The sequence below is a fragment of the Chelon labrosus genome (genome assembly GCF_963514085.1).
Source record: "Chelon labrosus genome assembly, chromosome: 7".
Lineage (NCBI taxonomy): Eukaryota > Metazoa > Chordata > Actinopteri > Mugiliformes > Mugilidae > Chelon > Chelon labrosus.
In genome coordinates this window covers 8,536,177-8,808,772 of record NC_140343.1, presented here as the reverse complement: position 1 = coordinate 8,808,772, position 272,596 = coordinate 8,536,177, and the positions used below count along the sequence as shown (strand labels likewise).

At 43.2% G+C, this 272,596-nt stretch overlaps 2 protein-coding genes across 2 annotated transcripts; one reads left to right on the top strand and one right to left on the bottom strand.

The window, feature by feature from the left end:
* Positions 1-21,118: 21,118 nt before the first annotated feature.
* On the bottom strand, positions 21,119-24,362 carry dmrt2b (doublesex and mab-3 related transcription factor 2b). The gene is made up of 3 exons (XM_084547640.1): positions 23,977-24,362; positions 22,833-22,935; positions 21,119-22,008 (listed from the first exon to the last, which is right to left on the bottom strand). Exons 1-3 carry the CDS (start codon positions 24,358-24,360, stop codon positions 21,167-21,169), a joined length of 1,329 nt encoding a protein of 442 aa, XP_084403766.1. The 5' UTR covers positions 24,361-24,362; the 3' UTR covers positions 21,119-21,166.
* A 64,918-nt stretch (positions 24,363-89,280) lies between these two features.
* Positions 89,281-254,144, top strand: lrp8 (low density lipoprotein receptor-related protein 8, apolipoprotein e receptor; the record flags this gene model as incomplete). The annotated part of the gene is made up of 18 exons (XM_084547835.1): positions 89,281-89,442; positions 90,145-90,270; positions 166,978-167,100; positions 188,163-188,291; positions 208,389-208,763; positions 212,871-212,993; positions 215,631-215,753; positions 218,143-218,262; positions 219,114-219,239; positions 225,004-225,175; positions 229,015-229,239; positions 229,838-229,956; positions 231,489-231,628; positions 240,356-240,497; positions 243,991-244,143; positions 245,242-245,664; positions 249,793-249,861; positions 253,843-254,144. The coding sequence occupies exons 1-18, from the start codon at positions 89,376-89,378 to the stop codon at positions 254,142-254,144; spliced, it is 3,057 nt and encodes a 1,018-aa protein (XP_084403961.1). The 5' UTR covers positions 89,281-89,375.
* Between the last annotated feature and the right edge of the window lie 18,452 nt (positions 254,145-272,596).

Genomic DNA, 272,596 nt, shown 5'->3' with positions numbered 1-272,596 from the left:
TCACTTCCGTTTCTCTTCTCGTGCACTGGTTCTCCGAGCTGAACAGCCAGTCAGAAAGATCTCTCTGACCGACACACTCCGTCGCGATTCAGCGTGCTGAAGTAGCCGAAAAGCTGATGACAGGGCTCCAGCTGGTGGCAACTGATGCCCACTGACGGCCTAGTGACGGCAAACATCCGACAGTCGGCTTGGCGTGTCACAGCCTTTACATGACATTTCAGTCAGGAGAGACTTCCGTCCAAGGGAAAAGTAAAGACTTTATTTAATAATGCGCTCAATGGCGATTAGACCAAGCTGGGACATTATCATATTTATATGAGTAAAGCCCTGTGGAGAGCCAAGATTGGGAGTAGACTCTCATAAGCTTGACCTGGCCCTGGATGTGTGAAGACTGGATGGAGGAGGGTTGATGGTCGAACAGAATTCGGTTGACTGAGGAGAAAGATAGTCTTCCTGAAACTGAATCATTTTAAGTCACAGCAGTAGTGTTATTCAGGTACTAACATACATCCCCGTCTTTCGCCTCTCTTCATTCTTTTCTGGGATCACTGGTCATCTCGCTGCCCGTCACTCCTCACCAGCCAAACACGGAGATCTGGTTACAGCCGACACCGGTGACCTCCACTTCACACACACATCCAGCTGGAGAGGCCTCCTTTGTCCAGGCATGTCGATGACTGGGCATGTGTTCCGCCTTGTTGACCTCTAAAGAGACAGCAAGGACGCACTGAGGCTGCGCAGCACAGAGAGACAGTTACCTGCAAAAAAAAAATATATATATATATTTTACGATTATAAAGAACGTGAATTATAGCTGCAGGGTGGAACAGAAAGGGATCATTTGAAGGGAATATGCACAGTCCACAATCCCTAAGTGGTTCTGAATGTTTGATTCTGCAGACAAACACTGTTTTTGAGCGTATATATGCATAACAGCACCCTGTCTTTTTGATGCTAATTAACAACGGGCACTGATTTCTGCGGTGAAAGCTGCGAAAGCCGTCACCATCATGTTAATCCATTTGCAGGTGCATTGCACCAGAACGCCTATAATATAATAACACGGCCTCAAATGTCTCCGGTGATTCATCATTCTAGAAACAGGTATGAAAGTAGCAGTTAAAGTGATTCGAAAGCTTCTGCTCTTCAAGTACTGATTATGTACTCAGCAGCAGAGTGGGTGGCTCGTCTGCCTAATTTTAGAATCAGTCTCATCACACCTACCTTTCTCTGTTTCTTCTCAGGGAATCTAAATTTGCGTTTTTAACCTTTTCTCATACCAGTGGAGGTAAAAAAAATACGGCACGTCCCCACGCAAGCTTTTTGAGTCTTCTTTACCTCCGTTAGTCGCTGCTTTGCTTCATCACTCATTGGCTGTTAGTCTGAGTTGATTTAAAATATTGATAGACGAGTTAGGCTCTTTGATGGAAGTTTGTGGGTTCTTGAATTTATAGACATATATGTATATATTTCTTTTCTCTGAAATGCAAAGATTTTATTCAAATTTCTTATCTGCCAAGTAGCAGCTCGGAGCCAGTTATGCGGCAGCTCGCTGGGTTTGTGTCCTCAGAGAATATATAGAGAATATATCTCTGTGTGAATCTCTCAGGAGAACGGAGACACATTCATCACATCCCCTTTGGGCCTCCTTGTTTGTGTGTGTGTCTGTGTATGCAAGTGTTTGCTTGCAGATGGTAAATCCTGGAGTCTATCAAGACTTCTACCACTAAATATATGGAGTCTGTGTGCATATAAACAAAGAGACAAAAGGAATCATACTTAAACTCAAATGGAAAATGACAAATCAAATATCATTTGGCTATCTATGAAATGTAATCACAATGGGATCACACTGACTACAAATATCAATAAAACATGTTTCATTTATTTGGTTCAAATATACACCAGTCAGGCATAACATTATGACCACTGACTGGAGAAGTACATAACATTGACCGTCTTGTGACAATCCAGTGTTCTGCTGGGAAACTTTTGGACCTTATTAAAACAAGCACGATGCATGGCTAGTATACACCGATCAGCCACAACATTAAAACCAATTGACAGGAGAAGTGAATAACATTGCCAATCTTGTGACAATTCAGTTTTCTGCTGGGAAACTTTTGGACCTGTCATTCATGTGGATGTTACTTAGACATGTAGCACCCACTTAGACCAGACCAGACACCCCACCCCATAGCAATGACACTCCTTGATGGCAGCAGCCATCCCCAGCAAGATGAAGCCTGACACAGACACATAAACAGCTTAGGAACGGTTCAAAGAAAACATGAAAAACAGCACAAGGTGTTGACCTGACCTCCAAATTCACTAGATCCCAAACTGATCAAATATCTGTGGGATGATCCCCAGAGGTCCCTTCCCGTCAACACATTGGATATAAAAGTCCTCCACTAACAACATCATGTTGCCAGACACCACAGGACACCCTCAGAAGGCCCATGTCCATTCTCTGATGAGTCACAACTGTTTTGGAGGCACAAGGTAAACCTACACAATATTAGGAAGGTGGTCATAATGTTATGCCTGACCGGTGTATAGTGGGTTTATGGTGGACTTTCACACTTCAACCAAAACCTGAGAGAAAAAAACTCATTGGAATTTACATTGGAATAAAAAAAGAACCCAACTTGTTGAAGGTAATTTCACACGAGAGCATAAATCACTGTGAAATAATTCACCCACAAAAACATAATTCAGAATCTGCAACACAGGTGATATGTGTAGTATTACACTGTATTATTTACATTGCGTTGTACTATTTTAACTTGCTGAAATGCGTCTAGAGCAAATTTCTCCCAGAAGAACGACAAAGTCAGTGTTCATTATTGAATTCCAGAAGAAAAAAAAAAAAAAAACTGCTAGCATGGCTCACTGGCACATCTCAGGCTTCACCAGGGTGGTTTGTGTCTATTCTTTATTTTTTTCCTTTTTCAGCGTCCCTAATTTGTCCCACATGGATTATCGTCCATTCCCTCGTGGCTGCTGTGACGCTTTCCAAAGTGACAGATGTTCAGAGCTCAGTCCCAGATCTCTCTCTGTCTCTTTCTCTCTGACAAACACACACAATTAGAGCCACACAGTCGACAAAAGCATGAACAAAATGCACTAATATACTCACTTATTAACATGCACAAACTCACACATGCAGACTTTGCTCTAATTTTCTCTTCCTGACCTGCTGTAGTGACTGGGTGTGTATGGGTTGGACTAAATGGCAGTAGGTGGTGACTCACTGCCAGTGGAGCAGGATCATTAATTACAGTCATTATACCTATCACCCCCCCAAAAACACATGGGTTTACACACAGTCTCTGTGTAGCTGTCGCCGCAAAGTCAAACACCGAATCACAACTAAATAAGTGCGCACCTGTTGACACAGCTGGAGAGACAGTGTATGTGTGTGTGCGGAGCTCCGACTTCCCTCTGTGGAAGTTACAGAGGTAAACTTGTCTCCGTGCATGAGTTTCCCTGTTTTTTTTTTTTTAATATTTCACAGACATTGGCTTTGCGAGACCCGGCGTGCTGCAAAACACACAAACAAACTCACACCGATGCATCACTGCTGAGTAATAGCTGGTGGCTTCCGTGGTTTTCCTCTGACAAACGTCTTTCTCCATCAGACTCAAAAAACGTTCCCTCTCACGCCCCTGACCCGACGCTTCTCCGGGGAACGGAGACTCATTTCAAGTTGTAATACTTTCTTGAGGCGTACTCTGACCACACAATTTCTCATCTTTCTCACCAACAGCTCGGAGACACCCTACGTATACTACAGTTTGGAGCGCAGACGTTAGATAGCATCAGTCTCATGTAAACAAAACAGGCACCAGGCTAAAAAAAAACCAACAACATGCACTTCTTTGAATGTGAGAGATTATTCAAGATTATCTAATCTTCCATATGTCTCTTTTACTTGTTTTGCATCAGATCGAGTCTGTTTGTGCTCAGAAACGTATCTTCACGGTCCTCTTGCATCATGTCGTTGAGCTCTTCCCAAACCCTTTCCCAGTTATTTATAATAATAAATGATTGATTAGCTAATTTAAATTAGCAACACTTGCTGATGCTTCTTCTTACAGCAAAGCTATATTTCTTAATTTTCTTTTACAGAGGAAGCCTAATCGAAAAAGAAAAAGACAGTGCTGGTGTTTGGGACTGGGGAGTGATGGGTAGATTGTGGGATGACAGGGAGGCAGCAGGGGAAGAGGTGCAGGCGTCAGGTCTGACACGCAGTCTGACAATCAGCAGGCTCGCTGTCTCCACTCTTTTTTTATTTCTATCTGTCTGTCTGCGATGTCTTTTTCTCTCTGTCTGCCTCCCTATCTCACATTTGCTTTCACTTGGACACATAGGCCCTATTTTGTAGAGAGGCTGACACACAAGAAGCAGCAGCAGCATAAGCAGATATGATTTATTTATTTTTTAAATCACTTTTAATTGTCTTACAAATGGTTTGTTTGAGGAGCCTAGACTGATAACAGAAGTCTATTTAAATCCAGAGTATTGGTCTGTTACAGTGGCGGGCCGTGCATTTACCACCTGGGCCTTCAATGACCTCCAACCTAATTAAAACACCTCTTAATGTATGATAGTTATGACGCCACTGCAATAGAAACCATCAACGTCATATGTATATGCAGTAAAACAGGACGTTGCATCATAGACGTGTATCTCATATAGCGAGATGACTGCCATTACTGAAGCGAGGCACTCACACAAAACAATTCTGTTGTAAAGGCCTGTCCTGCCGGAGGCCGGACCCGAAAGTGAGAGACTGAAGCACTACGTGTTAAAGTCAATAAAGGTGAGTTATTAAACAAACTCAACAGGAAGGTAAATCCAAAAAGCAAAAATGCAAAAGGCGCTGGAAACTCCAAGGGCGAGGAAAAAAAACACAAAACGGCTGTTAGGGCAGGAAACTGGCTCTCTCAGGGAGGCACTGAAAAAAAAAAAAAAAAAGAAAACACAGGAGATGAGTTCTACCTTTGCAACAGGGGAAAATCGCCAAAGCACCAGGCGAAACTCGAGTGCCGGCACGGACCGAAACATGCGGAATTATCTGGCACTGGAGGGAAGCCACGGCTAGCCTTTTAAAGAGAGTTGACTGGTGATAGGCTGCAGCTGAGTCAGGTTCATTTTTACTCACCAGAACTTAAGAAATAATTTACTTCGGAGCCTGTCAACCAAGGTTCGCGCTCATAGTTGCTGTCCTGAAAGTTTTCCCGGCTGGGACAGGCTGGCTAGCCTTTTCTCACAATATCCAGCTTTTCTTGGAAAGTCCGCCATGAAAATGTCTTTCTAAGAAGATCTCCAACCAAATCGATAGCGTCTCCACCTTCGCTATTGTGAGTTAAAAACATAGCTATCAAAACATTAATGTGGACAATTTGCTTATGCAGCTCGCAACAGATGAACATGAACTGCTAGCTTGGCTAAAACGGAACAGCTCTCTGAGCGGACACAAAAACGCTGACGCTACCGTAGGCCACAGAGAAGGCCTAAGAACACGAACTTGAAATGTGATTGGTTAAAGGAACAGCATCATTACATTGTGTTTCAACCTTCAGCTGTCTGCAGTTTTAATTGTGAAGGCCCAGGCAGATTTCTTTGACTCTGGCAGCACATGGCGGCTGAAATATGATTGAATAAAAGCTCGAAGGCACAGTGCCGGAAACACAGCAGCTGAGAGGCAGTGAAGCCATAAAATGAAAAGAATAGGCTATTGAGAATAATTTAATAAGCTTAATGGGAAAATATTAAAATGTAAGTCAGTGATTTTGATCAAGTTTAGGCCAGCAGTGAAGGATTTGCTGGCCCTGACGGCGTGCCACTGGTCTGTTAGCTTCGTTAAATGTGACGAGTAGATTTAGGCCCTTACATCATATTCACATCCTGCTGGCCGGAAGAAAAACGATCTAAATTACAAGGAATAACTACAGTTTTTAAAGCAGATAAAGTGCTACGACGTTTGCTTGACACGCACTTTCATGCAATATGATCTCAGGTTCACAATGTCAGCCTCCTTGCCGCCGTGTGAACGCTCTCAAAGTTAAACGGGGCTCGGTCGCGTCAGTCCTATTTTTGCCACTCATCCATCCGCACGCCATAATACTCCTCTAATTTTCTGAGGGGAAAGTAGCCCCATTTGTCAGCACCGTCACCGCTGTGTTTTCTCATTTGTCTGTCAGTGATTCGGCTCAGTGAGTTAACGGCAACCTAATTCCCGCCGTTCATTCACTCGCAGCTCACTCTCGCTCGGGTGTCAGCGACATGCTATAGGGCCGTGATTTAGTGCTCGGGAACATAACTACTCCAAGTGGAAACTCACAGAGGGAAGGAAGGGCTTTCCCTCCTCCTATGATGATTGATAAATGATAGTCAGGGGGCCTCCGAGCCTTCACTGCCACCGCTGTAATAACCGGTTACGTAGTGAGGAGAGACACGCGACTAAATCCTTCCACTGCACGGGTGTCTCTCCATCTTCTTTTTTTTGTTTCTTTCCTCTTCCCCCGTGTAACAGTGTAGCCAGTGTCTGCGAATATTCTCCTAATCTCTGACGACTGAAGCTTTTCTGTTAGGCTCTGGGTCTTTTTCTGGCCAGCACATCAGTTTGATGGATTGTTAGAAAATAGTCGTGACCACACACTGCAAGTTCGAGCCAATTTGGGCCACCTTAAATTTACATCAATTTCCCTTGGACATCCAGTCTGGATTGGAATTGCATATTCTGAGCTGCATTTTCTTTTTTTTTTCTTTTTTGCCGGGGCTATTACTTACCTCCTCAAGTACCCGCTGAAGTTTTGCTCACAAGTTTAGATTTTCTTTGGATTGCTTTGACGGACAAGCGAAACCACCAGTGGCACACAATTCAGGAACATTTTGAGTCGCAATAAGGCATGCTTGTTAGAAATAAAATAGTTTTTTTCAGTGCAGTTACAAATTGGCGACCTCGGAGGACCGACGCGAATCCTGTTGTGGCTGACTTTTCTTGTGGTTTCAAAATGTGAATTCCAGGCCTTTCATATAAAACGATCAAGCAGGTAGACAGAGCTCAGAATGGTTCCCCAAAACACATGCTGTGTCTTCTATTGTGTGCAGTCACAGCACACCAGGGCTGACTAAACATAAGCGTATTTTAAGAGTCCTAACTGCCACGTAGAGTCAAGAATTAAAAATGAGCCTGTGCCGTCATTTTTAAATAGAGAAAAAAAAAAAAGGATTTTAAGTCATCAGTCTGATGATGCACGCACCTTGAAAAACAAATTAGACTGGGGCTGGATTGAAATGTCACCGGATTTGCAACCCACTCACCATAAACAATACAGATGGTGGATGAATCTGCAGAACCGTGAATTATGAAATACCCAGAGATTATGTATTTCGATGAGCGCATATAAGTGCATGTATAATTAAAGTAAGGGAACTCAAACTACTTGATTAAGACCACATAATGCTTGTGGTCGTGCGTCAACGCTGACCGTCTGGATCGGGCTCTGTGCATTTCACAACTTCTATGACAGTACGTCCTGGGGAGACTGGGCATCACCAAATGCTTTTGAAGGTCCTTGTGTCTAATTTTTCTACTTTTCCTTTTATTCAGTTGCAGATTCGGGGGAGTATTTGTTGTGCTATTGTTATGACAGATGGTTCAAATCCCAGCTCAGATAGGTGGGAGTGGATTCAGCGCTTCTTCTAATCTTTAAATACTTGTTATTATTGGAGAGCAGATGAAGAAAATTTAGTTTTCTTCTGGTATTAAAAACTGTTTATGTCTGCTTCTCCGGAAAGCCGAACTTCCGAAAGTGGTGTAAAATAGTTCGGTTGGAGCTCAGGGAGCAGCTCGTGTTCGCTGTGACCGCATTACAATAATATAATCATGTTCAGTTCAGTTCTTAAAGGGTTTCTAATTAACTTGAGTCCATCACCTTCACCACAGCCGATTCATAACATTCTTTGTTCTCGGCTGATTTTGATCTTGAGCCGTAGCCACTGCGGCACAATAAGACCCGACAACTCATCCACCCATTTTTAATTCCCCCTCCTGTTTCACAAAGAGAGACTACGCCCCCACCTCGATGAAGAATTCACCCAGTGACGGCTACGAGTGGGGCTGATTAAATCTGCACTTGTCCTCCTTGCTGTCAACAAGCACGGCTGGCATCGTCTGCCGGGACCCAGCTCATGCGAGGCTATGACGGAAAAGTGCCACAAGCTGTGTTCAAAGGAACATACCTCCATCTTGGATATCAAACATTTGGCAGTGGACCCAGTGCGAGTAACCCAATGAGCGATCGCCAGTAGAAGGAGAAACGCTGACCCTGCGGGTAACATAGCTAATCTCTAAAAAAAGCTGGTTATCCTGAGCTCTTTTATGGGCTTTAGACGCATGTAGTATTTTAGGATACACATTTCATTTTTGTTATAGTCCTCCATGTAAAGTCAGTGACTGAAGCACATCATAGCAAATCTACTAATAGCAATAGCAAGCTAGACTCTTTGCTAATGCTAGCAGTGAATCCCACCAGTTTCCCATTTACTTTATGTAAATGTAACTGTACACCGATCAGACATAACATTATGACCACCTTCCTAATATTGTGTCGGTCTCTCTTGTGCCAGTTGTGACTCATCAGAGAATGGACACGGGCCTTCTGAGGGTTTCCTATGGGTTGAGGGGAGGGGCCTCTGTGGATCATCCCACAGATACTTGATCAGTTTGGGATCTAGCGATTTTGGAGGCCAGGTCAACACCTTGTGCTGTTCTTCATGTTTTTTTGAGTTGTGCTGCCATCAAGGAGTGTCACCACTATGGGGTGGGGGTGCCTGGTCTGGTCTAGGTGGGTGCTACATGTCTAAGTAACATCCACATGAATGCCACGTCCTAAAGTTTCCCAGCAGAACATCACAAGATGGTCAATATTATTTACTTCTCCTGTCAGTGGTTGTAATATTGTGGCTAATCGGTGTATACTTTATGTAAAGAGTGTTCAAAACATAAATGAAAAAGTAACAGATAGCCAGCCAAACTCAATATCTTATATCAGTGTATTATAAGCCAATAAATTAAGGAATATCCTTTTTTTCTCAGCACCAACAAGCTTCACTTTGACTGAAAATCTCCTCAGGCCGATCTGTAATAATCCTCCGGTTCTTTTGTGTAAGCAGCATGCTACTATGACTATTACTCATAATTATCTTCGTTGTTTAGTGACGTCCAGCAGCTGTTAGACAGCATCACGTGTTTCGGCAAATGCGTCAAAATGCAACACCTGTTGTTCAGAGAGAAAGTGGCTGCGGTAATTCAGCGAAGGGAGGCGGTCGGGGAGAATGGACCGGTCAGCATTACCACGACCGTTGCATAACCTTGACCGCGCGTTGACCATTGTTAGCATAGATGTTTAAAGTGCCTGTGTAGTAAACAGGGGAGTAAACAGCTGTGCTTTTATTTTGGGAGCTGTAGGGCGGGGGTTAGAGCGGCGGCTTTGGCGCCTTGAGCAAGGACCTGAAACACCTCAAACTGCCCCCCAAATGTGCTCACTTGGACGGGTTAAATGCAGAGAACTAATTTCTTGTATGTCTTGTAATATTTTTTTAAAAAGGACTTACTTTAAAGACCTAAATCTGTCATGGTGTTGAATTTTGAATATTTTCTGTGATCCTGTTTGGTTTTCCTCGTGTTTCCTGGTTTTATTTTGTGAAGTTCTTCCTTGGTGTTTCTTGTCTTGTTTTACTTCCTGTGTTTTCCCCTCTTTAATTGTTGGATTGGTTTCTCCTGGTGTCCGCCGCCCTCATTAGTTTCACCTGTGTCTGGTTTTGCCCAAGAATATAAAGGCCTGCCTTAGGTTTGTAGCTGTCATGTTACCCAGTTTGTCTTACCGTGCATTTCGTCTTGTTTCTCATCTTCCTCAGGTCTCATCTTGGTTTTGGTCCTCACCTGTTTTTGAATTTTACTGTTTTAAAGTTTTTACTTTGAGTTCCTACTCCTGCCTTCCCCTAGTGTCTTCTGTTTGGATCCTACTTCACCAGAAACTGTGACGACAAAATCTAACATTTACCATAGAAATATCAATTTCTTTTCAGCTCCATATTCTTCATAATTTTCAGCAAAGTAATCTACATAGTCATTTAGGTTGGAGGGCTTAGATTATATTTCGAGAAACTTTGTTAGTCACATGGAAACTGTTGCTTGTGTGAAGGTCTCTTTTTTTTTTTTTTTTTTCTCCTTGTGGGAATGCAAAAATCTGAACAAATCTGCCTAAAAAATTCTGGAAAGTAAAACTGTTCTCCCTATTTTGGGTGTTATACTCTGGAGTGCTTCGTGTCCCTGTGCTCCAGGGACTCCCCGTCTTCTTAAATACAAGCGAGCAGATATCAGGCACCCCCAGCCTGAGACAAAGCACATGTGCAAGTGCGCTCACATCGCTTCGGGCGCGTGCTTTCCGTCCTTTTGTGTTGCCAATCTCTGTTGGCCTCCCTGTGGCTGTTTCCACTGTTCCCCTCCAGCTAATGTTTTGTCATTTGATGCGGTGACATTATGTGAATTAGCCTGTGGTGGAGGCTGCCTTGTGGTAGTGATTCATCACCTGTTTGGCAGAGGTGACTGCATGAACGACCGAGCGAGCAGTCACCGGTGTGACGTGCAGAGCGAGCATCTGGTATAGGGGGTTAATTGAGGGCGATTAAGGTGATTAATAGCTTTGTTTGAAGTGAAAACACAAGACAGACTAGCTTGTGTTACAGGGCAAATATTTTGGGGGGAAAATCCATCAGTGGCAAGGGTGCAGAATGGCTGGAGAGGGTAGCAGTCAGGTGTGTGTGTGTGTGCATCTAGGATATTTAGGCTCGCGGCTTAATGGCAGTACAAAAAAAGACAGAGTGCACATTTGTGTAAGTGTTGGACTTGGGAGCCGGCTGTGTGTGGAAGGAAATAGAGACATAGACGCGTGTGATCATTGAGTGGGGAAAGCGTAATATTGACATGAAGCTGGCTGGCAAAAATAAAAAATAAACTGTTGCTCTGTTCCTATTATTGTGTGAGAGAGAGGCATTATGCGGTTGTAAATGTGTGTGTGTGACTTAAGAAAGACCTGCTCAAACACACTTCACTTGAACTGTGGCTGTGGAAATCCGCGATTTCTCCTCCACAAGATGCGTGCTCTCCCTCGCACCCGACACCGCCGCCATGGAAATCTTGTTACTCTGCAACAGGAAGCAATTCCACTCAAGTGGATTGAGAAATGGCTGCATTTTCCGCAGGCACTGGGGTTTTGAACAGGCAGCGCTCCAGCAACAGAAAGGAGACGCTAAGGTTTTGTCTTGCAGCAGTGTTGATTTACTGCTCTAATTTTTGCTCTAAAATTTTTGACACAAAGAAAGAAGAAGAATTTGTTAAGATTTGCACAAACACAGGCACACAGGAGTCAAGACACTTTCAGTTTCATCTCGGGGAGAAAAGCCAAAAGACAAAGGGCTGTTGTTAAAAAATTCACAATTTAAAAGGTACTTCAGTTTAGCTTTGAATGATTTATAAGAGATACAGTGTTCGCAGTAAAGCAAAATGCCAGCTTGTGTCTGGGTTCAGCATTTCCCAAAGTAATAAGAGCTCCACACCTCCGCTTTGTAATGACACAAACTTTACGTGTGTGCCAAGATTTAAAACACCCGAAAGACGTCATCTAGGTTATTTTTTTGCAAATCAGAAAGCTCTCTTTTTATTCTTTAGTGGCACATACTGTAGTTTGCTCCACTCTGAAAGAGCTGCAACAGAAGAACTTGTTATATATCTTGCTTGTTACTCATGTTTATCAGTGTGTAACTGCTCCTTAAATGTTTTAATTTAACATTTCATCCAGGATTTGAAGATTTATGGGATCTTGTATTCCGCATCTTGTATTCCACCTGTTCCCTTCTTTGAATTACTCCCCCTTAAACCGAACCCTATTTAGGAGAGCTGTTCATTAAACTTAGATACATGATTCATGGCATCATGTGAGGAAAAAGTGGGCGGGTCACTGGACCAGAGAGAGATACAAATTGGATAGCCTTAAAAATATAGCTGGGTGCAGTCATGCACTCCGAGAGTACAAGGAACAATCTCTGCCGTCTCCTCCATCAGCCCTCACCGCCATTTGTCATATGTACAGCGGGCTCACAATACGCCCCCCTCTAGTACTTACTCCGTTTATTCCTGTGCTTCAGAATGCAGGAGTAATAATGTTATGTAAATTGAGTAAGGTCAGTCTAGTGCAGCATGGGGCTGTACATTTCCAACATAACCGCAGTTAAAGCTGTAGTGCGGAACTTTTTTTCTGCTTTTTTCTTTTTCTGGACTGTCAATGGCTCAGCCCATGGAATAAGAGCAAGCCAACCCAGGGGTGTCAAAGTCGTTTTATTTCGGGGGCCACATACATCCCAATTTGATCTCAAGCGGGCCGGACCAGTAACATTATAGCATAATAACCTATAAGTGATGACAGCTCCAGATTTTTTTCCATTTGTTTTAGTTCATAGAAGAACAATTAAATTAGGAGAATGTTTACATTTAATAAGCTATCCTTCAAGAAAATTTAATTTCTTAAGAAAAATAAGTGCAGTTTAGACACATTGTAGTCTGCTGTTTAATCCTGGGTCTCAGTGTTGTGTTCTGTCTGCTTCTCTTCCTAAAACGATGGACAAGTTAGGGATAGCAGTTATTTTCATTAAAAAATTGCAGTCTTCTATGTAATTTTCGCACTTTGCAAGTTCATGCTGCGGGCCAGATTAGACCCTCTGGCCTAGTCTGTGCATTTTGTCCCACGGTTCCGTATGTTTGACACCTGTGAGCTAACCCAAGACGGCGACTTAGAGAAACGCATGCAAAGATAGCAAATGGCAGGTTGGATGCAGATGTTTCCTTGCAGCTCTTTGACAGGTTGGTGTTTTGTAAAATAGTGACTAGAGTTTGACCTGGTTGAGCAGACATCCCATGAACTGAGGCTATGATCCTCACGGCAGGGTGCAGGCTGGAACCGGAGCTGCGCCCCTTTGCTGTGTTTCATCCCCTCTCTCTTATCACAACACTTCCTGTGTCTCGCCACTACATCAAAATAAGGTATAAAAGCACAAAAAAATCCTGCTTCCTGCTCAACCTTAACACTTGGTTACTAGTGCACTGCCGCAGGGACGTCACTTATGCTTATTAGTTTAATCAGCATTGATTGAATGTAGTAGACATTCATTTGTAAAAGTCTTCATCTGTAGCTTCAACTCAAAATATTCTTAAATATAGTACTAAAACAAATGGGAAACTAGTGAAGAGTCATCAAATCCGCCATCCTTCAAATCATTTTTCTGTATCTTCTATGCAATTTCGTTTTCTTAATTATTACAGGGGAAGAAAATGTCTGGGAGCACAAAATGTGCCGTATTTGGATAAAAGGGAGCAAAGAGAGGTAGGGACCGGGATCGATCAAGGTCATCCGTCAACAGCAGGACGCACATCTCAGTTCAGGAAAGTCTTTCATTTCATAACACTTCATAATGTAGCAAGGGAGCAGAGGAAGGAAGACAGACACGGGGATCATCAGATCCACCACCAGTCAAAACACCAACCCCGAAATAGACGCTTTGTTCCCTATAAATGGCTTTAACACACGCTGAAACTTGAGATGTATAATAACATCTCTTAACCAACTCTATTTATATTGTAAAAGCTATTAGGCTAAATTGTATGCCATTCATTTTCCCCTCTCTGTTTTTAATCTCTTTGCTTGGACACATTCACAGTCAAAGGGTTTGGATAATTTCCCTTGACAAAAAGGGAAAGTAAAATGATTTAAAGCATGTTGCTGATGTTGGCAGGTTGAATCACAGTTATGGGTTACAGCGAGGTTTCCTGCTATCATGCCATCTTAACCTGACACGTTTCCTTGAGCGCCCGCCGCTCCCTCCCGGCGCTCTGCCTGTGCCAGCTGTTATTCTTAAAGGTCTGTGAACTTTACATCTAAACACAGTTTTATATGTCATTAAACTCCACTATCCTCCTCCTCATACGCCTCAGGGATAATCAATCACTTGCAAAGGGGGTGCCAATATGTTAGCATACTTGGGGGGGCGTGCGGATCAGGTCATGAATAACATCGGGGGAGGGATAGAATGTCAGAATGTGGTCAGCGGGATTGTTTCATTTTTGGGTTTGCGGATTTTTGTATAGAATAAAATGTGATCCAAGCTGGATAAACACCGATTTAATGGTGGGGCAGTCGGAGTTGTTTTTGCATTGATGTTATTGCTGCCACCCTTGGTCTATTAAGTTCTTGAACTTGCCGGGGCATGCGCTGGTTTTCGCTTATAAAGGCGTTTGCTCCGAGGACGGGTCAGGGAGCTGTGAAGGTTGTGCTAAAGCTGATCACAGCTAGAAGCCTTCTAACGTCTCCGAGGAAAGTGCTGACATTCATAACCTGCATATTTATATGCTAAATATTAAGATGTGATGAATGAGATTAACGCACCGTTCCCCTCTCCTCGTTGCGCCGTTTGCGTCCACATCTGCAAAAGCACCTTGTTCACTACACCGAGGGAAAGGGATAACTGAGAAGAAAGGGGTGAACAGATGAGAATGTGCAGGAGGTGCATGGAAAGATCAATCGCATCAACATTAAAACACAGAAAATTTTGATATGCTGGAATATTGTCAAGCTACGATAAATGCTTTGCTTTGATTGGACATTCAGAAAGATGATGATTAAAAAGTACACCGTTAATTTTTCGCTATGGTTACACAGGTTTCTGCAGGGCGGTAGCTTCAACACTTCTTCAGTACTATAATGTTCTTTGGAGAGACAGACAGTGAGCGGCGGAGAGGTGAGAGAAAGTGTGGTCTTGTGGTCTTCTTTGGTTTCTAATATTGCCGAGGTAGTTCTTCAGCAGCCAAGCGGCACCATGTGATGGTAACCGGATCGCCACACAGCTGCAGACGTGGGCACCCTCAGTCGTCCCCAAGGCCGCTGGAATAGCGACAGAGCAGCTCTGCACACATGCAAGCACATAAATACTGTGCACAGACACACACACAGAGACACACACACACACCAAGTCTATGGAAAATCCCAAATAGTACAGGATGGGGGTAAGTGGGGAGGTGCGGGAGAGAACTCTACACTGCCTGTTTCAAAGATGTTTTTAAAGCTGTGAAATTTCTAGTCCAACCACTGCAGGCTCAGTTACACACAGGGCTGTCTTTTAAACTGAGAGCCTCTATGTTTGTTCTTCTGTTAAATGAAGGGTGGCCGGTGGTCAGACGGGAACCCAACTACAGTCAATTAGGAATGTCTCTGTCAGAGGGCAGACCAGACTCTTGTTCTCTATTAAAGTCTTGTTGTTTCTATTAACTCTGACGGCCACGGCTGCGAATTTATGGAACAACTCTGACAGATAGCGACTACGCCACCTCAAGGTTGATGGACAAGGTCTAACTGTGACTCACTTGTCTCATTCTTAAGAATAAAGCAACTGTACAGAATAAACACTGAACAGAGGGCCTGAATAGTGTCAAACATTCGATCTTTGATTATGGGAGTTATGGGAAGATCGAAACCACTCTCACGCTGTGTTAAATAAGAAGCGACTGCCAGGACGAACTGACATAAAATAATTAGCTTTCCTGTGTTTGGACCAAAAACTTGCATTTAAACGCACTGCAAAGACTACAACCAATGTCCAGCTGGCACGTGCGCATGGACTGCACCTGCATGAAAGGACATAACTCCTCCCACCAGCAGGTGGCAGTAGTCTCCATTTGTCATTCAAAAGGTGAAACAATAAGAGCTAGGACTGGCTAGGAGGCTAGGAAGGACTACGAACTGTCATACAGAGCTGGCCTCTTTTGACTCAGTTTGTCGTTTGCTTCCTTTGGTCACATCGGTTTCTCCTGTGCACTGGTTCGCTAAGCTTCTTGTGTCACATGGTCTTGATGTGTCACTGCCTTTTTATGGGTAACAAGGTTCTATTTGTTCATCCTGATATCACCAACCAGCATATGATTGACACACAAGTCATGGCGCATACTATTAGAACACATTTTGTGATTTGGGCATATTATTATGAGCCATGTAATCTTGATGAAGGACATCCTAACCCTAACCCTAACCCTAACCATCTCTTGCAGGAAGCTAAAATTTCCCCGGAAATGGTGTGCAAGTCATACACACTTTTATAAAATCCCAAAATATCTGTATTTGTGGAAAATAGTCTTTAACACAGCTTGGCATGCAGTGCACAAACCTTGCCCGCACGGTGCAGACAGATTTAAGTAGGTTATCTGGTGGTTTGATCTATTGAGCGTGTCTTGTTTGTCTGTGAGTCCATTCATCCCTCATAAGGTCATATCTGCCGCTCTGACACTCTCAGAGACCATAGATCTCCCCACTGTGGTCCAGACTTTAAAGAATTACACAGATTTGTTCTCTGATGATGAAAATATATCAAACTTCTCTGTCAAATTTGGGCAAACCTTGATGAATGATTCTTGGCACTGTTTTCTAGAGTCTAAATGGATTACTCCACTGGCTGGAGGGATAGCTGTGATTAAAAGGCTGGCTTGCCAAACTCTTAAAAGCTGTACACCAGTCATTGTTTTGTTGAATAGGCGAAGGCACATCTAGCCGAGCATTAGTCATTCCTAAACAACAGTTGTCTTTGTCATATATTTATCCTGTCAGTAATTTTTTAGATGTCATTGCCACGCATCAAAATGATTGTGTGCTAACTCATGTAATGTTGCACCGAGGATGCTTTTAATACGGGCCTGTATCCGCAAATCAAAGCAATACTGCAGCACCCACGTCTCAAACACCTACACACACACACAGAAGCGTAATATAATCCTACACCAGTATCTCTGAGTCAGGCTTGGCTACCAAACTCCAGAGAGCATGCAGGGCTGTTGCAGGGCAGGGTGGAACAGGAGCACTTCCAAAGAGCATGGCGAGTTGGCACAGAGATCAAATGCTCGGCCCTGAACCATGATACTCCATGTTTCATGATACTTGGGCGAAATAAATAGAGGGAATACTACTTAGAGATCAGTTACTGTACAGTCAGCTAATACAGGACTGAAGCTGTTTCAATATTTGTGTCAGTGGGTATTACTTTTAACGCTTCTACAAAGCTCATGTTTGTGTTTTGATAAAGGGTGTATGGTTGGAATAGAAGTGATCAAATCTGCCCAGCCATGAGTAACCAAATATACCCAAGGCAGCAATTGCTTTTCTGAGCTCCTCGCATGAAAAGCTAAACCTAAACTTTACACGTCAATGTTCTTTGTCTTTAGAAGTCAAAACAGTCTTTAGGTCATCAGGCCGACAACTGAACCACACACAAACCAAGACAATCATCAGTGTAATCATTTCTATTTATGACCCCTCTGTACCACAAGGATGAACCTTATCCCCAAAGACCTGTTGTTAAAACTATGAAGGACCTTAGTTGATCAATTATTGGTATTCAGTCTGGGATCTCTAGAAACACTGGATGCCTGAGACACACCCATGTGGGCATCTGCACCGCTGTTTCCCACACTACTGGCACTTGTCGGACATCTGTTCGCTTTTCAGCCAATTGAGCTTGTTGAACTGGCAGTGGTGCGCATAGATGTGACAGCTCAAACTAATTGACAAAGGTCAAAAGGGCACGCATCACATCTGAACATTCAAATACACTAATATTTGCACTGATCAGTCATAACATTACGACCACCTGCCCAATACTGTCTAGGTCTCCCTTGTGTCTCCAAAACGGTTGTGACTCATCAGAGAATGAACATGGGTCTTCTGAGGGTGTCCTGTGGTGTCTGGTAACAGAATGTTGTTAGTGGGGGTCTTTGGGTTCTATGGGTTGATGGGAGGGGCCTCTTTGGATCAGGCTTGTTCCAGTGCATCTGACAGATACTTGGATCAGTTTGAGATCTAGTGAATTTGGAGGTCAGGTCAACACCTCGTGTTTTTTTTCATGTTTTGTTGAGTTGTTCCTAAAGTTTCACAGTAGAACATTGAATTCACAAGATGATCGGTGTATTTTCACAATGACTTCAATGATCTGCATGATTCAGAACCAGGCAGCTCTGTACAATGGGTTATAAATCTTCTATAGGGGAGGCTATGAAGCTCTTCTGGCTTCCTAGCCTCCTAGCTAGTCCTAACTCTTTACGGAGAACCATTTTTTCTCTTCTGCAGGACCCAAAATAAACATGCTAGTTGGCCGTTCGTGTCTGGACAAAAAAAGTTACACTTGGACACACCACTAATATAACAGCAAACGACACATTCAGTCTTTGTCGCTGGTGGTTCCTTGAAGTCACTGGGTGTGTCTGGACCTTAACAACAAATGACTATAAAGTAAACACTTTATAAGTAAGCAGTTTTCATCGGCAAAATATCAGTGGAATTTTGCTTTTGTCATTTTAATATGATAAAATATAGCTATGTTATACAAGTTCAGTCATTTTTGGCATAACAACAAGGTCATTTTTAAAAACCCTTCAAAAGCAGGAACGCGTTTTTTTTTTCCTGTTCAAACTCAGGTGCAGCCTGGAGAGTTATTTCCCCCCATCGAAAGATCCCATAACAACACCATTAAATTCAGACAGTGTGTCTCCTAGAAGTGCCTGGGGAAATGACCTTGCCACACCAAGACATATGCTTTTAGTCCACTCTCATTCTGTTATGAGGAGAGCTGGCAGGACGATCAAAGGCTTTCCACTGAACCCTGATACTAAATGTTGCTGATGATCTGTCCGAGGGGAGAGCTAACTAATCATAGCAAACAAGTAGAGAGCCCAGGCTGTGTCAGTCAGGTCTTGAAGTGAGCTCTGTGGAAAAACTCCCTTGAATGAGAATTGACCTTCCCTTCACGTCTGCTTGTGCACACACAGCTAGGGTAAACACTGAAAGGAGGTGAAGGAAATGAAGCCAATAGGAGAAAAAAAAGAGATCATTTTGATAGTTCTGTACTGCAGCTGTGGTGTGAAGGCTTTCCTGCTAGGCCAGGAACAGGCTTATGGTGGTGTGGGTAGAGACTACAATGCTTGGTTATGTATGAAAGGAAAAAAGGGTATACCTCAGAGTTTGAAATAACAGGGTGGAGGTGTACTGGAAGATTTTGGAGGATCATTGAACACATCTTCTTTTTTTCTCTGTCTGTCCTGTCAGTACTGCTGCTGATTGAGTCCACTAGATGAAAACATTAATATCAAGAGTTACAGGGAAACGCCAAAGCAAAGCTTTTCTACCCTGAACAGAGTGAAATCAATCTGGCTGAAATGGAAATGAGGCACAACGAAAGAATGAAGAGCAGACGCGCCAGAGGTGGGCGACAAAAGGCAAGAGGGCGGGGATTAAGGAGACTGGTCGGGGCTGTTACAGATTCAAAAACATGTTTCAACCTGTTGAAACTGCTTTGTCAGCAAACTGGCATGAATCCAAAAAGCCCCCCAACACTTTCTCTCTCCCCTCTTTCCTCCCCCGGACCACAAAGGAAAATGTTGGCAATTGCGGATCGAAGCAAACCCATCCATACAGCGCAGAGCAATAAAGCTAATCTGTCTGTCCATGGCAACGTCCTAACAAGAACAGTGGAACGTGAATGGCATTTCAGAGCAGGGTCGCTATCAATTAAGCCCCAACGCACCTCGTAAAAGGACACTCCACAATGAAACACGGGGGGAAATGGATGAATTAGCTTTTCCCCAGTTTTGCTGCAGGAGGAGAGGCTGATTTATATTCCCTGTGTTGTTCCTCACAGAAGTCATTATCACCCCTCTGTGATTGATGCTTATCTTTTTATCATCACAGTGAAAATGTGAAATTCGTGCATCTGCGCAAGGATCGGGTTTTAATAAAATTGACACAGATAATGTGCAATAAAACACAAAGGCATACACGCTCATCTCTTGCAAAAACTTCATCTTCCTCTGTGCCAATCTCCCGTCCCCTGTCTGTCTGTCTGCCTGCCTGTCTGTCTGCCCGTGAATAGACAGAGAGACAGGCGTTCTGATATGCTGGTAGACACTCGCAAACAAAGACTCGGCGCTATCGCCTCGGTGTTGACGCCACAAGGTCCAGAGCTGTCAAAAGTATCTGACCTCCATCTCTGAGAGATTACAGAGCAGAACAAAAAAAACTAGAGGGGAGAAAAAGTAAAAAAAAAAAAAAAATGGATATAGATCAAATGCGTGTTCAAACAAACTCGGCTGGCGTCAGGCTCAGCCTACAATAAAGAACAATGTCGCCTAGGCAACACTGGCACCCTTCTGTTGGTGAATATTTCCCCTCTCCCCTCAGTCTGTAGGTGTGATGAAATGATAGGGTATGAAATATTAAACAGTGTGTCATATGAGCAGTGGGTTTTAGATCATAAAGGCATAATGACAGTCTGACAAAATGCCTTACATGTGGGGAACAACAAAGCTCGTGAAATGCCAATAAATAATGAACGCACACTTCTCACTTGGTAAAAAGGGAGCGAACCGCTGCAGAGAAAGCTAGACTCAGAAAGGAACGTCGGGTGCAGAAAGAACCGACAGCCGAGCCTTCTGATTAGTTTGAAGAGTTTTCTGAACAGCACCTGGTTTTGACACCGTGGCACCTGAGAGCAGAGCCGAGATCAGTCACCCACATCTAGACTTTGATTTAAAAAAAATCAAAGCATTAAGTAAGGAATGGGCGTGAGTTCAAACGCTGTTTGAGTTTTTCATCAACTTTGTTTTCAGGGTTGTTCTGTACATTTCTTCGACAGGGAGAGAGAATAAAATATGACTGACGAAACAGGGTCAAAGCGGTTCAGTATATTTTTATCGCACTCCTTACAGAGAAGGATTAAAAAAAAAGGAATAACTATTTAAAATTTTGCATCGTACAAAATATGGTCAACGCAGGCAAGTACATAAAAAAAATATGGGATTGAAGTACATATGTGTATAATAATATATAAAATATCGTAAAATATATTTTCATGAAAATAAAAAATACAGTTTTATTTTCTGGAAACTGTTTTTAAATATTTCCACTTTAAAGAAGAAGTGTTTCCTGTAAAGTAGAATTTTTTTATATTTATACCCACGGATTCAGTTCCTTACATAACAAAGTGCACTCGGTTTCCCATTTGCCTGTCAGGCCCTCAGCAGAGCCTCCACAGAGAAAGGTAATGGCCTCACAGTGGGCGTCCTGACTGAACTGCCATGAGGGTTCTTGACAGAGTCGACGTGAGGACCTGCCTGTGAAGCAGGAGTGTCTGAGCTCCAGCCCTTAGCTGTCAGAGGCCTGAGTTCAAAAGTCCTGCTGGGTGAACTGATGTCCGCTCCACCATGACCTGATCCAGAAATAGAGTGCGTGACCAATGAAGGGTCCATTATTTCTGCTCTTTTTGAAGGTGATTTAACAATGTCAACACATGGCATGGTGTTGTCAGGATACCTGAGTCTTTGTTGTGATGGTAGGTCAATTAATTCTGGTTGGTTGTTCTTCTCATGATCTTTCCATCTATTTTGCTCCTCTTTATCCTCCCTGCTTTCCCCTGAGCTTTGGCATGACAAAAAGTCATTATAGTCATCTCCTGTGGAGGTGGAGGACCTGTTCCTTAGGTGGAAGAACTGATAAAACTGAAAGTCGCACTCATAAAGAGGCTTGTATTTATACACAGGCACATAGCTGGAAGCCCCTGCAGCGGTGAGGTCCTTGCTAGGAGGGCAGCAGTGCAGTCCTGGCGAGATGGTCATGGCTGGAGGGTGAAGCACGGGGATGAGGGCCGAGGGCGAAAAAGAAAAATCATTCTGAAACTCTCTCTGTCTCAGCTCGTGCTCCATCATCACGTTCTCCAGCTCCTTGTCCGCGAACGCTCGTCTCTTCCTCATCCGGGCGCTGATCGAGGGGCACGCGAAGTGCGTTGGATCGCGCTGTGCCTGCTTCGACCAGCAGGAGGCATCGTCCTCTGGAGGCACGGCTGATTTTAATCCTGAACGTTGGAGCAGAGAAATGTGTTGCAGTCATACATTAATTTATCAAATCAATTTATGGATAATGACGTTGTTCCAGCCAATTAATTGCCGTGTTTATTCCTGCGTACTTTGCTGCTTATTATTTTAATCATGCAGTTGGTTAGCGGTGTCATTTCTACTTTACGGAGAGCACAGGGAAACTGAGAAGGCTATAAAGAAGACAAAGCCTTTTGCAGGATTTGACTCCAAGCCAGGAGGTAATAATACACACTATGTATTACAGTAATGGCCTGTTGTTGTGAAACAAGGAAGTCACAGTGTGGCGGTTTGTGTAGATAAATGAAGTGTGTCTACAAGAAGGAGAAGGCCCGATGAATACCGTATTAATTACCATGTTTGTACATTTAGACAAAGTAGCGGCACACGATGTCACATTGTGGGGACAAACAATGCATTTATTCACTGTCACTGTGGGGACTAATAGGCACTATGGGGACAGGGTTGGTCAAAAGGTTGCGGTACATATTGTGGTTATAGCTAAGGTATCCATGAAGGAAATGAATGTCCTCGACAATATCCTGGCTGCAAAAAAATGTACTTCTGGTATGTGAATACAAGCCCTTCACAATTGAAAATAACAATTTAGCATGCACTGAATCACTATGGCGCTTATTTTCTTATTTGTTATCTTGCACCAGTTTTGATGAATATCAAACATAAAAAGGAAGAGAACAAATGTAAAGTTTGTCTTTAAATCTACAGAGGAAAAAATGCACTTTTTATCACAGCCTGGGAGTAACGAGATAAGTTAGTGAGAAAGGAGGTGTTAATTAAACTTTACCCTGCAGGATGCTCTTAGCCACGATGCTCGACTCGCCTGCTCTGGTGTAACACTGATACGCTGTCCTCCGCAAAGGAGCTGCACACCTGACCCCCCTCTTACCCTGAGAGAAGCGAATGAGCAGGAATTAGACATTTGGACATAATTACATTATACCGAGACAGTACCCAAAGGGTAATTAAAGGGAACGCATACATAATGTAAGAGGCAGAAAGGGTTCTTTGATATTCTAAGATTTCAGAAAGACAGATATTTGACTATTTAGAATTTTTGGTACTGCAGGAATATAGCCAGGTCTTTTTCTAAAGAGGAGCAGCTAACTGGCCTGTTGAGTTCTACACTTGCTATTTTACTAAATATATTTTTAAAAATACATTTTAATTAAATATACAGTATAAAACATTTTACACATATTAGTCCAATGAACATCTTAATGATATGCATATATAGATTAAATAAATCTATAAATATGTATTATTAATTAGTGTGACTTTATTTTCTTGTCCGAATGTAATTTGTTCTGTTTTCCCTACAAGAAATATTCAAAATAATAAGATTTTATTTAAATAAAGGAAGCTACTCTGTGCAGCTCCACGCTTACATTCATTAGCAACATAACGGCAAAGCACCCTACTATAGCATAACTAGTGAAACATTGCTTAAATTTGATCTAATTAAAAAAGAAAAGGTCTAATTTTGTGAATAAACACAGACTGTCTCATATAGTTCAGGACATTTACTGAGGTTTAAATATTATACCTCTCACTCACAGCATATACAGCTAAATGGCCTTGTCAGAATGTGTAACACATAAATGTATTTGCTGAAAACTTGGATAATAATCTTCACAAGTACAAATCCTTTGAATTCATGTAGCCAAATTTGTGTTTTCATCTATAAAAGAAGATGCAGATTTGTTGAAACATGTCTTTTGACCCTCTGTCTCATTTTTCTATTTTTTTCTATGGCCACAGGGGATAAAAATAATTAATTTTTTCCTTTAGTTACTTTATTTTCCTCCACACTTTAACCTGTGATATTGCTCTTCCCACTGTGTGTTGTTTGTCCATTTGCTCCCTACTAATCACCCTCCGGAGGCCACGGTTCACCCATCTGCTCTCTCCCTCATTTCTCCTTCACTGACCTGGCCTTGCGCTCTCCTCACCTCCGCAGCCTGCTGCCGCCTGAGCGCGACCTGCGCTGCCATGACGCGCTGCCGCTCCACCACCAGCAGGCAGCAGGCACAGCGACAGTCCCTCCAGCGGCAGAAGCGTTTGTGGCCTTTCAAACACGAGACGACGCCGTGGTTTCGACAGCGGGCGCATTTGGGGCTCCGAGTCATCTTGCGCTGTCTCTGCTGCGGGCTGTCCGGAGACAGGGCCGCTTTCGTGATCCCTCCTCGGTCCCCTGGGCAGCCGCGCTGACCGGAGCATCCGTCAGGACTTGTCACGTCAAAAACTTCTTCGGATTTTACATCAAGTTTTGCTGTGGTCTCCAGCTGCAGGCCTCCTTCCAGCTGAGCGGACATTTATGACTAATAGGAATCTTTGAGTCCGTGGCAATCTGTGTTGGTGCTAAGCAGACTTCAGCACTAAAGAGATAAAACTAATTCAAGGTGGTTTAAATAAGAATCTTTTCTAAAAATGTCATTTTGAATCCCGAGAGAATCAGTTACTGTTTTACGCACGCGTTTAAATATAAGTAAAACTATTTTATTTTAGCACCTTGAGCTTTAACACATTATCCTAACTCAAATACACCATCTTCCATCACAGAGAAACTAAATTGACCGACTAAGGCATCCCTGCTGTTATAGACTCTGTGCGCAAATCGTTACAGAAAACGAATTCACCAGCCCGTGAGGTTAGAGTCCAGACTTCTGCTGCTGCTGCTACCGCTGCATGTCAGTGTTTTCAGGGTGGAAACTTTGCAGCCTACCGCCAGACGTTTGAAATGTTAAGCCTCTCTCAGCTGCTCTCTGACGCTGTTTCCAAGAAGGTGCGGATGGCAGACCGGGCCACAATGCCGAGCTCCTGGCGCGGGACCCATGAGCAAAGATTTGGGGAAGCCCGATTACAGGAAAAAAGCAACTCCCTCTCCATATAAACCCCCGTACCTGCGCTGCCCTGCCCACCTTCGAGGTTGCTCTCATCTTTCAAAGGAAATTTGGGACCTTGCTTGACAGTTGTCTCTAGTGTCGAGAGATCACAATCAATGTAAAGAAAATGTGATTTTAGCATTTAGAATAAATTCGTGAAGCCATTTACTGCAACTCATAAAAACAATTAATATAATAACAGGAGTGATTTACATAGAAGATCAGACGAGCTGAAGAGTTGACTCACTTTAAATTATTCAATGAGCTACGGAGCCCTTGAGGGCGCATATGTGTGAGCTGTATGTTTTACCAGATTTATACAATATGGAGTAATTACGCACGCCTCCAGGGAGAGTATGGCTGAGAGAGTGAGAGAGGAAGAATGAAATTATCATATTACCAGGGAGTTAATTCATAGTAACGTTAAATAATTCAGTGACTTAATGCCTCTCTTAGTGTTTTAGAAACACCATTTCTGGGTAAAAAAAAACCCCCTGAATAATCTAAAAAATATTAAAATGCGTCCCCATTCTGTAAGGGCTGTTTAGATAAGCGTTCTAACATTAGTTTACAAAGTGTGACTTTTTTATTTTTGCATATTTTAAAGTGTTAATATAACGTGAGGTCTATATTATGTTTTTTTTTTTGTTTGTTTTTTCTTATCATCGATGCTGTCATGAATACAGGCTGCTGTTCTTGCCCCTTGTCTGGCTTGTATGGTGCATGTTTGCTCACCTTCTCAGGAGCATGCGCCCCTAATGCTGATGCAGTGCTGGGTATGGAGAGATGAATACTTCACACGGTTCTCTGAGATGGTATGAAAAGTGTGCTCCCTGCTGGATCTGTTCAGTAATTGCACCCAGGGTAATTTATCCAGGGCATATCCAGACACGTATCCATTTGGTAACAAGGGACAGAGTCAGGTTTCCACGTTTTATACCAAGACTAGTTGACTATCACTGTTGATCAGGACCCTGTACAAGGTTAGCTCATGATAGCTGAACATCAATACATATTGTGACTAAAACCTGCTTGGGTTTTTGCTGCTCAGTGAGAAAGAAATGATTCCAAAGTGATTCAACTCATAGACAGTTTGCATGGAAATACGCTGACACAGATATTTCAATAATTGACATCAGTTCAAATAGGCTTTTATAACCAAGATATTTAGGAGATTGTGTGAACCTATTTGAGTGAGTTCATCTTCCACATTATCTTCCATACCCCAGATCCTCTGTGTAAAGGTCAGGGTCTTGACCTTACTATATTAATGTCATGTGTAAATTCACAAAAAGGCTAAAGCAGATGCAAATTAATCTGTCACAGTTCTGTATTCTGCTCCCCCTTCTGTGTGATCCCTCTCTCCGTCCCTCGCCCCTGATTCATTGAACCCACCTGCTTCCCATCTACTCATCAAGCCTCCATAAAAGACCGGATGTTTTTGTGCGTACGACGTTTTCTGGATTTGAGCGTACGCCATGTTTCAGTAGGAAATACACACAAGTCTTTGTACATGAGGCTACTGGTCTCTGAGTTCAGCTTCGCCAGTTTGTTCTGTCTCCTTCAGTGGTGATTATGCAACAGTGCCTTTGAGCTCTATTAGACTTTGTCTAGTTCCTGCCTGCTACTTTTTGACCTTGTCTTTTCTTCGTCTGCTTGTGTGAGCTTTAATCAACCCCAGAGTTCAGTCCGGCTCACTCCAGACCTCAGTGCTACGACCACCTTCCACTATCTTCAACTATTTTCCACTTTGTGTGTTTTTTATGTCTTAAACAGTTCAGTTGCCTGGGTTTGTGTCAGTGTCTGTCTTTGGGATCATTTTACTTTTGTGCAAATCAATCTAATTAGCTTTATTTACGTACATATTACATGTATCTCCACACATACTAGGAATTTGTTCTCTGCATTTAACTGATCCAGGTGAGCACCCTTCGGGCAGTGGACAGCCATGCAAGGCACCCAGGGAGATGTCTGGGTTTTTTAGGTGCTTGGTCAAAGCCCCTCAGTCATGGACACAGAGGGGATCAAACGAGTCCCAAAGCTGCTTCTCTAATCACCAGAACACAGCTCCCCCAAAACATGCCTACAAGTATACTATCTTATATGAAATCCTCTTTGAAAATGATATTAGACATACTGTATACAGGCCCGTACAACATGCAGTATATTATTTTTTAAAACATCACACATAGGCTCAGGTGGCAAGGGACTCATCACCTTTGGTCTTGATTCTAGGCCGAGCCATAACCAGAAGTGACCTGTGAGCTCATGAAGTGTTCAAAGGAGCAACAGCCAGCTGAGCCTCAAAATATCATGACCAAAGTGATACAAGCAATTAGAAAAACTGACAGACATCCACAGAGCAGCCGCTGTAACGATCTGACACGCTGTCTCGTCAATAAACCGGCAGCAGAATTCCACCATGAAGACAGAGGAGAGCGGCATCTTGGCAATCAATGCGAAATTATTTATAGTCGGTACATTTTAAAAGACATCTTGTTCCCAAGGTGGAGGAATCCAAACTGAACCGCTTTCAAATCTCCAAAGATCGGATGAAACGATTGTGCAAACAATATTTTTGCGATTGTCGTCCATGAACTGTATGCACGGCGTACAAATGAAACGGGGACGGGACAAAGACGGCACACCTTCGATTTTCCAGAGAGCTCCAACTAACTCTCAAGAGGAAAAAAATGTTATACTCATCCCTGTCTGCCTGTCTGGTGAAAAGCAGCGGTCACACGGTGACTCCATTTGTATCAAAAGAAGCACACGAAGGAAGCAAGGAGGGTCGTATCAAAGGAAGATGTCTCCAGAGGCTGCGGTACTCAGGGGAGTATGCTGGCGCTGATGGACAAAGGCCTTTCACAGCATGTCAAGTATTTTCTCAAAGGAAAAAAATAAGTTTTTTTTTTGTTTGTTGGAACCATGGGAACCTTGACACCAATTAAGCATTTTATGTGATAGTAAGTTACACTTTCTACATAGATGTTTTCTGTTGTGTCATCTAAGCAGCTGATAATTCTTACAGAAAGAATAAATAGAAAACTGAACCAGGCGACATCAGTTAAAGAGAACAAATTATACTGGATTCCCTTTGGATATGATCCACACGATACAGCATGCACTCCCTTTCAGCTGTATATAAAGCTAGTTGATATTGAAGATAGGATATTGGAACAAACTGGAAAAACAGGATGTCTTTATCGAAGTCACACATTTTCCTTTTTTTTTTTTCAGGGATAAAGCGACTATTGTTACCGTTGCTACACTAATGCTCTAGATGTTCTGCAGGATGAGAACAGAAGCAGGCATGTGTGATAGGCTACAGCTGCTCGGTGGATAATCGGTGGGACGTGCATGGTGTTGTCTGTGGAAAACAGGTAAGTATCCCCCTCATTTATACCATCAGCTCTGCTGCTGCCTGCAGCGGAGTGCACCTCTCGAAGCCCCTTGACTCTCAGACAAATTGACTGTCATCAGCAGTGACATGGTGCTCTGGCATTCCCGTCACACGCCCTCCTCCCTGCGCTCTCCTCAGCGTCCTGCTGTTGCACCGAGACTTGTGCTGTTCAACTTGTGTTTTTGCAGCGGAGATCGAGTTTGACAGACTCCTCGGTTCCCACCGTTTGGCCCGCCGGCGTGTCCCGCCCCCACCCCCCTGTACGGCTGGCACCCTCAATCAGCTAGAAAGAGAATTCAAACACCACACAAGAGTCAGACAGACCTGTAAGTTACACTCAAGGACGAGAGGCGCTGCTGCAACTTTAAATAATGCGCCCGAAGTTTAGAGAGGGAAAACAGTGTTTGGGGAGGCAAGGTGCGTTTTCCAAGAAAATCCTGAGCTGAATGTCAATTCACTTCAAAGAGAGATACGAAAAGACACAGGGCTATGTTTCACGGTACCTCTACACAAAGGCTTTAGTAGCTTTATCCACCTACTTCCAAAGAGCAGGAGACGCCTCGGCGGTTATCAGCGCAAGGCAGGGGCCATTAAGCTGACAGCTTTTTCCAAGGGAGGTTTAACCCGCGCCTTGGAGAGTATTTGAGTTTGTCAAGCCTGTTAAGATGGAGCAAACACCTGCTTAAATAAATGCGCCGCTAACTTCGTCATATCAGACACGATCAGGCTCTTGGGGAGACTTTTTTTTCCGCATCCCGTGCACGGCAGCGACGCAAACATCTGATGAAACTGTAAAATTGTCTAGTCTGACTTGAGTTTTTAAACAAGTATTAAGGTCTGGCAACAAATGAAAAGGATGTAATCTGTGCTTCAGACCTCACTTTCTGTGAGGCAGGATTAGTTTTATTCCTTTCCTTCAAAGAGGCTGACTTGGGGTCAAGGAGCAGCGTCGCAGAGAAGAGTGAGGCCTGATATTAGCATCAGCTTTGGGGAAATTATTGACTATTTCCAAAGCCTCTTGAGCACTGACAGAGTTTGTCTCATTTGTCCTTTTTCTTCAATCAATTCATCAGATAAATATGTTGCAGTCCTGATGCTGTCTGGGCACCTGAAGGACGCAAAGACGTTGCTGCAGCAGAACTGGCGACACAGCAGTGACAACTACCGTACTTCATCTAAGGGGCAGATTCATGCGACTAGGGTTAGGGTTAGGGTTAGAGCCAGATGTAATCAGAGAGCGGAGCGGAAAATCTATCAGGCTGGAAATATTCTTAAACAAAATGACTAGAATTTGACATGAAAACCAATTTGAAACAGGTTTCATTTGGTTTTGGACGGAGATATTTTGCTCAAGTTCTACAATTCAAGGTACGTGTCTGTCAGTACGGCCAGGGTCAGACAAACGCTTCTGTACTGGAGTATTCAGGCCCACAGGAAAAAAAAGAGAGACAAAGAAAATGGGCTTTGAGTTCAGGATGAGTCATGTTTCCGAGAATGCTTTCAGCAGCGTCTGTGGAAATATCTGTGACCAAAGTTACATCTGCGTCTCCTCCATGTGATGCTTGATGACCTGAAGAAAATCTACCAGGAGCCAGAAGTTGCCCCCTCATGGTCCATTAGAGCCGACACCATGTGCTGCTGGCTCCACCGTCTCCATCTGCCCGTCACTATATCCTGTACTTTATTCTTTAGCTCTCCACCTCCAACTGCCTCCTTTTCTTTTTATTCTATTACTCTATTCTTTGTTTGTTTGTTTGTTTCTTTCTTTCTTTGTCAATCTTCCTTCCTTCCTTCCTTCTTTTCTTTCATTCTTTTTGTATTGTTTTTTGCCGTCTGTTTTTCAACTTCCTTTTCTTTTCATTTGTATTTTGTTTTTTTGATGTCCTTATTTCGTGCTTTCGTTCTTACGTTGTCCAACTTCCTTCCTTTCTTTCTTTCTTTTCATTTGTATTTTGTTTTTTTGACATCCTTATTTCGTGCTTTCGTTCTTATACATTGCCCAACTTCCTTCCTTTCTTTCTGTTTTTTTCTTTCTTTCTTTCTTCTTTTCTTTTTGTATTTTGTTTTTTGCCAACCGTTCTTTTGTTCTTTCATTCTTGCATTCTTATGTTATCTTCTTTCTTTCTTTCGTTCTTTGTCCATCTTCCTTCTTTCTTTCTTTCTTTCTGTAGTCTTTCTTTTCTTTTTTTTCTTTCGTCCAACTTTCTTTCCTTCTTTTGTTCTTTCTTTCTTTGTCCAACTTCCTTCCTTTATTTTCTTTACTATTCTCTTTTCTGTTACTTTCGTTCTTTCTTTCTTTCTTTCTTTCAGGCTGTTGTTCTGTTTTTCAATCTTTCTCCTTCATTACTCATTTCTTTTTACCTCATTTCAGCTGTACAGTAAAAGAATCATTTAACTATTCACTACCATCTTTATTTATTTATTTATTTTTACCTCTTCCCTGCTGTACAGTAAAGAAGACAATAAGAGGTTTTTACTGATTAGGTTAGTATTTTTAGAAGACAAGAAAAACATTAGATGAATTTAGGGTGCAGTGGTAAAGGGATCGAGAGGAAAATTTTCCCCAGCTATTATTTATTTAGTTCACGCTTACTGTCCCTATTCATAGCTCTACATGACTCAAACAAAATGAGTCACAGTGTAACGCTGCTGTTCCACTTCATGCACTCTCTGGCTTGCGCTGCTGCAGGTGTTGGACACTGTGTTCAAATTGAAAGAGCAAATTTAACCAACAGTATGGGACAAGTTCGTCATGATCTCGTGAACATGAATGAGGATCAATAAGACTGTTAGATGTGAGTGTGGTGACATGAACTAAACTGGAGAAGAAAAAAATCCTCGTAAGATGATTCATTTTTAATGTCGTCCTTTCTTTTGTAGTTTTTTTTGTTATTGTCAGTGTGCATTTTCCGTTCACCAGCTTTGAATCCTCCTTGGAGGTGACTTTCCTCAAACAAAGCAGTGTCTCTGGACCATCAAAGATCAGAGGAGACAAGCCACATCACACAAACTCACAGATCAATGATCAGTGTTGCATTTAACACGTCTGGTTTCGGGCCAAATCAATGCAAGACAGGCGAACCCTGACCTAGACGGCAGTTTGTTATCTCTGCTGAATGAATTTAACCCCCTTTTGCAATTATATCTAATCGTGATCCTGGAGTAGCCTTCACGGGGGGCTGGCAGTTATGGCTCCCTGAAATGCTTTGTGTCTCTGTGCTGTGCTATTGATTTAGCCAGTTTCAGGCTCAGGTTAATGAGAGCTTTTAAATAATGCAGACCCAGCAGCAGCACCACGTACACAAAGAGCGTTTAATGCCCGCCCCTTCTATGGATGCCTCCTTTTCGTCTTTCTTCTTTCTCCACCTCCCTCCTATTATCAGTCGGAGGAAGGCTGACGTAGGGTCTCCCCTTGCCAAACTCCCCGTCTGCAGAGTCTCACCACCTCTGATCCGGTTCAAAGGCACCCTTCCTTGAGATGAGATAGCAGTGCTTCAATATCCAGGGAACAAGAGCCTTCCAATTTAGTCGCTCCGTATCAGATTGGATATTTTTCCACGGCTTTATTGGCTCTTTTGTCTTTCTCAGGATATCTCACCTGAAGGTGCAGGCCTATGAATGGCAAGCCATATCCCTTCAGAGACAAAGCAAACACTCCACTGTGTAATTATGTTTGTGTAATGAGCCTCCAGATGAATGAGCCTTCTGTTATGCAGCCTTCTTTAAAACACAATTCTGCACAAGCAAAAAAAAAAGGTTTCAGCTTGTTAGAAATAACGGCAAGTATTCAGTTTCGTTCCCTTACTTCGCACTTCTTTCTGCAAGAGATGTCTCCACCTTCAAGGCCGGTGAGATAAATATTCAGCGTATTCTCATCGAAATATTACTCAGATGTGTTTGTGACCGCTGCCGAGAGAGAGAGAAAGAAAGATGCTTCGCCTTTGGTCGAAACGGTGAGGCGCGAACCCGAGTTCCTGTTGCGAGTTATTTGTCGCGAGTTTCGCTTGCGGGCGGAGGCGACGAGGTCCCAGCCAGATTCAGCCGAGGCCTCTGAAGGATGCTTTTGCAATGCAAATCGCATCATTATGACAAAATGCGAGATTATTCTTGGATGTCTGCTGGCACCGGGGAACTGTATGAAACGGCTCGTAATGTCATTTCACTCCGGCATGATCCAAAAAAAAAAAAACTACACAAATATACGAAATCTAATAATCACAGCTGTGCAGGCTTTTTTAAAAAAATAAAGAAAACTAGGTCTGCAACATCAAAGTTATGTGACATCTCTCTTGTCTTCAGATAGTAATTAGAGAGTTTTAATTGACATTTGGCTTTAAATTACCTTTGGCATGGAGCAAAAAAGACAGCATGCGTTGGAAAGGCTGCGCAAATGAGTCAGTGCTAATTGTGAGCTTGCTCTTTACGTTTCGTGCGTTTGATCGTCGTACGTGGGCTGCAGGCAGGCACAGGTTCCCTCCGCAAGCTGTACTACTTAGCATCTACCCATGCTGCTTCTTTCAGCTTGAAAAGTATACCTTGTCTGTGCTCTCTGCTGAGTGCCTGTGACAGCTGGGGAGAACGTATGGCGAACAGTCACGGGGGTACATTATAGATGCTCTCACGCTTCGCTGTTTCTTCCATTAAATCTACTCATGAATCAAATTAGCTTTCTTTCCTCGTCTGTCGCTTTTTTTCTTCCCCTTGCGCTAGCCCCACACTGTGGCCCCGATAAACGCTGTGACGAAATAAATAAATGGAATTCTAAATAAATGGCATAAATAGAATGATAGTAATGTTCAGAAAACGGCGCAGCCTAGATGGAATCCACTGTGGCTGCTGGGGAGAACTCATTAGCATACAGAAATATGCTTTTCCACTTTATTGGGTCCTAATTGTCGATTTCTCTCACTGGATGGCTGCTTCCCGCTGGATAATGATGCCACGCCGCCCTACGTACGGGAAGAGTCGGTAAGTGATGGAGAAGACAGGAGGAAGGAGGAAGGAGAGGGAGGACAAGAGAGATGGCAGCGAAGAAATGAAAACCGTTAATTTACTCCCTGCCCCCACCACTCATTCTGTAGAAAAAAAACGAGCATCCTGGCGGCAGCAAGTGAAGAAATTGAGTAAATATGATGTAAGGCGCGGAGGCCTGGACATCACAGGTCCTTACTTTGAAGACGGCTTCAGAGGAGACTCATCCGGAGCTTCCAGCTTCAAAAGAAATGAAGTAATAAATATATGATAGGTGTCAACTGAACCAAAACATCACCGTACAGTTATGCACTCACACTATAGAGGCAGACACTTTAATGTATCTTTAATAAACCTCGGGGTAAAGACGCTCTTTACGTCTTAGCCTCAAGTTACCCTTCTTTGTCAGAAGACTTTAACGTTCATTCCAAAATATTGTCGGGCCTTTTAACCTTCAGATTTTGCAAATACACTTTTGCATTGACGTGCAGAGAGAAGTGTGCTACTGCATACCATACAATGAATACATTACAAAACATTACAGCCGGGCAGAGGCTTCACTCATGCCTGCAGGAGATTCCATCGCTTACTGGAGACCAAAATACACGAGTATTTTGTCCTCCATGTTCTGGAAGTTTGAGATGTGCTACCTTTTTACATTTTTGATGGAATTCAAAAGACAGGGCTTACTATAAAAACATATTCATGATAAATTGTCAGTAGTGCTGATTACAGGTTTCCTGAATCCTTGAAAAATGTGTACTTAACTCAAAAAGCACAAAAAAACAACATTTATTTCACTGTAAAATGGTAACGGGACCACTGGTTTCCTTTACAAAAATAAAATAAAAAGAACAAGAACAGTGGACAAATGAGCCGGTATTGGAAGCAACGGCAGTAAACCTGATCTGACGGAAAGAAAGACTGTGTGACATTTGCAAAAACTACCACTGAGCCGCTGCGTTCTCTCCCCTCACTTCTGTGCTTTTGTGGACCACAGTACGTACCCGGTTATAAAAACCTCACCTGGGGTACTGGGCTTTGATACGCTGGAAGTCGGGGCCCTTTGATGAGTCCTGGTTTAAAGACATCAAAAGTCTCTTGCTCAGGCTGAGATAATGTGAGATGATGGAGATTCTGGCAAATAAAGAATAAAACTCATAATTTCATCATGGTTTCATAATACTTGAAGTAGTTAAGGTGAGTTTAGAGATCTGTCAGGACTCTTATGACACCTTAAAAGTTAACACTTCAGTCAGACGTTGAGATCAAACACTTTTTTGATGCTGGATTTATATTCCAAACTTGCTCAACGGCTAACTCATCAGCGACTTGGCCTGGGTCGGACTAATAGTCAAGAGATGGTGCGGCGGTGCACACGCATTTCTGTCGTTAACAGACTTGGCGACCTGTGAACCAGTTAAGACACAGAATCCCTGCAAATCTAAAGCTAAACTTGACCTCTGACCTCCTGGGTTAAATTAACTTTGTCCATAAGCAGTAAAACATGACTACACGACAAACTGACAATTTTTTATTTTATTTTTCCCCAAGCAGAGACAGCCGAGCACCTGCTGCAGTGCGGATCCTTACCGAGCGAAAAAATAATCCCTGCTGTGAGCCCAGTCAAACTGCAGAAAATATATTGCACCTGTGTATGCTAATCTGTCAAACAGACATTAGCATTTAAATAAAATTTTGCAGCCTTGTTGAGGGTGATATTTCGGTTGATAGATGCGGGTTATTTTATCAGGAGCACAGCAGGAAAGGTGGACCACTCGTCAACAACAGAGATGTAGCTGGCTATTATTAGTGGCAGTGTTGTCAGTTTGTGTGTGTATGTGTGCAGGAGTTTAATCAACTATGCTGCATGACAATGCTTGCTGTTTATACTGGTTTCAAAGCGCGGGACATTGCAAAGGCCTCTGGAAAGTTGTGGGGCTTTGCTCTTAATTACTCAACTTTGATAAGAATTTGACTCATAATCAGCTTGATTTAAGTATTAATCCAAGTAGACTGCATGCTTGTATAGTTGTATATTTGTATAGTTGTGTCAAGATGTACACACCTGCCTTCATCTTGAGCCTTTCCATTCCATTTCATTAGCCCTACTAGCTTTCTGCTTCATTGTTAATGTACAAGGGAAAAAAGAACAAAGGGCAATGGAAATAAGGGACGAGCTATAAAGAAGAAAGTGTTTCAGAGTAGGCTTAGCCCACTGGGATGGACTGCAAATGATAATATTGGAGAGATGAAGGGATTTGAGGGTGAGGCTGGTGGTTGAGCTGCTCGAAGAGAAGGAAGAGGAGGAGGCTGCGACGGCCTCCTCGCGACTTGGACAAGCTGGCGCGTCTGAAATATGGATAAGACGAGAGATTCAGCCCACTCATAAATACAGTTAGAAAAGACTCAGGAAGGAGGGAACAACAGGGGGGAGATAAAACGAGGAAGGGTGAAGCAGACACAAGAAAGGAAGATAGCAACTTGGTAAGTTTTGTGTTTTGGAACGGTCCCGGTTAAAAGAAACAACGCTTATTATTGCTTTGAAAGTCCAATGTTTTGTTGACCCATCCATCCACCACCACTTGATTTGCTCCTCTGCTCGAGTCAAAATTACAACACCTGCTGCAGGGCTTGGATTTGGGGGAATTTCGGGAAATGACTGATGTTGTCTTGATGACTGATGATGTTCTTACCCTGGACCCTAGACCAACTTTCCCGACCTCATATTTTTTGTGGCAGAAAACTGGTGTGGAACAGCTCTGTTGGGAACCAGTTATGCTCCAGCAAAGATTTACTCGACCAATCAAATTGTTTGGGTAGGATTTGTGTTGAGAGGAACAGAAAGTTAACAATGAGCCAAAGAGTTCAATTTGTCCAGACAGAATGGCTCTGATTCGTTGTAGGATTGTCCAATCGCGTGCTTTGCTTCCTATGTATCAGTTGAAACACGCCCCATACCAGATTCATCATCTGATAAGAGCAGATTGTGGCTACACCAAGCTAAGCTATTCCATTATTAGTTGCCATTGGAGAGAGGACGTAATGATTTGAAAACATCATGGAAGTAGGGGGATGGTAAATAAGAATAAACGTTTATTTGTGTGTGATTGAAAAAGAGGAAAAGGTAGACAGCAACGCATGAATGAGAAAGTCATGTAAGTCTGAGCGACATCCCTGATTCTGTGCACTGAGCTCCATGTGTAAGGTGACTCATTTTCCACTTCACTTGCAGGTCATGTTCAACACGGCACCCCTACAGGCATGATCTATCACACACATACTACGTAAGCCAAAACACACAAAGAACACACTACTAATGACTCACACAAGTTTCACAGACATATATTAAAAAAAAGCAGAGTTACTGCGGAAGTAAAGAAAAATGAGCCGTTTTCAAGAAAGCTATTATTTCAGTGCTGAGCGCGAGATTGCCTCCGACTGTGATCTATGATACAAAGTCCTGACTCTCTTACTTTGAGATGTGATATCCCTGGGGACATTTGTTACCGCTGCGCTGTCTCGTGCTCGCACATTTCTGCAGATGTTGCCTTGTAATGGCTGCAGTTTTAAATAACGCCGTCATATTTTTGTCTACAGTACATGTTCTGTAATTTTTGGGTGATGAACACTTGAGCGTCTTTGACGTCGTTTCTTCAACTGACGCTTTCTACCGCAGCTGCAAAAGAAATATTATTTGTGGCTTGGGTTGCATACACTTTTCCTGGGTGCAATCTTCAACCAGTGGTCAGTACACATGGATTCATTCTTCTTCTGCTGCTTGTCCTGTGAAGGGTTGCGGGGGCGATGGAGCTTATCCCAGCTGTCACCAGACAAGAGGCTGGGTACACCCTGGACAGGTCGCCAGTCTATCACAGGGCTAACACCGAGAGACAGACAACCATTCACACTCACACCTACGGCCAATTTAGAATCACCAATCAACCTAATGAGCATGTCTTTGGACGGTGGGAGGAAGCCGGAGTACCTGGACAAAACCCATGCAGACACAGGGAGAACATGGATTCGAAGCCGGAAACCTTCTTGCTGTGAGGCATCAGTGCTAACCAACATGCCATTGTGCCGCTGGTCAGTACACAATAAAATCTAATCGGGAAAAAAAAAGAAAATGTAGAAATGTAATTTGGAGTAAAAAGGCTTAATCCCATTACATTTTTTTTATATTGTTGGAAAATTTGATTGGGCTGCAACAGCTGGGGTACTTCCATCAGACTACTGGCTCAGGTGGTAGCACAGATTGTCCATTTATTGCAGGGTTGGCAGTTCAATCCCTCTCTGCATACTGAAGTGTCCTTTGGCAAGACGTTGAACCCAGCTGTGGAATGTGGTGGCCACTGAAATGACAATGTGGAAGAAACTCAAGTGTTCCCCACCAAAAAAATATCTACTGCAGATAAATACACCGATCGGGCATAACATTATAACGACTGGCATGTAAAGTAAATAACACTGACCATGTGACAACACAATGTTCTGCTGGGAAACTTTTGGACCTGGCATTCGTGTGGATGTTACTTAGACACGTACCACCCACCTAGACCAGACCAGGAACCCCCACCCCATAGCAATGACACTCCTTGATGGCAGCAGCCATCTCCAGCAGGATGCAGCCTGACACAGACATACACACATAAAAACGGTTTAGGAACAACTCAAAAAAACATGAAGAACAGCACAAGGTGTTGAGCTGGCCTCCAAATTCACTAGATCCCAAACTGATCAAGTATCTGTTGGATGATCCACAGTGGCCCCTCCCCTCTGCTCATAGGACCCAAAGACCTCCACTAACAACACTCTGTTACCAGACAGACCACACCACAGGACACCTCAGAAGGCCCATGTCCATTCTCTGATGAGTCACAACTGTTTTGGAGGCACAAGAGAGACCTTCACAATATTAGGAAGGTGGTCATAATGTTATGCCTACAGCTTCGGGTTTGAAGGACCCAAAGTTGCTCCCAATATTATTTTTGTCTTTTGAATCTGTATACAGGTTTTAAATGCTAAATTGATGGGAGACAGAAAACAAAATCCTCCCCCTAACACCCCCCCCCTCCCTCCCTCCCTCCCTCCCCAAGTCCATTTAGATTATTTTGGTTCATGCTAGTTTATGCTGCAAGGGTGCACCAATCCCATCACAGCACGCCACTGTGGCATGTCTAAACAAACATCGGTAATGTCGGGGGTGACAGCGTTTTTGCGGTTTGGAGGTCACGAAGGAAGAATGAGGTGACATTATTTGATAGACACACAGGCAGCTGTGGGAACAGATGCTTTTGTTGCAGCTGTCAAATGAAGAAGAAAAAAACTATAGGGCACATTTGCATCTGCAGGCGTCTGCCACAAACTTCGACAACAGAAGGGCGTCTGATTCGGAAACACAGGCGAGTGCACACAGTCACACACTATTACACACACAAACATGCCCACAGTCAATTTGTTCACTCAGTTTGCCCACTTCCTCCGTTTCCTCCTTTCATCTTCCTCTCGCTGCCTTCTGCCACAACAACAATCCAGACACATGCGTGTGTGTGTGCGCACGTGTACGGTGTGCCCAGTGTTTAGTCGGTGTAACAAGCCACTAATAATGACGTCCACTCAGGCCTGTCTGACACCATTGTTATTACCCCCTCCTCACAATTACCTGCCACTGGGGTGTACACTCTTTGACACACACTGACACACAAAGACATATCCACTCATGCGGGTACGACTGCAAACGAGGCACACGCACACATGAGATTATTTTAAACATGAAAAATTGGGATTGGAGACTAATCATTGTCCAATGTGACAATAGAAACCCAGCCTCCGCTTTGGCCACTGAGGGTTACCCAGTGCTGTCTGGCAGGATATATGGGAAATTATGCAGATTAGGTTCAGGCGGCATTTCCAGACGACTGACAGGCTTCCTAACTGGCAATTAGCATGTGTTGGGTTCTGATTGGCTGGAGCTGTGCGACTGTTTGGTGACAAGTGAAATGGATATACCCTCCAAGCTCTCGAGCATTTAATGACATTCCTCTGTTTGTCTCTCTCTCTCTTTCTCTGTCTGTCTGCCCCCCTACACCTCAATCTTTTCTACGTCCTCATCCTCCTGACTCTTTGCCATTCTCTCTCGCTTTACTTTTACACTCTAGTTTGAGCTTCCATAACTTTTGGGGAGTCTCAAGAGAGCATTTAGGTAGTTAAATCAAGAGTAAGTGTGCATGACTTTCAGATTACCTGCAGCCTCAGTTTGAGACACATACTACTTTCTGGTAAAAATAGGTGTTCTCAAAGTCTAAGCAGAGACAATGCTGCTGCCATCATCGGGGGTTATTTTTAAAGCTCATCCAGAACCTCGAGACGTTACAAATTGTTTCCATGACTGACTGTGAAGTGACCTTTTTGTGCCGAATTCCTCTTTAATCCAGAGAACATCGAAGTGGCAGCCGACTTTGATTTATAGCACTGCTACAAATCACTGCTGTGCTGCGCCAACGACAGTCAGTTAACAACTTCACCAAGCGTCCTGCGGTAAGAGGAAGGAGTAGGAGGCTGCACATCAACAATTAATTGGCAATTTTCATTGTCTAAAGTTATTAGACTCTTAGCTGCTATACACGGAAAAGGCTTTGAAGATATACCACTTTTTTTTATATCTCAGCTACATTATGCTATCATACAACACGCTGTGAAGTACTATTGAACGCTACTGACGGTGCAGATTTATATAGGCTAAACTGCAGTGCACAGTATTGATAAGTTCATGCGTTTATATTAAGTTATGTTGTGTTCTATTAGTTGACATTGTTGCTGTGGGTGTAGAGCGTGTTTTTTTCCTTGATGCCAGTTAATGCACCATGCGAGAGATCAACGTTATGGTAGAGCTGAGAGTTTGTAAGCATTTTAGAAGTGTCAGGCTGACGGTGTTTATGGTGTTGGCGTGGGCTACGACTGACAGCAGTTTGTGTTCAAGCTTCAATTACCTTGCGGAAAATCCTCCGTGGCTTCCCTTGTGTGAGACGCCACAATATGTATTCAGGTGGAGAATATAGATTTCATTGTTGTTAATGTAGGGTGGAGTTATAGTCCCCAACACCACTGTTGTAAAGAGAGATGCAGGATCACAAACACATCACGCTGGTCAGGAGGTGTGCAGAAAAACAGGTTGACTTTTATTCTCCAAATTCAAACAAAGGCAGTCTTTTAACAAAGACAAATGGGGTGCTGCTCTTCCCATAGCATACAAAAAAACCCCAACCTAACCCAACTAAAAAACATTCTCAGCATATATATACTCTGATAGACCTTCTCTTCAGTTCAAATCAGCCTATCAGAGTAGATCTGTGAAGGGAGAATGGACACGATTAACAATAAAACCATAATTTCCTTGATTTGTTTGTCCCAACAAATACATATTAAACTCTGCAAAATAAACAAAAAAATACAGTACATTCAGAACTAATCAACGTAAAAGGGTACCTATAGAGGCGTGCTTCCTCTTTACGCCCATGCCCAGAAGCACAAAGGACTGGAAACAGGTGACAAACCATATTGTCTGTCTTGCACTATTTATTCCTCATTTCAGTGATTTTAAGAATACATTTAACTAAGATGACCATGCTCTATCCATATCATCCAACATAGCAAATCAGTTAAACAATTAAAATTGTAAACAGCAAACAGTGAGGGAGTTAGCACTTCCTCACAACCACTAAATGCTGGAATTCTTTAAAGGGGCAGCACAGTGGCGTGGTGGTTAGCATTGATGCCTCACAGCAAGAAAGTTCCAGGTTCGAATCCATCCTTTCTGTGTGGAGTTTGCATGTTCTCCCTCTCTGGGTACTCTGCCTTCCTCCCACCATCCAAAGACATGCTCGTTGGGTTAATTGGTGATTGGTGAGTGTGACTGGTTGTCTGTCTCTCTGTGTTAGCCCTGCGATAGTCCAGGATGTACCCCGCCTCTCGCCCGTTAAGAACTGGGATAGGCTCCAACCCCCCCGCGACCCTTCACAGGAAAAGAGGTTACAGAAGAGGAATGAATGAATGAATGTTGTTAATGTGTGATGTCATCAATTAGTCGACGTTGGCTCTTTCACCACATATTAATCGACTTTAAAAAATCGTAAGTCTCTCAACCCCTTGCGTGTAGTATTTTTAGGAAAGGAAAGTAGGGGACAGAAGATTTACTTTTTGACCATATTAATAGCATGTTCACCAATCACATTAAAACCACTGACAGGAGAATTAAATAACATTGACCATCTTGTGACAATATAATGTCCTGCTAGGGAACTTTTGGACCTGGCATTCATGGAGATGTTACCTATACATTATAGACAACATCCTGGTGCCAAACACCACAGGACACCTTCAGAAGGCCCGTGTCTATTCCCTGATGAGTCTCAACTGTTTCGGAGGCATAAGGGAGACCTGCACAATATTAGGAAGGTGTTCATAATGTTATGCCTGATCAGTGTATATGCAAGATCAGTTTGTCAAATATGCTGTATGCTTGCTTGCAAGGTGCGTTCCAAGAACCCCAACAGTCATGGAAAAATTAGGTTTCCTTATCCCAGTGTTATATGCATTAATTAATTTTTATCTCAGCATGGGTAAGCGTACAGATAAGTTATCTGCTTTAATAAAAAAAATGGTAAAGAAGAATAGAATAAAATGAGACCGTCTCTGTTTTAGAGTAGAGGGAAACACTGAGAGCTGCTTTACGACCCTTCGCATGTGTGAACACATTATCAAGGATTAGTCCCGCCTACGGAACACTGGATTTTATCAATGCCATCTAACGAGTCCAAATCCCATTTTGAAACAAGCAAGCCTATTAATTCACTTAGCGTAAAGAGTAATCATCGATTGTCATGGCTGTGCTCGCACTCGGTTACCGCGCTGCTGTAAGCAAACATCTTAATCGGGGGGAACAACACAATGGGCTCAGTGGCCACCAACATCCTCATCTGTCTTGTATGACAATGGAGCAGATTCCATACGGCTACTGCCCCGGGGTGGCCCGCAACACGCCGAGCCTAACTGTGGAAGAGTGGAAAATCCGAATTAACATAATTAGTATTAATGTGTTGAAAGTGTTGCACTTCTTATGAGATCTTAGGAAGGCATCCAGTGTACCTGGCATGTAAACTGTCTTGTAAAAATTACAGAGTGTACAGTTTACGTGCATGTGTACTTTACATACAGGCAGGATGGGAATACAATCTTGCTCAATAAAAGTGTTCATGAATAGTTTGGCATCTGAAAACAGAGCAGGTAAATAAGTTGGCAACATATCTGTTTTTTATTCTCTTTGATTTTGCATCACACATAATTTTCTTTCATTCTCTCAGACTCCCTTTGAGCTTACACTCGTCTCCCTGGTGCGCAACCACACTGCAAATCCCTTTTACAGTGGAAAATGCTTTAATTTTTGGTTTCCGGCTGCATTTCAGATGGTAAGGATCATGCTTTTCACACCAGCATCAGTGTGCTTAAACTCTCTCTCTCTCTCCCTCTCTCTTTTTTTTTTTTTTTTGCAGATCTGCTGCATCTCCTCAAGCATTTTTAGTGAAATCCCCCCACAGCAAGAGCAAACATTTGGGTTCAGATGCAGTTTCAGGCCCACTACATTATGCACCCTGTCATATTATGTCATCGTCACACTCACTCGGAGGAAGCAGCCCTTAAATGATTATGTTACGATGGTACGTTTTGTGTTTCGTTTTATTGGGTAGAAAAATCAATGCCCGAGACAAATTATGCTGCAACCTTAGCACAAACTAAACATCTCTGTCTCCTAGAGGTTCCATTCATGTATTACTAAAGCGTTTTCCCAGTTCTGTTGCTGTGACAAATATCATTTCTGACTGTTTTTTGTTCAGAGGCAATAAAGGATTAACCTCGTCTTATCTTATTTTATCTTAACAGTAGAGATGGTGGACTTTGGTCCACATTTGGACTCCCACATTAACCCTTGTGTCATTTTGGACTTTTTCTGTAAGTATATCCCAATGTTTCCCTAACCAAGTGAAGTCATAGACATAATCTGATATGGATTTGGGTTTTGGTTATGGACTCAAAAACAAACACAAATTACAGTATCTCAGGTGTCTATGTCAAGTACAAACATTCAGGGCTGAAGCCAACAAAAACTGCAGTTCCTTGAATGGCCACTTGAGGCTGGCTCCGAAAGTGAGTCAATCCATGTTAAAATGTGACAGTAGCAAACATGTTTACATCCTGGCGCTAAAACAGTTTTGGTCTCCACAGCTAATTTACCAAATCACGACAAATGTGCAGCGGTGTATTTCTACATAACCGACCTATCCATTGTATCGAGGATTAGAAGTTATGTAAATAAAGACTTGGCTGCTCTGAGTAGGTCTAGTTTTTGCCTTGGCGTCACCCGATTGCTCCATTTATGCTCCACTTCTTTGCTCTTTTTTTGAATTAGCTGGGAGTTAATCCGAGTCGGGCATTGCCAAGATGGCGACGACCGGAGCCGCCACACTGAGCTTCAGAACCGCTCTTCAGGAAACCCATGGCATGGGTGACTTCACAGAAGGGTCATCCATCTTTGTTTACAGTCCATGGTCCATGTCTGTTTTATTTGCTGTCTTTTGTTTAGTCTCTCCCTGTTTTCTTTGCCAGTTTGCCTGAGAAGACCTCAACTGTGTCCCTTGTGTTCCTCATGTCATCGCAGTTTGCACTTTGTTCAGTGTCTTTTTGTTGCGTTTTGTTTACAGCCGTAGTTTTCTTCCCACGTTATTGGCTCTCGATTTTTTTTCAGGATGTCTGTTCCTGATTTTATTTTATTTTTTTTCTATTTTTGTGAAAATGTGAACATTTGTTCTGTAATGTCTGAATTTCCAAAAAAAAACTGTAACAATGAAAAGATTGTAACAATGCTGTAAATGCTGAAGTGCAAGTTCATTGCCACACATTTACTGATCAATCTTTCATCAACAATTTATTTGTCACCAAACTAAGGAGCAAGATTTCTGCATAATATCATGGAAAAGCTAATGGCATTACATTTGCTTAAAAAAATGATTTGCTGTTGTGCTTTATTTGCATATAAAAGCAATTTCTGGGAGACAGAGATGACCAGTGGCAGTCATGTCATAAAACATTGTAAAAACAGTTTGCAGCTACTAAATTAGACACATAAAGACAAATGTTTCCACCCATCTGATCTTGGATAAGCTCTGCCACTGAACTGTGTTTGAGTTTGAATATGCGAGACAAAGAACGGGAATGAGCGGGAGAGGGACCTAGCGCATGACAACACTGAGCCTCTGTGCCTCTGTGAGATTGGCCAAAGCTTAAGCCGATTTAGGACTTGTTGAGGCTGGAGATGGACCCGCGGCACTGGTGCGTACATATCTGAGAGGACAGTGCCAGAGCAGATGGAGAAATGAAATGAGATAGAGAAAATCAATCCTATCAGACAGTGGTGGTGGTCATGTCATTTTAAATAAGGATCATATAAGGGTGCTCTGCTGTTGCTGCTGTGCTGCCCTGAGCCATTTTCTTTTATTTCTATTCTGTTGTGTGCCTTACTCCGGCGCTACTGCATATTCATTTCATTTGTAAAAAATATTTGACAAAACCAGTTTTCATGTTAAAAATGGAGATTCAGAGTCGGTTTTCATAAAGTTCTACAACGGATAATTATCACTTTACTTTTATCACCTTTTATTGCCTTTTACACAGTCCATTTGGATTTATTGTGTTCAAACGGCTCTGCACACTTGCTCAGAGGAAAATTTGATCTTACTCATCTAAAAGGTTTGGCAATAGGTATTATTTGTTAGCTCTAAAGGATAAAAGAAAACCTTCAGTTGAAGTTGTTTGTCTCCCTGCTCTCCCTCACTCCTTAAATATTTTACAGTTCTGTCTGACTTCCTTGATCTCAGTGGAACTACACGAGACAAATATCCATTTAAGATCCAAAAACAAATGTAACTCAGACAAATAACTTGAGACAAAACACATTGTCTGGAAAGAAAGGAATATGAAAAGTATTTAAAAAAACACTTCTACCTATAAAATCTGCCTTAGCGTTTGACAGATTCATAATGTATACGGTGCACCTTTTAATACCAGTTCACGTGCAACCACCAACATGTCGTTATTTGACAGGATTTTCCTGTATCGAGATAACTCATCCTTAAAGTTAATTAATTTCTTTGTTGCAGCTGACATACACTGAAAGATAAGTTGTTGTTTTTTTGTTACTGACATTTCATTTTCTCCTGTGGATGACAGGTTTCTCATCTAAACATTGTCTGTCTACATACAGTAGATGCCAATGCTGCAGTAATGCAGTCTGTATGCACTGTGTCTATTTATTTATTTATTTTTTTTTTTTGTGGAGTAAACCAGCGAGAAGAGGAAATAAAAATTGTAAGAATCAGAACGTCTGACGCATAGACTGTATATAAATATGGACAATGTGTCGCCACTTACTTGCATTGGCCCAACTGACAATATTTTCCCAGGGATACGGGCAGCGCCATCTTGAGATTTCGGAGCCAGAGTCTGCGCAGTATGGTCCGAGAGTGGAACCACGCGGAGCTACGATATTGATGACCTGACAGCACTTCCCCCAGGCTCACTCGCATTTACTTTTAATTAATACTGCGCTCTGCCCTGCCTTCACTCGTTGAGGAAATATTGGATTATACACTGTACTTGTTTATATAGCCCTCACAGCCCTACGGGAATGCATCATGGAGCGGTAAGCATGGCAACTGGTAGTCACCATTATGTCACATCCTGTTTCTATAGCATCAACAATTATTTGACTTGTATTTTAGTGTTTATTTTAGTGTCGGCCCAAATTCCGTCCCCTAACATGGAGGAGGTGGAGCTTATGGCCTATATATGGTCTGACCTAATAATACACATCACACACTGTGAATGTCATAAATGTGTTGATCCACCATATATACCAGGGTACTGTGAAGTATTTTGCTGCTCTCAGCAACAAAGTTATCAAGCCAAAGATTCCCACCAAGTAAGAAAGTTCTTTTTATAAAATTTGTCCGAATTCCAGAGTAAATTTGATCTTTATTAACGATACAAACCCAATAAGATCTCTTACCCTGTGAGTGTAGGTCTGTTGTTTCCTCCCCTGGCATTCAGAAAAGCAAAATAAAACATGGTTTAACCATACAGTGGGATATTGGTTTTCTCTAGTGCTGAAAGTAGAGATGGATTTAGCCGGGTCTCAAAAATATGTTAAGTACAAGTCCAAATCATGTGGAGAAGGACCCCTGATTGAAAACTACCTGTTAAACACAGGAAGCAAAATTGTCAATATTGAATGGAGAAGTGAAGGTTTAGCCGTGTGTTATAATCTATTTTCAGTTGTATCTTTGCGCTGGTGACATTTAATAATAGAAAAGAAGACACCATAAAGCCATGCAATTATTTTTATCGCTTCATCTTCCTTTTGGCTGTATAGTAATGTCAATCAAAGTACTGAATGAGTTTGGTGAGTGACGGACCTGCTTAGATTATCTGGAGCTTCATGAAGTTTATGCAGTCATCCTGGAGGCAGCACTATATTTATGGTTAAACTGTGTGAATGAGGTGAAAATGAATGGCTCTTTAATAAAAAAAAAAAAAAAAATGAAATTTTTTAAATGACAATCTTGTAAAGACTGTAAAATCTTTCAGTTCTTTTTTTCTGGTTTCTGGGACCGGATAAAAGTCACATTAATATCTGTCTGAAAAATAAACTTGAGGCATTGCCTCCAGTAAAGGTCCATAAAATGTTTAATTCTTCATTTTATAATCTGTATACATACTTCAAAACATGTTCAGAATAAAAGATACATACACATAAGAAAAGATTTAGGGGACAATGAACATCATATGATCCAAGATATATAGCAAGACATCATCTGCATATAGTGATACTTTATGCACCTTACTTTTCAATATAATGAGATTTAATGCAAGTACAAGGGCTTTGTTGAAAACCTTTGCAAATAGAATAAGATAATAAAATGAGTGAAATTAGGCTGGATAATCAAGCTAAATGTGTCTCTGTCACATTCTGAAACCTAGGCAGTGTTTAAGGGTCTATTCTGTCCAATAAATTAACACAAAAGTGGAGCTAAACAGACAAACTCTAGCATGTCCAAAAGTGAACATTCAGAGAAAAAGAAACTGAAATCCCAGTTTCTCCATGGTGCAATAAGAGTGAGGTTGAAACTCTGGTATAATAAGATGTCTCTGGGTCTGAAACATGAAATTTTAGTGTTCAGGTATTTTTAGATGAAACGTATTTTTCATCCCGCTTCCCAGTGGAGCACAAATGAACTACCAATGGTGAAAGTTCCTCCGAGAGAGGCAGGAAGTTGGCAAGGCTGCTTCTCTCATATCTGCTGCATACGGGAAATCGTTGTTATGCTGTATAGGCATACAGTGTGTAGCTGGATTAATAGAAAGCAGGAAGAAAATGATAAAAGGAAAGTGACGCTGGGAGAGTGGGTCACAGGAAATAGACTGCAGTACAGGTGCTCGTTGAGAAAGAGAGGAGTGGACGTGTCTAGTGAAAAGAGGCGCTGGAGGACAGTGAGTGTGCATGTGCGTGCATTTCTATGGGATGTTAGGGGTCACCTCGATCCGGCTCAGTTAAATGTCATCCGTTGACAAGACTGCGGACGCTGCTGATGTGTCCTTTGTGACTGTCACTCAGATGTGACATGCAAAGATCACAATCTTGTTTACTAATCAGCCTATACCTGCCGAGCAGTGTGTATGTGTGTGACTGAATATTTACAAGATTGAAGCAGACAGACTTTCCCCCCCCAGAATCACTTCTGCATTGCATCAGAAAAAAAAATATTGCTTTCATAATTCTCTCTGCTGTCACCGTGTTCCGAACATTTTGTGCAGCTTCTCCCGAGCAGACCGAAGGAAGGCACATTTTCAGCCGTGCGCAGAGTGACACCGGGGCATTTCATACATGCAAACACACACACAAACAGCATGCTGCAGGCGGGGGACAACAAAGATATGAGGAGAGACAAGGTCGCAGCGGTAACCTCGGGGTCTCACTACATATGTCAGTCACACACTTGTGCTGTCAAGATCAACACCATCATTTACTGGGGAAAAGGGTTCATGCAACCCCAAGATACAAATGTGTCACCTTGGGTCTATACTGTTCAAATACTGTATTTATATATATAAAAATTCAAAGATTCTCTATAAAACAGAGAGAGAGAGTGCTGATGGCAAAAGTACACCATATTTTTTTTCTGAATGAAGCAGTGAACAGTTTGATTATAACTCTAAGAAGACTTGATTTATACATTTACGGTTAACATCTGTGTTCTTGATAATGTCCGTCTTTGTCCCTTTGCTTTGGGCTGTTATACCGCTCACAACATAAAGGCAGTAGTCACACAGCCTCTGGGGCTGTCAGGATCTTCCTTCAGGTCATCAGTACATACTGGATTTATTGGTGTGTATGCTTTGTTGTGTGTGGAGTTTTTCTTTCCCTCACATCTTGATGCTAGCATGGCAGCCATCCTGCCAGAAACTCTACACGCGACTGATTCCCCTCCGCAAGACAAGACGACACCGATGGCAGCGCTTAACATTTATGTACCGAAACACCCAGGCAGAACAACATCATACGAACGTTTGGAAATTGCGCAATCATTAGCACTGTCACCTCACTGCAAGAAAGTTCTGGGTGCAAACCTGCCAACGGGCTGAGAACTTTCCGTGCATGTTTTCACTGTGTCTGCCTGGGTTTTCTCCAGACTCCCTGTACTCTCCAAAGATGAGTGGTAATAGATAATGGATGGATATTACAAATTTCAGTCCAGTGTTCAAGCAGTTCATTAGAACTCATATCTACAGTACTGTGTAAAGTGTTTGTGGAAAAAAGATTGGTTGCAACTAAAACAAAACGAAAGAACTTTATTTCCATAAGGTCCTAACATATGACTTTTCCATACCTGAAAGGCCCTGCACAGGTGCATTTATCAGCACTTAACTTGGAAGTTGGAAATCCAAACTGAGAATGACTACTGACATATTTTGTGCATAAAAACACCACATGTCCACAGACAGAAGTTATGTTGCAAGTAATACAGGGGTTGATGGGGTTTCTCCAGCTCATTGGTTCATTCAAGTTGAAATCTCCCGCTGGTAACTCAGAAAATTCGTCTTCCAGAACATTAGACTTGCTGATCAGACCTCTGCTGACCTCAGGCTAAAATTAGGAGGAGCGATATCCCCAAATGAGATTTAATCGGATAAAAGAAGGTAAAAAGGTCTATGGATTGTTTAGGTTCAGATGTTCAGTAGATAACCATTAAAAAAGGAACTAATCTGAGAAAACATTATCTCAGATTGACAATCGTTGCAGCATACAAACGAATGCTCCTCGTTGCATCAGCTGTCAAAATAACTTCTGCAAGTTTCTGAATATGTGGAGCCGATTCACTGCAGGTCTCGCCAGAGAGTGTTTGATCTCTGGCTGGCATCATCGTGCGCTCTGCCATGCTGGCCCGTCTGTGTTACAGATGTGTCCTTTCCTGTTGCATCTTTCATGATGACCTAGCCGGCTCCTTGTTGACTGTTCATGAGGAGCCTGATTTAAAATCTGCGCGTTATTTCAAGGAAAGGGCTGCTCTGATGCCGAGCCCGCTGTCCCCCTTTGAAATGATAATGGGGCCATGTGGAATAACAGATGCAGGTGAGGAGGGAGGGAGGGAGGAATGGAGCGACGCATGCTTGGATGCAGTAATACACGGGGACGGCGAGATAGCCGGATGCAAAAAGAGAGGATGTATTTATTGTTTGGACTGACTGAATAGATGGATGAACTGATCATTGGCAGAAAAGAGAGGAAATATTTGTGCTAATTAACATTTAGAGTCAGAGAATAACAAGAACATTCAAAACATATGAAAGGAGGAATGTAGAAAAAGAATCAAAGTATAAAAGTGAAAGTGAGGTTTAAAAAGGTGAGCTGGGTTGTTTATAGGCATGTTTAGGTCTGCTCTCTCTCCACTTTCCTTTAGTACTTTTAGCAATAGTCACTATTTGCATACCTAAACCTTGACAAAGGAATAACATTATAATTTTTTAAATTAGACATGCAACATCCGGTCCTTTTATCCAACAGCCTGAAGCTCTGCCACTGACTAACAAATAAGGGAATGACTCACCAGTAATGCTACAGGAATACACGTGAAAGACAAACTTCAATCTCCATGAAATCATTCAAGTAACTGAAAACGAATAATTACAGAAACCTACATATTTTTGCTCAGCCAAGACTGACGCGGATACAAAAGAGCACCAACAGTGATGCCTTGACTTTAATCAAAAATGGTAGAATTGATTTGTTAAACTTGAATATAAACCGAATTATAGGAGGAGTTGATCAGAAAAAAAAAAAAAAAAAAGTTACACGCAGTTGCATTGAAAGTTTTGGAGAAGAGAGGAGCAGAAGCAAAGAGATAAGCTCATAAATGCAGCATACTGTGAACCAAACCAAGAAAGGAAATCTTCCGCACCCCGTTTGCCCGTCTAAGCCGTTAATTTGTGCTCCCCATGTCTGTGACCTCATGCAAATGCGAGGTAGAATTCTCCGTTCCTTTCCTATTGCGCTGTCTGATCAGGACCAGGCGGAGAAGGTCACGGGTACCTCGATGGGATCCTCAGCATGTTGCCCGCTCAGATGAGAGGCCTCTGCTGCAGCATGAAGGAGAGTCGACGGCAGCACTACACGGGTTTATATTTATCTCTATTTGGGCACTTGTACATGCTGATATCTCTCTCTTCATGCGGCGCTGCAAGCTATCCTTCGTGGTTTTAAAAAGGGAGACTTGTGCATCTAACAAACTGAGGTTAAAGCTACATTTAAGCACAAAAAAAGATTTCAGATTAAGGCTTATAAAGGCCCCAAATGTATAATATCAATGAGCGAGAAGCAACCTGCAAACAGAAAATGTTCAAGGCTGTAGTTCATTTAGTTTGCGTCTATTAATCATACGAACATTTCATCACTAATCGGTGAGTTTTCCACAAAGCAAAAATGAGGTGGGCTGAACTGTGAGATTATTTAACTATGACATTTTACTTTATCTCTGTGAAGCAGGCACTCAGGCGCCAATACATTAGGTTCCCCTCCGCACTCATGCCCACTTCCGCCGCTGATTTGCATCGACGACACATTCCAGGCTGCTCTGCATCCGTTCTTCTGCCCCGGTGTCCTCAGCCTCTTTCTCTCTCTCTCTGTCTGCGCTCGGAATAACAGGCCGTTTTGCCCTCTAGTTGTGTGTCAGCCCTCAGAATGTGTCTGTGCAATGCGGTCTTAATTATATCACATTAGCCGCCATATCACGCGGAAAGGCGTCTGAGTAAAAGGAGTCACTAAACACATTTGCCCCGTAGCTTTGGTCCTGTGGGTGTTCGGAGTCTTGCCCCTTTGCATGAGTGTGTCAGTGAGTCAGTGTGGGACTGCGTGGAGTCTCTGGATATAGGTGTGTGTGTTTAAATGTATGTATATCCTTTATTTTTATCATCTTAAAATGCATATGCACACAGTTATATACTGTAAATGCATATTATTTGTCTAGGGGAATGTGAATTTGCATACTATGTGTGCGCATGTGTGCATTTGTAGTATTTTCAAGCGTGCCCCACGATACGATGCATACCCTTTGATCCACATTTCAAACTCACGCATTCACTAACATACAGATGTGTATTGCCCAGGGGTTTGCTATCCGTCTCGCCCCAATCCTTTGCTACTGTGCAGCTCTGTGCACAGATGTAAACCAAACAGAACAGGTCATGTGAAATTAATTTGTCCTCTGTCCTTTGAGATTTAGCCAGCATTTGAGAATGCTAACTGAGTGGGTTTGTTTCGATACACGTAATCCCTCCCCTGTTAATATGATCTCGTCAAACCGCTGTGTAATCTTCTAGAGGATTATTCTTATATAAAAAAATAAGTAAATAAAAAAAAAAAAAAACTGCACGGCTATGCTGCTGCCCCGATAGCAACAACAGCGACTGACCCGTCATCACACAGGTCGAGACGGATGATGATAGGCGTAATCTTTTTAAGCAGTGATGAAGGACTAGATGTTCTGGCTTTCTTTTGACGTCACTCTGCGTTATGTTTGGGGTGACTGAAGAGAAGCGCGCTGGTGACCTATCTATCCACCTATAGAGTTGGTTCATTCGGTTCATTTCACGCCGCGTGATGAAAGGACCTTTCAAAGTTTCCCTTTGTGGGAATGCTCTGTGATCCTGCTCTAATTCTAACTACTTTGTAACTAACAGAGCCTTTCATCCGTGACCGCCCACCAAGCAGCAGCCTCTGCCAGTGAAAACTGAAAAAAAGTGAGAAGTGGCAAAAACTGCAGTTTCTCAAATGGCCGCTTGAGGCTGACTCCAAGAGCGAGTCAATCCACATAGACCTCCATGTTAATGTAAAAGGTAACGTGCTCTATTTGTCATTATACAACGTATACTATACATCATACAACGAAATTACATGATCAGATGGAGGGTTAGTCCTGAGCCGCTGTGGGCCAACCTGACCCGGCGCCTAGCACCCATGTTTTGATGATGGGAGGAAACCAGAGTGCCTGGAGAAAACCCACACAAACACGGGGAGAACACGCAAACTCCACACAGAAAGGCCCTGAGAATCAAAACCTCTCCGCCCCAGGGATTCGAACTGAGGACCTTCTTGCTGTGAGGCACCAGCGCTACCCACTGGACACCCTAGTTAACTAGTTGTGTAATCGACTTCACTGTTGTGCCATGGCGTTTTAAGCATCATGTCGACTATTCCCTTGTCACGTGACGATAACAACACGGACTCCTCGGAGAAGACGAGCGAGGAGCCCAGTGGGTCGTTGCAGCAAACTAGCAGCAGTTCAAATACCTCACTAGAGATGAAGCCCATACTACCGCGACAGTCCCGAAAGACAACAAAAGTACTACTGCAATGCACACTCATCTGAAAATGCATCCACTAACAATAGCAGAGGACCGGTCCAAATCACCTTCAACTTCACCAAACACCCTGCGGTTACGCCTAGCTGCAGATCAACAATCTACTGGTGAATTCAAGTGTCGGTTATTACTTAGACCTTTTGCTGCAGCACACAGAGAAGATTTTCTATCCTATCCTACAACGCGCTGTGAAGAACATTTAAATGTTATTGACGGTGCCGAGTTGCTGCCTGTTTTTATACAGGCTATACACATCAGTGCACAGTATGTAGCACATGAGCCATCTGTTCTTGGCATATGTATTCAGGTCAAGAATACAGATGTCATTGTTGTAAAGCATTACTTTCTACTGTGTTTTTATTAGTGATGTTATCAGAGACTATAGGTACCTTTAAAAAATACCTAATTTCTCCATTCAGCTATACAAGGGTGAATTTTTATGGGACTGAATCATTACAATTATATCAAGGTTAAAGGTGGGGGCATCCTGAGTGACATGTGGGTGGACTCACGTGCTGCTAGCTGTCTTGCCTTGGCGTCTACTTCTTCCTCCACTCCTTTGAACATTTTTGAGTTAGTCAGGGTTTAGGCAGAGTCAGGCACTGCCAACATCAACATGGTGACGGACGGCGATAACACACTGGGCTTCAAAATGGTTCTTCAGAAATCCTATGGGTGGAGGGCTTGTCCATGTTTTTACAGAGTCAGCACATTTACATCTACATGTTTTGTTGCTTGAAAAATGTCCATTACATAAATATAAGAAAGAGAGAAGAAAGGAGAGGTAGAAGCAGAAATATTATTGCATGTATTGTTGTGCAACTTCACTGTAGAACATTTTAAAATGAAGCTGTGTGATAATGTGAATGGACTGGCTGTGTCGGCTTGAAATGCAGAACACTGGGACCTGCACAGAGCAGTCATAATTTGTAGGTTGAGCGCATAAAAGCTGCAACGATACGGCCACTGAAGTCACCGGGTCTTCTCTCCTGTGCACAATAACTGAGCCCTTGTCTGAAAATCAACTCTAATAGCTTCTGGTGTATTTTTAGATTTGGATCTATTGCTTAGTTCAATACCGAATCAATGCACGCGGCAAAAACGAGAAGCAAAAGTACGATCAATCCAAAGTCCTTTAGGGCATCTTATTTATTAGCTTATAATGTTAGCGGATGGATTCGCAACACAATGATATCACTGACTACAGCATCGATCACGTTGCAATAAAACAACAAGGGACAGCAATAAAAATAATAACGATTGCGCTGTTGTAAAGCCATATTTTCAATACATGCAAATGAATTCGAACAAAAACAAAAAAAAAACCTGCCAGGTATCTATAAAGTAATGAATAACAATCATAAATACCACCTGGAAAAACCTGTGACCTATTTTCAAAACTCTATTATATCTATATAGAAGCCTTTAGTGTGTGGTAAGTGCAGTTTCAGCACAAAGTCATGGCCTTTTCCAGCAGCCAACTCTCCTCTAGCGCCCTGGGAAAGATTTGTTAAGAATCAAAATGGATGGTGTTTTCACAGTATTTCTGCTGACAGTCACCTATTGTGACTGAGTGGACACATTAGTGTCCGTCTTTCTGTGCTGTTTTCTCTGTCTGCTTTTTCTCTGCTCCATTCCCCCCATCCAATGCGCTCCGAAATTAGTCTCAGTACAGTGTTTGTGTGCGCAGCACGCTGGGTGATTCACAGTTGAAACTGTGTGCATTTCCATTCATGAATGTTCCCTCATTAGCGGAAAGTCGTGCACGCTTGTGAATGAGCAGCCGTAATATTCTGGCAGCTGTTTACTTGGGTTTCTGCAGTTTATGTTGATTAGTCTCTACTGAGAGACAGACAAAACACTCCGGAGGATGTCAATTAATGTTTTTTTGTTTTTTTTTTCTCCCCCCCCCCCTCTCCAGCACAGACTCCTTAATTAAGCACAGTCAGCCTCTTCAGTGTTGATTTACTATAATAAGAATTAAGAACTTTATTCGGCGGATGCGGGATGGCGGTAAGCACTCCTCAGAAATCATTTGGGTTGCCACCTGCCTTTCTTCTTGTCGAGACAGAGCTGTGATTAGAGCCTCCTTTTAGGGATCTTCAAGTGCTTTGATGAAGGGGGAAGAGCTCTGGATAGTTTCAGCTTCCCCACTTAGAAAATTAAACTGTTGACTTCTGCATATGTTTCAAGAGATGACGGACAGGTTTGCAAAATATTGTTTTGCTCGCTTTTATATCCGATATTATAACTTTCAGCCTTGCTGACATGCTCACTGTTGACTATCTAAAGTATCTGTCTATCCATTTATCTATCTCTTCATCTGCCTCGACCCCTCCTCCTCCTCCTCCTCCCCCCTCCCCTGTCACTCTATAATCATTCATACTCTGAGAGGTGTCAATGTGCCCACATTATCTCGGAGCTGTGAGGATGGAGTGTTTGCGCTGGCAGATGAGTTGAGGTCTAAGGTCTTCTTTATCCATCCACTACCTTTCATTCCTTCACGTCAGGGCTTTCATGCATTCCTTCTCTGCCCCCACCCCCCACTCCACATCTATCCTCCTCTACCCGTCTGACTCACCCGCTCTCATTATGTTGCGGCAGGGTTAAAAGGTGAGACTGTTCAGTCCCCTCCTTATTGCGTGGCGCTACATCGATCCGGCTTTTCAAATGACTCAAAGCCCACCCGTGGGTCTGTGACACTGACACCGAGGAGTCACACGGGGGCAGAGAGATATGGTCGCTGTCTGCAAACTGATGGCCTGTCTGAGCACCGCGGCCCCCGCCCGTCTGTGGGGAGTTTACCGAAGTGTGGCACGGTCATGTCAACCCGCTTGACAGGTACTGGTAGAGTTTGTAAAGTCATACGAGCATTGTTTAATATGATATGTTTCTTTTATTTATGAATCCTTCAGAGCCTTAATTCTCACAGATTTATCAGATTATTTGACTTGCAGGATCGACGACTGACACGTCCACAAAATCCACTTTTCAAATTAATGATTTATTGTGTTGCAATGCAATAATTATTCCAATTCACACCAGAGCTGTGACTCTGCATAAAACTGAGACATTATGCAGAGTAAAACATTTCCGTGGAGCCCCGCTTTTAGACATTCATTTTTTTTCTCTCATCTCTGGTTGTTTATCAAATTGTTTATGTAATATTAGTCAAGTGGTTTTCAGCATTAAATTCAAGTAACACACTTCCCGGCTTGTAACACCCCATGTTATTGACCTGCGGGCCGAAATGTCCATCTGTCCAGTCTGGCTTTAAATTTACTGACTTCCTACCAAATTCTTTGGAAGAGACACGCACAGAAAGAGTCGCGCAAACACCATTTGAATATCCAGCATCCAACAGAAATATTTTCTGAGTCAAAGAACTTGAATGTGTCACAATGTGTCCAATAAACAGAAGACAGACAATAGTGGAAATGCAAAGTGGAGTTGTTGCTTCTTGGACTCTAAGTCACCTTAATCATCGTGGTGATTATAGAAATGTATCATCAGTGTATCATCAGTGACAGGTGTAGAAGTACTCTCTTCTACTCACCCATATAACTTTGGTGTCATTTGTAGTCGTTCGGACGATATTTATATCTGCGTATATCCATATGGGGAGTGACTGGGGCACCAAAACGTAGCCTCTAAATAACGCATTGTCGTTCATTTCACCAATATTTTGTTATGATATGCTAGTGCTATTCCCTGTTGAGTCAGGAGTTACCTGTTATCTATTCACGGACGTGCAGCAGTTTGTTGTTCTTTGGCCAGCTTTTCCTCTCTCTGCCTCAGCGTCCTCCTTCCAATGAGGTCCTCATCCATATACTCTGGCTCAAAACGGTAAGGACATCCATCATAAACAAAGTCGTCGTCCACAACCTCAGAATCGGAAAAATATTCAGCCATGTTGCAAAAAACTTGCAAATTACAGGTAAACAAGTCACGTGGGGTGTGCGCGGCGCTCAGAGATGACATCATCCAGGTCAGAGGTTAGTAGGTCAATCTATAGACCCCGGATGATCATAACAGGTAACTCCAGACTCAGTGGGGAATAGCACTAGCGTATCATAACAAAATATTGGTGAAGTGAATGAGTTTCATAGCAGATAATGCGTTATTTAGAGGCTGCATTTCGTTGCCCCAGTCACTCCCACTATATGGATATACGCAAATCTAAATATCGTCCAAACGACTCCAGTTCCAAGTTATATGGGTGAGTAAATGATGTATTTTATGCCAGGAATAAGGTCCAGGTTGTAAAAAATGGTAATTCCCATTTTAAAGACCCCATACCACTTTTATTGTGAAGTCTGAAGTCTCCATGATTTAATGTCCTTTTTTGTAAACTCCTTTCTCTGTTGTTTTCCCCCCAGTCTTCTGAACCACTGTCTCGGGCAGTTCTGTTTGGTTTTCATTGCTTCCTGTTTTATTTTGAAATAGTCCCTCAGTTAGTTGCATTTCCTGTCTTTGTCTGCGTTCCCTCCCCTGTGATGATGTTCTCCTCTCCGACTGGTCTCACCTGTTTCTTGTTCCCTCATTAGTTCTCAGTACATACTGTATATAGTCCTGCCTTTCCCACTGGCAGTTCTTCTGTTCGTTCACCCTGTTTATACCTGTTCAGACTTACCTGACTTAGTTGTGTTTTCTGACTTTGATTTTTGGATAAGTGCTTTTATTGTTGCATCTATTGTTGGCTCATTAGATTTAACTTTATTTCATCCAGCCTTGCTTCTCTTTGTGTGCCCTGCATTTGGGTCCCACCTTCCTTGCTGTACCTGTGGCAATTGCCCACCTGTGCATATACTGTATATCTGTGATGTTCACCACTCCAGTGCCAATTTGTCTATAGACTCACAGTAGTTTTCCAGTCATTCATTGTGTTTTTGTGTTTTTGATGTTCCTTGTTTCAAGTTTTGGACTTATACTGATTCCCCTGATGGTTTAGTGGGTCATTTTTCGTGAGACTGTAACAATTATGGGATTTGTTTGAGGGACTGAAAAAGACATAAGACATGCACCTTTGGACAGGTCGCCAGTCTATTGCAGGGCTTCTGTAATCTCTTATGTTAATTATTATTTTTCCCTCCAACCTCATCCTCATAACTGTGATTAGATGCACAAGCCAAAAAATATCATTAGCACTCCAAATGTTTTTGAAAGACTCCTTTCCAAAGATGTCTTTGCAAATTTCAGCAACATGCTTTGAGTCTTTGAACAGTTTACTTTTAAAGGGCCGACATTAATTACTTAGGCCTTGGCTGTATTCTTCTAAGCGCAGTTACCTTTTCCCACAGCTTGACTAAAAACAACAGAAAACACATCACCAATGCATCTTATTTTTATGCACATATATTATCGATAGCTTACTACCACCGAAACAAACAGCACATTAAGTAAAGACAAAACAGAACACAAGGCTAACTAGAACCACCAAAAACAAGCATGCAGTATGAATAATAAATAAAAACTACTGAATATTAAATGAATATTCACCAGAATTGATTAGATACTCTGCTATACTGTAATAATTATACAAGATCTAAAAGTGTAAACGAAAGGATGCTTTTGGAGCAGCACTGGCTATATGGAGAATCCAATGTTGGCTCATGTGATAAGGTGGAGGTCAGTTGGTGTAACAGTGTGAACTGATTAGTCTCTCAGTGGACGTAACACAGAAGGCATGTTGCTCAAACTGCTGTCACTCTCATCAGACCGAAAATGTTGTCACACTTAAATTAGTCACACTCAAAAGACCCAGCAACCTTTCACACTTATTCAGATGGCTCAGGAAGTGATCTGGCCGAGGCCTTCAGGGGCAAATTGACCTATGGTCTGTCACATGTTAGCGGTTATCTGGTTTGGCCTTTGTGGTTTCCTTAATCTGCAGAGGCTGTTTAACTATTTAAATACTCAAATTTGAAAACACACATGACCTATGATCACATTTTATGTGAATCCCGTGCTGCTCTTTCTACTTTCAGGACAAAGCATGTGCTGATGCATCCAGGATGCATACATTTGGGACATTCACCATTCAGCCACAACATTATGCCCACTGACAGGAGAAGTAAATAACATTGACCATCTTGTGACAATACAGTGTTCTGCTGGGAAACTTTTGAACCTGGCATTCATGTGGATGTTACTTAGACATGTACCACCCACCTATACCAGATCAGACACCCCCACTCCATAGCATTGACACTCCTTGATGGCAGCAGCCATCTCCAGCAGGATGCAGCCTGACACAGACACACACACAAAAACATTTTAGGAACAACTAAAAAAAAAAAAAAAAAAAAAACATGAAGAACAGCACAAGGTGTTGACCTGGCATCCAAATTCCAAACTGATCAAGTATCTGTGGGATGATCCTCAGAGGCCCCTCCCCTCAACCCATAGGACCCAAAGGCCCCCACTAACAACACTGTGTTGCCAGACACCACAGGACACCCTCAGAAGACCCATTACCATTCTCTGATGAGTCACGACTGTTTTGGAGGCACAAAGGAGACCTACACAATATTAGGAAGGCGGGCATAATGTTATGCCTGATCGTTGTGCAACATCATCACAACTCTGACCCTCTTGCTCACATCTGTCGCAGTCCGTAGCGGTAAATTTGAATTTGTCACGCTGTCATCTGTCATTGTTATCATTCTTATCATTTCACTGTGATCTCAATTGTGCTCTTTTGGAGGCTGAACCATGTGACATACTTATGACATGCTGTACTGTCTATGGAGACAATAGTCCTAATAGTTAAAAAGTCAAGGAGACACCCTCTGATTAGGCCATAAACAGCAGTGGAACTGCATTACCACTGAAGACTGAGCTTGTGCAGTGATTGATGAATTGGCAGTCACGTTGTAAAGGATGGAGGATGCTGCAGTATTGTACTGTATAATATTGAAAGTTTGATTACCAATAAATGGTTGCATTAAGTTGGAGCTGATTTGTTTCATGTCTGGTCTTCGTTCTGTAAGTAACATGTAGAGTGACAAAGCAGCAGCTCCTTCTTTCTCCTTCTATGCTGCAGTAAAAAAATGATTTTTTTTTTGAGTGGCATTCACTGATAATGTCAAAAAATATTCATAACATTTTTGGTTTCCAAGGAATTTTGCATGTGCAGCATCTTTCAGGTTTCTGGACACTGTGGGAGGAGAGGCTAAAGATTATTTATAGAAGAGTCAAAGCAGCTGGTTTGCATGGCATGTCTAAACTGCTAATGAGGCCTCCAGTGTAAAGGCCTGTGCACAGTTGTGTGGGCTTCCAATAGGCTGCACGTTTAAGTGTTTCACTGTGTGTTTGGGTTTTTGGCTGCATGTGTAGGTGAGTGGTAATAATAATCTGTCAGAGAACAGCAGAGCAGAGGTGGGACCTTTAACTGTCTTCCTCCTGTGCAAATTGTACGATCACATAATGTTAAAAATAGAGGTAATAGGAAGGAAATGTACCTGAGGAAGTAAGTGCAGCTATATGTTTGTGATATATAAATAAAGAAACTGACAAACCAAGCAAAGTGTGTATGGAATGGGAAAAAAAAACATAGTAATGACGCATGTAACACTGTAACTGGTGTGCTTACTATTACTCGGACAGGCACAGGTTTATTTCGGTGTTTCTGTTTAGAGGATGTCAAAGTCCTGCATCCTCTGTGTGCCCTGTATGTAACATTTCTGTCAGGCACCTGTGTGTGCGAGCGCACCTGTGCTTTCACATGTCTGTCAGTGAAACCCTGCGCCTGCTTGTCATTGTGTCAGTACGCTTCTCCCCGTACCCCTCTCAGACCAGCACCTTGTCCAATTACAGCGTCTCGCGGCGGCTTGTCTTCCCTAAGCTCCCTGTTCAGTTCCCTCTGGTGTGTCATTTCATTTCTGTCCTAGATCCACCTTTGTTCTCCACTTTTCTTTAATCGCCTCCAGGTCACAGTCCTTGTTCTGTTTTATTCTCTCTCCGCCACTACCCTTTCTCCCCGCTGTTATTATTCTAAAGTGCGAGCAATGTGGTGTCCTTAATTTACCTGCAGAAAGAAGGATACTACTAAATCCTTTTCTGTTTTTTTCTCTCTTGAACTAACTGTGTAGTTCAGTAAATACAGTTGCGGCCCATCGGGGCCACCAAATCCTTCTCTGGTGGCCTAAACTTAATCAAAATCAAGTCAGTCAAAGAAATCTGCCTGGGCCTTCACAATTAAAACTGTAGGCGGCAGAAGCTTGAAATACATTGTAATGACGCTGTTCCTTTCATCAATCACACTTCAAGTTCGTATTTTCAGGCCTTCTCTGTGGCCTACGGTAGCGTCATTGTTTTCGTCCTCTCATTGGAGGGTCAGAGAGCTGCTCCATTCAAGCTAGCGGTTCATGTTCATGCTATTTTTTGGAACCCACGATGGGGGAATGAGGAGAGGCTATCGATTTGGTCGCAGATCTTCTTAGAAAGACATTTTCACGGCAGACTTTCCAGGGAAAGCTCGATATTGGGAGGGAAGGCCGCCCGACCCCGGAACTAGCTAGCTATTAGCCTGACCCAGCAACTATTAGCGTTATCCTTGGCTGACAGGCTCAGAGGAGAACTTTAAATGGCTTCTTAAGTTCTGCTGAATAAAATGAATTATATTTACATCTTTTTTTGTACTTTCCTTGCCATTTTATTGGGTCGACATTGATGCTTTTGACGTATTTGACGTATGTGGCACTGGTGCATCTGCGGCTGCAGTGAGTGAGAGGAACCATTTTGAATTGTGAATTTCTTGCTTTAGTAATGGCATTCATCTCGCTATATGAGATTCCTGTCTATGATGCAACTTCCTCGTTTATTGCGTTGTTTACTGAGTAAATATGATGCTACAGCTAATCTGGCTCTACTCAATGTAAAAATGTAATATGTGGTTTTCTGTATTCATGTGCATTTTACCTACATAATCTTCACATCATAGCAACTAATTGCTGACTGGTCTATAGCAAATTGTCAATGACCATGTTTACATGGTCTTTAGTATCCCGATTTTGATCAGGTTTTTTAAGTATCCCGTTTTTGTGTTTGTCCATGTAAACACCATATCCCGAATTCAGAAATCGGGATATGCTCATTTCCCGATTTCAAGAAACCCGGTTTTGCTACCTGGAGTACTCCGATAGAAGCCGGGATACTGGAGCATGTATACACCTTATCCCGATTTCTGACGGCTGCCCACTCTCTGCGCAGGCGCGAGTGACGCCAAGTGACGCACTAGATATACAAACAACATGGCAGCAACGAGAACTTCTCACTTTTGGAGCGACGAAGAGACAGAATTTTCCCTTAAAGTAATGAAAGAACTAAACATAACGACGTGTTTAGATGGCAGAAAACACCGAAATGCTTGTGTATTCAAATCTGTTGCGGAAAAGCTATGTGACGCTGGTTTTCCACCTTGCTCTGTTGAACAAGTTAGGTCGCGTTGGAAAACACTGAAAAAAACGTGAAACACGCATGCGCAGATAGGATACAGTGATCGGAAAACGGGTTACTGGTATACTGTATACGGGGATATGAATAACCGGGTTTCTCTGTGTTCCATGTAAACACCATATCCCTGATATGCTCAAAGCCGGGATAAGCCTCAAAATCGGGATACTAAAGACCATGTAAATGCAGTCATTGATGATGTGTCCCAAATGCTATGGAAAAGCTGACAGCCAATGTTGCCAGATAAAGCTGATGGCTTCCAGCTCAATAACCATCAAATCTTCTTTTCCTTTTAGTATTTTCCCTTCAGGGGTCGCCACAGTGAATCATCTGCTTCCATATTTTGTATCCTCTTCACTCACGCCTTCCTCCTGTCCTTCTTCAACCAACAATAGCCCAATTTCCACAAGTACCCTGTAGGCCAGCAGCACCGTTATGGAAGTCAAGTTTGTGATTCGCATGCTTAATTTGGCAAAGGTTCGCTCTTCCTGACATAACCCTCTCCATTTATCCAGGCTTGGGATTGGCACAAGAAGTACGCTGGCTTGTGACCCCTGTGGCTTGATATTAAGTTTAGTATTTTAATCTCCCAGATTGCTTATTCTAGTGTAGTCTATCATAAAAATAAATAAATAATGCAGATGGAGTGCTTTGGAGTGCTTCTAGAGTCCTTAGAAAGCGGCAGCTGGAACAACTGGACCAAATACTGCTTGTTATGTGAAGACCCATGACAATACAATAGGAGCAGAGCATAACATGTATACACACACACACACACACACACACACTTTCTTGGAGGATAAATTCACATTGGTTTTATATCAAATTAGCATTAAAGTCTAAGTAATTAGAAAAATTGTCCCAAATTTTGTTCACCCTCCCGACTGCCAAAAGTACCCCAGAAAATAAAATTCAAAATCGTCCAACTGAGCAAAAATGAAATCACTGCCATGAAACCACTGCCAATAACCGTGGTTTATAGTTTCTTGCCCCGCTGTCCCGTCTGAGTGCAGACACAGTACACGATTTGTGGAGAATTTGGAATGATTTACTGGCTGAAGTCGAAGTGTTAAGCATCTATGTGGCACTGTTTTTAATGATGAGCTAAAGATGTGTGGTTTTCCTGGGGCACGCACAGTCAGTGCACTTGTGATGCATATAGTCAGATCCAAAATTTTACACTCAGCAGAGGTGACCCCCGTAGATATGGACAGATGATGAATTTTTTATAATACTTGCAGACATGGAAAGCTGATAGGCAGATTTTATTCCACCTTTGGACAAAGTCTGGATGGATGTTTCTCCCTGCCTCTGGCCTGTTTGCAAATCTGGTCGTAGCTTCAGGTCAGATAAGAGAGACAGTACTGATCCTCTCCAAGCACATTTCCCAAAATACCAAGCTATTCTTTCAAGTATCAACATATATTTAAGAACGTGACAAACAGTGGTATAGATTTGCCCTTGCCCACGCTCATTTTCTTGATATAATGTGGTCATATCAGCCTCGGCTGAAGAAAAACAGAAATGCCGGAAGTGAAAGAGAGATTTGCAATTCTTGTGAATTTTCGGTTCCACTGAGATTTTAAGACATGGATTGTGTCTGCGCCTCAGGAAGGATAGCACGTAGACAGATGGCTGGTGTGGGAAGGTATGCACATATATATATATACAGTATGTGTGTGCAAAGATGTGTTTGCATGCAGTGTCCATGTGTGAATGCTTTCACATACCCGTACGTTATTCTGCATCTTCACATTTAACTCTGCATTGAACGCTCTGATCAGAAGAATAGATACTGTAAGTCATGCTTGATGTCTGCACTCGCTTTAAACCTTCCACGGCAGCAAACAGGATTATTCCTTATGGAACACAATTTTTAAGCTCTTGCATAGATAAAGCCAGAGTTTTTGTCGCTATAGGAACATGACTGCTTCCAGGGTATTATTATAAAGAAAAGGTAGTGTTAGTGTGGCATACACATAGGAAGTGACAAGCAGCGATTTGGCGACAAGAGACCATGAAATTTTAAAGGAATACAACAAGTTGTATAGATAATGGGGGTTGTACGGACTAGTTGACTTGTTGGTTTGTCGACTTCACTGCTTTGCCATGCACTTTAAACACAGACCAGTCACTCAGCACGCGATAATAACAGCATGGACCCCTCCGAGAAGACAGGTGAGGAGCCCAGTGGGTGGTTGCAGCAAACTAGCAGCAGTTCATCAAGTGTGTGGAAATACTTCACACGCAAAATATGTCAGTCCTGAAATACAGCAAACATACTACTGCAATGCACACTCGTCTGAAAAGTCATCCGGACCGTCCAAATCCTCTCGACAGCAGGCTTCACCAAATGCCCTGCAGTAACGGAGAGAAGGAGTCTGCACATCAACAATTTGTTGGTGAATTTCATTGTCAGAGTTATTAGACCTTTAGCTACAGTACACAGAGAAGGCTTCAGAGATATACCGTATTTTTTTAAAACCCGGCTGCACTATCCTATCTTACAACATACTGTGGTGTACCATTAAATGCAGTTGATGGTGCTGAGTTGCATCCTGTTTTTATACAGGCTATACATAACTGCAGCACAGTATGCAGCACATTAGCATGTATTCAGGTCAAGAGTATAGATTTCATTGCTACAACGCATTACTTTCTACTGTGTTGTTATTAGTGACTTCATCAGCAACTAGTCAATTTTGACTTTCATCACATAATAGCCGACTTCAAAAAAATCTAAACTCGTTCAACCCCTAATATATAACTTGGTGAGAAAAGCCTTGAGGCAGCCCGTGAGGGTGGGTACAAAGTTGAACCAATGTCAAGTTTGAGGCGATGCGATTGAGGCAATGACTAATGGGAGCAGCTGATAGAGTCAAACGCAAGCACAGAGTGATGATTTTGGTTCCTGCCACCAAATAAAATGATAGCGGGCTTGGAGCAAAACTAGATGGAGCAGCGGTAGCACTGGCGATATTTTCTTGAAGAGCCAGCTCTGTTCATACACGAGCAGTATTTTTACAGTGTAAGAGGATTCAAGGCAACCTGGTTTCTTTGTTTTCTTTGTTGGCTTAAGTTGTGAGATCGCGGTTGCTAGCGTCCAACAGTTAGCAAGCTAACAACAGGGTAACTTGATGTAGAAAATGTGAAGGCATGTCAAAAGGATGGGCACATTTGGCAGTTAACATTTGCTTCATACATATTAGAAAATGCAAACAACAAAAGTACTGCTGCAATGCACACTCATCTGAAAAGGCATCCTCCGCCAACACGAGCAGAGGAATGCTACAAATCCTCTCGACGGTAGTCAATTAAAACAACTTCGCCAAACGCCCTGCGGTAACAGAGACAAGGAGGCTGCGCGTCAACAATTTGTCGGTGAATTTCATTCTCAGAGTTATCAGACCTTCACACGGAAAAGGCTTCAAAGAATTTGCTTCATACTTGTAACAAAATTATAAAGAAATCTTAAATAAATGCATCACAACTTGTGGACTTACCACAGACGAGGTCTTTAATACCATAAGAGGTGGACTTCTCTCATGAACATGGTAAACCTGACCAAATTTGAAGGCAGCATCAGTCACGAATATGTTGACTGCATCTGATTTTGTTTTTCCTTTTGTGTCCTGATGATAGTTAAAAAAAGGAAAAAAGAAAAGGATTGGGGACTGACATTTGAATCATGCAGATTTTCTTTTTTTTTTGGTTGAGGCCTGGATGATTTGGTGGTGATTTTACTTCCATTTCCTCTGAGACCTTATTTTCACATGAAAAGTGGATATCATCAAAATTCATCGCCTTTGAGAAATCTCCTCCCGGCAATTCCTCGGCCCATCTCTTTTCATCTTGCCATCAAATAGGATGTACAGAAATGTAAAAAAAAAAAAAAAAGAGGAAGAGAGCTAATTTACGCTTCGCCGTCTAGATTTTGGTGGGCAGGAAAAATTCAATCATTATGAGAAGATAACCTTTAGACCGCAGCTGTTTGCATGCAAAGTAATTGTTTTGTTGAAAACTTGTTTCTCTTCTGAAGGCCCTGTGGGTTTTTGGTGAATGCTAACTTATCAGCTCTATCTCTCTCTCTGTCCCTCCATCCATCTGTCGCTCTGTTGAGTTTATTTATCTCCTAGATTTATCGCCTTTGTCTTCCCTTCTCTCTCCCATAAATCCTCACTTTCTCTGTCTCGCGCTCTCACACTTTCCCTCTGTCTTCTCTTCAGGCATAATTGGGAGTTTTACAGCATTTTGGTCACAGTAACGATTGCACGTATCCACTCACCTCCTTCTCCTTCTTTTTCCATTCTCTGACAACTTTTTGCTGCCAACCCCCCTGTTATTTCTCTCTCTAGTCACACTCCACGTCTCTCTCTAAACTCTACAACCTTCTTTTTTTTTCTCTCCCCCTGCACTCTCTCTCCATTTCAGCCTCACTGTCTCTTTCTTACGATCATCCGCCTCTCTGCTTTCTATCCTGTGTCTGTTCTCTGGCTGGCTTGATGATGCTTTTGATGGAAGAGGGGTTTTAGAGAATAGCTGATGGCTTCCTCTTTCCTGTGAGTTCAAATATCAACTGTGATGAAAGAGACGTCGTGTCACTTTGCCATCCGGTACATTTCTATACTGATTTGAACATAATGACGCGCCATTTGAACGTGCAGCCTGCAAAACAGTTCAACATATTGAGGTTTAAAATATACAGCATACGGCATGACATGGTAAGGGAAAAAAAGAAGCCTTATTTCCGGTTGTGATACATTTGTTATAATGTATAGAGGCAATATGGAAACAGTCTCACACTCTTGCAAGGTTTTTGATGAACTAATTGGACTTTGATCACAGTGCGGAGAAACTCTACTGTATCAGGGGATGCTGAGGGAAACAGTTCACCGATCAGACATATTATTATGACCACTTTCCTAATATTGTGTAGGTCTCCCTTGTTGCCTCCAAAACAGTTGTGACTCATCAGAGAATGGACATGGGCCTTCTGAGGGTGTCTTGACGTGTCTGGCAACAGGATGTTGTTAGTGGGGGCCTTTGGGTCCCATGGGTTGAGGGGCGGGGTCTCTGTGGATCATCCCACAGATACTTTGAGATCTAGTGAATTTGGAGGTCAGGTCAACACCTTGTGCTGTCCTTCATGTTTTTTTTGAGTTGGTGTCAGGCTGCTTCCTGCTGGGGATGGCTGCTTCCATCAAGGAGTGTCATTGCTATGGGGTGGGAGGTACCCGCTCTGGTCTAGGGGATGGTACATGTCTGAGTAACATCCACACCAATGAATGCCAGGTCCAAAATTTTCCCAGTAGAACATTGAATTGTCTCAAGATGGTCAATGTTATTCACTTCTCCTGTCAGTGGTTTTAATGTTGTGGATGATCTGTGACTTTAGATTATGATGCCAAATCAGGAAGCATTAAATGCATCATCTTATGTGGTCTAACAGGGAAAAGGATGTAAACAAAACAGAGACTTGCTGATCCAGGCTGCCATCTGGTAACGGTGGCGATATTTCACTTGCACGCTCGTTTGCCAACCAGGAATCCGACCAAAACAAGTGCAAAAATAAAAGACAAGAACAGAAGGCAACCATGGTAGATAATAGTTGAGAAGATGCAGTCAAAACATAGTGTCACTAAAGCTAAGATTAGGTAAGATTAAATTTATTTAGTCAGTCAGTTAAAATCTAAAAACAGTATAACATCAGCCTAGAGGTTTAGTATGTATACTGTTGTCTGACAACGCCAATAGCTGCTCTCTATCAGTGTAGACTTGTTGTGAATATACTGACGTAAATGCCCAGATTTTAAATCCCAAATATCAAATATGTGTAATATTATACGGATCAGTTAACCTCCACGTTAACGGATAATTTGGGCTCAACCTCAATACTGAAAAAGGTCGAGGCAGAATTTCTCCTCCGTCTGTTGGGAGGGTTGAACTCCGGCTTAAGGGAGCATTCATTCCCCTCCATCCGACTTGTTTCATCAACAGTTTCTTCATTTAGATCACGCGGAAAATGAGCCGTAGAAGCGACATGCACTCTTTATGACTTCCCTCTGCCTCACAGTCATGAACTGACACTCGTAAACAAAATGCCGTGCCATGCCATCCTGTTTACAAGTTAGGACGTAATACTCCCCTCATTCCGCCTCCTATCACCGGCAGACAAGCTCCACCACATCACACTCTGAGGCCAAATATGAGTAAAAATAGATCCAATGCCACATTATTAAGCTCCAATTCTGGGGCTGATGTTACGGCGGTGTATGGGTGGGATTGGGGCTAGGAGAGGGCATGAGTGCGGTTGCCTGGATCAGTGCCCTGGCTCAGTGCTAAATCCCATCGCTCATCCCTATCAGTATGGGGGAGATGAGAGCCGGTCTCTGGCCCCCACCCCAGAGAAAGACCGAGAGGCAAAGTGAGAATTAAATGTTTCAACTGGAAATGAACCATTAATGAACCACATCAATACAAATGGTTTAAGATGCATTCACAGCGAGATTGTGTTTGACAGAAGGGATTGGCTGCGTGGCGGCACCGCAGCTACATGCTAGGGGGCGAATTTAAACACTCGCTTGATCTCTGACTCCAATCCACATCTCGTTCCCCGTTGACTCAGGGCTGTGAGCAGAAACGTAATAAATCTCTTAAATGCTGCCAAGTTTTAAATAAACAGATATTTGCCTGCCGTTCACTCTATCTGTGTGCCACCATTCACTACTCTCAGGGTTTTTTCTCTTTTGTCTGAGACTTTCTCTCTGTCCGCCTTCCCCACTTTCTCTCCCTCTTTTTCACCCTCCACCTCTCATATGTGCCTGAGGTGCCCTGGTTGCCCATGGCAACTTGTTGCCATCCTGTGACCCTGTGTCTCAGCAGTGCTCCAATCAACGCACTGCAGGTGGCTCAGGTAGCAGACTGGAGGACCATCACACTCTTTCATCAGACCTTCTTTTCTTAATTTGCTCCCTCTCCCCATGCCATCGCACCGCTCTTCTTTCTTTTCCTCTTTGCCCTAACCATGTCCCCCTCCCTTCCTTCCCTTCATTCCCTTCTTCCGTCTACTAATCGATTTGCACCATTGGGTTCTGGCAGTATTTGCTCATGGAACAAAAGTAGGACGGGTGAAATTACAGTAGGTGACCTCACCTATCATCAGGTTAAGGGGAAAAAAATATTAAATGTTATTGCTTAAACTTAATAAACTCCTCCAGGTCAAGAACCTTTAATACTTTACTATGTGACACTTGCACATGCACCAAAAAAATGAAAACATTGCTGAACTTGTGAGGTTTTCATGCAACAGCAACATGATGAAAGTGCCAAAGCAGGGCATGCAGTCGTATGAATCTGGAGCTATATCTGGGCCGTATAAAGCAGCTTTATTCGGCTCTGTTTTGGCCTCGACTCCTCGCCTGAACTAAGTGTGACAGAGACAGATTAAACGTCGCATTATCATCCACGTGGAGCCAGAGGACTGTGGAAATCCCATGATATTACCTTCAGCGATTTCTCACCTGATATCTGATTCTGATTTCCTTTTTTTTCTTTTCTTTTTGACATCTTATTACAGGGCGTTGATGCTCTGGGTATAAATAAATAAAGCAGGAAGAGAAGGTTTAGAGCCGACAAAAGAGGGGGAGGTCACGTCATGGTGCGGTTTCTTTGTAGAAAGAGAGAATAGAATAACAAAATAAAATTGTTTTAATCACCCCAGAGACGGATGCTTATTATGTATTTAGAAATTTGCATGTCAGTGTTAATTACTTCTATACGTCTGCTGTGCTATAGACCTGTGTAATATTGATGGATCAGTCCCATCATCCCGGTGAGACATGACAGTGTAATGGAGCCATTGTTAATAAACCTGTGCTTTGCCTATTGTGACAAGTTAAACAGTCTGCTGTTAAAAATAGCTTTTTTTATATTGATACCATAACGATGATGGCTGTTTCACTCAGTAGTCAGTTAAAACTGATATACTGTAGATTTCTATTAGTCTGGTTGTAGGATGTTTGTCTATATCTACTTTCTCGACAAATATATAAATTGGCTGGACACTGTGGCTACGTTTGCACAGGCAATATTTCTTAAACCCAGAGAAGTAAGTGATAAGTGGATGCTGAATAAAATGATCCGACAACATGTATGTTTACATGTCCTATAACAACAATGGGAATACAAGCGGGTTCTGCCTGCTTTAGAGCATTAAATCTGTGGGAAATATAACAAAAACAGAGAGATAGATAGATAGATAGATAATATAATGCTGTGTAAAGGATATACAATAGTATCAGCAATGACCACAGTCCTGTTGGTTCCTCACAGGGAGCCGTTGTAGAGTCGTATGGCCTGAGGGACAAACGACCTCCACAACCTGTCCGTGGAGCAGGACGGAGACAGCAGCCTGTCACTGAACGAGCTTCTCTGCCTGACTATGGTGTCCTGTAGAGGGTGGTGGACATTCTTCATAATGGTCCGGATTTTGTTCGACGACCTTAGCCTCCTGAGGAAATAGAGACGGCTCTGACCTTTCTTGTACACTGAGTCTATGTTAGCCGACCAGTCCAGTTTGTGATCCAGCCGTAGACCCAGGTAATCATAGGTCTGAACCACCTCTACACGCTCCCCGTTGATGGTTACAGGCTGCAGATGGGGCCAGGACCTCCGGAAATCCACTACCATCTCCTTGGTTTTAGCTGTATTGATCATGAGACAAAGTTGTTCACCAGAACACGTTCTTCCAACTTCAACAACATTGAATTCATTCAGCAGGAGAAAATGACCAAGACCGACCCGCATTTTTTAACGATTATATATTGTTTTGCTACCCTCCATGTTTCAGCCCCTCCTGGAAGCTCGTCACGTCTCCTGATGTGTACTCAGTGAGGGCCAGCATGCTCAGAAAGAAAGTCTTTATTCCAGAGGAAACGAACAGATCAAGAGTTCACATGGTTATAAGGCTGGCATATTTTTCACTTAAACAGAGTATAAGGTTTACACCGCACCTCTTAACCTGATTGAAAATTCCTTTCTTCCGTATAAATGCAGCAAATACAAGAATCAGATATAGCCTTCAGATTCAACCGCACCACCATACAGCCTCAAAATGCACCATGAAATTGAGTTAGCACTGAAACGCAGAAGAAAGTAGAAGCACATTTTTTTTTATAAAGGTAGGATTCACTGCAGGCCTGTTGCACTGAATTACATCATAATACAATACATCACAATTTCTAGTGTTTTTTTTTTTTTTTTGTCTTTCAGCGTAAATTTTTAAATAAATCAAGAATGAATAACTACAACCTGATATTTGTTTATCACATCGTGGGTGACACACACACACATAGAAAAAGAGCCTAATAAGACAAATTGATTCAAGAGTCAAGACATGGCAATTACATGTATTCTTTACTGTACATTTACACATGTACTCTACTACCCCACACCCGTATGATTATCCAGCATGGACACAGTAACTACATTTGTTTGAACCAGCAGAAACATTGTCCTTCTTCGCTCGTTTGCATCACGCTCAGTATCACCCAGACACATCTGACATCTGCGCCGTAGATCAAACGTTGAGATTTTCAGGTGACAGTGTCATTTATAGCCTTTTTTTATTTATTTTTTTCTCCCCACTATAGTCTCTCTCGCTTAGCAAAGCTGCTGGCTGCATAATCCAGGTATTAAGAGTGAAGTCTTGTGCCGTGGTATTTATGTAATTTCTTCGTGCATGATTTTGCAGAAATCTTACTTTGTTTTTGAAACAACTTCAGCAATCGTGATAAAATTTCTTGATCTGGTCTTAGTGTAAATATACACCGATCAGGCATAACATTATGACCACTATCCTAATATTGTGTAGGTCTCCCTTGTGCCTTCAAAACAATTCTGACTCATCAGAGAATGGACATGGGCCTTCTGAGGGTGTCCTGTGGTGTCTGGTAACAGACGGCCTTTGAGTCCTATGGGTTGAGGGTAGGGGCCTCTGTGGATCATCCCACAGATACTTGATCAGTTTGGGATCTAGTGAATTTGGAGGCCAGGTCAACACCTTGTGCTGTTCTTGATGTTTTTTGAGTTGTTCCTAAAGCGTTTTTTTGTGTGTGCCTGTGTCAAGCTGCATCCTGCTGCCATCAAGGAGTGTCATTGCTATGGGATGCCTGGGGTGCCTGGTCTGGTCTAGGTGGGTGCTACATGTCTAAGTAACATCCACACGAATGCCAGGTCCAAAAGTTTCCCAGCAGAACACTGAATTGCCACAAGGTGGTCAATGTTATTCACTTCTCCTGTCAGTGGTCATAATGTTGTGGCTGACTGGTGTACAATGAGGACTCCACATCTCCCGAGAACTGTTATACCAAGCTTCTTGATGTGAATTTAACATTTAAAAAAAAAAAAAAAATGATCTCAATTTGAAGCTAAACAAGTTGTCTCAAACGTTTCCATCATTCTCTCTCTGGCCGACTCTCTCTCTCTCACTCACTGCTGCCTGTTTACTTGGGAGCCCCAAACTAAAGACAAAGCCTCTGTCAAGTGGGATTTAGCAGCGACATGGGCAAAGCTGGCCCGGACCGTGAATGACATCATTTGGAAGCGGCGGCCCCTCTGCATGAGCAGGAGGTCTGTAAACGTTGCTTGAGGAAAACAGGGAGACGCGTGATGTGTTAGACGTTTTCGGCGTGTTTGAGAGAAAGCGACAGAAAGAGAGCGGAAAAACAAAGCCCGTGCGCCTGTGTGCCGCTCTGTGCGCGATCCTTGTCTTTCTGTGTGACTTACAACGTGAGATAAGCCTGATGGATGTCGTTACAGCTGTCAAACAGGTTTATAATCATGTTTGTCTTTGAGGGAGAGGAGGCGCTCAAGTGTATTCATGTTAGTGTACAATATCAACAGCAGCGTTGTTCTTGTCAGATCTCACTGTGTTCACTGCACTTATCATAATCTCTACTGATGCTCACACCGGCGTCTATCTTGATCTGTCATTCACTTTTTGTGCCTAATATCATACGTGGCGTTCAATGGAGTGATCCCACCATGTGCATAAAACTGCTTTGACGTGGTAATTAATTGGAATATCCCAGACAACCCACATAAGTTGGGGTAAACAGTTGCTGTAGCTGCAACGTATTCGTGAATTAAAGTGATTCCTCTTCAGCTGAATTTCCGCAGACAGACTCTGAGCCTCTAGGATCCTCAGCTCCTCAGCGAGGGGAACGTGTAAAACGTTGTGCGGAGCAGCCGGTCGACGATCAAACATCCTGAAATGAATCTGCCTTCGCTCCGGCCTGTTTTCTCGTTTGCTTTGCTTGTCGTTCCAGCGCGCTCTCGCAGTCACAGTCATTCCATTAGTCTCGGTAAACACTTCCTGGACGCTCAATGAGCCGGTTCATTATGATGACAGAATCAACACGGCCCTATCCTCCAGTCCATCAGCTAATATGCAGGAGCTGCAGGAGCTAAAATTTGATGTAAACAGCTCCAGTTTCCGTGTAATTTAAACTTCATTGCATCTTTAAAATCTTCTGCACACTGCGCTCCACTCATGTGCAGGACCTGAAGTCCGTTGTGCAGGATAATGGATTCATTGATTCATTAAATGAGTGAATGAATGATGGATGGACAATGGGCAGTTGGAAGAATTGCCCTGAGGTCACGAAGGACAGCCAGTGGCAGTCCATGTTTCTGGACCGCTACATGCAGCACTCTGGTTTGGGCGCTCACACACACTGTAACCCTCATGAAAAGTGCAAAGCAGCACATCCAGGTATTGATTCCCGGCAACAGAGCTCACAAAATTATTGACTGTCTGGAAATGTTCCACAATAAAGGTCCCGCATAATAATAAGACGCTGTAACGGAACACACACTGAGCTGCCAGAATTAGCTAAAACATTTTTTTTTTTTTCTGTTTTCCTCAGATGAAGCTTTAAAATGTTCTTCTGCTTTTCTTCTGTTGGTTTTGGTCAACGTTTCTTCCCGCTGAAATCAACTTCTGGGCTCTTTAAAGCGTCTTGGGACAATTTTGACTGTAGTTAACCGAAAGACTGCCAAGCAGGGCTGAGCGCTCTGTGGCGTCAACCATTTGTTGGAGAGCGTTTTCTGAAGATCACTCTACCTTTAATTATGCACAAATTTAAGCTTTGACTAAATTTAAACAGGTAAGTTAAATAAAAGCCGTACCCAAGTACTGTTGAATGGCAAATTGCTTGCACAGACAAACTGGTATCAACCTTTAAACATGTTTATTTCTGCTGTGAAGTTGAAATTTTTAACATCTGAGTCTTCAGAGATTGAGTTGCTTTAGAGAAACTGCAATTTCCAACCAAACACTATCAAGATCCTGAAATGAACTGGTTAATAAAACACTGCAAAACCTAATTTGTAGTGCACACGATTGTAACTTGGTGTGTATTTACACATTTTTAATAGATTCATTTGACTTTAATTGACTTTGTAAAATGATTTGAGCTTTCTGTCTTTTATATTTCAGTACAACAACACCTCCACACTCATGTCTATATTGGTCTTAGATTGTAATTAATTATATGTCCACATCTCCTGCTGTTATGATTGATGCTGCAAATTAAATGCTGCTACGGCGAACAGGCGTCATATTGTCTTTTTTAAATGCACTTAATATCATTAGACTAGTTTATTATGGGGAACACCAGCAGGTAGCGGCAGCTTTCCCTACACCTTGCCACACTTTGTGTGTCTTTGGATTCTGTGTGCTGTGTAAACACCATATGGCCGGGGTTTTTCAAACCAACAGAAATTTAGTCAGTCATCCTGGGAACCAATCTAATGAAACAAATAGCTCTGCCGTCATGTGGGTGGCCCGGGAGGAATACGCCTGTGACCCATTTCTTGCTCCAGACCGTTAGTTTAAGAAATCGGACATATGGTGTTAGGGTGCACTTTGTGTTTGGGCTGGGAAAAGGAAGATTGAGTTAAATAGTTTCGCTCAGAGGCAGATGTTTGTTTGGTATTATGTAGCTTGGAGCGATGGCTCCCTGAGTGAAATCAGCCAACCACGAGATTCTCCTGTTTCCTTTCCAAGGTATTGTTAACGGTAGACAAGCCGGTACGTCAGAAATTAGTATAAATGGAAGAGCTGTTTTGTTTCTAATGTGTAAGACGATTTTTCAGTTTGAAGTATCATCAGATTTGTACATACAGCATCCAAAAAAACCTTAAAACATCTCTGGCAGTAGAAAACAAGTGGATGTTTGTTATGTTCTTTTCCCACCAGTCTCCTTTCTCTAAGGTATTCAGTGCGGGTTTAGAGGTTGACAAAGGCCATCTCCTCAAAGCTTCACTTGGCCTATTTTAATCGCCTCTTGTTGGGCTTAGGCACCATGTTGCCAGCACGTGGTGGTCTAAGCTGACCCCTATCTTAGAGCACAGGAGGGGCTCGGCTAAGGAGCACACCAGATCCGCATTCTCGTCTAAGTCCTTACGCTTAATCCCCCAGGGAGGTTGTTTGTGAGCAATATCTCTACAAGAGTACAGCAACCCCCCCTGTGGAGAAAACCAAATGCAGTGTGTTTCCAGTGCTTCACTGCACTATCCCTCCTTCTTTTCCTCAGATTTTCAATGTCTCTCTTTCTCCAGCTTCATCTAGATCTGCACACGTTCACACAACCTCCATTAATCTATTTCCGGGTCCTTCTATGTAGCCTTTATGTCTGGCCCAATGCCCCCTTGGACCAAAACACACATACAGGGACACACATGCACACACAAAGACACCTGCAAAACCCTGGTAAGTAACATCACTCACTTTTATATGACCAGCTGAGTCAGCAGCTCTCTCACTCTGGTGACTGTTTGACCAGAGACTGTCTGTGATTTCCTTTCTCAGTCCATCTGTACATCAATCCTTCTTAGTCTCTGGTCAGCCGTGTAGGACTGAGACATAGCCTACTTATCATTTTATCCAGGGCAACGATATCAAGTCCGGAAAGGGCAACTTTACGAATGTATATCATATTATGTGTGACTGAAAACAAGACCCTCTCCGTGCTAATTTCAGCATTTTTAGGTGGGAAGGTTTATGCTTCTGACGCTGTAGCTATGGCGTAGCCTGACATAGAATGTGATAATTTAGGCCGGAGATAAACTTGCCTTCAACTTTAACTGTGCATCTTAATAACTGAACACTACACAAGATGCAGTGCACACATCAGCAGCAGGGGAGAGGTTTGAAGACAAGCTTTCAGGCCAAGTTCACAATTCCGATGTTTCATTGCCCCTGCACAGACACAAAAATGCTTTACAGGATAGCTGATCGAGCAAGATCAGCACCACTTTAGAAGTTGAGTGGAAACCTGCAAAACTGTTACATCTGTGCACGGCAGAAAACGTTAGTAAAACAATTGGTACATCACAGGCTCACTGAGAGCTCTGAGTCCTCTAGTAGAATCCCCCAGTAAGGAGTAGTTCATTGGTGACTGGTTTATACTTCTGCTGGACATAAATGGCGTAACCTACGCATGTAGCCTACACCGGTGCGAGTCATTTATACTTGTGGTTTCGTCAGTCTGGCTCGCTCTGTGAAAACGCCACCCAAGCGCTAGTTGGTCCTGTGTTTTTTTTTTTGCCAGTTGGGTTAATTTTTGTTTCTACTTCCTCCTTCACTTTCAACAATGGCGACTGAAACTTTTCCAGAGATTTCACAGAAGACGAGTCTTGTATCTCCGCACCTCCATGTGTTCCGTCTTTACTGATCCAAAACAATCATTTCGATTAAGCAATCAAATCGAAACTGCAGAGCTAAAGAAGCAGCCGGAAATAGTAAAGCGGAAATACGCTACTACCAAGCCGACCAATCGCAGCTCTTGCGGTAGTTACATTTCAGGGGAGGTGAATGTCCGGCTACGGCGTTAGGGCCTACATAGGGTCTGGCCTGTCTCGTAGCTACACCATCAAATTGACGCAGAAGCATAAACCTTGCATAACTTTCAACATGCAGCTGGTTGTCAATGTGAACACACTGTTAAAATACAGCCATATCTCCAGCCACCCTGAGCTAGATTTACGCCTCTGCTTGATCGGTCCAAAATTCATTCCGTCATCCACGTCTCTCAGTAGCTGGACAGTCACAGAAAATTCATCCTCCTTCAGCCTCCTACACATCATCTACTCTTACTTCTTCTCTTTTTCAGGCGTTTCATTAAAACGTTGTTCGACATTTCTCAGCTCCAAATTCAGTTCCAGTCGTCGTTTGACTAGATGCTAGAGCTTAAGCACAGTGCAGATTATGCAATGCAGATGTTACAGAACAATGCCAACACGCTGGGACAGGTGGATTACAGGGGTGTAAGCCACCAGTGTGGCCTCTGAGTAGATCTGTTGCAGAGGTATAAACTAATCTTTCGCTGTACTAGAAACATCAGGACTAAACAATCGCCATGTAGGGCTCTTTACTTCAGAAGAAAAGCTGACCAAAACAGGGGATTAAGTCATCTTGTACAGGAAGTACGGTGATCACACATACAGTCATTCACACTTAAAGGCTTCAAGAGACTTGGGCTCACATGGGAAACTTTCCGCTTCAGCAAGAGTTTATTTATTTAAATTTTTAATTAAATAATCATTTATTTTTCTTTGTCTAGTGTACTGCAGAGAAAAAAGAGGCAGTGTACATTCTTGTTTATTGCTCTCGTCTGATGCTGTTTACTACTTGGACAGAAGGATTAAGCCTCATCTCAATTTTCTGTCTTCATCCCCTTGTTCTTAATTCCATTTAAATGCTTGTCTGAACACAAGCCAGGTCATCCCTATAGCCTACTTTCCATCTCACTTCATTAACACTGTCGGAGGTCTCCGGTTAAATCCCGGCTGAGTAGGAAATAATTGGACAACCCTGCAGTGTTTTCGCGGGTGAAGACACGTTGCACTCGTACCTCGAGACTTCTGACCCCTGCAGCATGTTCACCTCCTTTGTCTTCTCGTACTGATACAAAAGGACACAAGTATGCGCTCTCAAGTATTTGTATTTCCTAATCAAATTAATAAATCCGATACCGTGTTATATTTAGTGTGACATTTCCAACGTTTTTTTGTTGTTTTTTTTGCAGATATTCACGTTGTTGCTGATGTTCCGCCACACAGTGAAAAGGTTAAAGTATATTTTACAGGAATATCTTGACATTTAGGATTTTACTAAATGTTAAAAATGCTAATAAGCGTTCTTGGGCGACCCAAAATATCAGTATAAAGTGGTTCCACGCGATAATATTAAAGCGAGGAAAAGCACAAGTATGAAAACATTTCAGTAGGAAATTTCACACCAGTTATTTGGATGGAAACAGTTTCACTTGCAAACATGGAAATTAGACACAGCGCATTAAGAAAATAATTGGAAATGACATTTATGATTTGCATTTAGATGAGCAGGTTTTCATTCTGTACTGATATTATTATGATCAGCCCTGTGGGGAACAATGGTGGAGGTGGGAGAGAGTCAACAGTGCTGACTAAGCGAGATTCAGCGCCACATAAATAAAGACCTTGTGCATTTAAACAAATCCTGTACAGTCAATGAACACGTTCATTGTATAATTAATTATTACACAGCACTTCTGATGCGTGCTGGCAAAGCTGCCCTTTCCAGTTCTTCAGAGGAAAGAGAGGGAAGAATGAAAGGATGATACATCAATGATGCAACCAGCTGCATGACAGTATAGCCTTTGTTGTCGTAGATTTCTAAAGGATACTTCACTTTTTTTTTTTTTTTTGCCAGTCGGGTTAATTTTTGTTTCTACTTCCTCCTTCACTTTCAACATTTAACCTTTGCTTGATGAGTTCCATCTTTATCGATCCAAAACACTCGGACAGCTGGAAATACTAAATTGGAAATGCGCAGGGGTCGCGTTAACCGAATTATTTTCGTCATTGACCGTTTTTTTTTAAAACTGTGACGGAAAAATATGAAGGCCTTCTGTCATTTTGGCAGATTGCAATTCACACCCCTGACCACTTGGTGGCGAGTGACGTTATTAATTGGCTCTTGTCTCTCATCGCAGTTTGTGTTCCAAACATCGCAGAAATTTAATCAGCGCACGATTTCCTGGTACACCGATTATACTGATGCACATGTCAGAGCTCTTCTTAACCATAGACATATAAACAATATATATGTATATGTCTATGTCTATGCGGCTAACGGCTACCAAAATGGAGGAATCAGATAAAAGCACATTGCTAGGACTGATGAGTTTTTGTGGAAATTATGGAAAATAAAAGAGTTTGCATACCACCGAAGCACTTCAACCCTACGGTGCCATCTAAGAGCTGCCCCGGTCCGAGTACGGACAAGACGTGTGGGCAGCCCAAATTTTTCCTACCATTTAAAGTCAGTACTGTGAATACTGAAAAAGTACTTAAAGTTAATGAAATTTTAATGAAAATTAAATGCTATTGAATATGTCATTCTTATCATTTTAAAAAAATAAAGCGAGGGGTAAAAATAGACTATGACGGGATTTTTATGACCCTGTCAGTCAAAATGACAGACAACGAAAAATCTAGCGCAACATCTGGCATAGGGTCTACGTAAGGTCTGCATAGGGTCTGCATAGTGTCTGTATAGGGTCTGCGGCATCAAATTGATGCAGAAGCCTAAACCGCCAGTGAGGGATCAGCAATTCTGATCTGTGCTAGAAAAGCTGCAATTAAAATATTTGCAGAAAAAACGTTTTTGGAAAAATACTGTTTCTAAAAAAAGACATTTAATCATACTGCATTTCTTATTTACAGAATATTTAAAGAAAGACAAAAGAAATCTTAGCTCTGAATACAACCCGCAACGAAAGAAAGAAAGAAAATACTTAACTTAAGTCAAAGTCAAAGTCACATAAAGAAGTTCTGTAGGTTGTTTACTTGAGTCGTCTGAGCAGTCCTCTGAATTCCACCCTGAACTTCTCATCCAGTAAATCTTAATCATGCTGTTGTATCTCTAAGATTAGGAGTTTTAGAGTCCTGTTGGACATGACACGAGGATGTACAAATCTATATTTGGTAAGCCAGCTCAGACTGTAAGAACTTTCGACTGATCACTCTGATCCTCCTCTCCTCTCCTCTGGTTCACTGCTTTTGTCACCTTTCACCCCTGCCTGCCTAATGACGTGACCTCCCTCCGTCCCATCTCTTCATCCCTCTCTCTCGTCTCCCAGGGGATCATGTGAGCGAGGGCTCGTGGGGAAGGGGGCACTTTGGGTCTGCTCTTTTCCGGCTGCTTTGTCTCCTTTCACCTTCACCCCTGTCCCACGTCCTCCCCTTTGTTCTTTTCCCTCCCCCCGTCTGTCATTCCTCCGTCTCTCGGTTACTTCTGTCGGTTTTGCATCCCTCTATCTCCGCGCACCAGAAACGTCAAGTCTGAATAAGCAATGCCTCTCACTCTTTACCGTAATGTGTAGGTTGGGACCCAGTGGAGCGGGTAACGTTAGATGAATACTGATGGCGTCGGAGGAAGAGAACTAAACCAGTCACACAGAGGCATCTGGCAGAGACACAATAGGGAAATAGGGAAAAGAAATGCAGTCGGTATTTAATTCAAACTGCTCAGAGTCTGAAATTGGCTCAGACTCTCCAAAGATTCTGGCAGTATTTTATATCCAACACACCTCATAATAAACCAATAAGATTCATAAATTACACATTTTTTGTTTACTCCTTTCTTTTCGAAGCTGAGGCAAATTAAACGGGGAACGAATTTACAGGCTTTTCCTTTAACAACCAAAACCGATGTTTGCATCGCCGCGCGATCGCTCCTGATTAAATTGTCGGCGTCAAAGTCACAGCTCAGCCTAGGGGGTGGAGTAAACAGCCCTATTAGCTGTTAACAAAGCCTCCCAGATATGAAACCATGCCCGCGTATGGCGCTAAAGCCAGTGGGAGATTATCCAGACTGCAAATACATGGGCGACTGAGATGCCCTTTGTACCATACAACAGAGGGCATTTCATGGGCAGAGCGCTGATCCCCTTACTGGGGTGCAGCTGAAGCAATGTAATCCCAAATTATTTAACCAGATTACTAGAGCATGAGAAAAATTCTGCCGCTGAATTATGTATGGAGGGTTTATGTGTTAAGATATGAGTCAGCGTGATTATGGCCCCTCTCAAGCCGGGCACATTTCCTGCAGAGGGAGATGGTCTGTTATCAGCATGCAGGTGAAAGATGTAGCTGAGATGTAATGCGACATTCAGCAAAGCAGGAACAGCGGCACCGGCTGTGACATTGAAAGCCCAAAAAAAAAAAAAAGAATAACGCAGTTCGGAATAAAATCCTTACTTGGCAAATACCAACATCATAAACAAAGAATATTCTGGCATTTTCGCCAGAGATTACTTTGCCAGGAAAAATAAAGGCTTTTTGGCGCCGAGGTTCATCCATCCCTGCTCATGTTTAAACCATTACAGGCTGTTCGGTAAGGAATGGCACAATTGGGTTGGACCCAAATAAATGTACCTGCCAAATAATACATGCCAAAGAATACAACAGAAAAACTGTATTTTATTTGTTCTTGAATATAATATCTACTCTGAATAAGACAGTACAACAATTGTTAATTCAGCCCTTATTGATTCGGCGGTAGCTATTTTGAAATTTGGCACTGCCCTTGAGATGAGATTCTCTTTGTTATATTATGCTCTGTATGAAACTTATCCCAGTGTTTCTTTTCTCCCCTGCGTGTCTAATTATAGCCGCCGATCCCTCGGCTTTAGATTGAAATGCTAGTTTTGACAGCTCCAGCCGCGGCCTACCTCCGACTCCTGGCAGCTCGACACACACTTTTTCACTTCCTTTCCATCCAAGTCCAGGGTGAGAACGTGAAACGAGATCACATGTCAGCGAGGATGACAGCGAGCTGAATGTAAAACACAAGTTAAGAGCAGCGAAATCACGTGATCTTTGACGGCACAGGCGCGCGGTCACGCTTCTTTTTTGTTTGTTTCAGGAAAGGGGTTAGGTCATCTGAGAAGGATCATGAGATATGATCCAAAGCTCAAGAACAGCCCCTGATTGGACACTGTTATTGTTGTTTCAGACTCACCCTTATCTGTAAATTGGAACATTTGTAAAGAAAAGGACATAATCCTCTCCCTATGATCGGTTGCCTAGGAGCTTCCTTTAAAACAAACCTGCTCAAGACAATTTGTTTGCAGTAATCAGACTGCAAAATATTGACTCAGTCTTGCAATGAAACGCGGCACAGTTATTATCCGATGGTTATAATGATATTCTTTCAAGTTTTGAAATGATAGGGTTTATAAATCTCGATGGAAGCCAATTCATGTACTTGCTGGGTCACTGTAGCTCATCTGCACAAATTTTTTTTTTAAAATACTCTTGAACACCACTAGTAAAAAGATAGTTAGTAAAAAAAAATTAAAAATTAAAAAAATAAAATAAAATAAAATTAAATTAAGTAATAAATAAATAAATAAAATAGAAATAAAATATAAGTAAAAATCAAGTAAGATAAAATAAAATAGTATAAGTAAAAAAAATGCAAAATTTGTATATGAACAAATGTACAAAAAATAGACAGAAATAAATATATAATATACATATGATACAGCTTTTAATTTAATTTTCCTATTCAAACAAAATTAGAAAAAGTAGGTGGCAATAAATCCATTTGAACAGAATACATCTGACAGCCTGCTTCCTCACCCTGTCCCTCCTCCGCTGCCATATTGTCTGATCATGCAGTGATGCCCAGATCTCTTCCATCGCCTCTCTGCCTGCAGCGGGCACCTGGCCAACTATCGACCGGACCTCACTCATGGTTTTTAGGTCACAAGCTGTGACAGGAAAGCAGATGACTATCCTGTCCTGTATCCAGCACTGTGCCACACACACACACACACACAAGCACACACTGTGATGCTCTGCAGGAAAGACAGAAGATTTGCTGACCACCGGCCCTGTTGCATTTTTCCGACGGCACTATCTCGTCTCGGGGCAGATGCTCAGTCTATAAGAGATTAGCAAGAAAGAAAGAAACGTAGAAAGGAAGGATAAGATGATCAGGGAACTAGAGGAGAAAAGGCAAAGACAGAGACAGAGAAAGCGAGCCTGGTTACAGCGGGCTCAGACAAAGCGAGTCAGAAAGAAAGATAAAGAGACAGAGGAGGAAAGTAATCATCTTAAAGGTCCGAAGGTCTCCGTCAGACTCACTCGCCGTCCCGCAGCAAAGATGAATGCAGGAGTTAACTCTGGCTGTGCGCGCGGAGATGAAAGATGAACACAATTTCTGCACTGACCTCAAGGGGTACAAATCAGTAACAGTTGAATGTGAGTGTAAAAACACGATGGCAGCATGGCTCCGGGACGGCACCGCCCCGCCGCTTGGACCTCACTGCGGGCATTCAACAGAAGCAGGCCGCAACACATGTCCCATCCCTGATGCACCGTCTCTGCATTTCATTATATTTGTGTCCAGACATCGTACAACATGACCAATACTAGCGGACATCAAGGAATAATAAAATCTGAAGCAGTCTTTCCATTTTTCTTTTTCTTTTCCAACATCTAGTTTTGTTCTTGGTTTACAACCTTTACTTCTCGCGTTTCCTCTCTAATATCGTCTATATCTGCCAACTTCTGACGGCACAAAGCAGCCTGATTTGTTCGCTCCACACGGCAGCGGATGGAAACCTTCCCAATTTGCATTTCAAATTAGGCAACATTTCAGAAGTTGGCTTCAAACTCCCTTGACATCAACCAACAAAAACATGGCTACCGTTTATTCTAATAGAGTGGCCAAAACACTATAAGCCTTTATTTAATTTTCTTGTGATGATGTCCAAGTTTCCGCAGCAGAGAAACACCGGAGTCATTTGCATCATTTGCAAATGCCACCGCTCATGTTAAGCCCATAAGTTTAATAATTCATAATCTCAGAGCCATCCAACGCTAAGTCAATCCTGAAAAATCCATCTGGGTTTTAAAATGCTAAATGCTCCATCATCTTCACCGGTCTGTTATTACCAAGTCTGTCTGCCGTGTTATCAGAGATCTGTCTGCAACATTTGAAACTGATGCTTATGACTAATTCAGAACAGAAAATCCATGACACCGAAAACTCACAGAGGATTTGTAGACGTGAAGGAAAGAATCAGAAAATAATGATCTTTACACCACTGGTGACACCTTTCACTGTGGATTGAATGCAAACTGCAGCGTGTGTTATATCATAAATATCATATATCATTACTGGCTTGAGCTCACTGTTGGCAGAGCACAAACTAAGACTTGAAGCATTGTGATTTAAAAGTTAGGTGCAGGAACTGTTGTAGTTCTGCAAAATAAGACAATAAGTCCATAAGCGATCTCAAAGTCTGCCTCACTCACGTATCCTTTCTCCTCTCTTCTTAAACTGGAAACTTCTGCTTGCTTGCATTAATTCAAGTAGACCGTAATTGTATGCATGTTTTTATCCATATATTGTATTTTTTTTTCCCCACAGCTTTTTTTCAAGAGGTTGCTGCTGGCAGCTGTCTGGCAAGTCTAAGCAGAAAACTTGCTCTCCCTCTTCTGCTCCAATTCATGTCCACCGCAGGGCTGCACTGTAGGTACAACGCACATGGTGTAATCCTCCGGGCTTTGATGGATGAAAGATGACATAACATACATGCATAGCTGCTGTGCATCCATGAAACATATTGTGCACAGCTGAAACATGTACGGTAAACTCTGAGCACGTAACAACAGCTGTGGACATATAATTTCTTCTGGTTCAGGTCACAGACAATGATAGTAGGCTGAATACACGGATCAGGCATAACATTATGACCACCTTCCTAATATTGCGTAGGTCTCCCTTGTGCCTCCAAAACAGTTGTGACTCGTCTGAGAATGGACATGGGCCTTCTGAGGGTGTCCTGTGTTGTCTGGCAACAGAATGTTGTTAGTGGGGGGGTCTTTGGGTCCTATGAGGGGAGGGGCCTCTGTGGATCATCCCACAGATACTTGATCAGTTTGGGATCTAGTGAATTTGGAGGCCAGGTCAACACCTTGTGCTGTTCTTCATGTCTTTTTTTAGTTGTTCCTAAAGCGTTTTTGTGTGTGTGCCTGTGTCAGGCTGCATCCTGCTGGGGATGGCTGCTGCTGCCATCAAGGAGTGTCATTGCTATGGGGTGAGAGTGTCTGGTCTGGTCTAGGTGAGTGTTATATCCCTAAGTAACACGAATGCTAGGTCCAAAGGTTTCCCAGCAGAACATTGGATTGTCACAAGATGGCCAAAGTTATTTACTTCTCCTGTCAGTGGTTTTAATGTTGTGGCTGATTGGTGAATACTGTCATCTGTTACAACATGACTTTCCTATATTCTGTTGCATTAACTTTTTGTATATGAACTTGTATATCACTGTGACTTTCTTCTCCCTCGAGGGAAAACAAACAGGTTGTGTGAAAGTGACACGAACATTAAACATTTCCTGCACCTGTGCCCCCCTTTTAATGTTTCATTCACACTCTTTTTATTGAATAATGTATAAGAGGCAAAAAAAAGTGTGCCCCCCTCCCTCTATTCATACTGTCATTTTATTCATTATTCATGTGTTGATTCATGTGTTTAAAGTCATTTCATGCACATGAGCCATGCTGAACTGCAGCGAATCAAAACTGAACTCTAGCTGCACAGCACAGACCTGCCTGTTCACTTTCATTGCCCCCCCCCGGGCCTAATTCTATATGCAAGATATATAGTCGCTTCATAGCCTTTAAGTACCTCTGCAGACATAACCGTACTGTACCGTGCTGTTTAACCAGCTTTCTTTAGAAGACGTGGACTGCTAATAACACTTTTGCAAAGTAAAAGTGGATAAAACATTACACAGCCAGAGCTTCTCCCTTTTCTCTGATGTAGTATCCAAAAACAACGGAACAAATAGAAAATGAAACCAACAGCGCTGGTGTTAGTATTTACATATACGATCATATTAGAGATTGCAAATTTTTTGCCAATGTGAAAATGAAAATGAAATTTATAACATATCACATGACAAGTTTTTTAAAAAAAACACTGCAAGAAAAATTAAATGCTGGCGGAGCAGTGGGATAAGAAGGGAAAAAACTAAACTGGAACTTTATTTGGTGCCATCTGGTTCCACGGCAGAAGATGCATTTACATATGTGGTCACAAGGTAAAGGTTGCTCGTTTACCGGGTCAAATTTCAGCCGCACTGTTTGAAATTTGAGGGAGCACACAACTAATGTGAAAATGTGAGTGCTGTTCAGTCTGCGAGGCACACAGGGACTGATTGTAAGAGCAGAATAACCCTCTTTGGCCGCTGCTGATTTATCAAGAGGTTACTTGTCAAAAACTTTTTACCAGCAGCCTGCAACAAGACATACCCACATCTGGTTGTCAAAGTCAGGTCTTTTAAGTGTTTGAGTCTGCTCAAGGAAAAGGTCAGTTCTTCCAGCATAACCTTGACTATTTTCTGAAGAATGGGACATTACTTATGACAGGAAGGGTGCTTCAATGTCACTTAGCTTACAAGGTTTTGCTGTTTTTTGCAAAGTGAATGCCTTGATTTTACTAGACGTGTCATCGAACTTCCTTCAGTGCTCTGAATTCATCAATGAATAAGTTTTCATGATGCAGTAACTTGTACCAGGAAGCTAGCCAAACATGCTCAAAATGGGGCGGTGTCTACCGAGGAATCCGTATGAACGTCCCTCTCTTGAGGTATTCACAACGTTATAATTGGAAGTTTTATTTAAGATCAGAGTCCATGAGTTGCTACGTTTTTGCCAGTGTTTTCAGAAAGAGATGATAGTACATTGCAACTTAGTCGTATAGAGGTTTCTTTGTACTTTTATTATGTCCAGAGGAAAACGTTTCTTTAGGCCTCATGGTGTCATTAGGCCTTTACATGTCCGACACTGAGTTACGTGGTTGATAGCTTGTTAAATTTTTAGCTCTGGTGGCTATTAGACACCAACAGTTGCATCTTTTTACGCCTTCAAAAGGGGACTTGTCTTTATCGTGTTCACAAGAGGAGTCCATATGAACACTTCCCTCTTATGCTATCCACAACCTTTTAACTGGAACTTGTGATGTTTTTGCTTTCATTTTCAGCAAAGGGAAAGCTAATGGCGTGTTAATATATTGCAGTTTTTCTGTAAAGAGGTTCCTTTGTAGTTGTTTTTTAACACGGTATCATCTTATGCCTTGGTCGTTAGCTTGCTGACTGTTATCCTCGAAGGCCTCTAGATGCCTAGCGGTGCTCGTGACTTACGGCAGATCTTACTATTTTATCTAGATGCTTTCCCGTGTTGTTTGCTGCCTCCAAATGTGGTCATATTTACCGTGTTTCTGAGTGATGTCCTTTTGAACAACCCTCTGTTATGGTATCTTTGATCTATCGTGACTGTACATTTTCGATAAGGTCTGAGTTTATGAGTTGTGACGATGGTGAATGGTACGTTAATAAGTTGCAGTTTAGTTGCACTGAAGTTTCATTGTAGTTTTATACTATAAAATACTGATATTCCCAACGGCCTCATCTCACCGTTATGCCTTTGCATTTCATACATTACGTTACCCAGCTTGGTAAACTCTGTGGCTCAAGGATGCCAGCACTTGACTAGCAAAGGTCAAGGTCAAAGGTCAAAGTTTTTTTTTTTTTTTAAATTGTCATTTCAACCCCATATAGCAGGTGCAGTACATAGTGAGATGAGAGGACGTTCCTCCGGGACCATGGAGGTACGCGAAGACGCAGGACTAAGTACAATACGAGGGACTGAGCATAAAGTGCAAGCTTAAGCAGAAAAGACAGTTTAAACAGTACAAACTGTGCAGACAAACGGTGGCAACAGTGCAAAGACATAACACAGTACAACATAGACAGTACAAAACACTTGGGGGACAATGTACTTACAAAAAAAAAGGACTGCACAAGAACAGAAAGCAACACCAACAAATAAGCAGAATAACTTCTCATATTAAAACCGCGAGTTATAGTTGATGGTGTCAACACTTTCTGTCAGACATACCCGCCCCCTGTTTCCTTCTAAATGTGTAGGGGTTTTCTAAGCAACCATGAACTCAACTTCACAAATGTCCCTGAATATGAACAATCTTCTGCCAAAGTGACTTTATTAATATTTGCTGATGTTTCCCAGTGTGCTCTTAAGTGTGTTCACTTGGATGGGTTAAACGCAGAAGAGAAAATGACCTCCTGTATGTGTGCTACCAAAGCTGGTTTCGTTTGATTTAAATAGCCGTTAAAGTGCCACGGACCTGCTGGGTAGGTCATGAAAAACGTGCGACTACCCGTACGTGACTCAGCTTTTTGTGACTTCCCTGTCTCAGTCAACGTGGTTCCAATACCTACTACTCACCGCCGCAGGCTCCACCGCACGCTCTCCCGCCCATCAGCGTCACTGATTCAAATTGCGGAGTGGAAGAAAGCAGCGAGCCGGGCTGATCACACGCTCACACACTCCCGAGCAGCGGCGGAGAGAGGAGCGCGCACAGAGCGAGCGAGCGAGAGGCTGGAGGACCCTTCACCGGTTTATTCTCTTGCATGAACGCGGCCGTACACGGGATCTAACTATGTGGACGCAAGTCGGCAAGCTTGTGCTGTTACATTTGCTGCTCATGGAGCTCCGCTGCGCTGAAGGTAAGACACTTGCCTCGGCCGTTGAGGAATAAGGGGGTTGAATTTGCATCGCGGCACGTCGCGGTCGCTGCCTGGCTGAGAAGTCTGCCTCCGTGTTCCCTGTTCAAACGCGCCTCGCAGCTCCGGGAGCTTCGCTCATCGCATGCCGTGCATCGGCGCGCACGGTCCGCGCTTCGAACGCGTTGTCGCCGGTGGCATGAGGCGACAACGCGCGGAAGAGAGAGATCGCACATGCGGAAGCTGATGTTTTAGCCGGGGAATTGTTGCCTGTGCAGATGTGATCAAACAAAGTGCGGTCTGTGTATAGATGTTGGTGATGTGGTTGCAGCTGCAGCTTAATAACCGCCAAATAGGTTGTTTTAACGGACTATTAGTCACAAGTGCCCTAAAGGCAGCATATTGATACATAAACAGCAAGTAAGATATGTGTGATATGCTGATAATGTTGAATGTGAGCTTGAAATAACCAGTGATTCCAACAGCTGGCATGTCTGTTGGGTAATAATTGCAGTTTCCCACTTTACAACCCTTAGTACTCCAGAAAAAAATATATATTAACCTGTGCTGTGTCCATCACTTAACCTCCCAAACTATTGCACTTTATGTTGTTATTCTGTGCACATTCATTTCATGTTCCCGTTCTGAATACCCCAAACGATCCAAAGGAGTCACTGACGGCTTCTTTTGTCACCGAAAACACAGGAACTCATACGGAGTCGGAGTGTGAAACCGGGCAGTTTCAGTGCAACAACGGACGGTGCATCCCGACCCTGTGGAGATGTGATGATGACGACGACTGCTCAGACAACAGCGACGAGGAAAACTGTCGTAAGTAGACCGGAGTCTGGCACACTGGCTGTTTCTCGCTGCCCCCGTGGAGCTCAGACGCACCTGCCTGCATGTCACAAACAAGGGTCCTCAGTTGAGGACAAGGACATTTTCATGGATGTATGAGCTGAGACATGAGATTAGCCACGCTGCCGATTGATATGAGCTGGCACATGACTGGGAAAACAGCTGTAGGTGGCCGATTATATCCACATTGTAACTTTTGAGTGAATGAACTTCTACTGAGAATAAGCTCCTTATCATTTAGCTTGAGGCCCCTCTGGAATCTCCCCTTTCGGTTGTTAGTCTGCAGACGTCAGTGCAGAAAACGCTGATCCTGGATCGAAGTCACATGGCTGCAGGAATTTTTCTAATTTGGGCTTAAATTCACATCCTACCTCTCACCCGCGGAGAGCCATTTCATAATATTACAACCATTATAACCCTTATCTTCGCGAGACTGTGCAGAGATAATGTCAACCCTGTTATCGGGGAGACAGTTCGCCCTGCTGTACTGTCTCCTAATGCTTTGCACATGTAATGTCTTCGCAGATTGAGCCGTGTCTGAAATGGGGTGATAAAACTGGAGTGTTGTGTGACATCCAAACGCTGAGTAATGCCAGCTGTTCCAATGCAAATACCGGGACTTTTAGATGTGGCCGATCGCAGATTGGCTGCCGTTGTGGCCTCTGGGGCGCCTCTACTTCCGTGGGCAAGTTCTTCCCTAATCGGAGTTTAAAATGAAGGACTGCATATTTAATATTGGGACGGTCAAGTACTGTATTGTGTGGAACGTGATGGTCTCTGAATGGGTTCCTTTCAGGAAATTGCGCTGACAACCGGCCGAGCCATCATCGCATATAAATTTGTCATGGTGCTAATTGCTTGAATGGCTATATTAGTGGCCAATTGATTCATCGCTTATCTTGGGGGCCGGCGCGGCGAACACACGATTCTCTCTCTCATCTCGCGGGCTTTACCCGCCGCCGCCGCCGAATATCTTGGGAGTTTCCTGCATGAATGCCGTGACATTTACAAGCGTGTCTCATTGACTGAGGAGGCTGATTGGGATTATTGGACATTTAGTGGGCGACGCTTGATGGAAGTGGAATTAGATTTTAATGAGGTTCCCTTCACTCTAACAGGTGTGGTTTACTTATTTGTTTGGCGTACGCGTTCCTCAAAGGGAAATGTGGAAATGGCACTCGAGCCGCAAGGTGACAGACTGTTCTTTTAACGGCGCTACTTTGTCTGAGGCAGACATGTGCTCTGGTTCTGTCTCCTCTCCTCACTCTCTTTACTACACATCTTGTAAGCTTCAGATGTGGGTATGCTCTCTGTGACACTCTCGCTTAGTCTTTACCTTCCCTATACATTTTCCTTTTTGCTGTGCCTTATGCTCCCTTCCCACCCTCCCTGCTCTCTTCAGCTTCAGCCCTTAGCTCGCGTTGAAAGTTTGGTCCCTGTTTCTAAAAAGCTGTCTCACTTCGTCAGCACTACAGCGCCCACTAAGGGGCTTTCCTCCTCCCCCCTCCCCATTTTTAAATCTCTTGTGGGCACCTTGGCAGTGGGAATGCCAAAGAGGCTATGCCCACTCGTCTTACGCCCACAAAGAGCATCAGCTGACAGGTTGGTTGGAAATAAATCCAACAGCGTGACTCTGGTTGCCGGAGTGATGCTCAGCGCCTGGCTGCGTGCCAGCCCTTCGAACAGATGCCAGCACTGCCACTGCGCCCCCTCCCCAAAACCAAATATCACACAAGCAGGGCTCGGCAGAGAGAGGGGAAAAGATGGAGGACGAGGAAAGATGGGACAGATCTGATCGAGGGACAGGGTGTTGTAGAGCAGAGATGATGAGGGGAAAATAAGTGCATGTAATTATAGAGAATGCTGGACAGAGCATAGAGATGAGGAACCGGTAACATAACTGTGAGAAGAGTAAAGGTGCCGTTAGCCCAGCAAAGCCAATAAACCTGTTTCGTGTCATGACTGCATGGTTGGCTAAATCAGCTGGGGACAGGTTTCATTTAATGTGATATTGCTCCTTCAGCACTCGTTGGACATCTGTAACACTACATAACATCTGTTTTGGAAAAGCTGTTGATTGATTCTAAATCGAGTGGACTGGGGACATTACATCTTTGTCAAGATGAACACATTTAACACTCTGGAAGCAGGAGATACTCGGTGCAGTTGCACGTTGTTGCTTGATTTTGTACCTGGTTTAAATACTTGTTTGGGAACCTTTGGAGTTTTAAATGTGCTGGAACGTGGCACTATAACACAAACTAAAGGTGTTATTGATTAAATCAGGAATGTCATTAGCCGTGTTTCCGTAGCATATTTTGATGAATATTTAAGGTTTATGGAGACTGCCAAATTCAAAAGAACTTTCTTAGTTGCCCAACTCTTGTTTTCATTTAAATTTGCTGAAGAAAGTTCTAATTTTGCCTTTTGAGAAGTTTGAGTCCACCCCCATTTGCATGCCAAATGGTCCTGGCTGCATACTTCTCTGCCTTCAGCACTGGACGGCATGAAACTTGCCTCAAATTTGCCCTTTGAAAAACAAAATCCTAAAGCCCTCTCTCCGTTTTTGTCTCATCATAATAACTATGTGTACTGGTTTTGTTTCTTCTCCATCTAATTCATTTCAGAAGTTTGCCTCAGATTTGTTTGAGAATTGTACGGGAACATCGATGTCGACGCATTCACGGTCTATTTAGGCAGCAACGTGCATGTAAACGCAGCGGGCTTAATTCTATTAGGCTCGGATACTACAGCTCATATGATGTATATCAGTCACATCATGCACATGCACATGCACATGCACACAGGTCTCTCACAGCAGGGGTAACCCCTATACTATCCCCCTTCTAGCTGCTGTATTAGAATAAGTCCTGGTAGATTGCGTTGTCTTTTGTGCAGGTCTCTCCGCTCTTTCATTTTCCTCTCTTTCTTCCTCCTCCCGCTCCTCTCCTCCCCTCTCCTCTCCTCTCCTTCATTCTCAACATGCCTCTTGGTAGATTCCACTCTTGTTGCCCTGGGAAACGGTAAAGTGGTGATGGTGATGGTTGTGTTTAGTGCATGTGTGCGCTCCTCTTTGTAGTGAACGCATATACACATGGCAACTATCCATATCTGAACGGCTTTGTGTGACCTATATTTTGGACGTGAAAAAAAAAAAAAGAGAACCATATCATTTTTACAGCGGATTTAGGTGGATTTAAATGTGCGTAATCCAAAGTGCCACTGAAAAACCATTGCATTTCCGAACGTCCTCGTGCTTTCAATTGTTCTCCCTCCCTCTTGGATCGCTGCAGCGTCCTCCACATGGCCTTGGTCACACTGTACTGTTAAAATACGATCACAAAAAGGTTTGATTCTTCCAAAAGTCTTTCAGTCGCTGAAGTCACATATCAGGACTGGTCACATCTTGGGAAACTTTAACGTTGAAACGTCAAAGCATCAGCCATAGGAGGGATTCTTACTGCGCTACAAAGAAGTTCAGTGAAACGGTCGGAGGAAATTTCAAATCCTAAACCCTGGGTGAACCCTGGAAACCTTGTGTTTTTACAAAAAAAAAAAGCAGGGGGATGGAAACGGAATACACGAGGGTGGGAAGAAAGTTGCTGCAGAACTCGGCGTATGCGTGCGCGTTGGTTTGTGTGTCACAGCAGGACAATGAGCCTGAGCAGGTCTGAGAAGGGGAGCGTCTCCTTTGCAGTCTGAGACCAGGTTCCCAGAGAGGAGGCATCACAACACATTTCACGCTGCTGCTGCTGCTGCTGCTGCTGTGTGTGTGTGTGTGTGTGTGTGTGAGATCAGCCTCTCACCCACACACACTCAAACACACAGGGCACTGTAATAAGAGATTGAAGAGAAGCGCCTCAGGCATAAAAGGCATTGTACTGATAGGCTCACAAAAACACATTTTGGTCACCTGCTGACACACACTCTCTCCTCCTTTCCGCGCACAAACTGCTTTCTCTCACAGCTGGGGTCAGACTTTTAATGGGAATATGAGGTCAAGGGGACCAGCAGCTATTATGAATTGCGCACACATATAAACAGACACTCGCATAGATTAAAACAAGAGAAACACACTCCCCTTTGAAAAGGCTCACACACACTTTTGAAGCGATGGTTAAGACTGACCACATTTATAGAGCAGGGTTTATTTTTATTTCTATCCAGCACACATAGTCTTAAAGCTACAAACACACACACACATGCATTTGTCTATTGACAAGAGCACATAGGGGCTCAGTGACACCCCACTTCATCATTTGGTTTCCAGTATTGGACCAAGAACGTGGTCTGTATGTACATTTGTGTGAGGAGCGTACAGCTACAGGGGTCCAATCTCCCAGAGAAAGAGACCCACTGCTGTGCTTCATGACTATTGAGGCACTGTGGGACGCTGTGTGTGTTTCTATACGTCTATGTGTGCAAGTTTATTTGTGTGTGTGTGTGTGTGTGTGTGTGTGAGGACATGCATGTCCCTGGAAATAAAAAGCAAAGTATTTGGGAAATTGGTTTGATGGTCACCTTGCCACTAAAAATACATTTTTTTTTTTTATTCTATTACAGCTCGAGTCCCTCCATCCATTCATCCTCTTACTGTACACCTCCCCCCTTCTCAATCCCTCTCCACATCCATTTATCCCCTCTTCCATTTTCTCCTCTTTTCAGACACCCTCTGGGGTCCATAGTTTCCTCAGCCTGCCATTACCTGAGACTGAACACCCCCCCCCCCCACACACACACTTCTCCTCTCTGGCCAGCAACGCCAGTGGAGCCCACACTATCCCGATCAGACAACGCCCGCTTCCATCCGCTCCCATCATTCATCCCTCTATTACATTTCTTTCCCAATATACCCGTGGTCCGCCGTCACTGTGGTGCGGTCCTTGCTAGTGAATAGGTGTCGGGTGCAGCGGTGCAAAACAGCGGCGGGGGTAATTTTGGCTGAGGTCAGTGCTGGCCGGAGGCATTTGCTCTCGTTCTCCTTCTCTCTTTCTCTGCGTGTCCCATCTCTTGGCTCGTCTCTCTCGCTCATTTTTGGCCACTTTCCGCTTACCTTCCCCTTTCTGCACGTCTCCATCTTGCGGCATTTCTTTGTGTGTTTGAAAATGATGACTTTTAGTTAATGGCAGGAAGGGCGCGAGTATTAAATGCAAGAAAACTTGCAGTTATGGATATGCTGTGTGCGAGAGGGAGGGAAAGTTAGACAGTGCTGTCCCTCTGCATACCTCTAATCCAATTAGTGTTAGTCTATGCGGGTGAGATGTCCACTGTTGGAAGTGGATGTCAGAGAAGGTAAAGTTTGTGAGTTTGCCTCCAGAGTTAGCATTTGAGTTTGGTGGAAAAACAGCAGAACATACCTCTTCTTCTTCTTCTTCTTCTTCTTCTTCTTCTTCTTCTTCTTTCTCATCTTCTGTCATTGGTTCTTCCAAAATAAGAGCAAAGCTTTTCACATTTGGATTTGCAGTTGTTTAAAAAGACAAGAATCACCCTGTAAACAGGCAATCCAATCATCAAATTGCAACCAAACACACAACCACGTTATAGTTCATTTTTAAAGGAAGCCTGCGATGTCAAGCGACAAACTGACGGCCAACACTCGTTGCTTGTGTGATGATGATGGGCTGGCTTCAAGTTCTTCCAACGCTCCCATGCTAGCGGACCATGCTTGTGCATTTGAGCAACACATCAATGGAGGCTTGCAGACGATGTAGCAGCATTCATAAAGCTGCATGCATGGCCTCTACTTTCACCTAAGCATCAATGAGAATGACCTGCAAGTGCAGCATGGCCTGATGAACAACAGGGGGAAAAAAAATGGATGGCTAAGAATGATTCTCGATGGAAGTCAAGACAGTACTGTGAAAAGAGAAGTAAGAACGGAGTTGGTTGAGGAAGTTTGTCAGACAATATCCAGAATATGGACGAGGAAAACTTTCTGAAGAGACTTTCTGTTTCAGTTATTTGTTAATCTTTCTCTTCTGTTCTCGTTATCTACCCCCACTCCCTCGAGTCTTTTCCTGTCAGAATTAGCTTGTCCGTTCTTGACGGGTTTGTTTGTTTGCTCCACTGCGACGTCACTTATTGTTCAAAAGCAAACTCGGATAACTCCACAATCCCATTCCCCCACCGTGTGCATGCGTGCATATTTAGCCGTGTGCTGTTGTGTTGTTATTATACCCCCCCTCCCCAAATCCAGCCGTGTCTGACAGGGTATCATGGCATTAATCCCCGGCCCAGATTAACCGAATATCTTCATGTGCTTCCATTTTATTATTTACATTTGCTGTAATCCTGTTTTTCACCTTCTGCTCTGTTGCCTAGCGCATGCAGCCAGCGAGCGGCACATGAAATGACAACTAAGAATGCTGATGAATAAAACATGGCTGCTAATACCAGTCTGCTGGGCTGACACCAAGATAGGGGCCCTTGAGTGCGGCGTGTCAAAAGTTTTCACGAGAAGTTCTTGCATGGAAGTTACAAAGTGGAGGAGAGAGAGCTGATGACTATATAGCGATCAGGCATAACATTAAAACCACTGACAGGAGAGGTAGACGACATTGAACATCTTGTAACAATGCGATGTTCTGCTGGGAAACTTTTGGACCTGGCATTTGTGTGGATGTTACCACCCACCTAGACCAGACTAGGCACCCCCACCCCATAGTAATGACACCCCTTCCCCATCAGGATGCACGATCCACAAAGGCCCCTCCTCTCAACCCACAGCACCCAGAGACCCCCACTAACAACATTCTGTTGCCGGACACAACAGAAGGCCCATGTCCATTCTCTGATGAGTCACAACTGTTTTGGAGGCACAAGGGAGACCTACAGAATATTAGGAAGGTGGTCATGTTATTCTTGATAGGCTTACTGTCCTTTACACTTATCCTCTTAATTTTTCTTCTCTTTGTTATTTACTTTTTGTATTGTCTACCATTCCCTTTTCTATTTATCTCTCTCCTTTCCTCTCACTCTTTTCCTATACAACTGGAGAACAAGTGGTTTGTTCCATTTGATTTGCTTCATCTTACCCCGCTCCATCGTCCCTTGTCAAATAAAACGGGTAATTTTCCACGAACATGGTGGCGAAACCGGCTAAAGTGAGAGCTGTTGCTGTTGTAGCGAACCTGTGTGTTTGGGCATGATGGTAAGAACTGTGTTTACGTGTGTGAAACTAGATTTTCCAGAGACATAGAAATAGAAAGTTGCAATGTTAAGTCAGATCTCAACGGCAATTTACCTCTGCCTCATTAGTAGGCGGCAACCACCAACGAATACATGTTCTAAAAATACGTCTAGGGATAACAGACTGAACTGTTTGAGGTTACAAATCAGATGTGTCATAGCTTAAACGCAGTAATTACAGCCAATTATGTAACAAAGGAATGCTGCAATAGAAGAGCAATGTTGTTCTGAGCATACATTCTTTATGCTCAGTGAGAAATCGGTGTTTTCCTCATTTACTGCTAATTGTGACAGTTTGTGCATGCCTCGTGACTGACGTCGCTTCTGAATCAGTTTTGTTAGTCACTCCTTTTGAATTAATTGGAAAAACAAATCCAGACGTGATGCAGTCGCTCCAGCCTGGTTGGCATATTGTGAACCGCTGCGGCGTACAGTATACCCGTTTTCTCTGGTGCAGATTAACAGATTATAGCGAGCCACAGTAGTTTACGTGGCTTTAGCTCCATCCAAATGTCAAACCAGATGTACTGTGCATGCAGTGAGTACGAAGCAAATGCTCAATCAAGATTTGGAGACTAAACCGGTTACAGAGCACAGAGGACGGCTTGAAACTGTAGCAACAAATGAATACGCTACATCTGACCGAAATCTGCGTGTTTGGTGGGAATTTCTAAATCTTGGGGCTGGTGAAATAGTGGTGCAGGTGTCTGAGTTTATCTTGGCTCTGGAAAGTTTAAGGCTGGACTAAGACTACGGGAGTTTCGGGCTGATTTAGCTCAGAATTCACCCCTCCCAACAGTTGGCGGAGGAATCCTTTCCGAACGTCTCTTGGTACTGTTTTATAAATCTGCTCCTCAACTTCCCAGACTGCTTGGAGATACGATTTACACCATGTTTAATATGTATGATTTTAGATTTGCATGATTAGACTACTACTTCCACAATTGCCAATGACGGAAACAAGTCCGCAAGAACATGGGGCAGCCAGTATTTTTCTTCTGGTTGGACCCACAGTTGGCAAACCAGCTTCAAGGTGCATTACTGGCCCCTACCAGACTGCATTCAATCTTTTGAAGTGCCATGATAATCTTAGTAATATCCTGTAGTGTGTGATGTGCTGTGATTTTCAACTCTTTGACTGTGTGCAAGTTTGAGATTAGAATGAAGGATATATGTGAAGTGAGCGTTAGTCAAATTAATTCTTTAATCAACTGTTTGCCCGTGAACTAAATATAGGACTAATTGCAACTGCACAAGTTTACATTAAACAGACTTATTTTTCTCTCTCTCTTTCTCCTTCCTCCATTTTGCTTTCATACGAAGAGCTGTTTATGTAGATTATACACGCACAACGTATCTCCTCCATGCACACACCACGCCTGCTCCTAAGCCTGGGAATGGGTCTTTTTTACCTTGAGGGGATTTTGCTTGTCATTTGTTGCTGAGTGTTTGGGCGAGGTGGCGGAGAGCTGAGGCGCTCTTTGATGATACGGCTACTGCTCAGTAATACTTGTTATCAGGAAAGTGACTGGTTTGACACAAAATCTTCATAAACACACACACCCACAGTCTGTGTCTCGGGGACGCACACATCACTACTGTACCACTTTTACCTGCAGCATGTTTCATTATCACGCTGCAGTGCCACTGTGTCAACATGAAGGGGCTGAGGGGAGATTAAATTGGTGAGAAAACGGTGAAGGAATCAACCGCAGCACCTGGACAACATTTTTCTTTGCCGATTGAGGAGAAAAATGGGGGAAAAACTCTTTGCTGATTGTCCGCTGAAGGTTCTGATAAAAAGTGCTTCCTCATGGAGTTATGATGTGGGGATTATTAAGAAATAAAAAGCTAGTTCATGGAGCTGCTGGGGCAGCATCGGGAGTCTCTAAGGATGTATTGACATGCAAACTGCACTTGAGCTGTTTGGGATGTCGACTGCTTTGCAAAGATTTTGGCTCACAGTTTAAAGATGATGTGCCGAGCGGAGAAGCTGAAGATGGAGCAGATCCTAGTGGGAGAAATGATTTTGTATCCGTCAGGTTTTTCTTGCATAACATTGATGCTTCGGATCAGATCTTCTTTCTTCTTTCCTGGCATGTGTTCATAGTGCGTTTAAACCAGTGACAACACTCTCCACCCCCACGTCTTTTTATGCATCACTGGAAGCGGTGCCTCAGTGTTTGGAAGCAGGGTGACACCTTCTCAATGGGGCCCGAGAGGCCCCCTGTCTCTCTCATATGCACACACGGAGTCGCACACTTAAAAAGATGCATTGACAGCTGGTTTTCTCTGTGTGCGAACATAATGAATAGTGCTGTGACCCTGCATACAACATCTGCATTATCTCGTTGGGTCCTCAAGCCACCCCAAGAAGTTTTATACATATCTTCCTTGCATTTTTAGCATTTTTACGAGTAAAAGTGAATGATTTTTGTTTGCGTTGAATAGGTCCTGAATGTTTAGGATGGTTAAATGAAGCAGGAACATGTTTGGACTAACATTTTACTATGGGTTGTAGGGGGAAAAAGAGGCAATTGGGTACATTTACATGCAAGTAGCCATATTGGCTTGCACGTGCTGTTATTCAAAAACCTACTTTGTACCTGCATTCTCTCTGTGTGTTACTTTGTTTTTCTTGCCCTCTGTTTCTTTGTCTTTCTCATATACGCACATGCACTTAAGCATCAGCGTCTTGGCTGCCGTAGCAGGACTGAATACTGTGACCTTTCCTTTTGACATACTTGATACAGAATAACTAGCTTTGTACGAAAGTGATTTTCCCTTTTGTTTGCTTTCGCGGAGTACCTCGATGTTGCTTGATGTCGGCTGCGTGGCCCTGGCTTGCTAATGCAATGCTTTTACTAGTAGTATTGATTCGTATTGGACTCGTGTGTGTGTGTGTGTGTGTGTGTGTGTGTGTGTGCACGTTGTTTACTTAGAGTTTAAGTCATATTGCTGACGAGAAGCTCTATTATTATCTACATGCTTTTTCTTTTAGTTTGTTCTGCTAGAAATTCATCCCATTTGCTCTCATGCTTTGCTGCCTGCTTTGCAACATTATATTTTCTTACATTTTCTATAGGTTTAACCTGCACAAGTTGCATACAGACCTTTATATGGCAAATACATATTTGCGTTTTGCATGAGAAACACATCATAAATAAAACATTGGGAGCACACATTCAGCACTTTGGTCCAAACCTCCTTGTAGCTGCAAGTTCTTTTGGCTGAGTTTGAATAAATAGGAGATCGTCATGAAAAAGATACTACAGCCAGCTGTGTTTGGTCAGGATGAATGGTGAAGCAGAGACTGTGGCACCAAAAAGGAATCTAGAAACAATGAGATGAGTCTGTTTAGCCTGATATGCCAGAGAGAGGGTGACTCCCAGGCTACCGTGGCCCATCTGCAAGTTTTCATGCTCTTGTTGCTTGTGAATTTCCACTTTGCTGTGCCTTCTGCACTCAGGTGCAACCACCACTAAATCCCACAACCATATTAAAAAAAGCCAACATTTAATCCCCACGAGTAAACATCCAAAAGAAAGCGCCCAAACTAAATTCCAAGTTGCCTCCAAAGTACCACACCAGGGAGTTGAGAGTGTGTGATGTGTGTTGATGTAGGCTCTAAGGTGACCTCTGAAAGATTTCAGACTGTGATGGCTAGAAAAAAAATGCTCAGATTCGCAAAAAAATATCTTGACCTTGGCAATAAAACATTTTTGACATTCTTTTTTTCATATTTGCTGTAGAATTTATTCCTGTGAATAAATATTAAACCACACAAGTAATGAAACGGTAAGCTCGGCAAAATAGCTCAGTCAGAGCTCCTAGCGTCTTGTACTTTCAACCCGAGTTTTACAAAATGAATGTGTGTTAACTGGAAATGCACAAGCCCCGCTGTGGGAAATATTTGATTAAATAATGAGACATGTGCAAACCAGACCTTCTGCAAACGTGGAAACTTGCACACATTCGCCCCTGCACGGAGAACACTGAGAGACCCAGTGACCCACTTATGACAGAAGGCGGTAGTTAAGTATAATTGGCCCATGGCGTTGTGACTGTGATGTGTTTTGTGTTTTTTTGTTTTTTTTTTCTTTACTGGCTTTATTCCACCTCATTTGGCCCAGAACAAACTTCCTTTTGGTCCAGTTTCCGGTGTGAACTGATGCTTTCATAAATGATCAGACAGCGTAATTAAACCCTGACACTTGGATGAGGTTCCTTTTTGCGTCGCACCTTTTGCATTTCATTTTGAAGGGGAGCTTCAAAGTGCTCACCAGTGTTGGAAGCTGCTGATTAGCCAACTGTTGTGGAATTATGTTCAAAGTGCTTTAGTTCATGTTATTAAAATTACTTGACACTCTTCAACCTCCCCCAAAAACCTAAAGCAAAATATCTACTTTTGGGAGGCAAAAATAGACAATGTTGTTTTTCTTCAGGTAAAGGTATTGATTAACTTGACTGTTAAAGAAAGAGGTGAGTGAAGGCGAGTCCCAGTCCAAGCAGGCATCATTTTGGTTTCTAAGATGTCCATAACGCTTGCTTTTTCCTCATTTATCTAGCTTTTTTCTTTTCACAGAGAGGCTACCTCATCAAATGTCTGTAATTTTGTGACACTCTTAAAATCTTAAAAAGTTAACGACCCACCTCCCAATGGATTGCCCCTCCGTCTTTGGACCCAACTCTGCAGGAGTTCAAATCTCCCTGCAAATTTATTGCTGTTTTCCTTTTAGTTCTGCTGAGAGGGGTAGCGACTGTCTCGGGTTGCCTCCTGTAATTAACACCCCCTCACAGTTTCTCTGATTAATTCTATTCATGCCTAGACTCATCTGGAAGTCAGGACTACTGAAATGCCGCAAAGTCATTCCGACAAAACGCCTCACTCCTCGATTACCTATAATTCCATTTGCAAGAGTCTAGAGGAATTACGCTTTTACCCTTCAGAGTAGTTTTTGCAAATATAAAGATACATGGAGTGGGTGATTATGCGTTGTGCGTATTTGTGTGTTTTCCCAGACTTCAAAGAGCCTCTGCGTTGTCATCTGAGTACACTCGAAGCTCATTGATCCATTTCTAATCAAGCGAGTCGCACCTGTTGAAGAATCCAGAGGGAAGGCAAACACGCTCAAAACTTGAAAGGCAGAGTCGAGTTTAAGTTAGATAAGAAAGGTGTAACAGATGTTGAAATGGACAAAGAAGTTTTGCAGGCGACGGGAAAGTGTGTTAGATTGTTCTCATATGTGTTTTTTGATTGAGGAAGGGATGGAAAAAAATAGTTTTGGGCTAGGTTCACAGAGCTTCTCCCGAAACTTCCGGAAAACCTTGCAGACCCAGCGAGGATGCCCCGATTAATATCAAATATCATGTTCGAAATTTGGGATTTGGTTCGTATTTCTGAAAGAAATTAGTTAAACATCCTTCTAGGCCTTTAGGCTAGCATTACTTAGCATATTGGTGTTGCTGGATGTTAAAAGTGACTCCAAAGAAGTCCCTGCATCTCCCAAAACATTTTCCCTTCGCCCTCGTTTAACGTGTTTATGTCACTGATAAGTATTAAAAGGTTACAGCGTGTTGAGGTGTATTGTATTTTGCATGTTTTCTGTGTGAGGTGTTCATTCTTTGGCAGAGCTAAAACGGCACTTGGCAGTACTCTACAACGTTAATTGGACGAGGCTGTTGTTGGCCAGTGGCAGTCGTACAAAAAGCTGATCTCGGGTCAGTTGGCAAAACAAAACGCAACATGCCGCTAACGGCCAGTTTTATATTTGCAATCTTCCTGTTTCACGTAGGAACAACTGCAGCCGCCGTGTAATTCTATGTTTACTAGAGGTAAATAATGCACAAGCGGCTGAGATCTATAAGTTGCTAATGTGAAAAGCAATAGCGACATACGTGGTGTGCATGTGTGCGGATGCGAGTTTAACTCTGCGCTGTTGACCTTAATTTATCACATTAGCACCAGGTCTCTGGAGGATCCACGGAGATGTGTTCAAAGTTAGCAACCCCCGGCTAATTGATTTCAATGAATGGCACATTTATACTTCACTTAGTAAACTAAGTAGTAAACTACACCAACATGCAAATATGTGTGTAATTTATGTGTGTGTTTGAGGGGAAGGGGGTTGGGGGCAATCTGTAAACTCTGAGTTTTTTAATGAGATCAATGCTTTCCTTCCTGCATCCCCAGATGGTCACAGTACTAGAAGGTGTGTGCGTATTGTGCGCGTACTCCAGCTTGTGTGGGTGAAAATGGAAGGGGCTGCGGGGACCTCGGGCAGATAAATCTTTAATCATGTGCTTGCGCTCATGTTTCATTTAATTGCCACCCCCTAAATCCATAAAAGGATGACGGCATTGTGGTTTAGAAAACTTGTAGCGTGCGAATGTGTGTGTTCCGTAAGTACCCTTCGATGTGATTGTGTTTGTTTTCTGGTACATGTAGGTCACTTTGTGCGTGTTCTTGCACATACAGTAGCAGGGATTGCATCTCATTTCACCATGTTCTATATTTTTCCATTTGTGAGTCATGGCTCTGACATTTTTTTTTGTGATACATTTGAATTGTATATGTATTATACAGGTTCTTTGTGTGTGTTGCCATCTCCAGCGTATTTCATTCCTTGTACGTGTGTCAGTATTTCAGGGAAAACTCCTCCTCTCATGACCTGCTCTACTTTCCGTCCCATTGTTTGTGTGTGTTACATTAGCTTGCTCTGTACATATACGTGCACCGATCAGCCAAAACATTACAACCACTGACAGGAGAAGTAAATAACATTGAGCATCTTGTGACAACTCAATGTTCTGCTGGGAAACTTCTGGGCCTGGCATTTTGATGTTACTTAGACATGTAGCACCCACCTAGACCAGACCAGGCACCCTCACCCCATAGCAATGACACTCCTTGATGACAGCAGACCATCCCCAGCAGGATGCAGCCTGACACACACACACACACACAAAAATGATTTAGGAACAACTCAAAAAAACATGACCTGGCCTCCAAATTCAGATACCTAATCCCAAAGTGATTAAGTATCTGTCACACAGACAGACACCAGACACCACAGGACACCCTCAGAAGGCCCATGTCCATTCTCTGATGAGTCCCAACTGCTTTGGAGGCACAAGGGAGACCTACACAATATTAGGAAGGTGGTCATGATGTTATGCCTGATCAGTGTACCTGCATACATACATAACTTTGATATCTTGCCCAATTCAGACAAATTAATCCTTCGGCTTTATGTGTAGATGTATATGTACTTCTGTGGGAGGGAGGTTAAGACTGGCGAGACGCAACACTTCCTCAAGAAGCTGTTGTTTTTCGCTCTCCATGCCTCTTTCTGCCCCTTTCCTTCATTTTAAATCCTTCCCTGTATCATCCCTCTTTCCCTGGTGCATGCTTTTTAATCAACGGCAAGAACTGTGCAGGGGAGGTTAAGCTGCTCGTGTGTGGAAGCGCAGCGGTTGCGTCGTTCCTTAGGGGTGAGGAGACGGAGTGAGAGACAGATGTTTGTATAGGCTCGGCTAAATGTGTGCCCCTCTCTCCGCGTACGTGTGTTTGCATGCGCGGTTTCTCTTCGCTGCTTCCTAAAAATCAATCTAACACTGGTGCAGTGACAGGAGTGGATCCATTGATTGATTAAACTGATAAAAGGGGCTGTTTGTCTTGCTCGATGATGACAGAAATGTATGAAACACAATATCTGTTGGTCTATATGTTTTTCTTTATTGCTCAGCTCTCTATGTGCTGTGCTGTTTTCCCCTATCAGATATATATATATATATATATATAAATTACTTCCAAACGTTGCTTCAGAAGTTTTTAATTTTGCAGATGTTCACGCTCACCACAAGGGAATCTCCAGGAAGGGAGTACAGGGAGTGTGTGGCATTTTAAAGAGGCATGAAATGGCATTTTGAGAGCCTCGTGCTTTGGATATTTGACTATTTTAAACGTACTTAACTGAATAGAGGGCAGTTCTGTTGGACGTAATTGCCGATCTTCTGCAAAACCTTCATTGCCTCTGTTTGTGAAAGTGCACCAGATCACCTCTGTTTGTTTTAATGTAATTTAATCTGTGCAGCGTCCAGCAATGATCCGAATTATCAGCTGCCTCTGCAAGTTTGAAAGTGTACCTAGATGTGGTGTACACATGATGGAACACATTTTTTTTTTTTAGTGTGAGTGCATTTATCCACTCAAAATAGCAGGTGCATGGACAGAAGTGTACCATAGCGAGGGCATCGTGTGTAGTTGTACGTTTTTAAATTGAAGCACAGCTGCTACTTCTTTACATCCTTTTAGCAGGCAATAACATAGTTCATGTTATCTAACTGATTCTCAGCCAGTGTAAAAGATCCATTATTTTTAATGCTACAGCTATTACTCTCTATTACAGAGTCGCAGTGTTGCTGCTATTCTTATTTTATTTTTTTAAATGCATGTATTGCTGTATCCTTTTTGTTTCTGCGTGAGTGTATGTGACTGCTTCCCACCGCTTGTGTCACCATGATGAAGAGACCGTGCGTCGGTGTGTCGGTTAATGAGTGCCGCGATGTGTGTGTGCTCCTGAATATGCTTCCGAGGTGTCCTGATGATGAAGGGTTCCCTGCATTTTGTGTGTTTTTGTGTGCGTGTGTGTGAGATGGAGCACAATGCGGAGTGTGTTCTTAGAGATGGTCATTAGCTCTGAGAGACTGTAAAGCCAGTGACCCCTCAGTCGGAAATGGAAGAGCCTGACCCTAGACTACTGTACTAATTGATTAAAGCAACCATTGACGAGGCAGGGAGAGACACACATGCATGCAGACAGACTGACACAAGCCTTCTCTGGCTAATTAGGCATGTTGTGTATATATATATATATATATATATATATATATATACACATGTGCATGTCACAAAACAAGGATATAATAGAAAAAAACATATCTACATAATTACAGATACATGCCGTTTGCTGCACAGTATGTCCCCATACAAGCTTTTTTTTTTTATTTTGTGCATTTGTGCTGAAATATTTATTCTGACAAACTGCCTTAATTTCCCCAGACCTCACAGTGTGAGCCGTAACCAGCTTCCTCTGTGACCAATGCTTGCATTTTGACGACTGTGAGAAGACCGGGTCTTAGCCGTTGACAGCTAAATGAACTGCTTGCAATAAGGAGTGCGCGTACGATCGGGTAACGCGTTCCGACGAATGGCTCCCGTGAAAGTTGACCGGGGACATGTGGAGCGGGGAGATCGAAAAAGCATAATCTGCTTTTCCTCACAAATCAGCCCAACTAGCCGAGGAAGCATGGTAATGTGAAAATGATTAGATTTTGCTGCATGAGGACGGTCTCTCCATCTCTTTGTCTCCTCTCCCGTGCTCCTCTTTATGCCCACGCCCACGGTCACTGTGGATTTGTTGAACAGCTTTTTTCCCTCTTCCATACATATTATTCTTAATGACTGCTAGTTTGGCAACATGATTGAAATCATTCATTCATTCTCTGCTTGTCCTCTGGAGGGTCCCTAACCCTATCCCAGCTTTCATTGGGCAAGAGATCGGGGTACACCCTGGACAGGTCGCCTGTCCATCGCAGGGCTAAAGCGGAGTATATACCTCTGTACGACATAGACACCGGTGCAAGCCATTTATACTTATGCCTCATCAGTCCCGGAGAGAACCCACGCAGACACAGGAAGGACATGCAAACGTGAAACCATTTTTGCTCAAATCTTCCTGGGATTTAACAGAAGAAGCACTTTACTCCCCCCAAATTATTCACAACACTGAATTCAATAGAAGATGACCATGACTTTGCAGAAGTCGGAGTGACCCGTCTCTACTTGCGTCTGAATTATCTGGTTGCATTTGCACACATGCAAATTGCCAAAGCAGATAAAGACGCATGACCAGTTAGGTGAGAGAATCCTAGAGAGGCAAACTGCAACTCTTGTGGTTTAAACTATGTAGTAAATTCAAAAAATGTTTTAATAAGTGACAAAATTATGCAGTAACACACAGAGTTGTGTGTACAGAGCGCTGGTGGTGTTGAGGGAAGAGGCCCAGTGTGTGTCTGCATGATGCTGTGAGTGCACCTGCTGCTTTGGGAAAAAGAAAAAAAAAAAAAGGGTGATGCATCCAAGAGGCGGATGAACACAGTTGCCGCGGACCGACTCAGCTGCGCGTGCCTGCATGTGTGTGTCCGTCCAGGCTGAGGGAATAAGAGATCAGGGCGAGCCGCAGATCAATTTCCTTTTTATTGTGGCAGAGTTGGGAGTTGAGATGCATGGCCTCCTGTGACCCAGATTCATTCCTCTTCTCTCCTTCTGCTCCTCCACCACGGCAGAGGAGCAGAGCATCGGGACGAGTGAGAGATGGAGAAGGAGAGATAAAAGAGGAGGCAGAAGGAGAATGGTTGTGTTAAATCCTGGCTGATAATGAAAAAAGATCAGAAGCAGAGAAGGACGGGCCGTATTGTGAGGACATTTTATGAATCGCACGTGAATTCTCATGAAATCCTCGCTTGTAAAGAGTGTATCGAGGAAGAGAGTTGTCGATACAGTACACAAACGCAGGAAAATGGTGAGATAAGAAAGTTAATTCCACAGTGAGTGACAGCAAAGTGGAGGAGGGGGAAAAAATAAAAAAGAAAGACAGTGGGGCACGAGAAAGCGGGGAGAGGGGGGGAGAAGGGTACATTGAAATTCACAGTGAAGTGATAGAGACAGGACTACATCACCCAGGAGAGAAGGTCTTTATAAAACATGCAGCCGTTATGCAACGCTTCATTATCATTATAAACATCCTCTAGCTGCTTTGCTTCCTCTCACAGTGGGTTCCAGGCACACGTGATCCAGGTGGGGATGCAGGCGGCGTGTGTGCTCTGACTCGCTCGTGTCTTCGTTGTTGTTTAACACTAGTGTGACCTGCCCTTAGATGTAAGAAAATGTCATGAGCATGTGCACATGAATAAAACATATTGCTTTGTTTTTTTTGTTTGTTTGTTTTGCAAAAAGCAGCTGATCAGTTTAGCTTTTCTTTTTTAATAACTGATGGATGTTAATCTGGTATTAAACTCTAAAAGTCATAGCACAGCAAATTATGAGTGGAGATGGGGGGGACATGTATTTCACACTGATTGTTGGGTATTCCTATTGTTAGGTAGGGAATAAGAAGATTTTCATGTAGGAAATCAAGTTACCATGTAAGGTTCCTTGCCCTAAGTAGTAAAGTAGTAAAAAAAACGTAAGCATGTATTTTAGACCATTGAAACATGACTTGTCAACACACACATTGTCACATCAGACAACATTAGGCCACTTCTTCGTGGTACCTAAGCTATTACGCTCGCCGTTCATGCAGAGGTGGACATCGCAGACCACATTTGACCTGAGAACGTTGCCTCGATCTTCTCTGATTGGCTGCTTGAAAACCACACGCTCCTCGACCTCCTCGGGAGGCACGGGGCCGCAATTTAAAATGCGTGCGGAAGTATCCAAATATGGTTCCTCGACCCATAAAAGGTTAAGGTAGTCTTCATCATCTGGGTGACTTATGTTTTTCATTTAGTGGTGGTGAAAACAAAATAAAACTGAAAAGGTTGCATTAGGTTGTAAGTCACTGCTCTGATGACATTTAAACTAAATTTTAAAAACTAGAGTGAAGAAACGCAGTAATTAGTAAAACACTGTGAAAACATGGAACCGGTCAAATCTCTTGACAAGTCTAGTCAAATTATTTGAAATATTAAGTTTTGTATTTGCTCTGCCATGGAGAAATTTGAATAAGACTGAGAAAATTGATTCTAACAGAGGTTTGAGCCATGACGAATTTTAACTTGGGTTGGGTTCTCACGTAATAATGCAGTTTTAGAGTGCATCTGGGTGAGAGAGTACTTTGTCCATGAAGATTCTCAGTCCTCCAGGCCATGGTTTATCTAAAACAAGTCTAAAACCAGGCAACTTGACTGGAGAAAGAGGCAGTATACACAGATGCCCTAAAATAAAAACCCTGAACCAGTCAGTCAGAACTGAAGAAGCTTCTTGGATAAAGGGTGAACCATCCTCAAGAAACCTCAAACACGTTTGGTAGCCTTGTCCTAGCTTTGTCTTGGATAGGGAAGGCTTCAGAGAGAGTTCAAGACTCCGTCAACCCTGCTGCTTGTTTAAGTACTACAAAGTCAGTCAACAGGCAACACTTGCTGTCCTATTTGTAATGCAAAGCCGGCCCGAGCAACACGTCTAACAGTTATCAGCTCAAACAGGAGCCCTTATTTTGTCTGGCTTTCTCAAAGTCTGATAAAGACAACCGCCTGGTAGCAGAAGAAGTGCTAGCAGAAACGGCACAGACGAGGGTGTCCATTTGCCCCGTCCTTACCTTCTGTGGCTACCATCTGTTTCTCCTTGCTTTCCTTCGCAATCTACAATTCAATTCATAATTAACATTCATTGTTAATTCCGTACTTTATACGTCTGGCGAGTTGCGGAGTCTGAGCCATATTTAGCAGAGCAATTTACATTAAATTAAAACCTAATTCTCTGCACAGTCTTTTTGCTCTGAAGCTTTGGCTCGCCACGGGCTTATTTGGCTCAGTTTGGTCGTCTTCTCACTCACGCGCAGATCTTGAGTCGGTCCAGTTCAACAGGAACCCCCCTCCCCACCACCACCACCACCATCCCCACCGCCAAAATCCCCAAAAAATTCTTGGGAGGTGTGAAGGTTATCGCATCCAAAAGTGACTTTCTGCCACCCCCATGTGAACTGCTACTGTGGGAGCCCATCTGTCGCGTGGAGGGGGGACGCCATTTAAACACACGGAGTGAGCGTGCACGTACACACAGTGTCATGCTGAGGTAGGGGAAATGGCTGATTATCCCCCGTGCGAGTGCGAGTGTGTACGCAGTGAAGCAATGCAAGGGCATAGCATGCGGCCGTGGCTCCAGCTTTGTCTTAACTGAGGGAAAAGTAGCACAGCAACTGTCATCAGATACACACACACACACACACACATACTGTACAGACAGCTTGGAACACATGCCAATTTGCACACCTAAGCAGTATTTTCGGGCAGTAAACATGCACACACAAGCAGATTCCTTCCACACATACACACCAAACCTTGTTCTTTCTTTCTTTATCTGTGGTTTATCAGTGGAACTCGGCCTTGTGATTTGTCTGGAAATGTGCGTTCTTGTTTTAAGACACATTTTCTAAGAACACGGGGTGACGAGTGAGCGTGATGGCACTAAATATATTTATCAGCTGACATATAAAGCACCCGTCCCTGTGTCTATGTGCTCCCACACACAGAAAAACACACACCTCCTGTCCGCCCACCAAGCGCGCACACGCGCCGAAGCCAGCGGACCATGTAGCCCATTATTAAAAGCCCAGTGACCTCCATCTAAACAGGCCCAAATCTGAATTATACTGCTGATGAGAAAACACTCATCCTTCACTATGTGGTTGCCACCTCATTAAACAAGGAGAGATCCCAATCAGCTCCTCTCATCTTCTCCGAGGCTTTGTGCACCTCTCCTTGTCGAATACGGCGTGGCGAAATGTCACGGTACCAAGGGAAACGATACACCTGTATTATTTGTCAGGAAAATAAAGAAATGCTCAGAACATTTTGCACAGATTACCAGATGCTGATGTTTCTTTCTCTGGTAGAGAATTTTGGACGCAGCAGTTTTTGTGCATGGAACCACAAGAGATGCGAGTAGAAGGGGAAAACGATGCCGGGACACACAGTTTAGTTTAATCCTATTCTTATGCCTGTATGTGTGTATCACATACAGACGTATGTTAACAAGGGGCCCGCCACTGACTCATCCTCTTCATCGCCCCCTATCTCCCCTACGCCTCACATCTCGTTATATCCCACCTTGGCAGTGCTCGTATTTGGGTCGTGTTGGCGCTTCATGTGGGCACAGTTCAGCCCTGCAGGCCATTAAAAGGTGACATTGTCTGCTTGCTCAGCATATGAGGTACATGTTCACTCTAGTACTCTTAAGTCTCTGACTTTTTCATTTGCATAGCAGCCAATTGGACGTTAAATGTTACAAAGAGCTATTGTCCTCTATGTTAGTAGTACTTGTAACCTATTAATGATGTTTTAAAGGAATATTCACCAAAAGAGTTGTTTGTCAAGACATGGCTTCACACCATCAGACTTAGCTAAAGTTTTTTATTTTTATTTTTTTAATATTTAGCCATACACACCAATCAGCCAAAACATTAAAACCATGTAAATAATAATGACGTTGATCTTGTGACAATACAATGTTCCACTGGGAACTTTTGGACCTGCCATTCATTCATGTGGATGTTACTTAGACATGTACCACCCACCTAGACCAGACCAGACACCCCCATCCCATCGAAATGACACTCGCTGACACAGGCACACACACAAAAAAATGGTTTCAGAACGACGAAAAAAAAAAACATGAACAAGACTGATCCAGAGAGGCCCCTCCCCTCAACCCATAGGATCAAAAGGCCCCGACTAACAACACACAAAACTGTTTTGGAGGCACAAGGGAGACCTACACAATATTAGGAACGTGGTCATAATGTTATGTCTGGTTGGTGTATAATGTGAGAGAATTAGCCATGAAGACAGAAGCATATTTCCCAAAATACTGAATTATTTCTACGGTTTAACAACGAAACAAGCACATGTAAAGAAAACAAGATTATTTATGAAAACTGTAGAACTGTTCCTTTAAAGCTCATTTTCCATCAACTCTGGGAAAAGCTGTCCTAAAGAAGGCCTCTGCCATCTTTGCTTAACTTCATTTTACTATTACACTATGTAACTCTCTCTTCTTTTCATTCTCATAACCCCTATTCCACACTCACACACACATAAACACACACCCTATCTTGCGCGCACAAGCCCCAAGGTTCCGCTTATCCCATCTAACTTTGTCCCTCGTTCAGATGGGACTCCCCGTCTGACTGCCCTCCCCATCCTTCCCGTGTTATCTCTTCTCCTCTGTCTCCGTCTCCGTCCCTGTCTCTCCCTCTCTCCTGCTTCCTCGTCTGATTTGGTTTTCATTAAGTCTTAATCTACGCTGGGGCTCCGGCGTGTCACACAGTGCTCATTGTGTAGGATCGATGTGTCGCTCGCCTCCTTCCCGGCTGGGCCCTTATCAGCCCAGACAAACCACAAGGCCCCTAATGAAGGCCGCCCTGCTTTCCATGCTAATTCAGCACCCGCTACTGCCTATTGGAATTCGACTCATTGTCTGCCGTCCGACTCAATGAGGAACTCGGACCATCGAGAGGAAAAGCTGTTGTAGCGTGGCTTCGCTTATATTGCTAACAAGATATAACTTCAGATGACTCTCCTCCAAAAAAACTCAATTTCTGCCAGAGTGAAGAACAATCTAACTGGCACTGATTCAGCAAGCTAACACTGAAAATGTCAAGGTGTGCTCTGTAGGCATCCGTGTCCTTGAGATGCTCCCGGCACTATTTAATTGCTCATAACTGTCTTGTATAAATGCTAATGCTGGTATTGGCTAAGACAAGGTTGGAGGTTTATATTCAGCTGATAAAGTTAATTAAACAATAATTATGTAACGCAGTATGTATATTCTGAGCCGTGCTTAATCAATGACTCAGATTTAGACTTTAATCTGTTGGATTTCTGGAAACTGCATACCCTATAGACGCTTTTAGCTCTTGGCACGAATCTGTCTTCAGGTTGCCAGACTTTTGACATGTAATGCACACACAGTAGGGGTTGCATGACTTTTTTAAACTCTTTAAAGTCAACCGTTATGTGATGAAAGTCAAGTTGACACCGACTGGTTGCAGATACGTATAGCCTGTATAAAAACAGGCAGCAACTCAGCACCATCAGTAGCATTAAATAGTACTTGACAATGAAATTCACCAGCAAATTGTCGATTTGAAGCGTCACAGTCCTCTCTGTTACCGCAGGGCTTTGGGTGTAGTTGGATTTGGACCACTCCTCTGTTAGCTTTAGCGGATGACTTGTCAGATGAGCGTGCATTGCAGTAGTACTTCTGTCGTATTTCAAGACGGACTTAACATATTTCGCATGTCACGGTAACGTCTTTAGTGAAGATGAACCACTGCTTGTTTGCTCCAATGACCCACTGGGCTCCTCACTTGTCTTCTTGGATGAACGCCTCCATGCTGTTGTTATTGTCATGTGATCAGTGACTCGTCTACGCTTAAAGCGTCATGGCACAACTTTGAAGTAAAAAAAAAATCGACTAGTCTGTAAAAACCCCTAGCGGAGACTCAGGGGTCATTAGAAATTGTACGTTTAGTTGCTATTAGAAATATAGATTATAGTATAAAAATAGTATTTCCAAGCTGATAGTTGAATACATTAAAAATAGATTAGTGAATGATAGAAATGGGAACTATAGGAATTTCCAGTTTCCTGAGTTGCAATACAAAGGTTTGCTTAGCTGCCCTATCTTCGTTCACTACATTTTAAAAAAGATACAGACAGTATTATTGAAATGTCTTTAATCACAATAACAGAAAAAGATGGTTAGTTGCAGAGCTTGCGGATGTTTGAAAGTTTTAGAACACATATTTAATGTAGAAATATGTGTTTTCAGGGGCTTTAAGCACTTTGAAGGCAGGAGGCGTTCATCTCCTAAAAGGTAATTTCCGTGAAACAGCAGGTAGAAAGTGTCCGCCGTGGAGCTCGATCTCACTAGAATGCCATGAGTCGGTATTGTAGTTATGTGAAGGTGGAAAAAGATGAGGGGAAACAAGGGCAGCATGGGAGCAAAAAATATAACTAAATGTTAGGACAAGACAAAGAGGCAGACGATATTAGACAAGAGGAATACGGTAAGTGTATACACAGTATGAGGAAAACTGATGGGCCTGTTTCACCTCAGATATCATCAGAAAAGCTCAGTAGTATTGAGGAGGGCTCAGTTGCAGTGTCTCAGTAAGATAATAATGGTGAACCACAATGCACAAAAGCAGGACCGGTCCTAAGTGGAATGCAGCCATTATTAAAACACCCATGCTGTCCCTACTGTGACGAGTCAAAATGTCTGCTGTGAGCCTTTGCACTTTGCATCTTTTTATGAATATGCATTCTTATATAGTATATACTGTACATATTGAATCCACTGCTTTTGCCTGATTCATCAGATAAAGTTCTCAACGTTAGTGATGTCCATGTCTGATTTACTGTATAGGAAATCAGATTCATCTAAATTAATCATTTTGCCTTGGAAGAAAGAAAAGTGTTTCACAACTAAAGGTTATTTTCCCAATAAGATGGTTTAATCTCTAAAGCTGCGGTAATCGATAATTTAATATCCGCTGTGTCTCAAATGTGAAAGGGATTGACCAAACCTGGCAGCAAATAGTTTCATTGGAAAAGGTGGAACCAGCTACCGATTGGCATTTATGCTTCACAAATGGCTTAGCGATTAATGGATTTCTTTCTTTTCTTTTGTTTGGAATGACTGCTCGGTTATTTGACCAGATATCGACTTCAGGTTGTGTTACCTGTGTGGGTATGTTCACACACACACTGTACTGACTGAGATATCAGATCAAATCAATTCATGTCATGTCTTGGTGGCTTTAGATTGATCACGTGTTTAGTAACGTGGCAGCACAGCAACATACAAATGACTTTAAATTAAGATTATATAATGCTTTGTGTTTTCTGAATTGAGATAAAATCACCATGTGACTCACCAGTCACTGTGCAAGGTCTCGGCTCACATATCATGTAGCCGCTTAAATGACTGCGAGTTGAAAGCGACTCAAAAGGCTGTGTGAGTCATTTTGCTTTGGACCCATATCAAATGTGCATCAATCTGGCCATTAAAATTCATATGCACAACGCGGCGCATTTCTTTCTTGCAGTGTGTGCAACAGGAACGCTGTGCTCCGCAGCTCAGGCACTCAACAAAACCTTTCCGAACTTTCCTGTGCAATAATAGCCGGCTTTATGATGGGGATTAATGGACATGTGTTGTGTTAATGAAGATTGTTAATCTTCAACCCACTGCCCGATCCCCAACGCATACGCACCCACAAACACACACTTTTCATTCGTCTCTCAGTGTTTAATCATGGGGTATCGGCCTGTAGAGATTAGGACACTCGCACACACTAATCACATGGTGTCAGATGGTCTTCACGGGGTCTCTCTCTCTCTCGTTCGGCCTCCATCAGCCACTAATCCTGGGGTGTCAGTCATTTAATGAGCCGGTGTAGGTTTGAGCTTCAGTAATATTAACACCCACGACAGTTATCTGTAACTAATGGGTAAAACAGATGGATTTACAATAACAGAAACAGCATGATAGTAATGATCATGATGAGAAGGCTGTCTTTAAGGGTGTGCACTAGCAGTGAGGTGGCATCTTTAGTGAAATGTAGGCATGATAGGTGAAAAAAACCTTTGGCGACACAAAGTCAGGGAGTTACAAGTTGAACCACTAATGTTGCCATACGTTGCAAAATTTCCTAGTATTTTCACCAGTTTCCAGGTTTTATGTTTGTGGTTATTTCTTTCACTTGTCAACTGTACATTTTTCACACTTTTGAAGAGTTTAAATGCTAACTGAGCCTAGAGGACCCCCGCTTGACTATTGTTTGTTTAACCTAGCAACTTTAACCAACAAGGGTTCAAAAAAGGCAACTGGACTTGAGTTATTTGAGAAGACGTTTCACCACTCATCCGCTACTCAGAACTAAAGAAGCTACTCGGATGAGTGGTGAAACGTCTTCTCAAATAACTCTACAAGTCCAGTTGCCTTGTTTGAACCCTTGTTGGATATACCATGACCTGGATGACTGAGAACCTTCACAGACATCTAGCAACTTTAACATAGAAAGTCGGGACCTCTAAGGACTGCGCCCGTTAGCAATTTGGGTGTTAGATGCTTGCTCAGGGCACCTCAGCCACGGACACGGCGGGAGGCAAACCTGGGACCCTCTGTCCCAAGCTACACCTCTAATCACTGCACCACAGCTCCCAGAGTTCCTCAAATTTTTACTGCCACAAAAGATTTAGTTGGGCGGTTGCTTAATTTCCGACAAACCCCTCCGGGATCCGGTTTAGGACTTCCATGAGAATATTAAAAGTGAGGTTGTTCTGAGCTCTTTATTACCCTTTGTACCTCCAGCGCCCGTGGCATCACTACGCCTCCCTGGAGCTGCACATTTTGATGATCCGCTCATCAAGTCAATACATTCTGACCTCTATTATAACGCCTCGCACGCCACTCAGCAACATTTTTATCCTTTAACCTAAGGCAGGGGCCCGTCTACATCCCTTGTTCTTCCTTTCCTCGTACTCCCACACCTTCTCTTTGGCCACTCCAGTGTTGCACAATAGTTGTCAATTTATGATGCTGCTTATTATAGATACCCCTTCAGGGCTCTGCAGAAAGGTCACGTATTTCTGCTTGATCCTATCTATATGCAATCCCTGGACACTATGGTGTGATGATGATGGATTTTTTTTTAGGCTGAAGTGTGCATATATTAGTGTGTATTTTAATGGCAAAGAAAAGGAGCAAGCCATTGACTCTTTGTCTATTAGCATGGCTGTACTGCATTTTCCGTGACACGGACTGATGAGGTGGATAGATAAAAGCGATTATATCTTATTCTTTTCCCTTATTACATCTATTACAAGTTGTCAGACAATTAATATCCGAGTAGGGCAAACTTGGGTTACAGTCTGCTATCAGAGAGATTCTTGTTCGCATTCATCTTTGGTTTTTGTGTACTCTTTTGCATGCAGTGGTCATTATAGATGCTGGTGAATCCTATGTCATAGTTCATCCACTTTCTGGGTTAAAAACCATCTTATTGCAATTTCCACTGAACCTGATTCTCCCAGGTCCTGGTTATTTACTTGCAGCGCATTTCCAGTGCTGACTCTCCCAAAACAACCCTCCTCCAACCAGAGGATAATAAGTCAAGAACCGACTCTGCTGAGCATAGCTGAAATAAAATAAAATGAAAACTTTTAAAAGATAAAATGAGTGTCACCGATAATCACCAAATTTTATTCCTAAGATTCTTCCTTCAAGTGATGCACCTGCGTGGCTTGCAGTGCTGACTCCTGCAGAACCAACCTGTGCCGCTCCTCTGCTGCTCGGCGGAGGTGATCAGTCAAGGTCAGAGTGGGAGCTCCTTTACCTCTCCTGCATGGTTAAGCACACGGGACCCTCTCCGTTTGGCTCATATTTGTCCTCTGTCCATCCACAATCCAATTATTCTCATCCTTGATGAATGGATGCAGGACTTGGGGCCTGGGGATCCACCTCAAATTCAAATTTAATAACTTAATAACTGCATGCACATCGGTGCTCTCATTTCAACGGAAAATCACCATAAAAATGTAAATGTTGTGAAGTTCTGGAGCAACTCGTCGCAGTATCTCAATCAGTAGACTTGCCGCTTAATCAAACCTTATTTCATTATAAAGTAAGCTGTCAAAATCCACCCCGTGGCTGTATTTACTTTGCCCTTGATCTTGTCTTTTTAAATGAAAAGGCGGTTACTTGCCACTAAAACTGAACTGAAACAGAAAGTGGCCACTTGTTTTTTTTTTATAAACTTCCCCTCTTTGTTTTATTCTGAGAGATTACTGGATGTGAAGTGAGATATATATATATAGATATATATATATATATCTATATATATATTTAAAAAATGGAAAAACAGACACCAGCTGCTAAAATGTCAGCTGGGGGAGACGGGGAGAAAGAAAAGCAGACACACACCATTACACACAGGTGGTGATACACACATATAGGCAAACGTGGCCTCTGTGGATCCTCAGAAGCTGCTAATGATGCTGCTTGTTGATGGCGCTGCCCCTAAGGAGAAAGACAGAAGAAAAGAGAGTCATGGCCTTTGAGTTTTGGTGTGTGACAAAGAAAGGTGAAGTTTTTCTTTGCGTCGGAAGTGAAAATGTCAGCCATCCTTGTGTGTGTGCGTGTAGCTTGTCGCTGCACCACCCCTGCAGAAAGTTTCTTAAGCTTTTTATTTTTCTGCCTTCTTCCTGTCCTTTTAGGGTGAAGGCCGTTATGACTTGTCATTGAAGCTTCAGAATTTCCGGTCTCTGCAGTGGCACAAAGTCAAAGCAAAATTTTAAAAAGAAATATTGGATTTCAAGTAGCAGAAGTTGAGAGACTCTAAGTAATGAAGGTACTGATTTATTTTTTTTTTCCAATGAATGTTTGTTGGGGCAATTAAGTTTTTGAAAAATGGTTTTGGCACATTTTAAAACACTTTTGAAGGTCAGCGTCTCAAAGAAGTTTTGCCATTTGTCGACTGACGCGTCATATCAGCTGTAACAATTCTGCTCAATCTGATTAACATAGAAATGACTATAATGACCCATATCAATTTGCGCATGTAATGGATGTGACAATCATAGACTCGAATGGATGCAAAGGTCACCGGTAGGATTCAAGATATTGCATATCCATCAAATCCACATCCCCCCAGCTCAGCGATCCAGTGAGTGCTATTTATATGATACATTGCCATGAATTCAACCAGATAGTCATTTTATTTTGTTGACTCTGCTTGTTTTTTTTTTTTTTTTTTTTCAACCTGGCATGGGATCCGGCTATTCATAAAAAATGAGAGCGAGGACTGCTACCTTATTATTATTTAGTACCTGTTTGGCTTCTCCGGCAGTGTGTTTTATATTATGTTTAATGTGAATATGTTGCCAGTGCTTGCATAATACTGGATTAAATAGTTAGAAAATATGGCTCAGGTGCAGCCAAATATACACATGTGAACTTGCTGTAGAGGGGATGGTGGGATGCTAAATCTCAGGGCGCTCATCTGTGGACACACCAGGGCCACTAGGACCTGCTTGTGCCACCTTCGCGCAGCCCAAATCAGCTGAAACGGCTCTCCCTCATGGAGTCTGCTGCCACGGTACATTTGAAGTCAGTGCTGTAGAACGTAATCCTCAAAAGATTACTGGAAGTGTGGTTGTTTATTGTTAGGGGCAAGTAAACTGCACAATAAAAATGGGCTGTTTCAGCCCGGATGCCGGACGAAAGGACGATGTTATGAACTGGGACGAAATGCGACTTTTCCCACCCGTGTCCCTTTAAATATAAGTTCCAAACACTTTACTGCTGCTCGGTTTTATAACTCGCTGATAATCCCCGCTTTCCCTCCATCTCATTTTGTGTGTTCTGGCCAAATGACCTCTGTTGAGAATATTGATTTGAATGGGAATGCCTGTTCGAGCCTTTCTAATTCTGTGGGCTCACCAGCCGTGGAAGAAAATAACACGCTGTTCTGTCGCTCGCTGTGAAAATGTCATTACACCAGCTGTCTCAGGCCCGATGCCCACCACAGCCACTCAACTGGCTGCTGAAACTCACAGAAACGCACTCCAAGCACACACACTTAGAGAGTGACACAAAGCTGCCTCGTGGGAGGATTCCTAATAAGACGTTATGCTGATATCCCCGCCATCTACTGTAAGTGGAGCCGTAATGATAAATAATATGTAATAATGTAAAAGTATGTATTTAGGTTTCGGTTGGGGAGCTCAACATCTGCTGCTGGTAGATAGAGAAGTCTGGACCACACAATGTATCACATCTGCTTAAAATGACTAATGGTTTAGATTAAGCTGGGATGATATGCACGTTACTGTATGTGTGTGTCGGGTTAGGACTGGACGGGATGGGATGGGATAGGGTGGAGGAGAGTGAGAGATTGTCTTTGTAAGCGTTTTTATTCTCCCAAGACTGAGCATGGGTGTGAAAGAGTGAGCGTGCATGCATGTGCAATAAATCTGAATTAATGAGGCCTGAGGAAAAAGTCCAGAATTTGGAATAGGAAATGTAAAGTATGCACCATGAAGTTGGAGAGAGACCGAAACAACTAGCAAAATGCTTTTTCGTTTCCACGTTTTTCCTGTTAAAACAGAGTTAGGGAGGATGGCCCCTTCTGAAAAGTTTGTTGGACAGTAGGCACTGCCTTTACATGCTCAATCCAAGAATCAAAGCCAGCTATGCTGAAGGCTAAAGGCTCATTTAAGGTGCTGCTGGACAAAGACGCCTTAACCTACGCACGTAGCCTACGTCGGTGCGAGCCATTTATACTTGTGTGCTCATCAGTCCGGCTCGCTCTGTAAAAACGCCACCAAAACGGTAGTCGCCGAATTTTCGCCGCAGACGAGTCCTACAAATGTTTGTATCTCCGAACCTCCTTAGTTAACCTTTCCTCAATGTGTTCCATCTTTATTGATCCAAAACAATCAATTTCGAAAATTGCGGAGATGGAGAAGCAGCCGGAAATACTAAACCGGAAACATGCTACTACCAAGCAGACCAATCACAGCTCTTGCGGTCCGTGTGGCCGCGGCTCGTAGTTACATTTCTGGGGAGGTGCACGTTAACTACGGCGGTAGGGTCTGCGTAGGGATCTGTGCTGTGAATTGATGCAGAAGCCTAAACCACCTGTTAGTTGAGCTGTAGGGTGAGGGAGAGACATAGGATATTCAAGAACGCAGTACGCCTCTGAGTGCAAGATGAGTCGACATTAGGCTATTTAGCTTGTTTGATAGAAGAACAATAGGAAAGGTAACATTAAATGGCTTCTGCTGTGATCTGACACTATATAGAAAATAAAACCAACATGACCGTCAAAGGCAGACGGGCGGTGCCATTGGTGCCTTGTTACATCTAACGTTTCAACAATACTTGAATATCACTGCAAAAGTTAGACGAGTTCTGCAAATAAACGCCGTTAGAAACCAAACTTGATTCAGTTCATGAACATGAAAGATCACAAGATACACAAAGATACAGCTGAACCTCATGATATTGCATAATCAAAAGGAACATCCCAACATCTTGGGTAATGTAGTTGTTTGCTCTCTGACCCGCAGTCAGATGAGAAGATCAGTATCAGTTTAATCTCTCCACGCTCTGGCCAAAACCCGATTTTTCTTTTTTACCCTAAAGGACACAAAAAACTACAAAGGAAGCACAACTTCAAAACAATCTTTTAAGACAGCAGACAAGCTCTCTCTGTTTAAATAAAACCAAATACGAGTTTCCGCAGTTTCCGTCTACCAACCCTCAGGGCTGCTCTGATCTGATGATGTCTGATGTTCTGAAGTGCTGCCTTGATTTCAGATCAGCGTTCACTTAACTTCAGCCTCAGCGCGAGCCACTGTACTGCAGAGTGTAACAGAAAATATTGAGAGAAATGGAGTAGATGATAACATAATGGACCGTGAACCAGACTTAAACTCACAGCATTATGAGCTGATGCAGTTTATACCCATCTGGTCTTCCAGAAAAAACAACAAAAAAAACCCTTTGTGTCTCTTTTTTTCTTTATTTTTGAGACAAAGATTCCTCAGGCAATTTAGAAATGACAGAATCCACAGTCCTCAGAAGCTGGTGGCCGGAGCAATGTAGCAAAGCTTTGTACGTGATAGCCTTTGTTAGCTGCAGTTGCAGAAGGCGTGTGTGTGTGAATCTGTAAAGGGATGCCCTGAAGTTGTGACATGCTGTGGGTTTATCTGCCTTCACCCTTTTGTTTCTTCACTGCTTCATCTCTCTTCCGCTCATCCTTGCCCGTGGTGTTTCTCTGTTGCCGTCTGTTAGTTAACCAGTGTTGTGTTATATGAGGAATATCAGATGTCCACATTTGAGATGAGATAATATAATCCCACAGTGTGGAAATTGGCAGGGTTGCAGCAGCAGCAGCATAGCGTTTAAAGGACAGTGCACACAAGAGATGGAGAAGTAAACACCAAATCTATACAAATAAAAGTAATTATGGTTTATTAAACGTGCATAATTTCTTGCAGTGACCACCTTCCTAATATTGTGTAGGTCTTCCTTGTGCCCTCAAAACAGTTGCAACTCATCAGAGAATGGACATGGGCCTTCTGAGGGTGTCCTGTGGTGTTAGTGGGGCCCTTAGGGTCCAGTGGGTTGAGGGGAGGGGCCTCTGTGGATCAGTGCATCCCACAGATACTTGTTCAGTTTGGGATCTAGGGAAATTGGAGGCCAGGTCAACATCTTCTGCTGTTCTCCATGTTTTTGAGTTGTTCCTAAAGCGTTTTTGTGTGTGTGCCTGTACATCAAGGAGTGTCATTGCTATGGGGTGGGGGTGTCTGGTCTGGTCTAGGTGGGTGCTACATATCTAAGTAACATCCACACAAATGCCAGGTCTAAACGTTTCCCAGCAGAACATTGTATTGTCACAAGATCGTCAATGTTATTTGCTTCTCCTGTCTGTGGTTTTAATGTTGTGGCTGATCGGTTTACAGTATACATATGACAAAAACATTACAGATGTTTCAGTTTTTTGGTTGACTGTGTTACACCTACAGATACAGAGGTTATATGGTTAAATCCTAGATCTCAGAATCCTAGATCTCAGAAATGATTGTATTCAGTACCAGAAAAACAGAACAAAGCCGTAGAGATAAGCTCCTAAACAGTGTGTTGGAATGAATGCATTCCTTGTTCTTTTCCAGAACAAGGATCTTCTACAGCAAAATACCTAAAAAGTGAGACTTGAGAGGGGGAAAAAAAAACCTGCATCTGAAATGTAATGCATTAAAGGAACCCCACAATGGTGCTCATTAGTATGCTGTGTGTACAACTCAGAATCCAGCTCCCCGAGGATGCCTCGCTGGCAGGATAACGGTGATTATGGTTTGAAATATCTGCATTTCTAAAATCTTAATATAAGTGCAGCAAACACGGCAGTCGGTTAAAAGCTTACCGCGCCTAATGGGTTTTGAGCGATGTGAAGGAACGCAGGTCAGAGTGCCACCCCGCCCTCCGCGAAGATTCCTCTCCTTCCCTTGCCCCAATTACCCAAGTGTGCTCTGCCATAATGACTTATCACCAACCTTGTAGAGAGGGAGGGTGTATGAGAAAAAGGAGGAGTGATGGAGAGAGAGAGAGAGAGAGAGAGAGAGAGAAGGCATGGGAGGGTGATGAGGTGTAAATGATCTCTATTTCACTGCCTTGTTGCTTGTTTTCCCGTCCTACCTCTCACCCAATTTCTCCACGCTACACGCCTCCAGACTCGGCGGGGGGTTTTATATAGGCTGCTCGGGGCCCGTGTTTGCTCCTTGAGATGTAACGGAACCATAGACGTGGTATTAGTTGAATCGCAGGAGCTGCCATTGCTGCTTGACTAGACCCAATGAGAAAGAAAGCTCAACCCCTGCCCTGATTTTCCCCCTTCATCCCATTTCATCCCATACCCTCTATAGGCTTCGGGTGAAAGTCTGACTTTGCTCGTTTTCCTCATCGTTACCTTCATCTGTGTTCTACTTTTTGTTTTCTTACCCCTATTTCCTCTTCTGCTGTGTCTTCAATCCAAACCCCAACGTGCTGTGTTGTCTGTAATCGATGTATTTCTTTCAAATGGAAGCTACAAAACATCTGAGGAGTTTAAAGGGCCGAGCAGAAGCAAGTCGTCAGTCTGGTGAATGAAGTCATCAGCCATGGCAGGAGCTGCCGTTGCTGCTTGGCTAGACCCAGTGAGAAAGAAAGCTCAACCCCTGCCCTGATTTTCCCCCTTCATCCCATTTCATCCCATACCCTCTGGACTTCGGGTGAAAATCAGCCTTTGCTCGTTTTCCTCATCGTTATCTTCATCTGTGTTCCACTTTTTGTTTTCCTACCCCTATTTCCTCTTCTGCTGCGTGTTCAATCCAAACCCCAACATGCTTTGTCTTCTGTAATCGAGAGCAACGGAGGTGTTTAAAGGGCCGAGCAGAAGCAAGTCGCCAGTCTGGTGAATTAAGTCATCAGCCATTAAATAACCTCTCACTACCGCAGTTCAAGACACATCCGCAAACACACCCGTGCACTCTCTTGTAGGTCATATTTTAACTCCTTGTCTCCGGTGGATTACCACCATTTGTGGTCTTAAGTGTTTCCTTTGTTCTGTAGCAATTAATTATAAGGAGGGATCAATTGAACCGTCTAGCTTCCCCCTTTTAGCCGGCGAAATTAAGGCATATTTCTGACTGTCAAAAAGCTGCTCAAAAGCTCTACGGGGAAATCCTGTTGTTGTCGAGCACAGATCTCGCTTACGGTTTCATTCCCAGCTGCTGGGTTTGTCCTGACCTGGAAATATTTGTGTTTTGTTTATTGTATTATGCATCTTTGGTGGTGGTATAGTGCTAAGACGGGAGTCACTGGAACCAGGTTGCAAAATAGAATAGTCAAAATCAAGACATTTAGTTGTTACCGTCCTTCAAGCCTCGTGAAACCCTGGGTCCTAGGCTTACTATAATGAAACTGATAGCATCTTTTTCTTGGACTGCATGAGCCTGGTAACACTCCGCTTCCCCAGAAACGCAGGCTTTCTCCCTCAAAGCCGAGATAACCCTCGCTCTGTTAATTTTTTAGACTTTACAAAGCTACCCCCCATAGCCGCAGAACCCAGTACACCACTGTTTTTACCTCTCCAGGACTTGTAAGCAGATTTTAATGCAACTGGATTTGAATTGTCAGATTGCATCGCCTTTATACACACTAACATACATATACATAGCTCTCTGCATCATGTGGGAGACATTCATACTAGCATTCTCTGCAATATACCACTGCTGCAGCAATAATCTGTCACACAACTTTCTGGCAGATCATGTCATTAAATAAAAGCACAAAAGCAAGGTAAAAGTATTTAGTTATTGGTTCTATTAAAGTGGCCACTTGAAAACTTGTGAAACCTTCTGCGGTCAAACAGAAAGCGAATGGCTGTGGATATGTTTCTGTGCTTGAGCTAGAATAGGAATACTGCAAGCCGTTCAATGAAAGACGCACTTCAGATCCTATTTTATTGGTCTGGCTCACATTACAACTGCGGGTACGTCTTAAAAGCTGCACAGAAGTGCAATTGTTCAATGCACTTTGAGGCTGCGATATTAGGAGGAATATATTACAGACGCATCATTTCTGCGGCTGTAAAGTGGCATTGTTTGCCGAGCCAGCTCCTTCCTTCCCACCGGCAGTCTGTGAACATTTTTTGGAGTAATTCAGTGAGTTTATAGATGTGACACGAGTGCTCCCAGCTTCTTAATAGCGGCACTTATTGGGTGCCTGAACATCGCCACCTTGGAAGAGCGGCTCTTTAGAAACGCGTTAAAGAGAGCTGTCAGTCTAAGATGGAGCTGGGCGAGGTGTCGCCGTAATAATGATGGACGATGCACCCAAACTGGCCTTTCAGTCTCTATTACTGCACACACCCAACAGCGTCTGGATATTTCAACATGAGGATGTCACTTAGCCCCCTGCAATCTGATGTGATGGTATTCGGGGTGCCAGTCTGAACTCATCCATGCAAGGATTCATTTATTTGCAGAGTGGCTGTGTTAAAATATTAGCATATTGCTCTCCCGCTGTGTGGCCGTGAATTAGAGGCTTTAGTCATATTCCATATTCCTGCCATAAAAGTGCTTGTTGGACGAATGGGCGAGCAGCAAATCTCTTTTTCTTTTTTTTTTTAATCAGATGGATTGAAGGCTTGTCTTCTTGCCTTATGTACACCGATCAGGCATAACATTGTGACCTAATATCGTGTAGGTCTCCCTTGTGCCTCCAAAACAGTTCTGACTCATCAGATAATGGGCATGGGCCTTCTGAGGGCGTCCTGTGGTGTCTGGTTTGTTCCAGTGCATCCCACGGATACGTGCTCAGTTTGGGATCTAGTGAATTTGGAGGCCAGGTCAACACCTTGTGCTGTTTTTCAATTTTTTTTGAGTTGTTGTGCCTGTGGGCCTGTGTCTGTGGGGGAGAAATAGAAACGGCAAGCCTGGCCATGTCCAAAAGGAGCATAATCACCTACCCTCATCTCTGAATCACATTATTTAGCACCTAATATTAAGTTTATTGAATCTTTCCAAAAATGTAGTGTAAAAAAAAAAAACATGTTTTTGTGGTGGTTTGTCCTGAACTGTTCTCGACTGGGTGAAGGCTCTGAGGGTTGGTGAAGAGAAACCACCCCCTCACCAAACATTTCAACAGTGAAGTTGGTCAGTAAATTACACTTTCGTTTTATAATTTTCACACAAAAACGCAAACAAGCTTCCAATTTATGCAGTTTCCTTGCATAAAGTAACTTGAATACAAAGATGCGTACCCTCCCACTTACCTGGAAAGGCAGCTGGATTCTCATGAGATCACATGAGGACCCAAGCTTCAAGTCTCTTACTGTCTAACAACAGTCGTGCTGACCACTCAGCTCCATATGATGAAGCACTGGCAGCTATGTGTGTGTGTGTGTGTTTAATTCAACCAGTAGGAAACTATTTTTTTAAAAGTCCCTGCTCTTTTCCAAACGGTTTCCAAGGACGACAAACCATCAGCCATTTCTTTGTCTTGAATCATGAATCTTCACGAATCCAGAATTGTACTGAATTGAACCATTGCACCAATTCATTGAGCTCATAGTACTTGATGTTACAATTCCTAAGAATAGACACTTGGCTGGTGTTGAAAGGGCGGTGATTCCGTACCTGTATCTTATCTGTTACCTTTGCTCTTTTGACTACATCCCGGTATGAATCACAGAGGCTGTGGGTAGCTTGGTGTCTTGTATCTTGAATGAGGGAGGGTCAATCGCATCATTGGGGTCATCAGGTGGGTACCCTCCTTCATCTGTGTTTCGTTGATAGGCCCACGACACCTCAGGATTGGCTCAACAGCAACACCTGGCGTCCCAGGTATGCCCCCCCCCCCCTCCACTTTTGCCCTTCATGATAAAGAATTTTAATCAAACTATGAGACTTCCCAACGGTCCTTCCCCCAGTGCTTATCCTTTATAGTGCCCGCTCTCATTTGAACTGCACAACATGCAGTGGTGCATGCTTTACAGTACTATGGAGGTTTAAAGTGTCGCCTTGTTGGGGTTTTTCCATTCTTTTCTACCGTATGTACCTGGGACCCTTGATAGCAAAAACCCTAACCTGTAATTTACCCCTGGCATCTCAAGGTTGTAGAGTTCTAACTATTCTGCTCGAGTGGGCGTTGACAAAATTCTAATTTCTCCTTCCACCCACATGCAACTCAACCCGAACCCCTCTCCTGGCAAGAGTGCTGACACACGGCTTTCTTGCTTCATTTTTCTTTTTCAGCTTTCTGCTTTTTCCATCGCCGGGTGTGCACTGACTTCTTCTTCCTTCTCCTGCTGAGAAAATCCCAGTCCGTGTGTTTATTTCGCGAGCACTGAGGACGCTCTGATGTGTTATTTTTGAAGTCAGGTTCATAGAGACGGGCTTTTCATCTGCTTGCACTGAAATTCTTCCTAGCCGGTGGCTTTTCCCAGGCCTTACAAGACAAGGATCTGTAAACAGCGCAAGAGCAGCTGAAGTGGTGGGCAGTCCGGCTGGTCAATGGGAGCACCACAATGACTCTGGCACACAGTGCGGTGGAGGGTTCCTTTATTTCCCTCGTCCCTGAATGTCTTTCTTGCTTTCCAGTTGCATTCGGCCACTCTCTCCTCCTCCTCCTCCTTTTTTTTTCTTCCTTTTTAACTGGGAATGGAGGTTTATGAAGGCAATGACCCCAATACCGGTTCACAAGGGATGAAGAGATGAATGGCAGCAAATGCAACACAAAGACCTCCCTTCCCTGCCGAAACCCCACACTGTAGCGCACAGGACGGACTGCCAGACAATCGCGCTTACATCTTCCGGCACACCTGTGGTCCTCTCTTTAGAGCACATGTGGGTTTTTTGTATGTGGGAGTGCAAGACTTCTTTGTGTGTGTGCATTTTTGGGACCTTTTCTATTCACCTAGTGAATGATTTTGTTTGAAATTTTTAAAACTGTTTAAAGTAAATCAAATTGTGGGGAAATCTAGAACCAACTTCTTAGAGTTGAAGATCAGGGTTTGTCTGCATGCAGCCGAAGAATGGTAATTACACAGTCTAGCCAAGGCAGTTATGTGTTACTACTTGTGCACGGACGGTTACGTAGAACCCACCGTCCCGCTCTCTGGTTTTAATCTCACTCTGACTTGCACACTGTAAGAATGAGTGTGAGTTGAGGTGTGAATGTTGATAAGATCAAAGCAGAACGGAGAAGGAATCAGTTTGGCTACAAAATGACAACAGAATACCTAAAAATACCTCTTGCTGTGACCTTTAACTTTTTATTTGGCAGAGCTTCCTAAGTTTAGTGACGGGGAGAAAACTCAAAGAAAGACACGCTAACTGAAAGATCTTTAAAGAATACTTTGGGAAAAGTATCATATTTGGATTTTGGCTGGGGTAAAATGACTTCCGTGCACTGAAAGCAACTTCAAATAGTATTTACTCTCCTCTCTCCGTGAACTACAGTAATGAAATGCTCGGCTGTCAGAAGGGCTTAGACCTGTTTCAGATGGTTTCCTTCTATATTCCCCTTTTAATAAAAACAGGATTCCCGCATCCCAGCCACAGTGCAGAGCTATGATATAGAGGCATAGAACTGACGGTTACATATGAGGCTGAGCCCTGTGACTGTGTGGGACAAGCCTCCAGAACAAGAGAAAAGCTCCCCAGTATTGATTTAGCCATCTGGAATCAGTCTTCAAGGAAGGCTGCCCTCAATTCTTAACTTCTGTTTCCTTTAAGTAAAAGCGTTTTTTTGGCATTAGGATAGACTGGGCTGCATTGGAGTTTTTAGCGGGCACCTTCAACCAAAACAATATGTTTAAGTGGTGATAAAATGTTTGATTCTTTATGCTTATGGTTTTGGGCTACCCGTCCACCCATTTGTACGTATGCCCCTGCCTGAATTGGTTAAAATTTGGTACAAACATCCACTGATTCTGATTCTCAGACACAAGGATCAGCTCATTAGAAATTGGCGATCAGAGAGGTCAAAGTCACCGCAACGTCATGTTTTTTGGTTTTTATTCTTTTGGCTTAACTCAACATATTGAATGCTGATGTGATAATGTTCTGCAGAACAAAATTCAGGTCAATTCAGACAATACAAACATGAGCATCAAGGCCACAAGGTGGTAATTCTCGTTAAACTTAAAGGGAAACTACTGTTTTTTTACAACCTGGACCTTATTTCTGGCATTAAATACAATCGTTTACTCACCCATATAAGTTTTGTGTAATTTGTAGTCTTTCGGGAGATATTTAGATCTGCGTATATTCGTATAGTGGGAGTGACTGGGGCACCGAAACGCAGCCTCTAAATAACGCATTATCTGCCGTGAAACTCGTTCATTTCACCAATATTTTGTTATAATACGCTGGTGCTATTCCCCGTTGAGTCCGGAGTATAGCACTAGCATATCATAACAAAATATTGGTGAAATGAACGAGTTTCACGGCAGATAATCCGTTATTTAGAGGCTGCGTTTTGGTGCCCCAGTCACTCCCACTATATGGATATACGCAGATCTAAATATCTCCCGAAGGACTATAAATTACACAAAAGTTATATGGGTGAGTAAATGATTGTATTTTATGCCAGAAATAAGGTCCAGGTTGTAAAAAAACAGTAGTTCCTCTTTAACTTGTCAATGACTGATAATTTATTTTTTAGAGCGGCATGCAAAGCATACCAGGGGCTTGGGAAAAGAATTTTTCATTTGAAAGTCTCCACCTCAGTTTACAATGGATGCAAACACTATATCTTTCAGAAAAACACGATAGGATTTGATGAAGGTTAGACTTCTTTTTTACATACAGTATAATATCCAGTGCTTTTGTCCTGCGCATAGATTTGCGATCCATGTATTTCTTTATATCATCACAATGACGAATTTAAGGTTGTTTCCATAGAGGTTTTCATCATTGTACTTACGTTTTTATGTCTGCAAACATTACAATTTGAGGAAACAAACAAGGTTGTAAAATAAAAAAAAACTATATATCCGCCGTTGCCGCTCATTGCGCATATGCATTATTCATCCCTACTATACACAGCAGTTATGAAACTTATTGTAATACCAACTCCAGGTAAATGCATTATTGATGGTGTTTAATGACGTTGAATTAGCATACGGGAAAGACTTGTGCCGTGCCTTGAGCGCTCTCCCTCGCGAAACACTGGAATATTTCTGCCAGATGTCCCCCGTGTTGTAATGAGGAATGTGTTTATGCGCTTTAATTTCCACTAGAGTAAAGTGGCCTTAGGCAGAGGCAAAGCACTGAGAGGATGCTCAATTGGAGCATCAGGCGACTGTGTGTATGTCTGAGTTCACGTATGCAGAACTGGCATCTGTGTGCGTGTGTGTGCATAAGATTATGTAGTTTTTATTTTTAATAGAATATGTTATTGTACTATAAATTATCACACAGATTTGTGTTATTTCTGTGTTTTCTTACCACATACATTCCTGTTTGTGTCCCTGGGCTGCTGTGTTGCTACATTACAATGCTGAGACATTGTTCATCTATTCTTTATTTTCCTTGTACGTCTTTTCTGTATCTTATTAATACATGCTGCTCCAATGACCCATTTTCCAAACAGTGATCATAAAAGTTTGATGTCTTACTTATCTTTTTTTAAGAATGCATAACGGCAAGATATAATAAATGTGTGTTTCCCGTTTCTCCGAGTAAGGCATCCTACTTTTATTTTTCTGTGCTGTTGGTTGATGCTGGTACGTTTACGGTCCCGTTTAGGTGTATTTATTGTTACAGTGATTTTGTTCCAGACCTTATTGAGGCTATTCTTGCCTTCCCAGTCTGACATGTTTTCCTGTTATTAGCCGTAATGTTGCCAGAGGAATCAGAGGCGGAGATATCAGAGCCATCTCCTTGTTTGCCTCTTTTGTTCTCCATTCCCGGAGTTGTAAAGCAGGACCGGAGACTTTGAGGTGTACAGTAAAAATCTGGCAGAAAGGAAATGAGGAGACGTTATCTCCTACTGATCTCGCCACGATACAAATTGCTAGGATACCTGCTATATACGCCGCCTGTCTCTCTTCCCTTCCCGAGCTGCCGTCCCGTGATCTCCTCTGTTTTTGTATTGTATCTCCCATCATCTCCTCTTCCTCATCTCTTTTTCTTCGCTTTCCCATGGACGGCCAGCGAGCACGTATCGCTGTCCCTGATCATTTCTTCAGCCACCCATAAAACAAGCTGATGGCTCATCCATCCCCCTGTCAGATATTATTGTCTTTGTTCATCTCAACCTGCAAGAGAGACATGTGTATTACTGGTTGCTTTTACTCTTGATTGCTGAAACTGTGCCACATTAACATTATAAATGAGGCGAGAGCAACTGGAAGTCGAGCCAGGATCGAGTAAAAGAAGAACAGCAAGACAGATACTTGATCAGTCTGGGATCTAGTGAATTTGGAGGCCAGGTCAAGACCTTGTGCTTTTTTTAAGTTGTTCCTAAAGCGAGTGTCATTGCTACGGGGTGGGGTTGCCTGGTCTGGTCTAGGTGGGTGCTACATGTCTAAGTAACATCCGCACGAATGCCAGGTCCAGAAGTTTCCCAGCAGAACACTGGATTGTCACAAGACGGTCAATGCTAGTTACTTCTACTGTCAGTGGTTTTAATGTTGTGGCTGATCTGTGTATATGGTTGTTTGCAGAAACAACCAGTTCACAGATTTGTGGCCAGGTCTGACAGTATAAAGAGCGAAGACTCCTGAATCCAAACAGTGCAGCTGTTGATGTAAAACCAAAAGAAAGAGCTGAAAGGGGCTAAAATGCTCCGTAAAGCTGAGAGGACGTGCATCTAATAAAACCGGCTTATTGCGGCGTTAATTAAACGCGTTTCAAGGCTGTTTGTTCAAGGTGTGGTGATACAGGAAATGCCATTGCCACTGGGTATCTTTTTGCAAATAGGTGAGAGGGATTTTGGGATAAGACACACACACATACACACACTGACACTGATCTCTGCTGACGGGCACCACAATGCCAAGGCAAGGTCGTGGCGGTTCTCTGTCCTGCCGCCAGCCTCCTGGGCACGCAGAGTTCAAAGGCTTTTCTGACTGTCTGTCTCTCTCGCACTGCTCTTTCTAATCGACCTCCCTCCTCTCTTTGATCACAGTCTGGTGTATAAAAGCTTATTATATTACACACCGATCAGCCACAATATTAAAACCACTGACAGGAGACGTTAAATAACATTGACCATCTTGTGACAATTCAATGTTCTGCTGGGAGACTTTTGGACCTGGCATTCGTGTGGATGTTAGTACATGTAGCACCCACCTAGACCAGACCAGACACCCCCGCCCCATAGCAATGACACTCCTTGATGGCAGCAGCCACCCCCAGCAGGATGCAGCCTGACACAGGCACAAACACAAAAGAGGTTTAGGCACAACTCAAAAAACATGAAGAACAGCACAAGGTGTCATAATGTTATGCCTGATCAGTGTATACTGAATATTGTAATTGCAGAATTTCCTGTAGTGGCAGATGAAGTAGTGATTAAATGCTGACTATAGTTCTATTGGTACCTGCACCAGAAACCAGGCTAATGACTAAGCTCTAAACAGACTGATTTAGCCACACTGTTGAATCCAGGCTATGGTAAGCTCCTCCGTCTGAATTTATTCCAGGTTGTGTTTTTATTAAAAGAGTGATGACGGTTGCGATGAGTCCAACTAGTCCTGAGGGACCTAGTGGCCTACTAACGGCTGCCTACACACACATACTTTTAGAAGCTTGTGTATTCAGACATGGGGACACACACACACACACACACACACAAAAAAAAAAAATCACTTTCTCTTACGCTAATATATCACACAGCTGTTCTGACCTTAATCTGGGTTGCTCCTGGTGTTGCGAATGCGTCGGAACACCTTCTTTTGTGCGTACACAAACCACAAAGCCCGAGTTTTGTGTTTCTTGGCGCGTATGACGTGCAAACTACACACGTGCAGAAGCTCAGAAGTCAGCTCTGCCTCACAAATCCCCCTCAAACCACGTCCTCCAGCCACGTCCACAGCGCCGTCTGGCTCGAGAGCCATCTAACAATCGCAATTAGGGGAATAATAGAGGAATTATATCCTATAATGTACCTTGTCACAGGAATGAAAAAAAGGATTTGCATTACACATCTAATCTCTTCACTTCTCTTTAGTAATTGGACTTCCACCCTGAGATCATCCCATCAGATATGTAGGGAGATTACCATTCAGTGTAGACAGAGATGGGAAGTAAATGAGGGATTGGAGGGAACACGGGAATCTTCAAACGAGGCACAGTGATGGACGGGGAGATTAGTTCGTGGCTACAGAGATCTTTGAAGACAATAATCCTTTTTTTTTTTTTTTTTTTTCACCTTAATGGTTTAAAAAAAAATTCTTGGTTTAAAACGGAAACTGTCGATTTGTTTCATTTTATCTGTGCAAGGCATGTCGTATAATAACGGTTTGTGAAAAGTTGTTTGCGTCCACCTTTTTTTTTTTTGTCATCGTCCGTGAAGCTCACACATGTATCGGAGGAGAATTTCTCAAGTGCACTAGACTTTGTTTGATGTTTGATTGTACAGAGGTGTAACGGAGTGTTGTGTCTCACTTCGATCTGGACTGATCTGAAAATTGCCTCTTGATTCCATCAGCGCTGTCGCCAAAAGCAGGAATAAAAGAGCGCATCGAAGTTTTATTTTCACCTTTAGACACCGCAGTGTAGCCCAAGCTGTTTGGGAAAGGTGATTTTCTGCAGTGCGCCTTATTGGTTGGCACTGATCCCTCACAGCAACAAGATTCTGGGTTCGAATCCGTCGACTGAGTGTGGAGTTTGCATGTTCTCCCTGCGTCTGCTTCCTCTCGCCATCCAAACGTGGTGATTAGGTTAATTGCTGATTCTAAATTGGCCGTATGAATGGTTGTCTCTGTGTTAGCCTTGCGATAGACTGGTATACCCCGCCTCTCCCCCGATGACCGCGACCCAGTCTCCAGAGGACAAGCGGTTGCAGAAAATGAAAACCCGAGTGCAGTTACCACTATTTCCTACCACTTCTGCATGTTAAATCAGTCTGTTTACAAATGTCAAGAAACGTTGTGGTCATGATTTAATGAAATGTTAATAGCTCACAGTGTACAGAATCCACACCTACATCAAACTGTACCAGCTACCCCTTTTTTACATTAGAGAAAGATCAAAATATCTTTGATCTGCGGTTTGATTGTAGCGCTAGTCGTAAATGGGGCCGAAATTGCCTTTCAGATGTGTCTGCCTAGATGGAGACGGTCGTCACACAACAGTGTTGCATATTAAATGGCAAAAGATGGAAAGAAGCATTTGGGCAGGGTAATGAGAGGAAAAGGTGGAGGCTAACGCATAAAGCCAAACACGCACACACACACACATATACTATAGAGGAGTGAGAAGCTGTTATGGTGGGCTTCCATCCATCCCCTGCCTACTACTGGCAAGAACACAAGGCAAACACACACACACACACACACTAACAGCCATGCCCCCTAATAACCTCGCTTCTCTGTAAATCTGCTCACACACAGATTGGACTCCTGAGTCTGGTTCCTGGCTTCAGTCACTGTGAAAATTGAAGCCTTCAGGAATCCCATTGTAACTGGCCAAAATGACTTAGGCACGAACTGTGTGGGCATGCGTGTCTGCATGAGACCCGCCGTATGCGCAGTGCGTGTCGGCATGGAACGCTACCTTTCTGCCGCTCGGGCAAAAAGTTTCCATACTCTGAACATATGGAAGTTTTAGCCCGTCGTTCTTCATACGCCACACAAGCACAATTACGAAGCTCCGGTTATGCAAATACTGTTCGCTGATTGAGACCAAAGGAGATGGAACCTGCTCTGTTGTTCAAAATTTCATGTTCAGGCACTTTATAGTTTATTGTCAAGGCACTTGCTCACAGTGTGGGAGATCTCCACTGGTGAGCTCACGCTGATCTCACTCCATGGGCAAACAAAGCACACAGATCTACCACGGACGTGTACAGTAACGGTAACTATTAAATCACCACAGAGGAAGTATGTACCTGCAGAGTACTGCCTCCTGGAGCATCTTTGTGTCTGAACAGGTTAAGGCACATAGTGTGTGCTCATTATACAGCTGATTTATATGATAATGAGATTGCTTGATAACTCCAGGGTCCAACCTGCAGAGACTAGCAGTACTCTGGGAAGGAAGCTAAAACTGTCTTTGAGGATCTTTACATGACATTTTAAAATGTTTTGACCTATCGACCAGAAAATTAATTTCCAAAATGTGTAAGTACAACAATTTAGTTTTTCTGCCAGATTTTTATTGTGTAGGAGCTGGGAAATCAAACAAACCATAATTGATCCATGGGTCGAAATTAAAACCCGTACATGGATTCACTGGCATTGAAACAATGGATGCAAACTTTTAATGGCAGTATATTCAAAAGCGCTCCAGTAGAACGTACCTGGACTTCTTTTTGGTTCTTAATGATGTTTCACCTCTCATCCTAGATGCCTTGCCAGTTTTAACTAACTGATTGGGAGCTCCAGATTTTTATTTAAGACCGTCTGTGGGTCTTTAGGTCAGGGTGACTTAATTGTAAGGGACAGTTAGGGGATGTCGTGCCTATAAAGAAAATAATAAAGAAACCTTTATTGGAAATACAAGAAAATAAAAATTGTAACGGCAACCGCCAACTAGTGTACATAGAAGAAACAAACCTGAGCTGTGGCATAATACAGTAAGCACCATAGGTAAAAAGTTCTGTCCATGGCAGTTCACTGCTTGGCTTCTATGCTGATACTCCTCTCTGCTGTGTTTTTGACCACCATACTGTTGGCAATACGGTAACTAGAGATAAGGACAGTACCCTGTACAACTCCACTTCAAATAAACCAAAATGTCCCTATAATAGTACGTGTTTGCATCTTCACTGTTTTTGCCTTGCTACGCCAAAGAGCATATCAGAAAAAAAGGACCTGAAAGTCTAATTTCCTCTTTCTAAGAATACAATCCCAAGGCAGGACAGCAAAGACTACAGTTTCAGAGGAAAGTCTCATTCTGTTTTGCTGCAATTTTATTGGTCAATTCAGGAGAACCATGAGAAATGAAAGAACAGAGAAGAGAACAGAGCTGTTATTAGGCTTGACCTGCAGGGTTGAGTAGAAAGAACAACTGCTCCTCAGGTTGAGCGAGTTGATCGCTCTGCGCTTCGCCCATGTGGATGGGGACAATTTTCACGATGGAAAGCTGGTTGCGTTGCCTCTTCAATCAATAAGCCATTAGCAACCAAAGAAGTATATCTTGTCAACGTTTGTCCTGGAGCCCTCACAGTTGCTCGGAACGTCAGATTTTCGTTTTGTTAACTCCCTCACCTTCCGTGCTGCCGCGTCCTGGACTCAGACAGGTTGAACGTGGAGCCAGAGCCTCCTTAGAGCTTTGTTCGGGATGCGCCTCCACCGATGCGGTTTTGCAAACATGGCAGCGAGTCGTGAAATGAGATTTCTCTGCTGTCATTACCGGACTGAGAAAGAAAGCCACATCTCAGTCTGAGTGAATGCCTCGCTGCTCTCCCCCCCTGCCTTGCCTCCTCTCAGCACGGGCATGTCTAACCATCACTAAGACGGATCGATGGAGCTGAGCTCTGTAAGCTGCCTGCCGCCGATACAGGAAATACTGTACGCTCTAATGAGACGGGGATATTAAGCAGTTAAAGAGGACGGTTTTGGCTAAGCAGCAGTAGGACGTGATTAGCGTAATAAAAAAAAAAAGCTTTGTTTGCATAAGTTTTACAAGAAGAGAGCTTTTGATCTCCTTAAGGGGCTGCTAGGCAGAATAAAGTCATGGGCGACCGTATCTCTCTCTTCTGTAATGTTCTGAGGGCTGAGGGCTCATGTGATTTCTGCTGATCTTACACTGCAGCCAACGAGATATTGAGCACCATTGTTTCCACTCGGTGTGATTGATCCTCCTTCCTTATAAAAAAAAAAAAAAAAGAGAGAGAGAAAATCCCAGGATTGCTTTGTACGAAGAAATCATTTCATGGTATGCATTGTTTTCTGGGTTTCTCAAAGATTGCTTTTTTTTTGTTGTTTAGTTTCTTCCTCTCATTGTTTCAGTGCGAGCGCAGAGTGATGTTAAGAGAAATGTTTGCTTGACGTTCTGTATTGAAATGTTATAAATGATTCCGTTGGATCCCCGGCAGATACAGCTCTTTTGAAGTCAAATCTCAATCAACTGAGCACCACATCAGAGCGTCGGTGGAGATCTTTTGAGCGGATCATCCTCACCTTGCTTGTCTGGATGAAAGTGCATTGAGACTCTTTAGTTATTTTATTTATTTTTTGGGGGATAATTTAGCAGCGTTCCCCATATACTGGTTTATTTGCCAAAGGGCATGGTTTGACATCAAAGGGCCAGCTGTCAGCCTTGAAGGGTTTAAAGTGATGGCTGATGACTGTGGATTGAATGACTTCCAAGAGCTGATCAAAGATTGAGTCTAACATTTGGAGACAGTTTGGCACTTTTGCAAATGTCCAAGGTCTAGAAAGGCCAACGCAGTATGGAGAGCTGTCTTTAAATTAAACATCAAATTATTCGCCAATGTTAGCAGCTGAACATTGTGCATCACTTCTACTGTTTGTTTTATTTCAACAGTGGATCAAAAGACAGAAAGCGAGTTCCTGTTTAAATCCGTCCAAGCCCCTGGAGGTGTTTGCATTGACGCTGTCTTGGCTGCTCTGATAGAGGTCAGCGTAGCCTTTGCCCAGGTGGTGCCAGACGCCTCCCGTTGATCCTGCAGAGTAACAGGCGGTGCCAGGCTATGCCATGATTTTCCCTCTGACCTGCTAACCTCCCCTGGGCTCACAGTATTCCTGCCTGAGGATGATCGTCCATGGTGGATCAGCCTTTGTGTAATTAACAGGCTTTTTTGGAGAGGCTGAATCTTTTAGAGTCCACATGGGCTTTATGTGAAAGTGGCTGTAAAAGGGTTATCAGAATAAGAAAAAAAATAAAAAAAACTGCTGTTGATTGAGCAAAATTTTGGAATAATTTCCCATAGGACGTGTGATTGTATTTGGAAAAGCAATACAGGCGTTCAGACTTCATAAAAACAAGATATCAGAAATTCCAATTGCATCCAGCCCAAACAAATAACCGTTCAGTGCTACAGTCGAGTGCTCAGAGCTGATATAAAACTGTTTACATGGTAACACAATCTTTATTGCCAGTAAAGTGGCTCTTTAGTGGCTAAACAAATCCTCGTTGTGTTGTTATTCATACTCCTCCAACGTACGTAATTGTATAGTCAGACGATTTGTCTGTGATCACTTCAGACACCGGCGCAGAGCTCCCATTAAGGTAATATTCAGTAATAGGTGAACTCGCACTCAAGGATATAAGCAGGAAATTGTCATCGTTGACAGATATACTGATGGTGAGCCTGATCTGAGTTAACCCCAGTTTTGTGTGTCACAGCTCTACACTGAAAAACTTGCACGTCCAAATCGTTAAAAATGAAGCTGCTTTGGGCCCTTTGTTGTTGAAAAAGTGGACTATTAGTTCGCACACCAGGTACAATGCAGTATTAACGTTTCTACACTGAAGTATTGAGCAGTTGTGTAGAATCTTTTATCTTTCTGTCAAATCAGAGCCAGTGAAAAGTACGTGTTGACAAAGCAAACTCCAAAAGTTATTTCAGTCGGTGGTTAATGCTTTTTTAGCCAGGCGACTAGTTGTCAACTTATTGATGTAAAAATAACACGCAATTTAAAAACAACAACAACAAAAAAAAAAACTCCAGGTCATTATTGATTTAAAGTGAGATGATCTACGGTTACCGATATAAAAAAAAATTGTATACATGCACCAATTTATCAGCTGTACACCAGTACCTATATATATATCGACTATTGGTAAATAGCCCTAAACCCAACATGAAAACCCAGTTTATATTCGTATTTACCAACCATGTATACCTTTTTATTAAGGATGTACCGAATATTCGGCCACCGAAAGACTATTATCACCGAAACAACACGGCCGAAATGGGATGTTGTAATGACGAAAGCAAAAACAGCACGGGCTTTCCTGGAAGGGCCAACATGTCTGTGGTGTGGACGTATTTCAATATATCTGAGATACAGGGATATAGGGCGGTGCATCTGCAAAGAATTTCTCCACCTCAGGTTTAATTTATCACCTGAAATCTGCTCACCCATCTAAGTGCAGGTGGCTCAACTGGGTGCGCATATACAGTACGTAAAAGAAAGAACTTCTTCTCTGCCATTAATTACATTTTTCATTTTGCTCGCCCCCTAGAGGCAGCTCGCACACCCCCACCACACTTTGGGAATGGCTGCCTTAGATGATCAGCCGTTCTCTGTCGCAGAAGATGTGGGATTTCGTTGGCATAATAATTTCTTTCAGCGTTTCGGTTTTCGGCATATGTATTCTCATGTTTGTAATCCTTTTTAATTATATTTATGTTAGGTAAAACCAGTAATAATGTGTATTGAAGAATTGTATAACAGTCCAAAAAAGCTTAAATGGTGATTTTAGACGTCGGTTTTCTCACCGAATTTGCATTGTTGCATTGCTTACAGAAAGAGTAATGATATATCTTTCAACAAAGTGCCTCAGTATTATTGGTTACACAGCAAAAACAATGCAAAAGAAGCTTATAGTATAGCTGCAAGACCAGCTAAATGGAAAAATTTTGTTGCATACAAAAAGAGGAAAACATATTTTTCAGAAGCTTCATGGACTCACAAGTAAATATTATATTTTTTAAGTATTATTTTCTAACTTAGAATAAAAAACTATTTGGTGCAACCTGTTGAACAGAAAAATCTCTTGATGATCTTTTCACTTTTTTTCCTTCCAACCAACTCCAACTCTCCGACTGACACCGTCGGTGTCAGCAACCTTCTCCGTCACTCTGAGGAATATTACAGCCCGGCTGACAGGAGTTTGACAGGAGCTTAACTCGGTAATTTTCAGGGCAGCGTGAGTTGAAACGAACCTCCTTGCGTCGGCTCGCTCGCTGATGTTTAAACTATCGCCTTTGAGATGCACTTTGTCTCTCTTTGTTGCACATGTCAAAATGTCGGTACGGCACGTCCGCCCCTTGTAATACTCCTAACATCTTGCGGGCACTGACTAGAAACGGGATGAGTGGACGCAGCGATTCAGCCTTCAGGTGACGTCTGATTGATATGAATTAAAGCGGTGTGTATATTCGATAATGTCTTGATTTGCTTTAATCTTCCCGTTTAAATCAATTTTACACATGAATGTCTGTGTGACCGTAACGCACCATTGTGTGTGTTTATTCCTCGAGTGTTTGCAGAGGGCTTAGTATTCGCCTTTGTCTCAGCTTTTGTAGACTATGTATGTTTGTGTACCGCTTGTGTAGACATTTCTCCAGTGCCGTGGTGCATTCACATTTCTGCATTTTTGTTTGCTCTTCGATTGATTTAATTGCAGCAGCACTGACGGAGCAAGGGAAGCAATTGGAGCAGCTGTACCGAAACATCCGTAGCACTCGGCTGGCATTACTCCATAAGTAACAGTTTACGAAGTGTGTGTGCAGAGCAACATAGGCTGCTTTGGTAGAGTCTTTGCTCAGTCTCCTCGTTTTCTCACTTGTTTCATTCAGAGAGGTGAACGGACAGAGATTTTTTTTTTTTTTTTTACAACATTCAACAGGATAGTCTTTGCCGGCTTCTCTGGATAAACTACCCTCCCTGGTTTCAATCAGTAGTAATGAGACCATTTGTCTCACAGCGCTGCATAAGAACAGAGCTTATCTCTGTGTTTGCCATTAGAGGTGCTTATTGCCTCAGGAACAGCACACTGTCATTAATACTTGTCGCAGCAGCTATACAAAGTTTTACCCGGGAGTTCTCAACACCCTTTCAGCCATTTTTCTTTTGCGTCGTGGCTCAGGATAGATCGTTAGACGAACCGGCAACTTGTCCTGCCCCTCATTTATTTGTAATTTCTTTAATTTGTTAGGCTTTTAATGTTTTATATCGCTCTTAGTCCTCAGGAGAATACTGTATATTGGCCTCCCCACCTTTGGTACTCGGAATTGATGTTCACGTCTGATCCACCTCTTTTTTTTTTGCCATTTTTTTCCCTCTCTCTCTCTCTCTTTTTCCACTTCCATGCTCTCTTCCTGTGGTTGAGATCAGCAGAAAGGAGAGGAAAAGGCTCCTGCACGGATGGAGAGATTCATTATCTTCTGCTCCCGCTGTGCAAATTGCGCTGTCGCCGCTCACACCTGATAATTGGATAGTTCCTTAACTAAGGGACCTCCTAACCTTTCCTTTAAAGAACTTTATTTTTTGCTTTGCTCATCACTGCTGTGAAGTCCTACCTTTCTCTCCCAACAAATACCTTCTGTTGGGCAGGAGTTTAGGAGCCTACAGCCTCTTGCAACCTTCGTTTCCGTATGCACCGCAAACTCTGTGTCTAAAGAGTCTTCTATGTCTTTTAGTGAAATGGATCCAAACAGAAACCGTCTTCAAGATCAAAATACTGCACATCTTTTTCTCAGACCTCACACTCGGAGAGCTGTCTGTTGTACTTAGTCGAGTAGGGAGATGGAAATATCTGAGCTGTTTGCAAAGCATCGTTACGCTCATAACTTCTGCCGCCTGCTCTTGTGCAACATTGCTGCCCTTTCGCGGCTTGTCCGGCATTCCAAGCTACGCTCCTCACCCCTTGTTTGTGCTCGCCTGCCAAGGAGTTGCTGGGGGGGTTGTGTATGTGTGGTGTGTCTAGTCTAAGTGATGGGGAGGAGGCCTTTATAAAGTCTAAGGCCCATGTTAGGGACAGAAAAGGGGGACAGCATTAATCCAAGGGTTCAAGCCTATAGTTGTCACCCTGTGGGAGCTGGGAGGGGTGAGGAGGCAAAGGGACACTGACTTAAAGGCCTCTAGTCTGAACAATGGCTGCCCTGTGTGTTGGGGGAAAAAAGCAACGAGTTCACAGTTCAACCCTCCACATCCTTTTCTTTGACTCCTCTCTCGTAGCACGAATCTTCTCGTCGCCAAGTGTACACTTTCCGCTCATTACCTCTTGCACTCACCTCTTTGCCTCGCACATTTTCACAAGCGCAATCTTGTCTTTTGGTAGGCCGTGTTGTACAAGTTCTCACTCAGTTCACACGGATTAAACTGAACCAGTTCAAGTTTAAGGTTTATTGAAGCCGCACATGTTCACCAGGCGTGTTGACGACGGCTCACGCGTTAAACCAAAAGCACGACGGCGTTAACCGAAGCTGTCCTCCCGGTAGGATGAGCTTTGCTACCTCCGCTGTCAGAGGGAAGAGTTGTTGACAAAGACGGGCGAGACAAAAGACGTCTTCGCGCGCGAAGCCTTTCTGTTCGGATGCCGCGTTTGAATAAGCTGCCTCGAAATCAGCTGTGGCAGTCTTGACAGCTCGGTACGTATAACATCGCTCGGAGAATGATAAACAGACGAGATGTGACATAAGCAGCTCAAGCACGCGGGACTAATTGTTAAGCTGGTATCAAAATCCGATGGGATTTATTTGTGGAAAAAGGAAGAAGAAGAAATAGAAAAAGGCGACAGGTAAAGCTTTCCCTTCAAATAAAAATCCCCAAAATATCCTTTTAGATACAAACAGAAAGATGTGTAGAAAGTAGAAAGAAAGTCAAAAAAGGAAGTACATATTAAACAGAAATTGATTCTTCTGCACAGTTTTATTTCCTCATTCCTAGGAACTGAAGACGCAACATAACATCATGTGCTAACAGATAAATGCACCTGAATTGTTGCCAAACAAGGGATGCCTTAAAAAAAAACAGGAACAGCCGCAGGGTTGACTTTTCTCAGCGGTTGTCATGGATATATGTAAACAAGTTAAAAAGAGAAACTCTCTTCAATTGTTACTCATAATTGAATTAAACCATTCACTCACCGACTTCATTGTCATGCCGTTCGGCTCGTTATTAATTCAAGACCCGCGCTCCCACTTCCATTTACCGCATAATTTCTTCATTGACTAAAAGATTTTCCACTTCACGAGAGCATGGGCATGTCGGCGAGGAGGAAATTTGATCAGATGTGCTGTTTACATCGAAGCCGTGAGAATTCGGCGTAATTTGCGCGCTGTGGTGCTCTCGCCGAGAAGCGGTTTTGTTTTGTGAGCGGGAGAAAGGCACTTAGTGGAAGTCATAAAAGGGGATGAGAGAGGGAGAGATCACCTCCAGACTGCGAGCGGAGGATTATTCTCCCTTCGGTTAAATCAAAATTCCATTTCTGCTTCGCCTTCAGCAGGTTTGGACGCTCCCTCTGGCCCCTCACGCCTCCCAGTAATGCAATTAAGATCTATAAGCTTTTCCCAGGAATAAAGGGTCTGAAAGACGGATTGTTCCACGCTCCGCTGAAGTTGGGAAAATCTGTGTGCGTTCTTTGGTGTGCTCGTGTTTGTGTGTGTGTGTGTGTGTGTGTGAAGATGGATTGATAGAGGGGCGGAGCAAATGAAGGTAATAACAGTCGTCTCCTCGCTCCCCGCCCATTCAACCATTTCTCACAAACAGACACGAAGAAAGGGTTCGAGTTGTGTCCTACCCCCTCGAACACACACACACACACTGTCATTTCCCTCCATTCGCACCGAAATGCTATTGTGTTGCCATAGTGTCAGCGTGACTTTTCGAACAAAGCTTCTCTTTCCTAGCCAATTCGATGTCGTCCTCGCTGCTACAGACTGCTACTTTTTAAAACCAAAAAATACGCACCAGACGAGTTGTTTGTTGCAAATCCGCCGCGTGCTGTTTGCTTGTGTTTTTATGCTAAGCTCTGCGTTCCGCTGCGGGTTCTTTAGATGAACGGTGCATCGGTAATTGAAAGGGAACGCAGAAGGCAATGGGGTCTAATGAGCCACGTTCCTTCGGCTCAAGAAGTTGTTTTGGAGATAGCAGAGGAACAGACTGTTGCTTGTTTTACGGGACGTTCACGTACACACCTCACCTGAGTTTATGTACAGAGAAATGGATTGATATATATACATACACCGATCGGGGATCGATTGGGATCTAGTGAATTTGGAGGCCAGGTCAACACCTTCTGCTGTTCTTCATGTTTTTTGAGTTGCTCTTAAACTGCCGCCTCAGTGAGCTTGAAAAAAACGCTCATCAGAAAACCAATGGGAGGGAAGGTTTATCAATTTATATATACACCGATCAGGCATAACATTATGACCATCTCCCTAATATTGTGTATCTCCCTTCTGCCAGATGTGACTTTTCAGAAAATGGACATGGGTCTTGTCCATGTGGTGGGGTCCTATAGGTTGAGGGGAGGAGCCTCTGTAGATCAGACTTGTTCCAGTGCATCGCATAGATACTTGATCAGTTTGGGATCTAGTGAATTTGGAGGCCAGGTCAACACCTTGTGCTGTTTTTCATGTTTTTCTGTGTTGTTTCTAAGCCATTTGTGTGTGTGTGTGTGCCTGTGTCAGGCTGCATCCTGCTGGGGATGGCTGCTGGCATCAAGGAGTGTCATTGCTATGGGGTGGGGGTGCCTGGTCTGGTCTAGGTGGGTGCTACATGTCTAAGTAACATCTACACGAATTCCAGGTCCAAAACTTTCCCAGCAGAACATTGTATTGTCACAAGATGGTCAATGTTATTTACTTCTCCTGTCAGTGGTTTTAATGTTGTGGCTGATCGGCTGGTTAAATGTAGTTTCACTGAAGCTGAATATCTTTATCTCTTAGGAGTTTATCGTGTCCACAAATTATTTTCTAGATGCTTTTTTTAGATTTTGATCTTTCAGACAAATTATCATATGAAACCTGCATGAAGGGGATTAGGGACTCTCGATTGAGGCAAAGAGAGATGCCGGAAGTTGACGCCAATAAAGATCAATTATGTCACCTAAGAGACAGAGCTCTCTGTCCGACTTAAAGCGACTAGATTCCACTTAATTGTGCTCTATATTTGTCGTCATGTTCTACACTGCAAAAACTGCTCACTAAAAACAAAGTAATCTCTTGCCTCAGAGGTCACAGTTTAAGGTTTTGCTAAAAAATGCGCTGAAAATGCAGCCACACACTGTGCGTGCCAGAGTTTTTGATTAAGGACGCAATTGAATTTTCCTCCTCTCTGTCGTCGCCGCTTGCTCTGCCCCGGTTTTGTCGCTTCGCCAGAAACCGTTGGTTGTTCTGCGCGTTCAGCAGTGGTGTGGGCAGTGCCCGAGCGGTATTATGGCGCGATTGAGAAGATAATTGGCTTTTTCACTGAAGCAGTTTTATGCTGATGCAATTGAACCGGCGCGCGTCGTAAAGGTTAGGGCGATATTAGGCCCCATACAAATGAGAGCAGGACAATGCACACTGAGGCAGATGTCAAGGCCAATCTTTTCTTTTAGCTTAACCGGAGGGAAAGTGTGTCTGCTCAGGGGTCCGTGGACTCTGCTGAGAGAGTTGGATCTTCTTCTGTGCGGAACAAATGGAAGAGTCGGGGTGGGGGGGTGTTGAGTACGCCGTCACCACACACGGGCACAAACGGCGTGAATAGAAACAGGCTAAAGACCTCACCTACATATACACGGACATGTATACAGGACACATGGTGTTAATTTCTGAACAAATAACAAATAAACTTTCTTTGTAATCAACCAGTCACTTAAAATGTGTTGGTACTTTTACTGCAAAGAAAAAGATACAGATTTATCAAATCCAGAACCAATGGCGTGACTGCACTCCAACCCTCTCCTTCATAGACTGTAGTGCAATTCCTTCTGTTACATAGTTGGTTTACATTACTGTCATTACAGTGCTGCTATGTCACTTTAAAGACATTGCACAAGGCGTTGACCTGGCCTCCAAATTCACTGGATCCCAAACTGAGCAAGTATCTGTGGGATGATCCACAGAGGCCCCTCCCCTTAACCTGTAGGACCCATTAGGCTCCCACTAACAACAATCTGTTGTCAGCCACTACGGGACACCATCAGAAGGCCCATGTCCGTCCTCTGATGAATCACAACTGTTTGAGGCGCAAGCGTAGACCTACACAATATTAGGTCATAATGTTATGCCTGATCGGCGTATTTGTAGATTGACAAACCTTTTCCGATGAGCCTTTTTGAAGCACTGTTGAAGCTCCGGCTGTTGCTGCGCCGGCAGTCCCGACCGACTCCCGGTTAATTAAAAACTGGACGTAAAGAGGTGGAGCTGAGGCAGGCGGCTGACGCCTAGACTGACGAGCTAACAGCCTCCGAGGGCTTCCAGCTGTCACTCAAAGCAGTCACACTGTAGACACGTGTAGTTCTGCTTTAAATTTGGGTATTTCAGTTTGGAGGTGCGTGGGGAGCGAGCTAGCCTCAGGTGGCCTTCGGAAAACTACACCTCTGAGTCCTTGACATTACCATCTTCCTGATATTCAGTGCTTGTGTTGCATGATAACAACTGAACTGTCTCCATGACAACTTAGCGAAGGTCAACCTTGTGCAATGATTTTTTTTTTCTTCTCAACAATTGTCACTTCTTTCTGACGTGCGCAATAAATCAAACAGTCAAACGGACACCGAGCGCTTCACTGAAAGTCATTATAGGATTAATTATAGATGTATACACACGCATGCAGACGCACTGTAACGCCGCCGTTTGGTTTCTTTTTACCCCCTCACACCCTGCCACAACCTCCATATCTCCCATCAGTGTTATTTTTTTCACTCTCTTTATGATAAATGTTCAATAATTCAGACCGCTGCCTCCCCGCTTCTCTTCCTCTCGGCTCCTTTGTGTGCGACTGTAAGTTGCGACGCTCCGCTCTCTGCCAGCGAGCTGTGGTTGCCGCGGCCAGTCTCTGAGTGCCTTTGGTTGTAGTGAGGGAAATCAGCTGTGGCAGAGCTGTAAATTATTCCTCTGGAGGGCCAAAGGGGCTGGAGCCCACACTCGCCATACCTTTATCAGGGCCCAGTCGGCTCCTATGGGCCCCTTATCCGTCAGGCCTGAAAGGCCCCAGCCAGGCAATATCAATGACATGGACCACAAAAAGAGGTTGTTTAGTGTGCAGAGAGGGCGAGAATATGGACAGAAGGAAAGAGAGACAAAGGGAAGGGGAAGGGAAGGGGAAGGAAGGGGGGAGGAGGAGAGAGATGCTGTAGGGAATATCACATTAGTTATGTGTTAAATAAAATTAAGCATGGGAATGAATTAAGGGGACCCTTGAGGATCGAGGAAGGCAATCTGTGCATTTTTCAGTGAAATTAAATTAGTTTGTTTTTCTGTTCATTGTTCTTTGAAACATTTATTTGAAAAGCTGCATTGGATGTTATTTCATGACTGCCACATTTAACTGGACTGATACGATTACATAAAATTCATGCTGTTTTCAAAGGAAAATCTGAATGTTTGAACTTGTGGCTTATTAATACCACAAAGCAGAACTGTAACATTAGCCTCGGATATCAGATACGAAGGTTTGTATTTCAGATACTGAGCAAATGTCTCACATTCCCACTGTCGAAAACACTTTTTGTTCAGTTTTGTTGTTCAGATGTGTGTGAAATGCGGCTGTCCAAGGTCAAAAAAGACCAGAGTATTTTTTTTCCTCCATAAAAGCGCTTTAAAAGACCTTAAACGCACCTTAAAGAAAACGAAGGAGAGACTTTATTTTTGCTTCGTCGTCCCTTAGTCTTAAACTTAGCGTTGTAAATACGATCTTTAAAGCTTTGTTTACATGGTAGACAGACCTCTGCTGTCTCGTCCCCCTCACCCTCACTCCTTCTCCGTCTGAAAGAGGACTTCCTTGCATTCTGATTGCGGGCCTGTCTGTTCGTACGGGCTCTAAAGAATACTAATCAGCGAGGCTTCCTCCGCGTGCAGACTCTGTTCAGTCGAGGGATTGCAGAAAATAACAGGAGACCTATGATAAATGGTTCGTCTAATATTGCTCTTGTTTATTAACGAGAGAGAGATGCTGAGCCGGTGATGAGGTGTGTATTGCATGTAGGAGCGATGCCACGTCTTGTTTGCCGAGTACACGGATAAAGACCCACCGTTCTCCTTTCAAAACTGTCCAGAAAAGAATTTCGTTAACATAAATTTGTCTGCATTGATCTGCATTGTGTCGTTTCGGTTTTGCCTCGTACAGCGTTGTGCATCATTTTGGCCTGCAGCTGTCTTTTCACAATGTCTCAATTTCATCAAGAGGAGATTAGTCTTTAGCCTGCGAGCGAGCGCAGGTTGTTCCGTCCGTGCCGAGATTCGGGCACAGACAGAACAACACAAAGGGTCTAAACAGACGAAGTAGCTAATGAACAATTAAAAAAATTAAATTGGGTAGAGCAGGGAGAGCGAGATTTGACTTTACGTGCTAATTATTTCGGCGCAGTTGCACACAAGTACATCCAAACAACTAAGAGCAACAAAACACTCTGAAGCAAACTTTCTGTTTTTCCTTTCTGGTTTTCCACCGTTATAAACTTCTGCTTTCCAAATTAAACATCAAAGTTGGACTAAAAGAACACTCTGTGACTTGAGGATTGGCTTTGATTATTATGTTGTTGTTTTATCACGTGCTAAACTCAAGCTGCGATCGTTTAGTTGGAAGAGTATATTAGTTACCCACATGTGAATTTCCAAAGAACCACCATGGGGTTTTGTGTTGCTAGCCCCCGAGCCTCTTTCTCCTCTCTGTTTGTCCGCTGCTTTGTCTGTTTCTAAAACCAACCCTTAATTCCATGTGAGTGGAAAATCATTAACTCCCAGTATAAAATGCGACTGTGCCTGATTGCAGTGCAGCAACGGAAGCGTACCGATCTGAAATGAGAGGGAGAACCGTGCAGATGTTCAGGTTCCACCTTTTTAGCATTCTGCAGAATTCTGCGCATGTAAATCTGTGCTCCGACGCAGATGTTATTCGGCTTGCTAGCTCGTCTTTCACCCCGGAAAGAAACCGCGTGTAAAGCTTAGTTCGGCCTACCAGCTAGCCAGGGTTTTTGGGGGGTGGTCAAACGGGTTCAAGAAAACCCCCCTGGTGCTTGGCACAAGCTGTACAGAACACACACACACACTCGCACGGACACACACAGTGGAATCAGAAAACATTGCCGTCCAGGGATGCTTTCCAAAAATGCTAATGCGGCGCGTTTGACCTGTTGGTTCTTCCTACATATTTAAAGTCATCGAGACTTCACCAGAATATTGAAAGACGGTCTTGAATAAGGTTAAAGCTCTGCTGTTATCACATTAAGCCGGGAGTTCAGGCCGTCTTCCCTCTTTCTGTAGCTGGCGGCAAGAAGAAAAGGAGAGGCAGAAAAGAGAAGAACCATCTGAAATATTGAAAAGCTTCTCTTGTACGTACGCATACGCACACACGTGGTCGTGCAACCACTTTTTCTTTGTCCTCCTTTCCCACACAGACACACCTTTTCGCCTTACCTGTACGGGCCTTTGGGATGTGGCTGATCAGGTCTAAATACCCTCCCCCCTGGCAGGGATGTCTTTGATGGCTTTTGCCCAGCCTAATTTGAAGCAGGGCTCATCGCAAGCTTCCCTGTGGGATGCTGGATCAAAAAACAGCCAGTGGAAAGAAAGCTGGGCCTGGAGGGTTGTGTGTGCGAGCGTTATTGTGGATGCCCAGTGTGCATCTGTGACTCCGTAGTGAGTGTGCCAGTGGATGTGTGTGCTCACCTTGCCTGTTCATCTAAGGACTGCCAGTTACAACCAGTGAAAGGCGACAGAGGATGGGGGTGTTACTGACAGTCCTCGCCAAGGAGCCAGCGTTTCCATTTTGTTCGCTGGAAGCCGAGTGTGAAACTTTGATGAAGAGCAATTTGCATCTCTGGATGGCTATGAAGAGGTTGGCTTTGTTCAAGGCCACCGAAAAGCCATGCCCGCACACTGCTGGCTCCGAAACCTGCCCACCCTATCGCCCACCAGCGCCCACCCTCTGCCCTTCACCCTCCGCCCTCCTGGCACCACTTTTCTGCTGCTTTGGCCAGTGGCTATTCTAGTGTTATGTTGTGTGGCCAAGAGCACCTGCTGGGAGTCCTTTCATCAAGCCTCCCTGCGGTTTTTCAAAGCAGCCCCATGTACGCTTACCTCAAATCAGGCAGATAGAATGTGCATCCATACGAAACCATTTGTGGAGGCACGTTGATCAGTCTTCCACCTCGGCGTAACCTTAAGGCAACCTCAGCTGGGTAGTTCAAAGGTTTATAATGCATTATACTTTGCATAATCTCTGAAAAGCAAATGAAAGAAAGGTTCCCCACTGTCCTGTTTTTTTTTTTTTAAACTGAACAAATAGTCCCCTGTGACTGCAGAAAAAAACGGTTAATGAAGGGGGATGGTGTGAGAGACACTGGAACAGGAGAGAAGACAGGGTGGTGTGTATGTGCGTGTGGTAATGGGGCTGAGAGGCGAGTGTCTGGGTTTTATTTGTATTCTGGTGGCCCGGGGTATCCGTGGATACACCTAGGTGACTGGGAAGCATGCAGGAGGAGGAAGTGGGAGAGGGGTTATTCCTCCTCCTTGCACCCCGATACCCACGACGATTAAAAGGAGCCACACAGTGCGAGGTAACTTTAGGTCATTCCTGCCCAAAACATGCTCATCTGTGGATGTGTCCTCGCCGGTTTTAGTGTCCCCGTTGTTTGTCCGTTGAATGTAACTTTGGCAGCAGGATGGATCTACCTGCAAACTGCTCCCCATGTTTAAATTTTCCAAGTCGTTAAGAAACGCTGGTGTAGGATTTAATTTATACTGATGTAGATTTCGCTCTACTAGCTAAGGTTTATTGATTGCGTGCATAAATGGAACGCAGAACATGAACCAAACTCAGCTTGAGTTGTTCCCGAGTGTGTTTTGATGTTTTATGGAAACTTTTGGGGGTGAAAGATTTAACAGAATCCCCAGTATATGTCCATACGTCACTACGTCATGCTTGTTGAGCTGCACCTGAATGACCTCCAAGCAGGAGTTTGCTAAGGTGGAATGTTTAAAATGTCTGTTTTAAATGTCTATGTTCTAGGTAACACATTGAAAACGTTGAATAAAATCTTGTGGGCCTACCTGCTTCTATCACCGCTAACTACTGCCGTACTGCTATCCCTGCAGAATCTCCATTTAAAGTTGACGTGTCATGAGATTGTACCAGAGCTCATTTGGCCAGCGTACACAGTACTTTCATTCCTATGCCACAACAAAGCCTGCGCCAATTTGTTCCCACCACATTCTTTTTCTTTCTGCCCTCCTAATGTTCCCAAATCAAGTTGCTTTGAGGGCCAATGAAAAGAGCTTAGTCATTGTGCAATTTAATTCATGCACTCGACGATGACGGCACACGCAGGCCTTGAAGGGATTAGCCGAGAAAAACATGATTGCTTTGACAGTGTAAACCTGCTTGAGACACTAGTGGAGCTCTAAAGAGGAAGCTCTGGCATTAATGAGTCATTGCACTGACCAAGGCTGCTGTGGAGTTACGCAGGCTCGTTGCTCATTCATTAAAATGACAGCGGAGATGACTGCTTCTGTTTGGTATGTCGAAAATTTCAATACATGATATAACAACAGAACTGTCCGAGAAGTAAGTCAGCAAGCGTGAAGGCAAGGACAAGAAGGCTTTATGGATAAGTTAATATTTCTCTCTGGTAAGTTAGGGCTTAAGCATCGACTAGTCACCGATCACGTGACAGTAACAACATAGACGCCTCCGAGAAGACAGGTGAGGAGCCCGGTGGGTCGTTGCAGCAAACTAGCAGCGGTTCATCAAATGTGTGTACTACTTCACTAAAGATGAAGCCCATGCTACAGTGACATGTCAGTCCTGAAATACAACAAAAGTACTGCTGCAATGCACACTCCTCTGAAAAGGCATGCGCTATCGCGAGCAGAGGAATGGTGCAAATCCTCAACTTCACCAAACGCCCTGCAGTAAAAGAGGGAAGGGGGCTGCACATCAGCATTGTCAAAGTTATTAGACCTTTAGCTGCAGTACACGGAGAAGGCTTCGGATAAATGGAGCATTCTGTTTTTAACCCAGCTACACTATCCCATCTTCCAACACGCTGTGGCGTACCATTAAGTGGTATTGATTGTGCTGAGTGGCAGCCTGTTTTTATACAGGCCATACATAGCTGCAGCGCACGGTATGTAGCCCCTGAGCAGTCTGTTCTTAGCATATGTATTCAGGTTTTTCAGATTTGATTGTTGCAAAGTATTACTTTCGACTGTGTTTTTCTTAGTGACGTTATCAGCGGCTAGTTGGCGTCGACTTGACTTTCATCACATAACAGTTGACTCGTGCAACCTCTACTAGCTACAGTGACTTTATGCTTAATGCAAGGAAAAATGACTGATTAAAATAATAATAATTACTTAAAGGTCCAGTATGTAGGACTTAGTGACCTCTACTGTTGAAGTTGCAGATTGCAACTGACTACAAAGCTCTCCCAAATCCAATAGGCCCACCTCTCTTTCTAAAGCCAGTAATTGGTTTGTCTATTCTGGGCTACTGTAGAAATATATTTATGAACATTGTGTTTAGTATCTGCCCCCAGTTCCCCCTAAATCCTAGAGTGATTTAAAAAGAGGTAAAACTGCATTCAGAACAAGCTACGACCTTAAGTTTTGTTTCAGTCTTTTCTTCTTCTGCAAGGTCCGCATTGGTGTACAAATTCAGTGTCTAATTTCAGTGTCATTGTGATTTTCGGGAGGTGAGACAAATAGAGTCGACACTTGTCTGTAGACGCAGACCCCGGTGTTTTTCATTAAATATTTTATCACAGCCTCAGATTCAAATGTTTTGTCACGCCGAGGCATCTCCCTTCGGGGGGTCCGCTGCTCTCTCTCTAGTCACGCCGCAATCCCTGCATGTAATAGGTGTTTGTTTGTTTTTTTTATTTATATTCCTAATCAGCGATCACAGAGCGAGTAGACAAAGGAAAGGATGGCTGGCTGTTTGCCAAAGGGAAGAGGGGCGGGAAGAAGGAGGGAGTGAGGGAGCGTGTGACGGAGGCAGGAGGGGAAGGGCGGAGAGGTAACGCACAGAACGTGGAAGCGTGGCAGGAAAGACAAAACACAGGAGGGTGTTTACAATTTGTTTTTCTCTTGCTCAGAACGCGGCAGAGAGAGGCAGGGTCAGCGTGTCGCGGAAAGCGTTCCACCGTCGTCTCAGGGCAATTCAAGCGGCAGGTCTTTGTCGCCTTGGTAAATATTAGCATCTGCCTTGACTTTGAGGCACAAACAAATCCAGAAACTGTACAAATGCTATACAAGTACGCGGACGCACACATGCTCTGACTCCAGGTGACCTTTGCGAGGCTCTTTGTTGCTCCCGAGCTGCAGCCATTTGTAATTGAAATGAATTCCGTTTGCTTGTCAGCAGCAGGAGAAATTTGTCCCTCTCTTTTGTCCGCGGACGCTCGGCGCAGGCTTTATTGGAATCCCCGTCGTACTACTCCCCCCTTCCTCCCCCAGCCACTCCCTCTGGCGAGTGCTGATTTTTTTTTGATAATAAGCCCAGTAGTAATTTGTCATGTGGCCCAACCAGCAGCGCGCGGCGTGTGTGCGGTTTGGGACTTGAATGGCGATGGTGGGAGCGCAGGACCACGAGAAGGGGGGGGGGGGGGGGTTACGAGGCTCACAGCGAGCGTCGATTCATGCGGCCAGCGGGAACAGTGTTTGCACGGGTCTGCTTTTTGTTTTTTGTTTTTTTGAGGGGGGGCTTCTGAAAGCTCGCCTGTTTCCGCTTGTCTGTCAGTCACTTGCTGGAGGAGTAATTACACGACAGAGATTATGAATTTGTATTTCGCCACTTAAGTGTGGCTGCCACTCGCATAATAATTTATTTTTTTTAGAACATGTGATTGGCACTGATTTGTAATTGAAAAATTTAATTGCTGCAGTCATCAAGGCTATTAATCATTTAGCAATTATGCGCTGATAAAAAAGAGTCGATGGATGGATTAGCCGCTTTAAGATGAATATTTAAGAGTGTTATTCGGCGCGCGTTTATATGTTTGAGAAGCTACATCCAGCGTTTACCTCGCTGCATGCCGTGTCCTGCAAAGCATGTTCAGGTACACACTGAGCGCACATTGTTATACAGTGTGTGTGCGTTCATGTGGGTAGTCACAAAGGGATTGGACAAACTGAGGCTTTATATAGTACTGTGTGCCTCCCCCATGCAACACAAAGGGTTTATTGCCCCATTGGGACACTTATAATATGTGTGCGAGGGAAGAAGTGAGTAAGTGTCCATTTATGTCTGTGTGCTGTGCTCTGCACTCGTCAAGGTATTGCTAGCCAAACGCAATGTTAGCAGCCTCGCCCGAACACCTGCGAAAACGTAAACAACGAAAACAGAATTGAGAAGCTGAGAGAAATGCACTTTTGCAGCTGTTTCCAGAGCCAGTCAGTTATTTGTGAAACAATTCGCGATTTCAGCATGATGCCTGGCGTCCTCATAATTTTTTTCCTGCGTTCTGAGCGTTGACAGATCCCCGGTGAACCCAGAGCCGCGCAGGTTTTTACGAGCGCGCGGGGGAGGGGAGGAGCGCGGCCAAGGGATTGATCGCTGATAGCATTAAAACGACGACCCTGTCTGGGAAAGTGAGCGTCTGATAGTCTGACGAGATTGGAGTGTCATGGTGGGACGTGGGGGAGGGGATGAAGTGTGCGTGTGCGCACGAGTAACATGTTGGGTATCGGTGCCTTAGTGTTTAATAAATCAATGCAGGTCAAGTCTGAGAGCCGGATGTCACCCAGATGGCCCGTTGTTAGGGGGATTTGTTGTACGTGTGTCTGGTGTGTGTGTGAGGAGGTGTGTGTGTGGTGGTAGACAAGAGCAGTGAGGTTTCACTGTGCATATGTCACCTCTAATGAGTGGCACTGAAGCAGAAAGATATGACCTCATAGAGTCTCCAGGCATCACTGGAAGGAATACCATCACTCTCCATCCCACACACACCCAGTATTTGCACGCACCGATTAAATTCCCTCACCCGCACGCGTACCTTTTCCCCCCTTCCTCTTTCATCTGTTTCCTCGTGACGGACAGAATCGGCGCAGCGTGGCTCAGGCCGCTCCTCTGACGCGGCCGCTCGAGCGGCCGATAAGACTTTTTGCGGTGTGAAAACAAAAACAAGCCCGGCCCCGTTTGTTTTCTCCCTCCGCCACGTGTTCCCGCGATGACCCCTTCTGCGCCGCTACGCAATTAGCAGTCTCTGAAGCTAAGACGGCGCGGCACACACACACACACACAAACACAAAGCCTTCAGATCTCATATCGCTCTGACAATACGCTCACGTTTGTTTGTCCCGAAAGAGAGAGTTGAAAGCTCGGGCGAATGACATCAAAAAGAGACGAAAGCTTAGTTTTAAGCAGATAAGGATAGAGGTAATTATAGCGATGTCAGACTATCGGTTTATCGTGTATTTGTATGTAATTTTAGGAGCTTTTCTGTGCGCACGGGTGTGTGCTCATGTAAGATTTCACTTACGGCTTGTGCTGCTTGTAACTGGAAGTGCAGTAGGGAGGGACATTAACGGAAATGTGCATCATTTGGTTTCATCGGTGCGTATCTTCATATCTTCAGGTTTGCAAGTGCCGCATTAGCCGTTAGCGCCTGCTCTAGGGCGTCTTCGCCGAGTTCTTGTCTGAGATGCGCATGCATATCGGCCTTCTCATTTTTCGTCCGTTTGTTTTGGTCTCCGTCTAACGCGTTCCCACAATTTTGACGATCCAGTTCAGGCGTTTTTGGATAAAGTCTCATTCTCGGCATGCCCAGCAACAATGCAGTGTGTCAATATATATACACGCTAATTATCGATATACGCCTGCAGGTCAGCGCTGTGCTAGTTTGCAGAGGACTCAAGGCCACCTTTGGTTTACAGCATCTATGTGACTCTCTGCAATAGGAATGATTGTGCCTTTTGTCGTTCATGTTTTCGACTGATCGACAAGAGAGGGAGTATAGCGGGAGACACGAGGTCTGCAAAGAACATGTGTAAAGAGAACTGTAACATCAAAGGAGGAATACAGGAAGAGGCTAATACTTCTAATTTCTTGCAGCTCTATCCTATTATGTCTAATTTGTTTCTGATTCTGTCTTTGATCATCCCTGTGTCCGCGTATCTTTATGTCTTCTGTTTTCCTTCCTCGTTCCTTTTCACATCTAAGCTGCTTTGGTTGAGCTGCAATGCTCCGTTTGTGTAAGGCGGAGCTAGGATAGGACGGGGGGCCCCAGGATGCGACAGGATTTGGGAGATCTTCGGCTTTGGCGCGCGCCCGAAGCAGACACCGTCGTTCTTGGAGTTAAATCCGGGGATCCGGGAACAACGCAGAGCCGCATTAACAATGGTGCAACATTCCCAAAGTGATTTTTTTTTCTCTCTCTCTTCAGTAGGCCAAATTAATAAAGAAAAAGCTGACTAGATCATGGTTAACTATCTGAAATAAACTCCTCAAACAAGCTCTACGGGGCATTTGTAGGGACATATAGTGTCATAGCACAGGAATATCAGTTTCAGTCTGAAAATGCGGAATAAGCAAAAGGCTGAGAGAGGCTTCATCCGTCTGAAGCGGCGCAGATTCAAGAGCAAAGTGCACTATATGCTTTTTATGCATGTCAACTGTAGCACACACTGGTGGTGTCATGTGAACATTAAAGGTAGCATGGCAAAGTAGTTGAGAAATGTCATTCGTGAAGCAAGTGTGATGAAATTGCTGCTTGAAAAAAAAAAATAATAATCCAAGTCTGTGCAGTGTCTCTGCTTGTTCTTAGACAGACACCTCTACAACGCCTGCAGTCTTAGATCAAAATAAAACCATGCATGAAACCACTTATTAAGGGAAAAGTTTCACAGTCGGAGACAGATTCCTCTTTTCTTCTTTTGACATTTTCAAACAGCCAGCGGAAAAAGTCAACGTCCGCGAGAACAAATAGGAATTAAGCAGTCATTTTGGAGCACTAATATTTGATCAAGGTGTCAGGCAAACATGGATGACTCCGAGGGCGTGCCTTTAATTATCCCTGCCACTGTGAGGCAGAGGCTACAGGACGAACAGGATGTTTGAAGTGTGTCTGTGTGTGCGTGTGTGTGTTTTGCATGTATGCATTTATTTCCTTCAATTAGGTAATGATGTTATTACAATGTATTCAAGCTTAATAGTAAAATTGACATTACTATTCTGCACCACAGCATCTCTCACCAGCCTCTGTGTTAATCCCCATCACAGCAAAGTGAGTCATATCGAGGCTCTTCATGTTTCTCTTTCCTAAAACACAGAGTAAAGTGGTGCAATCTGTTTCCTTCAAACAAGGAAACCGATGCAGACTTAGGAAGAGGTGTGAACAGATTTGTGCGCACGCTCGTGCAGATGCACACGGAGGAGGGATTAACCTCCGTGAAGTAGTTGCGTGTGAGTAGCAGCTGCACGGGCGTTGCTTCCACAAAGCCTCTTAGGTGCCCTGATATTATTTCATCCTGTTTCGGCATTGTCCTTTTGAAGTCCTCTGCCTATGACGTTCCACTTTGTTTTTCGCAGAGTCCATTTCACTTGAGTCAATTCATTCGGTGTTAATTGGTCAAATTACAGGGAGCGCTACTTATTTGACCAAGGACTGTCTTCTTTATAGGTCCCTGAGAGAAACTGTGACACTGAAGCAGTTGAGAACAACTTATTCGCTGTGCACTTCCTATTTTTTTTTATATATACAGTAAATTTACAAGAAGGTCCAGTAAAGACAGAGAGAAGTGGCATGTAGAAGGAAAAGCATGGATTAAGAAGACAGTATAACAAGTTATATTATAGACTATCAAACTAGAACGAGACAAACTAAGCTGTATAATAAAATTCTTAAATGTGCTGGGACAGTGCTGAGCAAGAGATACAGAAATAGCCAAAAGTGAATTGAAGTCTCTTTGAATTAAAGGCAGCGGCAAACTAGAGTGCCCTGATTTTGCAGGATAAGGAGAGTTGTTGAAGATCTCAACCTTCTCAGAGAGGGGATCTCAACCTTCTCAGAGTTAAAGTGGGAAAACATCTAGACTTCATAAGATCACTGCAGATTAGAAAATTATCTGGGTTCTGAATCATTCGGCGCTTTGTGTGTCCACCTTTGACCGCTTAAAACCTACGCCTTGGTGTTGAAGGCATGCGATTGTCTCTCCGTTGGAGTGCAGATTTTCACTCATCTGAAGGTTTAGCACCCACAATATCCCAGCAGATACAGATGCCTTCACTGGTTTTGGGATTTTTCTGGAGCGCTATGGTACTCTAGTACTTAGCAGAGATGCACAGCGCAGTCTGAGGTGCAGTTGCTTTAGTTGGGAGCCAGCAATCCACGAAAGTCCATTATTCACTGAGATTCAGTTTTTAATTTACGTTTCTGCTGCAGACGAGGACAAAACTGCAATAATCACAGTAAAGTAGAGTCATCCGAGCTCATTCACAAGTGTTTTTTCTCTACCTTTTCTCTGTGAAGTCAAAATTTGATGCCATCCCTTTAATCTCCGTCACACTGAGCTTCAGAGTTCTTCCTCCTCCTCCGCCGCACGATGCAACTGTCACCCGGGTCCACCTTTGACGGCCGACGCGCCCTGCTCCGCTCACCTTTTGTGCGCTGCATTAAAGATTCACGTGTTTTCGTCTTGAGAAAACTGAAGCCCTCATCTTGCCCCCTTGGGCCTGGCTCTCCTGTGTCCAGAGAGGGGGGGGATCATAAAATGGTAACAAGCTTCTTTGAACTGGAAGGTGCCGTTTGATGTGCAGTGAGGAGCATAATATATAGTAGTATTTGATCTGGCCAGCTGTGTGGATTGCCGGTGCGCACGTTCTCCTCACATCTCCTGCCTTTGTAGTGTGTGTGTGTGTGTGTGTATCAGAGTCTCAAACACCAGTGCAGATACAAATATACTCCTCATATCAGTACTTAAGCGCGTATTCATTCCCGTGTGATGATATTAAATGTACATGCTTAATGTAGGCTGCTACCTTTAGGATAGTTGAGCTTTGAGGAGTCAGGTTGCCATTTGAGTTGCCCTTTTTACTTTTGATCATTGCGTGGTTCACGTGTTGATTATGGTCATGAAGTCAAACTCATTACAGGAAAACAGAACGCTTCTTCTGGCCCCTTCCTCTGTTATTCCGCTATTCTCAGCTGTACTGTTGCCATTGTTGTATTCCGGTCCTTTCCACGCAATATCTCACTGTCTCCAGACGATTATTGGGGAACCGGACAGGCCTTTAATCTCCTCAAAAGACCAATATTACACTTGTCTGCTTTACTCGCACACACAAGCGCAGACTCCTCCGAGTGCTCCCCACTCCCTCACGTTTGTGGTTCAACCTCTGCTCGCTGATTAACGGCCTCCTTCCCTCCGCTGACACGCTCCGTTCTTTAGCTCTTTAGCCGATCACAACAATGTGGAGGACCATCTATTTCGTTCCCCTCTTTTATCCCACGCTCTCTCTCTCTCTCTCCATTCTCACCCGCTCTCTTTACTTTTTGCCTCATTTTTCTTCCCTTCGCTGCCTTTGCCGGGTGCTCCTTAGACTTGTTTACAGCCGAAGAAATACTGCGTCATATTTTTCTGCTTCTTTTTGTGCGCTGCTTGTCACGAATGCGCCGTGCTTCGAGGAAGATGTGTTGGTGCTATAGTTGCCGGTGCAGGGCACTGAGGTAGTGCTTCCAGATCCACTCCAGTCCGGGTCCTATGTCCCCTCCAAAGAAAACACTTCTTTTTGGAAAATAAAAACTCAGGAAAAAAAAAGTGGAAAGTTTTATGATAGTTTCACGTACTGCTAAGAATCAGGTGGAAAGAATATATAATCAGCAAGAAGTTAACTGGAACTGAAAATGCAGAGACAGAGCATTAATTCCATAATTGTCCGTTTACACAGACGTTCTTTGTTCAGCCCAAATTTTCATCGTTACACTGCAACGATGACTGCTTCAAACACTCAGCGTTGAAGTTCTAAGTTTATTTTATTCAAATTGGATTTTCTCTTGTACTTTACTTTCTCTGTGATGGGATATCTGAGCAGGGTTATACTCTGGCTTCTTCAACAGATCAACAGGGTCAGTTTGGGCTTTTCTTAGTTTCAGTCCTCTGCCATGTTGTACATTCTCACTGTGTCTGGGGTATTTTATGGGAGATGCTATTTGCTCCCAGGTGCCCATGATCAACAGTGGTTTTTGCATTTCTTTCAGAGTGGATTAGCCAGTCTTGTTATTTACCCCTTGGTGTACGGCATGGCAGAGACGAGCACCGAACTTTGCGTAGCCAACACTGCTAATTTGTATTCATTCCTTTATTCAGACTTGACTTAATCTTGCAAAACTCATTGAGGGCATGCCCTTTGCACCCAGCAGAAGACTTACGAAAAAGCTGTTAATGCTGTTAAACTGTCTGTTCAAACTGATTTAAATAAAGATGGATGGCCGAACAGCTCCTCAAAGGTGAAGCCAAAGCAAGTAGAGCTCCCCCTGGTGTCTGGTTGCAGTATAGGTCATAGGCACCACCTCCTCCATGTTAGTGGGTGGGACTTGGGCCGAACTAAAACACTAAAATACACGTCAAATGCACGTTCAAGTGTCAATTTTACTGATAAGTTTCGTTTTAGTTGTGATTTGACGCTATAGAAACAGGATGTACCTCCTGATGACTACCAGTTGCCATGCCAACGGCTCAGCGAAGCCGCTCCATAGGACCGTGGGAGTTGGAAAAAAATAGATAAATGAATAAGTGAAGTGTATAATCCAACATCCTTGTAACTGGTGGAGGTAGAGCAGAGCGTCAGTTTAGTCAGTGCAAGGAAGTGGGGACGCATTGTCCATATTTATATACAGTCTATGGTTTTAACCCAAACCATGATCTTCCTAAACCTAACCAAACCACTACTTAAAAAATGGAAATAATCAGTCGCTGACTTTCATCTTCAGGCAGGCCGTACAAACCCTGAAAGTTCTGTGTTTGATCCATTCTTTCTCTTGTCCCTGCTGACTATTAGTTTGCTCATTTTTACTACCTCACCTGACTTCCTGTTGAGTTTCTCTTAGAAATGTCCAGCATGAGCCAGCCACGCTGACTGTTTTCACCCAGGTGCAAATACATCTCTCAGCAGGCAACAAACAAAAAGAGGTTTTATTATTTATTTAATTACTTGGCAGTTAATTGTGCACCAGCATTCTGGTGTATATAGATGAAATGGCAATTTAAATGCAAGACAAATATACGCAAGTCAGAGACAAAGGTAAAAATGTGAAGGTGTAGCTGCACTTTACATAAATGTGTGACATAAAGAGGTTACCTGACTGACCGTACAGTTATTATACCCCACAAACCATCAAACTGAAACGCAACCATGGAAAACAACATGTACTAAAATTTTATATATGAATATAAGAAACAGTCCTCTTTTGATCAAAAGCTAGTTTAATGAGGATGCTTGCATTGTGCCTGTGTGCTTCAAAGCGGATTAAAGTATGTGAGTGCCTCTGATAGAAGGATGGTAAATAATCTCAGTACAACCCTGGTTGTCTGTTTCAGGCCATTGTTATTGGAGCAAATCAACATTTTAGGAACTGCACTCGGCAGATCCTAATTAAAGGTGACACGGTGTTCCCAAAGCTATTATTGTGGTATTGGATGTTTGATTTCCATTTCCCTTTTGCCGTGTGAGTGTGTATTATGTGTGTAATGGAGTGGGCAAATTGAACGACTTCAAGGCAGGAACTGACCTTTACCTGTTCTCAGGTCGAACCATAGCATCGCTGGTCGTGTCGTCAGTAGTGCTTGGAGAAGAATGCTAAGTGTCCAGCACGGGCATTGTGTGGATGGAGTGGAGGCGATGTGAACGGCAGTAGGTCAACGTGGTCACTCATTGATCACATCGCTCTCCGGAGAGTGACGTGAGTTGACACTACGTTGTCTTTAGCAAGGGTAGACGGCAGCAGCAACTTATGTGTGTCCCAAACATGTATTGCGGCACCGTGATCAATAGGAATGGCATCCTTTTCATTTGTGTCTAGTAGCAGTATGGAGCAGTTAAAGTTAGGCCCATATATATTTGTACACTGAAACGTTTTTCTTGTTATTATATTATAATTATGTATTAAATATAGGCTTAAAGTGCTTAAAAATCAAGTCCATTTTAAATAAATAACAATATAAAGAACAAAAGAAGATCCTTTGCAGGCAGTGACTTCACATCTGGAACCCATGGGCATCACCAGAAATTGGGTGTCCTCCTTTGTGAGGCCTTCGCCAGGACTTTACTGCAGGTTGCCATTTTTTCATGGGTTTTCTTTATTTAGTTTTGTCCTCAGCAAATAAAATGCATGCAGGATCAGACTGAGGCCAGTGACTAGACCATTGCAGAATATTACACTTGTTTTACCTCACTTGCTGTATGCTTTAGATCATGATCCGTCCCAGTCCTTCTCAGTACCTTTTGCTTCTCGTCATTGGGGTACCGGTTGCTTAGTTTCATTCAGAACTGATTCTCTGGCTTTTGCTTTTTCTTTGTTTTGCAAAATCTAATCTGGCCTGTCTACTGAAGCTTATGAATGCTTTGCACCTTATGAAGTCTTGTCTTTGCGATCGACTTGGATAATGGTATGCCAACCCCCTAGAGAGTCACTTGGCTGGATGTCGTGAAGCAGTTTTACTTACCATACAAATCACTCTGAGACCATCCGCCGCTCTTATCCTCCATGGATGTCCAGACCTTTTTATATTGCTAAACTCACCAGTTTTAAAGTGAGTGGATCAAACTGTTTATATGGCCACTCTTAATGTTCCTTCTATCTCCACCGGAGTCCAAACTTTAGTGAACCTAATTGTAGGTGATAAAATCAAATTAACGGAAACCTATTCTGTGGGATTTGATGGTGTTTTGTCTGTTTTGTGTGCATCTCATTTGTCTCTTTTAGTTTCAACCTGCCCAAGGATTGCAGCTGGGCATTACACTGATCAGCCACGACATTAAAACCACTGACAGGAGAAGTAAATAACATTGACCATCTCGGCACAATCCAATGTTCTGCTGGGAAATGTTTGGACCTGACATTCATGTGGATGTTACTTAGACATGTAGCACCCACCTAGACCAAACCAGGCACCCCCACCCAGTAGCAATGACACTCCTTGATAGTAGCAGCCATCCCCAGCAGGATGCAGCCTGACACAGGCACACACACACCAGTTTAGGAACAACTCAAAAAAACATGAAAAACAGCACAAGGTGTTGACCTGGCCTCCAAATTCACCAGATCCCACAATTTGATGGTGCAATTTAAAAGTATACAAGTTTAGCAATGACTCAAGACTGAATAAAATCAGCTAGTGAGCAACCTCAAGCTCAGGTTGTCTGTCTACTATTCACTTAAATATTCATCGCTTTTTCTGTCTGAGTACAGACGCCGGAAAAAAATAAAAGGGTTCAGGTCGAGGTGGAGGCGTGTTCGAGTAGGTATGGGCGTGTGCATTTGTATAATGTATGTGTAGTGTTTCTCTCTTCCACATTCGCTCTCACACCTCATAATGCAGGTTTAGGCTGTTCCATATGGATGACGCTCACATATGACAGGGCTCGCCGCATCAGGATGTAAATGTAAGCAGCTGTATGTGTGCATCAGCAACTCATGAGAAATGCCAGAAGATGTGTGTAGACTTCTTACACATAGTAATTCTACAATTAACCATTTCTTTATACATTTACCCAACATTTAGAGCAGATCATTTATTGTAGTGGAAGTGATTTCTCTGTCTCTGTTTCTCTGTGTAGTGTTCTGTTGTGTGTTATTCTGGTGTCGGTTCCCGAGCCTGGTGCAGCTGAAAAATGAGTTGTATTTGTTAGCATATTCCATATTTCTTTCATTTCAAACGGTGTGATTCAGAATTCAAAACCCCCAGATGAGTGCACTCTTATGAATGTAATTACTGGCTCTGAAGATGGATGGTTATAAATTTTATTGTAATACTAAGATTTTTACCTATAGAGGGGTTGTCATTTTCAAGTAGAGTCTTCTGAAAATACCTCATGTTAAAAATGCCCACTTATCATAGTCCACCTTTCCTTGCTACTCTAAATAACTGTGGTAAATGTTTGTTCCCATTGTTGCAGTTTTTTGCCTGCGTCTTTTCAATATCTGCGTGTAAGTGCTGTCATCTGCTCAAAGGTTAATTAAACGGATATTTTATTTTGTAGGGGAGAAAGGGAAAAAGCTTTTCAATGCTTTCTGCCCCCAGAATAAGAAGGGCCAAGGTGAATTGTATTATTTTCCATTTTGTCCTACAGATAAGAGGAAACAAGAGCTAAAAAAAAATAAAAAAAAGGTTTGTAGGGAATTGATGCTTCTGCATTTTAATTAATCCTTGTAAAGGCGACACGTTGTAAGCCAATCTGTCACCGGGACCATTTTCCACCCCCCTTGTGAGGGAAGCAAGCTGGTTTTGGGGAGGATTAAGATGACCCCGAGACAGGAGGTATAATATAAAGGTGAAGGAAAATCCTTATTTGTGGAAATCTGACATCAGGTTTGCTGTGATCTACAGTAGTATTGTGAATTTTACTGCCTGGCGCGTATCGTGTGTGTGCTGCAGCTGCTTGTGTTATCAGGCCGTAGGCAGATATGAAGGGAAAGATGAAAAACAGGTAGGGTAGACAGGGAGAGATGGGATTTATGCTAACGTGCTGGTAAGAAGGAAAAGGATTTATGCCGTCCTTTGTGAAAACTGATGCCATTACACGAGACCCCACCTCGACAGCCTCGTTCCCTCTTTTCTTTCCTTTCTGTGCCCCCATTCTCTCCTCTTTTTTCCACCTTCTATTTACTTTTGCCTCTGGCTCTGACTACTCTGTAATCCCCAAGGACATGCTTTTCATTTATTCTAGGCCTAGCCCTTCTTCAATTCTATCTCTGTCATGTCTTTAAGGTTCTCGTTTTCTTTTTTCTCTTGGCTTGGAATCAATACTCAGCGCTGGTGGTGTGTGAATGTGTAGGCTGTCTCTATCTTTTCTTCAATCTGCCATACATTATCACGCATTAGTAAATTTAGATATAAGAAGCACTGGTCCCCACTGTGATGCTGTCAGTTTTCTCTGGCATGCACTTTAATATTATGGCTCCCGCTTGTACTGTCTGTCATTACTCCGCCTTTTAACACGCACCATGGGACATCCAAGTCTGCAGACATAAACAACTAGCTAATCATCTTTGCTAGCTTTTCCCTTGCTAAATGTGTAGAATACATTGTCGGGGTTGTGCCGTGTTTGGTGGAGTTCAGCAGTTTTCAGAAATGCAAAGCAACGCAAACTCTATACGGATGTTTTATTTCATACCCAAACCCACAGTCACGTGTAGCAAGCTAACGCATGCTAGCACATTTTGTTGTCCCGAATCATCCTAGACCTAGACTGTTAAATTAATCCAAAAATGCTTACTCACAGCTTGTGTCTGACAACAGTATAGTGGCACTTAGTGAAAAGTGAACTCTTTTTGAAGATGTGTGTAACTTAATGTTTGTATGTTGCAGTTATTTGAAAAGTTTGAAAATGCTGCTACGTAACCAAGATGGCTGCCATTGAGGGTGAGAAGCAAGGTGCTTAAAGCTGAAGGACTAAAACTAAATAATAATAATAATAAATCATCTAGCTGGCAAACTGAAATCAAAACTAGCTTGTCTTTTTTTTATACTTTGGTTTTTGTATGGCGGTTAGCACTGATGCCTCACAGCAAGAAGGTTCCGGGTTTGAATCCGGGCCGTTCATTGTGGAGTTTGCATGTTCTCCCTATGTCTGCATGGGTTTTCTCCGGGTACTCCGGCTTCCTCCTACCGGTCAAGAGTTAACTGGTGATTCTAAATTGGGATAGAGTGGCGACCTGTCGAGGGTGTATCCCTTAAACGAAGGCTCCTGGCTGTAGCAACGTAGTTAGCATATAGACATGAGTGTGATATCGGTAGTGTGTAACAGTATGATCCCACCTATAGCCAATTTTAATCTGAACTAAGGGTCAGTGAGGTTTCAGACTCCCGTGAAACAACATGGAACAGCACGAGTCACACTCCCTGCTTGTCAGAAGAAAATCACTCTGACGTAAACTCCCCTCCCCCGATATATTTCATCATGGCAAGGCAAGGCATCGCTAACAAGCCAAGCGAGTGCTTTCTCTTGTTCAGTGGCTCTCGCTGTCAAGTACAGGGATTTTTTTTTTTGCCTCTCCCCGTGACGGACCCAAGTGCTTCAATTTTCCCCTTGCTTGGAGGAAGTGACTGCACAAAACCTTCGGAGTCCATAGAAAACTGCTACACAGAATCAGAGTCGGTTCTGCAAAAAATGGGCTGTAAGGTGGATCAAGAGGCAGTTAAAATGGAGGAAATCCTCTGAGCCAGTCCAAGAAGGCAGTTGAGATGTGCTAACCGTTGCTCATGCAGTGTAGTATTCACCCTCAAGCTCTGATTCCAAGTGTTTTACTAGATTTAGTCTATAATACTGAAAATCAGTTCCCAGCGACACCACGCTGCTTCACCTTTTTCTTTTGGACCTGTGGTAACGGTAAATATTTCTTCTCTCTCCACAGCAAAGAAGACATGTGCAACCACAGACTTCGCCTGTTCGAATGGACAGTGTGTTCCTGCTAGGTGGCGCTGTGATGGAGAGCCGGAGTGTGCAGACGGTTCAGACGAGGCTGACGCAATCTGCAGTAAGTAGCAGCCCAGACACAATGACTGACAGATAGTCAAACGCAACCACACAAGTCCTCAATCGTTACCACCAAAATATTCAAACGCAGAAAGAGTGAAGGCCATGGGGACGGGTATGTCAACACACATGCACTTGTTTCTCTTACGCAGGTTTGTATGGGTGCATGCCCTTGTATGTCCTTTGTTTAAAGAAATAAGAGTTTTGTGAAATTATACAGAAGCATGGCATCATAGTTTTTGTCTCTTTTACAGTCAGGTATTTGTGTGTCAAGTAGCTGACCGGCACACACGCGCACACACACATTTTCCTCAGCATAACATGCTCCCAAGGTCGCTTATTCTCAGTGTGTCACATCTTGCCACTCTTCAGCTGCTGCGCCAGTCCTCTGTTTCTTGCACACGGCCTCAGAAAATTTCTCTTAGCTGCTTTCTGTTGTTGGCTAAATCATCAGACGCATGACCTCCATACATGGTTGATGCTTGATCAAGGCCGCGGAGGGCGGAATAGTGGATAAGATGTCTACTTGTTTCACAGTGTTTCCGCACAGCACAGTTGCAAAGTGGAAAAATTCGATTCAGAAATAATTACTGAGCGCTGAAAACACATCTTTCTTATCAGTCAGTTTATTACACAGGAAAAATGATTTTCCCTGAAGTACATGGTCAGTTGTTCAGTTACAAAATGATTAGTAGAGCGTTTTTTTGGATATCATTATGCGGCCTGTTTCAACCGATACAGAGAAAATATTCACACAATTGGGTAGTCCTACAACCAATCAAAGCCATTTTGTTGTGAACAAATTCAACTCCATGGCACTCAGATGATTTGTATGGCCAAACAATACGATCCCAGGCCAACTTTCTTGGGCAGGGGAAGTTAGTCTGGCTTCCAGGCTACACTGCAGCCAATATAGTTAAGAACTACAATGATCAATGTGTGTGTTGAGCAGGGTCTCTTGGGTATCTCTTAATGGACAGAACAAAAAAACGACAGGTTATTATAGAGAACTCTGATGCACGAGTGACCAGTCGGTTGATTAAAACTGGACTCTACATTGTCAAAGCACAGATTCTATAAATATGTAAATTATTTGTCATTTTAACTGCAAGATTCAAGGTGTCTCCTTTTTCACGGTAAAGTTTAGTTGTCGGCGTTTCTGACAAGTGTTTTCAGTTGCATTTTGAATCGCATTAGACCTCCAGACTAGTGGTGTTTTCACGTCACAAATCATGCTCATACAAACAGTACGGTGCATGTGCGTCATTCAAGGTAAATATAGAGAAACATTCTCTTTTTGCAGATTAATGTGCAGCTCCGAGCAGGCAAGGTCGCTTTTATGCCATTATGTATCTGAGAGTGTTAGAAACCAGGAATAAAACATGCTCCAAAATGCCCGCTTATGTAATTCTTTAAATCCTATATTCTCAGCGTACATTACTGTAATTACCACAACTGTAACCGAGCCTGTAAACACACCTTCGCTGTTAAACTCTTGCTTCTGGGGTTGGCAGGTGGAGAGGACGGCTGCAATTATGCAAAATGGAACACTGCCCACTATGATTACTGGGTGTTTAATATATTCTCAGGGTGGGAACTGGTCTGCTAAAGAGCATGATCAGCGCAAGGTGGGAAATGTAGGCTGGTTTACAGTTAAAATAGAGGCTGAGGAATGCAGGAGGGGAAGAATCTTTAAGTGGGTGTGTAGGTGTTGAGCCCTGTTTAAGGACTGACACAAGGAAGTTTTAAATGCTTTTTCTTTGTGAATAGGACGTTAATAACCGGCTTTTTGGAAGCATATAGTTGAGGTTAAAAGACTTGTCTGACACCAGAAGCTTTTAAGAAGCTTTATAATTGCTCTGCAAGTAATGTACTTTTGAACTTGACTTGACAGTTTACAGGGGTTAGTGGCAAGGCTCAAGAGAGGAGTCTTCCAATATAGGCTCTCTCTTCACATCTGTTTGCCACTATGCTAACCTCAAACGTCCATGTCTTTTTAAACTCTATCAGTAGTTTTACATTGAAGTATCAAGTAACCAGAGTGGCCTTGATGAGTGTGCTAGCGTGCTAGGAGGTTTAAGAGCGGATCTGTAAACCCTCGCGTTACCAGATAATCCGGCCGAAGCTTTGGTACCAATTGTTCTGTTTTGAATCCAGGGTTTCTCATACAATATTAATATAATGGCGGCCCTACAGGGTCTAATTTACTCCGCCATAGTCTCATAACGAATTGGAAACCGCTCACCTGCTCTGACGAAGAAAACGTACGGGCCTCATGTAGCATGTGAAGCTATTTGCATTGTTCACTAATAAAAAATGATGTAACTGCCACTTTTTTAGATTCGATGTTTGTGCACTTGATTTTTTTTAGGCCATGGAGATTTACAGTTGGAGAGTTGGTCAAAATCCGTAGGAAAAGACTCTAAGGCGTAATGTGAAGTAGCTTAACTTTATAAGCGCTAGCTAGCAAAGTTAGCAAGAGTTTGCTATAAACTAGATTTATTCGCGGATACTTTATTTAATCTTACATACATTTGTCCATTGAATGCTACGTCTCAACAGCTCATGTTTAGTATCCCTGTATATGAACTGATGAACTGCACAGGCTGCTGCTGTTTGTCGCTAAAATCACGCCAGGTTCTCGTGAAATTTGGGGGGAGGCACTGGAATCTGTAGATAAATCGGCTTGAAACGTCCATAGACTGAGCTTAGCGTTAGAGAAGAGTGAAAGAGCTTTGGTTGCTTTGACTTTGGATGAGTCAATACTTGATTTTTGGAGAGATAATTCCTTGAATATCATTATACATAGAGTAGCTTACCATTTGGTAAAGGTGATCCGTGTCCAAGTCGGCAGAGCTACTCTTTTCCGTCGGTTTGTCTTTTTTCACTCTCACATTGCCTTTTTTAAATTCGCATTTCAAGACCAAAAATTCCGAAGTTATCACAGCCACAATTATGGACTATAACTGGGTTGCCTGGCTCCTCTTTCGCTACGTGAGTGAAGATGAATCAATAGTGTGTAGCGCAGCCAGGATTGTGCTAGTTCTGTCATCAAGCTTATGAGCATCGAAGCAGAATTATGGAGTTGTAAAATCCTGCCTTTGAGCGATAAAAAAAAAAAAGAAGAAAATATACAGTAACTGTGCAGCGCTGTCACATGTGATGAGCTTCAAACTATTTATTTATTTTATATTTTAACCTCAACTGTCTCAACGAATAAAGACGGTGTGCTCCGGTTCATTTAGACGAGGCTTAACCCTGTAAAAATACCACACTGACCAACTTGTAAAAGGCAGTCTTCCCACTTATCAAAAAACTTTCCACATGGCTCTAACTACAGGTCAGCTCCTATTTGCAGTTTTTATTAGGATGGTTTTCCGAGAGGTGATCAAAGGGCGCTTTGAAAATTCTCAGAGTAATAAGTCTGATTGGGACAGACCAAGGACACATGCGGGTGTGTGTGTGGACGTGCACATGCCTCTAAATGGTCCAAGTGTGCGTATAAAGCCGGAGTCAATGCTTGTATTTAGTATTCATCACAAGGTGAATCTGTAAGTCATTTCATCAGATTAGTGGACTTGTGGTTAAGTCTCATTACATCTAATCAAGGTCAGACACTGTGAGAGCTCCTCTAACTTTCTCAGCCACATTGATCCTCGCAGCGCTGCATGCGTGCGAGTTGTGTTTGTGTGCATGCAGCAGCGTTGTGTGCGTGGCTTTTCAATCCGTACGCCTTCTTGCAAACACCGGGGCACGGCGTGGGGTACGTGAACTAGGTGGAAGTGAAAAAGTTTCGCTAAAGTTGTGGAAAATGGAAAAGAAAACTTGACTTTTGTGCAGTTTTACTTAATAAAATACTGGATTTTCTTCTCAAACATTGTGAAGGGAATGTGTGCTGTAGAGAAAAAGATGAATTTTGTTTAGCTGTTGGGTAGCCAACTCTCCGATGTGGTAAACAATTCAGTGACTAATACCCTTTTTCGCTATATCTGCACTCATTGTTTCTCCACTGAGGTGATTATTTTGTTACCTGTCAGCATAGTATTGCATTACCAATGGGACCATTATTGTAATCAGACTTTCTTTTGTCTTTTTTTGTCTTTCTTTCACATAACATCACGTTTGACTTTTTCCGTGTCTCCTCTACTTTGCCGTGTCCTTAAAGCCTCTGAAACTCTCTCTACCGCCTTACCGTCTCGTATCACGCTCTCTACTTTCCTCCCGGTCTCGTCTGTGCTCTGCGTCCTCCATTTTCTGATCTGAGCCGAGTTTAAGTAATGCCTTTGATAGAATTGATTGCCCTGAGAGGGAATCGATGAGCTGATCTCAGAGACTTCTGGTCGACTGCTGATTAACTCTAGACCTCCGATGACGCCTCCGAAACCACACACACACATACGCTGAGCTGCCTCTGTATCTGTCTGTAATTACACATGTGAAAATGAAGCTGGGCCCGGAGGGGATTTACTCGACGCGTGAGAGAGTCTGCTTGTCTGCAAACATTGTTCTGCAGCAGTGCCTACATCATCGCTTAATAGTAGTCGCAGCTGCATCATTAGAAGTCATAGACGTACCATAAAGTCATGAGATGGCAAAAATAGGTTACAGTAATTCATTACATCCTGCTTGGGATGGCTGCTGCCATCAAGGAGTGTCATTGCTATGAGGTGGGGGTGCCTGGTCCGGTCTAGGTGGGTGGTACATGTCTAAGGAACATCCACACGAATAGCAGGTCCAAAGGTTTCCCAGCAGAACGTTGTATTGTCATATGTGGTCCAAATGTTTTACAAACTTGCTGTGCCTTTGAGCAACAGTTTCACTTTCCGTCGCTTTAGTCCTTTGAATTTAATGTCTTGTAGATTCAAAAATTTAAAAGGAAAAAGTTAACAGTCTGGTCGTTTGTAATATTTTATAAGGTACCATGCTGAGATTTCATGTCTATAAATGATTTGTCAGACATCAAAGCCCTGATTTTCTGGGGTCCAGACATTACAAAGTCGCCATTCATTTACTCTGAGTGGCATGAGTTTGACAATCAGTGCTGATTAGAGGAGCAGTGTAGACGGTCAAGTGTTATTTTAACTCCCTGCATATCTATACCCCATGGATGGAGGTAAGGTGTACGGAGACACTCAGCCACCCTCATTCAGCCTCATTTTGGGCCAACACTCTATTTAGTGCCCCCCCACTAGACCAAGTGGTGCTTGAAAACTTTGCATATAGAGCAAAAACTGATCAAGAGCACTTAGGCTTTGTATTATTTTGAGGATTTTGGGGGATATTTTATATTCATAGCACAAACACAATCTGGTATTGTCAGTGTTGAAGATCTAAGTCTGCTCAGGCATTTCACACTGAGAATCATGCTGATAAAGGCTGTACTGAAACGCTTCTAAACCCATTGTGAAACATAATGGAAGGAAATTAGACAAAGAATGCTAGTAATTTTAGAAGTCAAGTAATCTCCAATCATCATGTGTGTCAAAGTGAGACAGATAAAATTGTCTCAGTAAACTCTTCACTGATCAGGCATAACATTATGACCACCTTCCTAATATTGTGTAGGTCTCCCTTGTGCCTCCAAAACGGTTGTGACTCATCAGAGAATAGACGTGGGCCTTCTGAGGGTGTCCTGTGGTGTCTGGCAACACAGTGTTGATAATGGGGGGCCTTTGGGTGCTATGGGTTGAGGGGAGGGGCTTCTGTGGATCAGGCTTTTTGCAGTGCACCCTACAGATACTTGATCTAGGGATCTAGGGAATTTGGAGGCCAGGTGTTGTTTTTCATGGTGTGTGTGTGTGTGGGGGGGGGGGGGGGCTGATCTGGTCTAGGTGGGTGCTACATGTCTAAGTAACATCCACATAAATGAATGCCAGGTCCAAAAGTTTCCCAGAAGTTACTAGTAGTTGAGTTTTAATTTACTGATAATTTTGGATTTTTTTAAATAAATACCAGTGTGTCTTTAAACGATAGGGTCTATCGCAGCCACCACACTTGGCAGGAGTTACGTCCTGTTCCCTATGTGGGGTGGCTGGCATAGGAGTCGCTCCCTTCAGACGTCTTCAACTGAGGGCAGAGCTGCATGATTCAGGCCTGATGACTTCACTGGGTTTTCAAGTGGGCACCCCACTTCACCGGTGTTTCGTCAACTAGCCCACGACACCTCACTGGGGCTCGACAGCAGAACCAGCGTCCTGGAACTGCTCCCTCGGCCATTCAGGACTTCACCACTCAGCTCTGACCCCCACCCTCTCTGCCAGCCTGGTTTAGCCACCGCTCGTTCCTCTTTAGCCACAGCCTTCTAGATGCTGTCTCAGCCTGCTTTGAAATGTTGTTCACCAGGTTCTTGCGTGTTGCCCCTTCCACCCCAGTATTTATTTGCCACTAAATAATTTTGCTCTCAGCTAAAATTCATCGAGTGCTCTGAACTCAGCTTATTTGAATTAAAAATGTTCTTGTAATAGCACAAGACAAAGTGAAATTCATCATTGGATGTCACAATTATATATATATATATATATATATATATATATATATATATATATATATATTTAGTATTACACCTTAATAAAATCTGATGTGTTCAGTGCTTTTTACTGATTATCTCGCCCAACATCACAGAGCTTTAAAACCGCCATGATTTCAAGGATACTTATTTCATCACATCTGATGAAACCCATTCATCTAAAACACAGACTGTCAAAGCAGCGCCTCTCATCACAGCATGACGCCTCTCCCACTTTTAGAAGCCATGATTTATAGAGCTCATATTCAGTCACTGCTGACTTCTTCGAGTTTCTTTTTATATGGGTGATTGTAGCGGGAGAAATCTTTAGTGAAGATATTGAAATATTGCAATACTGAAAGGGGACATTAAGTCAGTTTCAGGACGGCTGTTACTTTCCTTCCTGCTGCCTTAGTCTACCAGGTATTGGAACTTTTGACTGGATTCACTCGGCTGGTGACGACAATCAATTACCATCTAAAGTTTATTCGGTTTTACCTGAGGTGTCAGTCTAATGTTACCGTGAAGCCAGCTGAGCCTCGGTGACAACTAAAGTTGAAACTTGATTCATCTCTTCATCTCTGTGTCCCTGCTGTCATCAGTTCCACCTGCCTAGTGGGGTGAGGTGGGTTTGGCCTTGTCTGTGTGTGCAGAGACAATAGGCCGGTCAGCACATTAAAGCATGGAGACAGGAGGTTAGGCTAGTTAATTATTTTGGAATATGAACGGGAAGGATCCAGTGAGTTGCATTGTCGGATGGCTTCAATTTCATGCTTGAGGCAGCGGCAGTGCCAGCTGTAATTTCCCAGGTGGCTCCACTCTCTCTCACTCGCTCTCGCTCGCACTTTCTCTACCTTTCTTCCTTGCTCTTTCTGCCTGGTAGAAAGTCCGCCAGTGACCCTGTCATTAGAAGAAACACTATGAATACAAAGCTTTAAGAGATGTTCACAAAAATCATAGTGTTATAAAAAGTGGAAGTGTATAGATAGGCTTTCTGAGGTCACTCGTCTACAGGTCTAGAAAAGTCTTATTTGTCTTGAATCTCTTGCTATGTGTGCTTTTAATAAAAAGTCTCTGTTGCCGCCTATATATAAATATGTACAATACGTCCCCACTTCCTTGCAGATGCCAAACTGACTGTTTTCGCCTGGATACGGGCCGCTTTATTGATGACCCACCCACATTTCTACCAGACTTACTCACGTTTTCATTTGATTAATACTGCGCTCTGCTCTATTTCTTCAAAGAATGTTTCAAGGAACAATGGATTACACACTGTAGTTATTTATTAATTAATTTTTTCCTACTCTCATATCCTGCAGGACCACTTTACGGAGCGGTTAGCATAGCAACTGGTAGTCATCGTGAGGTCACATCCTGTTTCTAAACTAAAATGAAACTTATCCAGAAAACTGACACTTGAACATGCATCAGCATTATATTATATATACCACTTAAAAAGACATAAACTATCTTTGGAAGAAAAAAAAAAAAAAAAAAAGTGTTTTAGTTTGGCCCATCCACTAATCTGGAGGAGGTGGAGCTTATGACCTATACTGCAGCCAGTCACCAGGGGGAGCTCTACTTGCTTTGGCTTTACTTTAGCGGAGCTATTCTGCACTCCATTTTTATTTACAGTCTATTGCCCCCATTGCCCTGACTGGAATTTTTTTCACTGGCCACGGCATGCGTTACATACACATGCGTAACTGCTCTGATGTAAATATACACACCAACCTTCCTCAGTCCATTCATCGAATTTCTTTTTGTCCATCAGTAGATTTAAGTCCTAAAAATAATCAGAGGACGCATTACTTCAATCAGTGGGTGAATGTAGATGTTTAAGGTAGACCGCTGAGAGCCACGTCAAATCAAGGCTTTGTACCAACTGCTTTATTTGAATTGTCATGGCAGTACAGTTCATTCAGTTTTATTCCACTGTGATATAAGTGTTAAACTGTAGTACACTTCAGGTTTGAATTACACATTTATCTCTTACTGCTGTGATTACAACCTACTCAACAAATTCAGGTACGTATATTAATACAAGGAGGGACTTACATGGACATATAGAATTACAGCAGCCACTTACACCAATCAAATGACCACCTTCCTAATATTGCGTAGGTCTCCCTTGTGCCTCCAAAACAGTTGTGACTCATCAGAGAATGGACATGGGCATCTGAGGGTGTACCGTGGTGTCTGTCTTTGGGTCCTATGGGTTGAGGGGATGGGCCTCTGTGGATCATCCCACAGATACTTGAACAGTTTGGGATCTAGTGAATTTGGAGGCCAGGTCAACACTTTGTGCTGTTCTTCATGTTTATTTGAGTTGTTCCTAAAGCGTTTTTGTGTCTGTGTCAGGCTGCATCCTGCTGGAGATGGCTGCTGCCATCAAGGAGTGTCATTGCTATGGGGTGGTCTGGTCTAGGTGGGTGCTACATGTCTAAGTAACATCGACACGAATGCCAGGTCCAAACGTTTCCCAACAGAACATTGTATTGTCACAAGATGGTCGGTTATTTACTTTTCCTGTCAGTGGTTTTAATGTTGTGGCTGATGGTTGTATCTCACATCTGTATTTCCAAGTGAGGAACAACTAAACAACAAAGATTCAAAGATTACTTATATGAACACTTTTATCCAGTGAATTTACTGTTTGACAACAACAATTAAAAATCCACTTTTGCATATACAGTTTTGCATATTTCTGCACAGCCCTTTCCTTGAATTGCTCGAAAAGGAAAACAAAAATTAAAGCTCACCACTCGCTCTTTCTTTCTTCCTTGCCCATCATCTCTGACCTGCATTGTTTTGCTTAACTCGCAGTATCTTGAGGCATCCCATTAACCACAAATGCCTTTAACCTGATTTATACGAGCAACGGGTTAAAGTGTATTGATCCCTTGAGGAAAACACAGAATAACCAACTAACATACACCACAGGAAACATCCTACAGAAAACATTGCATTTTTAACTGCCACACCATCACCAACATGATGCACTGAAACCTAAAAGAAAGAAATGATTATTTATCAGAGCCTGTAAGAAGTCATCAATGACAGAAAAAAGCTTGTAGCTTCAAAACATTAAATGAACCAGTTACTGCAGAAAGAAAAGATTTAATGTTTATTGGATGTGTTTTTTCTTCCCGAAATGATAAGGGCATTCATAATCGAGGATTATAATTTATAATTTAAGCCATTTGGCTGTTTTGCTGTTCTGTGAAGTTGAAACAGCTGTTTACAGCAAACTCGCTTCCTTGTTTGCGCCGCACATGGCAATCAAACAGAGAAAACCACGCACGCAGCAATTCAATTAGCGACCCTTGCTCTCTGCTGGTCACAATTGATTGGTGGTCAATATGTTTTGGCTCCCAGAGGGCGTCTCGTGGAGCTGGTACGGCCTGATGGGATTGCTTTTTGGCCAGAGCCATGCATGTTGGCAATTATGTTTTTATCATCTTCTCATAAGCTCGAAAGGCAGCGTATGATCATGAGAGCAGGAAGAGTCTTTGATGACAAAATAGACCTTTCGCAATGAAGAAATTTGAAAGGCGCAGGTGGAATTTAAGGCTTTGACGATAAATCTGCTCAAATCAGTTTCCCGAAATTCACAATATAAAGTTAATTGTATGCGTCCTGTGACGCATACAATTAACTTTTTTTTAATATACTTTTTTATATACTTTTATATACTTTTATTATGTTTTCTTTAGAACAAGCAAGTAGACATTGAATAAGTACAAATCCAAAATTTTTTCCTGTCAGTTAAGTAAAAATTAAATAATAAAAATAAAAATAAGTGAGGAAACACAAAAAAATCAAAAAAAAAGTAAATGTGAACAGCCATGTAGGTGAAGGGCGTATTTAAATCGCCTGTCTTCAGGATCATATATCAGTAGGTCGGGCAAACATCTTCCACTCAATTGTAAATCAACCATTTCATCCAGTTTTTAACAAAAACATTTCCTCTCAGTCTCAGTTGATAAGTCATTTTCTCCATCGTACAAATCTCTCTTGTAGCTTCCAGCTACAGCTTTAAAGTAGTAGTAGTAGTAGTAGTAGTAGTAGTAGTAGCTTTTCTCATACCAGTGTCCTTTTATTCGGTTATTAGTAGGGGTGTAACGATACACACAAATCACGGTTCGGTACGTCTCCGGTGTGGGGGTCACGGTTCGGTACAACGGGAAAAAAGCAACAAAAACTCACACATACATGTATATAAGACTAGATTTTTTCATTTATTTTGAACGGTCCACCACTCGCGTCACATCGCCGTTATGTTGCAACGGGAAACCAAAGTGTTCCCACACTGGTGATTTAAATGAAGCCGGCGACTCTTCCAACTCCACACTCTCCATTACTTTTCTTCTTCGTCTGTTTTTCTTCTTCTGTAGGCTAATGACGTTTGCTGGCAGCTTTTAGGCTCATTACCGCCACCTGGATTGAAGCGAGGGCTCGACTTTTTCTATTATTTAATAGACTACTCACTCAGACGTATTTGCCGCATGACTGCGTGCACCGAACCGTGACGCCCGGTACCGTGACACCGCGGGACGAATACAAATACCGTTGCACCCCTGTTAGTTAGATATCTGTCCTTGTCAATAACATAATCATTTATATATCCTAGATACCCTAGGTACTGTAAAGCCCATAATATCCGTAGTTATAGCATGTACATAATCCCAAAATGGTTGTAGTGTATGGTGTTCCCAACGAAAAAATTGTGTAATTTGCTTCTCTATTCCCACATTCCCAACAATTAACCCTTTTTTGACGTTGTTAATAAGTTTGTTATGTCAAAATGTACACCATAGCAGCAACTAAAGCACATCTACTATCAGTATTCTTACTGTACAAAGTAGTAAATAAAAAAAAAAGTTTGTGTGGTGGAGAAAGACATCAGTATAATTCCATTAGGTCCAACTCAGTCAGAGCTGTTTCTATGTGTAGAATCCACCTGATCCCACCTAACTTTGAAATAGTTGTCTTCCAATTTAAAAGAAAAACAATTAAGAGGAAGACTTCAGAAGTCAACTGTGCTCTCCACATAATTCGGTTGCCTGTTTTAATCTCTGCGCTTTGACCCGGGGTTTGAATTAAATGCCACAGAGGAAGTAAGTTCACAGTTTGCCCGCAAAGTTCAGCCTCGCACGCTGCATCTCTAAACAGCCGCTCGGCTTCTTTTCTCCTCCTCATTTCTTTCTTCCCCTTCCTTTCACTGCCGTCCCTCATTAGGCCGAGACGCGGCACTAGCCGTCGGTGCTATTTTTAATGCCCTATGTGTCGTCTGCTAAATAACCACTTAGGGAGCCCCGCTGGAAAAAGTGGCAATTTCCTATGAGAGTGATGGTGTCGCGGTGTATTTCTTCCCCCCGTGGCACTGTCAGACACTCGGTCTGGACCGTGTTAATGGTTCCACGTTTAAAAAAAGGCCTCTTTTCTCTCCTTTACGATCTCAGAGAGTGAGAAAGACGCAGAGAGAGAACAATAGGAAAAGAGGGCATCGTCTCCGGTTTAACTGCTCAGCAGCATCGACTTCAGACGCACGAGAACTTTGCATTCACATTTTCGCTCGGAGGCAGAAAGAATGAACTGTGTTGCCGTGTTTGTATGAAGCTGCAGGGCTATCAGTTTGCATTCGGCAAAAACTTGTGGTTCTTTCAGTGTAATCCCAGGTTCACTGTTTTTCTCCAGTGTCGCTCTGTTACATGGCTTTTATGTCCCTTGTTTGTTCCCTGCTACTTTCTCCTTCCTCTGCACTCATGTCATTTCTTTTCTCTGCTTTCCCTTGACTTTGATCTCTCTCTCTCTCTTTCTCTCTCCCATATACTCCGCCTGAATCAGGGCCCGCAAATAATTGGAGATCAGCGTTCCAATGAAAGCCACTAATCAACACTAACCTTCATTTAAAATGTAATCTGATATTAACCGCATACGTCCTTTCCGTAAATTGGATTTCACATCTGAAGGACACTGGCGGGTGGAGTTCCAGGCAAGATTTAGCTGGCTGGTCTTGGCCTCCACGTCCAAACTCACCCTCATTTCCATACAGCCCCGAGGGGTCGACGAACTGAACCAAACTTAACCCGTCTGGAAACTTCTCCCGCCGTTTACAGTCTATATTAATAGTTGACTGGAACTATTCTGCACAACTATTGTGTAACTGCAAACGGATTACAACGTTTATGATGGCAGTCGCTTCGTGTACCATCCAGCTTATGCTGCAAAGTTAGTCATTTTTGCCAGATTGCGTTTCCTGTTGCTGTGAAATATCTTTCTCCAGCTGCATGTGCGCAGTGTGGGCATGCAAAGTACAAATACTGACATGTTCACACATAAATTATGCACCCATTCTCAAAATAACACAAAAAACCAAGTGCACATTCAGTCATGCATACACAAAGATGACACTTACAGTGCACACACAAGGACACACAATTTGAACTCATGCATTCACTAATCGTGCCAACAGGACTTGCCTACATACGCACTTATTCCGTCTCAACGTAACTCACGGGACGAAATAATGAAGCGAGCGAACGCATTCTTTTCCTTTGTGAGTGATGCACCGAAGGCTGATTTAACACCACGAACGAAGGACAAAGTTATTGAACCTGAAGTAAGATTTACATGTAATTTTAGCACATCAACTTGCTTTGTGTTTTTTGTTTTGTTTTTTTCTTCCTAAGCTCGCACGAACCCTCTGGGGCAAACTGAATTTACGTTTCAAGGAGCAATATCTGCCTTTTTCGAAACTCTGTGCAGTGGTTTTTACGCTTTATTCTTTTTTCAAACTCTCACAAAGATAAAATCCGTGGACAGTGTGACATCGATTGTCTGGTTTTGTTCAGAAAAAAGCCCAAAGTGGGAATAAATTCAGTTTACAGTGATACGTATGTCAAGTAAATAATAGAAGGTCTATCATTTAAGGTGCTGCAACCAGAGAATATTACGTACATTTACATAAAACAAATTATTTGTTAATTTAATAACCGGTACATACACCAATTGCTTCAGCTGTAATTTGTCTATAAAATATTAGAATATAAATTGCTTATTGTGTTTCTTTGTAAAGTCTATGTCACGTGACCTGATGCTACCTGAAGACACCTGTTAACGTTCAGGAAAAGTGAAACACACAGTTGCCTGTAACATAAAAATGTCTCATCCTGGATCGTTTTCCTGGCGGACACACACCTTTACGCTCAAAGCATTATGAGCCACAAGTTATTTTAACGAGACTTTGAAAAACGCGCTTTGGAACGTGGTTTAATGAGCGTCGCCGTGACTCGAAACATCCTCACGAGCCAAATAATTGGCCGATCCATACGTCTCTGGTCGGGTATAAATCATTGATGCTCGGCGAGCTCACGGCTCGCCTGCCTCCCGTCCTTTGTCTACTTCATTCTCTTCTGTTCCTTTTCTAAAGGTTATAGCTCTCAAAAAAATAAAGAAATTTGGTGTGCTTCATTCATGCTGTGCGAATCTGAAAGAGATTAACGAACAACCTGCTACAAGCCTTCCACCTATTTGAATGAAACCGCAGACTCTAAAATTACAGCAGTATATTCCCTTTGTTGCATAAAGATGGAGTCCATTCGACATGTTTGAACGTTAGATTACAGCCTAGCCTGGGGAGATGTTCGTGGTTATGTATTAACCGTTTGTTGTTCATGTATTTTTGAGGGTTTTTGCGTCCAATTTGTAAAATGTTCCGACTTGAATGACTGATTGACCTGACAAGGATTGCATTTGGCCCTCCGGTCACAAAAAGCCCCAATTCGATCAGATTCCAAGCCAGTGCGTTGCCCTTCCTCCCCAACGTATCTTCCTCTAATTGCCTCGGTTCCCGGTTTGTCCTAGTGTTAATATTCACCGTTCTGTGACCAATATCTCACCTCATCTCCCCCACATCTCCCTCCGCCTTATTTGACCTCTTACACGTTCCTTCCCTATTTTGTTTATTGTCCATTCATCCGAGTTGATTAGGCTAACTGAGGCAAAATATAAAAGCACCAGGTTGAGACACATGTGGTGTTTGTTTAATTGTCTGAAAGTGAACGATGGAATTTTTATGCGGCCTTTGTATAAACGGGCCGGAGCCACCGGGAAGGGCGCATCACGTTGGTATCGATTCAACGGATGCGCCGGCCCTGTTTTTACTGCGCCGAGTAGCCGGGCGATAAAAGTTTACTGTTCTCAAGCAGGCACTCACAAATTTATGGCGCGACCTCATGACTGAAACTTGGGTTTAATTATCCTATTTCACAGACAATCAGCTGTTATGGACCCCCTGTTAGTCAGACTTGATTGATGATCTGTCAAACACACGCGAGAAATAAGTTTGTTTTTCTCGCTCACTTGCACTCGGTCCTCATGATTGTTGTTGTCTTTTTAAAAAAAAAAATCAAAAGAAAGTCCCTCTCCATCTTTATTTTTTAAGAAATCACACATGGTTCAAATTTTTCTTTGTACTTCCTGTGAAGCCAATTGATATTCGCACCATTTCTGCGTATTTGGGCATCCATAATATCCCACCGATGTAATGAGACGCGTTTCCTAGGTGTTTGCATAAAAAGACATTAAAGGAGGCTACCTCATCAATCAGTGTTGCGCTGTCTGGAGTGCTGGAGAATTTCAAATTAATGCAACTATAATCCTCACTCCTGGTAAATCACCCATAAGCCTCCATTCCTCCCCATTCATCATGTACCATATCATCGCAATCCCTCCCACGTGCTTTTGTTTTGACGTTCCTTCTCACCGCGGCAGACAGTGACTTACGGATGACTAATATTACCTGGCCCCGTAGACACACTTCATAATAAATAAATTATCTCGGCATTAGCCTGCAGGGCTTCGAGCCTTCTGAATCAATTACCCGCGAGGATGGCTTTCATGCTAGGCAGGCGGCCGGATGGTGGACGTGGTGGCATGCTACAATGGTCCAATCCCTCCCTCCTTGTGAAGGGAAATTAGCAAGGTAGTTAATCAAAAGTTCATTAGCATACTGCACCTTGCTCGGTCCACCCCTACACCCTGCTCATAATAGACACTTCGGTGGACCATGTGAAAGGATTAACAAGTCTGCACCAGTTCTGGCTGTGGATTTGTTTGGATTAAAACACTGCATTGTATTCTATGTGCCAAATTAGTTTTCTGTCCTCAGGATCAGCAAAACCAATGCGCAACTTCCAAACTGCTAAGAACAAGGGTGTAGGAATCGTAATTGGTTAAAAGGACAGTTTTTCCCTCAAAATAAATTTATGCTGACCAAGACGTACCGATATGTTAATCACAAACTGTCTGCAGACGGGAGTATTTTAATTAATCGTGTTAATTTGTAAATATCTGGGCTAAGATGAGGAATTTTCGCAGACACGACAGTACACTCTGACCAAGTTAGTGTCCTTGCCTACATTAATATTCATATTTGTCTCCACGTTATCCCGGAGCCAGTACAAATTCAGCTTGTGCCAGTTCATTTTCAGTCTGCAACACTTAGACTTTATTGAGATGCACTTTATTGATCCACAAGGGAAATTGCTTGGTCATAGTAGCTCAATTGCACATAAAAAAAAACACTCTTGAAGTGAAATAAAATACATAATAGGATATAATGGCATAAAAAAAAAAATACAAGACTTAGCATTTGTGGAAGGACAGGAAGGATAGGATAGGAAGGATAATGGTAAGGTACAATGATATAGATGGACTCATTTGCGCCAATTTGCAAATGCAAACCTTAAAATGACATGTCGTATCATTTGCATTAGACACTGACACTGTTTAATGTGTTGAATTCAAACGTTTATACTGCAATAAAGCATTGCAAAGGCAGGGCATTCCCTGTTTTTTTTTTTTTTGTGTGTGTGTTACAAGAATATACGTACATGCACTTCTCCTAGAATTTGGCATTTTCTAATGACAATGTCTGAGAAAACGATCTCACAGTATGTCGGGGGAAATTACCGCTACCTCAGTGCGACTGTGGAATAAATATGCGATTACGTTACAGCGTGAACAAAAAGGGCTCAGCGCTGATCCCGTTGAGAATTTTATGCCCGTGCGTGTTACAGAAATGGAAGTTGAAGGGAAGGGCTCTAACCGGGTCATCCAGCCAATTGCACTTGTTCATTTGCTTTACTCTGATTTATCCTGGATATATTCACTGAACCCCACGCTCTCGTTCCGACCCTGTTTCAGAGCTCATTCGATGGCGCGTACCTCTCCACCTGGGAGGTGCCGCGTTGAACCACCATGCCTTGCTGCTCGCCGCACTGCTGCTCCACTGGAGCATTGCTAGTATCAGTTCCTGAGCTGTTATTGGCAGTAAGCAAGCTATCTGGCTGCTAACTGCCTGGTGTTTGTCTCACAGCAGTCCCACAGCTCTTGAAATATTCATTCACTACAAAGTCTTGAGAATGGTCAATTTAGTCAAAGGGCTGTGTGTGATGGCTCCATAAACATTGCGTATTCGTGTTCACAGCATACAGGTGCATGTGTACAAATTTTCTTAGAAGGAATTTTATGTGGTTTCTATGTTTTTGTAAAGACGCAGGCCTTAGATGTTTCAGCAGCAATCGAATACTGGTCTTTGCTTGGGAAAACCTTCAGTCATTATATGTTCCCATCTTCACTTCGATTTAAATAGCGTCGGTAATATTACAAATTGTCTCGAGGTGCTTTCTAAAACATGTCTTGAAACCCCCAGGGCAGGAACCCAGCTCATAAGGATGAACCCAGCTCATAAGGATGGACCCTGGGGAAGGTGTTGAAAGGGAGATGGAGAAAGGGACGCATAGCTATTAACATGCTAAATAGCAATAGCATGCAAATGCATTAGTAGTAATAGAGAAGAAATTAAAAAAGAAATTAGAGGATAGGAGCTTGGTGCCAGAGAGAAAAGAGTAGAGGGTAGGTGCGCAGTGCATCATCCCCCAGCAGACTAGGCCTATAGCAGCATAACCAAGGGATGGTTCATTGTCACCTGAGCCAGCGCTAACTATAAGCTTTATCAAAAAGGAAAGTCTTAAGCCTAACCTTAAAAGTAGAGAGGGTATCTGCCTCCTGAACCCAAAGTGGGAGCTGGTTCCACAGGAGAGGGGCCTGATAGCTGAAGGCTTTACCTTTCATTCTACTTTTTGAAACCACAAGTAAGCCTGCACTTTGAGGTCTAAGTGACCTATTGGGATGATATTGTGCTATGAGGTGTTTGAGATGGGGCTAGGCCTTTAAGGGCAGTGTATTTAAGGCTCTAACCAGGACTTACCGTCAGTTAAGTCCATCAGTGCTTCTCAGTGTCTGCTCTGCCGCTGGATACACCTCTCACCATTCAGTAAAAGGGGAGCAAAGAGGTTTGGCAATTTTTGCTAAGAACTGACTTTCAAAAGTCCGGGACTTTAGTATACCTCATGATTATTTATACTGGCAAAGTCAAACAACACGCTAGACAGCAATACATGAGGCAATGTTATGTTTTGATTACATTCTGGTAAATGTGTGTGATCAAGAGGTGCAGATGTACCAGTTTGACTTTCTTTAGTCTGCATGTTCCAGTTTGTCTATGTCTGTGCAGAGATGATGGTCGTCGTTGAACATGCTAATTACCGCACTCCATGTAGTGGCACTTCTGTTTATTCCGAACACAATGCCCTCGCGTCCGCCTGAGATGCATTTCTTATTTTGCGCGGCCCAATTTCCTCTGGGAACGGCCTGTGAGATGAGTGAGCCCGGGTCTGTATTTGGCATGGGCAGAATTGCCATTGTGTTATATCAAAGGCTGCACAGAGAGCTGCAGAACGAACTTTTAAACAGTAACAGATTATTACTTAGCCGAGCAATCATAGGGAATTCGAATTGCCTATTTCATTTAGCAGACATTATTACAATTGGAGCGAAAATCTTTTAATTTATTTTGTCATAATCAATGTCGGGGTAGCTTTCTGTTGTTCTTGCTTGTTGTATTCCATCTTTTGATCGACAGCTGACCCGTGATTCTGACTCCCAGGGCCTGAAATGGTCAGTCAGACAAATTACATCCTTTTAACCCAGCTGTCATTCAGACACCCCTGGGGGCAGGGGGTGTTTGGTATGAGACGGAGAAGGACTGTGCTGGCCCACAAACATGCACAATTAGAATGGGCAGATAATGTGAAGCATGAGGGGACTATTATCTATATATTACGGTATTTCCACGAGGCGCATTTAAATCGATTGAACACCAAGCCAGATGTGAGACAGTTCACGCGTTCGCACTCCTTCACACAGCCGCTCCATTGGTATTCATATTCACACCGTCACACTGACCAGAAGAGACGTGTTTTGTGCATCAAAGACACAAGTACATGGACACACACTCTCACAGGCACACACACAGCCCATTCAGTCCCCTTGGCAGTAATAACCAGACTGTGCTGATATGGTGCTCGCTCGTTCGCTCTCTTAAAGGGGATTTGCAGGAGGCTTTTATTCTTTAAAGGCCAGGGGAAACCTCATTTAGGGGAGACACATTGAAAAGATGCCCTGCACAAGAGCCCGATATTCAGCAGGAGGAAGAAGGAGAGCTGGAGGTGAGGCGGGAAGGGAGAGGCGGGGTGGTGGTCATCCAAAAGATGAGCACCAGCAAAAGACGGAGAAAAAGAAGAATCCAAACCTCGACCTTTAATCCAACCCATCCAAAAACTGAAGTGCAAGCATCCTGTGTTTTTTCTGAGAGCCTAGACGGCCGAGCTGAAACTCCCAGCCTCCCCCCACGAGGGGCAGCGTTTGAATGGCGGCAATTTATGCAGTACTGTTAAAAATCAAAATGAAAAGAAAGAAATATGATATGAATAAAACGGGGAATGAAGCTGGAATGGGCGAATCCCATAGGCGCTATTGATCTGAGGCTGCAGCACGCACAAACACGGGCTTGGTGCCAGGAAGCATGCTGGTGGTCAGATATGTATAATTGATGGAGTTGGGTTTGACACAGCTCTGTAATGTAATCGGGGACTTGAGTCTCTATGGTTTTAGAGAGTGCTTGTGTGTGAGGGAGAGAGAGAGAGGGAGAGATTGAAGGGAGAGGCTATAGGAGAAGGAGGCAGGTTGAGGTGTGTATTGGTTTGCAGGAAGAAGGGACAGGGATTTGCAGTAGGGACTCAGTGTAAATTTGATGTATTACAATGCTGTATTTTTTCCTCCCTGCTCCAGCCCCACGGGTTGCACAGGTGGGAGCATAGGCCTTCTCTGCTGTAATGGGCTTTTACCTATAGGGACCTCATTCTCACTCACACTCGGAGTGTTGTTTGACAATCTGTTACATGTACTTTCCCTCTCTGTCCACTTTCCCTAGCTTTCTGTCATAAATAAAAAAAAAAAAAATCTACCTATAGGGTTTCACATATACAGTAGCTAAAAATGCCTTTATTAATGCAATCTGTACGGGACAGCGACACTGATCATTTACATAATTGACTAAACTGCCAATTTGGCTCAGGGGGTCGTCCAGTAATCACAGAGCTTGTGGTTTTAGTCCCCGGCTTTCCGTGCCCGCATGTCGAAGTATCGTTGGACAAGATAATAAAATCAAAGCTGTCCCAGGTGCTTTAGTCAGCATCTTGCATTGTATATACAGCGATCAGCCACAACATTAAAACCACTGACAGAAGTGAATAGCATTGACAATACAATGTTCTGCTGGGAGACTTTTGGACCTAGCATTCATGTGGATGTTACTTAGACATGTACCACCCACCTAGACCGGAACAGGCACCCGCCGCTCCGTAGCAACGGCACAGCAGCCTGACACAGGCACACACCCAAAACTCGAAAACCTGGCCTCCAAATTCGCAAGATCCCAAACTGATCAAGTATCTGCGAGATGATCCACAGGACACCCTCAGAAGGCCCATGTCCATTCTCTGATGGGTCATGACTGTTTTGGAGGCACAAGGGAGACAATATTAGGAAGGTGGTCATAATGTTATGCCTGTTTGGTGTATATACAGTGTATATATACTGTGTGTGTAAATAAGTGAAAATTTTATACTTGGTTAATTGTTTTTTTTAACAGGCAGCTAATCCAATAAATAACAAATACTATGTAGTCATTGATAATTCAAAAAAAGCAACCTTAGTTTAGACATAGTTACATTTCCATACAAAAGGCTGCTTATCTTTCTTTCTCTTTGTCTCAGTTGGTGTTTTGTTGGTTGCTATATGTGTGTGTATTTTGCTGTTTTGCCCCCGCCCCACAGTGCTCCTGCTTCTTTGTTCCACTCTGGCTGTGTCTGGTTTAATTGCAGGCCTCTGAGTGGGAATCGATTTGAGCAACAAGATAACCAAGTTATCAAACTGTTTCATTGACTGGCTGTCCCTTCTCTCTCCATCTTTTTCCTCCTCCCTGTTTCTCGTCCCGTTTTACCCTCCCTTGCCTTCGCTGTCTGTCCCCATTTGAACCCCTCTTTTCTTCCAACCATTTCCACCCCACCCCCCCTTGTTTTATTCCGCCCTTGCTGTTTTCCTTCTTTTCTTTCTTTTTTTCCACCCCTGTCCCTTCGCAACAGGCCGGCAGACTTGCCCACCGGAGAAGTTTGATTGTGGAGGGGCTGCCAGCAAATGTGTCTCGTTGTCATGGCGATGCGACGGCGAGAGGGACTGCGAGAACGGGGCGGACGAGGAGCAGTGCGCTGCAGGTGAGTCTGCGGCGGGTCCTGGCAATGTTGAATGGATGGGGAAGAAAAAGGAAAGAGAACAGAATGCAGTATTTTTTTGCTTACTGCATGCTCGCTCATTAAATAAATCGTGTATTTGACATGAAATTATATAGAAAGACGCCCAATCAAAGCCCCGTAGTCCTTTATATATCTTATTTCTATCCTTTCTTCGCACCTATACCTTTTAAAGTCTCTTTTATTCTGTGTGTTGACACAGACAAGAATCAAAGAGCATATTTTCCTAATAATACCTTTCATCTGTCTCTATGCAAAAAAAAAAATATCTTGATGATAATTGATTTCCCGTCTGCAGTTTGAGTGCATACGTGTGCGTCGTAGACGTCCCGCTGTTATAATAACCTGCAGTGATCAGCTTTTGATCTGCTATTTTGGGAGACGAAGCGATGAATATTAAGAAGTTCATCTGACAGATCAGGGTTCACTCATAAAATGTACTTTTATGGCGTACAGCATTTGTCTTGTGCGAACGAAGAACTTGAATTATTATTTTTAAAGAGACAAAAATAAAGGGGCTGTGATTGGAATAAAAGTTAGAATATTGTGTTTTTTTACATCTTCTCATAAAATGACTGGGACAATGTGACCTATGCTTGATAGATAAAGTGTATATGTTCTGAAAACTCAGAATGTGTCTGAAAACAAAATTATTCCAACTTTATGGGCAACAGTGTAAAAAAAATAAAAAAGCTAAATGTCACGTAATCTATAAAACGGATAATAAAATAATGTTAAAAGTGGGGATATATAGCTTGTACCCAATCAGCTAGGGTTTCTTTACTCTTTTTAAATGTCACCTGGGTTGATTTCCACATTGAAACCTGACCTTAAGCGCAACCAGGAAGTCTTTGTTTACTTATACATGTTTTCTTTCCCTGTAATCTTCTCTTTGTACATGGCCGATGATCTATTATCTGGAAGCGGATCACTCCGCCGACTCTGAGATGTGTCATACAGAAGGCATAGCTAGTGTGTGTGTGTCTTACAAGTTTATGTTTCAAGGCGTGCCCCGTGTCACATGTTTGCCCTGCGGTCACATACATAGATGCATTCGTGTTCCAAAATACATCCTCACACGCAGTCTTTGTGCTGGTGAATTGTGGCCCATCGTGTTTGCTTCAGTCATCCACTTTGTAATGTAGCCGGATGGGAAAGAGTCTCGCTTACACATTTATTCTGTGGTGCATCAAAGGAGCTGTTTAAAACCTTCAAATGCACATCGACAAGGCTCTTCAGAGGCTTTGTAAAAACACATTTTGGGTAATATTTTCAGCCGATGCAATGTCTTCACCGGCAACAGCCTCGCATTTTTCCATAGCTATGCATACATACTGTACGTACATACATACACTGCTGTCACATTGCTTAGCCCACATCCTTAAAACTGATATCAAAGCGATAAAGGGCTCATTGATTTTCATCAGCATAAACATCTGGCCTACAGCGTTATTGATTTTAAACCTGAAACAAGCACACACTTGCACGCGCAGCACTTTTCCAAGAATATAGATTGGATTTAAGAGTTGCCCTTTACGCAACCTGTATTTTGAATTCTGAATTTCTGTATGAACATCCATTGTGTGTGGGTGAGGAGCAAAAAAAAAACTAAAAAATGACTTTCAGGCTGTCAGTGATTTGCGTTTTAGTGGAGTGAAGGTGAAGACATTTTGGCCAATTGTCGGCCACTTGTGCAAGAGGCCGAAGTGGAAAGTGAATGTGGAACGGGAGAGTCCTCGCAGGGATAGATCTATAAAATTGCGTTTGTGTGCATTGCATTTCCATAATATTGCCAACATTCCTCAGGCACTTTGAAATTCATACATTCTCATGCTGTAAGTGAAGCACAAGGGTGTGTGCATTCATAAATAACTAATCTCACACACACACACACACACAAGCATGTACCGTAAGATTACAGCCAGTTTTTCTTAAATTCTCTCAGTGTTTTTTTAATGAATTTTATCGATCACAGAGATAGTTCTGAGACGTTTTTAAATTATTTTGAGTTCTGCCGTCTCCTCACTTTTGAGACCCCAGGGAGTGGCTTTGTAATCTGAGAAAGAAAAAAAACCACCCACATGTATTTTATTTTATTTTATTTTATTGAGCTACTGCCGTTAACTGTAACACGTCACATTCAAGCCCTGAATATTTCGTAATCCCAACAGTCATACGGCCACAGTGAAAGAGCATCAGATGCTTCCTCTTCATTGATCATCCTGTGTTCCCAGTGAGGGATCCTGTGGTTTGCAACAACACGGGTCAACTCTCCAGGGATCATATGCCACATTGCCACATTTTGTTTAAAATAACTAAATGCTATATATTTAGGAATTGTGTTCCTACATGCTCATAGTTTTACATACAACATTAAAACCTCGAAAAAAATATATTTTCGTCACTGTAGAGTTGGGTTTCATTGTGGTCGACTGTCACCCTTTTACCACAGACAGTTGCTAGTATGTAAGTTTGCCATTACCATTTTTAGCATCCCACAACATTATGACCACTGAAAGGAGAAGTAAAAACATTGACCATCTTGTGACAATTCACTGTTCTGCTGGGAAACTTTTGGACCCAGCATTTATTCATGTGGATGTTACTTAGACTTGTACCACCCACCTCGACCAGACCAGGCACCCCCACCCCATAGCAATGACACTCCTGGATGGCAGCAGCCATCCCCAGCAGGATGCAGCCTGACACAGGCACAAAAACGGTTTAGGAACAACTCAAAAAACAGCACAAGGTGTTGACCTGGCCTCCAAATTCACCACATCCCAAACTGATCAAGTATCTGTGGGATGATCCACAGAGGCCCCTCCCCTCAAAGGCCCCCACTAACAACTTACAACTTAATTTACATGTTCCCGACAACGCTTAATACTTGGCAACTGAAACCTAAGAAAAACAATACTATCCATAAAATAGTATTACATTTGTGCCACATTTGTGGCCTTCATCACAACTTCATCAGCTGCCCAATTATCAACTCTTCAAAGGTTATGGCTTACAAAGTGTAGATGTTATCGGTCCTGAGCAAGCTCATTTCTAGTATTTGCCGATCCAACTGATGCAAGCACATGAAATCTGCAATTTATCACAATCTCGCTACAGATTTGCTTGATCTTTTTTGACAGGTGGATAGAAACATGCCCCAACTTATCTTCTTCTCTGTATATATTCGCCGTTTCTCTCGGCATCTCTCTGCCGGTCCATTCATCTCCATTCTGTCTGTGGGTGCGCTCAGTGATCACGTTGGGGAGTTGGTGGCCATGACCTAATGAAAACAACAGCCGCTGTTGTTTTAGTTGCTCAACCCGAGCTGCCGCGGCATTGGTCACGTAACATTTCTGCTTCTCTCTTCTTCCTCATCCCTGCTTTGCACCCCTACTTCTTTATTCTCTTTCAATTTCTGTGTATTGACACGGACCATATATTTTTTTTTCCCCATTACCTTTCATCTGTCTGACACGTGCGTCTCTATCACTTATTGCGGTGAAAAAGTGGTTAATGCAGCTGTGAAATATTTCATAGCCGCCTTGATAGTAATTGATTTCCTGCCCGATGTGGTTTGAGTGTAGGTGCGTGCGCTTCTGGAGTCCTGCAGTTATAATAACCTGCAGAGATCAGCTTTTGATCTATCATTTAGAGATGACACGATGAATATTAACACGTTAATCCGACATGTTTGAAAGGGCCCGTGTTACCAGAGTTCGGTCATAAAAGTTGACTTCAAACACCAGACAATGGAGTCATTAGCTCTGGTCTTTTACTCTTCATCAAAACTTTTGGACAAAAACTGATTTAAAGCACAAAATGGTGGGATAATCAGACTATGAACAGTAGCCATGCAACATACTCACCACTTTTAGTGCAATATATGTAATATATATGTATTAAGATAGTATTTTTGTCAGGCATGCATATTTAGAAAGTTTAATCATTAGATAGTTTGTTCAACATGATTTTAAAGCATGCAGCATTTGCTTAGATTTTGTGAATCTAAGAAAATGTGTTTATGTTGTGGTGTATATTGAATATATTGGTGTAGACACCGATCAGCCACAACATTAAAACCACTGACAGGTGAAGTAAATAACACTGACTTTTTTGTGACAACACAGTGTTCTGCTGGGAAACTTTTGGACCTGGCATTCGTGTGGATGTTACTTAGACATGTAGCACCCACCTCGACCTGACCAGGCACCCCCACCCCACCGCATCGCAATGACACTCCTTGATGGCAGCAGCCATCCCCAGCAGGATGCAGCCTGACACAGGCACACAACTCAAAAATGCTTTAGGACCAGCTTAAAAAATAACATGAAGAACAGCACAAGGTGTTGGCCTGGCCTCCAAATTCACTAGATCCCAAACTGATCAAGTATCTGTGGGATGTTCCACAGAGGCCCCTCCCCTCAACCCATAGGACCCAAAGGCCCCCACTAACAACATCCTGTTGCCAGACACCACAGGACACCCTCAGAAGACCCATGTCCATTCTCTGATGAGTCACAACTGTTTTGGAGGCAACTGGGGAGACCTACACAATATTAGGAAAGTGGTCATAATGTTACGCAGTTTTTAAAATAAATAAATACATCTTTTTTTTTTTTTTTTACTGAATAACAGATCACTTCCAGCATCAAACACTAGTCAATTTTCAAGGTTTTTATTCAGTTTTTTTTTTTACCTATTTCTTGAACAAAGCGATAAACCATCAAATCTGATATTTAAATAACAAATCTAAAATAGTAAGCCTCAGATAACGATGAAGAGTAATAAAAGTGAGAAACACATATTTCATCGCTACGTTGTAAAAGTGATAGATCAATCCGCCTCTGCCGCTTTAAAGCAGAACAAGTCTGAAGATAAATCAGACCAACACTCACTATGGGTAATAGAAAACCTGATCATGTCATCGCTGTTACGTTTAATATTTATGGAAAGCTGATGTCCCAGAAACACAACAACAACAAAAAAAAAAGAAGCTACATGACAAAGAAGTCTGATAACAGCTGTTGGAGTCATGTATAAATAGCACTGCCAGACTGGCTTCCTGGCAGTGCCAATACTTCCGCAACCCACTCATTAAGGTGTTTGTGAAGACAATAGAGAGAGTCACTAAACAACGGATGCACAGGTTTTCCGGGGAGCTCGTGTTCCATGCTGAATTAGTTTAGCAATGACATGTTGATGAATGTTTTCATTCAGGGTATTGAAATTACAATGTTCATGGAGCAGAGCCTGCACGCTGTATCGGCCCCAGACGCTCGAGCACAAACGCTGCGGGGTAGCGGGGAAATGTGTCTGCGAACATAAACCTCCCTTTTGAAATCTGTTGCTTTCCTCCAGCTGCTAATCCTCACCGGTCCGCGCCACCTTCCTCCACCTCCGGTCTCCCCGCCTCTCTTCTCTCCATCCCTCCCACCGTCGGCGGCTCCGGTTGGAGTGCAGCTACCGTTAATTAGAGCTGCTAATTGAGCACATCCAAACGTTGAATAAAACATGGATCCGGGAAGAGAGGCCCATTATTACATTCAGAAGAGGGCTCTGAAGAAAGTTTACGAGCCTTTAATTTATGCCGATGTGAAATTGCATTCATTTAGGCTCGCGTCCAATGCAAGCTTTGTGTTTGCATGCTTCAGGGTGTGTGCGTAGGTAACACATCATTTTTTAGTGTTTGGGTAGAGTGGGTGTTTTCGAGGATGATGGCCTCCCCCTTTGTTTTCTGAATGCGGTGATTGCATTTTCTCATTAAGTAAAGTTTTAAAGCAAAACACAGATTAAAAATGTCATTTATCTCCTCGCCAATGAACGCTTAACACTTTTAATGAATTGGCCTCCGCCGCTTAATGCCGCGTGGCCGTGCGCTTATGCAAATTCCCGTGTGTGTGAGGCGTATTTAGGCACAGATCACAGGGACGGTCCAGCTCTCCTATAACGTTGCTCACCAGTCAATAGATTTACATTCCCATAAACGAAGTAAGATCATGTAGATTTAAATGATTGACATTCAAAGGATTATGTGCAGTTTCCTCTTTACATTTCAGTGCATTTATAAGAAAGAAACAAGAAGGTGTGTGTCAGGAATTGAATGAATTCCTCAAAATATCCTTTAAATTTGTTTTGTTTTAATTTTAGAATAGAAAGAAGTGTATTTCTTGTCTGTGCATTTTTATCCACAGTAGCTTTGCATTATTTTCCTGCTTACTGCATTCATTCCCTCTCTCTAGTATTTCTTTTTTACTGTATATGTGCTCGCCCTGCATTAAGAGCAGCTTAGCTCTGTCACAGTCAGCCAGGCTTTTTGATCTTTGGAGCTATATGAAAACACTGTGTTCTAATACACAAGCCATAAGAGATTTACCTTTTTTTTCTTTTTCTTTTACATCTCTCCCACTTAATCCTGCTATTTAAATTTCATGCATACAGTGAGCCTTTACGTACGGGCTCACATCACGCTGTCGATGTTTAAATCGATTAACCCTCCTCGACGTCGCCGGCAGATTTAACGACGAGCGGGTTTGAAGCTCGCCGTGGCCGCTCTCGCTGTCGCCACCTCGGGACGGCGCCTTGGCTCCGGCTGATTCACAAGTGGGCAAAGAAGCGCGAGTGGGTGAGAGACGGCGAGCAACCTCTGACGGCACCCGCCTGTCACTCAAAGCGTCCAGTCGCTTAATTATGCACAAATATACGCCTGTGATGAATTAATAAATAAATTTTACTGGGATGTAAAGATACTTGTTTCTGCTGGGAATCACTCAAGTGGCCATTTAGGGGATTTCAGGTTTGGGCAATCTGAACTGCTGCACTGGATTGACACTGCAACATCTCTTGTTCATTAACACGCAGATGACCTAGAAAATGGAATTTGTTGTACATTTGATGGCATTTCAGTCTGTGCATGCATGCATATACATCGACCAGCCACAACATTATGACCACTGACAGGTCAAGTAAATAACACTGATCATCAATGGTGAATGCAATTTAATGTTCTGCTGGGTTACTTTTGGACCTGGCATTCATTCATGTGGATGTTACTTAGACATGTTCCACCCACCTAGACCAGACCAGGCACCCCCACCTCATAGCAATGACACTCCTTGATGGCAGCAGCCATCCCCAGCAGGAGGCAGCCTGACACAGACACACACGCAAAAACGCTTCAGGAACAACTAAAAAAAAAACATGAAGAACAGCAAAAGGCCTCCAAATTCACTGATCAAGTATCTGTGGGATGATCCACAGAGGCCCCTCCCCTCAACCCATAGGACACAAAGCCCCCCACATACAACATCCTGTTGCCAGACACCACAGGACACCCTCAGAAGGACCATGTCCATTCTCTGATGAGTCACAACTGTTTTGGAGGCACAAGGGAGACATACACAATATTAGGAAGGTGGTCATAATGTAACGCCTGATCGGTGCATGTCCGCTGAACATGTCTCTTTCAGTCTTTGCTTTGCTCTACTTGAATTTTATTTGTTCTCTCTCTGCGATGCTGGTGCTTGCTCCTCAAACGTTTACAGCACTTTGTTGACTTGGAAAAAAGGGGAAACACTGATGTGAAGAGAGAGAGAGAGAGACTGTAGCACTAGGAGACGGAGCCAGACTCTGGGGACCTGTTGCTCTTTTCACATCAGCCTCTACTGCTATGTTACATTACAGCAAGCTGCTGCTGAATCGATGCCCACCAGGGATATGTTGGCTGGTGTTTTATAGCAGGGCGCAGAGTGGTGGTGGAGGGAGGGAGGGTGTGTGTGTGTGTGTTATTCTGGTGGGAATTAAAAGGAAGGGAGTGAATAAAGTGGCATGACTTAATAAACAAGCTTATAAAGAGGCCCTGATACTTTCAGCGCGGAGGAACAAAGGGAGGTCGAACTGAACACGCACGAAAACGCGTACAGTGTAGCTTCCTTAGTCCACGTTGCTGTACAGTTAATGTACACTTGATTCCATTATTTGATAACGGATCAAAGCAGACAAAAAAAAGAGTTCAGCCACGCAAGAATGTGCGGTTGCGCTGATGTGTTTTGCCTCTTTTTATCTCGCTTCACCCACCTTTCCGCCAGAAGAGGTGACTGCGTAGACACAGAGTGCTTCTTCCCATTACACTCTCCTTCATTTATAATCCTTTGACTGCTCTCGCCGAGTGCGTAGGTGTAATGTAATGGAGTGCCGCCACGCAAACAGGCTCACTGGGCACCCAGAGGCGCTTGCACTTCAAACTCAAGCAGACTGTTTTCCTCCTGTGCTAGCTTTAAGAACATTACTCATTCCTCAACCCTCGTCGTTTTTCTTTTTTTACATATACACACACACACACCTCGGTACCGCGTGGTGATGTTCGGCGAGTCCAGAAAATTGGCCAAGGTTAAAACGCATCTTGGCTCCACCTGGGGGTGATGAAACAGACTGTGAAAGAGTGAGAAAGGAAGGATATTTGTACTCGGTTGCTTTCTGGACCGGTGAACTAGCCATCTAAAATCCCCCCCTAATGTGGTTGTCCATTTAAATTCAATCTGCCTTTTTGAAAAGATGACAAACATGCTGTGCTGCATAAATGGCTGCTACCCACTTTAAGCAGTAACAGGTCACCTGTTGTTGCACAGTAAAACTAATGTACCAGCCCGTTTTATGTGCAGTTGCCACTAAAATGTGATCATCTTGTGATTTTTAACAGGTACAACACCTCATTACCATTTCATAGCATGCCTTTGTTTTTGTTTTGAACAGATTGTACTTCTGTAGTGTTTTAATTTTATTTCATTTCAATAGCCTCTCCATAGCGAACAGAAATGTGTACTGCCTCATATTGTTAAGGCTCATTTAAGGTACTGCCGGAGGTGGACGATGTACCCTACGCACGTAGCCTACGCCGGTGCGTCAGTCTGGCTCGCTCTGTAAGAACACCACCAAAACACTAGTCGCCGCTGCGTCTTTTTTTGCCTTAATTTTTTGTTTTTACTTCCTGCTTCACCTTCAACAATGGCGACTGAAACTTTCGGCAAAATTTTACCAAAAACGAGTCCTGCAAACGTTTGTATCTCCAAACCTCCTCAGTTAACCTTCCCTCGATTCCATCTTTATTGATCCACAACAACCAATTCCAAAAACTGCGGAGCTGGAGAAGCAGCCGGAAATACTGAAGCGGAAATGCGCTACTACCAAGTCGACTAATCTTGCGGACAGCGTTGCGGTAGTTACATTTCTGGGGAGGTGCGTGTCAGGCTACGGTGTCTGGGCTGATGTCGTAGCTACGGCGTCAAATTGACGCAGAAGTATAAACCGTGCATTATGCTAAAATTTCTGCGACTGCCTACTATTTGGGCCTTTGCGTGCTTAATTTAAGCAACAATCTGCGAAGTCATCAAGGTTATGATATATCCAAAAAACAAAGCTGAAACAAGGAAAACTGGACTTGTATGGTTTCTTGAAGATGTTTTGCCACTGATCCAAGTAGCTTCTTCAGTTCTAAATGACTGGTTGGAAGTTTGGGTTTCATCAGGAACATCTGTGAGTGGTGCCCACCTGAAACTCACACAGCAAGGGTCTCTAACAACTGGATAACTGAGATATAATCTGCCACCAGCTTACATTACAGTCTTAACTTCCGTAACCCAAGAAGTTTAACCCACATTCACACCCCAAGACTGGAGCCTCTGACTGATGGGTAATGCCCACTGATGTTCCTATTTAAACCTCGACTCCCCCACCAGCCCCTTAGAACTGAAGAAGGTATTCGGAGTGGCGAAACGTCTTCAAGAAAGTCTACAAGTGTAATTGCCTTTCTTTAACGTGTTTGGATAACAACCAGATCCTTACCTGTTCTTTCTCCAATGATTGGTACTCCAACTACTCAGTAATGGCCAGAGATTCCAGTCACAAGGTGTGAACGGGAGTGACACTTTTCAGGGACAGATGTTCAGACCGGGTTCCCACTATTTGTGTGTAACTTTTGCCAAATTTGGGTTAGAGTTTCTCATGCCCGCTATATTTCTGTACACATGATGTTAACAACTTGGCCATTCCATCCATTATCTATAACCACTTACCTTGTACATCCTCATAGGGGACTGCAGAGTTCTTCTCTCAGTTCTTCTGTGGATCCCTTTAAGCATTTCTTATTTAGACCCTCTCCCTTTTTCTCATCTTGGTACAAGAGTCTTATGGCTTTGCAATTAAGATTGTGATATTTTTCATTTTATTTTTTAAATTTAAGTTGAAACACATTCACCTTGCGTGCGCTAGTTTTTTTGTATACATTACCCTATCTTTCAAATTTCCCTTTCACGTAAGGTTAGTCATTGCTGACCTTTTGCAGCAGAGACATGTCTAGCAGCAGCAACTGTGGATTTCTAGTCGTGTCGGAGCCTGTTACACAGTTTTTGGACACTTTGCATCATGGGTAAAGACACTTTCCTACTCTGTAGCTGACTAATCATATATGACAAACAGCATCTCTGTTCTGCTGTCTAAGATGGTAATTATGTCATTACTATGCAGCATTCCTGGTAAAATGCATGCTGGTGTGTGTATTGTGGAGATGCAATCATGACAGTTAATCGCAGTGACCTGTTTTTAATGTATTCATAGATTTACTATGGGAGGGAATACAATTATTTTTCAGACAAGCAGCCACGTCCGTATACATGTGTATTGTGTGCGCGTGCATGGGAGGTGGTGAGGATACTGATTAGATTCAAGACTGCGAGGAGCTTTGACAATGGAGCGTTGAGCATGTCACATTTTATGTGTAATTTTATGACAATAAGCACTATGTCATTACACGAGCCTATAAGTATAAAGGGACTCACAAGGACATTCATCACACGCCTCCTGCACGCATACACATTTAATCTGCTGTGATTGTTTGTGACGCACTTAGTATTTAATTCTATGTAGCTGTCAGGTGTCAAAGTGATTGAGCTGTTGAAATATCCTGTTCTTTTCAGTATACTGTCTGCGTTGTGTGTGTGTGTGTGTGTTCAGTGTGCTCCGTGTTTGTGCAATCCCCGTGGTCCCCACTCATCATGAGGGTGGTTAAGAAAAGTCTTTCCCTGGTGTACACCAATCAGGTTACACAGAGACGGTCTCTCGGCGAATGTTGTACCATTTTTCTCTTCATCTAAGCTGCCATTTCGCTTGGATTCCCCCGGCTCTGCTGCCACGCTACATCAAGGCCTTATTTTCGGTGGTTTTTCACACTCAGTTTGACGTGTTTTTACTCCGAGCAAAGACAGTCTAACCGGCACAGGTGAGCAGAAGGTCTCCATTTGGAAGAGGGTAACAGTGGAGATGAATTCGCAGTGCTTTGCTGGTGCTTTTTGTGATTTGTTCAGATTTATTACTTCATTGTTCCTGGTATTGCGGTTGCTACTGCGGTCATGCTGTCGTCTGATACCACACACAAACCTAGGTTTGTCTGAGCCTCAATCAGACAGGAGTTTAACCACTTAAAATATTCAATTTTAAAGAAATATGTGCATACATTACTGAAATATTTAGTCCAAACATTGGTCGTTGTTGGGGAAACCTTTATCCTAAAAAAATTTATTTTTTAAACTATTTTCCAAACTATTTTGGGATCACCAGCCCTGAGCAAAGACAGTCTAACCAGCAGAAAGTGAACAGAAGGTCTCCATTTGGAAGAGGATGACAGTTGGAGATGAGTTTGACCACTTTATTGACAGAAATAGTCTCTTTTAAAGAAATATTTGTGTACGTTACTGAAATATTCAGTTGAAGCAATGGTCGTTACTTGGAAACCTTTATCCTAAAAATTTATTTTGACTCCATTCTTCTCCAAACTACTGTGGGATCACCAGAACACACATGTTTTTGTGTCATTCCGGACTACACAGTTGGATTGCATTACTGTATGTACAGCATGATTAAAGCTTACTGCAAGGAGATGACTGACACGTGAGAAGTCGTTTCCCCGCCAGCGCTCCAAACATGTAGTGTCTGCTCTGTGCCGGTTAAACCCCATTTGGCCAGGCAGTTGGAAAGTGAATTTCCTCTGAAGCTGCCTTCTGTTTGTCAGTCAGTGATAAATCTATTCTGAATTTCATCTCCCCTTCACTGTCTAGTCCGTTAGGAAAAGAGGATCACTTTTATGTTACAGCAAGTTGAAGGGCTGAGAGCTTAGGGCCTGCTCGTCTGGTTGTCACCAGTGTGTGTGTCTCTGTGTGTGTGCGTGTGTGCTGCTATCCTTCTGTGCCAATGCTTCAGAGGTCTAATATAGCCAAAGCACTGATAAACACTTTGGGTGAACCCCCGGAGAGCGACTGCATGTCAAGTTGTCGATGTCTGCCTTTAACTCGCACACATACTCCACGGGCACACTCCTGCACAATGTGTTGCATCAAAAGTATTATCTAAAACTGCTCCCTCTATCTTCTGTCCCCCTCGCCTTTTCTCCTCTACTCCTCAGCACTTAGACCCAGAATAAGTGGCGGCTTAACATTTCTAAACCTGGGCAACACACAACCATCTTTTTACAGATGCGGGGAAGCCGGCGCCTCGGGCAGTCTTCTTCCTCTGATGGTGTGCTGTTTTAATGATATCATGGGTAATGGTGCCTGATACATAGCAAATGCTACATTAGATACCAGTCCGAAAAAACACTGGCTTGATACGGCTTGATACGCGAAGATCTGTCTTGAGTGCTGTGGGGTTGTGGAGTGCAAGAAAAAGTCTGATTTTTCATTTGTGCGCCTTGTAATTTCAATTTTACCTCTGTGCAATCTCAAAAATTGGCACCCTATAATTTTAGTTCACTGGTGGTCCCTAAAAGGAGGCGTTATCAAGTAATTGTGCCCTGATTTTAACTTAAACGCCGTGCTTCTTGTGACCCTGCAGCAAGAATGATGAAGTAGGTCAGCGATTGTTAGTGACACGTGGACAGAGAGTCCCTGTAATAATTTGCAAATAACATACAGGTTAAATATAGGATGCATCACCGTCGCTCCACTTCGCATTTGATGATAAAGGGCTGAGTTTTTTTTGCTGGAAAGGACATTTACTTTGTTTTTTTTTTTCCGTTTTTTTTGTGTGCATGACATTTGCCTTTGTTTTCGTGAGGTGGGTGGGTTTCAACGGTGAATGGAGAAGACAAAGTGACATGTCATGCAACACCGGTCTACAGTTACCCTTCAACCAGCAGGAGAATACACTTTTGTCAAATGCCTTCCTGATTTTATGCATCACCCGAAACTTTTGTACAGGGCAGTACATATGTACACCAATCAGGCATAACATTATGACCACCTTCCTACTATTGTGTCCGTCTCCCTTGTTCTTCCAAAACAGTTTTGACTCATCAGAGAATGGACATGGTCCTTCTGAGGGTGTCCTGTGGTGTCTGGCAACAGAATGTTGTTAGTGGGGACCTTTGGGTCCTATAATAGCTTGAGGGGAGGGGCCTCTGTGGATCATCCTACAGATACTTGATCAGTTTGGGATCTAGTGAATTTGGAGGCCAGGTCAACATGTTTTTTTTTTAGTTGTTCCTAAACTGTTCTTGTGTGTGTGCCTGTGTTAGGCTGCATCTTCATTAAGGAGTGTCATTGCTATGGGTTGGGGGTGCCTGGTCTGGTCTAGGTGGGTGGTACGTGTCTAAGTAACATCCACACGAATGAATGCCAGGTCCAGAAGTTTCCCAGCAGAACATTGGATTGTCACAAGGATGGTCAATGGTATTTACTTCTCGTGTCAGTGGTTTTAATGTTGTGGCTGATGGGTGTATTTTGTGTGGGCACTAGGTCCATTGTTAATTGTACCAAACATATAATGGTATATGGTCCCACTCATGGAACTTGAACTTGACTGTATCGTACTATTTAGTTGTAACAGTAGGTGGCGCTAGCGGCTCGACCGACTTTCGTGCTTCACTAAAGTCGCAGAAATAATGTGCCTGGAAAAAAAAGGAAAGAAAGTCTAGAAAAACAGTTGTCCGGCAAGTTGAAGACTTGTCGATTGTATGCGATGAAAACACGGATTCCAGCGACGCCGGGAAGTTGACTATAGCTTACTTTGCATTACAGTAAAGTAGATTAAGAAAGGCTGAGAATGACCAGCAGCTATCTCTGTGATGTCCTTTGCATCTCAAACACCAAACTTACTCCTGCCCTCCCAACCTTCGTTCAGTCCAAAGCGTCACTGTTCCCGCTGAGTACAAAACTGTTACAAGTAACAGTGAGTTTAAGATATATTCCACAGTGTTCAGGTGTTAATAAATCTTACTTACAAATATACCTGCCTCCCCCGATGCCCCTCACAACACACCACCCATCATCCTGACTAAGAAACAATCTAAAGCGGCTGTTTTGTGAATGAACTCTTTTAGTAACAAAATAAATGAATACCCTGTAATGAAAAGCCGTGATGTCGGTGAGTTTTTATCGTATATATCGAGCATTATCGTATATCAAGCATTATTTACCTGCATTAATTTGCCGATATACCTCCCCTGAGTGGCCCGGCCCTTTGTATATTTTTCCGTATGTGTCTCTCAGTGAAAAAAGTTTGATCACCTCTGGTATAGCCTTAGGCTTTTTAGTAAATATTAAATAACTGAATACACAATTCTCCCTTTTTTTTGTATTTTTTATGCTATAAATCCTCATGAATATTGATGGTGACTTGTTTGCAATTACTCTCATGTACCTGACAGTGAAAGGCATGCTCGACTCAAACCGGATTTGTTTTCCAACGACGATGCTGTCGTGGGAAAGATAAGGCATCCATATTGATATTCCACAGAGGAGATGAACATGTTGCTCGTCTGCTATACGGCCCATTAAGTCTACTCTCCCTAAAATGCCTTCAGGTGTTGCTGTCTGTTTCGAGTAGATTGTGGAGCCAGTGTGTGTCGTTCCTGTTCCGTTAAATGCCGCCTTTTATAGAGCGAGCGGCGAAGTAAATATTTTATTCCTATATCTGGTTGTTAAGAGCTGATCTGTGATCTTCGGGCATGCTTTTGTGCTTGCGCACCTGGTGAGCCGAGGTTTGCAGACAAGCGTGTGTCTGCGTGGGCGCAATTGTGCGCGCTCATGAGCGTGCTCCCACACCACGGCTCAGTGCCTGACATGTTGGACCGGAGTCTGATTGGATTCCTCGCTCCAGAAACATTAAACCCAGTGACACGTAGAAAAAAAGCTGTGAAGTGTGTGTGTTCATGTGTGTGTGTGTGCATGTGTGTGTGCCTGGTGTATGTGCACAGCATTTGCTTGGATTTTCAGCTTGTATGCGTGTGTGGCTATGTGTGTTTTAGCCGAGACTGCGCGTCTTTCCTTCTGTGTGTGTACGCGTTTTTGCTTCTGCATGCTGGAAGGGAGTTCAATTGTCCTTCAGATCAAGGTCAATGAGCTGTGCCCTATCTCTCTGCTCCATCTATTAGCTGTCCAGCGGAGGGTCTGGGGAAGGATGGATAGAAAGCTTTGACCCCAAGTTAAACACAATCACCTACTGTGGGGAAGGTGACCGTCAAGATGTAATCAGGAACAGATTACTGATTACCTATTTAAAATTGTAATTGGTAGAATGATCCATTGGATGGATGTGTTCAATTAACACTCAGGGTTCCAGCTCTGTTACCCAATCTGATTCCTCTCAGCGTATATTTTTTTAAATCCTACGATGAAGTAGTTTTGTTAGAATTTCGGACATCTGAGATATTCCCGTTTCATTTTCGCATATGCCATTTTTGAATTACATTGCAATGGGTTGATTACAGAGTTCGTTGACTCTACCATATACTGTGTAGACCATCTCTCTGCCTTTATCTGCTACTAAATCTACACTGCACGCTGTTCTGGGAATGGGTTCCTTTTTGTGAGGAAAAACATTTCTGCTGTCACATCTTTCAATGGATCTACCGCCCCATGTGATCCTTTGAGCACCTGTCTCCTTTTCGATTGCCTCCCGTCCATTTTTCCCCGAGAATTGGCTTAGGCCCGAGTTAACCGAGAAGCCGGCGAAGTGACTGATCGACCAAAGCCTCCTCGGTGCGTGCCAGCTTAGACGCATGCAGGTGATAGGAGCGAGGGATTGAGCCTCTAACGCTCTGTGTAGATTCACGGTGAAAAATGGCCAGTATGCTAAACAGCGCCGGGAAAACGGCTTTACAACTAATGCATGAATACTTTTTATCGATGAAGTAACTTCATTCAGAGCACAGAGAACAGGAGATTTTGCAGATATATTGTTGCGGAGAAGTTGCCTCAGTTCTTCTGTGGATTTAAACTGTCACATGGTCTTCTGTAAACTTGGGTAATCCCACACCGGCTCCATGATGTTGAGATGAGAACTATGTAGAGACCAGACCATCTGTTGCAGGATTCCTTGTTCTTTTTGTTGTTGAGGATAGTAGTTAATGACCATTGTTGTATCTAGAATGGGTTTGTCGAACATCAGAATCTTCTTATCTAAATATACAAATGCACAAAATGTTGGCATGTTTCATTCCTGAAAGATGCTAAATGTAGTATTTCAGTAAATTTCTGTTCATAAGTGGACAATCTGGCAAATATCAATATCAAAAGGTTTCTGTGTGGTGTTTTAAACTTGGATTTTAATGTGAAAATACCACAAAAAAATAACATGCACAGACAGAGCTGGGGATTCTGGACAGGAAGCATTATCCTCCCAGAAAGTAGTAGTTTATGGGAAATTGGGTCATAAGATAGCGAGACATTTTCAGTGACAATACCTGTATTCTGATGGAATACAGTCAATAACAGAAGATATCCCAACAACGATCTCACCGGCACGCTTCCAAAACAGCTCCGACTTTCGAAAGGCACCGACTCTTTGAAGGTCCTGCGCTTTCTGCCTCCAAAGACGGCAGCAGCAGATCCTTTAAGTCCTGTAAGCTGCGAGCTAGAGCCACTGTGGATCAGACTTCTCCCTGCACATCCTTCCTACACCCTGACGCTGATTCATGGCTTTTCAGTCACTGGCAGGTACTCTCCTGCTGGGCAGTAGCAGCCAACAAATTACATACCCGACAACTCTTTTAAAGATACTCCAACTTAGTCGTTTGGCCATAACAGTGTGGCCCTTGTCAAAGTCACTCAGAGCTCAACTGGTTGTTCAATTACCGCCTGATGTACCTGTCACAGGCCTTGACATGCTGTATTGTTACGACTTCACATTTGCCTATACTGTGAGGGATATTGGTTCATGTTTTCATATTAATCAGTGTTCAGTGTTGTGGTATCTAGGGGCTTTGTGAGTGCAAAAAACATAGACTGTATATAAATATGGAGAATGCGTCCCCACTTCCTTGCATTGGCCAAACTGACGCTAGTTTCCCAGGGATACATGCAACGCCATCCCTCGAGTTCAAGACTGGAGCCACGCGGAGCTGCGATATCGATGACCTGACCACACTTCCAGTGGACTCACTCGCGTTTTCTTTTAATTTCGTTTAATTAATGCTAAGCTCTGCTCTACCTCCACTGTACTTGTCGCCATTACGTCACATCCTGTTTCTATAGTGTCAAATAACTAACTAAAACGAATCCTATTCAATAAATTGACACTTGAACATGCATCAACTTTATATTAACTACCAAAAATGACGTGTATTTTAGTGTTTTAGTTTGGGCCAAGTCCCATCTGCTATCATGGAAGAGGTGGAGCTTATGACCTATACTGCAGCCAGTCACCAGGGGGAGCTCTACTTGCTTTGGTTCCACCATCCATCGTTATACAGTCTATGGCGAAAACAAATAACTAAGCTGAAATGCAGGTTGAACAGCTGCCTCCCTAAAGTTACAACTAGTCTTAGAAGAATGGGTTTAATTCCTGTGAACTTTAAACTCAATTGCAAGCCGCCTGCTAGTCTGTATTGGAAATAAAGTGAAAACAAGCTATCTGTCTTGCTGTTCTGTGTCCCAGCGGGAACCACAATGAGCATCTAATCCCAGCCTCGCTTTTTATTTATAGCCAACACACCTGGCTGACCAAGCTTTTCTGTTTAAAAAAACAAACAAAAAAACACTTTAAAGCGGGAAAAAAGGCGTTTCCTCCAACTGATAATGTCACATTATCACCCTCCGGGATGAAGCAAAATATGTTCATCATTCTAGAAGCGAAAATGCTTCCTAGCATTCGTACGGAAAGTTCTGGATTTAATCACTTTACAACTTTGCCCCTGTGTCTGTTTGCACAAAACACCTTACGTGACCCCCCCGAACCACCTGAGTTTCCACCAGGATGCTGCTGCTGATGTTGTTTATGTGCTCATGTTAATTAAATTACTTGGATCTGAGTGGGGATGATTAGCATGCTAGCAGTAATAGCTAGCAGGGAATCCAATAGACTATTATCATAATGAGTCCCTTTGGCGCACCGTGTGGGTAGGTAGAAAAGAAAGAGAAAGAGAGAGAGAGAGAGCGTGAAGCGATTATGTTGGTTGCCCGAAGAGAGGAACGTTACCTCAAAAGACAAGTGAGGTTTTTTCTGTTTTTGTTGGTTTGTTTATTGCAAACGCATGATTTTAATGCATTTGTCCAACCTGGCTGGAACTGGATAATGCCACACAGGGAGAGAGGGGGAAACGCACAGTTCGCCAAGACAAAAACACAACACACACTTAAACAGAACACATAAAAAGCTTCAGTATTTTTAACGCTTAATCATTTTTGTCTTGACTCATTGTGAGGGGAGGGGGAACTTCAAAGGCAAACATGAACGTACATATTCAGTCTCTGCATGTATTTCTGCGGAGACACAAATGCAAATAGTACACACAAACACTCCTGGAGTGGAGTGGGGGGTGGGGGAGGGGGGGTCTGCACTGCAGCAGACACCTGCAGCTGTGCCCCAACTCTGCTCATTATACCGTACCCCCCGTTTTCACATGTTGCTGCCGCACATATGCCCTCGATCTGCTAAATATGATCAGAACCGTGTTTATCAGCTGTGTTTTAGTAATAATGGGTGGATTCATTTATTAAGTGGCTCACATTTGGTTGGGGCGATGTTTACTTTTTTTGAATTATTCATAATGTATGTTTTTCCCGAGAGGCAAGCTTATCCATGTTTTCTTGCGTCTTTATCTCTCGCTGCTTAAACACTTAGCACATATCTCGTCTTAAACAGTTACTGCATTTCCTGCCACAAAAAAAAAAAAAGGGTTTTAAATGGCACCCTTCAGTTTGAGCTCACTCTAGTCAGATGCCAAAAAGCTCTTGAGCAAAAGAGGAAGTGCTGGATTTGCGCTTTGCTCATTAGCTCTAAATTTTAACGGCAGCGCTGTCTTTCATTCTAATGCAGGGAAGGGAAGACATATTGCTGCATATATCCCTTCTTCCCAAAGGAGTTTGAATAAATGCAGCAAAGTTAACTTCATCTGTCCTCTAACGTTTCCTCTGATATCCTCCCACGTACTCTCCTTCAAAAGGATTTCAGCTTAATGTATGCTTCATGTGACAGCTGGGAGTTTTATTAATTAATTTATATAATGATAAAAATGCCATTCTTTTTTCTATAGTGTATAGGTTATTCGGTTTATGTATTATGTATATCAATCAGACATAACATTATGACCATTATGGCTAATATTGTGTAGGTCTCCCTTCTGTATACAAAACAGTTTTGAGTCATCAGAGAATGGACCTTCTGAGGGTGTCCTAGCTGGGGCCTTTGGGTCCTATGATGGGTTGAGGGGAGGGGCCTCTGTGGATCATCCCACAGATACTTGATCAGTTTGGGTCTAGTGAATTTGGCGGCCAAGTTCTTCATCTTTTTTGAGTTGTTCCTAAACCGTTTTGCGCCTGTGTCAGGCTGCATCCTGCTGGGGATGGCTGCTGCCATCAAGGAGTGTCATTGCTATGGGGTGGGGGTGCCTGGTCTGGTCTAGGTGGGTGCTACATGTCTAAGTAACATCCACATGAATGCCACATCCAAAGGTTTCCCAGCAGGACATTGCATTATCACAAGATGGTCAATGTTATTCACTTCTCCTGTCAGTGGTTTTAATGTTGTGGCTTCAAACCTCTTGTAATTTGTCCACCTGTCCCATTCCTCCCACAGACGCCAAGGCCTGCTCCTCCAAAGACTTCCACTGCCGTAATGGAAAGTGTCTCGCTCAGATGTATGTGTGCGACGGTGACGACGACTGCGGGGACGCCAGCGACGAGGAGAAATGCTCGGCTCCGACCTGCGGCCAGCACGACTTCCGCTGCAACGACTCCGAGTGCATCCCCGCCCTGTGGAGCTGCGACGGCGACCCGGACTGCAAGGACAAGTCGGACGAGTCCATGGAGCGCTGCAGCCGCAGGACGGAGGCCCAGAAGCCTCGCTGCCCGGCGAGCGAGTTCCAGTGCGGGAGCGGGGAGTGTGTCCACATGAACTGGAAGTGCGATGGCGACGCAGACTGCAAGGATAAATCGGACGAGGCAAACTGTCGTAAGTCGTCTCGGGATATATTGTATTTATGCGGATGGACTGATGAGTGGGTGGATAACTGAGTGCGCAAACGAGTGTGGAGCTAAACAGACTCGTAGAAGGATAGTGCTGCTGTCATTTTAATTATTATAAAACAAACCCCACACAGACCAAATTTATTCCACTAACAAGAATTGTCTGCGCTGCCACAACATGATATAGCATTTCCCCAGCGCCACAGAACCCCAGCGCTGTTTAAAGCAATTACAAAAATCCATAACAGAGTCATACTATCGGCGTAGTCCTTAATTATAACAAATCTAGCCAGTTTATTCTGAAAGAATGTGCACAATATTTGTTTTCAGTCTGAAGAGAGTTTCTCAGACGCCACCTCACATTCATTCGACTTTACCAGTTTTATAAACTGGATAAAGAATAAATTGCATTAGTAAAATTTTATATTAACATGTCATCCAATTTAATGTTTTGTAATAAAGTGTTTGCTCTGTGCATAGCTCCTGGTCTGAAGGTAAATTCATTGTTAGAAAATGTAATACCAGCTGTTGTCTTTAATGCATGTGATTAATGGATATCAATATTAATGCCTGTTGTGTTGTGGAACAGTGGGTGGCCTGCCACCACTGGAGGGCTATACTTTTCAGGCCGGCATGCTGTTTATTGCGAACAAAGACCATGCCACAAATGTGTCGCGTAACGTATGAAGGCAGATCAATGCTAACTTTATACTTGTGATCCGCGAGTGTGTTGCCATGCAACCATATGATCCGTACAGGCACGAGCAGAACCTCTCTCCGCGTGCACGTTTGGATTGTTTTGTGCGTTCGTGTGCGTGTATGCCTGTGTGGGAGGTGAAGGTCCTTCATCAAGCCAGACCCCCATCTGGTCTCCTCTTCACACTCCCACGCGCCACTCAGTGAGATGACAGCAGCCTCACACATAAGACATGATACAAGCGCACGGAGCGGGCGCACAGAAGTGCTTTCACAAAACATAACCAGTCGCAGGCGCTCCCCAACAGACACTGGCGTGCTGGGAGAACGCATCCGTCCTTACACTTAACAGTCACAGATATGCAGATCGTCATGCACATTCAAAGGCTGAAAGAGGCGGAAATAACCACATGGTACTTCGATAAAGTGTTGGTACGGAACTTAAAGCGCAAGCAGCTACTGCAATGTGTACACCGCTGCTTGTCGTGCATAATAATAACACTCTCTGAAGCTCTCCGTCTCTCTGGGGTGATGGTCGGCGCGCTACCGACATCATTTTACAAGGCCAGCGGGTCATCGCTGTTGTTTTTGAGATCAGAATAACTATGTAGGTATGCACCGCATGATGGGATAGGTTTTGATGTGAATGTATTGTGACAGGAAGGGTGGAAAACAATACTGAGACGAGCGTCACCATTATACAGGCAAGGATGTTACAGTGAACCCATTAATCTTTACCCCTAAGTCCTTATTTGGTATGCATCCTATAATTAACTCAGCCTCATCCTTACTCCTCATAATTGTTGGACATACAGTGAACAGCCAAAACATTAAAACCACTGACAGGAGAAGAGAATAACATTGACGATTTTGTGGCAATTCATTGTTCTGCTGGGAAACTTTTGGACCTGGCATTCATTTGTGTGGATGTTACTTAGGCATGTAGCACCCACCTAGACCAGACCAGGCACCCCCACCCCATAGCAACGACACTCCTTGATGGCAGCAGCCATCCCCAGCAGGACACAGGCACACACAAAAACGCTTTAGGAACAACTCAAAACATGAAGAACAGCACACGGTGTTGACCTGGCTCCAAATTCACTCGGTCCCAAACTGATCAAGTATCTTTAGGATGCACTGGATCCACTCCCTTCAACCCATAGGACCCAAAGACCCCCCGCTAACAACATTTGATAAGAATGGAAGTGGATCGATACTGTTTCCCACCTTACTAATCTTGTACGTTAGCCACGTTTCAGGAACTTTACCCAGGGACTGGGAACCCTTTGGATTTTTGGGTAAATTATTACCCTGTCAAAAAGTTCCTGTTCGAGTGGAGTTGAAAAAATATTGCACATTGTTATAAAAAATATTGCTTAGCTCATCTTTTAGCTGTGTCGTATACATTTAGTTTTAGTTCGGCCCAAGTAACATGGAGTAGGTGGAGCTTATGCCCTGTACTGCAGCCAGTCACCAGGGGGAGCTCTACTTACTTTGGCTTCACTTTAGAGGAGCTGTTTTTGCCATTCATTTTAATATACAGTCTATGGCTGAGTCATGAACTGTATGTGTGTGTACTACAGTATATATAGGTGACTGGGTCTGTGTGCTTGCTCACCACTCTGTGAACTAAAGTGGGCAGTTGGAGGTTTGTGTAAGACAAGATGTTAACGCTAAAGGTGTCTGTGTTATGTAATGAGAGAGGAGAGCACATCTTAGGGAGGAGCAACAATTCAGCGCGAATGAGAAGTGTGCGAATCGGTTTGTTCTCTCTTCCTTCTCTGTGCTCATTCCCGCAGAACCCACCCCCTCGTTATTATATCCCATCTTATTTGAAACATCCGTCTCAATCATCTTTTGTTATTTCACAGACAGCGCAGAGACAAGTGACTGTGAGAATGGAGACAGGAGGTTAATGTAAATGAGAAACGGTCAAATCGTACCTCAAGATTTCTTCTCCTTTTCCCACTGCCACTATTTCTGCAGATGGCAATCCATTATTATTATTATTATTATTCTGATTCATCCGGGGATTTATCGTGATTAGCTGAGCTCAGATCCCAATCATTTGGCTGAACGAATCAGCACATTTTCTGTTGGCGCAGGATTACGTCTTGCACACTTTGCTGATTTTAGCATTAGCACGTGTTTGTCTTTCTTTTTTTTTATCTGAAGCGTTAGAAGTGCAGGTCAGCTTTCCTCTCTATTCACCTACATTTGCACACATCTTGCCGCAAGCTTGCGTTTAAGCCATTTGTGTTTTGTGTCCACTTGCCTACCAGGTGTAAAGGCTGTGTTTGACGGCATGTTTCCTGGTAACTGTGGTTGTGTGCCGCGCAGTTTTTCTAGGCTCCACAGCCATTGATCATGTCTTCCCTCTTCTCCCTCGGCAGAGCTGGTCCAAAACACAACACATGAATAATTAAATAGCCAGTTAAATTGACAAATGAGTTAAATAAACCTGCCCTCTGCCGTTAGAGCGAGCACAAGCAAATGTCTATATACAGTACATGCTCGCATATACGCATCCTCAATGGAAAGGAGCTTTCTTAGGACACTGCATGAACACCGGTCTGGTTTTCTTTTCAGTAGGGAATTTTGTGAGGATTTGTGTGCATGTGTGGGTAAGATTTGTGTGCGATTGATTTCTATTTGATTGGAATTCATGCAAGTTGAAGGGGAACTACTGTTTTTTACAACCTGGACCTTATTTCTGGCATAAAATACGATTGTTTACTCACCCATATAACTTTTCTGTCATTTGTAGTCGTTCAGGATTTATTTAGATCTGCGTATATCCATATAGTGGGAGTGAATGGGGCACCGAAACGCAGCCTCTATATAACGCATTATCTGCCTCGAAACTCGTTCATTTCGCCAATATACTAGATTCAAGATTCAAGATTCAAGATTTCTTTATTGTCAATTTCGCAGTACGTTCACAACATACAGAAAAATCGAAAAAACGTTTCTCTCTCTTTCTCACATAATAATAAAGAGAGAGAGGGGCCGCTGCATCCGTACGCGCCGCCATCTTCACAAAGCCAGAGTTGAATCCGGACTCAGCGAGGAATAGCATTAGCGTACGATAATAAAATATTGGTGAAATGAGATTCGCAGCAGATAATGCGTTATTTAGAGGCTGCTTTTCGGTGCCCCAGTCACTCCCACTATATGGATATACGCAGATCTAAATATTTCCCAAACGACTGCAAATTATACAAAACTTATATGGGTGAATAAACGATCGCATTTATGCCAGGTATAAGGTCCAGGTTGTAAAAAACAGTAGTCCCCCTTTAAATTCCTTAAACTTTTCAAATCAACGTGTGATATTTTATATCCTCAGCTAATTCTAATATGTGTGTGCTTTGTGCCCCCCCCCCCCCCCCAGCCCTGCTCACATGTCGACCTGATGAGTTCCAGTGCGGTGATGGCTCCTGTATTCACGGCACCAAACAGTGTAATAAAGTTCACGACTGTCCAGACTACAGCGACGAAGCCGGCTGCGTCAACGGTAAGTGTCACGCGAGTCGTTTCCTCATATTTCTCTTCACTCGGACAATATAGATGGAGAAACTTTAGTGTTTCATCTGAACGCCAAAGGGAAATTCCACGCTCTGCCTAAACATTTACAAATTTAATCTCTGTTTGCAAGTCGGCACCGTCACGCTTTTTCGGTCCTACTTAATTTGCCCTGAAAATTTGTCCAATTACAGCTTTAATATTCTTAACAAGATTCACAGGGGATGTACTGGAGAGAAGGCACAGATGGCTGCACCGGTTGATTCTGCCCCCTTGAGAGAAACTTTAATCTGAGAACATTTCGCCGCAGAAGAAAGAAAAAGACGCACAAGAACGGGAGCGTCAGGGGCTACAATGTCAAAGTATTTTAAGAGTTGTGGTGTGTTTCTTTTTGCTATAAGTCTCCTCTGAGCCCACTCTACTTGAATCCCCTGAGCGCTGGGAGAGGGAGGAATGATTCAGATTTGCAAAGAAGCTGCGCTGATATTTTTATTTGCCGTAACCACTCGCTTGATATGGCGTACACGTTACAGATGAATAGCACGCAAATCTAAATCGATGAAGCTGCCTTATGCGTTACCGTACACTGAATGCCAAATCTGCTTCAGTGCTTGTACTGTGTCTCTTTCAAAGAACCTCAGCTGCCCTCGAGTCCTCCGCGGTTTAAACTGTGCATACGTTTTCTACGGTGTTTCTCCTTAAGGGCTCGTCTTTATGCTGGGACATTAATCTATGTTTTCCTCGTCTCCTTCAGTTCTTTGTGTACCGCCATCAATAAGCTTGACCAATTCTAACTGCGCACCTTAATCCCTGGGACCTGCGTAGTGTATATTTATAGAACTAATCAATCTTTTTATCAAGCGGCGCCTTACAATGACTTGACGCGCCAGATGGTTTGTTACGCTGGACCATCTGGGAAGTTGTCCTTGGAAACTTGTTTTGAAAAAGGGCAGACAGTTTCGAAAGAAGTACTTGATTGGAGGAGGCGTCTGTCTATCACTGAACCGTATGACGTAGCAGGAGAGCGCCAAAGAGGAAACGTTAACAGGCCTCAATCTGAGGAGTTGTGACAGCTAGGGGCACTAGGGGTGGCGTCACACCTAAAACTGATTCATGATCGGTCCACACCTCTGTGGATCAGCGACAAATGCGTGGCTTGAAGTCCGACAAAATGGATTCCAGTCTGATCCTGTGGTCTCACAAATCTTGCATTAATCCACCTGCTATGGAAGGGAAACCTAATGGAGAGCGGAAAACTGATCTCACTGATTATTACTGATTGTTGTGTAAATACCCTATATCTATACTGGTTGACAGTTTACTTCCTGCTTCACTTTCAACAGTGGTGACTGAAACATTTGCAGAAATTTCCTCAGTTAACCTTTCCTTGATGTGTTCCATCTTTTTTGAGCCAAAACAATCAATTCGAAAACTGCGGCGATGGAGAAGTTTAAAGCAGAAACTCGCTACTACCAAGCAGACCAATCACAGCTCTTGCGGTCTGCACCGCCGCGGAGCGTAGTTACATTTGTTGGGAAGGTGCACATCAGATCCAGCGCCAGGGTCTGCGCTGTTGCCGTAGCTACGGCGTCGCTACGGCTATTTGTGATCTGTCTAATCTATTCTGTTCTGTTATCTGCACAAACTACAACCAGCTTTGCACTCTCCCCACCCTGGAAGACCTGTACAGCTCACGCTGTCTCAGGAGGGCTAAAAACATTCTCAGGGACTCATCCCACCCGGGACACTCATACTTTGAACTGCTGCCCTCGGGCAGACGTTACAGGTCATTACAAGCACGGACAAACAGACTAAAAAACAGTTTCTATGCAAAAGCCATAACCGCATTAAATTAACTGCTGTGCCATATTTATTTATGACTCGTGCAATACTGCAGAAATGTGAGTGTGTGAATGTGAATGCTAGTATACATGTGGTATGTTTTGTTTTTTTTGTCCTTTCTTTCTTTTATGTTCTCTTTTTTAGTTCTCTTTTCACTTTAAGAGAAGGCACTTTAAATTTCGTTGTACTTGTGCAATGACAAATAAAGATATTCTATTCTATATTCTATTCTATTCTTAAAGGTGTATCCATTTACTGCCGCTCTACCAAAATCTTCTTCTGCACAAAAATGACAGACAATTTTTACTCTTGCTATGATGACTAACTGCCCTAAAGACCATGACATGTTAGCAATTTGCATCTTGGAAAGAATGCATTCAAATTAGGTTCAGTTCTGCAACCTGTTCAATATTCAAGAGATTGAAAGGGTTTATTGTCACATGCACAGTAGGCTATAGAAACACGTTTCCCTTCTTTTGCTGTCCACCCGAATGCCTAACAATGTAAAATTTAAAAAGTAGAATAGAAAAAGCTACATATAATTCAAAATGTAAAATAGGCAGTGCACATATCCACGTGCAAATGAGAAAAAGTGAACAGTGCGGTATATGTATATGAAGTAGTCCATGATTATAGACTCCTGTCAGAGTCTGATGGCAGTGGGGGGAAAACTCTTTCTTTATTCTTCACGTCCTGAGGGTAGCAGTGTGAACAGTTTCTTGATTAAAAGCAAATTAGCACAATAAATGAAAACCTAATCTTCAGCTTTCCTGCATCTTCACCACAGTTACCAAATGCGATGGGCCGAAGAAGTTCCGCTGCAAGAACGGGGAGTGTATCGACAGCAGCAAGGTGTGCGACAATGTGAAGGACTGCAAGGACTGGTCTGATGAGCCCATGAAGGAGTGCGGTAAGATCACTTCTGCCCGTCCTTCTTTACACACATACAACCCCACCACACACATGTACTCACTATCCTTTCACCACTTCAGATACACATGGATGAACATGCATGCTAATGAAATGCTGATGCACTCGTTCCCAGGCGCCGTAAACTCGTTCAAATGTGGGTGGTCGCTCTCCTCGGTGAAAGGAGATTCATTTGATCAAGGCGGGGGTAAATCAGGACATTTCTCAGCTGCCTTGTTATGATCAAAGAGCCAAGCGACTCTGCCCTCTAGTGCGATCTTAGCCAGGGAAACGTGACTGGACTGTGTTACCCATAAGGAGCCGCGCAGATTATCCCCACACCATAGATAATTACCACTTAGCGAGCTTCAGTCACACATCTCACATCACAAGCAATGCGGTCCATCCGCAAACAGAGTGAGGCAGTGGGGAAAAACCTCACCTTTTAATAAAATCGCTAACGAAGCTCGCATAATTGCAATTAGAGCGACTTGCGATCTGTCGCTGAGATTTCATTCGAGTGCGTGGACAAGTTGAAGTCTCTGAGGTTAGCGAAGCGGCGGAAATCTGAAGTGATCTGACACCACTCACGGGGCTATAAAATCATACGTAAGCAGGCTGCCTGCCCTTTCAGCCGGCTCTGATCTCGAAGCGGATGGATATGTGCCGTAATGAGATTGCCTTGCAACCATGTCATTGATGTTAAACATGATGCTCTATGTATTTGGAAGCAGACCTCCGCCTCTTCTTTGTTGTTGCTATAACTAATAACTATCCATTATCCGCGTCCTAGAAAACGTGATCAGACCAAAGCAACGAAGGACATTCATCAATGACAAATCAGTAGGTTCAAGACAAAACTGAAATATGCCGAGGGCTAACATTTATCGAGTTTATGGTCATGGTAAATCTGAACTTTACATCCATATGTGAATGCATTTCATCCTAGAGCCATGAGGCATATAGACAGAGGGATCACAGACGTCCACAGTGGAAGAGACTAGTGGGGATGTGACAACAAGAGACCGTGTAACGTTAATGGAAATTAACGAGTTGTCGCGATGATCAGTGAAAAACCTTTAGCGGGTGTCAAACTGAACAGATCTCAACTTGGTCTGGCGAACCCTGATCGTGTGGCAGCGTCATTGATGGTATTTCTTTTATCTCCATCCATACCCTAGCAATATTTTTATGTCCTGCTTGTATTACTCATTTAGACTGGGACATATATATATATGCTTATACATATATATATATGTGGATGATTTCTTTGATTGCTTTGCACAAAACTTTGATTCCAGACTAGCTTGCAGTCAGCATTCCAGTTCATCCAAAAGTTCTTGGAATAGGTTTTTCCAGTGAACCTGGAACGGATCTTCTCCAGACTGTTGCCCCAATTGCCTAAATTTTCATTATATGTGACTTCCCTTATTTGGAATTCAGTCCAAACCGTAAAAACGGCTGCTAAATTACACAAATTGGAATCAGTTTACCTTATTGTAGTTTGATGCAAGGCTTATAATTTGTTGTTTGATCAAATTACATAAACGTTACTACCATCTTTCTGTCTCCATTAGTCGCTCTAGGTTTCTGTTCTTGCTGCATGTCTCTTTCTCCTTCCGTCTCTCTCTCTCTGTCCCGGTGTCTGTGTCTCACAGCAGCACCTGTAGCCTTGAAGCTTAAATCTTTAATGTAAACCGGTAATGAATTACCAGCTTTAGCTTTCTGCAGTGATCTCTCTATGCTCCCTGAAGGGTACTTGGAAAAACATGGAGGAGCAGGAAACGGACACAAAAGGAAAGGAAAGGATGACCGAGAAGGGAGTCCAAGCTTATCTGCTTAAAAAAAAAAAAAAAGAGGAAATGAAGAGAATCAGATGAGTGTATGCAGGAGAGCATGTGCTTGTGTAACAATAGGCAGTTTAGTGGAGTGGCACCTGGTACAGGCCGAGCTCCCTGTCGGAGAATGGATATGTTCCAGGTGCGTTTGGCTGAGACTGCGCCTGTGGGCCGTGAACACACACTCATGTCCCTATCTCTCCGTTTGCTGCAGCTTTTAAGCTCACTGTCTTTTCTTTTTTTTGAATAGAAATTTTGATATATGCAGACACACTTGACAGGATAAAATTATCATAACTGGCAGGAGGATTAAAACTACGTACGCACACACGCACACACACTTTTAACCATGTGTTTTGTCTTTCTATCCAAGCCTTTTTTTGTCGTATGAAGGCCTGGCTATTATGTCCAAAAGCCCTGCTGTAGTTATTTCATCAAAATTCAATTCTTTTTTTTTTTTCATGTCCCTTTATCCCTTCGTCCGTCCTTCCTCCTACTACCCCTCTCCCTGTCCTTCTCTCTCTCTCTCTCTCTCTCTCTCTCTCTCTGCAGGCCTGAACGAGTGTGCGGACAACAATGGCGGCTGCTCCCACGTCTGCAGGGACCGCAGAATCGGTTACGAGTGTGACTGTCCCTCTGGGTACAAACTCCTGGACAAAAAGACCTGTGGAGGTAGTGAAGCAGAAAACGTTATGCAACAAAACCACTTCCTGAATGTAGAGAATCATTCTCTGGTCAGCAGTTTGACGTGATTTGTTAAAGAGAACGCCATTTAAGATTATTGGGATCTTTTGCATCAGGCATAACATCAAAACCATTGACAGGAGAAGTAAATGCCATTGACCATCTTGGGACATTCCAATGTTCTGCTGGCAGTCTTCTGGACCTGGCATTCGTGTGGATGTTACTTAGACATGTAGCACCCACCTAGACCAGAGCAGGCACCCCCACCCCATAGCAATTACACTGCTTGATGGGAGCAGCCACCCCAAGCAGGATGCAGCCTGACACAGGCACATACGCAAAAACAGTTTAGGAACAACTAAAAGAAAACATGAAGAACAGCACAAGGTGTCCACATAGGCCCCTCCCCTCAACGCATAGGAAACAACGCCCCCACCCCCCCCACTAACAACATCTTGTTGCTAGACGCCACAGGACACCCTCAGAAGGCCCATGTCTATTCTCTGATGAGTCAGAAATGTTTTCGAGGCACAAGGGAGACCTGCACAACATTAGGAAGGTGGTCATAATGTTATGCCTGATCGGTGTATATCCATCCATCAGATTCTCCCTTTCACCGAGGAGTGGCATAATAAACAGAAGGTGCTTAAAATAATCTCTACTACATACAAAAGCAACAATTCTGAATAGGCAAGACTGTTTACCTGCAGACGACTGTTAACGTGCTTGAAATTGAAAATGTACTTATTACTTATTCCTCAGTCTTCAAACAAAAAAGGGACTTCTTTGTGCGTCTCTACAGTTCTTTTTTGATCTTTGTGTCATGTTCCTCCCCACAGACATAGATGAATGTGAGAACCCAGACGCCTGCAGTCAGATCTGCATCAACTACAAAGGAGATTACAAGTGCGAGTGTTACGAAGGCTACGAGATGGACCCGGCCTCTAAGACCTGCAAAGCTGTCGGTAAGCCATTTATCACGCGCAAACACGCATTTATAGATGTGGCAACGCACGCTGCCACAGACGAATGCTCTCGCCAGAATACAGTCATGGGCACACATATGCTTGAAAGGGATCGCTCACCGAGACCCACACTTATATACACACCAATTACATTCCAATTCCAGCAGCCCTAACTACCAATGTTCTCTTCTCACACACTGGGACTCTGAAAGGGGAGGCTTACTTTATATTCAGGCCGTGCACTGCAATCTGTGCGAAGATAAATATTTGCCATCTTCTTCTGCAGGCCTCACTAATGAAAAGTTTGCAGTCAGCTGCCTCTGCTCCCCCTGGAGTGTCAAGAGAAGGATGCTGTGTGCGGAAGTGGGGGGTGCCTGCCTGCTCACTATAGGGGCACGGGCAGGGTCTGCGCCCCCTTGCTAGCTGGGGCAAACACTCTGTGCACGGGTATTGATGGAAGTAAAATCTTGTCTTGCGTAAGCTGCATTCAAAATAGTCTTCCTTAATGCAGAAGCGAAGATGCAGCTGCGGCGTAGCGTGTTACTTGCACCTAATACCGTGCTCCATTTGAATTTAATTGCTTTTTAACCAGTACCATCACGTTTCAGTCTGTCACAAGTGGATTTACTGATAGCAATACAGTTGTTCACAATATTGTGCGGCTTTGGGTGAGTACTTGCGCTTGTGCACTCGTCAGTCTGGCTCGCTCTGTAAAAAAAGCGCTAGACGCCGTGTCTTTATTGCCAGTCTGGTTAACTTTTGTTTCTACTTCCTGCTTCACTTTCAGCAATGGCGACTGAAACTTTCGCCGAAATTACGCAGAAGACGACTCATACATATGTTTGCATCTCCGAGCCTCCTCAGCTAACCTTTCCTCGATGTGTTCCATCTTTATTGATCCAAAATAGTAGCTACATTTCTATTGTCTGTGTTTTATCTACAGTGGACATTATATTTCTCCAAGGACAATAACGTCATGTCCTAGCAGCCGTACAACAACCCATACACATGCATTTCACTGATCGACTTACGCAGCAAATTAACTTTTCAGCAGGAAAAGAGAGAGAGAAAAGAGCGTTATTAGCAATTATGGTCTCAGGTTAAGTCATTACAGGGTGAACTGGTCTGGTAATGAGAGTGCTTAAAGCAGAAAACAGACCCTCACTCCTCAGCTAAGTGGCATAAAACCCGCCATTGATTGCTTCATGTCTCTCTGTGTGAATCTTTATTAGGCGGCGTTAGGCAGAGCAAACAGTCCCTGTCAGAAGCCAAGACATTTATTAGGGGGGAGGATAGGCGAGCACAGAAAATAAAGAGAGATGAGTGGACAGATGCGTCGTGTGACCATCTCTCTGCTCGTTAACGTAGCGCGGAGATGTGTCCGTGCCTCTCGGCTTGGCACATTGTTGTAGTGCGGCATAGGAGAGAGGAAGAGAGGGAGTTATTGTTCATGTTAAGGTTTGTTTATCCAGAGTGACAAACGGAGATTGGACCATAAATAGAGATATGTCTGCTTTGTGAAGCCGAGGTAATGTGGATTTAATGAAGTCATTCCCGGACACACACGCGGTCACTCAATCTCTCCCACGTGCACGCACACTCGCAGGATTTATCAAACGCGTACGCTTCAGATTCTGCCCCACACTCATGCATATGCAGTTGTCTTGTGGAGTCGCGTCATAGTTCCTAACACAGATATTGTTCCCCTGTGACTGGCTGATCAGGAGGAATGAGTTGTGACAACGTGCCGAGCAACAAAATCGTCCGTGCATATTGAAGTTCAGACTGCAAAACACCTCGCTGTCATCCTTTAATCTCCCTCAAGTTACCCGTGATGCCACATGTACACCGATCGGCCACAACATTAAAACCACTGACAGGAGACGCTAATACCATTGACCATCTTGCGACAATTTTGTGACAGAGTTCTTCTGGGAGACATTTGCACCTGGCATTCATTCGTGTGGATGTTACCTGGACATTTACCACCCACTTAGACCAGACCAGACCAGGCACCCCCACCCCATAGCAGTGCTGTTGTTATTTAAAGCCGATCGTGTCCTCCTCAGTGCATCGTAAGTGTATTTCCTTCTAATGGTTTCTGGATCTTCGGTGCAATATGTGATATCTCCAATAGTAGGCATGAAAATAAAAAGTAAAGTCCCAAGTTGTAGTCATAATTCATTCCATATTCTATGCTAATGTAATGTAAGTTCACGGCATCATCCATTAAGTCCCCTTATGGCCATGGGAACCTCCCAAAGGGATCAATAAAGTTGTCTATCTATCTTGAAGAAGAAAGTTTTGCGCTATGCTAATTGCCTTCATCGCTTTTGTAGCTGTGAGAGAAAGAACTTAATGTGGGTATGAGAAGCATCCAACGAGGTGTTTTCTCCCTTTTTGAAGACTATTAAGCCAACCCCTTTAAAATAATCAAATAATAATAATTCTGAGGAAGGAGATCTGAATAAGGATAAAGATATGAAGGAATGTGACAGAGCAGTGAGAATACATTACAGGTGGACACGCCGACTGGTTGCTAAAAGCAGGACACGCTGTCACAACAATGCAGAGGAAATGTAAAGACTGCCGGAGGACCAAAGTGTTTCTTTCTGTTCTTTTACTCCTGTTTCCTTCTCTTGTTCCTCGTCCCCGCTCCCTCTCTCTCTCTGTCTCCCCCTCTCATCTGCAGTGTACCGCAGGCTTAACCGCGATGCCAAGAGCAGTTTGTGCTGTATTTGACAGTTTGAGCACACACTTTTCAAAACGGGTTTAAGGCAGTGGTCAGAGTTTCCCCCATTGTCAAAAGATTTTGCCATGGGACCCGGAATGTTGCGGAATACTGTCAAAGCTCATCTGAGAAGTTTGTTGTCGTTGTTTTGGTTTTTTTTCTTGCAGCTTAAGGCTTTTATGACTCAAACGCTGTATTCTGTCCGGCTGCAGGAATATTGATATTATTATACAGAATTCACATTATCACACGTGCGTCATCTATACTGCGTTGCTGTTGTGCTGATCAGTGAACTTTTGTAAGAAGAAGGAAATGCAACAGTTCCTCAAGCAGACTCTCTTTCGCCGCCGCACACATAACGAAGCGTTATATAACTTTCTTTGTCGCGGGCGGTGTTCGCGAGTTGGATGGCTTTTGACACGAGCTGTTGACGGAAAGTTTATTTCCGTTCTCTGCTGCCTGTTCATCATTATGTAGCATGGCCCGTGTGTCTTAACAAGCATCTCTGACTTCGACATACAGTATATGCGCCTGCTTCCAGACATAACATCATCCTATTAACCTTCTCCGGTGTGGCTTCATTCACGCCGGCTGCAGCTAAGCATCCCCCATCAGCCTGCAATATTCCTCTGCATTACTTCTGACCTTTCCGTCTGTCTCATTTGTTTTTATTTAGCTTATTTTTTTCCTTTTTACTTTGCAAATCTCACAACCTAGAGATCCGCTTTGGTGCAAATCAAATCGACGCTCCTGCGGCAGTACCTGTTCCTGTGCACATATTTATCATTTCACGGCTCTGTCTTAATTGGCTAACAGGCCAAGGCAGCCCTGAACCGAGCACTGCAGATTAAAATACATATCCAGGCAACCGTGTTCTTGTTAAGATAGCTGACTGTTGCTCCGTGGAAGCTATGAAGCAGAGATAATATTGCACTTTTTGATGACATCTCTAGTGCCATGGCCTTAAGAAAGCAGTGACTCAGCTTTTCTTTTACTTTTTTCATCCCTGAGAAGGACATATTGCTGCGACAACAGTGATGAGGGATAAGAGATGTTGTCTTGAAAAAGCGAGTCAGGGGGATTGATGAAAATAAATTTAGATCCATCTCTGTCCTTATTATTAATGCTTTAAAATGTTCTCAATCTTTCTTCCTTCCCCATCCTCCTTTTCTGGCTTCTCTCTGTCTCTCTGTCTCTCTCTCTACCCACTTTCCTTCCCCTGCTGTCGCTTGATCTGCTGACGTCTTTTCCTTCATTCTTCCTCCGCTAATTGCATCCTCTTACTCTTCATTTCTCCATGACTGTACCTGCATCCATCACATTCATTGTGCCTGTCTCTCTCTCTCTCTCTCTCTCTCTCTCTCTCTCTCTCTCTCTCTCTCTCTCTCTCACTCCCTCTCACTCTCTCTAACTCTCAGCAGGTGAAATTGATGGTTTCAAACCCAGTAGTCAGAGGAAAATGATTGAATCCAAACAGCAGTACAAATGTAGTATTTTCTCCCTGTGCAGTAGCCCGTAGTAAACCGTGGCTGAGGAAACCTATCATGGCATGGTTGGCTCGGAGTGAGAGTATGGGTTTGTGCGTGGGAGTGACTGTTGCCCAACTTTTTTTTTTTCTTGTTTAAATGCTTTGTGCTGTATTTCTGCTTTTCTAGATGGAGTTACATGACAGGCAGGAGAGAAATGTTAAAATGAAGGAAAGGAGCTGGACAAGAAAATGGGTGGGGGTCCGTTGGAATGAAAGCAAATGGTGGAAATTTAAGACATAAAAGCTGAGCCAAATTAAAGGGAATTATTGGAAAGCAGTTTGATAAATAATGTGCATTTTTCTGGGAGTAAATCTAATGTATTTCTATTGTGCACAAAGTGAAAACACATGATGTGAGGTGATGCAAGTATATGCAGCCTCACGCGTGCATTTGTTTCTACCATATGCTGGCATGCAGCCCGAGCGAGATATTTTTTATTTTTTTATTTCCGTGTGCACCAAAGATGAAGCTGACCTTGTCGACTGCATGAGAATTATTCAAATGCTTGAGTCATGCTCACCTTCAGTCTGCTGAAAAATGTGCCCCTGGTAGCTGATGTGCCAGAGAACGGCGCGTACTGTATGCACCTGCAGAAGAGAACCCAGTAACACATTTTCTGACACACTGTTGTACTAAAAATAGAGCAATGTGTCGCATCTGTTTGTTGGGCTACTTTATTAACGAGCGCAGTGTGCTTTGCATCCAGCAGCAGGACACGCACTCCACGTTCATACACAAACGCGGTGCTCTGAAAATTAATGTCCTTTTTAAGGCTGCAATCCATTTGGGCCAAATCACACACTATGCTACTTTCCTGCAGCATAATCGTGTGAATAATTAAGCCAATAAAACGATGCGGTGCCAAAAATGTGTGTGTGGATAGAATACATTTTCATTTTAAAAGATTTCATTTGGATGATTTATTTATGCTCACATCATCAAAAATACATGCTGGAAGGACCTAAATAGTACAAATGCAAAACAAGGCTGTTAGATTACATTATGTTCCCACTTGGGAATAAAATCATCACTCAGCAGTACACATGGCATCTTTGTAGAAAACAATATGTAGGTTGTTAAAAGCACTGGCAAAGAACAAGTCACAGGGAAGGACTGGGGAACACTGTTGAGTTAAGGTGAATAGACCAAAACTTTAATGCTACAATCCTTCATCTGAGCTGAAACAGACAAACACATACATACGGTACATGTCCAACCCAAAATAGTGTACCATTGTAATTAGATAGCGGATTGAACGGGATTGTAAATGTATTGGCTAATGGCTGTGGGAGTTGCCCTGTTAATGGATGTTCTGCAGACTATCTGAGTCACAAATGCTGTGCAAATGTAGCTGGGATACATCTGATATTTGCAACATAAAACATCAGCAACATGGTTGACAAAACCCTCACTTGGTGTCCAACTACCTCCTGATCTCCTGAGCGTCTGCACATGATCTCTTGTTCATGAAGTCATGACATGACCGTCTTCCCCTCTCCCTCAGGAAAGAGTCCGTACCTGATGTTCACCAACCGCCATGAAATCCGACGCATTGACCTGCTGAAGAGCGAATACACACAAGTGGTTCCCACACTGAAGAACGCCGTGGCCCTGGACGTGGACGTGTCCACCAACAAGATGTTCTGGTGTGATCTATACCATCAAAAAATATACAGGTACACACAAACATATTTTTGCATAGCTATCTTTAAGAGGCATTCTTTGGCATAATGTATTCCCTAGCCCAGGGGTCTTCAACGTTTTCCAGGCCAAGGACCCCTAAACTGATGGAGAGATTGAGCGGGGACCCCCTACTTATGTATATGTGTATTTAAAGACATTTAAATTTATGTAAAAAAATGAAATTCGCGACAGCCATTCAGTACCTCGACGGACCCCCTAGGGGTCGCGGACCCAAATTTGCACAAATGTCCTCACTATGCACAATTGTCCTCACTCTGACAGTATAGAACTAAGAACTGGTCCTCAGAAAGACGGCTGTACAAGAACATATACACTCAGATTTTCTTTTTAGTTATATTTCAGTGAAGTATTGCTGCAAAGAGGTGGGAAATGTACAGTGTATCAATTGAGATTAATCTTAATTGACTGAAACACAATCTAGTGGATTATGTTGGATTATTGTGATAAAATAGTGATTTCTGCTTCTTTCTTGTTTGATTAACTGACAGAATGATGTTTCTGAGCGATACATTTCAGTAATATTTACAGATGAACACTTTAGGGCTTTAGCAGCTGTATAAATCATGTGCTTGCTATAAAGGCAGAGTGTTTGAAAGGTTAATGGAGCCCACATAAAACTTGGAACGGTGCAGTGCTCAGCCAGGACCTTAGAAGTTTAGATAACTCTCTTTGCTCATTCTTCAGCGAAACCTGTCATTGTGTTTCTCCACTATCCATCCATCTTGTCTGCCTCAGCCTGTCACACCTTCTGGTAGCGATGCAGACACACCTGGAGGGCTGTGTCATCTGTCTGACAGCAAAAGGTGGAGCTGTTTGTCCTTCACACACATGTGCGAACACACACATTCACACACAGCTGCACATACTGTAGGTATTGCACTGCTTTGCACGTAGGTGTGTGTTTGTGTGTGTGTGTCGGTGTCACCCTGATGGCTGGTAGGTAGTGGGAGGGGCCTTCTATCATCTCAGCTGAGCCATATGCTCTCTCTAATTTCACTGCCTCAATAATCACCACCATTAGTCATTGGCATACACACACATATGCACATTCTCCCGCACAAACTTGGTGACACACTCAAGGGCTTGTCACAGAGGAAGGACAAATGAACTCATGCTTCATGATGAAGGATATTCTCGAAGCAGCGAATAAACTCCTGCATACACAGTTACGTTAAAGGGTTAGCAACAAGTCAAGTTTTACAATATAATCTGCTTGGCTTTGCATATCCTTGGTTGCTTGGTTTTCCATCAGAACGTTATATGGAGATAGAGATAAAAACAAATCTCATCTTTTCATCCTGTTCAGAATATCCACTCTTTTGTATTGCTTCTCTTGTTCGAACACAGTGTAAACATATTATTCCACCCATAATTGTTTAGCACATTAAACAAGGCATCATATTTACCATTGTCAGTTTTCAATTCAGAGCTTACAAGGTTGGATTAAGAGTCAAGATTTTAAATGAAACTTGGTATTCACAGTGTGGCTCCTTAACGTTGGTGATATTGGAGATATTCAGAGATATCCTTGTGACAAAGTTCTGACTCTGTTATAAAATTAGGGATGACGATCTCACAATGTGACTGCTGCTGCTGCTGCTGCGACCTGCATCTACCAACAAACCAGCGGGAACGCAGCATGAAATGATGCACTGATCACACTAATACCAGCACTGCAAGGGCTTGATTACTGAAGTGTTTAAGCTTGTATACTTTGTCATCAAGCTCACCCAAGTTTATTAGAGCCATGTTCCACATTGTGGATTGCAGCACATTCATTGGATTACTGAAATTTCTCAAAAATGAAGAAGCCATTATCTAAGCAGCTATCCAGTTACGTACATGAAAGGCGACAGGAAACAACTCCTGTAAGAACGGATTTCTTTCAACTTCGGAGTAAACATTAGCTGTTTCTAGTAACACATTTTGGCGGGCATCTGTGTTCTGTTTCATGCTTATGACATGATTGATCACGCCACCCACTCAGACATTCTTACTTTCCACCAAGAAGCTTTTTCTTCTCATAAGGTGCATTTTATCACGTGGAAGTAGCTGGGCATTTTCAAGTGTTTACTCCTGATTGGGCTTCGCCGTGATGATGATTCCAGGCTAATTCGTAGTGATTAGCATGCCACGGGTCGATGACTTGTTAACTTCTCCCCATGATGGAGATGTCTGTTGCAAACAGTGGTCCGGCCAATTAACGATGCAATCTGCTCAATGGTCTTGGACTCATCCGTCTCTGTCTTATTCTTCACTGCAGCCTCTAGCCTCTGTCCATCCCCCCCAACCTGTTCATTCCAGATTAAGTGAAGATTTTTAACTAAGAGTAAGGACACAGTGAATCGTGGAGTCGTTACGTTAAAAGTTGAGTACAAACTGTGTCAGAATTGCAATACACACATCAGCCATAACATTAAGACCACTTAAAGATGAAGTGAATGACATTGACCATCTTGTGACAACCCAATGTTCTGCTGGGAAACGTTTGGACCTGGCACTTGTGTGGATGTAACTTTGACATGTACCGCCCATCTAGACCAGACCAGGCACCCCCACCCCAGAGCAAAGTCACTCAAGTGTCAGGAGCCATCCCTGACAGGATGTAGCCTGACACAGGCACACGCACAAAAACGGTTTAGGACCACTCAAAAAAGGTGTTGCCTTGCCTCCAAATTCACTAGATCCCAAACTGATCAAGTATCTGTGGGATGATCCACAGAGGCCCCTCCCCTCAATCCACAGGACCCAAAGGCCCCCACTAACAACATTCTATTGCCAGACACCACAGGACACCCTCAGAAGACCCTTGTCCATTCTCTGATGTGTCACAACTGTTTTGGAGGCACAAGGGAGATCTACACAATATGATCGGTGTATTTTAGTGGAGCTCTCTATTTTTCTAGAGACACAGTATAATTGAATGCAAGTTCCAACTCAGAGAAGAAACTCTCAGTGGTGTGGTACGTTTCATGTACCACAGATTATTGTTGCATCAATAACGTGCGATTTTAATCCATGTCCACTTTGCTCCAGCCCTCATTTTAATTTGCCCCCTGAGGGAGTCGCAGGTGTTGGATCCATGCTATAAACCCCAGGACACAAGAAAGAAGCCTTAGATTATGTGTCACTGTAACAGAGTGTCAGCCCCACCACCACCAACACCCCCCCCCCCCCCCCTAAGAAGATCAAGCCGTCTGTGGCGGCAAACAGTCAATTAACAACACAATCTGCTTCCAAGTCCCGGTCTCATCCATCTCCACCTCACCCCTTGCTCCAGCTACCTCGCCAGACTTCTCCTGTAGTTAAGATGCTCCTCCCATTCATCCTTCTTTTCCATGGGCTTTGATTCGTCAGATAGTGAAGACAATAATGTGCCATGTCTCAACATGTGTCGCCGGTAAAGGGATTGAGGGAGGAAGGGGATCGAGGAAACGGAAATGGGGGCAAAGTAATGGACAGAAAGTGAGTCGAAGAAAGAGAAATCAAAGAAACTGAGGAGGCAAGAGAGGGACAGACACAGAGGGAGTGACAAAATCAGAGCAAGAAATAAGTTGTTTTGTATGCTGCTGATAGATAAAGACAGACTCATTCTCCCCGGGAGGTGATGTTGGTTGGGAGGTTGTTATAGAGGTGTCAGGTCTGGGTGCGCCTCACACCTAAATGGAATACCTGTTCCCCACAAAACACAGCAACACTGAATCACTTCCTCACGAGAAAAGGAAGCCAGAATAGACAGAAACAAATGTATCTGCACAGAACCTCGCTGATGGATTAGTCCTTTGTCTCTCTTGTCTTAACCGTCCACCAGCGCGTACATCAACAAGGCCAGTGACTCGTCGGAACAGGTGACGCTCATCGACTCGCTCCACTCCCCCGAGGGCCTGGCTGTCGACTGGGTCCATAAGAACATCTACTGGACCGACTCGGGCAACAAGAGCATCTCCGTCGCCACGGGTGACGGCAGGAAGAGGAAAGTGCTGATAACCACTGAGCTGAGCGAGCCACGGGCCATCGCGGTGGATCCGCACCAAGGGTGAGTTGGAGAGGTTTTGGGGTACAGGGCGCTTCGGGGAAAGGCAGTAGAGTGAAAAGGCAGGAAGGGCCTGACTTAACAAGGCTGTTTTCGTCATTGATAAGAAGTCTAGATGTTGGCCAAACGGACATTTCCCCTACACCACAGCAACCCTATTTGCAGAGCTGTTACATTAAGCAGTTTAGCAATTATTCGGAGATGGGATGTGACTCTTTCTATCCCCTTCCTATCTCTTTCTCTTTGTCTCGAATGTCTTGAATTTTCCCCAAAGGAATCCTTTAACGGCTCTGCAAAGCTAGACCAGCATGAAATACATGCAAATGAGCCAGAGCTTTCACACACAAAGAAATGTGGCCCTAGTTTCCAGCACCTGCTGTTTAGCGTGGTGTCTACTGTGATCAGGGAAATGTTTTGGAAACTATGTAATTTTGGAGAGACGGGAACAGAGACGGTGATTTCAGTCAGGTATTGGCTATCTTTTTCTTTTTCTAAAACAAAATGGCTACGATATTATAAATTAAAACGCAATCGCTGCTCCTGGAACGGGAACTCTTAATTTTTTGACTCGCCACTCATCGGTTTATGTATCTTCCCGCAGGTTTATGTACTGGTCGGATTGGGGAGATCAGGCCAAAATCGAGAAGGCCGGTATGAACGGAGTCGACCGACAGATCCTGGTGTCTGAACACATCGAGTGGCCCAATGGCATCACTCTGGGTAAGGAGACAATGCAACTTTGAACATGGGAGGCAGACACAGCTGTACAATGATGCACAGTTTTAATAACAAAGTTTTAATAAAAGTTATTATGCATTGCTTTTCCAAGAGAAACGGAAAAGTGGTTAGAGAATGTATTCAACTCGCCGAAAAATGGGAGAACAGAAACACACAGATGGAGGGAAAACAAAGAAAGACAAACATGGAGAGAGTTGGGAGAAAGAAAATAGTCTAGGGGTGCTGCAACCCAAGTAGCTCTTATTGTTATAGCTCAGTTTGTGTCTGGCTCTCATCAATCAAGCCGGCGAGCACGGGCCTCGGAATTAATAAGCCAGACACTCTGTGCTGTCGATACCTCCCATCATCCCTTTCAACTCCCTCGGCAGCGCCAGCCAATTTCTCTCAGCTGCCCTTGCCTGAGGAGAAATGGGAGCGCACCGTTCCCACACTCCGTGGAATTGAGGTGTCGCCGCATCTGTATGAAAACAAATTATTTTTTAGAATAAGACAATTGAGAGAGTTGGCCAGACTTGCACTGCTCTGCTGCGGGAGAAGAGGTGGGTTATTTTCCCTCGGTCGCCGATTTCATACGGAGCAGCGAACGGAGCGAGTGACCGTCTGAGTCAGGGGAGGTGGATGAAAATTACTATGTGGTTTCTCGGTTTCTCTGTTTTTGGGACAATATTAATTCTGCTCATTGTTTTGGTTCATTCTGTTGACCAAATAAGACCAAAAGCCTGCTTTTTATATGAGATATTTATTAGATTTCCATTATTTTTGCCAACTCAGGATGTTACCAGACTTTGTTTAAACAGGATTTTACAAATTTAGGCGGTGTTCGGCCAGGGATTATTTTTTTTCTATCATCCCAAATGATGAGAATGACAACAAAAGGTGGTCATAATTCATAAGTATCCATAAATGTCTGCTTATTCATAGACACTTTTTAATTAAAATTCATTTATAAGTGTAGTCTTGGAACAAGGAAGACACTGAGACTACATCCTTTCCTGTCGAATTCAACACACTCTGTAAACCTTCGAGGTAGCCACAGCAACGGTCTGCGGGCTCTTAGCCTGGGCACAGAAAAGATGCGGGCTTTTAATCCAGACCGCATTGGGGAAAGATACACGGAGAATTGTAGAATTGTAAAACAGCAAAGTGTTCCCTTTAAAATCGGTCCAGCAAGACTAATGAATTTGCTCAAGGGCACATATATTTTTTTCCCCGGCAACAAAGTCAAGCGGCAATATTACAATCACATCTGTGTTTTCTCGGTGCAGGGGCCTGAGCCGTCATGTCAAAGAAGATTGATGGTGTAGCTGCTGGGCCATTACATTCATATACCTCTCACCCTCGGCCCTTTCTCTCCGAGTGACCTCTCTCTCTCTCTCTCTCTCTCTCTCTCTCTCTCTCTCTCTCTCTCTCTCTCTCTCTCTCTCTCATTCTCCATTCACCTCCCCTCTCCCTCCTTCGTTCTGCTTTCTCCTTTGGTTTTGTTCCGTCTCGCTTCCCCCCCTCCGTCTCCTCAGACTTGTCCAACAGACGTCTGTATTGGGTGGACTCCAAGCTGCACCTGCTGTCCAGTGTGGACCTGAACGGAGACAACCGCAAAGTGCTGCTGTCCTCCCGCCACCACCTCGGACACCCGTTCGCCCTCACTGTCTTTGAGGTACAAGAGAAATGAGAATATGCTTAAGGAATCATTACAAGAGTAGCACATGAACAAATGTACAAGAAATAGAGTAGTAGTAAATGTATATTATACACATAGGAAGGATTAATGAGGTGCAATAGTGTCCATTAACCTGAATAACATGGAGTTATCTGTTGCAGAAAGGTGAGTTGTTCTACAGCTGTAAATGTATTGTATCATGGTCATGTATTTTCTTTTGAAAAGCATTAAAATCAATCAATGATTATAGCTCCTAAAATACAGTACAGGGCTCTTGCCTCATGAAACAAAATCAAACCCCAGATTAAAAAAAAAAAAAAAAAAAAACTTCAAAAGACTCTGACTGGCTTCTCTGGCAGTGTTTGTGGGTGGTTTCCACCTGAAAGGCAAACAAGATGCTAAAATCCTTATTTGACCTCCAGAAGATGCTGCAGATAAACAAGGAAAAACAGGTCTGCGCTCACGCATCTCTGCCCCGTGGGTGACGCTCTCATATCGTGTTAGCTGATTTCCATCACGGTTTGCGTATTTTGGAGAACTTCTGTGCCAAATGTGATCTCCGGATCGAGTTCTCGCTGCACCTTTGTGATGTTATTTTTAACCGGACCTGGCTAACGTGCTTGAGGACGGAAAATGCTGCGAGAATTAACACATAATGAATACTCGCTTGTTACTGTAACAAGAGCGTACTGATCTTTTCAGAATATACCACTGAGTGGGTGGTAATAGAAAGGCTTAAGAATCTGAGGAGGATGAGAGATAAGTCAGTGGAGGAGCGCTGTCTGATTGTGGATTGAATGAAAAGAAGCAGGGGTGTTTTAGAAGTACAGTAGCGGGATAAACCCTTGGAGGGAATTATTGTTCCACTCGCTGACGAGTGTGGAGTCACAGCGGACCACCGCAATCGATAAAACTAATTCAGGTGTATTTATTGAGGTTGGAGGGAGTCGGTCTGTTTGTGCCCATCAAGTGTAGATGCTATGAAAAAGAGAACCGGAGGACGAAAGTGGAGAGAGCGGGAGGTGAAATGTGATCGGTGAGAACTGCTTTCTCCGGTCCTCCCTTTGCTGCGCACACCGTGATGATGAGAAGCTAAAGGAAGATGGGACATCCATCATGTGTGCTGAGTGAGAATGTGTGCATGTGTGTTGGATATATGTGTGTGTAAAGGAGAGGAAGAAAACCAATGTTTCGGGCGGCAGTGAAAGTTCAGCCCTGGAGATTAAAACCCCTTAGCTCTTCTGTTCTTGTTCCGTTCTGGTTATGATACAGACCGAATTAAAAATCTCTTAGCAACACAGGAGGCTGTCCTGGTCCCAACAGACCGATAATGGGAAGTTTGTTGCCTCGGGGGTTGCTTGGGTCAACTTGTGAACTGAAACACTCGACCGTTTGTTAATTTAATTCATTTCGGCTCCTCGTGGTAGAAATATGAAACCGTTGTTAGAATTGTGAGGCTTCATAAAGATGAGAGGGCACGAGCATTAGTGGATGTGCATTAGCTATTTGTATTCCGATGTCAGCTCAGATAGTGCAAAGGAGACCAAAAGGAAACCTATATTCAACACTTGTTTGGGTCAGATGAGGTCCGGCATGTTTGGTGTGGACCGGCAGGACTAACATACGGACTGCACAGTGCATAGTTAAAAAAGAGCAGAGGTGACGACATTTAAAGATGGCACTTTAAATTAATGACTCCCTCTGTCAAGAAGCTTGGCAGGACTGTGATTTTTTCCAACATAATCCCAAACACACTGCAGTGACGACGTGAGAGTTTTTAAAGAAGAAAAAGTGAAAGCTGTGACCTTGCCAAGTGTGTCCCCCGGCTCGATTCTTACAGAACACCTTTATAGTGAGTGACAAAACCTCTCCAGCAAAGAGCAGCTGAAAGGAACCATATTGGCAGAACACTTCTCCACAGACTGACACTTTTTAACCGATCGGCCACAACATTAAAACCAGGAGTAGGTGAATAACATTGAACATCTTGTGACAATTCAGTGTTCTGCTGGGAAACTTCTGGACCTGGCATTCATTCGTGTGGATGTCACTTAGACATGTAGCACCCACCTACACCAGACCAGGCACTCCCACCCCATAGCAATGACACTCCTTGATGGCAGCAGTCATCCCCAGCCTGAAACAGGCACACACACAAAAACAGTTACACAATTAAACCTGGCCTCCAAATTCACTGCATCCAAAACTGTTCCAAACTATCTGGGATTCACTGGGTCCACAGAGGCCCCTCCCCTCAACCCATAGGACCCAAAGGCCCCCCACTAACAACACCACAGGACACCCTCAGAAGGCCCATGTCCATTATCTGATGAGTCACAACTGTTTTGGAGGCACAAGGGAGACCTACACAATATTAGGTACTATAGGTGGTCTTAATGTTATGCCTGATCGGTGTAGTTATGTGCTACCTGGAATAAGAATATTTTAAGAATGGACTCTCACTAAAGCCCTGTCCACATATCAAGCGATTTGCTCATTGTGCATCACTTCCTGCCAGGCAGGTGGTCTCTAGTGAATGCTCAAGGCCCTGGTTGCCTAGATAACCAACCCGCTTGTATGTTTCCCATCCCAAATGTTTCTGAGTGAAACGAGCAAAACATAAAAATATTGCCAGTGGACGGAGATGGCTCTCTGTTTGAAAAGAAAATAACACTGTTCAGGTTCACTTGATGCTCCAAGCGTCCTATCAGCGTGGCGGATTCGGTGGTAGAAACCAAAGTCATGGGCAGTGTTTCCTTTGGGTAGACGTTTGGGGAACTAAGCATCAAAGTTAAATTCATTCAACCTGGTACCCGTCAAAGGTTTGCCTCATTAATAAAACTGCAAGTCTCTTCCCGTGTCCCTTCAGGGTGCGCTCACTTTCATTGCAGTTCATTCTTAATTGTGGCCGTTTCATTATAGTTTAGTCCAACAGCCGTTATTTCAGCTTAATTGACTTTATTGGGTTTTGCCTAAGAGCCATAAAAATACATTAAATGTACATACTCTGAATCATTTAACTTTTTGGTGGTGTTTACCAGTTGTACTCAAGTTTGTCAGCACGTTCCATTAATTTGCGCGTTAAGTTAAACAGTGAATGTATAAGTTATTCCACTTGAGCAAACTTCGTACTGATACAGACATACTGATGTTTCTTAACACTGCGGAGCAAAAACATGGGGTTCATGTATAAAAGTCAGAACGCCCCACCCCCAAAACGCACATTAAAAGACACACACAGACAAACCCTTCCAGTCAGAGTCCACCCCCTGCCTGCACACCAAGCCTGGAGGAAATGTAGATTGCAGTGGCATGCGGAGAGTAATGTTTTCTCTTTCGCTAGCTTTAGTACCACTTAACGTTACATTTTATCCCCTTTTGTTTGACTTGAGGCGATAGAAGAGAAGATGAGATGAGATGAGTTTGGTAAGAGAGAAGAGCGGAGAAGGGCGGGTGGGCGATTAAAAGAAATAGACACTGGAAATTAATACAATGAGGAAGAAAGAAAATAATGACTTTTGCAATAAAGTCAGCACTGCAGGGGGAATTCAACAAAATTCAACAAAAGACTTTGCAATAACACATGGTCAATTAAATGAAAACTGATGTGACTGTTGGCAGTGTTTCCCACAGTGTTTTATGAGACCCTGACATTTTTTGTTGTTGTTGTGTTTTTGGGTGGGTGGGGGGGTCAAACTGTCTTAAAACCCTAATTATGATGCTATTCCACCTATTAAAAACAATTGTTACAGTATACGAAATGTCTTAACATACAGTAATCATGCGTTTTTATCAGTCTGTCGTTACCATAATGACGCAAATGTTGCATTTAGTGACAAATTGCGGCAGCCTGTGCAGTTCATCTACATGTAAACAAAAGTCTGTCGAGGCGTGACATTCTACGGGCAAATGTATCTAAGATTAAATAAAGTAAGTAAATAAAACGAATATATAGCAGTTGACTTTCAATCTAACCTTGCTAGCTAGCTAGCTTATAAAGTTTAGCTAGTTCATGTTACGTCTGGAGTCGTTTTGGCTAACTCTCTTAAAATCATTTTAAATCGCCATGGTCTAAAAAAAAAAAATCAGGAGCACAAACCGTGGATTTTAAACGGTGGCGGTAATGTCATTTTTATTATTACCAACCAAATAGCTTTGCATGCTACGTTTGTTCCGTACGTTGTCCGCACCGTTTTGTCCGTCGGGTTTGATTTAAAAGATAGATTTAAAAAACAAACAAATGGTTCCACGTTTTTTTGCAAAGTTGATCTACATGTTCAAAAAGGAGTGGCAAGAAGTAAATACTTATATGGTCCTGCCCCCTTGCTAACTGACCCATGTCAATAGTATTATGTCTGTAATAATCATATTAATAGTAATGGTGACAATGATGATAACGGTAATGACATCTACAACGGTTAAATTCAGAACAGAGCAGGTGAGCGACCGATGTGTATGGTGGGGGGTTTGGGTTGAGGGGGCTTTAGAGAGGAGAGAGCAATAGGAAAAACACAACGCACGCACCATGTTGTTTGAGAACTGCAAAAGCATTTCCGATTCATTATGAGACCATGGCAGAGCAAATAGTATTGACATTGTATGGGAAACCCTGGAGATGCTAGAGTACGGGTGTCCAAAGGTTTAAAAAAATAAATGTCAAGCAAGCCCCATGTGTCCACACCTATCAGACCGAACAGCTAAAATAACAGAAAAACTCTTTCAAAGCGCCATTTGTTTCCAACGCCGACATTAATTTTTCACAACTCACGCTGATGTCACAAAGAATACAAATCAACCCCCTCAAAAAAAAAAAAAAAAAAATCAAAGGGCTGAAAAGTTAGCTTGGCTTTGTTTGAGCTTCCCCTTGTAGTTTCCTGGTGTGACACCACCAGGCACTCAGGAGGCACCTAAAGCTCGTCAGGCAGACGTGTCAAAACATTCGTTCTTCTGGGAACAGAACCATCACAAAGTCATCAAGGCCTGTTTTTTTTTTTTTGTGTTTTAACCTTGACCCTAAAATGACTCCATATCCATTTAGATGTACTCTCATCCCCCTGAGAGAGACTCGCAGCTCTGACTGATGTGATGCAATGCCATGTGTTCAGGAGAGCTTGGTGTCGGCGGTGTGTGAGATCAGGCCTATCCTTCAACACATGAAAGATTCACCCTGATCCTGCAATGCAGATCACTGCTGTCCTCAGGTCTGCATCGCCGTTTGAAGCGTTCAAGGTCAGAAATAGTGACATATGCGGAGACTGACGGCGGAGAAACAGAGGCAGAGACTGTCAGAGGAACCGAGGAAGACGTTCAAAGAGAGAGAGAGAGAAAAGCAAAAGGAGCGATGGAATAATAGATTTGAGAATTGTTTTATCTGTGTGGCTGATATTTGTCTTTCACTGTTTCGGCACTGCTGTCATACGAGTAAAGGTTATCTGAATCTGAGCAAAGGAGGGGAGGGGAGGGGAGATGGGGTGATAGAGCGCTCACTGAGAGACGGAAAAAGGGGAAGGTGAGGGGAAAGGTTAAGTCCAGTGATAATCCAACGCTATTTGAAAGCAAGGATAACTGCTGTGCCAGAACCACACACATGGATACACACTCCTGCTTGTGTACACAACATGGAAAATCTGTGGTTTGGACACCTGCAGGTCCTCGGCTCTAAAAAGCCAATGAACACTCTGATGTTTCATGTCTTTTGTCTTGCGCTCGCCGCCGCCGTCTGTTCATTGTCTTCCTGTGATCCCAGCGCCTCTGCGTTTCATCCCGTTACTATTTCCCGTGTTTTCCTTAATTGATGTGTGCCTGCGTAGACGGAGCAGTCTGCGGTTGCCGTGGAAACCAAGTGCCGTGACCACTTGTGCGATGTATCCTGTTACGCTGGAGTGTCACTGAACAGAGAATTTGAGGAGGTGTTAGGGAGAGGAAGAGAAAGAGAGACACAAAAAATAAAGATGAGGCAAAGAATGCAGGTTTGTATGTTCCTTTACTGATATACACCGATCAGGCATAACATTATGACCACCTTCCGAATATTGTGCTGGTCTCCCTTGTGCCTCCAAATCAGTGTGACTCATCAGAGAATGGACATGGGCCTTCTGAGGGTGTCCTGTGGTGTCTGGCAATGCAGTGTTGTTAGTGGGGGGGGGGGGGGGGGGGCTTTGGGTCCTGTGGGTTGAGGGGAGGGGCCTTTGTGAATCAGGCTTGTTCCAGTGCATCCCACAGTTGATTGATCAGTTTGGGATCTAGTGAATTTGGAGGCCAGGTCAACACCTTATGCTGTTTTTCATGGTTTTTTTGAGTTGTTGCTAAATTGAGATGTTGCTTTTTGTGTGTGTGCCTGTGTCAGGCTGCATCCTGCTGCCATCAAGGAGTGTCCTTGCTATGGTGTGGGGGGGCCTGGTCTGGTCCAGGTTGGTGATACATGTCAAAGTAACATCCACACGAATGCCAGGTCCAAACGTTTCCCAGCAGAACATTCAGTTGTCACAAGATGGTCAATAATTGATCCCACTGTGGGATAAATTTCGTCTAATTTTCTCCTGTCAGTGGTTGTCATGTTGTGTCAGAGCCTTCCAGCTGCATTAGGTCCACATTTTCCTCCAGAAGAACTGAGTGTCTTCTGTAGTAGACAGCTTAAAGTGCTTTCTCATCTTTAGGACTAGGGCAACAAACCAACTGTACACCCAGCCCACAGACTCACTGCGTACTGTTTTGGCAAGTCGCATAAAAAGACGTTAGAGACTCAGAGGAACAGAGGCTTTTTACAACAAACGAGCAGGGATGCTGTTTTTTCTCAAGAGGACAGCTTCCTTGCAGAGTTAAAACTATGTTTTTACTGTAAAAGCTACTTGACACTTTGTTGCCTGTTTATCCTTCGGAGAAGTGAAGAAGTTATTTTGGCTACAGGATAAACCATCTGCAAAAGAGGCCAAACCTCCTCTGTCTCATTAAATTTGTTAAATAGCTGTTATAATTAGGATGCCTAAAAATACAAATAGCAGAGAACGCTGCCTCCGCTCTCGTCATTAGCCGAAAAGATAAAAATGTCTGTGTTTTACGGCTGTTCATGCCTATTACTTTGGCAGAGAAATGTTATTTCTTCCTCCACTACAAGCTTCACTTTTGTTTTTGTGCCTTCATATACTGAGCTTGAGATTTCTCCTAATGCGAGGATTTAAAAAAAAAAAAAAAAAACATTGCGAGAGTACAAGATCAGAGAATACAGTTGAATAGTAAAAAATAAAAAAACATAACTTATTCAGTCTCTTTAAACCTGCTTTAAAAGCTTATTTGAAAGGATAATGTTTTAAATAGATCTGTTTTTATCTTTTGAAAAAATTGAAGGTTCCTTGGCCATAAAATGGCAAAAACGAGTCTCTCCTCTCAAGTAAATTGTATCACGAAATTTAATAAAGCAAACTAAATCGGTGCATGAGTGCATGTAAATTTAATCACCCGTCGTTGTTGTTCTGCAACAACACTGTACAACGTGTTTCTTAAGATGCCGTTTCATTTCTAAAAGAAAAAGCTAACAAACATGCAATGCATTGTTTCCCAGTGGCATTTACTTGGACAACTGCTGTTTAAAACATTTTCAAATGAAACACCGTGTAGTGCAGTTGTATGCAGACGATGTGAAGTGTTCAGCTGGAGATGTACGTGATGAAGCAGGCCCGCATTCACACATGTTCTCTCTCTTTCTGTTCACCATCATGACATACTAGAGAAGCTTAATAGAACTGAGCCATCGTCAACGCACATGTACTTTCCCTACTCTGGGAAGACAAGTGTGATAAAGAACAATACCATTATACACCGATCAGGCATAACATTATGAACAGCTTCCTAATATTGTGTAGGTCTCCCTTGTGCCTCCAAAACAGTTGTGACTCATCAGATAATGGACATGGGTCATCTGAGGGTGTCCTGTGGAGGGGAGGGGCCTCTGTGGATCATCCCACAGTTACTTGATCAGTTTTGGATCTAGTGAATTTGGAGGCCAGGTCAACACTTTGTGCTGTTCTTCATGTTTTTTTTAGTTGTTCCTAAACGGCTCAGGCTGCATCCTGCTAGGGATGGCTGCTTCCATCAAGGAGTGTCATTGCGATGGGGTGGGGGGTGCCTGGTCTGGTCTAGGTGGGTGCTACATGTCTAAGTAACATCCACACGAATGAATGTCAGGTCCAAAAGTTTCCCAGCAGAACACTGGATTGTCACAAGATGGTCAATGTTATTCACTTCTCCTGTCGGTGGTCATAATGTTATGGCTGATCAGTGTATTTGACTGCAGATGCAGTTTTGAACAACTTTAGCAACGACATCAAGCTCGTTGATATATAGATGGACAGAACAAAATGTGCAGACAGCTAGCACGCTTCAGAAGATGTTCCTCCATCCCAACCACACATCAAATGTTTCATGTTACTTTTCTCTTTGAATCTTGTGGTACTTGGATACCTTACCTGGTTACCAACTACTTTCATACCTTCTCTCTCACTCCATGATTTCAATCTAAGCAATCTAAAGCATAAAAAGGTTAAAAAATAGATAAATAAATCTTCTTTAGCTAATCTGGTAAGTCATTTTTGTTAAATACATGTCTCTTAAATGGTGCAGCTTAAACAATGCAGAATCTCTGAAACAAGTGGCTGACATGAAACATCATCATTTATTCTTTCATGTTTATTTTCCTTTTTGTAAATTGTCCTTTCCTGTTTTCCTCAGGATCGCATATATTGGACAGACTTGGAAGATGAAGCCATATACAGCGCCAACCGACTGACCGGACAAGATGTGGCCAAGGTAGCAGAGCACCTCAACAACCCTCTGGACCTGGTGGTGTTTCACGAACAGAGGCAGCCGAAGGGTGAGGCACACGGACGAAAAAAATGTGTTGAGATCACGATGATTATGGGAAAGCATCTGTGTTTGCTCTGAGTTGGTCAGTATAATGAGTGCTGTGTCTATGTGCACACCCAAATGACAAAAGTAAGAATTGTTTCAGCATCACCCTCTGTGGTATCAAAACTTTGAATTATCTGCATACGGACCCGAGGATCCACTTAGTAAGACTGTCTGAAACAATAAACAAATGTGTGATGTGTGTGATTAGACTGATGGTTGAGCTGGGCATGTCAAATGATGTATTTATTATTTCTCCCTGGATGGATGCATCACCCCCCAAGGTGCGCGTGTGCACACGTGTTAGTTGACGCCTCCGTGTGCTGGTCTTTGGTGTGTGTTAGACGATGTGTGCCAGCAATTTGTTTGCGTGAGCGTGTGATTTCATGCTTTGTTTTCTCTCCTCGCTCGGTGCTCAAAGCCGTCTTGTCTGTGTGCCAGTGGGGAGTTAATTGCATTCGCTCATTAATAAATCAAGAGTTCTGCTCAAAAAAGATAGCGGAGTTGAACATGTTTTCTCCAAAACGCAAACAAAAGCAAAGCGATGCAACAACCAGAGCTAACTAGGCTAAATGAAGACGTACTGAATGACCTGTAGCTACCCTGTCAATATACACTGCCTGGATTCAACTAAGCAAATAGGTAGGAGCCTCCTATTGGATAATTACTGCATGGGTGATTATCTTTCAGCTGGCAACAAGTTATTTAACCCCAACTGATGCAATGAGTAGCTTCTCATTTCTTAAACAACCATGTTGAAAGACACATCCTGTGGTCGTGGAAAATATGTTAGTCTGAATGAGAAGGGTCAAATCATTGGCATGCATCAAGCAGAGAAACATCTAAGGAGATTGAAGAAACTACTAAAATTGGGTTAAGAACTGTCCAACGCATTATTAAAAACTGGAATAGGATAGTGAGGAACCATCATCTTCAAGGAAGAAATGCGGTCAGAAATCCTGATCACTTAAACGTTTGGTGAAATCAAATGGAAGAAAAACAACAGTAGAACTCAGGGCTATGTTTAATAGTGAAAGTAAGAGCATTTACACGCACAATGTAAAGGGAACTCAAGGGATTGGGACTGAACAACTGTGTAGCCTTAAGAAAACCACTAATCAGTGACGTTAACCAGGAAAAAGGATTCAGTTTGCTAGGGAGCATAAAGATTGGACTCTGGAGCAATGGAAGAAGGTCATGTGGTCTGATGAGTCCAGATTCACCCTGTTCCAGAGTGATGGGGGGCATCAGGATAAGAAGAGAGTCAGATGAAGTAATGCACCCATCATGCCTAGTGCCTACTTTACAAGCCTGTGGGGGCAGTACTATGATCTGGGGTTGCTGCAGTTGCTCAGGTCTAGGTTCAGCAACATTATGTGGCCAAAGAATGAGGTCAGCTGACTACCTGGATATACTGAATGACCAGGTCATTCCATCAATGGATTTTTTTTCTTCCCTGATGGCACGGGCATATTCCAAGATGACAATGCCAGGATTCACTGGGCCACCACAGTCCAGACTTTAACCCAACTGAGAATCTATGGGATGTGCTGGAGAAGGCTTTGCGCAGTGGTCAGACTCTCCCATCATCAATACAAGATCTTGGTGAAAAATGAATGCAACACTGGATGGAAATACATCTTGTGACATTGCAGAAGCTTATTGAAACAATGTCACAGCGAATGCGTGCTGTAATCAAAGCTAAAGGCGGTCCAACTAAATATTAGTGTGACCTTTTGTTTTTTTGCCAGGTAGTGTGCTACTACCATGGAACTATTCAGCTAACTGGGACCATGACTGAAAAAAATCACAATTTATCATTTTATTTTGTATTTATTCTGCCGATAAATATTCGTAAAGGTAAAACCCTGAAGAAAAGTCTGTTTGTGTCTGCTTTTTGACACACTTCCCCAAAAGAGCCTCTCCTCCGATCTTCTCTTTGTTGTTTTATTATTTATATATTTTTTATTTTTTTGTCCACCCAGCTGTGCCTTGAAGCTCAGGTGCCATGTTCTTATTCTAGACCAAAGGGAGGCAGCGCAGGAGGAGAAAGAAAAGTGAAGCTATTTTAACTTCGGGACGTCGTTCGGCGAATGTTGTTATCTCGGTCCTTCTCCTATCTCCTGCTTTCCCTTTCCTTTACATTTTATCCTTATCGTCCTCCCTCTCATCTCCTTTCATTTATTTATCCCGTTGCCTCCGCTTCCCTCTTCTTTCTCTTCTTTGACTTCTCTTCTAGCCGCTGTTCTCTCCTCCTTCCTCTTCCACCCTTTCCCCCCTTTCTTCCCCCTAGCCTGGATTTTTAAATGTATTGTCATTGTATGTCACAGCATTTCAAAGACTTGCTTTTAACCGAGGGAAAAAATAGAAGTTACAAAGTTTCTTTGCATGTAAAGCAGGTATAGAAATCATTATCTTTTGAAGACGTTAACTCAAGACAGCTGTTCCTCTTACATGCTCATTATGCTGACATGTATTCCCAGCTTATTAAAATCCCACTGTGTGTGTGTGTGTGTTTGTGTGTGTGGGTGTGTGCGTGCTGAGTGATGCTGCCTCCTCTCCTGACGGCTGATGATCCCTCTAATGTGCTGCTCCCTGAAACCACATAACAAATCGGGAGGCAGAATCGACCACGACCTGACCTAATTCTGGCGCTTCCCCGCTTGACAAGAGGAGCAAAGATTTTTCCATGAGCCTGCTTCTAGGGTTGAGAGTGTACATGTAAATTTTTCATCGGGTTGCTGAGTTTAAAAAGGAAGAGTTTAGACGCCGCTGCCTTAACGGAAGACTCTTTAAAGTAGACTAGAAAAGAGAGGGATTAAATATAGGTCCCTACGTCTAGCATCTATTTTATACAGTTTGTTTAGTGATAGTATTTGATATTAAAATGCTATGTGCTACCTTTCTAACTCTGATACTGGCAGTACTTTCTGTACTGTATGTATATACACCGATCAGGCATAACATTATGGCCCAATATTGTATAGGTCTCCCTTGTGCCTCCAAAACAGTTGTGACTCATTAGAGAATGGACATGGGTCTTCTGAGGGTGTCCTATGGTGTCTGGCAACAGCATGTTGTTAGTGGGGGCCTTTGGGTCCTATGGGTTGAGGGGAGGGGGCTCTTCGGATCATCCCACAGATACTTGATCAGTTTGGGATCTAGTGAATTTGGAGGCCAGGTCAACACCTTGTGCTGTTCTTCATGGCTGCTGCCATCAAGGAGTGTCATTGCTATGGGGTGGGGGTGCCTGGTCTGGTCTAGGTGGGTGCTACATGTCTAAGTAACATCCACACGAATGCCAGATCCAAAAGATATTCATTTTTCCTACCAGTGGTCATGTGCCTGATCGGTGTATATACATAGTACAGTTCACAAATCTGAGGGCTACAAATCGTGATTTCCAATAAAACTTGCATAAAACAATCTAACTTTATTTCTTCTTGTGTCCCTTCAAGCCCCCGACACCTGCAACATGGGCAGCCTCCCTAACGGCGGCTGCGAGTACCTCTGCCTGAAGGCCCCTCAGATCACGGACCACTCCCCCAAGTACACCTGTGCCTGCCCCGACGGCATGGAGCTAGGACCTGACATGAGGCGCTGCGCCATAGGTGAGTCGTTAAATGAAAGGAGTAGTGCTGACAAATGTCACATGAGAAACGACGCCGCTGTAATCGCAGTGACATGATGGAGGGCCGGGTCATAAGGTTAATAAACTGGTCTGCTGTTTTACCCTCTCAGCACTCAGTCCAGCTCATAAGTATTAATGCATTTCTATAAATAAATGCTCAGCTTTCAACTTTTTTGGCAGGTTGAAGATGCCTTGGATGGTCTTTGCATTGGCCAATCAAAATACTAATCTTTTCTGGTTTGCAAGCAAACAAGCAAGCAATCTCCTTCAGAGAATCTGAAACCTGCCTTGGGAAGTGGCTCAGGGATTGCGCCCGTCTTCCCAACACACCTCCATTATTCTGCCGACCTTATTCCGGCTCTCAGCTGCTCGTCCGTCGCCTTTATAGAGTCGCGACATTTGTCAGGTTTGTTATCCTTAACAGACCCTACGCCTCACGTTTGTGCCGGTGAGGCAGAAGGAGCTTACGCAGAGGAAAAGGCAGAAAGGGGATGAAGATGAATGTAGGCCACCATTCAGGGAATCCCTCCGAGAGAGGACGGGAGAGGGAGCGTTTCATTGAGCGTGCAAACACATCTGCAGAAAGAGGGAGAATACATTTGCACCGAGTCCTTTGGACGTCCTAATGTGAAACAGACATATTTAGTTATGATAAAATAACATTGACATTACCTTCCTCTTGCTCGCTGCTTTTCTTTCTGTCAATTTGGAGCAAACTGTCTAGAATTTCGCTGCCTTGGAGAATCAGATCCTCTTTATAGTCATTTAGTTTTCACAGAATCCAAACAGAAAGTCATGTCAGTGATGCATTCATGCATTTTGACACACAGTACACACTCGGGTTTATGAAAAAGAAGAGGTGAGTGGAACTTCTTATTGCGACATAGAGAAATTTGCTATATATACCCAAACTGTTATTTGTCAGTTATTTGGGATTGACCCACTTTTGGAGCCAGCCTCGAGAAAACTTCAACTTCCGACTGGCTTCATGCGTTACCCCCGGAGGCTGCTGCTTCTGTCGCTTTCTGAAGTGAAAACCTCAGGTGCTAACGACTATCATCCCTTTCCTCCCGTGCAGTCCGACCCAGGACGACGACCACAGCTGCCCCGTCCACCACGACAACCGCACCTCCCACCACGACGACTACAGCGAGCACTACAACAACAACTACCACCACCGTCGCCGCCGCCACCACCACCACCACAACCTCCACCACCACCACTCCCGCCGCCCCCATTACCACCACTACCACGAGCGCCACCACCTCTACCGCTGCCACGCTCAGACCCGCGACCAGGCGCCTCACGACACCGGCCCTCCCTCAGACCTCCAGAAGCACAAGAAGTACGGAGCGGCCTCGGACTCCCGCCGCCACGAGCACGGAGACGACCAGCTTCAGCGGCGCCGGTCGGACGTCCACGTCCACGCACACGCCCCTGCTGGGCTCGGCGGCCCCCAACAGTATTCAAAGAGAGAGCAATGCCAACCTCTCCCACAGAGGTAAGGCTCCAGGTGGGCAGGGTTGTGCGTAGGAATGTGTATGTGAAGTATTTGTGCAGTGTCTGTTTTTGTGCGTTTGTGTAATTCTCCACTTCCATCACTGACATTACCACCTGCCATTAAAGCAGCAGGGAGCTGAAAAGCACTACTTACTGCAGTTTCCCTCCATTCTCTTGCGTCGTGTTTGATCATCCGTCTATCTGCTGTACAAGCTCAGTCTTATACACTCGCTGGTGTATAACCTGGTCTGCTTGCTTCTGGTCCCTCATGACCAGGATCTAACAGAGGTGTCAGAGCTACCACACCGCAGTCAACGCTCCATTCTTTGCCGCCCGCCGCTCATCACGCGTCCTCCTCGCATTCTGACAGTCTCTCTCTCTCTCTCTTCGCACATCCTTTGCCTTTCTATCGCTTTCCCTCTCTCTCCTTCACTGTCACTCTCTAGAAATGCCAGCAATCTTCATCCTCACACCAATCAAGCCTCACTGGCGCACTGGAAAAAGAAAATACCACTTTACAGCCCAGACAAACAATGACGGCAGAATATAACAGCAGTAACAATGTTTTTTTACAAAGCCCAGTTAAGACTCGCAGTAAATTGGGTTTGGACAAGAATCCTTGATGGCGCCACAAACCAAAAACTGGTGAACCACCATGCAGCACAACACATGGTTGGGGATTTTGTTTTTGTTTTTTGCTACATGGAGGCATTAACCCTAGATAGGTGCAACTGTCAGACTGTGTTCAAGTCGTTTGCTCCTTAGAACAATGGAAAGATGAACTTGAGCTTTTCAGTGGTGACTCTTAGACTACAGTTTGTTTGCCGATAGAAGGCGTCTTAAATTACCAAAGAGGAATTACGTTACACCGACCTGGCATAACATTATGACCACCTTCATAATATTGTGTAGGTCTCCCTTGTGCCTCCAAAAGAGTTTAGACCCATCAGAGAATGGACATGGGTCTCCTGGCAACAGAATGTTGTTAGTGGGAGCCTTTGGGTCCTATGGGTTGAGGGGAGTGGCCTCTGTGGATCATCACACAGATACTTGGTCAGTTTGGGATCTAGTGAATTTGGAGGCCAGGTCAACACATGTGCTGTTTTTCATGTTTTTTTGAGTTGTTCCCAAACGTGTGTGTACGCCTGTGCCAGGCTGCATCCTGCTGGGGATGGCTGCTGCCATCAAGGAGTGTCATTGCTATGGGGTGGGGGGTGCCTGGTCTGGTCTAGGTGGGTGCTACACGTCTAAGTAACATCCACATCAATGTTATTCACTTCACCTGTCAGTGGTTTTAATGTTGTGGCTGATCGTTGTGTATTTGATTTGAACAACATACCCTTCTCAGTGGAGAATAAACGATTAGTTACTCTGTGTATTGAGATACCAGGAGAACGGGCGTCGAGGCTGATGAGGCCGCACTGAGGGAGAGAGTAAAGAAACATGACGGGAGTTTTAAATGGGTGTGGGAGTTGGCGGAAAAGGGAAGACATGGAGGAAAGGAGCAAACGAACAGGGGGCTGAATGAGTAAATGAGCAAAGAGCAAAACTAAGGACTGTTAAATGAAAAGCTAAAGTGAGAGACAGTAAAGAGGCCACGGAGAAGGAAGAGTGAACAAAGAGCAAAAAGGAACATGACAGTCCAGCGCTCGAGCAGGGAGGATGGGAGTTGCAAAATGACACACCGCTGGGAGGAGAAACCGCAGTTACGAAGATAAGGAACGACGGGATGGAAAAGAGGCAGGAGAGGGAGTGATTTTCCGAGAATTAAAGAGAATGCCTGCTGCACCGCTTTGCTGTGTGGGGGGGTTACTAAGACGACAGAGCATGTTTCCTCTAGTCTCTGAAGTTGTCAGCATCCTCACCACACCACCACTGGTGCTCCAGATGAGAGGTGGAGCAGACACGGATGAGAAAATGGGGCATGAACAAGACGTGTCTCCGAAACCCACGGGCCATGTGTGATCATTTTCAAGTCGGTGCACACTGTCGGGTTTGCCGGCATCAGCTGTTAACGTGTGCGCGGCGCCGGGGTTGGCGTGGTGGAGCTGGGAAGCACCGGGAGTTTCTAAGGAAAAAAAAAAAAAAGATGAAAGAAAAGAAACAGCTGGTATCCAAAATTCCCATTCATCTACGCTCTTATATTTTTTTCTTTTGATGACAGTAATTATTCAACAGTCATGAAAATAGCGTCTTACCTTTTAAGGGATTGGTTCCTAGTGTTTCAAGTCCATATGAACACGGACGCGTTTTGATTGTCGTACTCCTCCCTGCCCCGAAGAGATCCATTCCTAATGTGATTTCCATGTAGTTCAAAATCCGCAGACGTCGCTCCGTGCAGAAATCTGTTAGAAGGTTTGTCTGAAGGTAATATGAGGCTTATGTAACGAGGTTACGCTCCTCATATGAGCTTCAGATAAATGTGTTTGCAGTGATCAAGGACACTTCCTGTGGCAGCTTCGGAGAAAAGGATTTTACAGTGGCCGGCGCAAACACTTACATCCACACATTTCTTTTATTTACTCACCTTGGTATATGCTATATATGAAAAATTAATGAAACTGAGGCTTTTAATTCTTTTCTTTTTCACTTTCTATCCCTGCGTTCTTCTTCTTTCGCAGCCGCTTCTTTAATAAGATTCTATTAATCTGCCTTTCTGAGTCTTAGGACCCCGCCGGACGTCACTCATACTTTAAGAAAAGCCACATTCACTTCAGCTGACTCGGGGCTCGCAGGCTTTGCTGCTCGGCCTGAATTCATGTCACCTTCAGTGTGTGTGTGTGTGTGTGATTGTGTGCATTTATCTGCAGTTTATTTTCAATAGGACTGCATTTAGGAGAAATAACTGGCATCCTAATTGTGCACCTGATCCGTCACTTGACGTTTGATCTTGCGTAGAACAGCTCTCTTTTTATGAGCCAGTCAGTAACGCAGGTCCCACCCTGTGATCTGAGACTTCGTTATAACCATCTGATCGCGCTTTGGCTAACGGCTAGCTAGCTCAGAGGTTGCGCTAGACTTTTTTGTTGTCGGTCATTTTGACTGACAAGGTCATAAAAATCCCGTCATAATCTATTTTTACCCGCCACTTTAAATGGTAACAAAAAAAAAAAAAGTTTCGGCTGCCGACACATCTTGTCCGTACTCAGAACGGGACTGCTAGCATAAACAGCTCTTAGACGGTACCGTAGGGTTGAAGTGCTTCGGTGGTATGCAAATTCCATTTTGGTAGCCGTTAGCTGCATAGACATAGACACATATATATTGTATATCTATGGTCTATGGTTAGCCGAGCTCTGACGTGTGCATTAGTGTAATCGGTGTACCAGGAAATCGTACAACAACAAAAGTTCCGCGATGTTTGGAACACAAACTGCGATGAGAGACAAGAGCCAATTAATAAGGTCACTCGCCACCAAGTGGTCAGGGGCGTGAATTGCAATCTGTCAAAATGACGGATGACCTTCAGATTTTTCCGTCACATTTTAAAAAACAGAACGGTCAATGACGGAAAATATTCGGTTAACGCGACCCCTGGGCTAGCTCGATGCTAATAGAAGAGTTTGGGGCGGGATTGTGAGGACCAAATGACAATTAAAAAAAATAAATGAAAGAAAATGACCCTTAAAACTCAAGGTCGACATGTTTTAAACATTCCTTTTGTGTTTTTTCTAAATCCACATTGGTTTTTTGGAATAACATTAGCAGAGATTCTGATGCATTGCTGCTTTCTGGAATTGCATTTTCTGTCTCTCCCCCCTCTCCTGTATTATAAAACACATCTCATTGCTTTTTCATGGCACCCTGGTAACATTCATCCGCATTTCATTTACACATGCTGTTAAAAAAAAAAAATAATAATAATAATGATAAGCCTGCCGTCCAAAGTGAAACCAGATGGATTCTCTGTCCTGGTATTATGCTAATTTGCTTTTCCAGCATGACGCTCCTCTGCTGCAGATTTGTTTTTTTGGCTCTTTTTGTTTATTTTGGGGAATAAAAGTTCTTGCTTAGCCCTGCGATGGACTGGTGACCTGTCCAGGGTGTACCCCCCATCCCCCCTGCCCCCCAATGAATGAAAAGTTCTTGCTTAGTTTGATTTCTTTTTTCCTTTTTTCTTCCTGCTCAGCTGCCAGTGATCACTACCTCATAGGTAACAACATCACAGTAGCTGTTCTGGGGATAGTCATCCCTATCGGTGAGTACCTTTGACTTCCTGACTGTGTGGTGTTTGCTTTCTTGCCTTCCTGCTTCTCCCTCCTTGCTCCTCCATCTCTGCTTGCGCTTGAGTCCTTGCATGTCGTGTGTGAGGGCGTGTGTGTGGTTGTGTTTGCACGTGTGCCTGGTTTTTACTTTGCACCTCCACAAAGTAAAAACCATTAAATCACCTGATTAAATCGGTGCGTGTCTATTTGACATGTCAGCCCCGATGTCAGGCTCGGGCAGTAAAGTTTGAGCATGTAATAATATTTTAGCAATCGAGAAAATGAACCGAGCTGCGGTATTATCCAACAATAGCCCCCCTGGCCTACGGCTAGAAAAAGCCATTATGTGGAAGTTAAGCTCGTCAGCCGGCGAACGGCCAGGCCTTTGTAATGTGCACATCGTGTCATTATTAATGAGAGCTGAGCAAATGGGAAATTCAATTCGTGTTTTGTCATCACACTTGACCAGCTGTTATAACGTTAAGCTCATGTTTCCCCCCTCCGCGACCGTATAGCGCGCTCACGCCGCAATCAATATGACCTATTTCTCTGACCGAGTGGACTGAGACGGGGTTAGGCAGCGGATGGAATTTAGTTATTTATTTATTTAAACAGGCGGATAAAATCAAAACAATTTTATCTCATTAATCCACTTTTGGGGATAATGAGGTGAAGCTGGCAGGACAGTGGCGGGGTGGATAGCACTGATGCCTCACAGCACAAAGGTTCCGGGTTCGAATCCGGGCTGACTGGGGCCTTTCTGTGTGGAGTTTGCATGTTCTCCCTGTGTCTGCGGGTACTCCAGCTTCCTCCCACCGTCCAAAGACATGCTCGTTAGGTTCATTGGTGATTCTAAATTGGTCGTAGGTCGACCTGTCCAGGGTGTACCCCGCCTCTCGTCCAGTGACAGCTGGGATAGGCTCCAGCCCCCCCACCGTGACCCTTCAGACGACAAGCAGTTACAGATGAATGAATGAATGAGATAAAGCTGTATTTTCTGGGCCTAGAGAAGCAAATTTATTACCTAGTAAATCTAATTATTGTCTATAAAAGCACTGTGAAGCCACCGTATGACCAAACACACTAATATACAAAAAAAAATGCTCTTACAATCATACCAGCTTAGTTAAATTAATGTATTCTATTAGCTCAGATAAAAACGAAAATCGAATTTTATGTAAATATTTAATACTTTCACACTTAACGGCTGATTGTGCAAATGGCCTTATAGCGGCAGCGCACGCCGCTAATTGAGACCTCTTTCATCTGTAATATTGAAGAGTTTGATCATTTATGGGCGCACCGTGAGGATTTTTTTTTTTCATTTTCATTCCTAACAGTTGAGATATCAGCTCATTAAAACAACCCCGGGGACCGTTAACCCCATCCCACTTCATCCTCCATTCTGTCCTTCTGCCATTCACTGCGACCACAAATCCTCCACATTCTGCTTTTCTTTCTTTTTTTGGCAGCACTGAAACATTAATTATTGTCGGGTGGTCCACAAGGGCCGGATTTCTGCGCCCGGGCTTCCCCGCTCGCGTCCGGAATTGCACCACGCCCACCCACGGCTCCGCGAGGGGAAACGGCCCAAGAATGATTATCAGTATTTAGCCGAAGTCAGGCTCTCTAATTGGAATGAAATTTTCTAAATGAGACAAAAGCTGTTTTTCTTTTTTTTCCTTCCTCTTTTTAACCAGAGAGCATTTAGAGAGGAACAAAGGATGATCAGGGGTTTCCAGTCCAGCCACACAGGGATCTCAAGTGCCTATCCAACAAAAGTGCAATTAGATGGAGCTTCCGTAGGGGATGAAAAGACATTTGTACGCGCAGGCATACAGACATAACCACACCCACACTTGTTTATTTCTCCTGTGTGACACCCCTCTAGTTTGCCCTTCTCTCACTACATATACACTCTCATGCGTGCACTGTACGCGCACATGTCCTGCAGGGATATGGTAATGAGAGGAGAGAGACGGCGCTTATCTCAAATCCTCCAAACCCCTCTCTTTCTCTCTCTCCTCCTCTTCCCCTTTCATTCTCCACTTATAACCCCTCTTCCAAAAAACACCAGAGTCAGGCCGTCTGCAGATAATGTTTAATTTTGCAGCCCAGGCAAGTGCAAAAATTGTAAATCATAGCCCAAATGGAGCGCCCCGATAATACGCTGATGAGAGTTAAGTAACCTCGCTGGGCTTTTATTCAAAAGCAGGAGCCTAATCACCGGCTTCAGGCCCGTTTGCCACAAGATTTAATATAGAAACCTGCGTGGTTCCGTCTTTGTTGTCTGCCTGTATCTGTGTGTGTACACGTCTTGGAAATGGTGAATGCATGACAGTCATCACTGCAAATTGCGCATGTGCAATCATGTTTATGCGTGTTCTTGATCATTTTGTGAGCGGGGATGTAATGGAATGAGTGATTATACGCAGAATGAAGGCTCACTGTTTTTTGCAGATTTCATTGAAAAAATGGCCGCATTCTTTTTAAATAGTCAAGTACAAACAGGATTACATACACAGTTTCTCACAGGAAATCGATTATCTCGAGATCTATTCTCTTTTTCACATTAAACATAAATAGGCCACATTCATAAAATACATTGTTTTCCTCCTATTCTCCTTGGACTTTGTCAAATTAAAAATGTTGGCTAAAGTCATCTGCTCCTACACCTCGTCTATAAATAATTCAGTGGGACTCCCTGCAGCCAACTAAATTGCCTAAAGCAGGGATGTCAAACATAAGGCCCACGGGCCAAAAAACAGCCCATCAGAGGGTTCAATCTGGCCCACAGGATGAAATTGCAAAAATCATATAGAAGACCTGCTAATCCTAATTTGTCCACTAGGAGCCGCATTTCGTAAGAGTTAGGGACTTAAAGGGGAACTACTGTTTTTTACAACCTGGACCTTATTTCTGCCATGAAATAAGATCGTATACTCACCCATATCACTTTTGTGTCATTTGTAGTCAATCGGGAGATATTTAGATCTGCATATATCCATATAGTGGGAGTGACTGGGGCACCGAAACGCAGCCTCTATGGTTCGTCCACAACCTCAGAATCGGAAAAATATTCAGCCATGTTGCAGAAAACTAGCAGTAGAAAATTACAGGTAAACAAGCTGACCGTCGCGGGTGTGCGCGGTGCTCAGAGATGACATCATCCAGGTCAGAAGACATCATCCGGGGTCTGTAGGTCAATCTACAGACCCTGGATGATGATAACAGTTAACTCCGGACTCAATGGGGAATAGCACTAGCGTACTATAGCAAAATATTGGTGAAATGAACGAGTTTCGCAGCAGATAATGCGTTATTAAGAGGCTGCGTTTCGGTGCCCCATTCACTCCCACTATATGGATATACGCAGATCTAAATATCTCCCGAACGACTACAAATTACACCAAAGTTATATGGGTGAGTAAACGATCGTATTTTATGCCAGAAATAAGGTCAAGGTTGTAAAAAACAGTAGTTCTCCTTTAACACGACACTGAGATGCAGAACTAAACAGCAGAGGGCAGGAGGGCATAATATTCTTGTACTTCTTTGCACTAAAACAAAGGGAAAAGTTGTCATTATTTCTAGGTTATTATCCTGTTATGTTACTAGTTAGGCCCCCTTGAGACCAGATTGGGCTGTATGTGGCCCCTGAACTAAAATTTTAGTTTTAGTTTTTAGTTTGACACCACTGGCCTAAAGGATTTCACATTTCCATGCGTTCAAAAATGTCATGCTCTCTGCTGCAAGAAATGGGAGATCAGTTAAGTTACAGGAAACAATGTTCACTTATTAAAGGACATCATGAGCATTTTCATTCTTAGAAAACAGTGAGCCTTCAGCTGATAAAAGACACCGTGCAAGATGTGGCTGTGTGTGTGAGTGCTTAAAGCGCCGCTCTGTGTCCCCTGGGCTGTGTTAACGCTCCCGCCGTGTGTTGTTGTTGTGTGTGTGTTAAACACATGCAGTCCCTATCCTTGCCACAGTGGTCATTGGATTGCTGTGCACCGGCGGATACCTGGTGTGGCGCAACTGGCGGCGCAAGAACACCAAGAGCATGAACTTCGACAACCCCGTCTACCGCAAGACCACGGAGGACGACGACGACGAGATCCACATCGGGCGCCACAGCGAGTCCATCGGCCACGTCTACCCAGCAGTGAGTGGCAGCCACAGTCAGCCGTTCATAGCGCTTCCACTAGGGGGCGGCATCACAGACAGCAACTCGCACTGGTACTCAGGGGCGCCGATGCTCTCCAGCGGCAAGTGAGAGGAGCCGCAGAGCAGAGGAAGAAGTTTCTAATGTTTGGGGAATGGGAGGATGCACGAGGGTTTGGAAAAGCCTGGTTTTTGTACACGTCGGCCTGGTGGGAAGAAAGAACAGGCTCGCACACTTTCACATATCGTTTTTTGCGGAACTCACATACACTATAAGCCCTTCACCGCCACGCCATGTTCACATTTCATTCACCTTCAGCGACCATATTCATACAGTACATACATTTATCAACAGCAAAGTCCCCGCTGCCAACCTGCCATCCCATTTACTTGTGCAATGTGTTTGTGTTTCTGGTTATTGAAGTGTATGTCCCCGTTTCCTGACACAAAGAAAAAAAAAACCTACACAGACAAAACGTTTCATCTGTTGTTTACAGAAGTCGAAGTTCATTTTTTTTTTATTTCAGCTTGGACAGTAGATAGGAGAAAATACGAGCCACGACGTTCCAAACCTGTGACGTTTGTCCTTATAAATGATGACAAACGGTCGTTGGGCATTGAGTTTTAAATGATGACTGCTATTTGAATGCAGAAAGAGAGATTCCTTTGAAGAGTAAAAGGATTAGCTTTAAATGTTACGTGAAAGCTGACTTGCAGAGCACAAGGATAGGCCGCTACTCAAAGTAAATTGAATTTTTAAAGTGGGTAGTTGCGTCGTAGCATGAGACTAATGGGATTTTTTTTTTTCATTATTGTTTAAATAATGGACAAACGGTTAAAAAAAAAAAAAAGGGGGAGCACAAATCAGGACGAATCAGGAATTTATCTAGTTTTTTTTTTATCTTGAGCGCAGCTGCAGAAACCGCAAATCTCAACATTGTGGCTCGCAGACCACCCTGTTGATTTTCCACCGATGAAGAAGCAGTTTTGGGGAATCGTTCGCTCAACTCTGGAAACAATGGCAGCGAAGACGCGCTTAAATCTAGAGTCGTCGGGACACTTGTGACATTTATTGAATATATCTGTTGTTTCGGGTGTCAGAGAAGCGGGGAAGGGCAGCCAAAAAGGATTATTGGGGGCGGATGGGGGGGGGGGAGTGGGAGTCTAGCGCTTTGATCGGTTGGCATGGTAACACAGATTTCTTTGTGTTGCTCCAGAGAGAAGGAAGGCAAAGAATTCTGGGTATCACTGGCACGATGACAGGCGGGGAGCGCACACACACACACACACACGAAACGAAACAGGTGCACGACTGAGTCGTATTAAGATTCAAGGTCGAAGTAACAACCGCCCCTCGGCGAAGAGCAGCAGGAAGGCGGCCGCGCTCCCTTTCCCTTTTATTATTTACATCTGCGCAAACCCTCTTTTTGTTGTCGTTTATCTTTTCGCTCGCTCTCATGCCTCTCCTTAACTTTTTCTTGGTTTCGTGCAGCATTGTGGCATCTCAGGCAAACCAGAGGAAATCGGGCTGGCGTTATGTGGGCCAGACATTTGCAGCCGTGGGCAAGCAAACGGCATTCCTCGCCTAGGAACGGCCAGGGAAGGAGGGGACGGACAAGAAGGGGGGAGGGAGGGAGGAAGGGAGGGGGGATTGGTAAAGAGGAGAAATTAGGAGAAAAAGGAAGGTCGGGAAGAGGAGGGAGAAGCGAGGCTGATAAAGAGAGGATAAGAAATCTGACTTTCTTATGGGTTCCACCTAAACTTGAATCTCTCTCTTTTTCTCCTCTGTCCTCTTGTTGTCTCTCTCCTTCACCAGCCCACCGTGGTAACAGTCTTTTTATCTGCTGTTTGCAGCGCGTGGCACTCAGTCTGGAGGATGATGGCTATCCCTGAGGGTGGTGGGGGGGATGCAGCCTGCCCCCTCCCCTCTAGTCCCATCCTGGCCCCTCCTCTCACCACAGCCTCTACACCACTACAATGAGGCCAGTACAACGCAGAGGAGAAAGAGAAGGAGTCCTCACTTTACCTCCCCCCTTTTGAAGGAGCAGGGATGACATGTACACCTTGTATATCCCCCACCCCCCTTCTTCTTCTCTTCTACATTGGAGTAACACTACTACCATTACTAGCCACTACTCTTGTAGTTCAGTAGCTGCTGCTCCACTCCTCTCTTCTCTCTGCTTCTTGTTAGCGGTAGTGGTGTGTAAAATGCTGCTTGATGATATTGTTCGTACTAACCTCATTGGGCTGTCTCAGTGCACATTGTAAACAGAAGGCTTTGTACAAGTGGGGGGAAAAAGCCGCAATACTTAACTTTCAGTTGATAGGTTTTTGTTTTATTTATTTGCATGTGTTCCCTGTTGTAAATATCTAATCAGCGTCTCTCTGTGCACATCACTACAGGCAGAGTTGGTCAAGTTTTCGAGGATGCACCCTATAGCACAGTACTTGTCAAGGACATACGTACAAACATTGGCAAGACATATTTTTTAAAAGGGCGGATGTCATCCTTTCTCACACCCAGCCCCCTTCAGAGTTGCCCAATGACATATGGTAAAGCTAAATATAGCCAAGGGGAAAGGAGAAGGGAAAAAGTGATGGAGTTGTCTTCACATTTGGAGGTGATTTTGGGGTGAAAGAGTAAGGGAGGGTGTTTTTTTTTATTTTATTTTTATTGTAGTGGAATGGAAGGATTTGTGCCACCAGAGGGTACTGCCTCAAGGCAAAAAAAAAATAAAAAAAAGCAGCAGGGCAGAAAAGGCAAAGGATTATGGGTAATCCTCTTTCCCGGTATGCATGCAGTCGATAATGAACTTGGGATTGTTTGCTTATTTGCAGTGGGTATTAGGACTCGCACATGTGTGTGTGTGTGTCTGTTTGTGTCCGCGGGCGTCGATGTTTCAGAGGTAAAACTATATTCCAGCGTAGTCTGCTACAAAACCTCCGCCTGTGACACGTGTTTTTGAGACACGAGAATGGTACTGAGAGTTACTTTCGGCCCTAATAGGTTATTCGTCGATCGTCATTAGCTCTTGGATCTGTCTCACTGTTTTGTGATCTGGTAGATGTGAAGTGCAAGAAAAATTAAGAACACACGGCTGTCAAACTTTTATTTTTTAACCTGTTTGTAAAACTGAAATGAAGACTGAAGTTGCAACTTCAACGACAAAGGCAAGGTCAACAACTTTATATTGGGTTCCCTTATTGACTCACTGAGCTGCTGACACGACTATTGATAGCTGCAAACAACTGTCAAGCCTGAGTTTTTTATCTTGCTGTACTTTTGGCCCGTGCAGCTCCCGATCCATCACTTTTCCCCTGATTTAACTTAAATTTATGATCTTTAAGCTGCTGCCAAGTGTTTGGAAATTGAGCAACCTCTTACGCATCAGTCCCGTTGTTTGTGTGACTTTACAGCACTGGCTTTGTCTGTTTTCCTGGATGAGACATTGTAAAAAAAAAAAAAAAAAGAGAGGAAAAAAAAACAGTCCACGCTTGGAAGAAATCACTTTCTGCTGTCACGGACCGTTCGCTCGTGGTCGTGAGTGGCCCCGTTTTGTATGAACAGATGAGTAATACGCCGAGGCTGACTGAGCCGAGCGCTGATTTGATTTGAAAGCTGGATGGAGAAGGAAATGTGTGGACCGGCGCGAAGAGCTGATCTCCCATTGGCTCGCCGCGGACGTGCTTCCAGCCCGTTGAATCAGATGGAATTTGTGCCCAGTGAGTATGCCAGTAATTGCTCATTGTGTTGTAACAGTAAATTACCGAGGGCCATTATGACAGAGTGGCATGATAGCTGTTACGAGTCGTTACAGCAAATTAACAACTTATTCTGGATATTCTGGACATCATTTAGTCTCGTAATGGGCACAGTTTTAAGCACACTTACAGTACGCTGAATACGAAGTTTTAAGCCGCTTTTGTCTGTCCAGACCACACATGCAACACGTCTTCCATTTGTAGGCAAAGAAATCCAATCAATGTTGCATTTCACGTGCTTTTGTTTGGCACATCCATGGTTACTGGTGCAGAAAAAGTAATGCAAACGTTAAAGTCTTCCAGCCTATAGGCTCAGTACGGTTTCAGATTACGTATTCATATATTCAGCAGCTGATTAATTATGGCAATTATTCACGGATCCCGACGTTTCTTGGAAAGGTTTGCTCGGCGCAGGAGCTCCGGTAACCACAAGGGAAGACGAGAGGGAGAGACTCTTAAAAAAGCGGACAAATGCAAAGGTAGAGTCAGGAAGTGACTGCCAGGATTTATACTACGCCACGTGCGAGGCAGGTTGGCGCTGGGATGATTAATGGTGGGTCATTTGTTTTGCCGGATTTCTGCCAATGCGCGCGTCGTTCCTCTCACCTCCCTCGGAAGGATGGCACATTTTCCCCTCTCCGTTTATGACGCGCGGCGGGCGATTTGTACGGACTGTATGTGACAACTGTCATGCTAGACAGGTAAATTGACGCCCTCCTCGGCATAGCGCTTCCCCTGCATCTATCTAACGGCGGAGGATTGAGCGCAAGAGGGAGGCCATCTCCATTCATTTTGACCTCATACAGATAAAGGGGAGAGAAAAAATGCTTTACACACCGGGGAAGATGATGATTCAGCTCAGCATCACTTAGACTTGTTTTTGTGGCTTCCTGCTGATTTTAAGCAGAATTTGACGTATATGCCTTTTGCATCGATTCTTGTCACGTTATTTAAATCATCAGGAGGTTGTGACGCTTATATTACACTGCCTGGCCAAAAACAAGGTCACATACTCAGTATTTTGTTGGACTGCCCTTACCTTTGATTTCAGCACTGATTCGCTGTGGCATTGTTTTAATAAGCTTCTGCAATGTCACAAGAATTATTTCCATCCATTGTTGCATTCATTTTTCACCAAGATCTTGTATTGATGATGGGAGAGTCTGATCTCTGAGCAAAGCCTTCTCCAGCACATCCCAAAGATTCTCAATGGAGTTAAGGTCTGGACTCTGTGGTGGCCAATCCATGCTCCCTGAACCACTCTTTCACAATCTGAGCTCCATGAATCCTGGCATTGTCATCTTGGAAATGCCCGTGCCATCAGGGAAGAAAAAAATCCAATGATGGAATAACCTGGTCATTCAGTGTATTCAGGTAGTCAGCTGACCTCATTCTTTGGGCACATAATGTTGCTGAACCTAGACCTGAGCAACTGCAGCAAACCCAGATCATAGCACTGCCCCCACAGGCTTGTACAGTAGGCACTAGGCATGATGGGTGCATCACTTCATCTGCCTCTCTTCTTACCCTGATGCCCCCCATCACTCTGGAACAGGGTAAATCTGGACTCATCAGACCACATGACCTTCTTCCATTGGTCCAGGGTCCAATCTTTGTGCTCCCTAGCTAATTGAAGCCTTTTTTCCAGTTAGCCTCACTGTACTAGTTAAAATGCTCTTACTTTCACTATTAAACATAGCCCTGAGTTCTGTTTTTCTTCAATTTGATTTCACCAAACGTTTAAGTGATCACCGATCACGATCAGTCAAGGATGATGGTTTCCCACTATCCTTCCAGTTTTTAATAATGCGTTGGACAGTTCTTAAACCAATTTCAGTAATGTCCTCAACCTCCTTAGATGTTTTCTCTGCAGGATGCATGCCGATGATTTGACCCTTCTCAAACAGACTAACATCTTTTCGAAGACCATGGTATGTCTTTAGACATGGTTGTTTAAGAAATGAGAAGCTACTCATTGCATCAGTTGGGGTTAAATAACTTGTTGTCAGCTGAAAGTTAATCCCACATGCCGTAATTATCCAACAGGAGGCTCGTACCTATTTGCTTAGTTAAATCCAGGTGGTGACTTTTTTATTGGCCAGGCAGTGTATCCACTTGCCCTAAAGGAGACGTGAAAATAATGATGTACAGTTAAAAGGAAAAGGCCACGGGTCAGACATCTTTGTGAATTTAGGAAGAAATGAACCCCAGACTGTGCTGGATTGAACCCTGAGCTGAGTCATCTTTGAACTTTCCTCCACGTCCGCGTTTGCCTCGGGGTCTAATGGAGTTCCGTGCCGAGGGTTTGCAGTTAGGAGGATAAATTGCTTATTTATTGAGGTGCCTGAGCGTGGCACTGCAGGAAAGTTATTATTGCTACAATGCGAAGACAGATTGGCTCGTCCACTCTGTGGTCACCTCGAGGTCGGACCGTCGACACTGAAGGGCGCTGAGGAAGAAAAGTTTCGAAAGGGGCTTTCGTCATTCACTATTATCAGGACATAATTGTAGTGGTAGGAGAGGGCGTGCTGTGACCGCATGTTTCCCAGACACACCTGCTGCGATGTTGCTCTGTATTTACGGGGGATCATTATTACACTAAGCAGTGCTCTGATGTCAGAGTCGTCATAGTTTCACTGTGGGTCATAACCATAAACAACAGGCAGCTATAAAGATAAAACTGAGCACTCTCCTCGTGCTGAAAAGGTCTAGAAGTAGAGTATGTGTTCATCTACCCATGTTTGTGTTATTTAGTTTCCGTAGTAGAGGTGCAGTGTTTTAAAGGTACGTGCGTTTATCTCTCTGGGTCAGTTTTTTGTTCCTAATTTATTTAGTGTTATTGTAGAATTCGCTGCTTTGGAGAACTCTGTTCAACATGACACACGATATCTTGCACAGTTAGGTAACACATTCTGAATTTAGCTATTTGTAGTACATGTTCTTGTGCACCAACGTTGAAGTTATGAGACTCTAAAAATCTGGATCCAGATCTGAACATCTCATTGGCTTACATGCCCGGAAGTGTGCCAGTAAAGTTTCACTGTTCTGGAAAAACTTAAATGATCAGTCAGACGTTTAGTCACGTGTTGTGTAAGTTCTGAAGTGACAGCTTAACTAAAAACACACGTTGCCAGAACTTTCTCACGGCGTAAAGAGCTAAGATCACAAGATCACTCCGCAACCGACTCCCTTCTGCCGAAGCAAAAGCTGCATAAATTTGTTTTCCCAGTTTATAGTCTGGGAAACTTGCAACCCTGTGTCCTAGAAATTACATTTATATTGTACTAAATAGTTTTCCCCAATTTTGTTGAATTGTTAAATGTAAGTGGCTACTTGGATTGAGTAAATAGGGTGCTATGTTTATGATCTGCAGTTCACTAAATCACAGGGAGGTGTTCGGGGTGGATGGTGGGTCTGCAATGCTGCAGGACATTGACATCAAAGTCCAGGGTTTACATGCTGGCACCAGTCAGTGATTAGGTTTAGGCAACAAAGGCACCTAGCTGGGGTTAAGGGAAGTATATAGTTTGTTGATAACTGATTAATTTAATACATTTAATCCAGACTATTGCTGTATTAAACCAGGCTGCACATCTTTTCCCTGAATACTTAACCTAAAGAGTTGTCAGTGCCTAAACATTGATATGGAAATTTTTATTAATGATGTAGTTACTACAAGCAACTTCAGTGTTGCAGGACTGGATATTTTGGCAAAAATACATTTGCTGTTGCAAATTACTTTCATGTGAATGCTGTTTCCTGGACACATGGTTGCAAAGAATACAATTTGGTGTATTTAAAACAAAAAGCTAAAACAAAGGAAACCGAAGGAGCCACTTTGACGACAGTTGAACCGTCATCAGGAAAAACCCAAACAAGTCCTGCTGGCTTTATTTGAACTTTGTTTTAAATATGCCGTGACCCAGATGGCTGAGAAACTTCCCCTTCTTCTTTTTTTGTTGGTCTATTCATCTAAATATTTAACTCCCCATTTACACTCACACATGAATAAAGCATCCGAAGATTCCCAACAGCTCCTAATGCACAAAAGACATGCTACCTCCGATATAGGTCAAAGTGAATTCCATTCCGTGACATGTGGTTTTTATTTCATCGGAAGGGCGACGCGTGATATTAGCTCATCTTAGCTCATCTTAGCGAATAATAAAAGCCCTGATAATAACCCGTGATGTCATCTGTACGCTGTAGTTACAGTGTGATTTGTGTTCCCCGTTTTAACTGCGCTGCTGCTTGTCGTTTGTTTCCTCACCTTAAACTTCTTCCTTTTTTGAGTGAAGAATCTGACTCATGCTGCTTTAACCAGAATGCTTTCTACACTTCCTTGTCTCTCACATCACTCCATCGCATCACCTCTGTATCAAATGTAACCCCAGCCGAGTGCTGCTTAGGTTGTTTACGGTACTGAATTGTAGTTCAGAGAGCAGAAGTCATCATTGATGTCTCATCGTCATTTCAGCAAACATCGTCATCTTTCTTTTTGGCAAGGGCTCTTAGTCTTTTGGTAGACAGACATACACACTGGAAGAGTTGAGGAAAAACACTGGAGGATGTAACCTGGAACCCCCGCAAAAAAAATAACAAGGAACGACCCCCAGAGCTCAGACATAAAAACAACCCTTCCCAAATGTGAACGAGCAAACTGGCGACCAATCACGCTCTGCCCAGAGAAGCAGCCTGCCCCTCGAGCTACAGTTTTGGATGGTGGAAAGGAACCTTCGGTGACTCTACTTGGCTGGCATTTAGCTCTTGTTGACCCAGTGACTTCCCTCAACCAGCTGGTTCCTCTTCTTTTTATTTCATTTTGTGAGTCTGTGAATCGTAGTTGTTGCTCTCTTTCTCTCTCCGAACCATTCCCAGTTTCATGTACGACCTACTTGATGTTTAACTACTTGAAGGGCAGTGTTCAGTCGCCTACGTTTTTCTACCAGTCAGCGTAAATTGAAGGTTGCGCGGAAGAAGAAGAAGAAGACAGCGATTGGGAGGTTGGGGAGATCTGTTTGTGTAAATCTTTTCATGGGTTGAGATGACGATATACAGGGGCAACATTTTGACGCATAACGTTATTGTCACCGATTTGGACTTTTTGTTTTTTACTTAAACGGAGATTGAGGTTGGAGAAAGTCACCGTAAAAAAATGAATTTTGTTAAACTCGTCCGCCCACATTTTCTCAAAATGTTGCCGATGTGTCACCTCAAAAACCATTCGGGGGTTCTGTCCATTCCTCAGCCATATAAATAAGACAGGCATATTTTTTATTTTTATTTTTATTTTTTACGCTGTTTGTTGCACAAACCTTTTCAAGAAGCCTTCTGCACTGTGTAAAGAGATAACGTTCTTAGGAAATAAAAGGGGCGGGGTGGGCTCCGGTGGTACGGTCCAATGGTTTTGAATCATGACTTGTAAATAATACGTTTTCATACACTTTTTGATAATGTTTTAAATGTATCTGTAAAAAAAAGGAAGAAAAAAAAAACTAAACAAAAAAATAAATCGAAATAAAAAAATAAAAAAAAACGAGATGTACATAAACTTCCGGGGTAAAAAGGAGTGTAGACTATATATGAATTTATTTGTACACAAGAGCACTGGATTTCTTTACTACTTGATTGTAACTAAAAATTAATAATCTGCCAAAGTGTTTATATTTTATTTTTTCTCCTGTCTTTTCCACTTGTTTTGATTTCTTTTTATTTCATTTTTTTTTTTTGCTTTTTAACAGCATTGCAGAGTCTAGTGTTCATACTGTATTTAATTCTGTTGAGGTTTTAATTTTGGTTGTTGTATGTGTTTTTGTTTTTTTGTTTTTTTAAAAAAAGGAGGGGTTATGATTTTAATTTATTGGTGCCTTGTTTTGTGCTCCTGTATACTTTTACTCTTTCTGTTTTTCTGTGTTGCGTGTCTGTGGGAGGGGCAGGGGGGACTTTAAATTGGCGGGGTTGGCGAGGGATGGGATGGGAGGGGAGGGGGCGAGTTATAAACTTAGCAACTTCTGTACTTACATGGATTATCTGTACTGTATGCCAAAATGGTCTCACTCACGTTTCTATGAAATCAAGCTGTTGATAAATATCTCTATATATTGATATATTAAATTTATAAAAACTGTCCAACCTTCCCCGTCTCAGTTGTATTCTCCTTGCATCTAATAATCTCACAAGCTGTCTTCTTTTGTTGCCAAGGAAACCTGGGTCTTAAAATAGTTGAATCATTATTTAAGGAATGCATAGCAATTTTCACTCCAGGGTTAGAACTGAAGTTTGTTGTATGTTATGCCAACACATTGTTTGATTAGCTTTTGACTGACTTAAAGGACCCATATCATACCTTTTTTTATGAAATTGATTCAAGTCTCAACATGTCTTGGAAATGTTTTTTTAAAGTTTCAGCTCAAAATATTGCACAGATCTTTCGTTGTACGATCCCTGTATACACCTAGTTAAAGCCCTGTTCGAAACGGGCTATTAAATGTCTGTAGCTTTAAATGCAAATGAGCTGCAAATGTCTACGGTGTTGGTACCTAACAAACACACCCAGCAAACGGAAGGCAGGAGAACCAACATAGCTGGTAACGAAAACATCACAAGGTGTTGACCTGGCCTCGAAATTCACTTGATCCCAAACTGATCAAGTATCTGTGGGATGATCCACAGAGGCCCCTCCCCTCAACCCAAAGGCCCCCCACTAACAACATCCTGTTGCCAGACACCACAGGACACCCTCAGAAGGACCATGTCCATTCTCTGATGAGTCACAACTGTTTTGGAGGCACAAGGGAGACCTACACAATATTAGGAAGATGGTCATAATGTTATGCCTGATCGGTGTAAGTTATTAGTTTTAATTAAGTGTTCCTTTTTTGCAAATGTGACTGGAGGTGAATACACATCTGGTACATTAGTGAGTATTTACAGCATCAGGGCAGAATGCTTTGTTTGTTGTGCTCGAAGAAGATGTCACCCACTGTTAAACTGATGTGTTTTTAATGTGTTTTTTTGTTTGTTTGTTTTTGTTTTTTTGGCTTCTGGATGAATGGAACAAGCCATTATTGATTTAGTTCCTTTTATGGCATTTATTGAAGAAGAAACACAATATAAAATATTGACAGTCTCAGCCCGTGGTACTCCAGTAAATCGACGTTCTCACCTGCAAACCGAGGCAGCATTTGTCATGTGTCCTAACTCTTTAAAGTCGAGAGCTGTCGACGATTATTGTTACCGCCAGGCGTGTAGACAGCGGTGACCCCAGAAGAGTGATAAATATTTGTTCTGCGGAAGGAAAAGTCAAAGAAGTGGCTGTTTTCACAAGGTAAGGCAAAATTGCTGATATAAGGTTTCTCTCATGGGGTTGCTTTGGAGATCTTTGGAGATTTGTAAAAAGAGATCACTTAACTTGATTACTGCATCTGAAAAAGTTATTTTTGTCCAAATGTTGAATTTTAAGGTGCTCTTTTTCCAGTTCCTTCTTCAGTTGTCTGATCAGCACAGCACAATTCCCTCTGAGGAAGCACGCATGTCATGCATTTGATGCAATCAAAGACCAATTTAAGCTTCAGCGCACATATCCTGAAACACTGGTGTGAACGGTTTTGCGGGGACATTGATTGATTGATTTCTATGTCTTTCCGTCTCTTTTATGATGGATAAAGTTGTCACCTGTACCTTCCTTTTTTTATTTGATCTCTGCCTACGTCGCTCAATCCCCCAGAGGGAAAAGACAGGCGAGTTGCAGTTGTGAAGGTTAGCAGGAGAACTGGGTAAAATAGACTAACAAAGAAAAAAAAAGTGACAGGAGATGGGGAATATGTGCGTGTGTGTTTGTGTGTGTAGCCCCTGGAGAGAGGGAAGGAGTGACAGTTCACTGGGGGGGTTTGATGGATGAGCCGGCGGACAGAGGTGGTTCAGGATATGGACGCTCTTTGGCCTCCATGGTGTTCCAGGGTTGCTGTTGCTCTTCATTGAAGATTCAACCCTGACCGGACCCTGCACTGTCATCTCCTTGAGTATTGCAGTAGTCAAGGGTTTCATTAAAGATTCATAATAACCGAAGGGGGTTCCACCTGTCCGGGTTATGTCTTATACTTCTGCGGGAAGCGTTTTTTTAGAGCTGTTTTCAGTGTGTTTCCTCATATGTGAACCCTTTAAACCAGGGGGAAACATATTTTCTGCGTTTCTCTCTCTTTCCCCTCCCCTGTTTGGTTTTCTAGGTGTTAATTTCACAATTGGTTTCCACCTGGAAGTCTGGCGGCACCTGCTGATTGGTTGGTTCGACCCCAGATTGTCCAATCACGACCCAGGGCCTACATGAAAAGGGACCTGGCCACAGGATCCAGTCTCTTCTTTCTCTCCTCTCCTCTCCTCTCTGAACTGCTTCTTATTGCTGCTTACCTTGGTTTCTTTTACGTGCCTTATTTGATATTGTAATATGTGGAAATATGCTCTCTGTTTATGTTAGATGTGGTGGAAGTTGCAGACTATAGGTGAGACTGGGGTACCTTTAACCCCTTCTCACGTACGTAGCTTTTGTTTATACACGCTAGGGTCATGTATTTTTGAATACACCTTTTTTTTTGTAGATAAGATACTTAGGCCTCTTGTTTTTGCTTTAGACTTGGAGAAGCTTGTTAGTCAGGTCTAGTTTCGTCATATTGCTTTCATTTATTTGGCACGACCACATGGTCCAAACAGTTCCCCACTGTGTATGCTTCAAGCAGTTTTTTTGCTTACTTTTTGTATTGAAATAAGAAGTTTACACTACCATCCTGACTCGACTGAATTGGTTTTGCATGTGTTCATTCTTAAATTACCCCTGATCCACCGAGGGACGTAGCAAAGGACAATACTTTTTCAACCCAACTGGAAAAATTCAGTTTACATAACAGTTTACATGGGCTCTACACACACACGTTTGTTCAGCTATCCTAATGAGGGCATAATGCGTCCCCTAGCCCCTTCCCCTAACCCTAACCATCTCAACTAAGTGCCTAACCATGATCATAACCTTTACCCTAAAACAAAGTCTTAACCCTCAAACATCCATGTAAAGAATTGAGGACAGGCCTCAAATGTCCTCACTTCGAACTGGTCCTCAGAAAGATGGCTGTACAAGCATGCACACACAAATAATAATAGCTTGGACTTATATAGCGCCTTTCATAGTACCCAAGGTCGCTTAACAATGGGAGGGGAATGTTTCCCTTCATTGACAACACTGTTTCTGTGTCTCGAGGAAACTCATATGTCACCTGACTTTTACATCTGGGTAAAATATGTGCAGAAAGAATGTATTAAGCAAGAAATAATTCATTCAAGCATTTACACGATTGTTAGGTGCTAATGCTTTCCCCATTGAATGGGTTATCAAGGGTTCACTCCACCCATCTCAATCTGATTAAAAAATTCCTTCTGATCGCACCAGTCTGTTGCGGTCAAGGATGTCACATGAGGTATTTTTATTCCGCATTTTTAATCATATCCTTAGTGAAATACTTCTGATCTGTTATTAAATGTAATGGCCATTTTTTTTAAATGCCTTATATTTAACTCAGTCTGTCTTAAAATGTGACAATTATTAGTTCAGAAATCAGTCATTTGACTTATGATTTCTTTGATATGATAAGCAATTGTTAAAATAATAATAAAAAAACATTATTACCCTAACCCTTGAAACACCTGTCTCTGACTTTATATGTAAGTAAGGTGACAGTGTCTCCTTGAAGAAAGTGGTGAGCCGAAACCTTATCTGAGTTGCAGGTTATCGTAATCACGTCAGATTTTTATTTTATTTTTTTGGGGCTGTCATTCAAAACAAAACCAAAACATTTCACAATCACAGATCTAGCTAAAGCCTCCCATGTTCCCCCAGGAGTCGGTGCCAGTTCCAGTAAGTGGGAGAAAGTGGGAAGATGCTCAAAACAATTAGCCGGTCCGTCACAGGACTAACACTGACTGACACATCAGTACCCCCTGGGAAATTTTAGACTTTTGTTTCCATCTACATGGCAACAGATGTGTGTTTGCACTGTGGGCACAGACCAAAAAATTGTGAGAAAACCGTGCAAATGGAGGGAGAACACTCCGTTCACATTATTATACAACAACATCATTGATTTTCTTTCCAGTTCAGCTTGTCATAAAGTCCCTCCAGCAGTCCACTTTCTCAGTGCTGTGGTTGCTCTCCACGGCGACACTCCATTCCTCTTCCTCTCTCTAATGTCGCCTCTCCCTCTCTGCAGCTATTTTCCTCTCCTCTGCTAAAATGCGGCTCATGTCGGACCCCATTAGTTAACATTTGGAGTTAGTAGGGCATCCAGGTGGCTCTCTAACTGTCACTTAAAAATGAATAAAATATTCGGGGACCCAGGAATGACAACTCTACTTATGAAAATGATTTGGGACTGGCAGAGCTGACCTCGGTGTGCTCACCTCCTCAGTTCTGTCTGACACTGTCACACGGTTTTAGGTAATTCAAGTGGCGCTATAACACGTTTTATGACTTTGCATGAGGTTGAAACAGAATTCTTGTATATGTTAGGCTTATATAATTCAAATGAATACTTTCAAAATCACTAATTTCTCAGCATTCACTAATTCACATTTAAAGTTACTCTAATCGAGGTTTTGATATTAAAAGGATTTTGCACAATGCGATGAACGCGATGACGATAAACCTAGAACAAATTACCACCCAAATCTGCAGGTTCCCTCTGGGTTTATGGAGCATTTCAGCTCTCTGGCCTCAAACTTGACCTCTTTAGTTCACTATCCCACCTGAGTTCACCCTGTTTTGAGTGAAATCGCCCTGTAGTATGCATCTACTAAACGATAGAGACAAACTGGTGAACACAATGCAGCATGATATTTACCTGGGAAGCTGGTGCAGAGAAACATTGGTCATATATGCACATGGTGAATGTCGTTTTAACTCCAAGGTACCAAAATGCTAGGACAAATAACTGCTTTGACCTCAGCATCCATGTTATTTACCATCACCTTACAGCAGCTGCATCCTCTGCTGCCCCTGCTGGCTGCAGCTCGCCACTACACTAATATTATAACTGTCACAACTGTGGTTGCAGGAAGAACCAGCAACATCCAAAAAAGGCCGTTAATCTCCTTCCCTCTTTCCATCCAAGAAAGATTACTCTGCATTTTTATTTTCAGAGCAATGCCCTTTGGTGTGCCTTCGATGTTTTTTTTTTTTTGCTTTAGTAACTCCCTTTTAATCATTCTCCATTATTGTCTTCCCTTTCCTCGTTCCATTACTCCATCCTCTCCGCCTTTGTGTCTGCGCTCAGAGGAGCAGGTTTTTACGGCGCTCCTGTGCGAGAACAACTTCGCAAAATGAACAATTAAAGTGTTTCACAACCGTCGCAATAAAATGCGATTGTTAACACTGTTTCACATCCCCACCCCCTCCCCCCAACGTTTCTCCTCTCTCATTTTTCCCTCCCCTGTCTCTCTTGGTCCATTTCACCTTAGCTCTCTGTCAGCACTTTCAGCGCTTCCCTTTGTAACTCTTTCCCATCGTGGCACCTTTTGTTGCAGCGCTAAGGTGTTTCGACTTTGCGAAAGTTAACATGCAACATCTGGCCTCGTAAAGGCAAACGAGTCTCTTTCTGTTTAAAAATGCAGAGAACACATGGCCGCCTGTATCCCTCCTTCCTCTTTGTCGTAGATGGCAGTTCATATTATCTCCTGGATAATAAGTGGCACAGATTAGCCGTGGAGACAGGCAGAGGTGCATGGGTATACCAATGCATGTGTGTTTGTGTGTATTTGTCTGGTGGGTGTATCTGCTTGTAGTCTGTGTGTACCACTACCGATGTTTGCCTACTGGTATTTGTGTGTTTGTACTGTCTGAGCGGGCTCTTCTTTGTCTGCACTCATGGATTTCTTCCCAGCTGAGTGCGCGCATGTGTCTGTCTGTCGCGCTGCATGAGACGGGGGAGACTGTGCCTGCACTGGGACACACTAGAGGAGGAGCTGATGGGCTAAGTGCCATTACCAGATAATTACAGCTAAAAGTCCCGATGCTAACGAGGACGGCTCATCATCACGGCGCTGGCACACACAGAGGCCTCCAAAAAAAAAAAAAAAAAAATCTGCAATTCAGATTGGGGAACACTTGTGCCTTCAGTGTATGTGTGTGTGTGTGTGTGTGTGTGTGTGTGTGTGTGCATTCTATATTCCCCTCATGTGTTGCCATCTCTTTCTTTCATCCATACAATTGTCATGTGTGTGTGTGTTTAGTGCTTGTGCGGCGAGGGGGATTACAGCTGCATGCACAATCACATTTTAAATAAGAAAACCAGCCTCTCAAGAGCGTGTTTACATGTGTGACGAGGTGAACACACACAAAAATACGAGCGCCGTACATCAGTTTAATTGGCCGGCGCAGGCGCTCGGTGTGAGTTGAATTTGAGGGCATCCATACTCTACACACGGCGATGTCTGTAATTTGCCCATCCTTCACTCCCCATGATGGGCTTATTGCCGCTCTAAATACGGTTCGAGGCACACTGGCGGGCAACAACAGGCGCATAAGCCCGCATGAGGTCCATTTATGTTAAAACATCAAAGCAAATATTTTACCCCCTCGTCATATACAGTGTTTTGTATTTGCATGTTTGTGAGAAATGAATCTAATTAAATTTCCTCACCTGCTGGGACAGGTTATGGTGTTCAGACCCTGAGATATATATTCTGTGAAGCCTCAACTTTAACATCCCATGGCTTCCACACAGGAGCTGATGAGGAAGGAGCATCATTTTTACTCATTACCCTCTCTTCTAGAGTGTTGGAACAAAAAGTGTGAGTGTGGGGCGGTTTAAAACGACCTCACTTCACATGTTAGCACTCCCACTTGCTTATGAAAGTATAGCACAACAGTGTGAATAAAATTATTGCGGCTCTAATGACAGCACCGACACTTCATCCGCTTCAGATAAAAGCAAATCAGTCACTTCCATCTGTTTCCTGTTCCAAAAAATCTCTTTCTCTCTCTCTCTCTCTCTCTCTCTCTCTCTCTCTCTCTATATATATATATATATATATATATATATATATATATATATATATGTATATGTATATGTATGTATGAATTAACTTGGTGTAGAGTAGCTGGTCCACCTCAGGTGTTTGCTCACAGTCTCATTTCCCACAGCTACAGTTGATTATTCACTTTGATACGATTGGGTTGTTTATATGGATACTAATAATCAGAATAAAACGGACATGGGGCTTCTGAGGGTGTCCTGTGGTGTCTGGCAATAGAATGTTGTTAGTGGGGGCCTTTGGGTCCTATGGTTTGAGGGGAGGGGCCTCTGTGGATCATCCCATAGATACTTGATCAGTTTGGGATCTCGTGAATTTGGAGGCCAGGTCAACACCTTGTGCTGTTCTTCATGTTTTTTTTTTTTTTTTAGTTGTTTTTAAAACTTTTTTGTGTGTGAGACTGCATCCTGCTGGGGATGGCTGCTGCCATCAAGGGGTGTCATTGCTATAGGGTGGGGGTGCCTGGTCTGGTCTAGGTGGGTGCTGCATGTCTAAGTAACATCCACATGAATGCCAGGTCCAAAAGTTTCCCAGCAGAACACTGTATTGTCACAAGATGATCAATGTTATTCACTTCACCGGTCATAATGTTGTGGCTAATCAGTGTAAAATAAATCACTGAACAGGAGAACGTTGGCACATAATAACCGTATAAACGCTTGATCCACTCTGAAATGAATGCATTCTTCTACATGCGTCTGCCACACTTGGGAGGGAGAACATCAGGCGATGTGACAAATTTCCACGAAGGACAGAAACATAGCGGTTTGTAACGGGTGTTTGAAAAGTTGAATGCGGCCCGAATCCGTGTGGGCAGTCGTTTTCTTCTATTGATTGAACTAGTGTTGTCAATGAAGTCGGAGGACAAAGAAAAGCTCTTCTTCAGTTCTGTTGCTGCTCGGCTGCCAGAACCACTTTGAGTTTGCTAAAAAAAAATTGCACTTGTAGTTAGATGCCAAATTGCATTTTGTTGTGTGTACCTGCACTACATGCAATGACAATAGAGTTACATCGAATCTAATTTAATCTAAAGAGTTGAAATGTCTCATCAGATTAAATATTCTCCATGTAAATGTAGCCACTGATAAAGAATCATAGAAACAGAAACAAAATTTAAAGGTGAAATTGTCTTTGACATTAAACCAGCCTGGCTTAACTTAACTCTTCTCTGTAATTGCCTTTTTAATTCCAGATTAAATCAGTGAGCGCACCTCAATTGATTCTAAGTTGTCTCTTTTCTCATCCTTTCATATCAACCCAGCAGATGCTTAAACAGAGACAACTGTCTTCACTGCAAACCCACTTTTCAATTTTGAGCTTTTACCTGTGATGGCTGTATTTCTCTATAAATATTTTATTTATATTAAAACCCAAGAAAACATTTGCAGCACTAATTACTGGAATCAAAAGTGAGTCCTCGATAAGCTCAGACAACCGCCGGAACAAAGGAAATCCTTGGGAAAAACTGGATGCAGCTTCGATTAAAGCAGGTGTTTCCACGCAGACGTGGCCCCTGAGGAAATCAGGCGGTTAATACGGTGTAATGATCAAGGTTATCTAATGATTGGCAGTCCTTATCGTTCATTATGTTGCCCACCACGAGTGGAAGTAGAGAACTCTGACTGGAACTCGGTGTTTCAGAGAGGAGTGATTGCTGGGGGATAGCGTGAAGCTGTGTTTACGTTAATATCTCACGTTCAGGCTGAAACATTTGTGATTTTTCTCATC

What these genes read in the sequence shown, in the direction of transcription:
- dmrt2b (XM_084547640.1), bottom strand. Translation starts at nt 24,360, where the DNA reads ATGTCCGCTCAGCTGGAAGGAGGCCTGCAGCTGGAGACCACAGCAAAA. An exon ending in TGAGGAGAGCGCAAGGCCAG is followed by an intron (nt 22,936 to 23,976) that starts GTCAGTGAAGGA and finishes CGCTTCTCTCAG; the next exon opens with GGTAAGAGGGGGGTCAGGTG. An exon ending in GGCTAAGAGCATCCTGCAGG is followed by an intron (nt 22,009 to 22,832) that starts GTAAAGTTTAAT and finishes TCCAACGTTCAG; the next exon opens with GATTAAAATCAGCCGTGCCT.